Below are 288,358 nucleotides of genomic sequence, written 5' to 3'. Positions count from 1 at the left end.
TGTGATCCAGCTCCCTGCTCATGGCCTGGGAAAGCAGCAGAAAAGATGGCCCAAGTGCTTGGGCTCCTGCACCCACATGGGAGACCCGGAAGACGCTCCTGGCTCCTGGCTCCAGATCAGCCCAGCTCCGGCGGTTGTGGCCGTTTCAGGAGTGACCCAGCAGATGGAAGACCTCTCTCTGCGTCTCTCCCTTTCTCTCTCTGCAACTCTGCCTCTCAACGAAATGAATAAATCATTTTTTAACAAAATAAAGCTATTAATACCATCCTTTTGCTTTGCTCACCCCACACTCAGTCTTGATTCTTAACCTTTAGAACAAGGCAGCCGGGAACAGAATACTGATGGTGTGTCTAACAGCTTGATGAGTGGAGAAGGCATTTTCATGCTAGAGGCACGGTGAGGGCAGGAAAGAAAACAGATGGCGAAGGAGCCTTCCAGAACTGCTGGAGGAAAGAGTAAGAGGGCCGCTTCCGGGACCCATCCTGCAGCCTCCGTCCTCCCTCTGCACGAGGCCCTTCAGCTTCCGCCCCTCCCACTGTGGCTTAAGATTAGATTGTGCTGTAAGAGAAAGCTAAACTAGGGGTGGTTTAAAAACACAAACGGGAAGCTCTGAATTGTTTTTCTCTCGTACATACCAGCCGGAGCGAATGGTCCAGCAGCTCCATGAGGTCACAGACCCTGTGTCTGGAAGTCCACTTGCCGCCCTTTGGGCCGCGTGCCGAGGCAGCTCCGGCAGCTCCGGCAGCTCTAGGAGAGCCGGCCCTTCAGTATCATTCTTCCAGTCTTAGCCTCGTTGTGCAAGATGGCAGAGTTTTTCTGCCCAGCAGAAGGGAAGGAAGATGGATGGGATCAAGAAGGGGCTGACTATGGAAGAGTAAGCTAAGGCTGAATCTTAAGTGAGGGTCCTAGAGCTTCTCACAGGACATGGCCCTGACATTTCTTGGTCTGGATCACCTGTCTCAGTCATGCAGCATCGACTGGCTGAAGTTGATACTGGGAAATGTAGTTTTAATTCCAGGTGGCCATGTGCACCCTGCCTGCACCCCTCCTTCCTTCTCCCCTCCAAAGAAAGATGAAGGAAGAGAGAGGAATTCTAACACTGCAGAGTAAAAGCCAATAAATACCAGCAGTCTTAGTCCCCCTTTCCACTCCTTTCTTCCAGTCCAGTTCCTTGCATGTACTGGACCCGTCTCCTGGCCACTGCGACATGGGTGACCCACAGACAGGAACGCTGAGTCTGGGGAGCGTTGCGTTTATGTCCCCCTCGCCACATCCCACACCTGCTCCTTCTGGAATCCGGCCCTCCGTGACTGGCCCTGTCACCTGCTGGGGCAGGGTGGGAATTTTCTCAGGCTCTTTCATGTCCTTTACTGCCCGGCCTCTCCCACCGTCCTGCTAGTCCTACTGCCTATGGCTTGCAGACCCTTCTTCCTGCTTCCTGCCCATACTTTAGCTCTGGCTCTCATGGTTTTCATTTCTTTTTTTTTCTGGTCTGCACCTCCTGCCCCCAGGCTGCACCCCAGGCTGCTTTCCCACCTGGCACCCAGAGTGCTCTTAGTAAACAGAAGCCTAATCTTGGCCCATCCCCCTTTCAAGCGCTATTGGTTTTCTCTGTTCCTTTAGGGGTAAAGTTCACTTTCTCTAAGCCTAAACCCAAGGCTCTTGTGATCTAGCCTCCCCCTGCACCTGCTGCCCCCTCAGCTGTGCCTCCTGTAACCTTTGCTCCATTCCTACTGCACCATCTGGTTTTCCCTTAGGGAGGCCGCTGTGTTGTGCTGCTGTGCGCCACACATGCTGCCTATTTGGTCAGAAGTGACTCCCCTCCCCCTTTTTTAAATATTTATTTATTTTATTTGAAAGGCAGAGTCACAGAGAGGCAGAGGCAGAGAGACAGAGAGAGAGAGAGGTATTCCATCTGCTGGTTCACTCCCCAAATGGCTACAGTGGCCAGAGCTGAACCAATCCGAAGCCAGGAGCCAGGAGCCTCTTCCAGGTCTTCCACGTGGGCCCAGGGCCCAAGGACTCAGGCCATCTTCCACTGCTTTCCCGGGCCATAGCAGAGAGCTGGATCGGAAGTGGAGCAGGTGGGACTCAAACCGGTGCCTACATGGGTTGCCTGCACTGTAGGTGGTGGCCTCACCTGCTACACCACAGGGCTGGCCCTGACCTTTCCATTTTTGTCTAACTTCTACTTCTTCAAATAACACCTTGAAAATTTCATCCCCAAGGTAATTTTCCTGGTCTCCCCAATGTGATTTAGGTATTCTCCATCCTATTCCCCTATTCCATCTTCCAATATCATCTCAGTGTTGGGTATTTCCCTCACTCCACGACAAGTTCTTCAAGGATCCCTCGTGTGACCCCCCCCCCTTTTGTTTTGCATCCGTAGTGCCTGGCACATAAATATTAGTTGAGTGGATAAATATGCCAGGCTCAATCCTAAACATAGCCATGTATGGTATTTAATTCTTATAAAGCCCCTGTGAGATTCATTCATTCTGCAAATGAGGAAATAGACTTAGGAGAACTGCATGGCGTGCCGAAGACTACAGCTTCAATTAATAGTACAAATGGAAACGGAATCCAATGTTTATTTATTTACTTGAAAGTTAGAGTTACAGAGAGGCAGAGGCAAAGGCAGAGAGAGAGAGAGAGAGAGAGAGAGAGTCTTTAATCCACTGATTCACTCCCCCAAATGGCTGCAACAGCCAGAGCTGGGCTGATTTGAAGCCAGGAGCCAGGAGCTTCTTCCTGGTCTCCCATGCAGGTGCAGGAGCCCAAGAGCTTGGGTCATTTTCCACTGCTTTCCCAGGCCATCAGCTTGAAGCGGAACCAGAAGTGGAGCAGCTGGGACTCGAACCAGTGCGCATAAGGGATGCTGGCCCTGCAGGTGGCGGCTTTACCCTCTATGCCACAGCGCCAGCCCTGGAATCCAATGTTCTTGCTTCCTGTATGTTCCTAGTTAGACGAACAACATTTAAGACTGTTTTAAACTGAAGTGTGGATATGCCCACTTTTGGTTAACTTCCATCCCAAGGCGGGTGTACGTTTCTTTCTCCAAATCCCTGAGACTCCGAACACAGTTCTGGTATGCTTGAGAAACAGAGTCTATAGACATTGCTTCCTTGTCTCCTCCTGGGAAAACGTATTAATCCCTACCTGTGGAGTCTGTTTCTTTACTTATCACCGCTTCGGTGAACGTTTATAAACGCCCACGCTGGGTGAACCTCCGTCTAATCTACACATGAGCACAGAAACAAAGACCCTTCAGTCATTACCAGAATCTTTGTGGGAGAGAGTCAGCCTTGTGGACAGATAGTTACAAATGAAGGACAAGCGGCAGGGCTGTGTTACATTCAAGGTTAACTGTTGTTATTGTTCCTTAAAGCGAGGCGTGTATAATCCTTGTATTGGAACGAACGGGTTTCAGGTACAATAAACAATGCACTCCCTTATCTCAGATGCACTAAAGCGATTCAGGGAGTTGTTTACCTCCCAAGTAGTTCTTATTCAGCAGTTTTCGCACAATAATGATGGCTTGAAGGTGCCTGATGCTCTACCCTCCCAAAAGGTAATAAGAAATCAAAACTGTGTGCACTTGGAATTCATTCGTGCGGAGAATGAAGCCACTTTTATATACTCCTGCAATGTCCAGTCGACCAGAAGCCAGAACGTTACACACAAGCAGCAGAATCCATCTCCTGAAATTGACTCAGGTTTGCTCAGATTGGAGGGGCACAAAAAGACAAAGAAAGCGTGTGGTTATGTATGATTGCAGGGAGAAGCAGTCCCAGTGACAAGAGCGCTTCTCTAAATGTATGCTTTTGGTTTCACCTTAAATTATCTTTTTTTTTTTTTTTTAAGATTTATTTATTTACTTGAGAGGCAGAGTTACAGGCAGAGAGAGGGAGAGAGAAAGAGAGGGAGAGAGAGGTCTTCCATCTGCTGGTTCACTTACCAAATGGCTGCAACCGCCGGGGTTGAGCCAGGCCAAAGTCAGGAGCCAGGAGCTTCTTCCTGGTCTCCTATACAGGTGCTGGGGGCCCAAACACTTGGGCCACCTTTCACTGCTTTCCCAGGTGCATTACCAGGGAGCTAGATTAGAAGTGGAGTAGCTGGGACTTGAACCAGTGCCCATATGGGATGCCGGCACTGCAGGCGGCAGCTTTGCCAGCTATGCCACAGTGCTGGCCCGTTATGCTTTTAATTACTGACTTGTACTCTGTTGCAATGTGGTATCACATTTTGTTTGCCCATGCATCGATTGGACATTAATTTAGACTGTTTTCAGGGTTTGGCAATTCTGAATAAGCTGTTGTGAACATTTGCATAGGTCTCTGTGTGGATATGTGTTTTCATTTCTCTTGGGTAAACACTGAGGAGTAGGACTGCCGAATGGGATGGTAAATGTGTGATTAAATTTGTAAAAACATGTCTAACTGGGGCTGGCACTGAGACACAGTGCATTAAATTAGTGCTTGCAACACCAGCAATCTGTATCAGAGGCCTCCTGGAGTCCAGCTGCGCCACTTCTGATCCAGCTCCCTGCTGATGCTCCTGGGAAGGCAGCAGACAGTGGCCCAAGTAGTTGGGCTTCTGCCACTCGTGTGGGAGACCCAGAGAGAGTTCCAGGCTACTGCCTTCAGCCTGGGCCAGACCTGGATGTTGCAGCCATTTGGGGCGTGAACCAGAAGATGGAAGATGCCTCTGTCTCTCTCTGTTGCTCTGCCTTTCAAATAAATAAATAAACCTTTTTTAAAAACGCCTTTTCCAGTGGTATAGTACTATTTTGTATTCCTATCAGCGAAGTGCGAGAGTTCAAGTTACTTCACATCCTTGTCTGTACTCATTATCAGGTTTTGTTTGTTGTTTTTTCGCTCTGATGAATGTGCAATAATGTTTCATTGTGGTTTTAAGCCATATTTCCTTAACAACTAATGATGTTGAGCATCTTTTTATGAAATCTTTGATGAAGGAATATTTTGCCCTTTTTGAAGACTGGGTTGCTTGTATTATTACTTTATGAGAGGGCTTTATATATTCTGGATACAAGTCATTTATCAGCTATATTATTGCCAAGGAATTTTTCCTGATCTGTCGCTTGTCTTTTTGTATTTTTCAGAGTAGAATTTTAAATACGGATGAAATCCAATGTATCAAATGTTATTTTTTTAAGATTTGTTTGTTTATTTGAAAGAGTTACAGAGAAGCAGAGGCAAAGAGAGAGAGATCTTCTATCCACTGGTTCACTCCCTAGATGGCCACAAAGACTGGAGCTGGGCCAATCCGAAGCCAGGAGCCAGGAGCTTCCTCCAGATCTCCCACGCAGGTGCAGGGGCTGAAGGACTTGGGCCATCTTCTGCTGCTTTCCCAGGTCATAGCAGAGAGCTGGATTGGAAGTGGAGCAGCCAGAACTTGAACCAGCGCCCATAAGGGAAGTTGGCACCGCAGGCGGTGGCTTTACCCACTACGCCACAAACGCCGGCCCCTCAAAATTTTAGTTTATGGTTCATGCATTTTGTGCCCCTTCTAAAAGAACTTTAACCAATGATTTTGGGTTTTTATTAAACTAAACTTATTTAATTCAAAGCATTTTAACTTTATTCTAACATTGCAATTCCTTCATTGTTGGAATTAAAGTATATTTTTTAAAAGATTTATTTATTTTATTTGAAAGTCAGAGTTATGGAGAGGGAGTGGCAGAGACAGAGAGAGATCTTCCAACCGCTGGTTCGCTCCCCAGATGGAGGCAATGGCCAGAGCTGAGCTGATCTGAAGCCAGGAGCCAGGAACTTCTTCTCTCCTATGTGAGTGCAGGGGCCCACGGACTTGGGCCATCTTTCATCTTCTGCTGCTTTCCCAGGCACATTAGCAGGGAGCTGGATCAAAAGTGGAGCAGCCAGGACCCAAACCAGTGCTCAAATAGGACACGGACACTGCAGGCAGCAGCTTTACTTGCTGTGTATGCCACAGTGCTGGCCCTTAAAGCATCATTCTAAAATAATAAAATAGGAGCTGGCATTGTGGCACTGTGGGTTGGGCTGCTGCCTACAGTGCCAGCATCCCATATGGGTACTGGCTCAAGTCCCAGCTGTTCCACTTCCAGTCTGGCTTCCTGCTAATGCACCTAGGAAAGCATCAGAAGATGGCCCAAGTGCTTGGGGCCCTGCACCCACATGGGACACCCAGAACAAGCTCCTGGCTCCTGGCTTTGACCTGGCTCAGCCATGGCTGTTGTAGCCATTTGGGGAGTGAACCAGCAGATGGAAGACCTCTCTCTGTGTCTCTTTCTCTCTTTCTCTCTGTATCACTGCCTTTCAAATAAATAAATAAATCTTTAAAAAAATAAGATGTGATAATAACAATAGATAGAGGTGTGTGCGTGCATGTGTGTGCACCTAGCAAAATAAGAGCTGACTAATGAATCTATTTTGGTGTCATAGGTCAGGTCGCCAAGAAACTAACAGAAATTTGCATGTGACAAAAGCCTTTTTCTTGACCCAACTCTATTTTGGCTCCTCTAAGTTTCTTCTTGTCTGGGCTTTGACTCTGGGCTTCAGCATCCCAGCTTGTCACCTGGTCTTACTAAGAATCCTGCTAAGTCAGTTTCCAGAGAATGAACTGCTTTCCATCTCTGATCAAATTCCTCACGCCCCCCTCCCCCCAGGTGATATCTAATTACTTTTGTTATCTAGTGAAATTTCTCATCCCCCTATCTGATCAGCCTGGTCTGCCTGCAGCAGGAATCCTGGCTAGTTGGTTTAGCCAGAAACCCCCTGGCCCCTGATTTTTTAGCTTAGTTACTTTGGATTCACTCATCCTCCCCTGCCCCCGGACCCTCCTCCTTGGCTGTAAATCCCCACTGGTCCTTGTCCTCTTTGGAATTGAGCCCAGCTCTCTACAGAGCTCTCTTCCCCACTGTGACGATGGTTCCTGGATAAAACTTGTTTTCCCACTGCCACTGCTGCCCGGATCAGCTTTGCTTCCTCTCTGCAGGGGGGACTGATGGCAGAGCACTCCCAGAGACAGCAGCTGGCAGGGCAGGGGCGAACCGGAGGGCCTCGGTTGGTCCTGCCGGGGGTTCTGAGGCTGGGAAGGCCCTCGGAGTTGGGAGTTGCCTGGCCAGAAGGAAAGGGCCTGGACCTTTGCCTCCCTCAACGCATCCCTCCATCAAATGAGATCATGTGGGAAACTAACATAAAAAAGTGATAGGAATGGGAGAGATGAGGTCATTGAGCACAGTTCTTCTTGGTGAATCTGAGGCAACATTTCAATAAGGACGAATAAAACAAAACTAATTAATAAGGACAAATACAACAAAACTAATTACTCGTTTGTGAAACCCTCTCCGTGGTTTGTGACCTCTGCCACCCAGCAGCCTTGTATCCTGGCAACAGTCTCTGGGCTGGGAGCCTGGTTTGCATCATTCCCCCCAGGGTAAGAACATAATTTTTATTTCTTCTGTTGTTTCTTATCCTCAGGAATACAGGAGCACCTGCTGGGTAGCCCCAGGAATCTGGGTAATAAAGAAACTGCCGAGGGGCTGGACCCCCATGCCCAGTGGTGAATCCAAGGGATGTGGACAAGACTTTGTGTGAGAACCTTAACGTGGGAAGGAGGTTTTTCTCATTTTAATTCTCACACTTGGTCATCACCCATGCATTGCTGAGTCCTCCGCCCACTTCTAAAATTGTCGTTGGTCAAGGCTAAAAAGACAGACTACAGCTCAAGGTTGTCCACCTCCCAGTTCGGCACAGATACATGCCAGGTCTCCCGCAGAACAAGACGGGCGTTTTTTTCCCCCTAGAATGGTCCTCCTGGCTCCTTTTAGTCCCCAAGCAAAAAAAGTGATCTTGGAGCTGGGCCATTTGGCCTGCAAGCTAAGGCACCAGGTAGGCTGCCCAGGCACCATACAGGAGGGCCTGGGTTTGTTACCTGACTTCACTTTTGACTCCAGCTTCCCCTAATGCAGACTCTGGTAGGCAGCAGGTGATGGCTCAAGTGACTGAGTTCTCGCCACCCATTTGGGAGACCCGCATTGGGTTCCTAGCTCCAGCTTTGGCCCTACCTGGAGACTGTTGTGTGCATTTGAGGAGGGAACCAGTGGATGGGAGACCGCTCTCTCCTTCTCTTTCTCTCTCCCTTCCTTTCTCTCTCTGTCTCTCTGCCTGTCAATAAAACAGACAAAAATTTAATGAAAAGAAATAAACTTTTTTTTTTAAGAAAATGTACTTGTGAGAGCTGGAGCTGTGAGGCAGAACGAAGTCGATCCGCTCTCATGTTTTGAATTTGGCCTTTCTGAAACAAGGACACTAGTCTTGCCCCCCTTGACCAAGCAAGTTCAAGCAAGACAGAAACCTGAGCCATCCTCGATTCTCCTATCTTCCCCATCTCTTGCATCCACGTAGTCGCTGAGTTACGTCATTTTGACGTAGGCATAACCTTCCGCCGGTAGTACCCATCCCTCCCCAGTTATCATTGCTACAGCCTTTGCTTTGGTTCTGCCTAATCTCTTTGACAGTTGTGTTAGCTTCATAACTGATCTCTCTGCCTTGGCTTTCCCATGAACAGACATTCTGCACACAGCAGCCAGGCTGATGATTTTAATTTTTAATTTTTTATATGAAAAGGAGAGACACAGAGAGAGAGTGTGCTCCCGCCCATTGGTTCACTCTTCAAATGCCCACAGTAGCCAAGGCTGGGCTGAGCTGAAGACTGGGGCCAGGAACTCAAGCCAAGTCTCCTATGTGAGTGACAGGGACCCAGCTACTTGAGCCATCACTGCTGCCTCCCAGGGGATGCATTAGCAGGAAGCTGGAGTCAGGAGCAGAGCTGAGATGCAAACTCTGATATGGGGCATGGGTATCTTAATGGTGAGACCAGACACCATTTCCACCAGTGTAGTGATTTTTTTTTCCTAAGATTTATTTGTTTACTTATTTGAAAGGCAGAGCAATAGAAGCGGGGGTGGGGATGGGGAGGGGGTTTGATGTTCTATCCACTGGTTCATTCCCCAAGTGGCCACAACAGCTGGATCTGGGCCAGGCCGAAGCCAGGAGCCAGGAGCTTCCTCCAGGTTTCCCACACAGGTGGCAGGGGCCCAAGCACTTGAGCTATCTTCTGCTGTCTTCCTAGGCACATTAGCAGGAAGCTGGATTGGAAGTGGAGCAGCTGGGACTCGGACCGCCCCTCTGACACAGGATGCTTGCTAGTGTCACAAGCGGCTCCTTAATCTGATGTGTTACAGTGCCGGCACCAGTGCAATGATTTCTGAGCACGAATAAGAGAACTAACTCTCCTACCTAAACCTTCGCTTCCAGTCCTTTTCGCTCCTAAGCCATATGTGTGAACGCCAATGCCCAATTTGACTGCAGGCTCAACTTATAGTGGCTTTAGCCATAAGGACATTTATTGTTTTATTTTTTTTAATTAATTCACTTATTTGAAAGAATTACAGAGAGGCAGAGAGAGAGAGAACCATCTGCTGGTTCACTCTCCAATTGGCCTCAATACCTGGAGCTGTGCCGATCCGAAGCCAGGAGCCAGGAGCTTCTTCTGGGTCTCCTACATGGGTGCAGGGGCCCAAGGACTTGGGCCATCTTCTACTGCTTTCCCAGGCCACAGCAGAGAGCTGGTTCAGAAGTGGAGCAGCTGGGACTTGAACCAGCACCCACATGGGATGCTGGCACTGCAGGCGGCAGCTTTACCCGCTATGCCACAGCACTGGCCCCTATTGTTTTCTTTTTTTAAATAATTTTTAAAATATTTATTTATTTATTTGAAAGTCAGAATTACACACACACACAGAAAGAGAGAGAGAGAGACAGAGAGAGAGCTTCTATCTGTTGGCTCACTCCCCAATTGGCCGCAATGACCAGAGCCAGGCCAATCTGAAGCCAGGAGCCAGGAGCTTCTTCCTGGTCTCCCACGCAGGTGCAGAGGCCCAAGGCCTTGGGCCATCCTCCACTGCTTTCCCAGGCCACAGCAGAGAGCTGGATCAGAAGTGGAGCAGCCAGGACTCGAACTGGTGCCCATATGGGATGCTGGCACTGCGGGCGGCGGCTTTACCCGCTACACCACGGCGCCAGCCCCCCTCCCCATTGTTTTCTTACATAAAAGTCCCAAGACAGGCAGTTGCATAGCTGGTTTGATGATGCGATGTTGTTGAAGACCCTATCATCTTCTCCTTCATCCTCGGTGTGGGGCCTCCCTCCTCAGGCTCCTGACTGTGGTCACCAGGTGGCTGTTATAGCTCTGGACATCACATCCCCTGTGATAGCACCCAAGGCACAGAGGAAGGACAGGGAGCAAAGGAGATCTCCCGTCTCCACCACTGACTGCCACCACTGTCCCTAGACCAAGCCTGGTGTTCATAGGTGAAGGGGATTGCTGTGATGGGGGTTACGGTTTGAATGTGTTCCCCAAGTTCATGTGTTGGAGCCTTGATCTTTGCCTAACGTTGGGTGGCGGTGCCTGATAGGAGGCATTTGGATCGTGAGGCATTGCCCTCATGGGTGGATTAACGCCATTATCACAGGAATGGGTTACTTATACAATGAGGAGTTCCTGTGCTCACTTGGGCGCTCTCTCTCATCCTCTCAGGCCTTCTGCCGTGGGATGATGCTGCAAGAAGCTCCTAACAGATGCCAGCCCTTAAATGTTGGGCCTCCCACCCTCTAGAACTATTAGAAATAAAGTTCTTTTGTTTATGCATTACCAAGTTTCTGGTATTCTATTATAGTAGCATGAAACAGACAAGACATAGGCTAATTATGATTTGTACCCTGGCCCTAGGCCCTCTACCACCTGAGCAAAATCGAAGTTCAGTTAGTGAGAAGGAGAAGCAGCTGGCAATATAGCCGCCTACAGTGTGTGCCCCAAGCTGTAAGGCTCTTAGGAGCTGGCCCCCACCTACCCACTCCTTCCTTTTCTGTCCCTCTTCTCTGTAACAGCCTTTCACTCCAGCCATATGAAATCACTTGAGTTTCCCGGGACAATCCTCCGTAGCTTTGCTACTCCCCGTGCCTGGAGCATCCTCCCCTCCTTGATCGTATGAACTCCCATTCTTCTTGGTCCAAGTGTTACCAACTTTGTAGAACCTTTCCTGATCCTCCAAAGCAGAATTACTCACCTGAGCTTTCTAGTTGAGACAGTTCCAGTACCATGGCAGTTGCTCAATAAATATTTGTTGAATGAATCTCTCCATCACTCAGGCGTGCTGCTATTCTGAGCCCTCGGATAATTGCTACTGCTTACACTCAACCAAAATCATTACTTGCACCATACAGCTAGTAAACAGATTGCTTAGTATATAAAAATATTTCTTTATAGTAGCATTGGGTTGCTCATAAATTTAAGAAGCTATCTGATACAAAACATGATTTGGAACGTGAAATACCGTAATTGGATGTTTAATCTCATAGCATTCTGTCCTATAGTGTCTGATAAAAAATTCTTCTTCACTCCTGTGTACTTGCACGCATTTTCTTGCTGTCAAATTATCTTATGCATGCTATATAGAGATAAGAGCACTTGGAAATGCTAATTTGTAGTGGGATTAATACTATTTGGAGGATGTGTACAGAAAATTTATTCAAATACAAGCAGGGAAACAGATGAGAGAATGTGAGGATGCAATTTAGCCCACAGCATTGGGAAGCAAATTCAAAACAATTTTAGATTAGCCTCAAAGAACATTAATGTCGAAGGAGTTTATGCCCTCCTCACTTTTCCCTTAGTTCCTGCAAACAGTCCATCTCCACAAGTCCCAGGGCTCAGGAAGTGGTGTCCCGCCGTGTCTGAAGCTCTGTGCTCTGACCTGGCTGACCGTGGCTTAGAGCCATGGAAGCAAAGCGAGGGGTGCAAACCTTTGGCATTCTGCTGCCTCCCAGGTACTGACTGCAGGTGCCGGGCAGCAGGTAGCGTCTACGAGGCCCCACAGTGGGACCCACAGGTGGACACTGCCCGTACCAGCAGGAGCCTTGGGCACCAGCACTGGCAGTGGGGATGTGGGAGTTCTGCCTGGAGAGAGGAAAACCGGGGCTATAGGGGAAGCTGAAGAGGTGGAAGGAACAAAGAGACTGAGAGCTCTAGAGTTACCCGGGGCCTCTGCGGCTTCCAAGAAGCTCCGCCTAATTTCTTTGAAATATGACTCAGGTCCTTCCCCAGGGGCATGTGTGTCTTTGTTCTGCCAGTTTCCAAAGAGGCGGGCATCCTCCATCAGGGGCCAGGCTGCCTCCCCAGGCCTGTTCTCCAGTAAACTTTAAAGGCTCGGTGTTAGAGATGACCCAGGTGTACATGTACACCTTCCTGGAGGGAAGATTTGTTCTTTTTTTTTTTTTTTAAGATTCATTTTATTTATTTGAAAGGTAGAGTTACACACACACGCAGATGGACAGAGAGAGAAAAAAAATGATCTTCCATCTGCTGGTTCACTCCCCAGATGGCCGCAGTGGCCAGGGCTGGGCCAGGTTGAAGGCAGGAGCTAGGAGCTTCTTGCAGGTCTCCCACATGGCTGCAGGGGCCCAAGCACTTGGGCCATCTTCCACTGCTTTCCCAGGCACATTAGCGGGGAGCTGGATTGGAAGTAGAACAGCTGGGACTCAAACTGGCACCCATATGGGATGCTAGCACACTGCAGATGGTGGCTTTACCCGTTGCTCCACAATGCCGGCCTCAAAAGAAGAGTTTTGATATTCTTGTCCTTGTAGCTTTTCCTTGGCTAACCTTGGGCGGTTTCCCATTGTGTTTGGGCTGCTGCCGTCTTTGTGGCCCTTGGTTCCTTTGGCCCTGTGGCAGCTGAGAGCAGCTTCTGGGGGTGGCAGGAAAGGACTGGGGGACGTGCTGTGCTGGTCAACAGAGCTCGGCCAGGCCATTTTAACCTGTGACCGGAGAAGCGAGGGTTCTTGTCTTCGCTCAGGAAAGAATTCAAGTGTGAGACAGAGAGTAGTGGAAAGCCAAATAGCAAGGTTTACTAGGGAAGGGACATCGTAAGAACGGACGGGCACCTCTCCAGACAGGACCTGAGAAAGAGCACCCAGTCGCTCAGACTGGGAGAGAGCCAGGTTACAGGGTTGAGTGGAGAGAGTACATCTGGGCAGGCCAGGCGGGCAGCTCAGCAGACAGGCGAGCGCTGAGCACACAGTCCAGTTGAGGCTGGGGTTTTTAAGGGGATGGGTCTTGCCTTCCCGCCTCTTCTCCTCCTGGAACAAAGGACTTTTTGGATGTAAATATGAAAAGTTCCTTTCTGAGTTTCCCCCCTGAAGTTATCAGACAGGGGGAAGCCTGGCTGACTTCGCCCTGGTTAGAGGAAGGATGGTTATCGGGTAGAAGGGGCAGGGCGTTTGAAGTGCAGATGCTGGGCTGCACCTGGAAGGCTATCAGGATGACTTTGAGATGTGGATGCTGGACCTGGATGTCAGCTCCTTAGGCCTTTGTCACACACACATGAGCTCATTTCTGAGTTCCTACCTAACGAACCTTCCTCAAATTCAGCAAAATTGCACATGGGAACTTCCCGAGGGTGCCCAGCGAGGACTGGTAGAGCGGAACTGCACTGGGCTGGGAGCCGGTCAGCTTTGCAATCCTGCAGGGCATGGGCATGGCTGCATGGCTGTGCAGGCTCCAGGGCATGGCTGCGTCCCTCAGGATCCCTGGGGGCACCCTGTGGCCTGGTAGACTCTGCTGTCAGAATGTGCCCTCAGCAGTGGAAGGATGAACTCATTCACCCAGGTGCTTTGGGACCGGAGAAGTTTCTCTTTAAAGGACTGAAACTAAGAGGTAAGAACCTGACGCCTAGGGCTGAGAGCCAGAGTGAGCAAGCAAGATCGAGAACTGTTTTAGGGGCCAGTGCTGTGGCGTAGCAGGTAAAGCTGGCATATTCTTCAGTGCTGGCATCCTGTAAGGGTGCTGGTTCAAGTCCTGGCTGCTCTTCTTCTGATCCAGCTCTCTACTATGACCTGAGGGCAGTGGAGGATGGCCCAAGTGCTTGGGCCCCTGCACCCATGTGGGAGACCAGGAAGAAGCTCCTGGATTCTGGCTTCAGATGGTATGGCCATTTGGGGAGTGAACCAGTGGATGGAAGACTCTCTGCCTCTCTGGAACTCTGTCTTTCAAATAAATAAATAAATCTTGGGGAATAAAATGAAGTGCTTTGGAGGGCAGGAGAACCTTCTTGGAATCCCTGATAGTGTACCCCAGGAGGTTCAACTTACCAGTAAGTCTCGCTCTTTACCATGCCTGGAAAATTTTCTTGACATTCAAAATAAGCATGGAGTTTCTCTCTCTCTCTCTCTCCCTCTCTCAATCTCTCTCTTCCTCCCTCCCTCCCTCCCTCCCTCTCTCTTTAAATAAAATCTATAAGAACAGTCAAGCTAATCTTTCTTGAACATTTACTATATACATAGGGTTTTGCTATGCACTTTATGATATGTTATCTTCCCAACTTTAGGTAGACTATCCTTTAGGAACTTCCTGATAACAGGCGCAAATGTAGAAGGCATTTATTGAATCACAAAACTCGGAAGTCTAGGCATTGGGCTGCCTTCAGACAAGGTTGGAACACAAACAGTGTTATCAGGACCTGTGGCTCCCCATCTCCTGGCTCCGCTCCACCTTCCTTTGCGTGCTGGCTTTGTTCTCAGGTTCCCTGTGGGGAAGGTGGCTGGAGCTGCTCCAGGCAGACAGGCTTCCAGTGTCTCTGTTTGCAGCAGGAAGTCAAGAGCAGGGCTCTGCTTCCTCCCGAGTGCTCAGATGCTCACTAATTAGACGAGGTCTCGAGCTCATCCCTGAACTGGCCTCGTGGCCAGTGGCTTCGCAGGTCTGTCCTGGGCCACCTTGAGCATTGTTTACCAAAGCAATGCATAATGGTTTACAAAGGTTCACACCCATGCCAGAGAGATGGACAGTGGGGATGCAGGATCTCCAAACAGAAATTGAGGGAATAGATGCTAGGTGGGCACCAAGACGTTATCTTAGCCTGTGTGAGTGTTCATATTCTAGTTTGGTAGGGTGGAGACTGAAGCTTGGGGATTTAAGTAATTTGCCCAAGGTCATTGCTAGTAATTGGCAGAGCAGGGACTTGAATCCTGCCCACTCTATTTAGCATGCCACACTTGTTGCTGCCTTTATTCGGGGAAAATTGTTCGCTCTCTAAATAAATGAGAACATGAATGCATAGCTGGAGTAATTGAATTAATGTTAAATTTTCCATAATGAGAATTCTCCCTAACTTGTCCTACAAATTTACCCCGGGGGACAGATTCGAAGACGCCATCCAAGGAAGCAGAATTCTCTTTGCAACACACCATTGGCCAGATCCCTCTGCAAAGGATACAAGGGGAGTCTGGCTCCTTAGGAAAGATACAGGGCACGCTTCTCATGTCGTCGGCAGGACGGATTAAACCAGTAACTTAGCAGGCTTCTAGAAAAGCCACACGTTAAGTGAGTTGTTGATGTGGTTTTTACTTTCTCAAACACCTCACCTGGTCCTGGCTGCCTCCTGGAAGTTTTATAACAGTCATTCAGGAGATATGGCCACTGCTGATTTCATTCTGAACTCTCAACCGCAGCAGCTGTAACGTCTGTAATGAGCGAGCTTATCATGGACGCGTACTAACCCAGAGACAGAGGCTGCGGTGAGAGCCGCGTTAGCAGGGTTGGACCTTGCCCTGGCGAACTCTGTGACCCCAGACAGATCATCCAGCCTCTCTGTGTCTCATATTCTTCATCTATAAAATTTTCCAATAATGGGAACACTGAATTTGTAGGATCTTGTGAAACCGAGATGAAATAGTGTGTTTTACTATTTTGTTTGAAAGACACACTGAGAAAGAAATAGATGGAGACGGAAACAGAAAAACAGAGAGAGGAGACACAGAGCTCATCTGCTGCTCATTCTCCACATTTCTGGAACACCCAGGGTTGAGCCAGGATCCGGAAACTCAATCTGGGTCTCCCATCTGAGTGTCAGGAACCTGATTAACTGAGCCATAACCTGCTGGCTCCCAGGGTGTACAGTAGGAAGAAGCTAGAATCAAGAGTGGAACTGAGACTCTAACCCAGGCACTTGAATATGGGATGTGGGTGTTCAAAGCAGTGTCTTTTTTTTTTTTTTTTTTAAGATTTGTTTACTTGGGCCAGCGCCGTGGCTCACTTGGCTAATCCTCCGCCTGCGGCGCCGGCACCATGGGTTCTAATCCCGATTGTTCCTCTTCCAGTCCAGCTCTCTGCTGTGGCCCGGGAAGGCAATGGAGGATGGCCCAACTACTTGGACCCTGCACCCACATGGGAGACCTGGCTCCTGGCTTTGGATTGGTGCAGCGCACTAGCCATGGCGGCCATTTGGGGGGTGAACCAATGGAAGGAAGACCTTTCTCTCTGTCTCTCTCTCTCACTGTCTAACTCTGCCTGTCAAAAAAAAAAAATGATTTGTTTACTTGTTTGTTTTTGAAAGGCAGAGAGAGAGAGAGAGATATCTTCTATCTGCTGGTTCACTCCCCCAGTGGTCGCAACAGCCAGGGCTGGGTCAGGTCGGAGTCAGAGGCCTGGAACTTCAGCCAGTTCTCCCATGTGGGTGACCTAAGTACTTGGGCCATCTTCCACTGCTTTGCTAGAGGCATTAGCAGGGAGCTGCATTTGAAGTGGAGCAGCTGGGACTTGAACCAGCATTCATATGGGATGCTGGGATCACAGGTTGTAGCTTAACCCACTGCGCCACAATGCTGGCCTCCTCCAAGTGCTGTCTTAACTGCTGAACCAAAGCCTTGCCCCTAAGGTATTTTAAAACTCCAGCATACGTGTAAGTCTTTAAGCATTTCACAAATGTGAAGTATTGTAATCCTCCCAGTCTAAGTTCCTGAGAATTCCACGGCTGCCTGTTCCCACTCACAGGGGAGATTGGCTGCAGGTCTACATCAAGTGCCAACTGAAGTCTGCCCCTTTGGCAGCCGACTCTGGACCAGGGAATGCCCTCCCATTTAAGAAGGCTGCAAGACAAACCAAAGGATGTTTGATGTGTCTTATTAGATGGGAAGGAGGAAAAGAGTGTGGTACAAGTGGCATAAGTTTGTAAGCAAAATGATCAGTTACTGAAGCTCCGTATGCGCCAACTGTCTCAACACACACGACATCCGGAGCTTTTGCTCTCGTCCAAGGGCTTCCACGCAGGCCTAAACCCACCGCCGTGTCTGCCGTCTCAGATGTAATCAGATCCCCCAGGTGGGTGAAAGTCACAGGAATCCAACACCTCGAGGATTTCACCAAGATGAACTAAGAACAGAAATAGTCTACACCGGGGCCGGCGCTATGGTGTAGCGGGTAAAGCCGCCCCCTGACACGCCGGCATCCCATTTGGGCACCGGTTCTAGTCCAGCTGCTCCACTTCCGATCCAGCGCTCTTTGCATCAGAAGTGGAACAGCCAGGACTTGAACTAGCACCCATATTGGGATACCAGCATTACGGGTGGAGGCTTAACCGACTATGCCACAACAACGGCCCTCAAGGTCAAGTTTAAGCAAAAGCAGCCACTGTTTGGGCCAGTCAATAGCCAGGCCTGCAACCAGGCATAAGATGTGCCCCAGTAACATGTGGGGAGCCATCTTCCCTGCAAACCCTCCCCTGGCATTCTCTGCTTTGCTCCAATAAGGCACAAAGGTGGTGTCCTTGGCCAGATAACCAAGGACAATGCTTCTTGCCCTGGTCTGACTTTCTTGGCTTACAAACAGAAAGTAGCAGCCATCTTTTGTGTGTTGCTTTGTTTATAGGATTGGAGGCAGAGTGCTTACTGTGTTACCTACTTGTAGGAAATGGAGATATCAACTGGGAAGCAGTCTGTCACCCACAGGCAGCGCTCTTCCAAGGTGAGCCTGCCAAACAGCCTGAGTTGAAGGGTGGGTAGGAGTCAGTCCATCAGACGAGGAGGAAAAAGGGATAGTCCAGCCAAAAGAACAACCTGGCCTGAGGAGGGACCCAGGAGGCCACGATGCTCTGGAACCTTCTGACTGAGTACAGGACGAACCTGGTTCAGGGAAGGCTGGACAAGGGGGCTGTAGAGGTGGGTGAGGGCTGGATCATGCAGAATCTTGTAAACCATGTTTTAATGGGTCATGAGGGCAATGCCAGGGCATAGAAGGTGTGTGTTTGTTTTTTTAAGATTTATTTATTTGAAAGAGTTACAGAGAGAGAAAGAGAGAGAGAGAGAAAGAGAGAGAGAGGTCTTCCATCTGCTGGTTCACTCCCCAGATGGCCACAATGGACAGAGTTGCAAATCTGAAGCCAGGAGCCAGGAGCTTCTTCTGGGTCTCCCATGTGGGTGCAGGGGCCCAAGGACTTGGGCCATCTTCTTTTGCTTTCCCAGGCCACAGCAGAGAGCTGGATCGAAAGTGGAGCAGCTGGGACTTGAACCAACACCCATACGGGATGCCAGCACTGCAGGTGGCATGGCCTTACCTGCTACACCACAGCGTTGGCCCCTAGAAGGGCTTTAAGCACAGATGTGATGTGGTTAGACATGCATTTAATAATAACAAACATCATGTGTTCCAAATAAAATTTGGAAAATCAGAAAAGCCCAAAAAGCTCGAACAGGTTTGTTGAGTGCACCAGACACACTAGAGCCCTAGGAAGAAGTGGCTTTTTTATTCTTTCACCTGCTGTTCTAGAAAACCCATCCTGGGAGGAAATCTGCAGCCTCTCTGATCTCATTCAGTCGCCAGAAATCCTTTGAGTACTGTGAAGTTGTGTCAAGTCTGATAACGCGTCATCACTATTTTATTCATCTTAAAACTTCTCTCATCCCGTTGGGTAGGCTGGCTGCAGCCTTGGGAGCTTGAAATGAGGGAGGCGGGCACGGGCAGCCTGTCCTCCCGTTCTGTCCCGTCCTCGCCCAGACTCACGGGACTCTTACCATTGTCATCTGGTCGGACATTGAGGCCTTGGAGGTCCTTTCACTGCGGGCCCTGGCACCAGAGCCCTTCAGCCAGCCACCTCCATTGCGGATGCTTCTCATGGCGGGGGGAGTGTCCCTTAGGAGATGGTCTGGGAATGGGTCCCCAGCATCAGTGAAAGGGTAGCTCCCCCCCAGCGAGTCCTCTTCATTCTGTCAGGGAGGCCCCTCCCAACAGTCACCTTTTGGTTTCCTCTGGTGCAAATAAATCACCAGCCCCGCATTCCTCACACTCCGGAGACACAGCTCAGGATCTCCAAATGACTGTCGTCCAGCCTCCTCACTTGGTTAAGGTGAGGAGGTATCTCCCTGGCAGGGATGGGTGGGCAGGTTGGCAAACAGAGCACCAGGACCACTCTCTATTAAAAAGCCCTTGCTCTGGCCTCCTAAGCCTCCCAAAACCTCTTTCCTAACCTCTTGTCCAAAGGCTTGTACTGATGGAGTCCATTCCACAGTTTCTTTGCAGGCCCTACATACAGCGAGGTGGTCAAGCTCTTCTTTCTTAGAATGTGTCCACTTAGGAGCTGCCACAGTATTCTCAGTCTTTGAAGGCTGCAGAAGAGGGAGGAAGCAATTTCCTTTAAAAAGGAGAATCACTCTTCATGGCACTAGCGTTTTTCCCTTCCTCTTTTGGAAGTGTAGATTATATAGTCTCTCCCCTCTTCTCAGTTTGTCATGTAGCCTTCAGAATTGTCTTTCATGCTGATATAAATCTAGAAGATATAGATAGGCAGGTAGGTAGAGAGTAGGCAGATGGACAGATGATAGAGAGATAGATTATAGATCGGCAGATAAGAGAGAACCGATTCTAAAACAGAGCTACAATATTTTTGAGAGCTTTCCCACTGAGAGCAAGGTTTATGTTTCTTCCCTTGAATCAGGGCAAGTTCCTGGCTGCTTTGACCTTGGCAATGAACCCTGTAACCTCTGAGGCAGGACCATAAAAAGGCCATAAAGCTTGCTTCTTGTTCCTGGGGACATTGCATCCAAAGTACTGAGCCACCAGAGAGGATTCTGACTGCCCGAGACGGCTCTGGTGGAGAGGCCGCTCGGCGCTCAGTCCGGCGCTCGGTCCTTCCTCACTGCAGACCCGGGGACAGGACACGCAAGCCCAGAAGCACCTTCCAACTCCTGCCATTGCGGGGCCCGGCCACTCAAGTCACGGCAGCCGTAGAGATTCTGGGACAGAGAAAAATCAGTGCCACTGTGCCCCGTCTGAATTCCTCACTTACCTCCAGAACCAAATGGCGGTTGTATTATGCCAGAAAGTTTTGGGGGGCTTGTTACCCAGTGATATGCAACAGAAACCAACAGAGGAGATACTCATATTAGAAAGTTTGCTTAGCTGAGTGTGGTAAGGAGGGAGTAGATGTGAGCCAGGCTGGGGACAGGAAGATGACATTTTTGCATAATCCTCACCAGAGATGAGGGCTAAATTTAGGCAGTGGCGGAAGGGAAGAAGAGACAGGCTCAACTGAGAAACAGCTCAGTATTTCGAGCCCACTGGCCAGCTCTGGCCTAGCAGTTAAGACACCAGTGCCCCCTAGCCAAGTGCCCGGGTTTGGTATCTGGCTCCGCTCCCACCTGCAGCTTCCTGCTGCAAACCCTGGGAGGCAGCAGTGACGGCTCAAGTCACCGGGCCTCTGCCATCCACGCGGGAGACCTGGTTTGATTCTTGGTTTGGCCCCTAGCCTGAGGTTTTTGTAGGAATGGAGGGAGCACTCTCCCTCTTCCCGCCTCACTGTGTCTGTTTGTCTGTAAGCCTCTCAAATACATGAATGCATACTTTTTTTATTTAAAGATTTATTTATTTATTTGAAAGGCAGAGTTACAGAGAGGCAGAGAGAGAGAGAGAGAGAGAGAGACAGAGAGAGAGAGGTCTTCCATCTGCTGGTTCACTCCCTAGATGTCCACAATGGACAGAGCTATGCCCACCTGAAGCCAAGAGTCAGGAGCTTCTTCTGGGTCTCCCATGCAGGTGCAGAGGCCCAAGCACTTGGGCCATCTTCTACTGCTTTCCCAGACTATAGCAGAGACCTGGATTAGAAGTGGAGCAGCCGGGTCTCGAACTGGCACCCGTATGGGATGCTGGCACTGCAGGCAGTGGCTTTACCCACTACACCCCGGTGCTGGCCCCATGAATGTATACTTTTTTGAAAGTATGAAACAAGAAAGATGGGGGGGTGGGGGGAGGCAGGTTGCCCGGAAGCGCAGCGAGCCCCTTCTTCAGCGGTGCTCAGCTTCTGTGTGCGAGCTGGCGTTCCTCCCCCAGGCTGTGATTACAGGGTTTAGTCTCACAAGTGGGACCCCCGGACTGCCAGGCTGTAGATTACATTAATCAATCTATTTCGTTTTATCTTACTTGCTTGCTTAAAAGCCTCTTATACATAGGAAGGAAATATATGCAGAGTAACGGACAAAGCAGAGCCTCCTCACTGTTGTAAGCTGAGCCCTGGAGCCGGTCAGGGAACAAGAGACCCCACCCCCGACCCCCTACCCTGGATGTGAGCCCCCTTGCAGCCGGACAGTAAGGGCGAGGTTTAGAGAGCTCACAGCCGGCTCAGCAGCACGTCCGAGATACACCAGGCCAGGACTGAAGGGCGGAGTAAGACACAGTTTATGTTCCACAAAATGCATGCCCACGCACACAGCACAAGACCAGAAGCACACATGCCCCGGATGGCAAGGATCCTTCTCGCCGACGTGGTGGGGAATTACTTGTGTTTTTGCTGGTTTCTTGGGCTCTCTGTGCTTATTTTACAGCAGACCCATGGTTTGTTAGGACCCATTCACAATATCATCCATCTTGCCCATTCATAATAGCGCTGGTGTTGCCTGCAGCTTCCGTGTTAGCTCATCCTACTACTCACTTTACTAAACCAGAAGATCACAAAGGGGGTCATTTTATTCTTTAAAATTTGATTGATTGATTTGAGAGAGATCTCCCATCTGCTGCTTCACTCCCTAAATGCCCACAACAGCAGGGGCTGGACCAGGCTAAAGCCACCAGTCCAGAATTCAATCTGGGTCTCCCGTGTGGGTGGCGGGGACACAGGTACTTGAGCCATCACCCAGTGCCTCCTAAGGTGTGTTAACAGGAAGCTGGGAAGGCAATGGAGCTGAGATTGGAACCCAGGCACTCTGATGTGGGATGCAGGTGGCACCTTAACTGCTGAGCCAAATGCCTGCCCACCAGTAAGCGGTCACTGTACACATAGTTTATTGCCCTTCTAACTCTCCCTCTCCAAATTATTTTCTAAACACTGCTCTAACACTCAGCTCATTCTCCCGGTGCTCAGGACAGCTTGCCAGCACACCCCATCCTCTGTAGTGTCTGGTCTGTGCTCCTTAGTAACCAATGCCTTTCCTCCCTCCCACCTCTGTTTCCTCCTCTATTCTTCCATTTTTGCAAACTCCTTTCCAGTGCCAGGAGATCTCAGTTAGGTGTTAGAAAAGGAGCCAGCAAACATTAAACTCATTCACAATATTTGAATAGCTAGCAGCTGGGTTTTAAAAGCGTTAGCCTCACTCGCTGCTACTTCACACTGCCGGGTTTTAAAAGAGATTGCCCGTCGGTGTTGCCGTGTCTCTAGTTGTTGGTATTAAAGCCGTAGCCCGGTGCAGGTTTTTCACGCTTGCATTAAATCCACGTGCAAGGGGGTCGCAACCTCTTTTAACCAAGCAGGGAAGGTTTCCTGTAGCCGGGCGCCATCACTATTAATATCAGCTAGAGCAGCAACTAATTCGGTCAGGTTGATGGATGTGGAGACGGTTGCCAGACTCGCGTGTAGTTGGAGCTACAGAGCTGGAGTGCGAGAAACCAATTTCCTCCCGGCCTGAAGTGCTCCAGGTCACCCTGGTTACAAAGAAAATGACATGAGTCACTGCGTCTCCTAGGGCAGCTTATCCGGAATGTGGTGCACAGCGAAGCAAGCAGTGACAATAGGTATATGCAGAGGACAAGGTGTCGCACCCCAGAGGCTGCAACGTGCTCGTGCTGTAGGTACAGAAAGCCCTTCAGACCCGTGCTCAGCGGGAGAAGAAGCACACATAAGCCCGTGAGCTGACGCCAGGCAAGGCTGTACCTGCCCAAGGAATCCTTCCCCTGGGATCCTTAAAATGGCTCGGAGGGCTTTTTGTGGCTTCTTTCGGCGAGGGAGAGGTGGAGGCTGTATCTGCGGAGCATCTCTATCTATGTCTACATCTGGATCTCTAGCACCAGGTCCCACTCATTAAGCAAACACTGATAAGTCCCCACTGTGTGCAATGTATCTGCGGGCAGGGAGGCTTCCCAGCATGACGCCTCAGCCTCTGGCCTGAAGGAAGCTGTAATTTAGGTAGGGAGTGGCGATGGGGAATGGTGCAGGTGATGCAAAAGGAATTAAGTCAGGGAGCGTGTAGGACAGAAATGAGGAAGTGCCTAGGTTCTCATGCCAGTGCTGAGGCCGAGCTGGGAAGGGGGCGAGTGGGAAGGAGAGAAGCACTGAGCAGAGAGGAACAGGGGATCCTGGATTGAAGCTGTCGAGGATACTTAGCTGTGGATAAGTGAGGGGCAAGTGAGGATCGGGAGAGGAAAAGTCTAGAGTGTGTGTATCTGTTATGGAGAGGGAGAACCCTAGATACACACACACACACACAATTCATTTTCATTTTATGTAAAAGGAAGAGAAACAGAGACAGAGACACACAGAGATCTTCCATCCACTAGCTCACTCCCCAAATACCCACAGCAGCTGAGCCTAGGCCAAGTCAAAGCCAGGTGTCGGCCTGCACTGTGGCTCACTAAGCTAATCCTCCACCTGCAGCGCCGGCACACCGGGTTCTAGTCCCAGTCGGGGCACCAGATTCTGTCCCAGTTGCTCCTCTTTCAGCCCAGCTCTCTGCTGTGGCTCGGGAGGGCTGTGGAGGATGGCCCAAGTGCTTGGGTCCTGCACCCTCATGGGAGACCAGGAGAAGCTCCTGGCTCCGGATCAGTGCAGCGCGCTGGCCGTAGCAGCCATTTGGAGGGTGAACCAACAGAAGGAAGACCTTTCTTTCTCTCTCACTGTCTAACTCTGCCTAGCAAAAAAAAGAAAAAAAAAAAAAAAAAAAAGAAAAGCCAGATCTGGGACCTGACCCCAGATGCTTGCGGGCATCCCAAGCAGCGTCATAACAGATGTGCCAAGTTCCTGCCCTGGATACTTAGAGTGTACACCAGCTTACTTTTCTTCTGTTTCTTCTCTAATTCTAAAACGAAAACTATGTGGAAGCAATATTTTGTAACTCTTAAACCTGGAAATGGTAGAACCCGCCCTGTTAATTTCACAGTTAAGCTTCTTCCAATTTTCATTCCTCTGCTTTTAGCCTTTTGGGTTCATAGATCAGAGAAATCAAAGGGGGGAAAAGTGAAAGTCAATCCTTTTCAAGAAGTTTATTTGTGTTTTATAATCTGTGTCCAAAGAGATTCAGAGGAAACAATGAATGGATCCTGTTTAACTGATCCAGTTAAAATGATTCTGAAGAGGTTGGAGACGAAAAGCGGCATGTCAACTTTATTTCCTCAAGCCATCCCTTTCCTCAATTAGCCTGATAATTGAGAGATAACTGTAGAGCATGCCACAGCCACTCCAAGGCATATTTCCAGGAAGAATACCAGAGATCTGGCTCTCATGGAAGAGTTCCCAGATGCCCCCAGTGTACCTAAAATGCATATATGGCAAATTGACTATACTCGTGTTCCTTTTTTAAAAAACGTATTTGAAGGGCAGTGTGTGTGTGTGTGTAGGGGAAAGGGAGGGGACGGTGAGGGGAGAGGAAGAATCTTCTATCTACAACAGCCAAAGTTGGGCCAGGCTGAAGCCAGGAGCCTGGGGGCCAGAACATCATCCGGGTCTCTTCTGTGGATGGCAGGGACTCAGGCATTTGAGTGGTTACCTGCTGCCTCCCAGGATGTGCGTCAGCAGAAACTGGATTGGAAGTGAAAGAGCAGCAACTAAACCAGGCGCTCCAGATACGGGGTGCAAGCCTCCCAAGTGGTGACTTGAAGTGCTGTGCCAAACACATGCCCCCCCATTTAATTTTTTAAAATTATAAAACAAGGTATGTTTATGGAGTAAAATTAAAGTACAGGAAGAGTAACCTAACGCTCTCTCCCCAGAAGTAATCAGCCAACAGCTTTGTGACCTTCTTCCAGGTTGCTTGAGGGGTCAACCTGGCTAGACGTGATGACCAGGGGAGAAACGACCTTTTCAGAGTGTGCAGGCAGTGTTTAGGCTGCTGCTGATGTCCCATGATTCACAGGGGTGGGAGCTGAAGGCCATTCAGGGAGGAGCTGAAGTCTGTCTGGGACCAGCTATGACCAGCACAGCTACACACCCACACGTACACACAACACATAAATATTCCTGGGACTTACTTTTTATTTAAAAAAACTTGAATATTGCACCATATCATCCACACATGTAGACCTGCCACCTTCTTTTTTTTTTTTTTTTAATTTATTTATTTATTTATTTTTTTTTATTTTTGACAGGCAGAGTGGACAGTGAGAGAGAGAGACAGAGAGAAAGGTCTTCCTTTTGCCGTTGGTTCACCCTCCAATGGCCGCCGCGGTAGCGCGCTGCGGCCGGCGCACCACGCTGATCCGTTGGCAGGAGCCAGGTACTTCTCCTGGTCTCCCATGGGGTGCAGGACCCAAGTACTTGGGCCATCCTCCACTGCACTCCCGGGCCACAGCAGAGAGCTGGCCTGGAAGAGGGGCAACCGGGACAGGATCGGTGCCCCGACCGGGACTAGAACCCGGTGTGCCGGCGCCGCAAGGCGGAGGATTAGCCTAGTGAGCCGCGGCGCCGGCTGACCTGCCACCTTCTTTATAAGAGCTCCACTGTGTTTATTTAGTCTTTTATTGACAAGCATTTAGGTTTTTTCCAGTTTTCACTTGGCATTCTTGTTTGTGTGTGTATAATCTGCTTGAAACATGAGAATTTCTACAGAATATTTTTTCTTTTTTTTAAGGTTTTTAAAAAAGTTTTTTTATTTATTTGACAGAGTTAGAGAGTGAGAGACAGAAAGAAAGGTCTTCCTTCCGTTGGTTCACCCCCCCAAATGGCCGCTACGGCGGGAGCTATGCCAATCCGAAGCCAGGAGCCAGGTGCTTCCTCCTGGTCTCCCACGCAGGTGCAGGGCCCAAGCACTTGGGCCATCCTCCACTGCCCTCCCAGGCCGCAGCAGAGAGCTGGACTGGAAGAGGGGCAGCTGGGACTAGAACCGGCGCCCATATGGGATGCTGGTGCTGCAGGCGCAGGATTAACCAAGTGAGCCACGGCGCCGGCCCCCTTAAGGTTTTATTTATTTATTTGAGAGGTAGAGTTACATACAGAGAGACAGGGAGAGACAGAGAGAAAGTTCTCCCATTCGCTGGTTCACTCCCCAATGACTGCAATGGCAAGCGCTGAGCCAATCCGAAGCCAGGAACTGCTTCTGGGATCTCCCACGCAGATACAGGGACTCAAAGCACTTGGGCCATCTTCTACTGCTTTCCCAGGCCATTAGCAGGGAGCTGGATTGGAAGAGGAGCAGCTGGGACTTGAACTGGGGCCCATATGGGATGCTGGCGCCGCAGGCAGAGGCTTAGCCCACTACGCTACAGTGCCAGCCCCAGAATATATTCATAGAAGGGAACTTTCTAGGATGAATGATATGTACACTTAAAATTTTGACAGAAAACTCATTATTTAATATACAGTAAATACGGCCGGCGCCGTGGCTTAACAGGCTAATCCTCCGCCTTGCGGCGCCGGCACACCGGGTTCTAGTCCCGATTGAGGCGCCGGATTCTGTCCTGGTTGCCCCTCTTCCAGGCCAGCTCTCTGCTGTGGCCTGGGAAGGCAGTGGAGGATGGCCCAAGTGCTTGGGCCCTGCACCCGCATGGGAGACCAGGAGAAGCATCCTGGCTCCTGGCTTTGGATCAGCGAGATTCACCGGCCGCAGCGGCCATTGGAGGGTGAACCAACGGCAAAGGAAGACATTTCTCTCTCTCTCTCTCTCACTATTCACTCCGCCTATCCAAAAAAAAAATATATATATATATATATAGAGAGAGAGAGAGAGAGAGAGCGAGAGAGAGAGAGAGTTAATATGCAGTGGCTATATGACTCTTGCCATTGTGATGGCAGAGTACCATCTTACATGATCAATGGAGTGACCATATAATTCAGCGTCTGAAATCAGACCACTTTCAAGACAGAGAGAAGATGCTATAAATTATTCTGTGGGGACTGCAGCCATAAGACTGAGACTACCCTAAGCAAGCGGGGACCTTTGTCCTGCAAGTAATTATGAACATAAACATTTTTAATGAGGATAAGATAACTGACAATTTAACACAGCTCTGCAAATAGCTGAAGACATTTCAACTAGGGACAGCCAGGGTGGCGCTGCTAGTTGAGCTGCTACCTGGGACACCTGCTTTTCTTAGCAGAGTACTGGTGGAGTCCCGGCTGCTCCACTTCCAATCCAGCTCCTGCTGTTGTGCTTGGGAAGGCAGTGGATGATGGTCCAGGGACGTGGGTTCTTGTCACCAGGATGGAGTTCTTGGCCCCTGGCTTCAGTGTGGCCCAGCTGTTGCAGGCATGTAGGGGAATGAACCAGCAGATGGAAGATCTCTCTCTGCCTTTCAAATCAATCAATCAACTTTTTAAAGAAAGACATTTCAATTACCTTGCTTTTGTCCTTCCAATACCTGCTTTATCACTCCCATGGTGTTACAGTGAAAGAGTACATGAATCTTCCAGCAATCTGCTTGTTTTTTTTTTTTTTATATTTATTTTATTTATTTGAAAGGCAGAGTTTCAGAGAGAGGCAGACAGAGGCCTTCCATCCACTGGTTCACTCCCCAGATGGCTGCAACGGCCAGAGCTGTGCCGATCCAGAGCCAGGAGCCAGGAGCTTCTTCCGGGTCTCCCATATGGGTGCAGGGGCCCAAGCACTTGGGCCATCTTCTACTGCTTTCCCAGGCCATAGCAGAGAGCTGGATCAGAAGAGGAGCAGCCGGGACTCGAACTGGCGCCCATGTGGGATGCCGGTGCTTCAGGCCAGGGCGTTAACCCACTGAGCCACAGTGCCGGCCCCCAGCAATCTACTTGTTAAATCTTGTATTGACAGAAAAGAAAAAAAGAATTAGAGGAAAACACAGAGAATTTGCTTCTAAGTATTTTGCAATGTTAACCTTTTCAGTTGAAAAAGGGAGATTCTCAAGCTAGGAATCTTAGTTTGATATCAAAATATCTCATGGTACAAAGAAATAATATGGAGAGAGGAAAAAAATGTTTAAAAAAATAGTAGTAGACCATTCTCACAAAGGGTTTGTTTCCTGTAAGTCTTAGCATCCCTCCCTTGATAAACCCAGAGCTTCTGAACAAGAACGTAGCAGAATCCGTGGTCAGAGGCTCCTGAGCTGAGCTCCAGCCCGGCAAATGACAGGTCATCTCCTGACAGTGGATTCCGATGACTCAGTGGGGGACATATGTTCTCTCTGGTGTCATAAAGATATCCTCAGGGCGGGGCCTGCTTCTTTGATTCTTTATGGACAGTCCAAGTCCTGGCATACTGCCTCTTGTGGGTGTGGCCTTTAAATATGCCACTTCCCACTTCCCAGACGGCTGGGAGAAACCTTGTTGCACTGCCAGGCTGGGTGAATCCGCAATGAGAATCGGTTCAAGGGATGCTGGCCGCGGGGTGTAGCGGGTGGACCAGCCGTCTCCTGGCTGGTCCACCTGTGCTCCCGGTCTCCCTTTGTTGCTCGTTAAGGGTTAGGTCCCCTTTCCTGCTGGTTTCCCCAGGCGCAGGGAGGAAGCCCCTGGCGGGCTAATGAATTGCCCGGCGCACTGACTCATCCGTCTTGTGCTTCTCACTAGATGAGAGGCTCTAACAGGTCGGTGCTGAGGTGTCAGGCGCTGTGTGTCAGGCTGATGGCAAGCTGTTGTAAATGCCTCTCAGCCTACAATCCACCACCTGAAGGCAACTCCCAGGGGGGTGTTTTCCAAAACATTCCTCATGTCAGCTGGCAACCTTGGCTGCTAATTCAGAAAGTGAATGTCATTGCCTATTTTTTGTTCAAAGACTCAGTCCGTCCTTACAACGTACTGTTTCGTAGGAGCAGCCATTCACCTACTTGGTTTTTTTTTTCAGGAGTGGTTAGTGGGTTCAATATAGAAGGCTACCCCCACGTTCTCACCCAGACTTAGCTTTAATGAAGTCCTGTCTTGGCAAAACTTTCAACATGCCTTGTGTGTCTGGATGCTTTCCTTGGTCAAGAGCTTTCTGAACACTGAGTTCTACAGGTAGGACAAAGATAGCTAAGCCCAAGATGTTAAGCCAAAAACAAAACAAAATTGCCAAAGAGAGGGCAGGCGTTTGGCATAGCAGTTAAGGCACCAGTGAGGGCTCCCACATCCCAAGTCAGAATGCTCCACTCTCGACCCTGGGAAGCTGTGGTGATGGCTACTCAAGTAACTGGGTCCCTGTCACCATGTGGGAGACCTGGATGGAGTGCCTGGCTCCCTGCTTTGGTCTCTGGCCATTGTGGGCATTTGGAGAGTGAACCAGAGGATAGAAGGTCTCTCTGTCTTTCTGTCTCTCTGGTTAATTTAAAAAAGAATAACAAGTCATTAATCAAATTAGAAAACCCGCAAAATAGTATGTATGGCATATCTCATTTACGTAAAAATGTGTGTAAAAATAATATCTGTTACTATAATAATTAAAGAAATTTGAAAGACTCCATAGCATATTATTAATAGCTGTCAAGTCTGGGGTGGGATTGCCGGATTTTTATTTCCTAAGACCGGTATGGTTTGCCTTTTATACAATAGCATCTGTTACTTTCCAACTGAAGGGGAGAGGGATGGCAACATAAAATTACTCTGAAGCGTTGGATTGATTTCTTAGCTTGCAGTAAGACCCGCCGAGCTAACCTGATGCAAACGTAAGTGGTTTACCAGAGGGGGATGGATGATCGCTGATGTCGGAGGCAGCATTGCTACACATTAATATTACATAATAAATAGTACCTGCTTCTCATAGCAAAGGAGAGTGACAGATACCAGAGAGCAAGAATTTTCTGTTGCTAATTCTCACAAAAAATAAACTTGTCGTGGTGTAGTGGGTTTAAAAATAAATCAACTCGGATTTTAATCTGCTGAGATGACTTTTCCAAACTCACAGAATAATTTGGAAGGATGGTCTTTTTGATGACATCCTCTGGATCCCCAGTTCAGGAATATGTCAGATGTTGCTGGTAGTGTCTAGTGGCAAATCAGTGTGATGGAGTCCAATGAATTATTTCAGAAGTATTATTTTTTCTGGTGGCCATCCCAGCATTGGGATGTGGAAAGGACACAGGTCTCCCATGTGGGTGGCAGAAACCCAGCCACTCGAGGCGTCACCGCTGCCTCCCAAGGTGTGCATTAGCAGGAAGCTGGAGCGGGGACATGAGCCCAAGGCACTATGATTCGGGACGTGGGCATCCCAGGTAACATCTTAACCACTGTGCCAAATGCCCACTCCTAAAGTCCCTTAAGAATGAAAGTGACTCTTACGGTGAGAACAGAGAAAATACAAACAGTGGAGGAATGAAGGGTCTGGGTTTCAAATAATGCTGCACAGTTCTGGAATTGGCACACAAATCACACATAATTCTCACCACCTCTTAAGGCTCTGTGAGGCTCTTCCTGGTTTCCCAGGCAGGGTTAGGAACTCCTGCTATATGCTCCGAAGTTGAGCCCTGGAGCTGCTGGCAGTGACAGTGTCACCCTCTCTCATACGTCATACATTGCTCAGCTCATGGCCTCTTCCCAGGGGATTGAAGCTAGGATGTGCTTTGTCCAAGGGTAGCTTTTAACTGTTCCCATCTAATGAGGACCTGGGTGAAAAGCTTATCTTGAAGAGGAACTCAAGCTAGTAGAATTGAAAGAATTTGCCAGTTGAAGATAAGCACCCTCATGCAGAGTGAGTTCCCCTGATGTGGGTACCTGGAGGTAATAATTCTGTGGCTCAAGTCCACATTAGGTCCCAGGACAGGAAAGGGGTGAAGTCAGACGGTGTCCATTCCTGGATGGCTTAGGATCCAACACAGGTGGTTTTAGAATGTGCAACCACCTCAGATTTTTTTTAAAAAGACTTATTTATTTGTTTAGAAAGAGGGGGCAGGAGGAGAGAGATCTTTCATCCACTGGTGCTGGTTCACTCCCCAGATGGCCACAATGGCCAGGGCTAGGCCAGGCCAAAGCCAGGAGCTAGGAGCTTCATCAGGGTCTCCCATGTGAGTGGCAGGGGTCTACGCACTTGGACCATCATCTACTGCTTTCCCAGGTGTGTTAGCAGGGAGTTGGATCAGAAATTGAGCAGCAGGACATGAATTGGTGCCCTTATGGGATGCTGGCATACCAAGTGACAGCTAAACCCACTACACCACAACACTGGTGCCTAAAATATGATTTTTAAAAAAGATTCATTCATTTATTTGGAAGGGAGAGTGACATTACTTTTTCTTTCCTTACCCTAAAGCTCTCACCGTTCTCCTGTTTGCCACTTGACATGCCTGAACAGCAGTGTAGTTTGCAAGCAACATTTGAGGGAGCTCAGAGCCAGACGGTTCAGATGTAGGTCTCACGGCGAAGGGTGAGGTAGGGACACACCTCCAGATTTGAAAATTAACGACCAAACTGCTGATTTAGGTCCACAGACGGAGGGAAATGCCGATGTGTGGCTGGAAGAGCCTAGAACAGAGCTGGCAGATACAAAGCCTTAAACACGGGGCAGCCAGGAAGCAGGGGGAGCTCACAGAGAGGTACTCAGAGAAGAGACCTGGGACCATTGGCAGTGTCTCCTCAGGAAGTTTTAGTGGGAAGACAGAGAATTAAGATGGAAATGTGAGGTTTTTTATTTTTTTAAGATTTAATTTTGTTTGAAAATCTTCCATCCACTGGTTCACCCCCAAATGGTCACAACAGCCAGGGATGGGCCAGGCCACAACCAGTAGCCTATAGAACCTTTGTTGCCTTTCCAGGTGTACGAGTAGGAAGCTGGATTGAAAGTGGAACTGTTGGTTCTTTTATTTTTTATTTTTATTTTTTGACAGGCAGAGTGCACAGTGAGAGAGAGAGAGAGAGAGAGAGAGACAGAGAGAAAGGTCTTCCTTTGCCGTTGGTTCACCCTCCAATGGCCACCGCGGCCGGCGCACCGCACTGATCCGAAGGCAGGAGCCAGGTGCTTCTCCTGGTCTCCCATGGGTGCAGGGCCCAAGCACTTGGGCCATCCTCCACTGCCTTCCCAGGCCAGAGCAAAGAGCTGGCCTGGAAGAGGGGCAACCAGGACAGAATCTGGCGCCCCGACCAGGACTAGAACCCGGTGTGCCGGCACCGCTAGGCGGAGGATTAGCCTGTTGAGCCACAGCGCCGGCCTAAAGTGGAATAGTTGGTCTTAAGCAGGCACTCGGATTTGAGATGCTGGTATTGCAAACAGCAACTCAGCTGGGCGTGCCCCAACAGTCATCCCTGACATGTGTTTTAAAATGAAGTTGAACTAGAGCTGGAGCTGTGGACTAGCAGGTAAAGCCACCACCTGTGATGCTGACATCCCATATGGGCACTGGTTCGAGTCCTAGCTACTCCACTTCCACTCCAGCTCCCTGCAATGGAGGATGGTCCAAATGTTTGAGACCCTGTCACTCATGTGGGAGAACCAGATGAAGCTTCTGGCTCCTGTTCAGCCTCGCTCAGCATTGGCCGTTTCAGCCATCTGGGGAGTGAACCAGAGGATGGAGATCTCGCTGTGTCTGTCTCTCCCCCTTTCTGTAACTCTGACTTTCAAATAAATAGATAAATCTTTAAAAAACTAAAAAAAATATGAAGTTGAACTAAGGAAGTAGAGCAATGATCACTGATAACCCTTTTAAGGAGATTGGCGGAGGAGGGAATGTCCAGACAGGCTCGCCATCCTTAAATGCCCTCTCTCCACCCATGGGCACGGCTACAGGCAACCCATAAATGCAGGCTTGACTACAGGTGTCAACACCTTGAGAAACCTTTCTGCCCAGGCTCTCGTCCAGCTTCCTCAGCTGGTTGGCTCTATTTCCTTCTCCCCATTTGGAGATCCTTTAACAGCCATCATTTCCCCTCCTGCTTTATCCAGTCCATTTTGGATTGATACAACGTGTGGCTCTCTCTTTGGTTCTCCCCCCTTTAACCTGGGACACTGCTTTCCGTTCCCTTTTCATTCCACGTCTTGAGGTTCCACCCTACTCCCTCTCCGGCTGTGAAAACTCAGAAACTCAGACCCTAGACCCCCAGACTCCTTGAACCTCCCGCCTTGCCCAAGCTTGGAGCAAAACTGGTTCCTAAGAGCGGTGTAGGTCACATGACAAAGATAGACTCAAGGCAAGGCTTTCCCGGTGAGAGACTGGTTGGAGGGGAAGAGCCAGTAGACAATATTGCAGATAGGAGTGGGGAGGAAAGATCAATGAGATAAGTTTCCTGAGTGAGTGGAGGGAGGTGCAGGCTGTAGGTGGAGGCTTTGAGTGGGGAAGGGAAACCTCCCACTCAAAGGCAAGAGGGGAAGACAGGGGCCCATGCTGTGGTTTGGCAGGTAAAGCCACTGCCTGCAGTGCCGCCATCCCGTATGGGCAAGGGTTGGAGTCCTGGCTGCTCTTCTTCCAATCCAGCTCTCTGCTATGGCCTGGGAAAGCAGTGGAAGGTACTTGGGCCCCTGCACCCATGTGGGTGACCTGGAAGAAGCTCCTGGCTCCTGACTTTGGATCGATTCAGCTCTGGCCATTGCGGCCATTTGGGGAGTCCCAGTGGATGGAAGACCTCCCCCATCCCTGCCTTGCTGTAACTCTGACTTTCAAATAAAATAAATAAACCTTCAGGAATAAAAAAGAGGGGAGGAGCTGACAGTGAGGACAGGTGCAGTTAAACCCTAGGAGCTGAGGATGCCCCGAGAGTGGGGGCTGGGCAGGTTGGGCCTGTAGGAGGAGGGGCCTAGTGCGAGGCCCTGGGGTCCTTGGGGGTGTGCCCTCACGAGGTCGTTTTCCCAGGACCTCTTGAGTTCTCACTGGGAGGTTGTTATAAAGAACCGCTCTCTGCTCCCTGGTTCACTGTGTGCTCCTTCCTCTTCGTGCACCATCCACCATGAAGCCTTTGCCAAAACCTGTATCGGGTCATTCGGATTCTTTGTGAGCTAAATATACTTCTCTCCTACGCAAGTAGCTTGTGTCAGGGATTTTGTTGTAGCAGTGGAAAGCTGACTAACACAGACGGTCACTCAGGGGAAAGATAAAGTGAAGTAAGCCAGGAAGAAGACTTGAGCGATGCTGTGCAGTGGTCCCCCACAGGGCTTATTCCATGAGGACCATCTCTTAGGACCCAGGCTGACCATCAATCCTAGTGGCTAACCCAGGGTTCCCAGAACCTTCCTTGGTTCCAGCCCGAGAGTCTTAGCACACTGGAGGACTCAGAAGGGAAGATTCCGATGTCCCTGAAAGTTGGCTGTGTTCTGGGAAAGCAAGTGAGCGCCCTGCAGCCGCATGCGTGACTTTGCCAGGAGGGTAGACTGGATGGAGGAGCTAGGACTGCACAGGACTCAGGCCCAGGGCCCCACGTGCTGCACACCAGCTCTGTCCTAACTGAAACCTAATGGAAACCCGGCCTCCCTGCTGGGCTTCCTGCTACAACGGAAATTCTCTGCCCGTTTTCCCGTGACGACCGAGCAGGCGGCTTTCTCGGTCCTTCTGCCACATTCGTGGGCAGGCCTCGCTTCGTGTGCTCCAGCAGGGCTAAGGTTTTGTCAGCCACTTTGCAGCAGTGCCCTGGGTCCTGACCCGTGACCCTCCGGGAACAGCGCCACTCTGAGGGTCATTTCCCCTGTGATGAGCTGTCTGAGAAGGCTCAGTGGCTGAAGGCTGATGTCTTGAAGCTGCTGTTGTTCTCTGGACTGAGGTACTGCTCTAGACAGGGGTGCCTTGCCCAGGGCACCCCCCGCCACACACACACCACTTAGAAACCACCATGTTCCCTCAGCAAGGAAGGAAGACAGCCAGGACTGGGCAGATGCCATCTCCTCTCCTTGTCTGTCCACCTAGCTCCCTGGGAATGGCACCCCTGTGGCTGCATGGAGCCTGGGCCCCAAAGGTGCTGCAGCTTTCCTGCGCTGTTTATTGCAAGCTATCTGGATGCACAGTTATGCTTATCAGAGTCGATCATCTCCTTCTTGACATGATTAAATGCCTCAACTCGGTCACTGCTGGCCAGAGCATAGGATCACGAGGTAACACCCGTGGCTTGGATGATGTGCCCCTTCTGGTTCTTGCTGGTGCTGGGCCTGCAGGGTTGCCAGTGTATGACCTTGCCAGGCCCTGCGTCCCAGCTGGGCAGCAGCGCATCTCGTGAAGTTCTCTGAGCATGCAAGGCTTGTCCCACCCTCCCTGGCCAGGCTGCTGAATCAGCGGTCGACACAGCAAAAGGCCATGCGCGTAAAATGGGAAGGGCACCCTGAAACTCTGCCAGGGGCTACGCCAGGTTCACCTCACCTGCAGACACGGCTACCCTGTTTCATCGACTTAGCCCTTTCAGGTGAGAGTTAAGCCATCTAAGAATTAAGTAAAATCTAGAAAATGTCGTTAAGAGGGAGCGGGGACATGTGGAGGGAACAAATAATCATTCGTACCTCTGTCGTGCATTTAGGACATGTACATGCAAGACACTGTGGAACTTAGTTTTTCTTTCTTTCTTTTTAAATTTATTTATTTATTTATTTGAAAGTCAGAGTTACAGAGAGAGAGAGGAGAGGCCAAGAGAGAGAGACAGAGAGAGAGAGGTCTTCCATCTGATGGTTCACTCCCCAATTGGCCACAACAGTCAGAGCTACACCACTCTGAAGCCAGGAGCCAGGAGCTTCTTCTGGGTCTCCCACATGGATGCAGGGGCCCAAGCACTTGGACCATCTTCTACTGCTTTCCCAGGCCACAGCAGAGAGCCGGATCGGAAGTGGAGCAGCCGGGTCTCGACCTGGCGCCCATTTATGCCAGTGCTTAAGGCCAGGGCATTAACCCGCTGCGCCACAGTGCCGGCCCTGGAACTTAGTTTTTCATATGTGGAAAGAACTAGGTGGCATGGGAAGATACAGAGAGCATTGTCCAATTACTGACACACGTAGGCATGTAGAGCTCAAGACCTGCAGGGTCTTTCTTACGCAGCCAGGGGTCTTTGTAGTTGATGAGTGATGGGAATATTAAAGTGGGATTCTTCTAGTCGCAATCTCAAGGCTCCAAATGCAAAGGATACAAAAATAAGTGCCAAGCACCAATACTCTGCAAACAAAGTGTGAGATCACCTCTGTGGAACCTGCCAGCCTAGCCATCACCTATCTGTGCCCCAGAAGAGGGAAGGGGATCAACTGGGAGGAAGTGGGTGGTATGGTGAGCACTGGGCCTTGCCCACGAGGGAGGGGGCCGGGACCCCTGCTCAGGCCAGGGGAAGAGGCTACAAGGGAACACTCAGCTACTGTGCCACACCCTCATAGCTGACTAAGTTCTGGGGCCCAGCACAGATCGCAAATGAAGAGCTGCTTGTTCAAAAAGCAGGGGAAAATGGCCTTAAAAGCACCATTTTTTTTTAAGTGTGGGCTGTGCCATCGCTCCCGGAAACAACTTCTGGTGAAGCGGGCCTGTGTCCTTCAGGAACGTGGAAGTGAATTGATTGCCTAGTGTGTGCCAGGCACTGGCGGAGGCATTTTCCATTTGTCATCCTGTTTCACGTTCATGACACAGTGGTCGTTTGGGCGGTAGGTTTTTTTTTTTTTTTTTTTTTGGACAGGCAGAGTGGAAAGTGAGAGAGAGAGAGACAGAGAGAAAAGTCTTCCTTTTTGCCGTTGGTTCACCCTCCAATGGCCGCTGCGGCCGGCGCATCTAGCCAATCCGAAGGCAGGAGCCAGGTGCTTCTCCTGGTCTCCCATGCGGGTGCAGGGCCCAAGGTCTTGGGCCATCCTCCACTGCCTTCCTGGGCCATAGCAGAGAGCTGGCCTGGAAGAGGGGCAAACGGGATAGAATCCGGCGCCCCAACCGGGACTAGAACCCAGTGTGCCAGCGCCGCAAGGTGGAGGATTAGCCTGTGAGGCCACGGCGCTGGCCTTGGCGGTAGGTTTTATAGGGTCATGCAGTTAGTAAGTGACAAGGACAGGAACTGGGCGCCGATGGTACAGGCTCCATGGTCTGGGTTCTCTCTGCCGTAGTGCAGGGTCTCCCATGGAAGATGGGCGAGCGTGGAAGCGTGCGACTCTGAGTGTCTGGGGGCGCCGGCACTGTGCTCTTGTGGGTCCAGCAGTAGATGAGCTCTGCCTCTGGAGAAGCCTGCTCTGGGCCGCTCGTGTGTGTCCCTTGTCTCTCCTGGTCACCATGGTGGTCTGGCCAGCAGGCAGAGGAGCTGCGGTGCTGGTGGGGAAGGGAGGAGAAGCGTCTCTCCTGCCCTATACGGCCGACTTCTCTTTCGTATGTGCGGTATTTAATTGTGCCCTCCTCCTTCGTACCCTGAGGTCCCAGGGCAATTGTGCCACTTTCTCTCTTCCTCTTAATCTCCTCTGTGTCTGTCTAGGACGAGCAGAATCAAATGAAAAGACAACTAAGAGGTTATGTACATGAAGAAAGGAAAATAGATGGTTTCAGGAAAGCATGCTTTCTGAAATGAGATTTCAATGTATTAGACAAGCAAAAAAAATGACCTGTCTGGCCAATTAGCTTCTTTTTCCAAGAATTATTTTATTACTCCACTCAACCATAAGCCCCTTGTAGCTAATTGCTATCAGAAAAAACCAAAAGGGTCATAATTAAGTGGAAGATGGGCAACGAGGTTGACGATCCTTCCCTCCTAATGTTTGGTCTTGGCATGTGCGTACATTCATGACTGTATTTGACGCCTTGTCCAAAACACGGTCTGAAAAACTGCACGTAACCTTGGCAACGGAGCAAGTGAGGGGAAGGGCCCACTGTGGAGTCTAAAGTTTCTAAAGCTGAAAGGTTTGTGGTGGTCATTTAGCCCAGTCCCCTCATTTGACAGGCAAGCAAACTGAAGCCCAGAGAAGCTGGGTGAATTTTCTGAAAACACCCAGGTCATTTCAGAGCAGAGTTGGGCCAGGATCCCAAGTCAGGGACTTTTCCATCACATCTGTTACTTCACCTATGGTTTATTTTCAGAGGTTATTTTTGTTTGGTTGCTTATTTATATTTCAGTGATTTTGTTTTCATTTTTGTTGCTTTTAACTTATAAATGTAATATATCTCATTGTAAAAAATTCACATCGGAAGTATATAGAGTAAAAAGTGAATCTTGGGGCCGGTGCTGTGGACAGTGCATTAAACTGCTGTCTGCATCGCATATGGGCGCCGGTTTGAGTCCCAGCTGCTCCATTTCCTATTCAGCTCCCTGCTAATGCACCTGAGAAAACAGTGGAAGACGGCCCAAATGCTTGGGCCCCTGTACCCATATGGGAGACCTGGAAGACGCTCCTGGCTCCTGGCTTCAGACAGACCGAGCCTTGGCCATAGTGGCCATCTGGGGAGTGAACCAGGGGATGGAAGATCTCTCTCTCCTCTCTCTCTGCCTGTGCCTCTCTCTCTGTTACTCTGCCTTTCAAATAAGGAAATCAATCTCCCGGGGCCACTGCTGTGGTGTAGTGGGTAAAGCCACCCCCTGCAGTGCTGGTATCCCATATGGGCACCAGTTTGAGTCCCAGCTGCTCCACTTCCGATCCGGCTCTCTGCTATGACCTGGGAAGCAGTAGAAGATGGTTCAAGTCCTTGGGCCCCTGCACCCACGTGGGAGACCCGAAAGAAGCTCCTGGCTCCTGGTTTCAGATCTGCCCAGCTCCGGCTGTTATGGCCATTTGGGGAGCGAATCAGAGAATGGAATATCTCTCTTTCTCTTTCTCTGCCTCTGCCTCTCTGTAATTCTGCCTTCCAAATAAATAAATAAATATTTTTAAAAAATTAAAATAATACATCAATTTTTCAAAAAATTTAAAAAGTGAATCTCCTTCTCCCAAATACATTTTCTCTCTGGTAGCAACCTCTGTTAATGAACTAATATATGTTCTTCCTTTTTCCTATGCATTGATAAGCACATAAATTATTTCCTTTTTCATAAGTGGATATATATTATTCATAATGCTTTGAGGCTTTTTTCATTTCACATTTTTCTGTATCTGTATGAAGATACCTATCCTATCTTTAAAAATTGAGATGTAATTCACATAACATAAAATTCTTTATTTCAAGTGTGCAAGCCAATGGTTTTTAGTATACTCATTATGTTGTGCAGCTAGCACCACTACCTAATTTGAGAAAGTGCTCATCACCCAAAAATATGTGCTCAACAAATGTTGTTCATAGTATATATAAAAGTCTTTGTAGGTTAGAGTCCTAGAAATAGCATTTTGGGGCCAAAGTAGTCACATTGATCATGTTGAAAGATGCCGTTAATTGCCTCCAATAGGGTTATGCCAGCAGGAAGCAGAGTGCCTAAGTTTTTTTAAGTTTTTAATTTTGTCTCTCTCAGAGGCAAGGACTACATCTTGCTGTGCTTTGCATTTCTCTAATTACAACTGAGGTTAAGTACCTTTTAATACATGTACCGACTACTCATGCCTCCCCTGCTTATGAAATACCTACTTATAGTGGAGACACATTTTTCCATTGATTGGTAGCCTCTCTTCCTATATGGTTGCTGGTATTTTGTTATATATTTAGAAAGCATTTGCTCTCGGTTTGGGCTTTCCTTTGACTTTGTTAGTGGTGCTTTTGACATACTGCAGTTTCTAATTTTTATAGTCTAGCATGAGGGGTCTCCAGGAGGCTCACAGAGGGGCAGGTGTTGGGGTGCAATGGGTTAAGCTACCCCTTGGGATGCCTGCATCCCAAATCAAGTGCCTGGGTTCGAGTCCTGCCTCCACTTCTGACCCAGTTTCCTGCTGATGTGCACCCTGGAAGGCAGCAGGTGATGACTCAAGTAACTGGGTTATTTCCACCCATATGGGAGACCTGGATTGAATTCCAGGCTTCTAGCTTCAGGCCAGCCCAGCTCTGGCTGTTGCAAGCATTTTGGGAGTGAACCAACCGATGGAAGATCTCTCTCTGTCTCTGGCTTGCTTTTTCTGTCACTTTGCCTTTCATATAAAGAAAGATAAATAAACATGTTTTAAATTCACATAAAATGCATGTTCTAAAAAGCTATGCATCTAAATCTTATCTTTTAATTCCATTTTCCGTGAACTTTTTGAAGGACCCTTGTATATCGATGTGTTCCTTTACAGTGTTTAGGTTTATACCTTGCTGTGGAAGATCTTCCCAACCCCTAAAGGATAAAGGTATACCATTTTTTTTCCTGATACTTTTATAACTGCTTTTACATTTAGCCTTTTAATCCAATTGGGGGTTTTGTGTGCATGTGTGTGGTGTGAGGGACTTAAAGTCCATTTTCCCTCAATTATTTTCAACACTACCTTCACCTTTACCATGTATTAATTTTGCTCATTGAGATGGGCCTTTGGCATGGGGGTAAGCTGGCAGTTAGGATGCCCACATCCCATGTCAGCGTGCCTGGTGTGAGCTCCTGCTCCAGCTGCTGACTCAGCTGAGGAGATGTGGACAGTGCGAGGCAGCAGCGATGGCCCAAGTACTTGGGTTCCTGCCATCCACGTGGGAGACCCGGGCTGAGCTCCTGGCTCCCAACGTCGCTCACCCCCTTCTGCTGTTGCTGCATTTGGGGAGTGAGTCAGTGGGTAGGAGCTCTGTCTCTCTATTTCTCACTTTCTCTGTCTCTCAAATAAGTAATGAATAGATTTTTAAAATATTTTTACACATATATTTAATAACCTTTTAGCATCTATTATGCTCTAAGTGGTATGAAAATTTGTAAAATTGTCATATGGGTATAAATATTGGTGTATTATGGAGTTCTGTATTTTCCCATAACTCATATCTTAACTAAATCTATTCATTGAAATCAGTCTGGTACACACGCACACACACACACAGGATTACTAAATGTAATTTCTATATTTATATTGCATCCTACTCAACTCATTTCACTTTGATTATATCTTTTTTTTTTTTTTTTAGGAAAGAAAGAAAGAAAGAGGGGAGGGCTGGGGGACATTGGGGGACATGGTGATTTGGCCTTTGACCTGGAAGCTCTGGGGAATCAGTGGAAGTCTTTTTTTTTTTTTTTTTTTTGAAGATTTATTTACTTGTTAGAAAGGCAGAGTTAGATAGAAAGAGAGAGAAGCTCTTCATCCACTCTTACTTTCCAAATGGCTGCAATGACTGGAGCTAGGCCAGGCCACAGCCGGGAGCCAGGAGCCCCCTCAGGGTCTCCCACATGGGTGTAGGGCCCTAGGCACTTGGGCCATCCTCTGCTGCATTCCCAGGTGCATTAGCAGAGAGCTGGATCAGAAGTGGAGCAGCCAGGACCCGCAGCGGTGCCCATATGGGATGCCAGCACTGCAGGCTGCGGCTTTAACCTACTAAGCCCCAGCACTGGCCCCAGATTATACTGTCTTAATTATAAAATGATCAAAATTCGAATTCTTTCTGCAGACCCTTAGCTGTACCTATATCCGAATACGTGGGGCACATGGTAATTTTGATTGAAAGAAAAATCATAACTGAAAGTGTTTTTTCCCACTCGGATGCCCACATGCTGGCTGCTCTGCTTGCTCAGGTCCTCACGGGGGCCCAGCTGCTGGTGTTCTCCCTCAGAAGAGCCCATCACACGAGACATCAATCCTACCCTCATAGGCACTCCTTGTCTCAGGCTGACGGAACAGCCGCCACGTTGACAGTTGCTGGGTGCCTTGCTGTAGGGCCTCTCATTGACAACTGAAGTTCAATCCAGAAATCACACAGATAATTTCTGCTCACGGCTCATTGGTTAGAACTGTCACACAGCCCCAGCCAACCATAGGGGCATCAGGAAGTGTCCTCCTACCCTGACTCCGAAAGGGGGAGAGTTGGGAATATTCTGTGAGCAGCTGACCTAAGAAAGACAGATGGAAACAAGGGAACAGAGGAGTGAAAGGAATGGGAAGGCGCCTCCTCCAGGTGGGAGGCGAAGGCGTGATCACGTAACACAGGATGATTCCAGCTGTGTTAGCAAGTGCGGCTTCAGGAAGGCTGTCCGTGGAAGTAACTCTGGAACAGGACCCCACGGTTTCTGAATCCTGCGAGGGTTTGTCGCAAAGAGCGAGCCCAGGAAGACTGCTTGTGCTCGTGGGCCCGCGTTTTAATCCTGATGTGAGGAGATTCTATAGATCATCCAAAATTAAGTCGCCAAGCCAGAGGGGTTTCTGAATGCATTTGGAGAACTGCAAAGCTGTCTGTTCTTGAGTAAGGGCCCGCCCAACCCCCATCCTCTGTAAGCGCTCTTAGTATGTGTGTGTGCACTTCCGTGAGAGAAAAATCAATACCTGCTCGGGTAGATGGAAATTGAGCTATGTCAAGGCATACATGCATTGCCTGATAGCATCTTTCTGCCAGGAATCTAATATATTGATCAAATTTCCCTAACAGAATTTCCATGCCATATACAATAGGAAGACAGGCTAATGTCAGGAATGCCGGCTATGTGTGTTTTTTTTTTTTTTAAATGTCTCTTTTACCACCACCACCAACCCCCCCCATCCCCCACCCCGAGGTCTCCAAGATGTCTTGCAATTTCTGGCAGAGGTCACGAGCAACACGCTCTCCTGTTCCTGTGGTTCACCTGCTCTTTACCGAGGGTGAGAGATTTCTCAGTTGGAACGTTCCTGTCAAAGCACGGTTCCACCTCCTCCTCTTCTTTGCCTCCACCTCTTCCTCCCCTGTACTGAGAGCCAAAGCAACATTCCCTCCCCCCTCCCCGGCCCCTAGTAACAGCAGCAAATGCGTGGGTGGCTATTGGGCTGCAGCTCTAGAGAGCTATTCAAGTTGTACCCTTGCATCGTGCACACGCTGTTTGGGAGGGTGGTTAATAATTTCTGCCGATGTTGTTGTCGTAGGGTCAGGGTGTTGGTGGGCAGCAGGCGGGCTCTCCACACTGGCTCTCTCAGACGTGTTCCTTCCTCGCTCAGAGCGATGACACACAAGCACAAGGGGTGTTGGCGGACGCTCTGTTCGCTGTCGAGGAGCCTGCCTGGCACTGCTAAAGAGGAAGGGACATGGGGAAGCAGAAGGGAGGATGTGCCTGTATTTTTAAACCCACTGCCTTGTGATGCCGACGGCCTGTGAAGCATCGAAGATATTGAACGCTAGATACACGGAAAATCACTCACATGCTTTTGTGTTTTTTCCCCTAATGACTCCAGTGATAGAAGGGAACAGGATTCCGGTGAAAATGACTCATCTGAAACACGCTTTTCAACTGTATGTTGGGCAAGGAAGAATCTATTCGGAAGTAGCAATTTATTATTTAACACTTCCACAGACCCACAGAAGCACGAGTCAATTAACTGCACTATTTTAAACAATTTCTAGATGTTCCTGGCAGACCCAAGCCAGGCTTTGTTAGAAGAATGAACAGGTTGATGATATTTTTCCTTTAGGTTTTTAATTGAAATTTAATAATCAAAATGCAATTTTAAAGGAAAAGTCGAGAAATAGCCTTAGAAATGTTTATGAAAATATCATGAAAGAGTTACCAAGCAAAAGAGAAAAATAATGCAGAGACAAACTGTGCCCTGGGACTAAGAATAGATGCACCTGTTAAAAGAGAGAAATTGTCGTCTTTTTATTGCTGCATTTCTATTTTCACATAGATTGTTAGAGGAGATCGCATGCATTATAATGTAGGTAATCAAGGTATTCCTTTCTTTATAAATGAAAAATTCCATCTTATTGGAACTTGATTATTCACATGTGCAAAAAACAAATAGTTTTTGTTGTCAAAATGTATTCTAACCTCTCAGAAATGCCTTCATTTGATAAACACGCATCTGATAGGTAGGCATGCATGATAATCCCTGTTTTATTGATGAGGTAATGGAAACTAAAGTCATGTCACAAAATAAGAGTAAAACTGAAACGTATTTCTTCAACATCCAGCCTGTTACAACGTACAGTCTCCGTCAGCCAAAAGCTTAGCCATACTTATTTGTTCACACTCCCTTCGTTTTCTTTCTTTTCTCTGACTCCGAGTTTGAGCCTGTGGTAGTCCTTGGAAAGCTGTGTTGCACGTATAAAATTTCTTATCTTCATTATGAGGGAGTGACAAATCAGTGCTTTGTTCCTTCTGCAGGAAGATGGATATTATATTGCACTATGAAGGCCCAAAGAAGGCCAGTTGGCCTGATTTTGCCCTGCATAGCTTTCTAGAGTCTTTACCTAGAGTGACTTATCCTGTGGTGGAGCAGTAGCAATGGAGAGATTGATACAGGACTGTCATGGTGAGTGAATGTCGTCACACACAGATCCAAACTAAGAGCTGAGTATAACACCATCATGTAACGAGCTGATTCCCGTGCCTCTTGTTTTTTTTCCTACAGTGTACAGTTTAGCTGTTTACAGTCATACATTTTGTATTTGATTTTATTGCCACAGTGTACGTAAATTGAATGTAGGACTTCTCATTTCTTTTGTGAGTCTACATCTAAAATATTTGTATCCTTAGAATCCACTGGAAACTTTCTTCATTTTCAATGTTCCAGGCTGCAAAGTCGCTGAACATTACATGTTTCTTGCCTGCCTTCCATGCTGATTTTATTATGTGCTGTGAACATTCATGCTAATTCACGCATTCCTAACGCGGACCACATTCTAGCACTATTATCTGATTTTCCTCCTAGATCTGGATTGTCTGTGAGCAGAGCTGGTGTGTGGAATCTTTTCCTCTAGAAAGTACCTGAACAGCATAGGTGTACAATGAGTATATTTTGATGAATGATGTCTAGCAAAATTATCTTTTATAATTTTATGAATTTTTAATAATTATATGTATTTTAAATATTATTTATTTTATTTGAAAGGCAGAGTTACAGAGAGGCAGAGGCAGAGAGAGAGAGAGAGAGAGAAAGAAAGGTCTTCCATCCCGGTTCACTCCCCAGATGGCCTAATGGCTTGGGCTGATTAGAAGCCAGGAGCATCTTCTTTGTCTCCCATGCAGGTACAGGGGCCCAAAGAATTGAGCCATCTTCTGCTGCTTTCCCAGGCCATAGCAGAGAGCTGGATCAGAAGTGGAGCAGCCGGGACTTGAACCGGTGCCCATATGGGATGCAGGCACTGCAGGTGGTGGCTTAACCTGCTGCACCACAGCGCTGGCCCCAAATAATTTTATATATTTTTATAATTATAAACTGCCTTGTACCTAACAGGTAATGACTGAATGCTATGCCATGGTGAAGAAACACCAAATTCATTTACTCTCTGCTTTAATCACCTTTCTCATCCAGGTGAGATTTGAAGTATTTTAAAAGACAAGACTCTACTCCTTAAGCAGAGTTTAAAATTGTACTACAATCCAAGATCCTATGGAGATAAAGTAAACAGGCCGCTTTGGGGGTGACTGGATATTGAATGCCCCTGAAGCTATCCAATGTTTTTCCTCAGCGTGAATGATTTTCTCAATAGGTTGACACATGCGCGTCCTAATAGCAAGAAACCTCAGGTGAGGATCAATATATGCTATATTTTAAATCCTGGTTGAAAAAAAAAAAAAAAGAACAGAAAATGGTGAAAAAAGCAGTGGATTATTATTTTTATGTTGATTTGAAATCTTGCCTCTGGTTAAAGCAAACAAACAGCCTTTCGAAATCATTGCAACTGTAAAATCATGCCCCCGCTAAATGCTTTTGCTTGTTCAATTTTTCATTTACGAAGGTAACCCACGCTTTAAAACCTGGAAGCCTTTGAAATATGCATCAGGCAGGAGGCTGCGTGGAGACCGCCTGGAGGTCAGGGCTCTAGGTTCTTCGCTTGCTGAGTCGGAGCTTTGCGCCGAAGGCCACGAAATAGCCCCTCATTAAGAGGTTCTTGGCGGCAAATATAATTAAGAGCTAGCCATGGAGCAGAAGGTTGTGAAAGGCAAGATGTCTCCCGTGCTGCCAAAACAGGACCAAAGACACTGCTCCTGTGACAAGAGGCCTGCCCAGTCCCTGCGCTGTAGTGGGTGGGGATTTGATTGAACAAAATGGCTTGGGATACAGCAGTTTTGTAAGACCGGTGGTTTCTGCAGATACAGGCCAGTCTTCTGTGTGCTGGCACGCTCTGGCCACGGCGGCTTGGCTTGTGGGCAATCCCTCTGCCCTCCCGAAGCCCCCTCTGGAGGGTGGCGTGGCCGGCCAGTTAGGTGCGTGTTTGCACAGGTGGAGGACCAGCTGTTTTCCCCTGGAAGACAGCTCTTCTCTTCCCAGTTTCCTTGGGCAGGCGGAGAGGGTCACTGAGAGGTAACAAGGAGTTTGCAGCTCCTGGAAGGCTGTGGCTGCCAAAGCACAGCCCCAGAGAGCCGACGACTCCGACCTGACTTGCTGACCCTGCCTCCAGACTGCCTGGCACCACGCAGTTTGGGCAAGAAAAAAAAAAATACCTGGCAGCTTTCATTTCAGAATGGTGATGACGGGAGGGCCTCCAGATGTATCCTTTTAAACGGGATTAGCCCTGGGTTCCAGGAAGCCTTTTGAGGATAATAAATTATTTACTTTTTCAAAGGAGATGGGGCTAGGAAATCTTCAATTGTGCTCATGGAGATTGGGTTTTTAGATAACCAGGCTTGTTTTGAGGAGGGAGGCCGCGGCTGTTTGTGTTACAGAGTCCACCGGCTCATGTTTTCACCTGGGGTCATCAGTGCACGGTTCTGAGTATGCCAAGGTCCCCTGAGCATACCAATTACACTTTGCTGAGGTCTGCTGGAACACGGATGATGTGGTTAAAAAAAAAAAAAATTCAAAACCATCTTGGGTTGGGAAGGAGGGATTTTGAAATGCTAATATTTGCCTTTGCAAGATTACACACTGCTGATAACCCCTTCCATTACTCAACACTGTCCTTTTTTAGCTCGCTTTACAGACTGCAACCGGGTGCCAAAACCTCTCTTCAGACCCTGGCACTAGTCATACTGGACTGCTTGCCATTTCTGGGCACTGTATCGCATAAATATCGGTCAAGGCCTTGTGGCATGGCAGGTGTTGTGTTGTGAGTTCCATGTACAGAGAAATTCTTCAAGGGGGTTAGTAAGCCTCCCTCCTCTTATTCCATCAAGGAATGCTTAGTGAGCACCTGCTATATGTTAGCACATGTGAGACATGCTAAGTAGTGAGGTTGTGGCTGCGAAGGAAACCAGACACGCTCTCTGAACTCTTGGAACCTATAGCCAGGAAGTTAAACAACAATAAGGGGAAGATAGGAAATGTGAGACTTAGAGCCTGGGGATCCGACCCCGAGGAAGGGCTGTGTACCCTGAGATGGGAATGAGTTCTAGGAACCAGCCAGCTGCCAAGGGTGGAGAAGAGCGTTGGGGCTGAGAGAGAGTCTGGGGCAGGACCCGGTTTCGAGGATGGTCCAGTGGTGTGGACTGTACAGCCAGTGTTCCTGGCTCAAATCCTGGCTTGCCACTGCTTTGTGTTTTTCTTAACGTCTGTGTCTCCTGCATCAACATCCCCATGAATTAATTGCTTTGTGCGCAGTATGTAATATTGCATAAATTTAGTTGTTTTAATGAAGAACTGGGGATATGTTGAGTTATTCTCCAGCCTAGAATGAAGCATGTGTAAGAGGTAGGAGCAGAGAAAGAGCGAGTTGAGGCTGGAAAAGCTGGCAGAGCTTGGATGATGGGCGACCCAGGCCATAGGGAGACCTTGTAAGCATGTGGGAGTTTTCCTGACTATAGAGCAGTCGGAAGTCATCAAAAGGGTTCAAACAGGACAGTGACACAGTAAGTTTGTATGAGCCAAACCGGTGCACTTAGGGATAAACCAAAGTGTGCGTGTGTGTGTGTGTATGTGTGTGTTTGTGTGTGTTGGCAAGATGTCCAGGAGGCAGAATCAACATTTGATTCTGGACTGAAATGTGAATGAAGAAGAGGGAAGAATAAAGAATGACTCTCTGGCCTGGAAAGAAGCCAAACACGTCCCCTCGCCAGGCAGAATCCAGGGTACCTGTGGCCACACGTGGGTTGATAGGCTTGGTAGGTGAAAGCTAAGGGAATATTTGTTCAAAGAGCTTGTCTTTTCTCTGTGCTTGGAATGCTCCCGGTCACCTACTGAGGGTGACCTGGGAAATGGGTGTGGTGGAGGTTTGAGGGACATTGAAACACAGGGTGTCAGTGACGGAGGAAGAATAGACTAGGACTCCGGTGAGACTGGTCATGTTTCATTTTTAGGGGCACTCAGCTGCCCAGGTGTGAGGTTTTCCCAGCGTCTTGTGGCAGCTCTGGGATGCGGAGGGGACACAAGCCTCTGAGATCTGCAGTCAGTGAAAACACTGCTGTGCCCTTGTATCTACATTTACTGAAGGGACGGCCCCGGTGCCTGCTCCTGCGTGCTTTCTGTACAGTAGCTCATTGAATTTGGTGCAGCTAGATTTTTTTAAAAGATTTATTTATTTATTTGAAAGTCAGTTACACAGAGACAGAGGGAGAGGCGGGGGGGGGGGGGGGGGAGAGGTCTTTCATCCACTGGTTCACTCTCCAATTGGCCGAAATGGCTGGAGCTGCGCCCATCCGAAGCCAGGAGCCAGGAGCTTCTTCTGGGTCTCCCACGCGGGTGCAGGGTCCCAAGGACTTGGGCCATCTTCTGCTGCTTTCCCAGGCCATGGCAGAGAGCTGGACTGGAAGTGGAGCAGCCAGGACTTGAACTGGTGCTCATATGCCCACTGCAGGCGGTGGCTTTATCTGCTATGCCACAGTGCCAGCCCCAGGTGCAGGTAGATCTTAATGCTGCATGAAATGTACTACTTAACAGCACCTTGAGCAAGTTCAAGTCAGCAAACAGAAGATTAGCTATCTTTGTTTATATGATTTATTTGCTTTTTATATGTTTATGTAAAAATGTTTGTGGGATTTTATGTGTGAATTGTGTTCCTCTGGCCTCAGAAATCTGTGGGAAGAATTAAGGTCAAAATTGCAGCAAGAGGGGTGGGCATCTGGCAGAGCAGTTAAGATGCCATTTGGGCCAGCACTGCGGCTCACTAGGCTAATCCTCCGCCTGCGGTGCCAGCACCCCGGGTTCTAGTCCCGGGTGGGGCGCCCGATTCTGTCCCAGTTGCCCCTCTTCCAGTCCAGCTCTCTGCTGTGGCCCAGGAAGGCAGTGGAGGATGGCCCAAGTGCTTGGACCCTGCACCCGCATGGGAGACCAAGAAGAAGCACCTGGCTCCTGGCTTCAGATCAGTGCAGCGCGCCGGCCGTAGCAGCCACTTGGGGGTGAACCAATGGCAAAAGGAAGACCTTTCTCTCTGTCTCTCTCTCTCTCACTGTCTAACTCTGCCTGTCAAAAAAAAAAAAAAAAAAGATGCCATTTGGAGTGCTTGCATCCCATATTGTGGAGTGCCTGGGTTCAAGTCCTGGCTGCACTCCCAATCTCAGCTTTGTGCTAATGTGCGTCCTGGGAGGCAGTAGATGATGACTGAAGTGGCTGGGTCCTTTTCACCCACGTAGGAGACCTGAATTGAGTTCTGGGCTCCTGGCTTTGGCCTGGCACAACCCTGGCTGTTGCTGGTATTCGGGGAGCTGACTAGCAGGTGAGAGATCTCTCTTAGCCTTTCAAATAATAAATTAAAAAAAACTAGACACTCTCTCTCTAGCGCCATCCTTTTCGCTTTGTGAAACTCCCTCTCGCCCTGTATTGCCTTCCCGGGACTGTAGCAATAGGATATCGCTGACTGAGCTGCTTCCCAGCTGCCCCCGGCTCTGGAGGCTGAGCCGGAAGTGAAAACACCAGCAAGGCCGTGCTCCCTCGGAAACCTGCGCAAGTCTCCTCGCCTCTTCCTCGCTCCGGGCTGGGCTGACAGTCCTTCGCGTTCCTATCTCTCATTGCCGTCTCTGCCTCTACAGTCACATGGCCTTCCCCATGTGCGTCTCTCCACACACGTTTTCCTGTTCTTATAGAGACGCCCATAGTATTAGACAAGAGCATACCCTAACAGTCTCATTTTAACCTTGTTACATCCGCAATGACCGTTTTTCCAAAAAGTCTGAGATTTAGGACTTCAACACTTTTTTTTTCTTTTTTTAAAGATTGATTTATTTGAAAGGCAGAGTTGCAGAAAAGGATGGAGAGAGGGGGAGGGAGAGAGAAATCTTACTGTCTCTAGTTCACTTCCCAGATGGCTGCAATGGCTGGGGCTGGGCCAAGCCCAAGCCAGGAGCCAGGAACTTCTTCCAGGTATCCCACATGGACAGCAGGGGCCCAAGCACCGGGACCATCTTCCACTGCTTTTCCAGGCCATTAACAGAGAGCTGGATGGGAAGTAGAGCAGCCGGGACTGGAACCAGCACACACAGGAGATGCCCGTGTCACAGGCAGCAGCTTTACCTGCTCAGCCTTGCCAGCCCTAACATATAAGGCATGTAATTCAAGCCACAACAGATTCCTTCCAGCAACTGAAAGTACCCAGGAGTGGCCTGTGTGATCATGAACTAGTTTGTTTCCACATGCATTTCTCTGCTCTGCTTTGGTTTCTTACAATGAGGTGTTTTGTGCTGTTGCCAAGGTCAATATTGGCAAATGCTGCAAATGCCTCTACACCTGCAAAGACACCGCCTGGGGACATTGCTCACCCAAAGCGCCAGTGTCGGTTCGATGCCTCGGCAGCCTGCATCCCACCCTGGACCCTCGGTGAGGGTCTCTAGCTGTGTCCATTCTGAGCTCTCCCATGCTCCCGGCGTGACTGATCCCCTACCTGCACGCCCTGCCTCCCCCCTTGTGGTTTGTTGACTGCAACACAGTGCTTTACAATGTTTTGGTTTTTACTCCTTTGCAGGTCCTGCTCTTGAAGCTCAGCTGTGTCAGAGCACAGGCAGCATGACAGATGCCTTCTGGGGGGTTTGATCATTCCTCCTGCTGGTGCTGACCTTGAACCAGAGTCCCTGACCTTGGAAATCTCACCTCCCTTTCCCGGTCTCTGTTGGCTGGTATGCTGCCCTTGGTATACATAGAACTTCAGCTGTGCCCAGATGTGTCTGGGAGTCGCTAGGAACCCTAGGGTGAAAGCAGCTTAGCTTCTCAAGCTGTGACTGTGGCCTCCTAGGATATATGTTTAAATTAATGTTATACAAACATTTATAACTCAAGGCTTATCATCAATAACTTCTGAGCTGGGCGGTCTAATGGGTCTGCTGCCAAGGATGTGCAGTCCCCTTTCCTGCCCTATTAGAAAGGGCTTTCTCCCTGCCTCGCATGTATAATTTCTACTTTCCTCCCCTTTCTGAGCCTATGGAACCCACTGAGATGTTTCATTTTAGTCCGCAGCCCCTTCTTCTAGCCAATTATAGCCTCTCGTTGCGGATAAAGTAGCCGTGCCCAGTAATACTCAGCTACGGCACTTCTCCATTTCTTTTTCTGAGGAGTACCTCTATCATTAAAGTAATTATAAATGTTTGTACCTAATCCTCACTATGACAGTTTTCCATTAACCACAATAAGAAGAGGGTTGACTGTAATTATACCTGGCTGTCTTTGATCCCAGCCTGCCTCTGGGTGTTAGACCTTTATTTCTACTCAAAATATAAATTTAAAGTAAGTTCATCGCTCAACAACAAATACTAGTTGAGTGTTTCTTATGTGTCCTGTACTAACACAAAACAGATGCAAGAAGTTACTTTTTTGATTATTATTTTAAATCCTTCAAACATAGATTATTTAAGTTATGCGTTCAAGAACTACTGAGCATATTCTGTGTGTCAGATAGTGTACCAGGCTCCAGGGGATAGAGCAGAAGGACAATAAACCTTCACCCTCTTAGAATCCATTACCTGGTGGCCCACCTGGGTCTTAACAACCTTACAAATAAGGTTATGTTCACAAACTTTAATGGGAACTATAAAAGAAATGCATGAGTTGTTATGTATGGTAAGTAGAGCCTCAGGGCTGGCATTGTGGCGCAGCAGGTAAAGGCCACCACCTGCATTGCCAGCATCCCATATGGGCATGAGTTCTGGTCCTGGCTGCTCCACTTCCAATCTAGCTCCATGCTAATGGCCTGGGAAAAGCAGTGGAGGATGACCCAAGTACATGGCCCCTGCTACCCATACGAGAGACCTGGAAGAAGCTCCTGGCTCCTGATTTCAGTCTGGCCCATGGTGGCCATTGTGGCCATCTGGGGAGTGACCTAGCAGATAGAAGATTTCTCTCTCTCTCTCTCTCTCTCTCTCTCTGTGTGTGTGTGTGTGTAACTCTGCCTTTTAAATAAATAAATAAATCTTAAAAAAACCCAGAACCTCAGTTACACTGGGCCTGGTTCCTCAGTGATATTTAAGCTGAAGTGCAAAGAAAAGGAGAAGAACATCTAACGCACAAAGGCATGTGCAAAAGCCCTGAGGCAGAAAAGAGCTTGGTGCCGCAAAGAAGCCAAAAATACGGCCAAGTCTGCTCTTGACAGTTCTCCCAGGTTAGCTCTAAGGTGCCCAGGTGTGAGGTCGGAGCACAGGGAATAAAAAGGAAGGCAAAAAAAGATGAAGGGCAAGAACCAGGTCCTGGATTCTTCTTTCTTCCTTCCTTCCTTCCTTCCTTTCTTTCTTTCTTTCTTTCTTTCTTTCTTTCTTTCTTTCTTTCTTTCTTTCTTTCTTTCTTTCTTTCTTTCTTTTCTTTCTCTTCCCTCCCTCCCTCCCTCCCTCCCTCCCTCCCTTTTTTGAAAGATTTATTTATTTATTTGAAAGTCAGAGTTACACACACACACACACACAGAGAGAGAGAGAGAGAGAGAGAGAGAGAGAGAGAGAGAGAGAGGTCTTCCATCCACTGCTTCACTCCCCAAATGGCGGTAATGGCCAGAGCTGCACCAATCCAAAGCCAGGAGCTAGGAGCTTCTTCCAGGCTTGGGCCATCCTCCACTGCTTTCCCAGGCCATAGCAGAGAGCTGGATTGGAAGTGGAGCAGCCGGGACTCGAACCGGCACCCATATGGGATGCTGGCACAGCAGGCGGTGGCTTTACCCACTATGCCACAGCTTCTGTCCCTGGATTCTATTTCTTGTGCCATGGAAGCACTGAAGGATTTTAAGCAGGAGACAGGAGTGATCAGACTTAATGCTTTCAAAGATCATTCTGACTGCTGTGTGGACTGCAGAATAGGACTGGCAGGGGCAGTCCAGCCAGGAAGCTCGATGCCAGCCAAGGTGAGAGGTGAGAGGTGAAAGTGGCTGGTGGCATGCAGACAGGGAGAAGTAAAAAGACTAAAGAGATGCTTTGGAGGAACCATCAACAAGTTTCTTTCTTCTGAACACGAAAAGAAAACATTAATGAACATATATCACTGAATTATTTAGGTGCTGAGTCAGATAATCTAGAAAGTAATGACTTGTGCAGCCCTCCAGTCACGCCTGACGGTCGATTCCAGGCTTCTCAGGCGTCTACCATTGAGCAAGGCCCAAACCTCCAATTTACATGCAGATAGAAAAATTGACTTTCCTTCTAGTGCATGCACTGCCTGGGGCTGTGTGGTCCATCTCTGGATTTCAGGAAGTGAACAGAAGATAGTTAGCTTCGTTTTGTGGTTTTTAAGCTGTCATCAGAATCCGGCTTCTAGAGATATCCAGCCAGCAGGGCAGGAAACGATGAATATTTCTCTAAATTACGTAGGCAGTCTCCCGCTGGGCGTCTCTTCCTCCATTCTTCACTTCCTCCATTCGACATTCACTTGCAGTAGCCCGTAGGAGTTATCTTTAAAATACACCTGCCCAATATATCCCCAAATCTACGCTTGTTACATACGCCCAGTCCCGCTGACGGGCTCCCCTTCACAGGGCCACGCCCTTCTCTCCAACCCCCAGACCCAACTGATTCTTTTTGCTTCCTCTTCCCCACCTCCTTCTCAGATCTTGGTGCTCTGAACACAGCTCTAAAGATGGGAGATGGAATAGGCAAGCTAGTGGAGAGGCCGAGCTGTGCTTCCCTAGCTGGTGTTCCTAGTATGGATCTGTCATGCAAAGAAAGAGGAGTTCCTTTCCCCTTGCAGTCAGGACAAATGCGCTCTGTTTAATGTCCAGGTCAGAGGGTTTTGACCCCAGTCAGAGGGTTTATGGACCCAGTGCTTGGGCCCCTGCACCCGTGTGGGAGACCTGGAAGAAGCTCCTGGCTCCTGGCTTTGGATCAGCTCAGCTCTGGCTGTTGCGGCCATTTGGGGAGTGAACCATTGGATGGAAGACCTTTCTCTCTGTTTCTCCCTCTCTCTGTAACTGTGCTGCTCAAATAAATAAATCAAATCTTTAAAAAAAAATAAAGTAGTGTCTTACCTTAGAGACTCATATTCTGATGTCAGTAACACAAACGATTTATGAGAGGGGTTTAGTTCTGCTCTAGTCTCTCACACTAATTTCTCAATTGTATTAATTTAAAAGGACAAAAGAAATGTGCCCAAATGTTGATACTAGTTACCTCCAGTGGTTCAATCAGGGCCTGTGTATGTGTGTGTGTGGTGTATGTGGTGTGTGTATGGTGTGTGTGTGTATGGTGTGTGTGTGTATGGTCTTGTGTGTGTATGGTGTGTGTGTATGGTGTGTGTGTGTGTGGTGTGTGTGTGTGGTGTGTGTGTGTGGTGTATGTGCCCTCCCCAATTCGAGTCATTGTGATTCAGAGTCTCCCTTAACTTAATGAGTTCACCTTTCCAGAGAACCTGCAATCTAAGGAAGAGATGTGGGGAACCAATAAAATCTACCTCAAAGGCATTGGCAGTATGGGCTCAGCTTCGAATATACTGGCAACTGAACAGAACAGTAAAAGATTCTCATGTAACCCAGTAGGGGTTGGGGGTCCCATTGATGAACCTGCTCCCCTTGCGAGAGCCCCATTTCCTGAGCGTTCAGACTTCTTGCTTGCTAGGCAACCTCCCTCCCTTGTTCACACGCCTTCCCTCTAGCATAAGTCTCCAGCCCTCAGAAATGTGGCAGGGGAGTCCAGATAGCAAGAATGGATCTACGCGGACCAAGTGTTAAGCTCATCACTCTTGGAGGGGGGAACCTACTTACAGTGCTGTGTGAAGTGTACTCTGTTAAGTGCTATTATGAGTAGCTAGGCATGGTTTCTGTCCCTAAGGAGCTAACTGCAATTTGGAAAAGGTTATTTCTCTAACTTTAAAGATGTAAGCGTTGGCAGGAAATAGTGATTCTTTTTCTTTGATCCAGACATCTGGGAGGCTGATAAAAGACAAAGCCATGTCAAAGTGAGCTACATAATGGCCTGCAGCAATTTTTTTTTTTGCCTGAATAAAAAAGCAGAGTCTCTCTTAAGTAACCAAAACAAATAATCTAAGCAACCATTTTCTAATCATCTTGATTCAATAACAGAACAAGCCTATCTTATATCTTTTTCTTCTTTGCAGGGTTATTTTGTTTGTTTTGCTTTTAGGTCAGGGCTCAGGTGTGGATCACAGGGGTTCACAGTTTCAAGTGGGAAGACTACAGGGAACTAGGTGCTTGGAAATTCATTGACAAGGGCTGGCGAAGTGGGAGGCTCTGAGGGTGTGTTACTTTCTCTTCTAGTTTATTCATAATACCATGGTCTTGTTTCATTTCCTGATAACTCAAGCCATCACTCAATTTTAAAAGATTTATTTATTTATTTGAAAAGCAGAGCACGAGCGAGTGAGAGAGAGAGAGATCCATCTTCCATCTAGTGACTCACTCCCCAAATGGCCACAGTAGCCAGGACTGGGTCAGGCTGAAGCTGGGTGCCAGGAACCCCATCTGGGTTTCTCATGTAGTGACAGGAACTCAAGTACTTGAGCATCCTCTGCTGCTTCCCAGGCACATTAGCAGGGAGCTGGATTGGAGGTGGAGCAGCCGGGACTCGATCCGGCCCTCTAGTATGGAACGCTGGTGTCCCAAGTGGTGACTTAGCTGCGTCACAAGGCCCACCACTCGTTCAATCTTTCATTCTATTTTTAAAAAATATTTATTTATTTGAAATGCAGAGTTACAGAGAGGGAGAGACAGAGAGAGATCTTCCATCTGCTGGTTCACTGCCCAAATGGCTGCAATGGCCAGGAGCTTTTTCTGGGTCTCCCATGAAGGTGCAAGGGTCCAAAGACTTGGGCCATCTTCCACTGTTTTCCCAGGGCATCTGCAGGGAGCTGAATGGGACGTGGAGCAGCCAGGAACTGAACCAGCACTCATACAGGATGCCTGCGTTGCAGGTGGTAGCTTTACCTGCTCTGCCATAATGCCAGCTCCTACTCAACCCTTCATTGCATGGGATCTGAACCCGTGGTGATCCCCCCTGTATTGGATTGAGACATATTTGATGGACTTCTACCATGGCACAGAGAATAGCACCAGGGGTTCCCTGGAGGTTCCCCTTGGTTATGACTTACTCTAACCCATCCTGCATATCCTCTTGAAATTCAGTCTCTCCAATAACACAGGAACTTGTTGAAGCATCATGAAGAACCCATATTGGCCAAATGGCTGTCTCCACTTCAACTTTAATTGAGCCATTGTTGACTTCCCAATGTCAATACAGTCTTTCTCTCTAAACCATCAGAGAGCCATGAGAAACAGTTACAAAAAGAAAAAACAAAACACCGTGGTGACTGGGTCTTTATATGTAACAAAGGGAGTGATTCTTCCATTCCACTTCCTTCTAGACTCCTGCCATCTGGCTGGGCGAAGCTACACCATGTGTTGTCTACTGATTGGAGCATGACCTCATTCTGTAGGGTAGGACTCCAGCTGCTCAGGACGATGTGGCGGAGCTGGTATCACAACGAGTCTGTAACGTGGGTTAAAGATACACCATTCTGAGGACTAGAAGACCTGAGTGACCCAGAGCTGACCCAGAACCCCCTACTCACTCTTAGATTACTTTGTGTGCATTTCTTTGAAGCCTGAGTGTTAACGAAGAGGTCACATGATAAGGACCCAGTTAAGGATGGAACATCTGAGAGACCTTACTTACCCCCATCATATTGCTTGCATGAATGTAGTCTTGTAGATAAATTTGTGTTTCCCTGTATACAAACGCTGACCCACTTCCCTTTGGTGGAGAAGTGGGGTGAGGAGGTGCTTCCATGAGCATCGTCAATCAACTTTATCCCTTTCTCTTCCCAGATCTTCATCCTCTCAGTCATTGGCTTCCCTTACAACCAGTACCTGATTCCAGGTTTGGGAACAAGTGTTCCATAGCTTATCCTGCTATTCTGTATGTAAGAGCACGTGCTTGCAGGTGGCGGGATGTGTGGTGAGACCAGTGAAGTCCACGGCCATCTTCTCTCTCTTACTTGAATGCAAGCAATCCTGAATGGTGATTGAAGGCAGTCACAGTACTGCAGACAGAGCAGCTGGCAGAGGAAGCAAATCACATCTGGAACAAGTGAGGATAAGTTACTGCTTCTCTCTCCCACCTCCCTGATGGGAAGAGATCCATGCAACTAACCTGCCCCATATTTCATCGTGGTCTCCCCTGCAGCTGAACTATGGTAACATGTTAGGGACTCAGCGTCGGTCTCAGGCTGCAGGTCAGCCTCGGTGAGGGGAAAGGCAGTGTTTCTGAGCCCCTGCGTAGCCTCCATCCCTGCTACCATGGTGGCTTTGTTCATGAACCCATCAGCCAAGCCCCATGCTGGTTGGGGCAAGAGGCTGCCTGCCATCCACAGAACCCCATCCTGCATATGTGATTCTCGAGCACCCCCTTGGCATCGGGTATGGGAAAAGTTCTTAATTCCTGCGACCCATGCAGGGTTCTTGGCTACAGGCACGACAGCCTGACTCTGGTTAACTTAGACAGACATCGCTTCTGTTGGATAGCTCTGGGTAGCCCACATTGTCGATGTAAATTGAACCCAAGTAAAAGGCAGAAGCCAAGACAGGCTCATGGCTGAGCAAAGCAGCAGTGAGGTTAGGACCCCGCCTTTGGCAGTCCAACTTTAGACAGTGTTATTACCACTGCTGGCCTCTGAAGCCTGCTGCAGCCTTGGGGAGGACACTCTGCCAGCTGCTGAGTCCTTGCACACGAGGCAAAAGCCCTGGCAGGAGTCACTGCTCGGCCAACTACAGGCCACAGTTTCAGGCCTAGTTTGGGGTCCTGCCTTCCTGTGAAGACTTAAGATACAGGAGACCCTGCAGCTGACACTGCAGACGGCACACAGCTGACAGATGTGCACCATATCCCAGAGGCCTCCGCTTTCTCACCTCCACAATGGAGCGAATGATACCCTTTCATGATCCTTGGCTCCTGATGTCCTTTTTTATTCTTAGCCATTGCTGTGGGGATTAAATGATGCATATAAAATGCAATAAATCTTAGATGCTGCTAGTATATCTCTTGTTGCCTCAATGTCTGTTTCTCTTCGTCCTGAGGTAATTTCTGCAATTCTTAGGCAAGGATCAACCCAGTTACCTTTCTCCTTACCTCCTGGTCCGGACTGCTGGAATAACTGGTAAAACCATCCCAGTGGATTCTGCTGTAAATGAACAGTTTCTGCCTCAGGAGGCCCTGGGGGCTCCTCACACACCTAGCAACCTCTGCTCCTGTTTCCCTGAGCAAATGGAGTAGCTGGTCCCCTCCAGAGGGAGCGACTTCCCTCTTACCTGTTGACTAGCTCACACGTATTTTCCTCCGTTATTATCATCGCCTCCACTCCCCAGTCTCAGATGGTGGCCTGGCGCTCCTCTTTTTAAGGGCTAACCTCTCCCTTGGCCTGAACTGTTTTGCCTTGCCTGAGCCCTGCCTGGAGCCTCCATCCATGGGTTTTCTATGGCTCTCAGTCCACTGGCTTCTTCCCTGTGGCTTGCAGTATCAAATATGGCAGAGATGCCTTTCATATTCGTTGGACCTCACTACTTCTGGGATTGTTAAAACTGAACACACTGTTTTCATAGGTTTGATAAGGGCTCTTTGTGAAAATTCAAGACATCAGAGAAAGATAATCACTTGAAATTTCTAAACCAGAGGTAACCGTCCTGATCATCTGTCCTGGACCTGTCTCACTAGTCATATATATATATATATATATATATATATATATATATATATATATATATAATGCCTGCTTTTACAGAGAGAATATTTATGACTCCTTTCTTTCTTGTATAATCATTTTTTCCTACACTGAATCATTCCCATCCGAATATAAGCATTCTGTTATTTCTCCTTTCCTTTAAGAAAAAAAAAAAAAAAACCTCTTCTAGTATTATATTCTAGTCCAGCTCTTACAGTATTACCCTGCTCCCCTTTATGAAAACATTTTCTGAAAGAATGATCACATCTCACTCTATTGACTTTCTCTCATCTTGTCTCCTTCTTATCCTCTCAACATGCCTTCTTATCCTCCCAACCCTAGCCATCTGTCTTCAGAGTTCTCTCTTCTGTCCACTCTCACATGCCGGGTGAGCTCATGGAGCCTCATGGCTCTAAATACCATCTAAAGTTTATTTATTTGAGAGAGAGAGAGAGAGAGAGAACAAGAAAGCACTCCTATCCACTGATTGGCTCCCACAAATATCTGCAACAGCTGTTGCTGGGTGAGGACAAACCTGGGAACCAGGAAACCCAACCTAGGTTTCCTATGTGGGTGGCAGAGCCCAACCGCTTGAGCCGTCACCTGCTGTCTCCCCTGGGTGTGCAACAGCAGGAAGCTGGGATCAGGAGTGGAGTTGGGATTTGAACCCAACACGCGGATGTGGGGTGCAGGCATCTGAACTGCTAGGCCACGTGCCTGCACAAAATGCCATCTTTATCTTGTGGACTCATGAACTTACATCTTCATCCGAGCCTTCTCTGCTGGCCTCCAGACTCCAGACTGCCTGTTGGATATTTCCACCTGGGTTCTGACAGGCACTGTCAACATAACACAGTCAAGACTGAACGCCTAAGCTCTCCGAGTCTCCACCCTAAACCTGCTGCTTCTGCTGTAGTCCTTAGCCCCATTCTTCTAGTTACTCAAGTGAAAGATCCTGGGGTCATCCTCGCTTACTCCAACCCACATCAAATCCATCACTCTGTCTTCAGAATATGTTGTTTCCTACTGCTTTTCATCACCTCCACTTCAGACCATCATCATCTCTTCCTTGAGAAGGTTCCATAACATCTTTACTACCTCCTTGTGATGTGGGTTGACTTGTTCCCTCCCCCACCAAAAGATATTGAAATACTAATCCCCAGCACCTTTAAATGTGATCTTGATTGGAAATAGGGTCTTTGCTAACATAATCAAGTTAAGATGAATTCCTACTGGCAGAGAGTGGGCACTAGTACAATATTACCGTTGTCCTTACAGGAAGAGGAAATAAACACAAGGAGAGAGAACACCATATGAAGACGCAGACGCACACAGCGCCAGACGCGAGTTACGTAGTTGTAAGCCAGGAAACACTGAGGTGAGGGGCGTGTGCTGGTCAGGCAGGGGCTGTGGCTGATTCAAGTCCTGGCTGCTCCACTTCTGATCCAGGTTCCTGCAGACGCAGCTGGGAAGGCAGCAGAAGACAGCTGAAGTCCTTGGGCCCCTGCCACCCATGTGCGAGACCAGGATGGAGTTCCTGGCTCCTGGCTTCAGCCTAGCCCGGACCTGGCTGTGGTGGCCATTTGGGGCCTTGCTGTGCCTTCAAATGAACAAACAAGTCCTTATAAACCAGAGATATCAAGGACAAGTAACAAGAGAAGCTGAGAGAATGGCACACAGATGCCCTGCTAGAGCCGTTGGGAGAACACACGCCCGCTGAAACCTTGATTTTGGACTTCCTGCCTGCAGAGCTGAGAGAGAAGACATTTCCATTGTTTCAGGCACTCAGTTTGTGGTTCATTTGTTAAGGTAACTCAGGAAACTAAGACACCTTGCTTCTTCATAGTCCCTCCTGAAGACTGTTTTCCACGCAGTAGATTTATCTGATTGGTGATGTCACCCAAAAACCCCCATTTCCTCAGAAAGTTAAATATAGAATTATCATATGACCCAACAATTCCACTGCTAGCTATGTGCACAAAGGAACAGAAAGCAGGGACTTCCATGTTCACAGCAGCTTTAGTCACCATAGCCAAAAGGTAGGAACAACCCAAATATTCATCAACATTCGAATTGAAAATTAGAACTGTACATATATACAATGGAGTATTATTCATCTTTAAAAAGGAAATGAAATTCTGACACACGTTATAAAGATTTCCCTAAAGGAAATACACCAAACACAAAAGGGTACATATTGTTTGGTTTCACGTACGTGAAGGAACCGGGATAGGCAAATTCACTGAGACAGACAGTGGAATAGAGATTACCAGGGTGTGATTACTGGTAGAAGTTATTCGTTAAGGGGGCAGGGTTTCAGTGTGGGGTGATGAAAAGTTCTTGAAACAGATAGTGCCAATGTTGTACCACATTATGAATGTACCTAATGCCACTGAACTGAACACTTAACAATGGTTAAATGGCAAATTTTCTGTTACATATATTTACAATTTTAAAAAGGCATGGAAGAACAATTTCGGTTATTACAACACGCAAAGGCAAAGCCAAAGTCAGACACCAAAAAACCTCCCAAAGCCTCGTTTCACTCCGAGCCCAGGTCTTATCTTCAGGCACAAGACTCAGCAAGGCGAGGACGGCCCCCAGCTGCTGGGCTGACATTCTCCCTCTCCCTGGAACTCTCTAGTCACACTGGCATTCTTGCTGTTCCTCCAACACACTCAGCACGTTCTAGTCTCGGGGCCTTGGCATTTGCTGATTCCTCTGCTCTGAATCCTCCCCTCCCCTCCCACTCCCATGCCCCACTCATGTTTCCATAGCTCTCTCCTTCCCCGCCTGCTCGGCGAGCCCTTCCTTTCCTGACTGCTCTATGTGAAATCACACAGTTTCATTCTGTCCATCTCCCTGCTGACTTTTTCTCCATATGATTCTCATTTAGTCGATCGCCTACTGGCTTATTCATCTGCTGTCTGTATATTCCCATTTGGCAACCAGCCCCATGAAGTCAGGGACTTTGTTTAAGTCACTGCTGTATTCACAGTTCCCTGAATAGTGTCTGTGAAGCAGTAGCTGCTCAGTAAGTACTTACTGAGTGAATGAATGTTAGAAATGCTCTTTTGTAACTTGCAAATGCAAGGTGTACTTAATGGAGAGTGCATCAAAATACAAAGCATTCCTAGAAGAGATGAGGTGGAGAGGGGGTGGTGGTGGCAGCAGGAGGGTCACTGCCCTGGTGCTTAGTTCTGAATGTTTCTGGATTATGGACACTTTTGAGAAGTGATGTGGAGCCTTTCTTAGAAAAAATATTTGAACAGTGTTACATGTGATTTTAGGGAGCTCACAGGCATCTGGAGCCCATCCATGGACCTGCTATCGGGTCTAGAAGTCTACATTATTTTAAAGCTGGTCGGGGCCGGCGCTGTGGCATAGCGGGTAAACCTGCCACCTGCAGTGCCAGCATCCCATGTGGGCACCAATTCAAGTCCCAGCAGCTCCACTTCCGATCCAGCTCTCTGCTATGGCCTGGGAAAGCAGTAGAAGATGGCCCAAGTTCGTGGGCCCAGCACCCATGTGGGAGACCCGGAGGAAACTCCTGGCTCCTGGCTTTGGATCAGTGCAGCACCAGCTGTTGTGGCCATCTGGGGAGTGAAACAGTGGATGGAAGACCTCTTTCTCTCTTTGCCTCTTCTTCTCTCTCTGTGAAACTCTGACTTTCAAATAAATAAATAAACAAATAAATAAATCTTAAAAAAAAAAAGCTGGCGTGGGCCCCACAGTGAGTCTGGCCTATGCTGGGAATATGATCCTTAGTCCTGTGTCATCCTAGCTTGTTCTGCTTCAGTGAGAAGCGTAGCTGCAGATTTGACCTCTCTGTAGGCCGGTTCCTCATCTTTTAGCATGATCACCAGTCTAGTTTTCTCAAGAACAGTTTGACTTTATATTTATCACACGTAATTCTAAGTTTTAGAACAGTTACTTTGTGGTAAGTATAACTGTTGTAAAACTTAGAATTACGTGTGATAAATAAGAAAGCGTTCTAACTCAGCACTTGCAAATGCCCAGAGAAACTGCTGAGTGTAGTATTAGATGCTCACTCCTGGTCATCCTACAATGTGCGCACTAAATAACTGCTATCTAGGATGTGCAGAAGCAAAACGCTGTTCATTGCTCAGCCTTTTGCAGCCCTGCACATTACTGGAGCCCATGACTCTCTACATACTAGATCCACTAACTTGGAAGTCACCCTACTCAACTTCTCTGTGACATCTGCCTTTGTTGATGAATACCTCCTCCTTTAATTTAATTTTTGTTGACAGGCAGAGTTAGAGAGAGAGAGACAGAGAGAGAGAGAGACAGAGAGAAAGGTCTTCCTTCCGTTGGTTCATCCCCCAAATGGCTGCTACTCCGGCGTGCTGCGCTGATCCGAAGCCAGGAGCCAGGTGCTTCCTCCTGGTCTCCCATGCGGGTGCAGGGCCCAAGCACTTGTGCCATCCTCCACTGCCTTCCGGGGCCACAGCAGAGAGCTGGACTGGAAGAGGGGCAACCGGGACAGAATCCAGCGCCCCGACTGGGACTAGAACCCGGTGTGCCAGTGCTGCAGGTGGAGGATTAGCCTATTGAGCCGCGGCGCCGGCCCTTTTTGGCTTCCTTGACACTGCTGTCCCTAATCATCTTGCTGTCACTTGGCTACATCTCAGCGTCCTTCCTTCACTCGCCTTCATCAAGCTCACACCAAGATGCTCCTTCGGCTTCTCTTCCATTTCACTCTGCTCGCTCTCTCTGCCTGCGCAGGCTTATCAGACTTAACTATCTCTTAAATGGGAATGACTGCCCAGTCTTCAGTCTTCTGTCTCCAGAGCTCTAAATCTGTATATCCAACTGGAGTATTGCGCGTCCCACAGATTCCTACATACTTGACAAGTCCCATTGCACCCCAGACCTGCTTTCTACTTCCAGTCCTTGGCTCGTGACGGCTTCACCTCCCCTGGCACTAGAGTTACAGTCGGATGTCACACTCTCTGTGGCCCATTACCGTGACTGGTTGGAGTTGTTGTTTCAGCACTCAGCGTGTCCTACTGCCCAAGAGCAAGGGGTCTGGAGCTGGGTAGCCTGAGTCCAAACCCAGGTGTACCACCCACTAGGTGAGCAAGGTGATGCTGAGTCCCTCCGAGTGTATTCAGACCTACAACAAGGATAGTGACCTCCTAGGGTTCCTGTGAGCATTACTTCAATCTGCTGAAAGATGGCTGGCACATACTAAGTGCTTGTTAGTAAGTTGGTCCTGGGTTTGTCCCTGCTGGGCTCCCTCCTTTACATGGCTGGCGGAGGTTATCGAGTGTTTGGGGCAGGCACACTCTTTACATGCTTTACGTGCACAATCTCATTTGATTTTCAGTAACCTGTGAGGGAGGTATTCCAAACCCCATCTGAGAGAGGAGTTAAGAGCTAATGCATTTCGTCCAAGGTTGCACAGTTTGTAAATGCCAGAGTAGAGATTTTAACTCAGATCTGTCTAGTCTTGCAAGCCAGTGTTCAAAATTAGGAAGCTGGCTTTTTCCAACTGAGTCAGTCACTCGCAGCCTCGGCTTTCTCCAGGACCCCACACGCACTGCCCATGCTGTGTAACCCGTCCCTCACACTCTGTGCTTCCCGCCACCGCCCTCCAGGCGGCCTGCCCTCCCCTTCTCCTTTCATCTCTCCCTCCCTTCTTTTCCTTTCTTTTCCTTGGTTCCTTCAACATCTACCGAATGCCTGAGTGCTAGCACTGTGTGAAGCTGGAGAGGACCAGGGGGATGAGTGACTGGTGCTCCAGGAGCTCACGTTCAGTGCAGGAGGGTAACGTGGGAGCCGGGGTGGAGACAGCACGGGAGGGAGGAGAGAGAGAGGCTCTTCGAGAAGGGGACATTTAGCTGCCTGGAAGGAGATCGCAACTGAACAACTTCCTGCCTTTTTTTTTTTTTTTTTAACAATCTTGACTTCCTGCTTTTTGCTGTTGAGATCCTCGGGGTGTCGTTTCCCTTGCCACTTGGCTGTCTAAGGCTGGATTTCAGAATCAGCTTCTTTGTGACACCAACCTTCATGAATGTCCCCATCTGTTGGATGTTTCCTTGTACATACCGCAGTTACAACAGTGTCACACTGTAGCCCAGCTGAGGGTCTATCTCCCTTTTTTTTTTTTGAGATTTTATTTATTTGAAAGGCAGAAAGATTCAGTGGGGGACAGATACAGAGAGAAAGAGACCCTTCATCTGCTGCTTCACTCCCTAAATGACTGCAAAGGCCAGCGCTGGGCCAGGCTGGAGCCAGGATTCCATCCGGGTCTCCCATGTGGGTGGCAGGGCCCAAGCACTTGGGCCATCTGTTACTGCTTTCCAGGTGCACTAGCAGGGTGCTGGATTGGAAGTGGAGCAGCCAGGACTTGAACTGGGCACTTTGATACAGGATGCCAGCGTCACAGGCAGTAGCTTAACTTGCTGTGCCATGATTTATTTATTTATGTGAGAGTTTCAGAGAGAGAGGGAGAAATAGAGAGAGAGAGGTCTTCCATCCACTGCTTCACTCTCCAGATGGCTGCATGGCAGGGGCTGGGCGAGGCTGGAGCCAGAAGCCAGGAGCCAGGAGCTTCTTCTGGGTCTCCCACGTGGGTGCAGGAGCCCAAGGACTTGGGCCATCTTCTACTGCCTTCCCAGGTGCATTAGCAGGGAGCTGGATTTTCACGTCCATTTGGGTAGTAGGGCTCTGAATCAAGGATGAGAAAACTGAAGAATTACTGGTTTTAGAGCTCATATTGAAGATTTCCTTTCTTCTCTGGGTTGGACTGCGGCTTCAGACTCTTGTGCACAGTCAGGCATATCTGCTGGGAGCACCGTGCCCTGGTCTGCAGGGGTCACTGCCAGGAGTCTACCATTCTAGACCCTGTCTGGCGAGAGGCCCAGGAATCCCTCTCCCGGCTGCCTCTTGTTCCACCTCCTTAGGCACACCATGTAGCTGTTTCCACTCTGTGGTTGAGCCTCCTTCCTGGTGGCACAGCCCTTCTCTTCCGTCTGTGTCTTTCTCTCCACATTCTTCACTTCCGGTGGAGGGAATCTTTACGGGGGGCCAAGGGGTAGGGGGTGAGGTGAAGTATTCCTCATCGTTTTTTGTCCGAGGCCCTGAGTACTCTTGACCAGAGCTTGAGGCTTTTGTACAACAAAACCCAGGACTCATAGCCTCTGCCTGCTTTCTATCATGCCTCACCCCTCTTCTGATGGAAGCCTTGCAGAACCCCTGTTGGCATAAATTGAGAGAAAAGGGAAAAATACAAAGAGAGGAAAAAAAAAAATCCAAGAGCAGAGCTTGGTATCACAGAAATACTGTCCCAGGCACAGTAATTGCCTCGTTAGTCTTCAAGTCTCATCAACACCGTGGGAGTTAAAGAACAAAGTACACATAAAGACAGTGCTTGCTACAGGGACAGTGATCAAGAAATAGGAGTTATTGATTTTGTCCAGGGCTCCTCCCAACAGCACAGGGGCTAGGTTTCTGAATCAAATTGAGCCTTCCAGGACAAGCACTCCCACACTCAATGTAGTGCTGAGCTGTATCAGGGATCTTTTCCTCTGTTCCCCCCCGGGACAGCTCAGCCTATTTGTGGGCTCCCTGGGCTTGGTGCTGGACCGGCAGGAAAGCCTCCCTCCTCACACTGGTTTTCCTCCCAACCCTCACCTCTAACCCCCAAGAGGCTCAGTCACAAGTCCAGTTGGCACTCCCTCATCCTGACTTGGGTTCAAGTGTTGATAACGGCCTTTCTGGTAACTGTGGGACTAGAAAATTACACTGAAATTCAGAAGCGGCAGGATCTCTTCAGCACCGGCCTCTTTCATTAAATTAGGCAAGCATTTATTAAGCACCCAGACATACAGCCTGCACATGCTGTTCCTTTAAATACATTTGGCCCTATTGATCTGTTTCAGCTACTCAATTTGGATTAATGCTGATCCACCCTGAAGGGTCTTATGAAAAATAAATATTCAAATGGAATAATATTTGCACAGTTCTTTGCAAATATGAATGTCTTGCGTGGACTATCGTTGCTACAGTATTAATATTAATTGCACTAACAACAGCGCTGCTTCTCGGGCAGGCGGTAGGGAGCAGCTGCGGGCCACCCGGCGCAGACGGAAGAGGTCAGGGGCGGTGCCTCCAGCACGTCCCGCCCAAAGGGGCGGGGCCATAAGGGGGTGGCCCCAGATCCCAAGCCCCGCCCTCCACCCCCCTCCGGCGCTGCGGCGTAGGCGGTTACCATGGCGATGACGTATAGAGGGCGGGGCGGGGCGGAGCTATGGAGAGGAGGAGGAAGATGGCGGGAGGGCGGCTCTGAGGAGACCTCGGCGGCGGCGGAGGAGGAGAGCAGCGCCGCGCCGCGCCGCGCCGGGGCCCATGTGGGGAGGAGTCGGAGTCGCTGTTGCCGCCGCCGCCGCCTGGAGCTGCTGGACGCGCGTGGGAGCGCGGGGGAGCCGGCAGGATGAAGTTCGCCGAGCACCTCTCGGCGCACATCACTCCCGAGTGGAGGAAGCAGTACATCCAGTACGAGGTACCGGCGGCGGCCGGGGTGTGGGAGGGCCCGCGGGGCCGCCGTCGCGCCGTCCCAGCCGCCCCGGCCGCCCCGGCCGCCCTCGGCCCCGCGCCGCGGGGAGCCACTGCGGCCGCCCGGGGCCCTCCCCTCCCCCGCCGCCGGGTAACGGACAGCGGGCGGCCGGCCGGAGCCGCAGGTGGGCAGTGCGGCGGCCAGGGCGGCCCGGGGTCGCGGCGGCCGGGCGCTCACCGTCCCCGGCCCCGGGCGAGCGCCGCCGGCCAAGGTTAGGGCTCGTGGCGCTCTGGCACCGCTCGCCGGGGCGCCTCCTGCGGCGGGCGAAGCCCCCTCGGGGACCCCCCCGTGCCGCAGAGCCCCCCGGCTCTTCCCCACTTGCCCCGCGTTGACAAAGGCGTTGGAGCGGAGTTGCAACTTGATTTAAATGTCCGTCGTATTTGCAGCGGGCACAGTGTGTTGTCATCGGCTGTTGGGCTCTGATGACACGGTGACTCGTCTTTTTACCGATTGCACGAAGCGTTACTGAATAATCGCACCTTTGGTATCGGCTCTTCTAGTATTTTGGAACGGAGGGAAGAGAATGATTTGAATTTTCAGGTTTTCGGCTAAGTTTCTGTTGGCTGGGGTGAGAATGACCCTATTGTAAACACTGTACCTGACCCTCCCCCGATTTCTGTGACAGCTCCTGGAAGATAGTTAATAGACAGTGATAATATGGGGTTGGTAGAGGGGAAAGTAAAGGTAATGAACCCATTTAGGTGTTGAGCAGCCAGGCTACCCGGTGGCCTTTAGGCACTGCATAGGTTATTCTCAGTAACGGACAGCTCAGCCAAGAAAGGTTGTGTTCAGTCTCCAGGAACAAAGAGGAGAAACTCGGTGTGAACACACACATGACAGGCTTTCAGAAATTCATCTGCTTTAGCTCTCTGTTTCAATTTCATGCCAGTTTCGTGCAATTAGTTTGTGCATTGGTGCAGCCATTGTGGGAATTGAGGACGGGGGAAGGGGTGTAGGTAGGTACGATTACACAGAATCGTGAAGAATGCAAAGTTAAGTTCACTTGTAAGGCGCAATGTTTGCTTATTGCTGGAAACGAAAGGCCTAGAATGCCTAGTGCTTTCTTGTCACTTAATTTGCTGAAAGTGTTTTGCAGCCCCGTTTTGTAAGAATGAAATAAGGCACTAGCAGAACAGCCTGTGGAGTTGTTGATTTATGGTTTCTAATAACATTTGGTCAGGTTTAAACCCTGGCTGGAGTCCAGAGGATGGTTTTTGTTGAAAGAAGGCAATTGGTCTTTCATCTGCCTGGTAGTGATTTTCAGCACCACTGCCAGTTCTTCGGAGAGGCACAGGGCCGGAGCGTGCTGGAGCACATCTAACACTTGTTATGTAGTGTGCAGTGCGTGATCCGGGCAGCGCATCAGTGGCTCAGTGTGTGCTAGGATTCATTTTAAATGTTTCCACACTTAACTGCTCCAGAGCATTGTATTCGCTTACAATACCTGTGACTGGCAGGGAAAGCTAAAGATGTAGTTTGGAACGCAGTTCCCTCTTGGTTTGTAATGTCAGCTTTGTGACGGGAGGAACCCCAGTGATTCTGGGGACTCCGCTTTCCCATGGCCTATTGGGATGTCATTCCTAAATGGTGACACAGAGATAACATTCCTGAGTGTGTGTGTGACTGCATTGTCTTTCTTGGGCCAGTTATGCATTTTATTTTAGATAATGGAATTGATTCTGCGGAGTCCTACTATGTGACTCCTGTCCTGGGTAAATTCATTGATTGCAACACTTAATTAAACAAGGGACTCCTTTCTTTGTAAGTCAGAACCATTAAAGACATTTTTATAAGGTTGGAGCCTTTGCGTTATATGTATCATTGCCAAACAGTTGGTGCCGTTCCTTTAAAAATAATAAAGAGGTGTAAATAAGAGTTTTTTAGAGCCCAGGAATTTCAGCCGTTTGAATATTCTGGGGAAGAGGGACATACAATTCAGAGATCTGCTAGCCTTTGCTAGAGAAAAGGAACTTCTTATAATGCAATAAAATGTAATTTCTCATGTATGAAGATGATGCTCTGGAAAGCATTGTTGGTTTAACAGACAGTTGGATTGGTTTTTCAGGCATCGGTGGTGAAATTTTGGTGTCTTACCCTTCAGTGGTAGCCTAGGGTGCTCTCTGGTGCTGTGAAACAATACCAGCTGTTCTCCTAATTGGCTTTTATGTCATTTTGCTGTATCAAGTATTATTTGGGTTAAGCAGAGCATTAATTAGAAGCTGACAATTTTGATTTACATCTATAATTGTGCATGATATTTAATTATGTAATAATATGTGTACGTGGTAGCACAGTCAGTGGTAGGTTTTGTAAGTGTTGCCCGTGAGACCAGGGACAATGTTCTTACCTTTCCAAGGCTCTTTGCTCTTTTATAAAAAAAAGGATGCAGGACTAGAGCCTTCCAAGGTTTATTCTGATTTGTAAGCTTTTAACTTCTAGTGCTTTTATTTCTTGACTTGTTAAAATTATTAATGATAGTAGCCTATTGTATCCTGAAAACTGTTACAGTTTCTAATTTAAAAGTAATTTGTGGAGGTCATGGATTCACATAGGTGGTATAATAAAGAAAGCTTAGGAGCATAAAAGAACAACAGGGAGAAATCATATAAAGAAAATCTGTTCAATCCGTGTGTAAATAGCTGTGTGTGTGTGTGTTTTGACAAAGACCATAAACAGAAATGAACAGAGAATGTGTCTGTTTCCAGTGATCTATTTGATTGTAGATCTTGGCATGTGTAATATAAGGTCCTTTTCTCTAGCAAAGGCTAACAGATTTTTGATGGATGTCCTTTTCCCCCAGAGTTTTTAAACTGCTGAAATTCCTGGACTTTAAAGATTCAATAAATCTTTATAAGAATACTTTTTAAAATCAGTGACTGTATATTTTAGAGCTCTATAATTGATTAATCAAAACTAACTTAGAGCAGTTTCAACCAAATAGACTAGTGTGACCATGTTAATATTTTACAGCATTTTTAAAATTTTACAGAATATTAACAAAAAAAGCACCCTGTTATTTGGTGCCTTAGGCTGCTGACTTGTGTTTTCTTTCCCTAGGGTCCTGAGCTTGTTTGGTTTCTCATGAACTAAGAATGATTTTTTCAGTATGTGCTGTGGTTCTGTGAGATACTAAAATAATGAGGTCTGAAAAAATGACAGGATTTTAAAGCTGAGAGGAATTTAAATATTTTCTATCTCCTTGTTTTTCAAGTCAAGAAACTAAGGTCCAGAGTAGGTAAGCGCACTTGCTTAGGAATATATATGTATATTAGTCTAGCAATATGAGTAGATATTAATAATTAGAGAGCAGTTAGTCTAGTTATGGGTACACAGTAGTTAAGTCAATTTATACATATATATATGGCTAGTCTCTTGAGCACTGCATGTGTAAGCATTGGGAGTCAGGTCACACCAGCTGTGTGTGACTGATGAACTCACTTCCTCCTTCTAGCATTTGAACTTCTCCATCTGGATGTCAGAGAACATGAACTTGATGGTTTTTCTTTCTTTCTTTTTTTTTTTTTTAAGATTTATTTTATTTATTTGAAAGACAAAGTTAGAGAGAGAGAGGTAGAGACAGAGAGAGAGGTCTTCCATCTGCTGGTTCACTCCCCAGATGACCGCAATGGCCAGAGCTGGGCCACTCTGAAGCCAGGAGCCAGGAGCTTCTCCCGGGTCTCCCACGTGGGTGTAGGGAGCCAAGGACTTGGGCCATCTTCTGCTGGTTTCCCAGGCCATAGCAGAGAGCTGAACTGGAAGAGGAGCAGTGGGGACTTGAACCGGCGCCCATATGGGATGCAGGTGCTTCAGGCCAGGGCTTTAACCTGCTGCGCCATAGCGCCGGCCTGAACTTGATGGTTTGTACACTCACAGCCCTATATTTATTGAGGACTCAGCCAACTCTAAATTTCTGTGCTTTTAAGTGTTTTAATTTGATTTATGAGGAGGACAGAACTTAAAAGACTGTTATTATTTTTTAAAGATTTGTTTATTTGAGAGGTAGAGTTACAGGCAGAGGCAGAGAAAGAGAGAGAGGTCTTCCATCCCCTGGTTCACTCCCCAGATGGCTGCAATTGCTGGAGCTATGCCAATCCAAAGCCAGGAGCAAGAATCTTCCTCTGGGTCTCCCACGTGGCTGTAGGGGCCCAAGGACTTGGACCATCTTCTACTGCTTTCCCAGGCCATAGCAGAGAGCCGGATCGGAAGTGAGCTGCCGGCATGTGAAGTGGTATCTGGTGCCAGCGCTGCAGACTGGGGCTTTAACCCAGTGCGCCACAGTGCTGGCCCCCAAAGGCTGTTATAAACATTCTTTTACATTAGTAACATCCTTTCAAAAATTTTGATGAGGTTTTGACCTGTGAATAGAAAATTAACCCAATGAAACTCTTAATTTACTTAGATAAAAAGTGAGGTCATGTGTTAATTTTTTGTTGCAGGAGTTGGAAAGAAAGAGGTTCTTCTAAGTTGCGCTTCCCTTTTTTTTCCAAGTGTAAGGAAACATTGCTGCGACATTATTATGATTTTCATTTATAGAACTCTCCCATGAGAACACTGGTGCAGGCTCCAGTTTCCCAAAGGTATTATCTTGATTAGTTAGGGAACTTGCCTTGCTGGAACTTGTTTGAAATTTCCAGTTTGGCCACCCGATGGGGCACAAGCCATACTTTTTCTTTCAGTCACTTTTGCAAATGAAAGAACAGTACAATATATTTAAGATATCACTTGTAAATGATTGTGTCAGTGAGATGCTTGACATATGCAAATGTTTCTTATAAATGAGTGAATAAAAGTTGTAAATATAGAGAACTATAACTGTCCTTCATTATCTCTGTCAATGTGTTAGGGTGAGTATCCTGGTAAGATTATACTTGTCCATCTACCCCTGAAGGTTGATTTTGGATCAGCTTTTGGGTGCAGGCCCAGATCAGAAGAACCTAAGAATTTTATTTGACCTGGGTGACCATGGAAAATTAGTCTTGACTTCACATTTATTTCTGATCCAGGAAGCATTTGAGAGACTAAGTTGTTCTGGCTAGGAGTTTCATGTGTATTTGAGTATATCCCAAATTGCCATGGGACAGCAGAAGATAATATTAAAACTTAATTTATTTTATGCATAAGAAAGTGAAGTAATGAAGTTTCACTAATATTTAATTAATAGAAAGATGAAGTGCTGTTCCTGAGGAGGCCGTTTCCTTTCTGAGGGAAACCGGATTGCCGCTTTCTCACTTACTTGTTCACATTCAGCAGATAGCAGTTAGTGTAGTTATGGGTGCGTGGCAGTTAAGTGGATTTATAAATATGATCTGGCTCTAATTAAACCAGCCTTATCAAAATGGATGTAATCTAAAAGAATCTGTAACAGTTGTAACAATACCAGTAAGGCAAGCACCAGGAAGACAAGGGAATGGCCCAGCTGACAATTCTACTTCAAGTACTAGGTTTTTGTCAACTAAATTACAAATTAAAACCAATGACACTTTAATAGGCCTGGCAAGAAGGTCTGCCAAACAAATTCTAGGTTATTAAATAACTCTTTGAAATAAAGTTTCACAGCCACTGTCATCCACACTGAATTTCACCCTTAGTGTATGTTATATATTTATGAGTATACTGCCTTTGTAATAACTGTTTTTCAGATTATAGCCTCATGGTTAAGTTTCAGAAGCAACAAATTGAAATCTGAACAAAATCTTTGAAATACTGTGTCACAAATTGTTAAACAAAAATTTTTTAGAAACAGTGGAACTTCTTAATGTTTTTCTGTAAAAGCATTGATAATTTCTTAGATCAAACACAAAGTGAAAAGTAAAAATTATTCCACCCTTGTCTCATCTTTTTAAAGCTTTCACTTACAGAAATCTGGGGTGGGTGTTTCCAGTAGTTAAGGCCCTGGTGTCCATGTTGGAGTGCTTGGGCCTGATGCCTGGCGCTCGCCCCTCGCTCAGCTTTCTGCGGAGGCAGACCTTGGGAGGCAGCAGTCGTGGCTCACGTGGTGAGTTCTTGACTTCCAGCTTCAGCCTGGCCTCGCCTGGGACATTGTGGGCATTTGGGGCATGAGCCAGTGGCAGGGTGCTCTTTTTTTCTGTCTTTCTCACTTCTCTTCCTGTCACTGCCTTTCAAATTAATTAATTAAAAATATATCAAACTTCTCTGTTATAATGGACATGGGTATAATTCTTATATATATGAATATATATAGTAAACTTTTTTTTTTCCAGTAGGAATGTGTCATGAAAGAATTTGGAAGACTTTGCCCAAAGCTGATTTTGTGGGTTGCCTGGCATTAAACTAAATTTTGGAATTGAGAGTGTCAGAACTCACTAGATTTCTTGCCCAATGTGTTTGTCTTTCCAGGTTTTCCTTACCTAGTAAATGCTAAAAGAAGCCAAGTAGACAAAACAAGTTCTTAAAAATGTGTTCTTTCGGGGCCAGCTCTCTGGTGCGGTGGGTTAAGCCACGGCCTGCAGTGCAGGCATCCCATATGGGCGCCAGTTTGAGTCCCGGTTACTCTGCTTCCGATCCAGCTCCTGCTAAGTGCTTAGGAAGGCAGTGGAGCATGACCCAGGTCCTTGGGCCCCTGCACCCACGCAGAAGACCCGGATGAGGCTCCTGGCTTAGGCCTGGCCCAGCCCCGGTTGTTGTGGCCATTTGGGGAGTGAAACAATGGGTGGACGATTTCTGTCTCTCCTTTCTCTCTCTCTCTAACTGCCTTTCAAATTAATAAAGAAATCTTTAAAAAATTTATTCATTCAATGAATATTTATTGGGGCCCCACTATTTGCTGTAGACTTATAGGTTTGTCATTCAGTTCTCTTTCATTATCTTAAAAAAGGAAAAAAATGAAAAGCTCACAATCTTTGTGTTGTTTTTGGTTTTGTGTTTCAGTCAACATACTGCTCTTACAAGTAAAAGTGCTGTAGAAAGGGGAGATTGCAGATTGAGACCTTGGAACATAGTTACAGATTTAGGGGTTGAGGTTTGTCAGAGGATAAACATCACTTGGGACCCCCACATCCCATATCAGAGTGCCTGGCTTTGAATCCCAGCTGTGCTTCAGAGTCCAGCTTGCTGCTCATGTGCAGTGGGAAGCAGCAGGTGATGACTCAAGTACTTGGGTCTGTGTTCCCTGTGTGGGAGGGAGACCCCGATTGGATTCTGGGCCCCTGGTTTGGGCTTGGCCTACCCCTGGCTTTTGTGGGCATTTGGGCAGTGAACCAGTGGTTGCAAGGTCTCTCTCTGTCTTCCAAATAAAATGAAACGTAAGGAAATGAAATTTTTAAAAATCGGGTCACTAACGTCAGTGTTACCTATGTTATATACCTTTTCAGTCTGATTTGTTTGGTCAGACTGAAATTTAGTCACCTATTTCTTCCATCACCAAGCAAGTATGGTTTCTACAGGGATCAGAAAACCCTTAAAAATTATTTGCTAGAGATCAGAGGAAAGCATAATTAATTTGCTGTAAATATAAGTTATTTTCATATTTTCTGTAACAGAAGGATTAGTGTGTTGAAAAAACATAGTCATCTCGTATTTATTGAGGGTGACCTGCAGTATTAGAGAGATCATAAGCTGGAAATAATAAGCTTTTAAGTTTTAAGGTCCAGTTCTGCAACTGGCTATACATAAATCAGTGAACAAGTGATTTTTTTTTTGGAGATTGAAGGACTGAAATCTAATCATAGAGGAGAGTAGAGGTTTTTAGATTTTGTTAGTTAGGCTAAATTGGTAAAGTTGAAATTCACAGAGTAAGCCTTGTGTTTTGTGGGCTTTTTCTGTACAATAAAGTAGTGGCTTTTGAATTTTTGGTATCAGAAACACTTAAATTCTTAAAAATTATTGAGGGTTCCAATGTTTTCTGATATATCCTATAATAGAAATTAAAACTGAGAATGTGGCCGGCGCCGTGGCTTAACAGGCTAATCCTCCGCCTTGCGGCGCCGGCACACCAGGTTCTAGTCCCGGTTGGGGCACCGGATTCTGTCCCGGTTGCCCCTCTTCCAGTCCAGCTCTCTGCTGTGGCCCGGGAGGGCAGTGGAGGATGGCCCAAGTGCTTGGGCCCTGCACCCCATGGGAGACCAGGAGAAGCACCTGGCTCCTGGCTTCGGATCAGCGCGGTGCGCGGGCCGCAGCGGCCATTGGAGGGTGAACCAACGGCAAAGGAAGACCTTTCTGTCTCTCTCTCTCACTATCCACTCTGCCTGTCAACAACAACAACAACAACAACAAAAACTGAGAATGTTTAAAACATGAGTATATACAAGCACACCTGCTTGCCATCAGAGAGAGACTTGACATCATGTGTTGTGTGGCACCTAGAATACTCTTTTCTATACTCTTGAAAGAATACAAGTGGAAAAAGCATTTGAAGTCTGGTGTTATAAGAATGGCTTTGGCCGGCGCCGCGGCTCACTAGGCTAATCCTCCGCCTTGCGGCACCAGCACACCGGGTTCTAGTCCCGATCGGGGTGCCGGATTCTGTCCCAGTTGCCCCTCTTCCAGGCCAGCTCTCTGTTATGGCCAGGGAGTGCAGTGGAGGATGGCCCAAGTGCTTGGGCCCTGCACCCCATGGGAGACCAGGAGAAGCACCTGGCTCCTGCCATCGGATCAGCGCGGTACGCTGGCCACAGCGTGGTGGCCGTGGCGGCCATTGGAGGGTGAACCAACGGCAAAGGAAGACCTTTCTCTCTGTCTCTCTCTCACTGTCCACTCTGTCAAAAAAAAAAAAAAAAAAAGAATGGCTTTGGCCTCTCAGTTCCCTACAGGGTTTTTGGATGCCCCTAGCGGTCCTCTGTGCCTTCTGAGAGTTGCTTTCATGGAACACAGGACTTATTGCAGTGTAGTTGGAGATGGGATGCAAAAAGGCTCTCCGGTCTCAGGAAAGCACACAAGACAAAGCAGTCTCCTAGCTGAGGATTTTCTGTGCTGCTCCACACTGAAGGACAATGCAGAAAAGAAAGTTGACTTACTTGGAGGTCGTGGGAGTCTTAGTTCCACAGATGTTTATTTGAATTCAATTAGTAGAATTGTGGTCAGCTTGTTTTTAAGGAGAAAAGAATTAACATTCATTGAGCAGTTAGGAACTAGGTGTCAGTTGTTTTTCATGCATTACTTCATTTAATCTTTACAACAGTTTTTCAAGAAAAAAAGTTTGGAAAATACACAATTTTTTTTTTTTAGTTCCATTTTCTACAAGCTTTTAATTTTGTTAATTTATTTTCGTTTTATTTCAAAGAGAGAGAGAAAGACAGACAGATGTAGGGAGATCTTCCGTCTGCTGTTTACTCCCCAAATGCCCACAACATTGAGGGCTGGGCCAGACTGAAACCTGGAGCCTGGAACTCATTGTGGGTCTTCCATGTGAGTGGCAAGGATCTAAGTACCTGAGCTATCATTTGTTGCCTCCTGGGATGCATATCTGTGGGAGATAGGAGCGGAAGCATAGTAGGCAGGACTAGAACCAGGCACTGTGATACGGGATTCAGGAACTTAACTGATGAGCCACACACCAGCCCATCCATGAACTGTTTTTTAAAGATTTATTTATTTATTTTTAAGGCAGAGTTAGAGAGGCAGAGGTAGAGAAAGAGAGAGAGGTCTTCCATCTGCTGGTTCACTCTCTAGTAGGCTACAACAGCTGGAGCTGTGCTGATCACAAGCCAGGAGCCAGGAGCTTCTTCTGGGTCTTCCCACGCAGGTGGAGGGGCCCAAGGACTTGGGCCGTCTTACATTGCTTTCTCAGGCCATAGCGGAGAGCTGGATAGGAAGTGGAGCAGCCGGGATTTGAACCAGTGCCATATGGGATGCTGGCACTGTAGGCGTCGGCTTTCCTGCTATGCCACAGCATTGGCCCCCGTGAACTTTTTGAAGTGCTCACATCAGTGATTTATCATCGACATTTTACTAATGAAGACACCTGGACTTAGTTTGCTCAAGGCTGTACATCTAGGAAATAGAGCCAGAGTTTGAAACCAAATCTGTCAGCATGTGGAGCGCTTGCTTTGTGCAGGAATTGTAAATGACCACAGCTCGGCCCCAGTGGCAGTCTCAGCGCTCTCGTTTTGTAGCTGCTCCTGCGTCAGATACTGTCACACATATTTTGAAAACTTTTCTCTTTATTATAGCAGGCTGCTTAGGTAGGTTGTTAGCTCTGTTTATAGATGGGAGAGACCGAGTCTGAGAGCCAATAACTGATGAATTCCTACATAATACTGCTTTAAGAAAAATGAATAAGTCTGTCCATTTATACATACATGTATTAAGCTTGACCTGACCCGTCGTGAGCACCACTGCTCTGTTCTCTGGCATGGTGCAGTAATTGCTGATCTATTTTTAGTTTGAGGTTTCAGTCTGCATAGCTTGGTGGTAGAGGAGTGTGGGTTCTGATAATTTATTTTCCCTCAAGGTTATCAGTGTAACTATTACTGGACAAGCAGCTGGTAAGTAGAGAACCTTATGAAGATAAACCATGCAAAAAAGTAATGAGAAACAGTGTTGGAGTTAAAAGAGGAAGATAAGAGTGGATTCAGCTGATACTCTGCCACAGTTGTGGCATTTGTCTTCTTGATAATAGATCATGGAATGTTAAGCCTACAAGGAACTTGACAGATTATTTAGCCCAGTTTCTTTTTTGACTTAGTGGGAATGTAGTCAGAGAGGTTAAGTGATTGATGTCACATGGGTTGGATTGTGGCTGAGTTAACACAATCACTCTGATTGAGTTTATTGCTCGTTATTTTATATCATTGTGTTTTTTTTATTTTTTATTTTTTTAAACATTTGCTTTATTGTAACTTCAGATTGGGCTTTTTTTTTTTTTTTTTTGACAGGCAGAGTTAGACAGTGAGAGAGACAGAGAGAAAGGTCTTCCTTTTTGCCGTTGGTTCACCCTCCAATGGCCGCTGCGGCCGGCACACCGCGCTGATCCGAAGCCAGGAGCCAGGTGCTTCTCCTGGTCTCCCATGCGGGTGCAGGGCCCAAGGACTTGGGCCATCCTCCACTGCCTTCCCGGGCCACAGGAGAGAGCTGGCTTGGAAGAGGGGCAACCGGGATAGAATCCGGCGCCCCAACCGGGACTAGAACCCGGTGTGGCGGCGCCGCAAGGCGGAGGATTAGCCTGTTAAGCCATGGCGCCGGCATCATTATGTATTATGTTAATAATACATACACAGGATATACTCTGAAGCCAGACTGCTAGGATCATATTCTAGCACTACCAGCTGACTAGCTGAGTGACTTCAGGCAAATTACTTAACCTCTCCATGTTTCAGTGGAAATGATAATACTACAGTATTTATAGGGGGACTGTTAGGATTAAATGAGTTATGAAAAGTGCTTAGAACAGTGCCTGGCACACAGTAAGAACTATATGTTTGCTGTTAAAATTATTTTACCAGTAGAGCTCAATGTTACTAGGTAACAGTTGGTTAACAGTATCTTTGTGAGGGAAACAGCCTCAAAACTCATCCCTTGTGGTGTGTTCACTTTTGTTTTTCATCCTTGTTAATTGTATCTAATGTTTTTGTTATCTGTGGTATTTGTCTTAATAACTTCTTATCCTTTTTGTGTATAGAAGAAAACCAGATGAAAACAATTATTTTTCAGTTTTCTAGTGAAAATTTTTAATCCTAGAATTACTTTTATAGTTAAAAATACTTTTTTTTTTTTTGGACAGGCAGAGTTAGACAGTGAGAGAGAAAGGTCTTCCTTTTTCTGTTGGTTCACCCCTCAAGTGGCCGCTATGGCCAGCATGTTGCAGCTGTTGTGCTCGCCAATCCAAAGCCAGGAGCCAGGTGCTTCCTCCTGGTCTCCCATGCGGATGCAGGGCCCAGGCACTTGGGTCATCCTCCACTGCACTCCCGGGCCATAGCAGAGAGGTGGACTTGGAAGAGGAGCAATTGGGACAGAATCTGGCGCCCCGACTGGGACTGGAACCCAGGGTGCTGGCTCCGCAGGCGGAAGATTAGCCTAGTGAGCCGCAGCGCTGGCCAAAAATGCTTTCTTAACCCCTGTATTTTACCGATGAATAAATTGAGAGCAGAGACCACAATATGAATGTGGCCAGAGTTTCACAGCTGATAGAGCCCAGAACAAGAATATTGTCCTGGTCATTACTGTAACTTGCCGAGACTGATTATTGCTGTGTAAACATTTCTTTGCTTTTCTGGGGCTGATGTCGTGGCACAGCAGGTTAAGTTGCCACTCATGAGGCTGGCATCTGATATTGGAGGGCCAATTTGAGTCCTGGCCGCTCTGCTTCCTACCCAGCTCCCTGCTAATGCACCTGGGAAAGCAGCAGCAGATGGCCCAAGTACTTGGGCCCCTGCACCCATTTGGGAGACCTGGATGGAGTTCCTGGCTCTTGGCTTTGGCCTCTACCAGACCTGGCTATTGTGGCCTTTTGGGGAGTGAACCAGCTGATGGAAGATTCTCTTTCTCCTTTTCCCTCTCTCTCTGTTGCCCTGCCTTTTACATAAATAAATAAATACATCTTAGGAACAAAACATACATACCAAAAAGCATTGCTTTTAAACTTCAAGATTTTTTTTTACAAAGTATTTATTTAAAAGGCAGAATGACAGAATGACAGAGAGATCATCTATCAGTTGATTTATCCTCCAAATGGCCACAACAGCCAGGTCTGGCCAAGTCTGAAGCTAAGAGCCAGGAACTCCATCCTGGTCTCCCAAATGGGTGGTTGGGTTGGGGGCACAAATAGTTGGGCCATTTTCTTCTGCCTTTCCAGGCTCATTAGCAAAAAGCTGAATTGGATGCTGAGCAGCCAGGACTTGAACCAGCACTGATGATGTTGCTGGCATTGCACGAGGTGACTTAACCAGCTCTAAGAATTATTATTTTTTTGTAAGGGTTAATAGAGATGTAAATGTTATTAATAATTATTCAACACTCTGCGCTAATACATTTATTTGAATTCAGCCTGTTAAATTATATTAATAACTGTAAATAGTTCTTGTGAATGCCAGTTAAAAGACTGGCCCAATAGTTAAGATGCTTAGGTCTTATACTTGAGTATTTGGGTTCAATTCCTAGCCCTGGCTTCTAATTTTAACTTCCCACTGATGCATACCTTGGGAGGCAGTGGTGATGACCCAAGTAATTGGGTTACTGCCACCAATGTGGAAGACCTGGATTGAATTCCTGGCAGTGAGATTTATCTTTTTAAATATTTGTTATTCTCATTTATATATCCACATTTGCAGTTAGCATCTTATTTTGGGAACTTATTTAATTTCTATACTGTGATTCCGCTGAGGTAGGAAAAGGACTCAAGTGGAAGGATAGATTTGAGAGCATTTTGGTGGATAGAATTGTTAGGACTTTTGCTCCAAGGACTAATAAATGCTGGTGGAATTTGAATAGAAGGTGCATTCAAGGTCAGTGTGTTGCCTGGGAACACCATTGGCTGCCAAAAAGCCTCACAGAATGTCTTCACCTTGATGAATTCACTGTGGTCCAAGTTCTGGTGAGAATTTAGTCTTTTCATGTGACCTTGGGTTGATGGGGCTTGGTCGATAGTATATAATTGATTGATTGACATTAAGAAGTTCCATAAGGAGAGATACATGAACTCCTAGGTATCAAATTAGCAATTTACAATGGGAAATGTACCTAGCATCCACATTCTAAGCTAAAATTGGGTTTTCCCTGTAACCAAGCTATGAGAGAGGATAAAATACTACTAGGAGGTGGCTGATTAAACATCATCAGGAGGAGTCATCATGCCAGTGTCCTTTAGTGTTTGGATGGATCAAGTCCTTGGTTAGGGGTGTCTTCTTTCTTGGATGATACTTGTGTGTGCTGCCCTTGTTTTTATTTTGAGACTTTCCCTTTCCTGTATTTTTGCTGCTAACCTTCCCCCTCCTTTGATTTCCTTTTTTTTAAAAAAATAATTAAATAATACCTACACTGGTCTATGACTGCTTTTTAAAGATTTACTTTATTTATTTGAAAGGCAGGGTTATACACAGAGAGAAGTCTTCCATGCACTGATTCACTCTCCAGATGATCTCAGTGGCCGGGGCTGAGCCAGGCCGAAGCCAGGGGCCTGGAGCTTCCTCCTGGTCTCCCACATGGGTGCAGGGGCCCAAGCAGTTGGGCCATTCTCTATTGCTTTCTCAGGAGCATTAGCAGGGAGCTGGGTCAGAAGTGGAGCATTTGGGACTCGAACCAGTGCCCACATGGGATGCATTTACTGCAGACAGCAGCTTAACTTGCTACGCTACAATGCTGGCCCCAAATGACTGCTTTTTAACTTTCCATGTATCTTTGATCTACTGTATGTTAATTTTATTTTAGTTGGATTCCTACAGACTAATTTGAATTCTGCTTTATTACTTATAACATAAGGCCTCTCTGAGCTTCAGATTCTATCTGTAAAACAGTGGAAATGACTTTCTCAGTCATTGTGATGTTGAGATAATGTGGATACAAAACAACTGGCTTATATGTTGTAGGCAATGATAGTATATCATTATATTACATAATATTATAATTATTATATATTATTATATTATTAAATCAGGCCAGGCACTTGGCTGCTGTAGGTTTTGTCACTGTTAAGTCTTTTTTTTTTAAGATTTATTTTTATTTATTTGACAGGCACAGTTAGAGAAAGAAGGAGAGAGAGAGAGAGAGAGAAACAGAGAGAGAAAGTGAGATCTTCCATCCTCAGGTTCACTCCCCAAATGGTTGCAAAGGCTGGAGCTGGGCTGGTCCAAAGCCGGGAGCCAGCAGGTTCTTCTGGGTTCCCACATGGGCGCAGGGACCCAAAGACTTGGACCATCTTCTGCTGCTTTCCCAGGCACATTAGCAGAGCGCTGGATCTTGAGGTGATTCTGATTACTAGACTGATTATATCTGTTCTTTTTATCTGTGATAAGTATTACAGTGAGATTTATCTTTTAACTATTTGTTATTCTAGTTTGTATGTACTTTTGCAGTTAGCATCTTTTTTGAGGATTTAATTTTTGTTGCTCATGCTCTGGATTTCTGAAAATTACATTGTATTTCTCACAATTTCTTTGTTTATGAAAAGAGTGTAAATCTCTACTTGATTTGTGAAACTAACCCTGAGAACATTTTCCAGTACAAGGTCATGGCCATTTTCTACTTTGATTAAAGAGTAAAGTTATGTAACTGATCTAAAGTAAACTGGGGGGAATTCCCTGTAAACGGTGTTAAGTACTGAACTTGAGGAATCACTGGTAAATGATATATGCAAATACTCTGTTGAGGGCAGTCTTTATTGCCACCTTAACCATGTGTCATTTTTTAAATAATGGATATTAAACAGGCAGTATCCTGATTTTTCTGCAGTTATATTTAACAGGCATATGCCTAGATGTGGGTCATATAGAAGTTAGATGGAGGAAGAAAGGGAGCTGTGGGTCCTGTTTCATATGCAGACTGACTTGTTTTCAATCTGCTTCTCACCTCTGCTGCTTAGTGTAGAATTGCGTCCCCTCGTCCTTACCCAGAGACAAACTGGAGGTTCATGAGGGTGGGAGTGGCAGAGGGTAGGGTGTCATAGTGGAGGAAGGAGTGGTGGCCATTTTCAACCAATACTGTTTTTGTTTTTAAGATTTATTTATTTGAAAGACAGAGTGACACAGGGAGAAAGGGAGGAGTGGTGGAGGGAGGGAGAAGGAAGTCTTGAGGTCTTGAGGTCTTGATTCACTCCCTAAATGCCACAGGCAGGGCTGGCCAGATTGAAGCCAGGAGCCAGGGAAACTGTCTAGGTCTCCCACGTGGATGGCAGGAAGTCCAGTACTTGAGCCTTCAGCTGCTGCTTTCCCATGCATTAGCAGGGAGTGCTGGATTGGAAGGGAAGTGGCTAGACTCCTACATGGGAAGCTGGCCTCCCAAGTGGTGACTTAACCCACTGCTCTGAGATGCCCAGCCCTCAACCAGTCCTCTTATATTTAGCCCTACCTCTTGAATTTGCCTCCTCTAGTTTCTGGTATGTAAATTTCTTGAACTGTTTTGGAGTTCAAAGGCTAGAATTGGCTCGCTTCCTGTTGGCATCCTCCTCTGAAGGTATTTTCAGGTTTCTGTCTTGTCTAAGTCAGCGCGTGACTTTCTGTCTTCTAAAAATTTATTGAAATCATTTGTCTACTGCTGTTGTCATTGTCTTCTCTTTCTCCTCCTCCTTTTTAAAAAATTATTTATTTATTTATAGGAAAGGCAGAGTTGCAGAGAGAGAGCGGTCGTCCATCTGTTGGTTCACTCCTCAGATGACTGCAACTACAGGGCTGGGCCAGGCTGAAATCAGGAGCCCAGAACTCCAGCCAGGTCTCCGGTGTGGGTGCAGGGGCCCAAGGACTCGGGCCATTTTCTGTTACTTTCCCAGGCCCATTAGCAGAAAGCTGGATTGGAAGTGGAGCAGCTGGGTTTGGAACAGACACCCATATGGGGTCCGGGCATCGCAGGTGGGAGCACTATGCCATGCCGGCTCCATCAATAATTTTAAAAATAGCAGGTAACAAAAATGTTGTTAAGCAGGTGAGTCTCCACATCTAATTAAATAGTTCATACATTTTTCGATTAAACCTTTTCTTCATTAGTAGAATAAGCTTACAGCTTAAAATACAAGTATTTTGGTGCCCTCATTGTGGTGTAACGGGTTAAGTCACCACCTGCAGCACCAGCATCCCATATAGGCGCTGGTTTGAGTCCAGTCACTCCTCTTCGGAGCCAGCTCTCTGCTAATGTGCCTGGAAAAGCAGCAGAAATGGCCCAAGTCCTTGGGCTTGTGCACCCATGTGGGAGACCCAGAGGAAGCTCCTGGTGTTTGGCTTCAGCCTGACTCAGCCATGACCATTGTGGTCATTTGGAGAGTGAACCAGCAAATGGAAGATCTCTATCCCTCCCTCCCTCTCTTTCTGTAACTCTGCCTTTTAAATAAATAAAATAAATATTAAAAGAAGAAATATGAGTATTTTGAATTATGCTGTCATTAGGTATTTACTGCAAAGGACCACGTAATGTTTTTTTCTCTAGGGTTTGTTTGCATAGGACCATGAGGAAGCACCTGGCTCCTGGCTTCAGATTGGCACAGCGTGCCGGCTGCAACGTGCTGGCCGTAGCGGCCACTTGGGGGGTGAACCAACGGAAAAAGGAAGACCTTTCTCTCTGTCTCTCTCTCTCTCTCACTGTCTAACTCTGCCTGTCCAAAAAAAAAAAAAAAAAAAAAAAAATTCAGTTCTAGATAGAATAGTAAATTAGAAAACATTGTGATTTAGACTCCACTGAAATTGTAGTAACTCTGAGTTGGGGAAATCATTTTCCTTTATATATAAAAATATTTATTTATTTATTTGAAAGGCAAAATGACAAAGAGAAAGGGAGAGAGGAAAAAGTTCTTTTATCTGCTGGTTCATTCCCCAAATATCAAAAACCTGAAGCCAGGCTCCCAGAACTCCAGCTTGGTCTTCCATGTTGGGTGGCAGGGACCAAAGTAATTTGGGCCATCTTCGAGCGTCTTTCCCAGGCACATTAGCATGGGGTTGGATCTGAAGTGGAAACGCCGGAATTCAGACCAGCACTCTAATATGATATGCGGGTGACCCAAGCAGCTGCTTACCCTGCTGTGCTATAACACCTACCCCTCATTTTGCCTTTTTGTGTCACAATTTTCTCATCCTTAAGTTGAGGATAGTATTAATGTGTACTTTAAAGATTGTGTGAAATGAAATGAATAATTGGAAAGCACTTAGAACAGTGTCTCGCAATAATCAGTACTACCACACTGTTAGCCATTGTTTCAGTTGGCCCCTAATGGCTTGAACCCAGCATTTGAGCAGTTTCCTGGTAGGTTCGTTTACTCTTAGGACAGCTGAGGGAAGGAGTCACTGAGTTTTTAATTACTAAAACTCTAAAATGCGATTCTTTCAACTACTGAACAAAGGAAAAGATGAAAATTTATTTATTTAAAAAAGTCTGGTATTGTGTAGAATGAAAAATTTTTGTTGCTTGTTGATGGAAAAAGAAAGGATTAATTTATACAGTTTGAAGAAAAGTGCTTGTGCCCTTGTCTGATATGCCCAGGGTGTGCATTTAACAGGAAGCTGGACCAGAGTGGAGCTGGAACTGGAACCAGGTGCTCCCCTATGGAAGAAAGGTATCCCAGGCAGCATCCTTTTTTTTTTTTTTTTTTTCAGATAGAGTTAGACAGTGAGAGAGAGAGAGAGAAAGGTCTTCCTTCTGTTGGTTCACCCCCCAAATGGCCGCTATGGCCAGAACTACGCTGATCGGAAGCCAGGAGCCAGGTGCAGGGGCCCAAGTACCTGGGCCATCCTCTACTGCCCTCCCGGGCCACAGTAGAGAGCTGGACTGGAAGAGGAGCAACCGGGACTATAACCCGGTGTCCATATGGGATGCCGGTGCTGCAGGGGGAGGATTAACCAAGTGAGCCATGGCGCCGACCCCTGGGCAGCATCTTAACCACGGTGCCAAACACCTGACTCAACTCATGAGTGAATTCTGAACATAAATTGTTTCTTGGTAACTTCCAGGTTTTAAGATGTAAAGGGCATTGAAACAACATATGTGTTCTTTTCCTGTGAGAACTTTGGCTAGTAACAGAGTGAGGAGAGTAGGGTAGAACCTTGGTAACAAGTAGAATGGAACAAAACCTTCTTTCAAGATACAAGATCTATTTGTATTTGAAGATAGTAGAGAAAGTAGCTTTAATTTTAGTTAAATTTATTGCCTGGATTACATTTTCTTCCTTTATTGGTTATTTTTGTCACTCTGAATCTTAGTTTTCTTGGTTGTAAGATGGGAGTAATCCTTATCTTGCCAGGTTGTGAGTATAGATATAATAATACCTCTGAGTGCTGCAGGTGCTTGATCCATAGAGGATACTTTTTGATAAATTGTAGCTGTTAATTTCTACCATCCTTGGAAATAAGCCATAGAATAACTTCTGTTTATTCAGTAGACATTCATTTTAGGGTGTTGGCACTTAGTCTTTTTGTACAAAAGCCCCTTTTCAGTGTCATAAAGTTTGTTGGAAAGCAAATGATGGTAGCTGGACATTTAAAATCATTAAACATTCAAACATTAAAATCATTAAACATTAAAATGTTGCTTTTGATCTAATAACATGTAAATTCTGTGACATAAATGTTTTTTGTATCTAGTTTGATGTATTACCTATGGCTGTGTGGCAGATTATCTCCCAAATTGGTGGCTTAAACAAATAAACATTTATTATCTCACATCATATCTGTGTGGCAACAGTTGGGGAACAGCTTAGCTGGGTGGTTCTGGGTCAGGCTGTGACGCTGCAGTCAAGATGTTAGCATCTCAAGAGTCTGACTGGGACTCAAGGTTCCACTTCTAGAATGGTTCACAAATTTGTTTCAAGAGGCCATGTTTTCTTCACCACGTGGACCTCCTCATATAGCTGTTTGAGGTTTTTTTGTGGCTGGCTTCCCCCTCAGTGAGTGATCCAAGAGAGAATAGGATGAAAATCACAGTACCTTGAATGACCTAACCCCATCACTCTACTGAAACCACAAACCACTTTCTTGAAAGTCAGCAGAAAACAACAACCCTTAGATCTGATCACCTCTTCTCAGTCATCTTTGGTAGCTAAGCAGCTTTTGATCATTTTTAAATATCTCTTTTCTTTCTTGAAATGCCCCCCCCCCCTTAAGTTGTGGTTAAATGCATATAATGTAAAATTTACCAGTTTAACTGTTTATTTTCATTTTATTTGAAAGAGCGATTGATCTTCAATCTGCTGTTCACCCTGCAAATGCCCACAATAGCCAGGGCTAGACCTGACCAAAGCCAGGAGCCTGGAACTCAATTTAGTTTTCCGTGCAGGTGACAGGAACCCAAGTTCTTGAGTTCTTAACTGCCTCCCAAGGTGTGTGTTAGCAGGAAGCTGCATTGAAAGTGGAGTCAAGACTTGAACCCAGGTACTTTGTGATTCAGATGTGGATTTCCTAAGCAGTGTCTTCAACTGCTGCACCAAACACCCACTCCAGCTGAATTATTTTTAATTGTATACTTCAGTGACACTTAATTACATACATTTCATGTTATGTAACCATCTCCACAATCCATCTCTCTTTTTAATCTTGTAAACTTAAATTCTCTGTTAAACAACTCCCAATTTCTCCCTCTCTCTAGTTCCTAGAAAACATTATTTTGCTTTCTGTCTTTATTATTTTTTTAAAGATTTTTATTTATTTATTTGAAAGTCAGAGTTACACAGAGAGAGGAGGAGAGGCAGAGAGAGAGGTCTTCCATCGCTGGTTCATTCCCCACATGGCTGCAATGGCTGGAGCTGTGCTGATCTGAAGCCAGGAGTCAGGAGCTTCTTCTGGGTCTCCCACATGGGTGCAGGGGCCCATGGACTTGGGCCATCTTCTACTGCTTTCTCAGACCATAGCAGAGAACTGGATCAGAAGAGGAGCTGCAGGGACTAGAACTGATACCCATAAGGGATGCCGGTGCTTCAGGCCAGGGCGTTAACCTTCTGTGCCACAGTGCTGGCCCCAGTTTTTATGATTTTTAAAAAAGATTTATTTATGTATTTGAAAGGCAGAGTTACAGAGAAGCAGAGGCAGAGAAAGGGAAAGAGAGAGAGAGAGAGAGATCCTCCATCCATTGGTTCACTCCCCAGATGGCTGCAACGGCCAGAACTGTGCCGATCCAAAGCCAGGAGCTTCTTCGAGGTTTCCCATGCAGGTGCAAGGACTGGCCTCCACTACTCTCCTAGACCACAGTGGCCCCATCTGCCATGCCACAGCACTTATGATTTTGACTACAGTAAGTACTTCTGATAGTAGAATCATATAGTTTGTCTTTTTGTGGCAGCTTATTTCAGTTAGCATAATGTCCTTAAAGTTCACCCTGTTGTAGCATAATGCACAATTTCCTTCCTTTTTAGATTGAATGTTATTCTGTTATATGGATATACATTTTGCTGCCAGCTTTGGCCTGGTGTACACCCCTGAGATTGTAACATGAACCAATTGCTGTCAAGCTTAATGTCAGCCTGGGAGGCCAGGATTCTGCTTCTTTCCACTTCTCTTCCATCCTTGGGCAGACAGTGGGGAGTCAGATTGTGGCCATGGGAAACTAGGGCAGGAAAGCAGGCATTGGAACACAATGTTGGAGTGAGACTCAGTACCAAACAGAGACCAAAGGCCCTTATCTCCAGGCTAGGGCCTGCAGACAGAGCTTCTCGACCTGTCCTGGTATCAGGTAGAAACCTGTGCTCTGGTGAGATGGATTCATGTTTTGGATTGTACCACTCCTTGCTGGTGTTTACCTCTGAGACTGTGCAGGTCCTTGGGTCTGTGAAACTGAGATGTAACCCAGCTTAGTGTCAGTCTCGGCAGCCACCTGTTCACATCCTGGGGCAGTTAGTGAGTAGCAAGACACCAGCTACAGGTGGGAGTTTGGCCTAATGGTTAATATGTCTTGGGACATATTCATCCCACATTAGAGTATCTGGGTTTGAGTCCCAGCTCTGCTTCTGATTCCATTTTCTTGCTAGTATGTACTTTGGGAGGGAACAGCTGATGGGTAGCTCAAGTAATTGGATCCCTGCCACCTGTGTTAGAAACCTGAATTGAATTCTGGCTCTCTGGCCTGGGCCAGCCCTGGATGTCACAGGTATTTGGGGGAGTGATTGAGAATTCTGTGCCTTTTGTGCCTCTCAAATAAACAAAAGGTAAGAACAAACAAACAAACAAAAAACCCCAATCTATCATCTTTTGAGGAGTAAGGCAGAAAAGTGAATGTGTCTTGGAGCCTGGAACCTTGTAACACCTAACACTAGGTAGATCCTAACAGTTCTTGTCCCCAGGACAGTGTCTGCAAACAACATGTGGACCCATCTCAGTGCCTGGTGGAGGTCTGCAGCCCCGTGTGATGAGACTCACATGACTGGTTGCAGTGATCTCAGGATGCAGGTTCCTCTCAGCAGCAGGTAGCCCAGAGCAGTGTGGTCCTCGGTCCTACCCCTGTGACATGCTGGTCTCTCCGCTTGTAGGCTCCAGGTATGATCTAGCATTGTGGTGTTGGTGGCGTCAGGACTGCCCACACTGCCTCTCTGCCAAATGAAGGCAGGACAACATGGAAGGAGTATTTGTACACTTGGGGGAAGAAAAAAAGAGGTGGGCACAAGTTATCTTCTGTACTGACTCAGCACTGAGCAGACTCTCATGATGCCCGACCACAGGATGGTGAGTGTGAACATGGTGTTTGGACCTATCCAGGCCTCGGTAGGGGATGGCAGGGATGGATTACTCTTTAGACATTCCCCCAGTTAATTCAGAACAACTATGCACCACATTGGATCTGTAGACCGCTTTAGGTTGTATTAACTTTTTTTTTTTTTTTTTTTTTTTGACAGGCAGAGTGGACAGTGAGAGAGAGACAGAGAGAAAGGTCTTCCTTTTGCCGTTGGTTCACTCTCCAATGGCCGCCGCAGTAGGCGCTGCAGCCGGCGCACCGCGCTGATCCGATGGCAGGAGCCAGGTACTTATCCTGGTCTCCCATGGGGTGCAGGGCCCAAGGACTTTGGGCCATCCTCCACTGCCCTCCCTGGCCACAGCAGAGAGCTGGCCTGGAAGAGGGGCAACCGGGACAGGATCGGTGCCCCGACCGGGACTAGAACTCGGTGTGCCGGTGCCGCTAGGCGGAGGATTAGCCTAGTGAGCCACGGCGCCGGCTTTAACTTCTTTTTTTTAATGAGAGGGCAGGACACACAGTGTAACATTCTTTTTGTTATTATTGTAAGATTTATTTGTTTATTTGAAAGGCAGAGTTACTTAGGGAGGGAGGGAGGGAGAGAGAAAGAGAGAGAGAGATCTTCATCTGCTGGTCACTCCCCAAATGGCCACAACCGCTGAGGCTGGGCCAGATTGGAGTCAGGAGTCTAGACTTCTTTTAGGTGTCCCAGGGACCCAAGGACTTGGCCCATCTTCTACTGCTTTCCCAGGTGCGTTAACAGGGAGCTGGATTGGAAGTGGAGCAGCTGGGACCTGAACTGGTGCCCATATGGGATGCTGGTGTAGCAGGCTGGGGCTTAACCTGTGCCACAATGCTGGCTTCTTTATTGACATCAATATTAAGTCTTCTGGTCCAAATATATTCCCATTTATGTCTTCTTTAATTTCTTTCAGCATTGTTTTGTAGTTTTCATTGTATAGGTCTTTCATGTCTTTGGTCAATTCCTAATTATTTTATTCTTTTTGATGATATTGTTAAGTAGAATTTTATTTTTGTTTTCAGGCTGTTCTTTGAATTTGTAGTTTCTGTTTCAGATTGCTCATTGTTAGTGTATTAGAAATGCAATTGATTTTTGCATGTTGACTTTGTAGTCTGCTTCTTAGCTGAATTCACTTATTAGTTTCAACAATTTGTGTATGTGGTAGAGCCTTAGAGTTTTCTACATAGAAAATCATCTTTGAACAGAGGTCATTTTACTTCTTCCTTTCCAATTTAGTTGTCTTTCATTTCCTTTTCTTGCTTAAATGCTGTTAGAACTTACATATTTTGTTAAACAGAAGTGGTGATGGTAGGTGTCCTTACTTTGCTCCTGACCTTAGAGGGAAAACTTTGTCTTTCACTGTAGAGTACGATGTTTGTTGTGGGTTTTTCATAAGTGACATTTGTTTTGTTGAGGTAGATTATTTCTGTTCCTAGTTTTTTGAGGTTTTTTTTTTTTTTTATCATGAAAGAATGTTTAATTTTGTATGTGTTTTATCAGTGGGGTTGACTTGTGTGAATTTTTTTCCTCTTTATTGTGTTAATGCGATGTATTGCATTGATCAATTTTCCTATGTTGAATCATCTTTTCATTCTAGGAGAAAATCCTACTTGGTCATGGTATATAATTCTTGTAATATGCTGCTAAGTTTGGTGGCTAGTGTTTTGCTGAAGAGTTTTGCATCAGTGTTCATAAGACATACTAAGCTCCAGTTTCTTGTATGATGTCTGTCTTTGATGTATCACTACAATGCAGGCTTCAAAGAATGCCTGAGGGAGTGTTTCCTCCTCGTTAGTCTTGGAAAAATTGAGAGGAATTGGTGTTAATTCTTCTTTAAATGCTTGGTAGAATTTGCCAGATCGGATTTGGGTGACTAATTTTGTGTTTTTACTAGTGTTTATGTATCTAGTCAGATTTTCTGTTTCTTCATGATTTAATCTTGGTAGGTTTTATATTTCTAGGAATTTGTCTGTTTCATCTAGCTTACCCAGTTTGTTGGTATAATTCCTATAATACTTTCTATTTCTGTAGAATTCATTGTAGTATCCTTACTTTCATTTTTTACTTCAATGATTGAGTCTTTTCTGTGTTTTCCCTAAAGGTGTGTCGATTTTGTTTATTATTTGAAAAAACTCAATTTTGGTTTCAGTAGTTTTTTTCTTTTGTTTTCTTTGTTTCATTTCATTCTTTTTGTTTGATTTTTCAGCACAAATCCATTGTCTTTCTTCTGCTGGCATTGGCTTAGTTTTTCTTTTCCTAGTTCCTTAAATCGTAATGTTAGGGTGTTGATTTGAGATCGTTTTTAACTTTTGTAGCTATGAATTTCCTTTTTAGCTCTGCTTGTAGACTGTTTTTCTTTATATTGTATTTTGTTTTTATTCACCTGTAATTTTCTTGGGATTTTTTTCTTTGATCTTTAAGAGTGTTATTTCACTTCTGCAGTTTTGTAAGTTTCCCAGTTTCTGTTACTCAGTTCTAACTTTATTTTGGTGTAATCAGTGAAGATAATTTATTTGATATTTATCTTTTGATATCTTTGGAGATATAACTTGTAACCTAACTGATGATTTGTCCTGGCAATGTGTGCACTCAAAAAGAATGTATGTGCTGTTGTCAGTGGGTGGAGTGTTCTGCATATGTCTATTAAATCTATGTTTATTGTGTTTTCTTTTTTCATAATTGTTTTCTGTTTGGATATTATGTCTATTATGAGGAGGAGTGAATTGTCCACCTTTTATTGTATTATTTCTCCCTTTAATTTTGTTAGTTTTTGCTTCAGATATTTTGACATCTTGTTTTTGGTGTATAAATAATAGTTTTCATTTCTTCTTGTATTGAACCTTTAAAATATATTGATTGTTCTTTGTCTCTTGTAAGCCTTGTTGATTTAAAGTCTGTTTTGTTACAGTTTGCCTGTAGCATCTCTTTGGATCTGTTTGGATCTCATGAGAGTCTCTTGTAGCCAACAGGAGACTTTTTTTTGAAAAACAGATGCAGAGAAATACCCCACCTGCTGGTTCACTCTCCAGATGCCTGCTACAACCAGGCCAGCCTGAAGCTAGAAACCTGGAACTTTTTCTAGGTCTCCCAAGTGGCTAGCAAGGGGCCAACAACTTGAGCCATTAGTAGTACATTAGGAGGAAATTAGATTGGAAATGGAGAAGCTGGTATGGGATGTGGCATTCCAAGCAATATCTTAACCACTTTGCTGAATGCCCACCCTCAATTATGTGTTTTTATTAATTCTGCTGACTTGTGTCTTTTGATTGGAGAGTTTAATCCACTCACACTATATTAATTAATAGTAAGGAGAGATTTCTGTTATTTTACGGGTTGCTTTTTGTATACTTTATAATTTTGTCCCTGATTCCCTCTTTAGTGTTAATTGATTTTTGTTTCAGCAAAACAGTTAGATTTCTTGTTTACTTCTGTGTATAATTCTGTAGCTCTTTTCTTTGTGGTTACTGTGGGGGTTACATTTAATATCCTAATGTTTCAACATTCTAATTTGAATTTATACTAGTTTAATAACATATAAAAACTTTTTACAACTTTATCCTCAGCCCTTTCAGTTGTTGATGTCACAGAATTGTCTTTTACATGTGTGCCCAAAACTAAAAATAATTCTTTTAAGTGCATGATCACTTAGAAAACAAAAAGTGGGGTTAGAGTAATGCTAGCTTTTATAATTGCACATGTGTTTATCTTTGAGGTCTTTATTTTTTCACATAGTATTGAATTCTTGTCTCATGTTCCTTTATGTTATCTAGTAGGATTCCTTTAACAATTTCTTGCATGGCAGATCTAATGGTAACTTTCATAGCTGTTTAGCTGAGAATGTTTTAATTTCTCTCTCATTCAAAAACTATTTGAGGGCCGGCGCTGTGGCATAGTGGGTAAGGCTGCTGCCTGTGGTGCTGGCATCCCATGTGGGCACCGGTTCGAGTCCTGGCTGCTCTACTTCGAATTCAACTCTCTGCTATGGCCTAGGAAAGCAGTGGAATATGGCCCAAGGGGGCCCCTGCACCCGTGTGGGAGACCTGGAGGAAGCTCCTGGCTCCTGGCTTCGGATTGGTGCAGCTCCAGCCGTTGTGGCCAACTGGGGAGTGAACCAGTGGATGGAAGACCTCTCTCTCTCTCTGCCTCTCCTTCTCTCTGTGTAACTCTTACTTTCAAATAAATAAGTAAATCTTAAAAAATAAAAAAAACTATTTGAGAGAGAGACAGCAAGTTACAGGGAGAGAGAGAGAGCGTTAAGCATGAAAGCACTCCCAGTATCTTGATTTACTCCCGAAATGCCTGTAAGGACCCTGGCATGGGACATGGATGTCCTAAGTGGGGTCTTAACTGCTAGGCCAGTGTTCTAAATTTTCAAGGACCTTTTTGTTGGTTGTAGAATTCTAGGCTGGTAATTTTTTTTATTTCTGTTTAGCACTCTGAGTATATTGGCTCACTGACTTCTGGCTTCCAAAGTTTCTGATGGGATATCTGCCGATTATCTTGTTGAGGGTCCCTTGTGTATGATGAAGCAGTTCTCTCTTGCTGCTTTCAAAATTCTGTGCCTTGGCTTACAAATGTTTGATTATAATGTATCTTGATGTATATCCTTTTTTAAAAGATTTATTTATTTATTTGAAAGAGTTACACAGAGAGAGAGGAGGCAGAGAGAGAGAGAGAGAGAGGTCTTCCATCTGATGGTTCAATCCCAGTTGGCTGCAATGGCTGGAGCTGCGCCAGTCAGAGCCAGGAGCTTCTTTCAGGTCTCATACATGGGTACAGGGTCCAAGGACTTGGGCCATCTTCCACTGCTTTCCTAGGCCACAACAGAGAGCTGGATCGGAAGTGGAGCAGCCAGGTCTCGAACCGGCATCCATATGGGATGCTGGCGCTTCAGGCCAGGGCGTTAACCCACTGCGCTACATCACCGCCCCGGTGTATATTCTTTTGAGTTCATGTTTCAGGAGTTCTTTGAGCTTCTTGAATGTTTATATTTATCTCTAGCATCAAGTTTTCCACCATTAATTCTTTAAATATTCTCTTTATCCCTTTCTCTTTTCCCTTTCCTTCTGAAACTCACAAAGTATATGTTGATTTGCTTGAAAGTATTCCTAAGTTCCAGTGATCACTGTACAGCTCTCTGACGTTGGGACTGTGCAGACTACTCCAGGAAAACGTGCACAGTTCCCTGCTGGGTGTGAGAGATGCCTACCAGCTTCTGTGCTGGAAGCTGAAATAGACTAATTCCAGTTTACTCTTTGAGCATTCCCTGGAGATTCGACAGCCTTCTGCAGATAAGTGAAACCTTCAGATTTCCAAAATAGTTACATTGGATAGATTCCTGGTGCTTTCTGCTCTGCCATCTTTTCAGAGCAATCTTCTATGCTTTAATTTTTGTGACACTGGACATGCCTGATTTCTCCTTACTGTCTTCTCTGCGTCTTTGTCTTCCAAAGGATTCTCTCCTTGGCCCACTTCTTACTTTCTGAGACATTAATTCACCTCAAGCCTAGCAGTTTCAAATCACCTTTATACAGATGGTTTCTAACTCTTAACTGCTAGTTCTGACTTGCCTTCCAAATCGTAGTTCTCTATTTTTAATCCGTCTGCTGACCTTCTCTGTTGTCCTGTGGATATCTGAAGTGGTCTGTCAGTCTAGACTCCTTTGTTTTCTTTGGCCAAGTCTTTTCTTTGATGTTTTTCCTGATTAATCATTACTAGTATCACTAAGCAGCTTTCTTTTACCAGGTGTCTTGGTCTGTTTAGATTTGTATAACAAACATGTCATAGACTACGTGGCTTATAAACAACGAAAATATATTTCTTATTATCGAGAGTTTAGGAAAAGATCAAGGTGCCAGTTGAAATAGCCTATAAGGACCAAGACACCTGTGATGAAAACCTTGGAAATCCAGGGGCAGGTGTTGCATTGTAACAGGTTAAGCTGCCATATTGGAGTGCTGGTTCCAGGCCTGGGTATTCTGTTTCTGATCCAGCTTTCTGATAATGTGCCTAGGAAGGCAGAAGATGATGACCCAAGGACTTGGGTCCCTGCCGCCCATGTAGAGATCCAGATAAAATTCCTAGCTCCTGGCTTTGGCCTGTCCTGCTTCTGGATGTTGTGGGCATTTGGTGAGTGAACCAGTGGATAGAAGAGCTCCCTTTCAAATAAATAAATCTTGGAGATTGTTAATTTCCTTAGCTTATGGTTAGGTGTTTCTCTAATCTATTTTTCTTCTTGGTAATTCCCTTTCCCATATTTTCTGGTTTTTCTTAGTTTAGGCCTTTATTCTTTGATCATTAATTTTATTATTGAACATATTCTAATTTATTAGCTATTTTTAAAAAGATTTGTTTATGTATTTGAAAGAGTTACAGAGAGAGAGAGAGGGAGAGACAAAGAGATCTTCCATCTGCTGGTTCACTCCCCAACTGGCCACAGGGAGGGAAGGAGAGGGGAGAAGAGGGGAGGTCTTCCATCTGCTGGTTCACTCCCCAACTGGCTGTAACTGCCGGAGCTGTGCCCATCCAAAGCCAGGAGCCAGGAGCTTCCTCCGGGTCTCCCATGTGGGTGCAGTGACCCAAGGACCTGGGCCATCTTCTCCTGCTTTCCCAGGCCAGTGCAGAGAGCTGAATCGGAAGAGGAGTAGCTGGGACTAGAACGGGTGCCCATATGGGATGCCAGCACTTCAGGCCAGGGTGTTAACCCACTGCGCCACTGCCCTGGCCCCACTATTTTTAAAAATGATCTATTTATTTATTTGAAAGGCTGACTTATGGGCGGCAGGGTTGGGGAGGTAGAGGTGGGGAAGGGTGGAAAGGTGTAGAGAGAAAGAGTAATACCTTCCATCTGCTTGGTTCACTTCCCAAATGACTGCAATGGTCTGGGCTAGGCTAGGTCGAAGCCAAGAGCCTGGAACTCTATTCAGGTCTCCCATGTAAGTGGCAGAGGCCCAAGTACTTGGGCCACCTTCTGCTGTTTTCCCAGGCATGTTAGCAAGAAGCTGGATGGGAAGCAGAACAGCTGGGACTTGAACCAGCATTCATATGAGATACCGGCATCTCAGGTGGTGGTTTAACTCGTTTACTACAATGTTAGCCCCTGTTTATCTATTTTTCTCTTGTTTGAATTAGCTTTGTTTCTTTAAAGCCTAACATAATACACAGAGTAGGTGTCCAATGATGTCTGAGTGAATAAAGCTTAATAATCTTGTTGGTGATTATATTAAATCTGTAAATAATTATGGTGTGCCTCTTTTGTACAAGTATAAGCAAGGTGGGAAAAAACCTGCCCTTATAGTCAAATTGGGGAGGAAATAGTGGCAAGATAAATAATTAAAACATAGGGTAGAAATATTAAATGCTATCACTGGATTTCAAACCAGGGAGCAATTATTTCAAGATGAAAGAATCCCAAGAAAGCATAATCCTTTAAATTTAAGATTTGGAAGTTAGATTTAAAAGATAGCGTATGGGAGGGAATTCCAGTTTGAGACAGCCATTGTTAAAAGAGGCAGAGATGTAAAAGAAGTATTAAAGTTTTTAAAAATAAGAAGTAATTCATTTTGGCTTGAGAGGTTAGGTTGTACAGATGAAAGGGGTTTTCCCCAGTTTGGAAAATAAACCTAGAAAGGTAAATTGGATCATTTTTTGTCTTCGAAGCTAGCATACTTTATTTTGAGGCCATGGAGAAATCTTTGTAAGGTTTTGAGCAGGAGAATCAGACTTGCTTTGACAGTATTTATTTCACAGCTGTTTGGTAGGTAAACTAGTTGAGTTTGCTGAAAAAAAAAAAAAAAACAGAGGGAAAAGAATAGGAGAGAATGAGTGCAAAATAAGTTACAGTAGTGGACTTGGCTAAACTAGACCTTATATAAATGCATGGTACATAGAAGGAAAACATAAGAATGTTAACGCCGCTAGTATAGCGCTTTTAATTTTTCTAATAATGTAGCCCAGGAGTCCAGAACAGTGCTTACATGTAGTAGGTACCTAATTCATATTTGTTGAGTGAGTGAGGTGATGATTGAGATTGAGAATATTTCTGAAAAGCAGGCTTTTGGAAGAAAATGAAATGAATTTTTACATCTTGAGTTTGTGTTAACAGACATGTAGCCATGGATATACATCAGGATGTCCATATGGAAACAACAAAAGCCTTGTCAACAGATGTGAGAGTATGTTAGTGCATATTTATAAATATGATTATAGCCTGACATATTCCAAATTAGCTCCTCTTATTTTATAGATTATGTATATTTCATACATTAATATATATTTAAACTCAGTAAAAATTTAATGTAACATTATATTACATTAAAATTTAATGTAACAGATTCTGTATATTAAATTGCCTCTGCCTGAATACTTTGATTCCAAGAAAATTTTGAGTTATGTATAATGCTTCTAATGTAATATCGTCTTTGGATTACATATGTACAGAGTACAGTAATTTATTTTTCTAAAAGATTTATTTTATTTATTTGAAAGTCGGAGATGCAGAGAGAGAGAGAGGGAGAGAAACAGAGAGAGAGGTCTCCATCTGCTGGCTCATTCCCCAAATGGCCACAATAGCCAGTGCTGGGCCAAACTGAAGCCAGGAGCCAGGAGCTTTTTCCAGGTCTCCCACGTGGGTGCAAGGGCCCCAGCAGTTGGGCTGTCCTCCACTGCTTTCCCAGGCCATTAACAGACAGCTGAATCATAACTGGAGCAGAGGGGGCTTTAACCAGCACCAATATGGGAGGCCGGTGCTGCAGACAGAGGCTTAGCCCACATGCCACAATGCTGGCCTCCAAAGAGTACATGCATTTTAAATTGTACTAGAATATAAGAACTTGTATAAGAGTTTATATTGGTTTTACTGAAATTATTTTTGTCATGAAAAACAAAGGTAAATTAGTTTATTTCTATATAGGGATAGAAATGAAGATTATTTAGGATGTTGGTTATTTATTCAGTTACCTGAGAATGCTAGATGCTTTCTTTTGAGGTTTATTATTTGATTCATAGAAATGTTCCATGCATTTTAGTATCAGGAAATCATTACTGATTTCTTGATGATGAGACATAGAAACCTTGTCAGATGTAACTGACTTGCCCATTATTCAGACTTCCCATTGTTTCTGGTGAAATAAATAAAAAGATAATGTAGAAAAGAAGTGGAAATTGAAAAAGAGATGAGAGTGTTTCTCAGGCACATAAAGTTCATATTTTTAAGACTGTAAATTTTATTTAAGGATTCCATTTAGAAAAGTTGTTTAGGTTAAACTGGCTAATGTAAATTTTATCCAATTATGAACATTGTTAATAATGATTATAACTAAAGATTTATGAGAGCAAATATTCTTTGTTCTTTCTCTTTAAATGCCTGTGTTTATGTTTTTGTCTATTAATCGAATAGATTGCAATGTACTGACTTATTTTTTTGAAGATTGATTTATTTATTTGAAAGTCAGAGTTACACAGAGGAGAGAGAGAGAGAGAGAGAGAGAGAGATAATGTCTTCCATCTGTTGGTTCACTTCCCAATTGGCTGTGCTGATCCAAAGCCAGGAGCTAGGAGCTTCTTCTGGGTCTCCCACACCAATGCAGGGCCCCAAGGACTTGGGCCATCTTCTACTGCTTTCCCAGGCCATAGCAGAGAGCTGGATTGGAAGTGGAGCAGCCGGGACTCGAACCGGTGGCCATATAGGAAGCCGGCACTGAAGGTGGCGGCTTTACCTGCTATGCCACAGCGCCAGCCCTTGTACTGACTTTGAATGAATGTTGAATAAGAGTAACATAGGTTAGATATTGTATAGATGGTGGTGGAAATATTTATAGTATGGTCTTAGGTGAATGGTTAGCTGTTTGGAAGTATGAGTTTTTCTAGCTTCTGACATCTTTTAAATGGGTTGTAAAACCCATCTGTGTTTTGGAAATGACATTAGAGATGATCTACTGTGGCTACTAAAATTTAACAATGTAAGAGAGCACATCTTAATTGTGAATTGTAACTTGTTTGTATATTTTAAATTTTTTTTATTTTGAGAGGCAAAAAGAGATACTATCTCTTTCACACACACACACATACGCACACGCACATGCACACGCACACGCACACGCACACAGAGCTCCCATCTGCTGGCCCATTCCCCAAATGCCTGCAATAGCTGGGCTGGGCCAGGTCAAAGCTAGGAGGAAGGAACCCAATCCAGGTCTCCCATGTGAATGGCAGAGAGACAAGCACTTGGGCCATTGTCCGCTGCCTCTCAATGTGCGCGTTAGCAGACGGTTGGACTCTGGAGCAGAGCTAGGATTTGAAGCCAGGTGCTCTGACACAGGACACAGACATCCTGACTTCTTAATCTCTAGTCCAAATGTCTGCCCTGAAGTATTCTTTTCAGATTGGCTAATTTAGTATAATTAAGAGACCTTGTTATTTAAAGTATACTCAAACTGGGATCTGCTTATATTTGTACTTTCTTAGGAGCCTGTAGTTTTCCAGTGAGAATTAAAGATACTGTGTATTTTCATCATCAGTCAACTAGAAATAAAATAGGAGCATGTTGAAGATTATCAAGATGAACTTCTTATAAACTGGTAATGCCAGGAGATTGCAGTACTTTATTTGTGCTTATTTGGTCTCGTTGGCCCCAGATAGAACTACAATACTTTGTGTTGAGTTAAATATGTGATGCATACTTGATGTCGTCTGGTAGAGGGCCAAATGTGGCCATAGCCCAATTTTTGATGTAAGTTTTGTGGTAGTTCACATGCTATAAGCTAACATCTTTGGAGCATCTTCTTTGTTCTGTGTAGTGTTCTAAGTACTGTCATATATGATCATAATGAAAATTCATGTAAGAATTTATATTTTAAGGGTTTTTAACCTCACAGTAGACTTTTGAGATAAGTGTGACCACAGTGACCACAGTTCTAAAAATATTTTACAGAAGAGGGTCCTGAAGTACAGAGAAATTAATTTTCTCAAGATTACACAGCTAGTAAGTGTTGCAGTTGGTTTTCATGTACACTGTCCATGCCATAACTCCTACTTTGCTGTGCTGTGTTTGTGTAGAGACAAGTACTTGAAGAACTGCATCACATCATACTAGCACAAAGTGAGATAGGCGTTCCAAGCTCAAAAGAATACGTATATTATCAGTCAACTCCTATAAAATTTAAATTGAGCAATAAATGTCATTTATGGTAACTTTGAAATAAATATTATATTGTTGAAATATTCACAGAATTTAAAACTTGGGACTTAATGGGTTATTATGGTTGGTTGAATAATACTGGCTTTGTGGTTATGTTTGGATTTAATTTGTAAGATTTTACTGTTAATGAGTTGTTTGAAGTTCTAGTTTTGTTCTAGTTTATAAATATTTCCACAACATATCAAAAATAATTTGACATTCAGAAATTACAGTAAAGATGCCAGTATCGTGGATTGTTTTCAATTCTTTGGAAATGAAAGAAGTCTTCTGTGGTGTACATGAACATATTTTTATTTATTATAAAAATTTAGAATTTTCTATAAAGTATTGGATTTCTTTCTAGTAAAGTAGTGTGAATTGAAAAGACTTCCTGAGTTTATTGTTTTGTTATTTGGATGTACTGCTATGAAACCAAGAAAGTGTTCTTGGTAATGCACAAAGAATCCGTAGGTACTAATGTAGACTTTACTTATTAGGGTTTTCTTTTCTTTTTTTTTTTTCTTTTTAATTGTTCCTGGTTGGGGGCTATTCTCTAAACAGGCATAGAATGGGATCCTGTTTATGGAGTTCTCTAAAGACTATTAATACCAAAACCCTGGAGGGTCTTGGTCAGACGAAAACTAAGCAGTAAGAAGCTAAAGGAGTTGCCCATGATTTTGTTGAGATTTGTCTTGGTTTAAATGAAATCAGATTCAATTTTATAATCAGAATGAAGACTTATCATCACTTTTCTCTTTATATAATTTTAATTCATTTTTTAAAAACTTAATTTGCTAAGCTTTCTTTTTGCAAATTTATTTTCATTGCCTGTCAGTGATTCTCCTCAGTGTGCTTTGTTAATCATCTTTAAAGTAATTTTCTTTAGAGAAAAAACCCTTTTGAATTCAAGAATGATTTATTGAGCTTCTCTTATGTGCAGATCACTTTACTATCCATTGGGGTTTATTTGGTTCCTGATAATATTTAATTTTGATACACATTCTTATTATTACCCCAAAGTAGAAAACTTCATTCAATCATGTGTCTGATATTATTTACTCCCATCCCATAGTAGATTTATTTCTGTAACTCACAGGACTCAGGATAGCATTATACTTACTATTACAGATTTATTACAAAGGAGCCCTCTTAGAAACAGCTGAATGGAAGAGATACCTAGTGCAAAGCATAAGGATGGGGCTGGCACAGGGCTTCCACGACTGCTTCCAGCACTTTAGTGTGTTCAACCTGGAAACTCTCAGAACCTTGATGCTTGAGGGTTCCTGTGGAGGTTTCATTACCTAGCACAACTGAGCAAGTCATTTCCATTGAAGATTACCTCCAGCCTGTCCCCCACTCCCGGATGTCTGGAGGAGGACTTACAGGTCCAGCCCTTTAATCACCTGGCACTTGTTTTTTCTTATCCTGAAACTATGTAGACTCCTTCCCCTCACTTCCCCTACTTGAGCCATCTCATTAGCATAAAACAGATAGTAAATTCCAAAAGTTTTAGGAGTTCTGTTGCCAGGAACTGAACCCAAAAACCAAATGTTTATTTTTTATTATATCTCAAATCTATTACTGTATTGCCCCAGATTCTACATATATAAATGGTGAATGTTAGTGAATGTTTTTGAATTTAAGCATATGTGATATTAAAATTTTCTATATGTATTTAATTTTCCAACAAACATTTGTGTAAAACATAGGATAAAATGAACAAAAATGTATTAATTTAAAATTTTAATTTTTTCCTTTTTCTTGATGTTAGATTTGTTAGTCATGGGATTAGCTTGTTGGTCACTAAGCAAAGCAAGTAATAGTAAAAATATCATTTACTAAGACTTGAATACTCTTTTAAAAAAGTGTGGGTTACTCTGGCTTCTAGTTTTTCACTTTTGATATTTATATGTTGAATGGCTGTAAGCTCATGGTTCTGGGAGAGGAGTGTTTTTTTTTTTTTTTTTTTTTTTTTCTTTTTAAGATTTATTGAAGCCGGTGCTATGGTGTAGTGGGTAAAACCACCACCTGCATTGCCGACATCCCATATGGGCGCTGGTTTGAGTAGTGGCTGCTCCACTTATGATCCAGCTCTCTGCTATGGCCTGGGAAAGCAGTGGAAGATGACCCAACTCCCTGGGCCCCTGTTCCTGCATGGGAGACTGGAAGAAGCTCCTGGCTTTGGATTGGCACAGCTCCGGCTGTTGCGGCCTTCTGGGGAGTGAACCAGCAGATTGAAGGTCTATCTCTCTCTCTCCCTCTCTCTCTGTAACTCTGACTTTCAAATAAATAAATCCTTAAAAAAATATGTATTTATTTAAATTATTTTTAAGATTTATTTATTTATTTGAGTCAGAGTTACACAGAGAGAGAAGGAGAGGCAGAGAGACAGAGAGAGACAGAGAGAGAGAGAGAGGTCTTCCATCCGCTGGTTCACTCTCCAGTTGGCCACAATGGCCAGAGCTGTGCCAGTCTGAAGCCAGGAGCCAGGAACTTCCTCCAGGTCTCCCATGCGGATGCAGGGGCCCAAGGACTTCGCCATCCTCTGCTGCTTTCCCAGGCCATAGCAGAGAGCTGGATGGGAAGTGGAGCAGCTGGGACTCGAACCGGCGCCCATATGGGATGCCTGCACCTCAAGGGGGCAGCTTTACCCACTATGCCACAGTGCTAGCCCCAGATTTATTTATTTATTTGAAAGAGTTACAGAGAAAGAGAGATATCTTCCACCCGCTAGTTCACTCGCACTCCCCAAATGGCTGGTGGGCCAGGCCAAAGCCAGAAGCCTGGAAGCCCATTTGGGATTCCTGCATGAGTGCAGGGGTCCAAGCAATTGGGCCATCTTCCACTGCTCTTCCAAGTGCGTTAGCAGGCAGCTGTATTGGAAGTGGAGCAGCCAGGACACAAACCAGCAATGCTGGCATTGAAGGTGGTGGTTTAACCTGCTCCAACGCTTGCCCGTGATGGTTGCTTTGCCTCCCAGGGGATATTTATCTAATGGGTCTCTATAGGCCAGGAATCCTGCTAAAAATCCTGCATTGCAAATAACAGCACTCCCACCCTGTAACAAGGAATTATCTGGTTCCAAATGTCGGTTGTGCTAAGCTTGAGGAAACTTGTGAGTCAGCTTGGGAATCACCACTGTTTAGATGATAATTGAAGCTACCGGGCTGAATAAAGTCACCTCAGCATGTGACCTGCTCTTCTGCCCTGGAGCCTTAACTTAATTGACGCTAGTGGAATCAGGAAGGAAACCAGAGAGTTCTTATATAGCATGTGTGAGGGGAAGCACACAGATAGCAATTTGAGCTGTAAACAGAAGAAAAGATACTTGGTTTAGCAAGGTGATTTTGTGAACAAAATCAGGCTCCCTGAAGAGCTAGGAGTCATCAGTTTCATAGGATTCGCATCTAGGAAAGTTAATATTTATTAAGTTTTGAGGAAGTTCTGGGAAGGGCATGCTTATTTGAAAGAAGGTGGGCACACATACCCACTAAGTGTGTTACATGTGTTGCATACTCATTTGGGGGTGGAGATTTTACATATTATATACAGGGATTTTGCCTTTTTGTGTCAGAAAGGGGAAGTTGAGGATCCAATTTCTGTTCTTGTGCAGAAAAATAACCCAGCTTCAGTCAGGTTGGGGCCTAGGTTTCTTATCAAGGGGAGTTCACCACAGGAATATATCTTCAGCCAGTCGTCTGTGATTCACTACCTGGGAAGAAAAGTGGTTGATGTTAACTAGGATTTTTTTTTTTTTTAAGATTTATTTATTTACTTGAAAGTAAGAGTTCCACAGAGAGAGGAGAGGCAGAGAGAGAGAGAGAGAGAGAGAGAGAGAGGGATCTTCCATCCGCTGGTTCACTTCCTGATTGGCTGCAACGGCTAGAGTTGGACTGATCCAAAGCCAGGAGCTTCTTCCGGGTTTCCCACGTGGGTGCAGGGACCCAATAACTTGGGCGATCTTTTGCTGCTTTCCCAGGCCATAGCAGAGAGCTGGATCGGAATAAGAGCAGCCGGGACTCAAACTGGTACCCATATGGGATGCCGGCACTGCAGGCGGCAGCTTTACCTGCTACACCACAGCGCCAACCCTGTTAACTAGGGTTAAAATGGGTTGAGGAGGGGCCGGCTCTGTGGCGCAGTGGGTTAAAGCCCCAGCCTCTTCCCATCCAGCTCTCTGCTGTGGCCTGGGGTAGCAGTGGAAAATGGCCCAAGTCCTTGGGCCCCTGCACCCATGTGGGAGACCCAGAAGAAGCTCCTGGCTCCTGGCTTCGGATCGGCACAGCTCCGGCCATTGCGGCCATCTGGGGAGTGAACCAGCGGATGGAAGACCTCTCTCTCTCTGTCTCTACCTCTCTCTGTAACTCTTTCAAATAAATAAAATAAATCTTCAAAAAAAAAAAAAAAAGGGTTGAGGAGCAGTGAGTAGTTCAGACATCTGCATCCCACATCAGAGAGCCTGCATTCCATTCCCACCTCCACCTTCCTGCCAGTGCAGTGATGGCTCAGGTGGGTAGGTGCCTGCACCTATGTGATGAAGCTGGATTGTGTTTCTGGCTCCAGGCTTCTGACTTCTGTGCCCAGCCCACTCCTGGCTGTTGCTGTCATTTTGGGAGTGAGTGAGTGGAAGCCTCTTCTCTCTCTCTTTGCCTCTTAAATACATAGGTTGAATCCTTTTCTTTAGGAGGTAGAGGTGTTGTTTTTATTGATACTGAGAATTTTTCTCATCCGGTCTCCAACTGTTTACTGATAATCAGACTCCAACAGTCCAAATGACCTAAATATGTGTTGTTAGCGAATATACATGGGTTAGGTGAGGGAGAAATAAAAATTTGGATTCTTTTTCATCTTAAACTCTTACACCTTCCAGATGTTTGTTGAGAATTACAGATAGAGTATCCCTAATCTGAAAATCTAAAATCCACAGTACTTCTACATGACGATCATCATGATGTTTTAGATTTCGGGACATCTGGATTTTGGATTTTTACTTTAGGTTGCTTAGCCGTTGAAGTCTGAAAATATAATAAAAATCTGAAAAACTCAAATGTGAAACACTTTCTAAGCAAATTGAATGAGGTATAACTCAACCTGTGTTTGTATTCAAGATGAAAAAGAGTTTTGGAACTTGCTTGCACAGTGTGAAAGTACTTAACACTACAGAAACTATATACACCTACAAATAATAAAGATGGTGAATTGTATGTTATCTATATGTCGCTATAATGGTAAAACTATACTTAAATCATATATTCAGTTCTTCATTTTTTTAAATTCAGGATTCTGATATAGGATTTTACTTCCAAAAAGTTCATGGAAAATGAATATTATGATGAAACTATGCATGGTTCTCAATTTTTTTTTGCATTAAAATGAATTTATCTTCAATTTCATTTTCTGTGAACTTTTAAAAGTGCTGTTGAATTTCTCTAGAACTTTGTTCTCATTTTCTTGCACCATTTTTTTTCCTAGTCAAGAGTTTATGATATCTCATCCTTATCCAAGTGCCCTTTAATTTTTAAAGTATACAGATTATCCCCCCATTTAAAAAAATTTATAATTTATTTTTATTTATTTGAAAGAGAGTTATCCTCTCTTCTTGCTCAATCCGTAAAGGCCTGCAGGATCCTGGGCTGGGCCAGGTTGAAACTAGGAGCCCAGAACTCTATCTGGGTCTGTCATTTGGGTGGCAAGAACCCAACCACCAGAGCTGTCACCTTCTGCCTCCCAAAGGTGCATATTAGCAGGAGGCTGGATTGAAAGCAGAGTGGGTATTGAACCAGGCACTTGTATATGGGTTGTGTGTGTCCCCAACATCTGCTTAACCACTGTGCCAATTGACTGCCCTGTAGCTCCCATCTTAGATAGTGCTGGATTGATGTGAAAGTATATTTGGATTTTAGCTTCTTAAAGCTAAAGTATTTAATTAAATTTTCAATGTAGGATGCAATATGTAGTCATTGGATATTAAAATGGATTTTTTTTAGCTTCAAATACCATCAATATAAAGTTTACTTAGGATTATATGTATTGCTTTTCTTTCTTTTTAAATAGGCTTTCAAGGATATGCTGTATTCAGCTCAGGACCAGGCACCTTCTGTGGAAGGTAAGATGACGTAACTCCTAAGTTTAGTCACAGAAAACCACTTTTTCAGGAAAGATATTTTAAACTGCAAAGTATAAAGCTGTTATGAATACCTGCCATATTATATGGGTCTTGCTTGCTTTTGATAATATATGTTACATGAGGGCTAGCACTGTGCCATAGTGGATAATATGTATTACAATTTTATATATATATATATATATATATATATATGTGTGTGTGTGTGTGTGTGTGTGTGTGTGTGTGTTTTGACAGGCAGAGTTAGTGAGAGAGAGAGAGAGAGAGAAAGGTCTTCCTTCTGTTGGTTCACTCCCCCAGCGGCTGCTATGGCTGGGTGCTGCGCTGATCCAAAGCCAGGAGCCAGGTGCTTCCTCCTGGTCTCCCATGCGGGTGCAGGGCCCAAGGGCCTTCCTGGGCCACAACAGAGGGCTGGACTGGAAGAGGAGCAACCGGGACAGAATCCAGTGCCCCAACCGGGACTGGAACCTGGGGTGCCGGCGCCACAGGCAAAGGATTAGCCTAGTGAGCCGCAGCACCAGCCTATATATATATTTTAAGATTTTTTTTTCTTAAGATTTATTTATTTATTTGAAAGTCAGTTACACAGAGAGAGGAGGAAAGGCAGAGAGAGAGAAAGAGAGAGAGAGAGAGATCTTCCATCCGATGGTTCATCCCAATTGGCCACAACGGCTGGAGCTGTGCCAATCCGAAGCCAGGAGCCAGGAGCTTCTTCTGGGTCTCCCACATGGGTGCAGGAGCCCAAGGACTTGGGCCATTTTCCACTGCTACCCCAGGCCACAGCAGAGAGCTGGATCAGAAGAGGAGCAGCTGGGACTAGAACCGGTGTCCATATGGGATGCTTCAGGCCAGGGCATTAACCCACTGTGCCACAGTGCCGGCCCCAATTATTTTATATTTTAACTCATAGTTTTCTTTTGTCTAGCTTGCATTTACCCTATAATAAATCTTTTATTATGTGTTAATGCCACTTAAAGACTGTGAATCACACATTTTGATGTAGTCAGATTTCTTTCTGTGACTTGCTTTTCTCCCTCTGATGTATTTTTATTTTCTCCCTTCCTTCCTTTCTTAACATAGCTTTTCCTTTCTATTTATGTCATTTCTTTAGAATTCAGTGGAGCATGTTTGTGTGTGTGGGCATGTGTGTGCACCCATCTAAGAATGTTTATGTATGCATGCGCACAGTTTGACCATCTTAAAACAGTGACCTGGGGGCAGTTGTTATCTCTTCAATTATCTTTATTGATCTTAGCTTTTCTGTTATCTCAGCTTCTGCTCACAGCTCCTTCTTTATCAGTTATTCTTGAGGGAGTATTGCCTCTGAGGCTGGATGTTCTTTTAAAATTCTGCATCATATATTTTCAGGAGAGATGAATGTGAAAAAGTATACATCAAAACTATTTTAGATTTTTTTTTGAGTAATACCTTTATGCACTATCAAACTGGTAGTTTTTGAAATCATTGTAGTGACAAGCTATTAGAGGCTTATTTTTAAGACATACAAGATATGTCTAAGTTGTTTAATAAAACTACAGACCTATACTTAAAAATATTATGTCTTCAGTGACATAGAAATATACATCTTCCAGGGCCAGCATTGTAGTGCAGTGGGTTAAGCCGCTGCTTGCCACATTAGCATCCCATATCAGAGTTCTGGTTCAAGTACTGGCTACTCTGCTTCCCATCCAGCTTTCTGATAATGGCTCTAAGAAGGCAGTAGATGATGACCCAGGTACTTGAGCCCTGTCAACCAGATGGGAGACAGGATGGAGTTCCTGGCTCCTGGCTTCAGCATGACCTAGTCCTGGCTGTTGCGGCTGTTGGGAAGCAAATTGGTGCATGGAAGATCTTTCATGTTTTCTCTTCCTCTGTTGCTCTGCCTTTCAAGTAAATAAATCTTTAAAAAAACTAAAATATACAACTTTCATCAAACATTTTGAATTAAAAATGTGATTTTTACTAACAAAATCTTTCCCCTCACCACTTTAAACCAGGTTATTGGTATTTACATATTAACTTTATAATCTATTGCTGAATTTTGTACTATACTATATTTAATTCTCTGCTGTTCAGTATGAGACACATAAGATTTATCAAAATACTTCGTTCTTTATTGGGTTATCTCTTATTTTATGTGCCCTAAAGAATACTTCCTTTAAGAATATAAGAAAAATGAAATTATATGGTAGTTAAATTGATTCCTTGCCCTGCATAAGTTGCTTTAATATTGGTTCTTTTAATTTTATTCTCAAGGTAGGGCTACTTATCTCTGTTATTGTTATTTTTAAAGTTTTATCATCTGGTTTGTAAACAAAATGCCCTCTGTTGAAACTTAGGATGATATTTATTCATCCCCTCCATGCTGGAGCATGTTCCAAATAATTTTTTCATTTACTTTCTGTTCTTATTAGAGAAAAACTGAATTCTGGGATGTATCTTCAAAATGACAGCTATTTATAGTTAAGAATTGTCTTTATCTCATTGCCTAGAGGCATTAACTTCTTTGAACCCTGTTATAGATGAGTTTTATAGGTTGATTATGTAGGAGCTTCTGCTGCTTTTATAAGGGGTAATTCTGTACTTGTTTTTTCTTTTTACTTTCATGTAAAACATACCATAAAGCTGTGTGGCTTTTATTCTTTTTAACATGGGTTTTACCTTTTTGAAACAATAGACAATTGAAAGTATTGGAAAATGTTTAAGGGAATGTGCTGTATAATATTGGGGTTAGGAAAAGTTACTAAAAAACCTAATTGTTTTCTCATTTGTTTTGTGATTTTATATTAATAGCTTCTGAATGGTATTACATTAAAGTGATAATTTCTGTATTTTATCTTTGTTTACCAGTTTGAATTTCTAGACTTTTGTTTAGCATTTATTTTAAAATAATACAACACATGCAGATTTATCCAAATCTAAGATAGGATGATGTTAAACTTTTAACATTTAAAACCTTTCATGCTAGTTAAGTTTATTTTCATTTAAAAAATCAAGTATACCATAAATTAGTGGTTCTCGGATCTGCATCACATTTAGCTCAACAACTCAGCTCACCTGTAAGTCAGTAATCTTTAAGATGGTTTATATTTTAATATTAGTTTAATCTCTGGAATTCCGTTTTATCACATAGTGCATTGGTAATCCTGATTGTCACTGTTGAGGTTGAGTTATACTTTAAATTGGTCTTAGATCACACAAATCTGAAATGACATTTAGGCAAAATGATCTTTAAATGTCCCTTTGAAGTAGATGCCAGTGATTTTTTAATTCTGTGACCTAGGTTAACTGTCAAGGTTCTCATATTTTTCCATCAGAAAATAATGGTAAAGGAGGCCTTCACCATGGCATAGTAGGTTAAGCCTCTGCCTGCCATGCTGATTCGTGTTCTGGCTGCTACTCTTCTGATCCAGCTCTCTGCTAATGGCCTGGGGGAAGCAGCAGAGGATGGCCGAAGTCCTTGGGCCCCTGCACCCACATGGGAGACCCAGAAGAAGCTCCTGGCTCCTGGCTCCTGTATTTGAATTGGCCCAATTTGGCCTTTGTCGCTGTTTGGGGAGTAAACCCATGGATGGAAGACCTCTCTCTCTCTCTCTAACTCTGCCTCTCAAATAAATAAATAAATCTTTAAAAATAAATAAATAAATAAATAAATGATAGAAATGTTTCTAAATAAAAGGCACTATATAAAAAAATGGTAAAATGAAGTTTGACGCTTCCCTTGAAATTAATTCACAACTAACAAGTAAAATTGGCTAATTAATTATAGTGTATAAATACTATATATCTAATTTCAGAAGTATCCTGGGAAAAGAGGACAGGTAAGTTTCTCAAAAAACAAACAACACTAACAAAAAAACCCCACAGACCAATGAACTTTTACCTAGGTAGAATTATTCCGTTAAACATTCAGCTCCTGCATTATGGGGGAGTGGATTAAGACGGCAGAGTAAGGAGGGAGCTTGCTGCTGGAGTCCAGGAGGAGAAAGTTTAAAAAAAGAAGAAAGAATGCAGTCTCAGGGAAGAGTTAGGGAGAAAAGCGCATAGGAAGCTCTGAGGAGGACCATAATGGACCTACATGGAGGCAATCACATGTACAACTTTGGTACCCACCTGCCGAGAGCCTTGGCACCAGCGTTGGAGAGCAAGGTGAGATCAGACTGCAGCGGCCCAAGCCACTGGCGCAAAAGCTGCAGGGGGAGCCTAGAGGGAATCTGGCTTGGATCCCCATGGGGTATAGTGTACCCACCAAACTAGGGTTTTCACATTTTCTCTCTCTCCAATCATCCTGCAGAGGAGTCCTGTAACAAGCTGACAGAGAGCAGGTGCCATTTTGGACATATGTAACAGCTGTGCTAGCTTGTGTCTGCAACCAGCTAAGTGTAGACTCCTGAGTCTGGTGGTGAGAACAGACAAGGGGCTGGGTACTCGTGACTGTGGGAGGCTTGTGTGCCAGGACTGTGAAAACACACTGAGGCTGTGTGGGAGGACTCAGAGTGTGGCTGGGGCACTGGGAGGCTCCACACGATCAGGGCTCCTTGGTTACCCGGCAAGAAACATTGCTGGGGTTAATCAAAACAATTGAAAGAGAAGAAATCTTCCCAAATTCTTTCTATAAAGCCAGCATCACCTTAATTCCTAGACCTGAAAAATATACAACAGAGGAAGAGGACTACAGACCAATTTCCCTGGTGAACATAGATGTAAAAATCCTCAACAAAATTCTGGCCAATCAAATCTAACAACACATCAGAAAGATCATTCACCTGGACCAAGTGGGATTTATCCCTGGTATGTCAGGATGATTCCACAGTCACAAATCAATCAATGTGATACATCACATTAACAAACTGAAGAACAAAAACCATATGATTACATCAATAGATGCAGAGAAAGCATTTGACAAAATATAACACCCTTTCATGATGAAAACTCTTAAGCAGCTGGTTTTAGAAGGAATATTCCTCAACACAATCAAAGCAATTTATATGACAAACCCACGGTCAGCATCCTATTGAATGGGGAAAAGTTGGAAGCATTCCCATTAAGATCTGGAACCAGACAAGGATGCCCACTCTTGCCTTTGCTATTCAATATAGTCCTGGAAGTATTTGCTAGAACTGTTAGACAAGAAAAAGAAATAAAAGGGATTTGAATTGGGAATGAGGAAGTCAAAGTATCCCTAATTGCAGATGACATGATTCTGTATAAAGGAGATCTAAAAAACTCCATCAAGAGACCATTGGAACTCATATATGAGTTTGGTAAGGTAGCAGGATATAAAATCAATACACAAAATCAACAGCCTTTGTAAACATAGTCAATGTCGTGGCTGAAAAAGAACTTCTAAGATAAATCTCATTCACAATAGCTACAAAAAAAAAATCAGATAGCTTGGAAGAAACTTAACCAAGGATGTCAAAGATCTTTACAATGAGAATTAAAAACATTAAAGAAAGAAATAGAAGAAGATACAAAAAAATGGAAAATTTTTTCCATGTTCATGGATTGGAAGAATCAATATCATCAAAATGTCTGTTCTTCTGAGAGCAGTCTACTGATTCAGTGTGATACCAATCAAAATACCAAAGACATTCTTCTCAGATCTAGCAAAAATCATGCTGAAATTCATATGGAGGCACAGGAGACCTTGAATAGCTAAAGCAATCTTATACAACAAAAATGAAGCTGGAGGCATCACAATACCAAATTTCAAGCCATGGTACAAGGCAGTTATAATCAAAACATCCTTGTTCTGGTATAAAAACAGATGAACAGACCAATGGAACAGAATAGAAACAGCAGAAATCAGTCCACACATCTACAAGCAATTTATATTTGACCATGAAGTTAAAACCAATTCCTGGAGCAAGGACAGTCTCTTTGAAAACTAGTGGTGGGAAACTGGATTTCCACATGCAGGAGTATGAAGCAGGACCCCTACCTTACACCTTACAGAAAAATCCACTCAACATGGATTAAAGACCTAAGTCTACGATCTGAAACCTTCAAATTACTAGAGAACATTGGGGTAACCTTGCAAGACATTGGCACAGGCAGAGTGTTCTTGGAAAAGACCCCAGAGGCACAGGCAATCAAAGCCAAAATCAACAGATGGAATTACATCAAATTGAGAAGCTTCTGTACTGCAAAAGAAGCCCTCAGGAAAATGAAGAGGCAACCAACTAAATGAGAGAAATTATTTGCAAACAATGCAACTGATAAAGGATTAATAGCTAGAATATATAAAGAGATCAAGAACCTCAACAACAACAATACAAACAACCAGTTAAGAGATGGGCAAAGGACTTAAACAGACATTTTTCAAAAGAGGAAATACAAATGGCCAAGAGGCACATGAAAGAATGTTCACTGTTCACGATCACTAGCCATCAGGGAGTTACAAATCAAAAACACAGTGAGGTTTCACCTCACCGCAGTTAGAATGGCTTTCATACAGAAATCAATAAACAACAAATGCTGGCGAGGATGTGGGGAAAAAGATACTCTAATCCATTGTTGGTGCAAATGATAAACTGGTAAAATCACTATGGAAAAACACTTTGGAGATACCTCAGAAGTCTGAATATAGACCTACCACATGACCCAGCCATCCCATCTTAGGAATTTACCCAAGGGAAATGAAATCAGCAAATAAAACAGTTATCTGTACCCCCGTGTTTATGGCAGCTCAATTCACTATAGACACTATATAAGACATGGAATCAACCTAAATGCCTGTCAACAGAAGACTGGATAAAGAAATTATGGGATATGTATGCTATGGAATACTACACAACTCTAAAAAAAAAGGAAATCCAGTCATTTGCAAGAAAATGGATAAATCTGGAAAACATACTTAGTGAAATAAGCCAGTCCCAAAGGGACAAATACCATATGTTCTCCCTGATCTGTGATAACTATAGAGTGCCTAAAAGGAAATCTGTAGAAGTGAAATTGACACTTTGAGAAGCAATGACTTGAACAGCCCTTGTCTTGCCTGTTGAGGAACAGTTTGTTTTTTTTTTTTTTCCTTAACGGAGAATGAGATTGGGACTGGGAGAGAGGGGAAGAGGTGGTGTGGGAGTGGGGTTGGGACGAATCACTATATTCCTGAAGTTGTACCTACGAAATTTGTACTCATTAAATAAATGGTTTCTTTGGAGAAAAATAAATTAAAAAAAATAATAAAGCATGCAGCTCCCTGCGAATGCACACCTTTGGAGGCAGCAGATGATGGTTCAAGTGCTTGGGCCTCTTCCACCCATGTGGGTTACCCAGATGGAATTCCTGGTTCCTGACTTTGGCCTGGCCCTATCCCCTGACTTTTGCAGGCATTTGGGGACTGAACCAAATGCCACATACGTTGGTTTTAAATTTTAAGATTTTTTTTTTTAGTATTTATTTATTTATTTATGACAGGCAGAGTGGACAGTGAGAGAGAGAGAGACAGAGAGAAAGGTCTTCCTTTTGCCGTTGGTTCACCCTCCAATGGCTGCTGCGGCTGGCGTGCTGCAGCCGGCGCACTGCGCTGATCCGAAGGCAGGAGCCAGGTGCTTCTCCTGGTCTCCCATGGGGTGCAGGGCCCAAGCACTTGGGCCATCCTCCACTGCACTCCCTGGCCACAGCAGAGAGCTGGCCTGGAAGAGGGGCAACTGGGACAGAATCCGGTGCCCCGACCAGGACTAGAACCCGGTGTGCTGGTGCTGCTAGGCGGAGGATTAGCCTGTTGAGCCACAGCGCCGGCCAAGATTTTTTTTAAGAAGTATTTATTTGAAGGATGAGAGAGAGCAAGCGAGCGAGCGAGCAGCTTTCCTTCCACTGATACACTCTCCAAATGACTGTAAACAGTCAGGTCTGGGACACTCTGATACCAGAAGACTAGAACTCCAACTGGGTGTCCCATGTGGGTGGCAGAGGTCCAGAGAATCCATTTCAAGAGTGTGAAATATGAAGAAGACACTTATTTTAGCAGGGTGTATCAATAGTAGCAAATGAACAAAAATATTTTTAAAAATTCTAATAATGATGTTACATTATAACCACTTAATTAATTTAAGTTTTTATAGTTGTCACTTAGATTCAGTTCAGTACAATAAACAGTCAAAAAATAAATACCTTGGGGCTGGCGCTGTGGTATAGTACTTAAATAGTAGTGGTAGTCCCATGTGGGTGCTGGTTTGAGTCCTAGCTGTTTCACTTCTGATCCAACTCCCTGCTTATCTGCCTGTGAAAGCAGTGGAAGATGGTCCAAGTCCTTGGGCCCCTGCACCCAAGTGGGAGACCCAGAAGAAGCTCCTGGCTCCTAGCTTCCTATTGGCCCAACTCTGGCTGTTGCGGCCATTTGAGTAGTGAACCAGTGGCTGGAATACCGATCTCTGTCTTTCTCTGTGTGCTTTTGCCTCTCTGTAACATTGCCTTTCAAACAAATAAATAAATACCTCTAGATAATCTGAGTGTAAACAAGAAACTTCTCCTTTATAGTAATAAAATAATCAACTTATTAATGATCTTAAGAACTCTGTAAACTTACTGGCTATTCAATGATGAACAGAAAATTAAACATAAGTGTTTTGCTTCAGTGGGTTCAACCACCACTTGGTACATCGGCATCCCATGTCAGGAGTGCATGGTTTAAGTCCAGGTACCTCTGTTTCTGATCTAGCTTCCTGCTAATGTACACCCTGGGAGGCATTACATGGTGGCTCAAATAACCGGGTCCCTGCCACCCATGTGGGTAATCCAGATTGAATTTTGGACTCTTGGTGATGTGGGTAATGCATGTTAATTTCCAATCCAGGTTTTTGTTTCCCACAGAGATAAAAAATTGTAAGCAGAGACTTATATCCTGTGCAGGTAGAAACAGAATTATTTAACAATGAAGGAATTAACATATGGGCTACCCCACACAGAGAAATATCTGACATGAGTGGGCCAAATTGTTACTGATGAACAGGAGAGAAAGAGGGAGAGAGAGAGAGAGAGACAGAGAGAGAGAGAGAGAGAGGAAAGAACCCTGAGAATAGTACCTGTAAGTGAAAGTGGGAGTAGTCTGTCCAAGAGTGGCCATTGTGGAGAGAGAACTCTCCTGCCTTCTGCCTTTTTTTGTAAGGAAGGTGGTGGTACCCCAATCAGACGGACAACTGGGGTGGAATCTGAGCATGTGCCCTGTTCCTGGATGTCACAGGAGCATCCCCGGAGCATGGGTATATCCAACCGGTAGTTAAAGAGATAGGGTTACACTGAGGGGTACAAGAGCCCCAGAGTTCCAGCTTGCCTAAACTTAACTTCCTGGTTGTACCTTAGCATTGGCTTTTGGCTTGGCCGATCCTTGGAGCCCTGGATGTTGTAAAGTGAAGCAGCAGGTGGAAGATCTCCATTTCCGTCTGCCTTTCAAATGGAATGAAAAATAAAAATTAAAAAATTAGATAAAAAGTCACAGTATGTATAAGTTTTTTTATTGATAAGTTGAACATAGACAATTTAAAAATTTATTTTATTTATTTGAAGGGAAGAGTTATAGAGAAAGAGAGGGAGATGGGGAGAGAAAGATCTTCCTCTGCTGGTTTACTCCCCAGATGGCTGCAGCGGCCAGGGCTGGGTCAGGCTGAAACTAGGAGCCAGGAGCATCTTCCAGGTCTGCTTCTGCTACTTTCCCAGGCTCATTAGAAGGGAGCTGGATCAGAAGTGGAGCGGCTAGGACTTGAACTCTTGCCCATATATGGGATGCTAGCATTGCAGGTGGCGGCTTAACCTGTTACACTACAATGCTGGCCCCGACAATTTTTTTACACAAGTGAGTTTTTTTTTTTAACTTAGTAGGACATTTCAAGATGGTACCTTTTTGCTCATTGATAAAATGGACTTCTCAATTAGTTGTACATAAGTAAAACAAAATAATTTCAATTTATTGGAAAATTCGGAATGTTGATTTTTATTATCAGAACACATTCAGACTCATGATTATTTTATTTAATTCATCCCTCAAGAGTGAATTTCCTGAATCCGTTTTGCATTTATTAGTCAGCTTTTTGTTGTTGGAACAAATACTTGAGATAAACTTCTTAGGAAAAGGGTTTGTTTTGGCTTAAGATAGATCGGGGGAGGTTCACAGTACAACGTTAGGTGTACCAACAGGTACAAGCAAATGATGACGCTGCAGGACGGTGGAAGGATGATTCCATGGCAAGCCCTGGAAGCAGAGTCAGGAAACAACTCAGTTGATAGAATCAACCCTTCCAAGGCCTTCCAAAGGCAAGCCCGCAGTGCCTGAAGGGACTCCCACAAGGTCCACCTCCCAGACACTGTGGTTAGGAGAAGCCTCTGCTCTTCATCAGCCATGAAGATCAGTGCATTAACTGATTAACATAAAACTTGGGGTTTAAATGTCTGCATATGTTTGGGGAGCTAAATCCAACTCTGTCACCTTGTACAAAAGTCTTTATTTTTATTTAAAGTAAGTGTCCTCTTATAACTAGGGATTGCCTATATTCAGAAATAAGGTAGATAATACTCAAAGACTTATTGTTTGCCTTTTCTTACCAGTTTAATCTCCTTTGATATACGTGAATAGAAACTTTTTGATATAAACCATATTTTTGTGTTACTATTTATATTTGGAAAAATTTTCCCCCAAATATTTATTTTATAGAGCCACAGAGAAAGAGAGGGAAAGACAGAGAGATATATTTTCCATCTGCTGGTTCACTCTCCAAATGGCTGTAATGGCAAGTGCTGAGCTGGACCCAAGGCAGGAGCCAGGAGCCTCCTCTGGGTCTCTCACATGGGTACAGCACTTGGGCCATCCTCTGCTGCTTTCCCAGATGCATTAGCAGGGAGCTGGATTGGAAGGGGAGCAGCTGGGACTTGAACCGTGTACATATGGGATGCTGGTGTTGCAGGTGGCAGCCGGCCCCATGGCTGTGGACTTTTAAGTGGCCTACTGAATACTCAATCTAATGTAGCCACTCAGTTACTTTATGTTAGATCACCCTGTTTTATTTGTTTCTTTGCATAACATTGATTATTTTCTGGTATCTTGTGGTTTTAAAAAATTGATTTTTAAATTCTAAGTCTCTTGAGACCATGAATTTTGTCTTTCTTGTGCTGTTTTATCTCTAGTTCCTAAAACAGGCACATAGCTTATTTACTGAGCACAGCAATGAGTAGGAATAAAAGTGAATCTTTACCTCAAATCTCCCTTGAATCCAAAGTAATAAAAAGAAGGAATAAATTAACCCAGCATGCTTCGTGTGTGTGTGTGTGTGTGTGTTCCTACAAATGTAAATTTTTTAATTATCCTCATCTTTCATCTTTAGAGATAGAACTTTACCTGCTGGGTAAATGATTTTACATACTGTTTGTTGTTGTTTTTACATGGCTGATGTCATAGTTTTGTAGAGTCCATCTGAAGTGATACACGTAGCATTCTTTAAAACAAGCAGGGAGCAGACGATATGAGATCCTAGTTTTAGAGATTACGTATTTCTGTGGCAGTGTGTTGTCCTGCTGAGAAATCATATTTTATAAACTACTGAGCATACTGTATGTATTTTACAAGATACCAAACAACTTCTTTTTGTGGTTTACATGTTTGGTGTGCCTTTTTTCAAAGATAAATGAAATAGGCATAGATTTAGAAGGTACATGTGAACTGGTGAAGAATTTTTTTTTGCATTGTCTCCTCAGTGGAACATATTGTTTAAAATTATTTGAATTAAAATGCAAAGACCTAATGCTTGCTGGTTTCCTTGTTTTCTCTTACTATAATGCATTCTTCTTGATACATAGCTCATGTTAGCTCAGGATGACTGCGATTGAGCTAGCTTAATACAGCTGTCTGATTTTCTGAAACTGAGTGAATAGAGATAGTTAAGAACAATGACTGACTATTGCTTTTCTTTTTTGTCTCCTTGTAACCTCCCCAATCTTGTGAACAGGTTTTGTTGAAAGATTTTGGTTTAGGGTCTCTCTGCTTATTTTACTTGGTTAACAGCTGTGTCACAGTCTCCCTGAGCTCCTTAGAATTCAGTTCTTAGTGGCACTGAAGATGAAAGTGTGCTGGTAAATTATTCATTTTGATTATATGCTTGAATGGACAGGGCCCACTTCAGGCATCTTCTTCCATCGTACCTCTGTCCCCAGATCTTTGTTGTTTTAACAGATGTGAACTTGCTTTTCAGTTCTGCAGAATGGAATACTGAATTGTTATTTTTTAAAGTCATGAAACAGTTTTTAAATGTAAAGGATTACTGTCAGTTTGTGCGTTCATAACATGTTAATGTGATCTTGCCCCTCCCCCCAGTTCCTCACTTTGTTATCCTGCTTCATTGTAAACAATTTTAAAAAGAAAGGTTTATTTAACTCACAGTTTTGGAGGTTTAGGTCCAAAGCTGGTGTCCCCATTGGTTTGGCTTTTGTAAGGGTGGTGGATGGCAATGGTAGAGTGTATATGGAGGAAATAAAACATGGCCAGCCAAGAAGCAGAGCTGTAAAAAAAAAAAAAAAAAAAAAAAAAAACTCTTTACATGAGTTTATGACCTAGAAATAAATGTATTTTATATTTATTTAATTTGCTACACTTAAGGCTGGTCAATGACTGGAAAGTAGCTTTTCTGCTAGTTGTTTTGTCAGTATGGTGTCTTAACCAACTGTTTTTAAGCATCGTTTTTTAAAAAAAATTTATTTTATTTGAAATGCAGAGCAGCAGCAGAGAGAGAGAGAGAGAGAGAGAGAATGTGTGTGGGGGGGGAAGGTTGGGAAATGGGAGGGAGGGAGATAGAGAGATCTATCTTCTGTTTCACTCCACAGATGGCCACGGTAGCCTGGTAGGTCCATGCCAAAGCCAGGAGCCAGGACTCCATCCTGGTCTCCCCCATGGGCCCAAGCACTTGGGCCATTTTCTGCTGCCTTCCCAGGCACTTTAGCAAGAAGCTGATGTGGAACTGTAGTCAGAGCTTGAACCAGCACTCCCACATGGGATGCTGGCGTCACAAGCAGCGGCTTAACCTGCGGGGCTACGATGCCAGCCCCTCAAATATTGTTTCATGGAGGAGTTCCATGAGAGGACTATACCGGATACTAATGATGAATTTAACCTCAAAATGAAATACTAGACTCCTATTTAGCCACTGCAACCTTCTCTGTGATCCATTAAAGAAATATAAGGCTGGGCGTTTTGGCCCAGAAGGTTAGGCTGTTGCTTGTGATGCCTGTGTCCCATATCCTCATTCTTGATTTGAATCCTGACTGCTCTGCTTCTGGTCCAGCTTCCTGCTAATGCATCCTGGGAGGCAAAGGTGACGGCTGAAGTACTTGAACCCCTTCCTCCCAAATGGGACACCTGGATGGCATTTTAGGCTCCTGGTTTTGGCCTGGTCCGGCTTTGGTTGTCATGGGCATTTGGGGAGTGAACGAGCAGATAGAAGAATGATTGTTTCTCTGTCTTTCAGTAGAATAATATAAACATACATAGACAGACAGACAGACACACACACACACACACGACTAAGTGTGTGGAGGTTGAGACAAGAGCCTAGCCACCAAGATAATTATTATCTCTTTCTCTCTGTTTTTTTTTTTTTTTTTTTTTTTTGACAGGCAGAGTGGACAGTGAGAAAGAGAGACAGAGAGAAAGGTCTTCCTTTGCTGTTGGTTCACCCTCCAATGGCCGCCGCAGTAGGCGCGCTGCGGCCAGCACACCGCGCTGATCCGATGGCAGGAGCCAGGTACTTTTCCTGGTCTCCCATGGGGTGCAGGGCCCAAGCACTTGGGCCATCCTCCACTGCACTTCCTGGCCACAGCAGAGAGCTGGCCTGGAAGAGGGGCAACCGGGACAGGATCGGTGCCCCGACCGGGACTAGAACCCGGTGTGCCAGCGCCGCAAGGTGGAGGATTAGCCTAGTGAGCCGCGGCGCCGGCCTTTTTTTTTTTTTTTTTGACAGGCAGAGTAGAAAGAGAGAGAGAGAGAGAGAGAGAGAAAGGTCTTCCTTTGCCGTTGGTTCACCCTCCAATGGCCGCCGCGGCCGGTACACTGCGGCCAGCGCACCGCGCTGTTCCGAAGGCAGGAGCCAGTTGCTTATCCTGGTCTCCCATGGGGTACAGGACCCAGGCACTTGGGCCATCCTCCACTGCCTTCCTGGGACACAGCAGAGAGTTGGACTGGAAGAGGGGCAACCGGGACAGAATCCGGTGCCCCTACTGGGACTAGAACCTGGTATGCTGGCGCCGCAGGCAGAGGATTAGCTTAGTGAGCCGCAGCACTGGCCTAATTGTTATCTCTTTAAGAATGATATATTTGCTCTTCCTTAACATTCTTTATAGGGCCAGCATTGTGGCTTACTTAGTTAAGCTGCCTGTGATGTGGACATCCCATATGGCACCAGTTCAAATCCTGGCTGCTCCACTTCTTTTTTTAAAATTTTTTTAAGATTTTTTTTTTTTTTTTTTTTTTTTACTTGACAGATAGAGGAGAGACAGAGAGAAAGGTCTTCCTTCCGTTGGTTCACCCCCCAAATGGCTACCGCGGCCAGCGCTGCGCCGATCCGAAGCCAGGAGCCAGGTGCTTCCTTCTGGTCTCCCATGCGGGTGCAGGCGCCCAAGCACCTGGACCATCCTCCACTGCCTTCCCGGGCTACAGCAGAGAGCTGCACTGGAAGTGGAGCAACCGGGACTAGAATCCGGCGCCCATATGGGATGCTGGCGCCGCAGGCAGAGGATTAACCAAGTGAGCCACGGTGCCAGCCCCCTGGCTGCTCCACTTATGATGCAGCTCCCTACTAATGTGCCTGGAAAGCAGCAGAAGATGACCTGAGTACTTGGACCCCTGCACCCATGTGGGAGAGCCAGATGAAGCTTCGACCTGGCACAGCCCTGGCCATTGTGGCCATTTGGGGAGTGAACCAGGAAATGGAAGATTCTCTCCCTTCCTCCCTCCCTCCTTCCTCCTCCCCCCCCGCCCTTTGTAGTTTTTCACATAAATAAATAAATATTTTTAAAAATCCTTTAGGAACAATGAAAAGAGGAGTGGGATTTGGCACAGTGGTGAAGATACTGCTTGGGACACCCCTATCTCGCATGGGAGTGCCTGGGTTTGAGTCCTGGCCCCATTTCCAATTCCAGCTTCCTGTTGATTTCTGCCCTGGGAGGCAGCAGGTGATGGCCAAGAAGTTGAGTCCCTACCACTCAGTTACGAGAAATGGGTTGAATTCTCTCTGGGCTGGCCCAGCCCCTGTTGTGGGCATTTGGGGAATGAACCAGTGAATGAAAGATTTCTCCCTGTGTTTCTCTCTCTCTGTCTTAAAATTAAAAATAAAAAGAATGTAAGGAAGTGATTTGCCGTCAAAGTCAGGTAGGTTAATAGAGTTATTTCTGAAGGAAGTACCTTGTTGATCACTAGTTTCATGTTTATGCTGGAAAAGGACTGCATATTCATTTGTAGTGTGTGAACTGTAACTTGCAGATAACACATTACTACTTTCTTTTTTTTTTAGAACATTGAGATTTCACTTTTTTTTTTTTTTTTAAGATTTATTTTTGGTGCTGGCACTGCAGTGCAGTAGGTTAAGCCTCCAGCATCCCATATGGGTGCCGGTTTTAGTCCCAGCTGCTTTTCTTCCTATCCAGCTCTCTGCTATGGCCTGAGAATGCAGTAGATGCCCCACGTACTTGGGCCCCTGCACCCTCGTGGGAGACCTGGAGGAAGTTCCTGGCTCCTGGCATTCAACCTGGCCCAGGTCTGGCCATTGCAGCTATTTGGGGAGTGAACCAGCGCATAGAAGGTCTTTCTGTCTGTCTCTCCCTCTTTCTGTAACTCTGCCTCTCGAATAAATATATAAGGTCTTAAAAAAATTATTTGAAAGGCAGAGAGAGGAGAGATGCAGAAGGAGATCCTTCACCTGCTGGTTCACTCCCCAGATGGCTGCAATGGCCAGAGCTGGGCCAGGCTGAATGCTAGGAGCCAGGAACTAGGAGCTTCCTTTGGGTCTCCCTTGGGGGCGCAAGGGCTCAAGTACCTGGGCCATCCTCTGCTGCCTTCCCAGGTGAACCAGCAGAGAGCTGGGATGTGAACAGGTGTCCATATAAAATGCTGGCACCACAAGCATGTCCTTACTCACCACGCCAGAACACGGGCCCCGTATTGCTACTTCCAAAAGCAGACACATTCTTTGAAGATGCCACTGACTTCGGTCGTGCTCACTAGGACAGTTGTGCTTATGAAGAGCAAGAAGTCTTCCTGTTTGAGTTGAAGATAGCCCTACTGTTCCACTGAGAGAAAATTAGGTGTAATTTAGGGTTTATTCGCAGGCCATGAGGTAGTGGTGTAAACAGGTAGTAAAATTATGTTACAAAAATAAATATAACACAATGGCATGCAGGTAAGAAGCTGAAGAAATGAAAAAATGTTTTGAAGAAAAACTTAGAATCTTTGTGACACTGTAGAGTACTTAATTTATGTTCGGTGTTTAAAATTTTTTTTGCTTATAAAAAATAATGTAGTCACTGTGAATTATAAAGTGTGTTTTTTTTTTATGTTTGAGGGGAGATCATGAACTAGGGAAGGGGCAATTTCAAAACATTAGAGCATGAAACAAAATCTATGGGGCTGGTGCTGTGGCTCACTTGGTTAATCCTCCGCCTGCGGCGCCAGCATCCCATATGGGCGCCAGTTCTAATCTCGGCTGCTCCTCTTCCAGTCCAGCTCTCTGCTGTGTCCCAGGAAGGCAGTGGAGGATGGTCCAGGTGCTTGGGCGCCTGCACCCACATGGGAGACCAGGAGGAAGCACCTGGCTCCTGGCTTTGGATCGACGTGGCTCTGGCCGTAGCGGCCATTTGAGGGGTGAACCAACGGAAGGAAGACCTTTCTCTCTGTCTCTCTCTCTCACTGTCTATAACTCTATCTGTCAAATAAATAAAAAAATCTATGAGAATTACTGGTATAGACTTTACAATGTAGAGGAAAAAATAATACACTAGATGAGTGAATCATGATTTCAGATAGAATTTCTTAAACGAGCCATTTGGACTGCATGTAAAAGCTTGAAGTTGGCAGGATTTAGAGTAAGGGAAGTCTGTCTTTGTGCCCTTTGTCATTACACGAGGGTGCCTTTAACTGTTTACTGAAGAAAGTGGCCTGGAGACAGGCAGAAGGAGGCATAAGAAGTTATAATTGAGCATAGGAGTTTTCCAGGACTAGGTGTGCATCATTGTGTAAGATGGAAAATGGGCCCTAAAATCGTTTAAAGTAATAACAGCTTCTAATTATTTGAAGCATTTTGAGGAGAGAAGATGTAGTCAATAATTGGAAAAGTAGATGATCCCTCATGCTGTTGGGAATGTGTTTCCTGGCTATTTTATTCCAGTTTCTTGCTCGGCATGAGTTAAGAATTCAAAGCAGGGATATAAGTAAAGTGCAACAGTGAGAGCAGGATTTACTTAAAGAGGGAGAGTGAGTGTGGGAAAGCCCGTGAGGAGAGGATGCAAGGAGGAGACTGCCTGGAAGACAGAGCGAGAGAGAATGTCCTCCAGCTTTGTGGACGCCTTTATTGGGTAGGGGTGGTGCCCTAATTGAATATACAAACAGGTGTAGCTTGAGCAGGGTTTAGTGCCTGTGATGTCCTTTGGGAAAGTTTTCCTGGAGCCTCCCCTTGGACCTCGGGCTACATGTGCTTGTCATGTGGTCCTCTTGCTGCAGGAGACTTAGGTGTGCATCATGGAAAGACAGGTGTGTTGAATTGGCATGCAAGGGGGTGGAGTTAGGGTGCAGAGTGAGAGACAGAAACTGCAGGACATCTTCCAGCTCTCTGGTTCCCTACCTGACACCCCACCTGTCTACTAGTTTCCTGTGACTGCGGTAACAGTTTACCACAAACCTATGGTTTAAAACAGCAGAAAATATTCTCATAATTCTGGAACCTAGAAATCTGAAATTACCATCCTAGAATTTTGGGGAGAGAATCTTCTTTTTCTTTCTTTCTTTCTTCTTTCGGTTTCTGTTGATTGTTGGCAAGAAGCTTGTGACCACTGAACTGCAGTCTCTGCCTCTCCCTTTGCCTTGTTGTCTGTCCTCCTCTAAGGGCATTCATTCCTCGTTGGACTGAGGGTTTACCGGGATAGTCCAGGATGATCGCGAGATCCTTAATTACATTGCAAGACAGGGTTTCCTATCTAAGATAACACCACAAGTTTAAAGATGAAATACTTCATTCTTAAAAGCCTAGGTTTTTAGCAAGTACACTTTGCTCTATCTGAAAAGGTAAACTGTGATGATTCTTGGGACTGAATAATAATCTTCGTGGCAGCCACAAATAAACCTCTTTGGGATTAGAGTGCTGGGGGTAGGGAATCTACTTGTATTGATTAAAATTTCATTTTCTTAGCTGAAGGTTGAGAGGTGAAACATTGTTTATCACCTAGGAGACTGAGTGCCAATTTGTGGCTCCTGATGAGAAATTGACCAGCTATATGCTTGTTACAAGAGGTGCAATCATTGAGATTGGAAAAGGAAATTGAATTTATAGTGGTGGGTTGTCACATGCAATTACTTTTGCATATACACTTGAGGCCCATGAATCTTTGAGATTGGAATGTCTGTACTCTGAAACAAGGCATTGGAAATCTAATATGATTAAATATATTTAAGAGTTTCTATTTTTCCACAATTGCTTTAGAGTTCCAAAATATGTTCTTACTAGGCTTTTCACAGCAATCTTTTGGTGATTACAAGAAGAAAATGAAGAAACTGATTTTGTGAATGCTTTTCCAAAGATAGGTCACAGTAAGATAAATTATGTTTTATGGTTTATTATTTTTGTTTCTATTTTTTTCTTTAGGAGATTTCTAGCACGTTAGTAAAACAGTGTATCATCATCCCTCTAAAAGACTGTAGCTAATTTCCACTTGAAAAATAAAGTATGATTTACTCTTTTTTGTAAATCTAAGTTGTTTATTCTATTTTTAAAAGATTGTATTTATTTTTTTGAGAGACAGAGTTACAAAGAAAGGGAGAGACAGAGAGAAAGGTGTTCCATCCGATGGTTCACTCGCCAGATGGCTGCAATGGCCAGAGCTGAGCTGATCTAAATCCAGGAGCCAGGAGCTTCTGCCCAGTCTCCCACAAAGGTGCAGGGGCCCAAGCACTTGGGCCATTTGCTGTTGCTTTTCCAAGCCATAGCAGAGAGCTGTATCAGAAGAGGAGCAGCCGGGACTAGAACCAATGCCCATATGGGATGCTAGTGCTGCAGACAGAGGCTTAACCTGCTGTGCCACAGCGCTGGCCCTGATTTACTCTTGACATGGTAAATAAATTTACAGCAGAGAGGGGCTGACGCTGTGGCTCACTTGGTTAATCCTCTGCCTGCGGCGCCGGCATCCCATATGGGCCCCGGGTTCTAGTCCCGGCTGCTCCTCTTCCAGTCCAGCTCTCTGCTGTGGCCTGGGAGGGCAGTGGAGGATGGCCCAAGTGCTTGGGCTCCTGCACCCATGTGGGATACCAGGAGGAAGCACCTGGCTCCTAGCCTAGGGTGATTACTGACACCATAAACAAGAGTGTCAATTTGTTAAATCAACAACAAGAGCCACTGTGCACTTACTCCTCATGTAGGATCTCTGTCCTTAATGTGTTGTACATTGTGAATTAATGCTATAACTAGTACTCAAACAATGTTTTACACTTTGTGTTTCTGTGTGGGTGTAAACTGTTGAAATCTTTACTTAATATATGCTAAATTGATCTTCTGTATATAAAGATAATTGAAAATGAATCTCGATGTGAATGGAGTGGGAGAGGGAGCAGGAGAAGGAAGGGTTGCGAGTGGGAGGGAAGTTATGGGGGGGAAGCCATTGTAATCCATAAGCTGTACTTTGGAAATTTATATTTATTAAATAAAAGTTAATAAATAAATAATCTTTTAAAAAATTAAAAAATAAATTTACAGCAGAGAGAACATTTTAAGAATATAAAAATAACACAATGTACTTGTATTAAGTGGATACCTCAAGGACCAGTTAATTCACAGTAGCCAGAAAGAGTTTTCATGAATGAAAGTGTAAGAGAGTGATAAATGGAGGAGATGGAATTTGAATTAGGTCTTGCAGCACAGTTAATATTTAGATAGCTTTGTAGGCACAGAGAAGTAACAGGACAAAACCAAGACTGCAAGTAAATGAGACATTTGGGGAGACTCAGTAGAACACTTCAGAGTACTCAGACAGTAACTTCAGGAGAACAGTGAGCTGTAAGGATGAGACCAGATTTCCAAGGGGCTTAGATGAATTAAAAAGCTGCACTTTATTTAGTGTAACAGTCTATTCCAGCACTCAGTGTTACTAGCTTATAGCAGCTTGGATCTATACCTGTCTGAGTTCTTTGTTATACCTGGGCTTGATTCAGTCTTGGGGGTGATTTCGCAGCGGGAAGTCCAGGGGAGTGGGCTTGGGGGTGATTTCGCAGCGGGAAGTCCAGGGGCGTGCCTGCCACCTTCTGCCACTGTTGAGCCTCCACTGTGCCTTCTGTTGTGACGCGCAGAGCTGTGTCCTCTCCCATGTGGGGCCTGAGCTGTATGCCGGCAGCACTTAGGAACACATGTGCCCTTCAGGAATATTGGAAAAACTAGAGTCATAGTTTTTAATTAGCTACATGATCCTGAATATGCATAGGAGCATTTTTTATGCATGAAATTCGCGTTATATAAAATTTATCATTTAAAGTGCATTGAAATGCAGTGGTGTTTAGTATGTTCACAGTCTTGGGCAGTCATCTCAAGACACAGAAGCATTCTTCATTGGGAATTATAAGAGTTACAGAAAGAGGCAGGGACACAGAGAGAGATCTTCCATCTGCTGGTTCACTCCCAAATGGCTGCAACGGCTGGAGCTGAGCCTATCCAAAGTCAGGAACCAGGAGCTTCTTCCGTGGGTACAGGGGCCCAAAGACTTGGTCATCCTCCACTGCCTTCCCAGGCACAGTAGCAGGAAGCTGGATTGGAAACAGCACCCAGGACCTGAACTGACACTGCGATATGAGATGGCCGGGTCCCATAAGTGGTGTAACCTACTGTACAATAACACTGGCTTCCTTTTTTGTTTTAATGAAATTCCCCAGTAATCCTACACAATGTTTATTGGAAACGCCCTTATAGAAGGAAAGTATTGATTGTTGTAAACATAAATTCCAGGCATTTGTACAAACTGTTTTAGATTTTAGCTTCTATTTATTAGTAAGAAGAGATTTTTCACTGTTCTGAGAATTCTCATTGATGCGTTCAGTATCCATATATCATGGTTTCCTTTTCTATCCCTGGCAGTGGTGGTGGTGGTGTTGATGCTAAAGTAGTAACATGATAATGGTAGCAGAGGAATTTCTAATTAGCATTTCTTATTTAGATCTTTTACAACTTGTAATGAGAAGCTTAAATAAAACAATTAGGCCAAATTAATTTAGAAAAGTGAAGCAGACTGACATTATATTTGGTCATTATGACACTGTTTTTAGGTTAATAAATTTAATTTCATGTATATTACAAAATGAATTTTCAGAATGATCAGATGGGTAGAATGACTAGCCAGGAGTTTTCCCATACTGTTCTGGATAGTAGCATCTGACTTTCACATTTAGCTGTGATTTCTAAGACTGATTCTGAAGAAGTGTCTTTGATTTTCTGTTTTTGGTATATGTAATAAACAGTGATTACATACATTGCGTGTTTTGAAATATAGGGGTGTGCATTAGGCACAGCAGTTAAGATGCCACTTGGGACACTCCTGGTTCTTATGGAGGTGCCTGGGTTCCAACTTCTGCTCTGCTCCTGATTCCAAATTCTTGTAAATGCACACCCTGAGAGGCAGCAGGTGATGGGATGGCTCAAGTAGTTGGCTTCTTTCCACCCACGTGGAAGAACGGGATTAACCTTCCGGCTCCTAGCTCCCTGCTCCTGGCTTTGGCCTGGTCCAGCCCAGGCTATTACATACATTTGCAGAGTGAATCAGTATATAATGGTGTCTGTCTTCTGTTTGTCTCTTTGGCTTTCCAATAAATCGAACAGAGAAATCTTACCAGTAAATATAGAGTTTCAGAGAAGTTTCCTGTTAAGTTTTGGACTTTTTTTAGTGGAGAATCTATTGCAGGATGATTTTAACCCTGTATTTCTTGTGTAATGGGTGCCTATTTCCCCTACATGTTAAAAAAAAAAAAAAGAGGCAGGGGCCGCATTGTGGTGATGTTGTGTTAAACTGTCATGTGGAGTCTTGGCTACTCCATTTCTAGTCAAGCTTCCTGTTAATGCAGAAGAGAAGCAGAAGATGGCCCAAGTGTTTGGGCTCCTTGCCACATTTCGGGGAGACCCAGATGGGGTTCCTGGCTCCTGGTTCAGTCTGGCTCAGACCTGGCTGTTGTGGCAATTTGGTGAGTGGAATCATTAGATGGAGGATATCTCTGTCTCTTTTTCTCCCTCTCTCCCTCTTTTGCTCCGCCCTTCAAATAAAGAAATAAAATAAATTCTTTAAAAAAAAAACTATTTCAAAAAAACAGGAAAATAGAAAAATAGTGGTTGACTTTCCATAAATATGTGAAATCATGTATTCTTTGAAATATGCAATTAAAAATCAGAGTATTTCATAAAGGCAGTCTTTAATTTTGTATGTTGTAAAATGAAATCTTTTTTTTTTTTTTTTTTTGACAGGCAGAGTTAGAGAGAGAGAGAGAAAGGTCTTCCTTCCATTGGTTCACCCCCCAGCTGGCCGCTACGGCCGGCACTGCCCTGATCCGAAGGCAGGAGCCAGGTGCTTCTCCTGGTCTCCCATGCAGGTGCAGGGCCCAAGGGCTTGGGCCATGCTCCACTGCCTTCCTGGGCCACAGCAGAGAGCTGGACTGAAAGAGGGGCAACCAGGAATCCGGCGCCCTGACTGGGACTAGAACCCGGTGTGCCGGCGCCGCAGGCGGAGGATTAGCCTAGTAAGCCGCGGCGCTGGCCGAAATATTTGTTTTAAAACAAAAGTTTCCTCCCAAATGAAATGTCTACCTGGCAGTTGTCAAGGATAATGTTTACATCTTTATGAAGTGTTTTCAAATATTGTATTCTTCACAAGCATCTAAAATGTCAAGAAAAGCAATTTTTCTCTTTTTCCTGGATAACAGATTTTGTTTTACAGCTTTACTGAGGTAAATAAACTGCATGTTTTTACATTGAAATTGTTATGTATTTTCATTTTATTTGAGAGGCAGAGAGACAGAGACGGAGATGGGGATATCTTCTGTCTGCTGATTGACTTCCTAAGTGCCTCTAGAGCCCAGTCTGGAGGCTTAGAGGCATGGGCCTGAACCTCAGTCCAAGTCCCCCATGACAGGGACAGGACTTGAGCCATCTTCTGCTGTCACCAGGGTGCCCATTAGCAGGAAGCGGGCATCTAGAGTAGAGCCGGCACTCAAACCCAGGCACTGTGATATGGCACGTGGGCATCCCCAGTCGCATCTCCACTGCTGTGCCAATCACCTGTCCCTAAGCTGCATGTATTTGAAGTGTGCAGTTTGATAAGTTATGACATATGTAGTAATAACTCATTATGGCTTTATTTGCATTTTCAAAGTGACTAATGATACTGAGCATTTTCTTTTTATTTGCCATTTAAATCTCCTCTTCGGTGAAATGCCTGTGGAAATATTTTGCCTGTTTAAGAAGTTGCGTTGTTTTTCTTGAGTTTTAAGAGTTTTTTTGTTTTAAAATAGATTTATTTATTTTTTGAAAGGCAGGGTTATAGAGAGGAGGAGAGAGAGAGATCTTCTCTCTGCTGCAATGGCTGGAATGGGCCGACTGGAAGTCAGGAGCCATCCTCTTTTAGGACCATCCTCTCCTGGTTTCCCAGGTGCATTAGCAGGGAGCTAGATTGGAAGTGGAGTAGCTGGGACTCACTTGGAATGGCAGCACTGCAGATGGCATCTTAACCCACTATGCCACAGCACTGGCCCCTCAATAATGTTTTATAGTTTATGATATGTAGGTTTTCCACATCTGTAGTCAGATTTATCAGTACAAATTTAATACTTTTTGATGCTATTTTAAATGATGTTGACTTTCATTTCAGTTTCCAGTTCTTTATTGCTAATATATGGAAGTACAATTCAGTTTTATATATTAATTTAAAAAGCATTTATTTATTTATTTGAAAGGCAGAGTAAAAGAGAGAGATGGAGAGACAGAGGAAAACAGAGATCTTTATTTGCTAGTTCAGTCCCCAGATGGCTGCAGTAGCTGAGGCTGGGCCGGGCCGAAGTGAGGAATCAGGAACTCCACATAGATGGCGGGGGCCCAAGTATTTGGGCCGTCTTCTGCTGCTTTCCCAGGCACGTTAGCAGGGACTAGATCAGAGGTGGAACAGCCAGGACTTAAACCAGAGTTCGTTTGGAATGCTGGCATTGTGGGGGAAGCTTTACCCACTGTAACACAGTACTGCCCTCTATTTATTGATCTTATATCTTGAAACTTTGCTAAACTTGCTCATTCTAGTAGCTTTTTAGGTAGATTCTATCATATTTTTCAAGTTGACCATTGATTGTGTTACTTGCTTATCTGTTGAAAAGATGGTTTTATCTCTACTTTTCCAATTTGGATGCCTTTTATTTGTTTTTCTTGCCTAGTTATACTGGGCAGAATCTAATGCTGTCCTTGTGTCCTGAGCATTTTTATCAGGAGTAAGGAGATGTTGGGCTTTGTTCAGTCCACATGATCATAAAGCTTTTATTGTTCAGTTTGGAGGTAGGATGAATTATGATGATTGATTTTTAAGGGCTAAGCTCTGAGTTAACCCCAGTTGGTTATTACTTATCCTTTTTATATGTTCAGAATCAGATTTACTAAAAATTTACTAGGATTTTTACATCTATATTCTGATACATTCTTTGTCCGAGGAGTGTTTTCTTATGTTTGTCTTTGTTTTGCCATCCTGTAAATGTTGCCCTTCTTGAATAAGTTGGGGAAACTTTCCTCCTAAGTTTTACTGAAAAGTTTATATTAAGTCGATATTATTCTTCCTTAAATATTTCGTAGAATTCACTCCTAAGTCTTCTGGACATAAAGTTTTCTTTGTGGGAAGATTTTAATAGGAATATTTGGGTTATCCAATTTTTCTTGAATGAATTTTGATATTATCTTTAAAGGAATTTGTCCATTTCACTTAAATTGACACATTTATTGACATAAAGATGTTAATAATATACCCTTATTATCTTTTTTTATAAAAAGCTTTTATGTAAGAAGTATAAATTTGTAAATGCAACTTTTGCATTATAGCGGTTTTTCCCCTCATACCTGCCCTCCCATCCCCAAACCATCCCACCTCCTGCTCCATCTCCCATCCCATTCTTCATTAAGATTCATTTTTAATTATCTTTATATACAGAAGATCAACTCTATACTAAGTAAAGATTTTAACAGTTTGCACCCACACAGACATAAAAAGTATAAAGTACTGTTTTACCGTTAATTTTCATAGTACAATACATTAAGGACAGAGGTCCTACATGGGCAGCAAATGCACAGTGACTCCTGTTGTTGATTTAACAATTGACACTCTTTATTTTATTTTTTTAAAAAGATTTATTTATTTATTTATTTGAAGGGCAGGGTTACATAGAGAGAAGGAGAGGCACACACACACACACACGGGGTGGGGGGAGAGAATCTTCCATCTGCTGGTTCACTCCCCAGTTGGCTGCAATGGCCGGAGCTGCGCCGATCTGAAGCCAGGAGCCAGGAACTTCTGGGTCTCCCATATGGGTGCAGGGGCCCAAGGACTTGGGCCATCTTCTGCTGCTTTCCCAGGCCATAGCAGAGAGCTGGATTGGAAGTGGAACAGTTGGGACTCGAACCGATACCTGTATGAGATGCTGGCACTGCAGGCGGTGGCTTTACCACCCAGTTGACACTCTTATTTATGACGTCAGTGATCACCTGAGGTTCCTGTCATGAGCTGCCAAGGTTATGGAAGCCTCTTGAGTCCACAAACTTCAACATTATTTAGACAAGGTCATAAGCAAAGCCAAAGTTTTCTCCTCCCTTTAGAGAAAGGTACCTCCTTCTTTGATGGCTCCTTCTTTCCACGGGGATCTCACTCACAGAGATCTTTCCCTTATCATCTTTTTTTTTTTTTTCTTTTTGACAGGCAGAGTGGATAGTGAGAAAGAGAGACAGAGAGAAAGGTCTTCCTTTGCCGTTGGTTCACCCTCCAATGGCCACTGCGGCCACCGCATTGTGCTGATCCGAAGCCAGGAGCAAGGCACTTCTCCTGGTCTCCCATGCGGGTGCAGGGCCCAAGGACTTGGGCCATCCTCCACTGCCTTCCCGGACCATAGCAGAGAGCTGGCCTCGAAGAGGGGCAACCGGGACAGAATCCGGCGCCCCGACGGGACTAGAACCCAGTGTGCCGGTGCTTCAAGGCGGAGGATTAGCCTGTTAAGCCACGGCGCCGGCCCCCTTATCATCTCTTAATAGCAATAAAACATGTAGCTTTGTCACCTCTCCCATTCGTTATGTTGACAATTTATGTTGTCACTGCCCCACCCTTCTTTTCCCCCTTCTCTTCCCTCTCACTCCATTGTAATCATCACTCATTTGGTGAAGTTTTATGGATCTCACTGTTTTCATCAAAGATCCAGCCATTAGTTCCATTGATTTTTTTTTCTCCCCCCCCAACATTTCTATTTAATTGATGTCTGCTTTATTATTTCCTTTATTCTGCTTTGAGTTTAGTTTGCTCTTTCCTAGTTTTTTAAGGTAGAAGCTTTATTTCCATTGCTACCTTTTTCTCATCATTGGCCTTTCTAATCAAGATTTTATCAGCATTTTAAATGAGAATACCAATTGTAGTATACTATTTAGAAACTATTATTTCATGAGCTGGAAAGAATAGCTAATATTTTGGAGTGTTAATTAGCATTCAAGAGGGTAGGGTGGTGGCCTAAATACATAAAGATGGAAAATAATTAAGAAAAATCTCATATCCTATATTAAGTTCCAAAAATCAGTTTGGAGAAATATGTGATAAGAGAGAGCAACTTTTTTAGTCCATTGTTTGTTAAGTGTAGTTAGTGGCATCCACAGTGCCTCATTGCTAAATACGGTTACTTGAATGCAGTATTGCCTATGAAAATCTAATTTGATTATGTCCTTTACTAATATAAGAATAGTATTCAGAAAAAGGAATGTGATAATTTCATTTGTCTTTTCTGAATAGACCTTTTTTGGAATTCTGAATTTAATTCTGAGCACTCACTAAAGGATTAGACATACTAGAGTTCTTAGCCAGAGGAAGCAGATTTGCAAGTGGACAAACCCTGCCATGATGCACCTTGGAATTGTAGACTATCAGAGCAGTTATGGGTCTCAGAGCTTGCGTTATTTTTAGCTTAGGAAACCTGAGCCTGAGCGGTCTCTGTTTACCTAGTGTTAACACAGATTCTGGGAATCATTTCATCATTCTTTGCACTGAATTATCTTGTCATCAAAATATGGTTCAGAAAAGGTTTGTTGTGAGGTCTTCAAATCATGTTTGAGAAAATCTGTATAACCAGCTATCAAAAGTTACCAGTTGTTTTAATCTTAACAAATATTTAACTGTCCATGTAAAATGCTTGGAAGTGGTCTGTCAGCTGGACAGTCCCTGGGGTGTAATGTTGTATGCATAGATTATCATAGATTATCAAATAAACCTTGGGCTAAGTCAGCTGTAGATTTCTTTCTGTCTAAATCTGTGATTTTTGGTAGCTGTCAAAGTCACCAGTATGAGCATTTGTTCTGATGTCAGTTTCCCCAGTACTAAAGTCCTACTGCCATCAGTTTGGAATTAATTCGCAGGGGATAACTTGTGTGATCCAAGCACCATGCTTCAGTACTAAGGCAGGATTACTTCTGCCTTATTAAGGTAATTTTTTTCTCCCTCTCTCTTTTTTTCTCTGGATGGCACATAAGATCTTTAAGATGATTTATTATTTCTAGTTTATAGGAAGAAACAAGTTTTTCTCTTTGTTTAGAAGATGACGTTCTTTCGTCTAGAGCATTTGTGATCCTACAAACAAGATAGAGTTACAGACAGAGGGAGAGGGAGAGGGAGAGAGAGAGAGAGAGAGAGAGAGAGAAAATCGATCTTCCATCCATTGGTTCACTCTCCAAATAGCTACATCGGCCAGAGCTGAGTTGCTCTGAAGCTAGGAGCCAGGAGCTTCAGGAGCCTCTTCCAGGTCTCCCACGTGGGCTCCGGGACCCAAGGACTTGGGCCATCTTCCACTGCTTTCTGAGGCCACAGCAGAGAGCTGGATTGGAAGAGGAGCAGCCAGGACTTGAACCAGCATCCATACGGGATGCCGATGCCTCAGGTGGAGGCTTAGCCTGCTATGCCATAGTGCTGGCCCCAGTTTCATTGTTTTTAATGTGTCTTTACCATTCACTTACATGTCTAGACGTGTATGATAAATATAAACTTAAACTCATAGAACTAAGTAATGAAATTTTAGAAATTATTTGGTCTGTTTCATAAAAAGTAGTCTCTACATCAAATGGTTTATTATTTTTGAGCAAAGAAGTGTTTATTAACCAAATGAGTTTGGGAAGCATTCAGCAAAACATATATAGGACATTTCTCCTTTTTTATTAATGTTACTGTCATTTAATAAATTATAGGACATTTCGGGCTTCTCTTACTGTGTTGATGTACACTGTGGTTCTCCATGAGAGGGAAATGTTATATTCAGCAATTTCCAGACTTACTTGAATATGGAACCCTTTTTTTCTTTTCAACGGACTAATTTTCTGTGAAATAATTTGAGAAAGGCTGACTGTTAAGTAACCAATGTTCTATGAAGCACTTCGGGAAAAACTAACCTTGTCTGTTCCCCTTCATTTATAACATGAAGTAACTGAGACCCAGAGAGCTGAATCAGATCGATCAAGGTCACTAGGTGGTGGGTAAGAGAAATCGCAGTACTGATCAATTACAGGGCTCTTCTATTGGAGAGAATTTTTGACATGTTTCTTCTTCAGTTATTCTTTCTCCTTACCTCTCACCTGTTACTCTCTCTTCACTTTTGCCATCTTGTCAGACCTTTGTCCTTCCTTTACATGGTTAAGGGTCATTTAAAAAATTTTTTTTTTTTTTTGACAGGCAGAGTGGACAGTGAGAGAGAGACAGAGAGAAAGGTCTTCCTTTTGCCGTTGGTTCACCCTCCAATGGCCGCTGCGGCCGGCGCACCGCGCTGATCCGATGGCAGGAGCCAGGTGCTTCTCCTGGTCTCCCATGGGGTGCAGGGCCCAAGGACTTGGGCCATCCTCCACTGCACTCCCGGCCACAGCAGAGAGCTGGCCTGGAAGAGGGGCAACCGGGACAGGATCGGTGCCCCGACCGGGACTAGAACCCGGTGTGCCGGCGCCGCAAGGCGGAGGATTAGCCTAGTGAGCCACGGCGCCGGCTAAATTTTTGGTTTTATCTGACTTGTCAAATAATTTTTTCTGTTACAATTAAGCTTTGCTTTTTTTTTTTTTTTTTTTTTTTTTGACAGGCAGCTTTAGACACAGAGAGAGAGACAGAGAGAAAGGTATTCTTTCTGCTGGTTCACCCCCCAAATGGCCGCTGTGGCCAGTGCGTTGTGCCAATCCGAAGCCAGGAGCCAGGTGCCTCCTCCTAGTCTCCCATGCAGGTGCAGGGCCCAAGCACTTGGGCCATCTTCCACTGCACTCCTGGGCCACAGCAGAGAGCTGGATTGGAAGAGGAGCAACCAGGACAGAACCGGCACCCCGACCGGGACTAGAACTCTGGGTGCCGGTGCCGCAGGCAGAGGATTAGCCTAGTGAGCCGTGGCGCCGGCCAAGCTTTACTTTTTATCAGCTGAAAAGTAAATAAATATATGAAATGTTTCAGAAATTCATGGAAAATGCATATTATGAAATATCTCTGCGTGGATTTCAGACTTTTTTGGTATGAAAGCAAACTGACCTGTAAAAAAAAATTGTTGAAGAGAGAGACATAGTGTGAGCTCCTGTATGCTGGCTTGCTCCCCCAGGAATCCAGGTCTCCACAGATTTTCCTCATATGTCATTTGGGGAACGTGACAACTTAAAACTTTTCTTCCAGTGTAAGGACATGGTATTCATTTATTTATTTATTTATATATTTCATTTATTTATATATTTAACCTTTGTAAGCGATGTCTTGTTGTTTTCAGTGTAAATGCATTACAAGTATTTGTGACTTTTGTCTTTAAGTATTTCAAAACACTTTTAAAGTTTTTTTCAATTTTGTTGATTATTGAATTATTTATTTATTTGAGAGAGAGAAAAAAGAGAAATACAGTGAGAAATAGAGAAAGCAAGCTCCCGTTGCTGGTTCACTCCCTAAATTCCCATAATGCCTGAAGCTGGAGTGGGGCCCAAATCTGGGAGCTAGTAAAATAATCCAGGTCTCCCACATGAGTGGCAGAGACCCAGTTCTTTGAGCCATTGCCACAGCCTCCCACGGTCTGCATTAGCAGGGAGCTGGCGTCAGGAGCTGCAGCCAGATATCCAACGCAGGTGCTCTGATGTGGGCATAGCCATCTTAACTGCTAGGCCAGATACCTGCCCTAAACTCAGCTTGTCATTTTTTATTTTTCTGCAAACTTTTTGAAATACCCTGGTATGGTGCTTCCAACCAGCAGTCTCTTGCAGTTAAAAACATTGCCTCAGAGTAGTGGAAGCCTTGAGATGTGTGTGAATGCTTTTTATTTTCTTTAACTTTTCACGACGTGAAGTATGACTCTCAGGTTACTTTCTTTCCAACATCTACCATTTTCTTTCCAACATCTAACATAAGGGCCCTGTGAGAGTTTTGGTTAGGAGCTTGGAGAGGTAGAAATGTGGTAGGAGGGCATGGTTGATTTAAGGACATGAAGGTGGAGTGGATAGCAGATCTCAGTGACATGACTGTAGTCGTTTTTCAAAGTTAGTTGTCTTTGGAGGCTGTATTTTCTGCTTCTCTTTACAATGAAGAAGAAGAAATAAAATGCATGTTGCTTTACTAAATGGACATTCTAGATGTCACTTAACTTATTTTTAGTTTCATGGGGAAATATATCTTCAGTATCTGCACCTCCTTGAGAGACAACTTCATAACTCTGGAGCACTGAGGAGGCTCCAATGCCCATTTGATTAGATTACTTTAAATTCAGGCAAGTCTTTCTTTGATGTAGTCAGCATCTCACTTGTGCTCACTGGAGAAACCACTTAGTTTTACTTTTTTATTTTGTCCATGCTAGTTCTGTGTTTTTAGGATGCCTTTTCTCTTAAAATGCAACTGGCAAACTTGTTTAAGAAACAGTTAAATGTCATCCCCTTCCTGATCATTCTTCGTTTGTCTTCTCCTGAAACCTTTTTATCTCTTACACTTCTGATTGTATCATATGTTTTTTTATTTGTTATCTTGTCCTGATAAACCAAGAATACTTTAAAGGTAGAGCTCAATTTGTTCAACCTTGTATTGGTGCTTTTTTTTTTAAAATTTTTAAGATTTATTTTATTTGCTTGAAAGGAAGAGTAACAGAGTGAGAGAAAGAGACAGAGTGAGAAGAAGATGGCTGATGCCAGGAGCCCAGAACTCCACCTGGGCTTTAAACATGGGAGGCAGGGACCCAGGGGCTGCAACCAAATTTTGCTGCTTTTCCAGGCACTTTAGGAAGGACCTGGATTGGAAGCAGAGCAGCTGGGACTCTAGCCAGCACTCTGATATGGAATGCTGGTATAGGAAGTGGTGGCTTACCCTGGTGCACCACAACACTTCTTAATACAATGTTGGATACGTAGTAGATGGAACATTAAAAGACAATGTTTGAGGGGCTGGCGCTGTGGCGTGGTGGGTAAAGCCTCATCCACCTGCATTCCATGTGGGCGCCACTTTGAGACCTGGCTGCTCCACTTCCCATCCATCTCTCTGCTGTGGCCTGGGATAGCAGTACAAGATGGCCCAAGTCCTTGGGCCCCTGCACCCATGTGGGAGACTCGGAGGAAGCTTCTGGCTCCTGGCTTTGGATCGACGCAGCTCCAGCCATTGCAGCCAATTGGGGAGTGAACCGTCGGATGGAGGACATCTCTCTCTCTCTCTCTTTCTCTCTCTCTCTCTTCCTCTCTCTGCCTGTCTGTCTGTCTGCCTCTCCTCCTCTCTGTGTAACTCTTTCAAATAAATAAATCTTAAAAAAAAAAAAAGAAAATGTTTGAATAAAATTGCTGGGTAGCATTATGTAGCTGGTTTGGTCACATATTACTCAGCCACTCACGTTGATCCTTAAATAAAGTGACAGGCAAAGCATACAGGATTGTAAATTGTTACTTGAACTTTTAGATAAGGTCAACCTATAGAAAAGTCCTGAGAATGATACTAATATGCATGCACTTCACACATGTTAGAGGGGGGTCGGTGCTGTGGTGTAGTGGGTAAAGCTGCCGTCTGGTTGCTGTCTGCAATGCTGGCATGCCATATAGGCACCAGTTTGAGTCCTGGCTGCTCCACTTTTGATCTAGCTCTCTGCTATAGCCTGGGAAAGCAGTGGAAGATGGCCCAAGTCCTTGGGCCCTTGTACCTACCTGCATGGGAGACCTGGAAGAAGCTCCTGGTTCCTGGTTTTGGATTGGCTCAGCTCCAGCTGTTGTGGCCATTTGTGGAGTGAACTAGGAGATGGAATCCCTGCATCTCTCTCTCCCTCTCTCTCTCTGCCTCTGCCTCTGCCTCTCCGTAGCTCTGCCTTTCAAATGAATCTTTAAAATTTTTTTTTTATTATTTTGACAGGTAGAGTTATAGACAGTGAGAGAGAGAGACAAAGAGAAAGGTCCTCCCTCTGTTGGTTCACTCTCCAAATGGCCGCTACAGCCAGTTCTGCGCCGATCTGAAGCCAGCCAGGAGCCAGGCACCCCCCCCCCCCCCAGTCTCCCACACAGGTGCAGGACCCAAGCACCTGGGCCATCTTCCACTGTTCTCCCGGGCCACAGCAGAGAGCTGGACTGGAAGAGGAGCAACTGGGACTAGAACCCGACGCCCATATGGAATGCTGGCGCCACAGGTGGAGGATTAGCCAAGTGAGCCACGGCGCTGGCCTCCAAATAAATAAATCTTAAAATAAGTTAGAGGGAAAGTGTGATGGCTAGGCATGAGTAGATAAACATAAATGAAAGTATAGGGAGATTTGAGTAGATCTAAGTGTACATGGTTTATAAACACAATGAAAAATTATGAAAAAGGGTAATCATTTTCTATGCCATTGTATGGAGAAAATTATATACTGAAGATGAGAGAGTAAATAGGAAGCATCTAGTGATATAAATGGTGTAAACAATATTGTCTAAAAAATGCAGGATGAACCAGTTTTGAGAAATATCAATAAATTGGGCCTTTTGTAACATACATACATATATATGTGTGTGTGTGTATATATATATATATATATATATATATATATATATATATATATATAATGGATTGGGTTGAATTTTTGGCAGTTCTTTATTTGTTTTTTTGAAAGTTTAGATTAATTATATTTCCTTTTGTATTTAAAGATATATTTGACTGTTTTTCCAAGTGATTGTAGGCTTAGAAAGTGGTTGCAGTACAAGTTAATTCATTATATCTCTTTTGATTTGCTTTGAGGACTTAGTAAATGTGAACTGACTTACTTTTGTACTGATTTAATTGTGTTGATCAATAGGGCACCTGATGGATTTAAAAGACCTTGCACTCAAGGCCAGTAATTACTTTTAGCCTTCTAAACTTTCTGGTTTAGGAGTTAAGAGTGGGATCAGTCTTAGCTTTAGTCCCAGGAGATCAGAATGTTTTAAAAAAAGAGGTGTTAAAGAATAAAGAACAATCTAAAAAATTTATAAGGGGACTTACTGTCATTAAACCCTTAATAATGAGTTTTTTTGCTCCATAAATGAGATAATGATGCAATTTGCAGAGTAACACAGTGCAGTTCTAATTTAGTGTTGTTATTATTGCTGTTACTGTGACTTTCACATGTTGTGTACGTTCTGAGTAGTACTGTGCAGAAGTAACACTTATGTAATATAAAGTCTTAGAGGTGAATGTGGGGACACTGTGAATGGGTACTTGTTTGTTTATATTCTTTATCACATTGAGAATTTGCTTCCTATTCTTATTTTACTTAGACATTTTATCAGCAGTGAATGTTGGACTTTGTCAAATCCTTTTCCCATATTTATTGAGATGATGGTATAGTTTTTTTCTTCTTTAATTGGCTGTTAGGGTAAATTACATTGATTTATTTTTCATTGTTAAACCCAAACTTGTATTAGGATAAATCCCATTTGGTTATGACATAATTTTTTATGTATTGCTAAATTAGATTTGTTAAAATTGATCAGAGGCTTTTTTGTGTCCATATTCATGGGACACACTGGTCTTTAGTTTGCTTTTTTTGATACTGTCTTTCTGTTTTAGAATCAAGGTTATATTTTCCTTATAAAATGGCTTTGGACTTGTTTCTCCCTCTTGTATGTTTTGTAGAAGAGTATTTATAGAAATTATTTATTTATTTTCTTTTAGATTTAGCTATTTATTTGAGAGTTACAGAGAGAAAGAGAGAGAGAGATCTTTCATCTGCTGGTTCACTCCCCAAATGACCAGAATGACCAGGTTGGGCCAGGCTGAAGCCAGGAGCCAGGAGCTTCTTTGGGTCTCCCACATGGGTGCAGGGACCCAAGGACTTGGGCCATCCTCCGCTGCTTTCTCACGTGCATTAGCAGGGAGCTGGATCAGAAGTGGAGCAGCCAGTATTTGAACCGGAGCCCATATGGAGTGCTGGTGCTGCAGGCCATGGCTTTAACCTGCTGTGCCGCAGCGCCAGCCATAGACATGGTATTTTTATTCTTTAATGTTAGATAAAATTCACCAGTGAAACCATCTGGACATGTAGTTTATTTATGAGAGGTTTTTATTTTTCTTTCATTTCTTTCAAACTGTAAGTTCAATTTTTTGAATAGATATAACAGTTACAGCCTTCTTCATGTACAGAGTACAAGTTGTAGACTTCATGCTTGACTACCAAACTGGGACATGTGCAAAGCTAAGTAGCTATAGTCAGCTCATCTTTGTAAGATTTTTTTTCCTCTCTGGAACTCAGTCCTTGGCCTCCAGGTCTTCAGGTGCCACTTGCTCTCCTCAGGGCGCTGGATTCGGTGTATTACTGTTTCCCAGTTTTCCACTACGTGGGTGGTCCTTGTCCTCCAGCCATCCCTTCCTCCCGACAAGTGGACCCTCCTTACATGGGGTATTTTTGAGTATTCAGTGGTTTGCTCATTGTCATGGAGCTCATTCCTTTTGAAGTTAGCCCTCCTAATTGACTAGGAACATGCCGTAGGCTTAAATTTCAAAAAGACAGTTTTTTTAAACTTGCCATTCTATGCTTGTGGAGGATGAAAATATGTGAGGTGAATATTGTAATTAGGGGGGATTTGTAGCTCATTGAGTAGCTTGAAACCAAAAAGTCTTCCTAGATTTATTGTAGCCAGATGTGTTTTTATCTGAATTTGTACCTCAGAACCTCCTAGAGATTATTGAACATGTACTTGAATTCAAGTCTGTATACCTAGTGCATCAGAATTTTAGGGATGGATGAGTTGGGAAATGTTTTCTTTTCTCTCTTCCCTCCCCTCCCCTCCCCTCCCCTCCACTTCCCCTCCCCTCCCCTCTCCTCTTTTTTTATTTTTTAAAGATTTATTGGCTTATTTGAAAGAGTTACACAGAGAGACAGGAGAGGTAGCGAGAGAGAGGTCTTCCATCCGCTGGTTCACTCCCCAGTATGCTGTAACAACTGGAGCTGTGCTGATCCGTAGCCAGGAGTTTCTTCCGGGTCTCCCACGTGGGTGCAGGGGCCCAAGGACTTGGGCCATCTTCTGCTTTCCCAGGCCATAGCAAAGGGGTGGATCGGAAGTGGAGCAACTGGGTCTCGAACTGGCGCCCATATGGGATGCCAGCACTACAGGTGGTGGCTTTACCCGCTATGCCACAGTGCTGGCCCCTGGAAATGTTACTTTTCAAATGTGTTTTTAGAGACTGTGATTCAAAACTTATAGCTAAGAATGATAAATTTAGTGGTCTGGAGTTGACTCAAGCAAACTTACAATGATTATCTGCATCTAAGTATTGATAGCTTGAAATTGGTCATACTGTGAGATTTTACACTATAGAAATTGGTAAATATGACAGATCAGCTCATCACCCTGGAGAACACTGGCTGTTACAGTAGTTAAGTTTAATAGAGTTGAGTGGGTGTGAAGTTTAAAACAAACAAGCAAACTAAAAAAAAAACCCAAAAAACCATGTAGGGTAGAATACTGGTATAGGGTGATTATAGATAATAAGAAAAATATTTGGGGATTTATCTATTTGTTTGGAATGAGCCAATGGTAAGGTAAAACTTTTAAAAGTAGTTAATGTTATGTATTAAGTTTTGTAGAACAAAAATTTGTTGATATTACTGTGTAGGTAATTGATCAGAGTATCCTTTTCTGGAATATTGGGTAAGGTTATAGTTACCATATTTAAAAAAAAATGAGCAGGGGCCAGCATTGTGAGTAGTGGGTTGAGCTGCTACCTGCAACGCCAGCCACCCATAAGGGCACCTGTTCAGTTGCTGGCTACTCCACTTTTGATCTAACTGCCTGTTAATGCATCTGGGAAAGCTGCAAGGGATGGCCCATGTGCGTGAGCCCCTGCTACTCCTGTGGGAGGCCTGGATTGAGTTCCTGGCTTCTGGCTTCTGCCCGGTCCAGCCAGGCCATTGTGGCCAATTGGGGAGTGAAGCAGCAGATGGGAGATCTCTCTCTCTGTTTCTCTCTCTCTCTAACTTTGCCTTTCAAAGAAATATATAAATAAATCTGTTTTAAAAAAATGAGTCATCAGTATATGTGAATGGGTTTGAAAATTGTTGTAAAGGTTATGGTTGAAGAAAAGTTTAATGTGGAGTATTTACAGGATAGTTCATAATTGTAATAACAAGAAGTATAATTGTTTTATAGGATCATATAAGATAGGATTTGTATCAGTGGCTATGAAGTGGCAAATTTTATTAAAACTTTCAAGTATTTAAAATTGCCCACAAATGATTAGACTGATGGCGATGTAATGATTTTTGGTATTGGATATCTTCTTCATAAGGGATGTTTGAAAGGATTTCCGCATTTGGAAAGTAGATAGATTAGATCAGTGATTCTTAACTGTGGTTGTACATAGAATTACCCAAGTAGCATTAAAAAAAAAAAAAAAAAACAACAAACCCTTGATATCTAGATTGTATACACTACAAACTGTCTGAATTAGAATCTTAGATATCAGCACATTTTAAACCTCTTTAGGTCATTATGATATACAGCAATGTTTGAGAATAAATGGATTAGATAAACTATGATCTATTTTCCAACTTGGGGTTGTTACATAATTCTAATATTTTGAGTAGCACTTTATTTTCCTGGAACAGATTTTGAATAGTCTGTATTTGTAAAGTATATATAAATCCTGGGATATATAGATCGCCAGGAAATACATAGAAATAGATTTAATGAATCTGAGAACAGATGTTTGTGTGATAATTTCATAATGATTAACAGTCAAATAATTGAAAGTTCAATGTGTCTAAATATAAACTGCATTTTTAAAATTTATGAGACAGAGTAATTGAATATATTTCTAGTTTTATTTCTGACGATTAATATGTGATAATTTGGGTAAAATGTTAACTGCTACAGCTGGGCATTGGGCATTTTGGGACTTACATTTTTTGCTTTAAAATTTTAATGAAAGCTAAAAAAATGCTAGTCTTATAACGTATTGAAAGAAAATGTGTAGCTGGTATGTCTTGAAGTATAACATGTTAAGATTGTTATTTTCCTCTTTTAAATTGATTCGTATGTAATTTTTTTGCTGCCATAAAATTTCCAGGAAAAGCAAATTATTAGGGCATTATATTGGATGCTTGGAGCAGAGACCCTTCGCAAAGCCTATGAAATTTTCTCTATGAGAATATTAATAGCTAAAGTAAGAGAGAGAATGTGGCTTGTATTTGCTAATAATATGCAGAGTCTTCCCTGTGGCCAGAAAATCCCCCTATACACAGAGTTCAGTGACATTAATAATGGTTGTGATAATTCATAGTTGTTTTTTATGTGTGAGTAGACTGTAGGGAACATGCCTTCAGGTGCTGCATTGATGAGTGCAGTCCCTGTCCCCAGGGTTAGAGCAATGTGGGGGGAGCTTCTTTCCCATTCCCCTTCTCTCAAGTCCTCTGCTGCTTCTCTGTGTCTGTCTTACTCTTTCTCTTGCCTCTTTGTCCCAATGCCTGTGTCTGTCCTTGTCCTTGCCTTTCTTTCTCTCCCTGACAGTTTCTCCTTTCCCTCTTTCCTAATTGTGTCTCCCCTTTGTCTGATGCTGTCCTGTATCGCCCCTGTTTATGTTTCAGCCCTTCCCCCCTGCTCCACCTCCCCATCCTCAAGTATTTCCTGTTCTTTGACACTTGGTCCTTCTTTGTTTCACTTTTCCTTTGTCTCTGTGGTTCTCCTGTCTGCCCTTTTATCTCCCTGTTATTCTCTTCCTAGTTATCTCTCTGTCTTTCCCTGTGTGTGTGTGTGTGTCTCTCTCTTTTTTTGACAGGCAGAGTGGACAGTGAGAGAGAGAGACAGAGACAGAGAGAAAGGTCTTCCTTTACCATTGGTTCACCCTCCAATGGCCGCCGTGGCCAACGCGCTGTGGCCGGTGCACTGCGCTGATCCGAAGCCAGGAGCCAGGTGCTTCTCCTGGTCTCCTATGTGGATGCAGGGCCCAAGGGCCTGGGCCATCCTCCACTGCACTCCCGGGCCACAGCAGAGAGCTGGACTGGAAGAGGAGCAACCGGGACAGAATCCGGCGCCCCGACCGGGACTAGAACCCAGTGTACCGGCGCCGCAAGGCGGAGGATTAGCCTAGTGAGCTGCCGTGTCGGCCCCTGTGTGTCTCTTGCTCCTTGACCATCCTTGTTTCTTTGGCCTTTGTCTTTTTGATTTACTGTCTTCTGTTAGAAGCTCTTTTTGTTGCTCACTGATGTTCCCCCACTCTTACCTGTCCGCTGTTACTCTCCCTGTATGCCCCTCGCTTCCTCTCTTTGCTTTGCTTGCTTTCTGTTACTTGTTCAGTTTCTGTCATTTGCCTTAAATAGAATAGTCAGTGCTGATGTAGCCACTATACCTAAGGTAGCCAGACTATGCAGACACACCCTGGTGTGCCACAGGAGAAGCAGCAGGATGTTTTACGTTTATGAGGAAAATACAACCTTACCTGAAATCTGTTGGAAATTGCTCAAACTACTGGTGCAAGGTAGTGTACGATTTCTTTTGTTTTATTTATATTCTTAAAATATTTTTCAAATTAAGTTTAAAAACTTGTATTTGAAAGGCAGAAAGACCACACAGAGAAGGATGAAGTAGAGTAGATAGACAGAGATCCTCTGTTGGTTTACTTCCCAAATGCTTCTAACAGCTGGGGCTGGGCCAGGCTGAAGCTGGGAACTTGGAGCCCAGTCTGGGTCTCAGTAACAGGTGGCAAGGACCCAGGTTCTTGAGCCATCTTCCGTTGCCTCTCAGGGTGTGCACTAACAGGAAGCTGGAATCAGAGGCAGAGCTGGTACTTGAACCCAGGCACTCTGGTACGGCATTCCAAGTGGTGTCTAAACCACTTAGTCAAATGCTCGTGTCTGAGTTAAAGCATTTTTTTTATTAACATGTAATACTTTACACTTATGGGGTATAGTGCAGTATTTCAATACATATATGCAGCATAAGCTTATCAAATTAGGCACATAGTATTTTCATTTCCTTATATTTTCTTTATCTTTGGAGCCTGTCAACGCCTATCTTCCAGTTTTTTAATAGTGAACTATAGCCTGTGCAACACTAGGACTTATTTCTTCTGTGGAACTGTGTTTTAGTAGCATTATACAACCTCCCCTTATCCATCCAGCTCCCCTTTCAGCTTCTAGTAATGACTATTCTAAATTCCAACAAACTTTTTAAAACTTCCACATATGAGAGAAAATGTAAGGTACTCTTATCTCTCTGTGTCTGGCTTATTTCACTTAACACAGTGGCTTACAGTTCCTTTTTCTGCAAATGTTCTTTTTAATGGTTGAGTAATATTCCATTGTGTATATATGCTAGATTTTCTCTATCCATTCATCCATTGAATATCAGAATACCATCCATATTAGAAATTTGAAAGATATGTGGCCAGTGTTGTGGCGCAGTTGGTTTAGATCCTGCTTGGGAAGCCAGCATCCCATATTAAAGTGCTGGTTCAAGTCCCCTGTGTTCTTCTTTCCATCCAGCTCCTTGCTAATGTGCCTAAGAAGGCAGTGGAAGCTGGCCCAAGTACTTGATTGATCTCCCTCTCTTCATGGTCTCTGTTTCTCTCTCTCTCTCTTTCTCTCTTTCTCTCTCTCTGCCTATCACATAAATAGATAAATAAATCTTAAAAAATTAAATTTAAAAGAATTGATCAGAGGGTAAAATCAGCATGAAGTGGTTAGATGTCATTTAAATTTGAAAGAAAATTTTTCTGTTCTGCTCTGGCTCTGGAGAAATACAGTTTGTAAAATTTCAGGGTCTTAGATAATTTTATCAACCCATTTTTCCTTTTTTGGTATCTTTGACATAGAGCCAGTAAGTCTAAGAGTGTTGAGTTTGACAGACTAAGTGTAGACTCTGGTAGTTCTTAAATTAGTCTGGAATATAACTTTGGATAGTGGAAGTGAGGAAAGAAATTTTGCCTGCCTTGAATTTTAGCTGTCATTTTGCCCCCGTTTATGTGCATCGTAGGTTTAAAGTCATTGTTCTAATATATGTAAGGTGTGCCTTTCTAAGACACATTGTTAATAGGACTTATGTTTCATCTTATACAATAAACATTGAAACAGTAAAATTTAAGGAAGAGAGTTTAGCTAGAAGCAGTTGAAATGTTACTTTAATTTATACATCTAGTTATATTTTATTTAGAGTTTTCATTAGGTAAGAACTAGTTAAGAAATGAGGCTATGCATTTCATATTTGCCTGTTGTGGTAAATGATCTGATACATAGAGTAACTAAGTTGCACACAAGTGTAATTTTACCTCATTTGTTTTTAACTGATAATTTATAGTTATTAACCTGGAAGTTGACTGTTCTTTTGAAAAATCTTGCCTAAGAAAGGTAAGTGCTTGACCCTCAGAACACTGGTCCTAAGACAGAGTTCAGAGTGTGTTTCAAGTTGACACAGTTGCAGGTCTTGCTTTGCTTTCCTCCTGAAATGATGTTTCCATTTCGGGGATGGGAAGAGCTATGCTTATTTATAGAGTAGTGTGTTTTAGACAGGTGGTGTGTCTACACAGATCAGGGGAATTACCAAGTGTCCCCCAAGACCTTTAATGTAAATGCATTTTTACTTTATCATCACTTTTTATGATTAAAAGGATAAAATAACTGGGTAGGGGAATGGAGAGCATTTTCTTTACTTTTATATTTTATCATAGCAGGTGTCCTGTACATTAGAAATTTTTCAGAGTTTTAGGGTTACTTATAACCCACATGGCTTTGTCATTGGAAAATTTAAAAAAATTTTTTGTATCTTATTGAAGAGCATATAAATCATAAACATCTTCCCTATCCTTTGCTCTCCTAGTTTTGGCTATTTGATAGTCTTTAAGGAGTCTAAACCTGTAGAAACTTAGAGCATTCATACATTATTGAAACTTTCCATATTATACTCTATAATTCCAGAATTATAATAAAGTAAAAAATAAATATTTTTAAAATTTACATTCATATCTGTTCTTGAGATTTAATACCATTCTTTACTTTTAATACATTTATACCTTTCTATACATTTGATACTCCAGTTATTATATTAGGACCATTTTGCTGCAAAAGGCACCAAATCAAATAGCAATAAATGCAATTCTTTTTTTTTTCTGGTTTTCATATTTCTTTTTTTTAACTTTTATTTAATGAATATAAATTTCCAAAGTACAGCTTATGGATTACAATGGCTCCCCCCCCCCCATAACTTCCCTCCCACATGCAACCCTCCCCTTTCCTGCACACTCTCCCCTTCCATTCACATCGAGATTCATTTTCAGTTCTATTTATATACAGAAGATCAGTTTAGTATATATTAAGTAAAGATTTCAACAGTTTGCACCCACATAGAAACACAAAGTGAAAAATACTGTTTGAGTACTAGTTATAGCATTAAATCACAATGTACAGCACATTAAGGACAGAGATCCTACTTGAGGAGTAAGTGCACAGTGACTCCTGTTGTTGACTTAACAAATTGACACTCTTGTTTATGGCATCAGTAATCACCCTAGGCTCTTGTCATGAATTGCCAAAGCTATGGAAGCCTTTTGAGTTCACCGACTTCGATCTTATTTAGACAAGGTCATAGTTAAAGTGGAAGTTCTCTCCTCCCTTCAGAGAAAGATACCTCCTTCTTTGATGACTTGTTCTTTCCAGTGGGATCTCACTCACGGAGATCTTTCATTTAGGTCATTTTTTTTTTTTTTTTGTTTTGCTAGAGTGTCTTGGCTTTCCATGCCTGAAATACTCTCATGGGCTTTTCAGCCGGATCCGAATGCCTTAAGGGCTGATTCTGAGGCCAGAGTGCTGTTTAGGACATCTGCCATTCTATGAGTCTGCTGTGTATCCCACTTCCCTTTTTTGTTCTATCAGTTAGTATTTACAGACACTAGTCTTGTTTATGTGATCCCTTTGATTCTTAGTCCTATCATTATGATCAATTATGAACAGAAATTGATCAAATGGACTAGTGAGATGGCATTGGTACATGCAACCTTGATGGGATTGAATTGGAATTCCCTGGTATGTTTCTAACTCTACCGTTTGGGGCAAGTCAGCTTGAGCATGTCCCAAATTGTACATCTCTTCCCTCTCTTATTCCTACTCTTATATTTAACAGGGATCTCTTTTCAGTTAAGTTTCAACGCTTAAGAATAACTGTTATTAATTACAGAATTAAACCAACAGTATTAACTAGAACAGAAAAAAAAATACTAAGAGGGATAACGTATTAAGTTGTTCATCAACAGTCAGGGCAAGGGCTGATCAAGTCACCGTTTCTCATAGTGTCCATTTTACTTCAACAGGTTTCCTTTTTGGTGCTCAGTTAGTTGTCACCGATCAGGGAGAACATATGATATTTGTCCCTTTGAGACTGGCTTATTTCACTCAGCATAATGTTTTCCAGATTCCTCCATTTTGTTGCAAATGACCGGATTTCATTTTTTTTTTTTACTGCTGTATAGTATTCTGTAGAGTACATATCCCATAATTTCCTTATCCAGTCTATTGTTGATGGGCATTTAGGTTGATTCCATGTGTTAGCTATTGTGAATTGAGCAGCAATTAACATTAAGGTGCAGACCGCTTTTTTGTTTGCCAATTTAATTTCCTTTGGGTAAATTCCAGGGAGTGGTATGGCTGGGTTGTATGGTAGGGTTATATTCAGGTTTCTGAGGAATCTCCAGACTGAGTTCCATAGTGGCTTAACCAGTTTGCATTCCCACCAACAGTGGGTTAGTGTCCCTTTTCCCCCACATCCTTGCCAGCATCTGTTGTTGGTGGATTTTTGAACGTGAGCCATTCTCACCGGGGTGAGGTGAAACCTCATTGTGGTTTTGATTTGCATTTTTTTCAGTCAGCCTAAATATGCTGACTTCCTTTAGTAAAACCTTACATAAGCAGCCACTTTCACTTTCGTCCTTGTAGTGGGAACTACTTTCATTCCTTTTTGGAACCGCTGCCTCTTGAGAACTTGTTCTGATTTATGGAAGACTATATGATCTAATATAGTCCCATTCATAAAGAGACTGATAGTAGTCTCCTCCTTTTTTCTTCCCCTTACAATTTTTTTTTTTTGACAGGCAGATGGACAGAGAGAGAGACAGAGTGAAAGGTCTTACTTTTTCCGTTGATTCACCCCCCAATGGCCGCTGCGGCCGGGGCGCTGCTGCCAGCACACCGTGCTGATCTGAAGCCAGGAGCCAGGTGCTTCTCCTGGTCTCCCATGCGGGTGCAGGGCCCAAGCACTTGGGCCATCCTCCACTGCACTCCCGGGCCACAGCAGAGAGCTGGCCTGGAAGAGGGGCAACCGGGACAGAATCCGGCGCCCCGACCGGGACTAGAACCTGGTGTGCCTGCGCCGCAGGCGGAGGATTAGTCTGTTGAGCCACAGCGCTGGTCCCCCTTACAAATCTTTAATTCCCTTTGGAACCTCTACTCTCCTGTGTTCATTAAGGACTGGTCATCCAAAGTCATCTTTTTTTTTTTTTTTTTTTAAAGATTTGTTTATTTTGAAAGGCAGAGCTACAGAGAGGCAGAGGCAGAGGCAGAGAGAGAGAGAGAGAGAGAGAATGAATCTTCATCCACTGGTTCACTCCCCAGATGGCCACAATGGCCGGAGCTGGGCCAGTCCAAAGCCAGGAGCCAGGAGCTTCCTCCGGGCGTCTCACGTGAGTGCAAGGACCTATGTACTTGGGCCATCTTTCACTGCTCTTCCTGGCCATAGCAGAGAGCTGGATTGGAAGTGGAGCAGCTGGGTCTCGAACCCGCACCCACATGGGATGCTGGCACAGGAGGTGGCAGCTTAACCCGTTATGCCATGGTTCTGGCCCTTCAAAGTCGTGTTAACTTTTATTCTTCATTATGTTATTTATTAGACTGAATTAACAACTCATTGTTGGATCTCTCAGATGCTTCATTTATCAGGAGAAGCAGTTAGCTTGTCTCTTGAGACATCTGGCTTTTTCATGATCTTGTGTGACACGGCTGACATCTTTTGTATCTGAATGCTGTGTATGAGTGCTAGTACTCATCAGTGTTTCCAGTTTTGTAAATCCTATTGTACCCTTCTTTCTAAAATCAAAGTGGAAGGGAAGGGGTTCTTTCCTGAGTGTTAATACTTGGTTACAAGAATCATATGCCAAATTATGTAGATGGGGTTGTCAAAAAAAGTGAAGAACCCGTGCTCCTCCTAAGGGGAGAAGTTTCTTGTGTGTAATTCAATGAGGTAATGTTATAAGAGAAAAGTGAACCAAGTGCTGTGAGGTAAGAAGATGACATTCTGCTTTTAGGTAACTTTGAGAGGAGATCAAAGACTATCTAGAGTTGCTGACATTTGAGCAGGGCTTGGAAGCACAGGCATCCATTAGTCACAGTAAGCACAGAACCTTGGGCCCATGACACGTCAAGGCACCTACAAAATGTTTCTATTTTAATCTGCTTTAAAACCAGAAAAAATACGCATGTATAGTGTTGAATATGTGGTAATGAATCCAGCCAGAATTCATCTTTCTACTAACACAGTTGTAAAATGAAAATTTTAGTCTTTTTAAGTGAAGGGTGTGGCCTTAGCGGAAGTACCTGGGACTTGGTAAAGTCATGGTGCAGCTTGGCTAGAAGAGGAAGGGAGAGAGAGGTGGCTGTGAGGGGCTAAGATGGGCAAAATCTTGAGCAAGAAATTTATAATAAAATCAGCAACCCACCTTCGGGAACTTAACTGTGTGCGATTTCATTCCTACCTTCTGTGACTAGGGGAAGCGCAGCAGCAGCTGGAGAAATTCCTTAGCCAGGGCTCAGAAGCAGCCTGGTGTGCTGCACCTCTAAGAGACGCCGTTAGGCCAGTCAACGAAGTAGTCCTTGTGTTGAGAGGCAGAACCTGTGTTACTCTTTCCTCAGTTATCACGTTCTGTTAACTTTTCCGGAAACAAATGATAAGTTGTACCCATCTTTGGTGACAGAAACGTGTGCAATGTGGTGTGGAGAATACATCCTAGTTCCTAAGAAGCACTGCAGGTGTTTGGTTCCACAGGCTTGTTGCCGTAAAGCCCACGTCTTAACAGACATGGAATGTACCTCCTTGGTGAACCAAGGAATGAACATTCCAGATCCTGACTTTATTCACCGATACTAACTTGCAGAGTCTGCAAGTGGTGCTCGGTGAAGATCCCGGAGAGGTGGCTTATCCACGGAGGCGTAAACTAGACACGCGGGACGGGGCGCCACTCGAGTGCTTTATTTCTCACAGGACATTGTGTGAGGCATCTGGGCGTTTCTTGTTACATATCTTACACACTAACTACTAAGCCATACTCAGGACTTACTGAATAAGAATTTTAGTTGGTGTAGTCTGGAACATCCATTTTAAACATTATTTTTGAAGGTGCATAAGTTTGGAAACAAGTAAGTCAGTGTGATTTTTTAAAAATTTTTTTGTGAATCTGACTAGGCTTCCTGATGAAAGGCGTTGAGAGAGTACAGGGATAGCAAATGAGTGATAATTTTTTTGGAAGGCGAGGAATGTGGAATGATTGGGTACTAACACCCTGTCCCCCCCCCCCCCCCCGACCTGACTAGAAACGCCCCACTTCTGTCTGTTAACCCTGTACTACTCTGAAGCCTTTCCTGTGCAGTACTGAATTGTTAGTTACCCCTGGCTGTGTGCTCTTGGTCGCTCCGCTAACTGATGGGCTTCCAGGAGAAACATGTCTGCGGTCTCTTGCAAAAGACTACACATGGTAACTGCTTAATTGTTTTTATCAAATAAGCTCATTGGGCTTCATTGGATATTGTATCTTTCATTGAGCACTTTTGTTATAAATTAATCTGCATTTCCCTGGCATCTCTTAATTGGAGAGGGGCTATTGCAAAGTAGCTACCAATGTGGGCTTCCATGTCAGAAACACAGAATTGAAATCCTGGTTCTGCCACTTCATTGCTATATGGTTGTGGCCAAGTTTTGTATTCCCTGAGCCTTAATACTCTCACTATGAAATGGTCCTGGTACTGTAGAACCTACTTTAGAATATTATAGTACAAATTAAATGAGGTATGTTTGAAATATTTAACATAATGCTTAGAATATTCAGCAAACCAGTACTTCCTGAAATGTTGGCCAGTGACTCCCTACTCCCTTGGGGTTCCTGAGACCCTTTTAGGGGACACAGGAACTCAATACTGTTTTATGTAAACACTAAGAATTTATTTGCCTTGTTTCACTCTCATTTTTTAAAACAAAATTATTTTTTTCCCCAAAGAAACTTTTTATTTAGGGAATACATACTTCATGCGTTTCATAAGTACAACTTTAGGAATATAGTGATTTTTTCCACCATACCCGCATTCCCACCCTCACCTCCTCCCTCTCCCGTTCTCCACGAAGATCCATTTTCAATTAACTTTATACATAGAAGATTAACTCTATACTAAAGAGTTCAACAATTTGCATAAAAAAAAAAAAACCTGTTCCTCAACAGTCAAGACAAGGGCTGTTCAAAGTTATTGCATATTGAAGTTAATTTCACTTGTTTTTGAGAACTTAATTAACTTTAAAGGAGCTCCCAAGAATAATATATCTTTTGCAAGCACTTAGACATAACTATAACTTATGAAACATAAGAATATCTTCCATTTAATACATTAAAAGAATTAGAAGTTACAGTTGTAAAAAATAATAATTTTCAGTTTCTTGACTTCTCATTTTCCCAAAAGATTTATGGAGAGATTTTTTTTTTGATCTATGAGAATGTTAGCAAATATGTATTTATTAAACTTGTGTATTCTACAGCAGACTGTAAAAATGACTGTGACAGATTCTGCTTCCAAGAAGCCGTTTAGAAGAGGTGTCAAAATTTATGTGAAAAATTCTGTTTTCTGTTCTCCACACTTTAGCCAAATGAAATTTCCACCTTCCTCTTACATGTGCCATGCCCTATCCTTCTTTGGCAAAAATGTTCTTGTTAAAAATCCAATGCACAGGCCAGTGCCGCGGCTCAATAGGCTAATCCTCCGCCTGCGGCACCGGCACCCCAGGTTCTAGTCCCGGTCGGGGCACCAGATTCTATCCCAGTTGCCCCTCTTCCAGGCCAGCTCTCTGCTGTGGCCTGGGAATGCAGTGGAGGATGGCCCAAGTGCTTGGGCCCTGAGACAGAGAAGCACCTGGCTCCTGGCTTTGGATCAGCATGGTGCGCCGGCCGCAGCTGATCCAATGGAAAAAGAAGACCTTTCTCTCTGTCTCTCTCTCACTGTCCACTCTGCCTGTCAAAAAAAAAAAAAAAAAAAATCTAATGCACATATCCTTGCCTTGGTGAATTGTTTTACACACTCAAAAGGTTCTTTGTTCTCTGCTCCTATAACATCTTATATATTGCTTTGGAATTAATTACTTTGCATGAATACATTGGGCTATTCAGATAATTAAAGTGGTTATGATATAGTTTCTCACCCTTCTACCTATGCCCAGTTTAGAATTATGGAGGATTATTAGTATTGATCTGATAGAAATAGATATAAAACTTCCAATAGAAATATAAAGTGAACTACATAATGCAGTTTTAAATTTTTTATGGATGGATATTTTAAGAAATGAAAATAGGTGAAATTAATTTAGCAATATGTTTTGTTTAACTTATGTCCAAGCTATAATCATTTTATTATGTAATTAGCATAAAGATTATTAATCCAGTAGTTTACATGTTTTATATTGTCTCAAAATCTGATGTGCTTTTTATACTTACAGCACATCTCCATTTGAATTAGCTGCCACATTTCAAGTATTTGGTAGTTTTTTTAAAACACAAATTCTGTTCACTCAGTGACAGCACAGATCTACGGCTTTTAAAGAATTTTTAAAAAAATATTTTATTTATTTATTTGAGAGGTAGAGTTACAGACAATGAGAGGGAGAGACAGAGAGAAAGGTCCTCCTTCCATTGGTTCACTCCCCAGATGGCCGCAACGGCCAGAGCTGTGCTGATCCAAAGCCAGGAGTCAGGTGCTTCCTCCGGGTCTCCCATGTGGGTGTAGGGACCCAAGGGCTTGGGCATCCTCTACTGCTTCCCCAGGCCATTAGCAGAGAGCTGGACTGGAAGAGGAGCAGCCGAGACTAGAACCGGCACCCACATGGGATGCCGGCGCTTCAGCCAGAGGATTAACCCACTGCGCCACGGCGCCGGTCCCCTAAAGATTTTAAAATCATAATTTTTAGATTTCTTAAGTTTTTTTTTCAGTATGTCATGTAAAATCTGAGTTGCAACAAAAACATTTTTCCTTTTTACTCTGTGATATTGTTTTTTATGATTATTTTTATCTTACGTAGTAAGTCTAAGTAAGATTTCTAAAAGTTTGCATGTTTTCTCTTACTTTCCTGCTAGGTAGATAATGTTCTCAGTAGGTGACTTTTTTAAAAAAAGAAAAAAGGATTTTTTATTTATTTGAAAGGCAGAGTTATCATGAATAAGCAAGAAAGAGAGAGAGGAAGAGACAGAGAGAGAGAGAGAGAGAGAGAGAGATCTTCCATCCGCTGGTTTGCTCCCCAAGTGGCCACAATGGCCAGAGCTGAGCTGACCTAAAACTAGGAGCCAGAACTGCTTCCAGGTCTCCCATGTGGGTTCAGGGGCCCAAGTACTTAGCCCATCTGCTGTGGAGTAGCCAGGACTCAAACTGGTGCTCATGTGGGATGCTGGTGCCAAGGCAGAGGCTTTACCTGTTATACCACAGTGCTGGCTCCAGTAGGTAATTTTTTAAAAAAAATATTTATTTGAGAGGCAGAATTAGAGAGAGAAAGAGAGAGAGAGAGAGAGAGAGAGGTCTTCCATCCACTGGTTCATTCCCCAGATGGCTGCAATGGCCGGAGCTGCACTGATCCAAAGTCAGGAGCTGGGAGCTTTTTCCGGGTCTCCCACATGGGTTCAGGGGCCCAAGCACTTGGTCCATCCTCTGCTGTCTTCCCAGGCCATTAGCAGGGAGCTAGATTGGAAGTGGAGCAGCAGGTACTCTAACGCCCGTATGGGATGCGAGTGCCACAGGTGGAAACCTACCCTACTACATCATAGCACCAGCCCCATAGGTGACTTTTTTTTTTTTTTTTTAATTATTTTTCAGAGACACATAGAGAGAGAGATTCAGAGAGAGTGCTCCCAACCCATTATTTGTTCTCCAAATGACAATGGCTGGGAGAGTCAGTTTTTAATATGCTTTTATTGTGTCTCCATTGAATAATGCCTTTTGAAGTGGAGAAATACACTTGATTCAGCAATGCATATTGTCAGACAGAATGGTGTCTGTTCTGTTTAATAGGCCAAGTCCATTTGAAAACTGTCTCATCAAAGAGTCTTTGTAAATGGTTTTCAACAGATCTGGGTGTTACACTGTGGCTCTCTCCAGACATTTAACTTGTTTAGACATAAGAAAAACTAATTAACACCAGATTGTATAAAAAAGAAAAATATTAGCTAAATAATTAATTCCATGAAATGACATGTATTCCAAACAAAACAGGCAACATCTGTTAATTCAGTTGGGAAGACAAGATTCAGCTTGATCCTTCAAATTTTTAAGTATTGTTCAGAATTTTTACTTCAAGCATGTTTCAAGTACATTTAGTAAGTAATAGTGCCTTGTGCCAGAACCGGAAGTGCAGTCATGCACCTTTCAACAAAGCGGTGTATTCTGAGACACGTGTGGTTCTGTGAGCAGCACAGAGGGTGTTCACACAGACCTGGAGGGCATCAATTGATGTGGCCAAGGGATGAGATGAATGCCAGACAGGAGAGGCTGCTGCTGGTGTTCACATGCCATTCTGCTTTACAGTGAAGTTTTTTTTAAAACAGTACGAGTACACATCAGAATAATGATTAAATGGTTAGTATGGTGAATATATCAACTATCAACGTAGTTGATTATTATGCACTATACATATTTTGTAATTATATGTGCTGTACTTTCATACAACTAGCAGTGGAGTGGTTTTATTTACTCCAGTATCGCCACACAAACACATGGCTATATTGTCACTAGATTTATAGGTGTTGTGTAACTGCATTACAGTTTTATGGGACTATATTATATTTGTGGTCCGTTGATGACCAAGACATCATTATATAGTACATGATTGCATTTTATACATTGATTTGATGGAGAAAGTTGAAATGTGTCATTGTCTTAACTTGAACTGTACGATATAATAATAATTAATGTTCTTAATAACTCTGAGGTATTGCACTTTTAAAAATAGACTTGTAACTAAGATAGTAAGGAATAGATTATGTTTAAAATAGTGTCATTATTTCTGCTACTATATTCTAATGATTTGAAAATTTGTAATCCATGTATATGTATGTGCTGATGTTTAATTCCCAAGTGCTTAGAGAATTTGCTATTTGTTTTTTAAAATTGATTTCTAATTCTTTTTTGGTCTAGGGAAATAAGCCTTGTGTAATTTAATTCTTTTCCGTTCTGTGAGGCTTCAGTGTCTCAAGTTGTGGTTTATCGTGGTAAATATTCCCTGTGCATAGAAGTATATTTCACTGTTGTTTAAAGGTTAATGAAGTTTACTTGGTTGATGTTGGCATTGAGTTTGTCTGTATTCCTTCTTTTTTTTTAAAGACTCATTTATTTATTTGAAAAGCAGACTTAGAGAGAGATGGAGAGGCAGAGAGAGAGAGAGAGAGAGAGAGAGAGAGAGGGAGGTCTTCCTTCCATTGGTTCACTCTCCAATTGGCCGCAGTGGCCGGAGCTGTGCCGATCCAAAGCCAGGAGCCAGGAGCTTCTCCCCAGGTCTCCCATGCAAGTGCAGGAACCCAAGGAGTTGGGCCATCTTCTGCTTTCCCAGGGTACAGCAGAAAGCTGGATTGGAAGTAGAGCAGCCGAGTCTTGAACCGGCGCCCATACGAGATGCCAGCACTGCAGGCGGTGGCTTTACCTGCTACGCTACAGCGCCGGCCCCCTGTATTCCTTCTTATTTTCTGATTGTTTTGTCAGTGACTGGAAGAGAATTGTTGAAGTCTCTGGGTATAATTGTCGATTTGACTATTTCTTCTTTTAGTTCTGTCTGTTTTTGATTCATGTATTTTGAACCTCAGTTATTAGGTGCATCCACATTTAGGAGTACAAGAGTACTTCGGTAAGCTCATGGAAAAGTGAAATTACAGATACTTATTTTAGTGCAAAATGTTTTGATTTCCATGCATAATTTTTTCATAATATGAATTTTTTTAGAGATGCTTGGATGCATGGATTTCAAAATTTTATGTACCAAAATAAACTTATCTTTTATGTGATTTCTTGATGAATTGACTTTTTTATTATGTGATGCCTGCTTTTATTCCAGGTAATTTTGCTTGCCTCAAAGACTACTTTTATGTTAATATAACAACATCATCTCCCCTGCCCTCCCACTTTTTTAAAAAAATTATTTGAAAAGCAGAGTTACAGAGGAAGAGACAGAGCATGAGCTTCCATTGCTGGCTCACTCCCAAAAGGCCGCGATGGCTGGGGCTGGGTCCATCTGAAGCCAGGAGCCAGGAGCTTGTTCCAGGTCTCCCATGAGGGTGCAGAGGCCCAAGGAGTTGGGCCATCTTCTGCTGCTTTCCTAGGGACATTAACAGGTAGCTGGATTGGAAGTGGAGCAGCTGGGACTAGAATCGGTGCCCATATGGGATGCTGGTGCTGTAGACTGTGGCTTAATCTGCTGTGCCACAGTGCTGGCCCCTCATCTCCCTTTTTATAAGTGTTTGCATGGTATATCTTTTTCCATGCTTTTGTTGTTTTAAATATTTATTTATCTTCACTGCACTTGAAAGATAGAGACAGAGATTTTCCATCTGCTGTTTAACTCTGCAGATGGTTGTAATAGCCAGACCTGGGCCAAATCTAAGCCAGGAGTCCAGAATTCTGTGCTGGTTGGCCAAATCGGTGGCAGAGACTCAAGTACTTGAGCATCATCTGCTCCCAGGATACACCTTGGCAGGAAATTGTGTAAGAAGTGGAGGAGCTGGCAACTGAATCAGATGCTCTGATATGGGATGCAGGTGTCCCAAGTGGTATCCTACCTCCTGTGCCAAATGCCTGCCCCCATCCTTTTACTTTTAAACTATTTATATTGTTATAATAGAGGTAAGTTTTTTTATAGACAGTGTATATAGTTGGATCTTTTTTAATTTTTAAAATTTTTAATAAAGATTTATTTATTTGAAAGAGTTACACAGAGAGAGGAGAGGCAGAGAGAGAGAGAGAGAGTTCTTCCACCCACTGGTTCACTCCTCAATTGGCCACAATGGCCGGAGCTGTGCCAATCCGAAGTCAGGAGCCAGGAGCTTCTTCCGGGTCTCCTTGGTGGGTGTAGGAGTCCAAGGACTTGGGCCATCTTCTACTGCTTTCCCAGGCCATAGCAGAGAGCTGGCTAGGAATTGGAGCAGCGGGACTTCAACTGGCTCCCATATGGGCTGCTGGCACTACAGGCAGCGGCTTTACCACAGCACTGGCCCCAGTTGTAGTTTTATAGTAGTTCCTGAAATCAGCATAAATCTTTCAGCTTTTTTATTTCCAGATTGTGTGACTGTTCAGTGTTTTGGATTTTCATTTAAAAATTTCATTTTACTTGTCAATATTTGTTGAAAGTACCTGCTGGGATTTTGATGAGAGAGCTGCATTGAGCTTATAGATTATTTTAGCGAGAATGGACATATTAACAATGTTAAGTATTCCAATTGAGGAACGTGACCTATATTTCTTTATTTAGATCTCTCTGGTTTGTCTTAGGAATGTTTGTACTTTTCTGTGTAGTTTTAGTTTTCCACATTAACATGAGCTTTTTTGGCACATATTTTGCTAAATTTATCATTAAATATTTTTTTAAAAAAATATTTATTTATTTGAAAGGCAGAGTCATATATAGAGAGAGAGGCAGAGAGAGAGATATTTTCCATCTGGTAGTTCACTCCCTGAATGACTCCATCATCCAGGGCTCGACAGGCCAAAGCGAGGAGCTGGGAGTTTCATCTGGGCCTCCCACCTTCGTGGCAGTGGTGCGAACACTTGGACCATCTTCTGCTGCTTTTCTAGACACATGAGCAGGGAGCTGGATCAGAGGTGAATTTGGGAGAACTGGTGCCCATATGGGATGTCAGCATTGCTGGCAGCTACTTAACCTGTTATGCCACTGTACCGGTGTGAACCAGTATATGGAAGACCTCCCCCTCCCCCTACTCGCCCTGTAACTTTGCCTTTCAAGTAAATAAAATAAAAACTTTTTTAAAGCTTATTTTAAATGAATTATTTGAAGATCTTCTTCCTTACATATGAACTCATGGAAAAGATATATTATGAAAAACTACATGGACTTCAGAAATTTTTTGTACAAAACTTACCTTTTAATTATATTTTCCAAGAACTTTCTTGAAGAACACTTATATAATTCTTATATGTTTGAAGTTACATGAAACTTGCGTGATTTTCATCTGCTTATATGTGACTACCATGTGTCTGGAGATCTTCAGAGGTTTTTACTTTTGTTCTTCTGATGACTATACATGTTGGTTAAACAACTTGGTTGGGGGCTTAATTTACTGTAACTTTAAAAAATCTTTTAAAAAATGTTTTGTTTATTTTCATCCACTTCAAAGAACAACAGAGTCAGATGGAGACAGATAGGAAGAGATCTTCCATCTGCTGGTTCACTCCCCAAATGGCTGCAACAGTCAGGTCAGGCCCAGGCCAAAGCCAGGAACCAAGAAATCTGTTCTAGTCTCCTGTGGCAGGGACCCAAGCACTTGCTCCCTCCCAGGATTCATCAGCAAGAAGCTGATCTGGAAGCAGAACAGCCTGGACTTGAACCAGAACTCAGATGTGGCATGTGGGCATCTCAAGAAGTAGCTCATGGAGCCTCGCCACTTGCAGTATACAGTAATTTTAACTGAGCTTTATTTTGTTTTGGCTTAATAAGGCCCAGAAGAAGAATACTCAACTGCCGGCTGTGCTTTTGAAATGTTTAGAATGTATAACAGAATTGAACGTTCAGTTTTCTTTTTAGAAATACTCACATAGCAATTTCCAAATCACAGACTTCCTGGCTTTCACTAGATCATCATAAACAGCACAAATGCACTTTGCAGGAGTAGATTAGTCCCTCTTATCTGTGGTTTTACATTGCATGGTTTCAGTTACCTGTCGCCAGCTACAGTCTAGTGATATTAAATGGAAAATCCCAGATGAACAATTCATAAGTTTTAAGTTGTGTGCCATTCCAAGTATCTAGATGAAATCACCCACTATCCTGCTGCGTCCTGCTTTGGATGTGAATCATTCCTTTGTCCAGAGTATATGCTTACCTGCTCCTTGGTTACTTAATACCCTTCTTGCTTATCAGATCTGCTGTTTCGGTATCACAGTGCTTGTGTTCAAGTAACCCTTATTTTGCTTAGTACTGGCCCTAAAGCATAGGAGTAGTGATGCTGGCAGTTGTATATACCAAAGAGAAGCCAGGAAGAGCTTTGTTTAAAAGAAGAAGTGAGAGTGGGGGGTGGCATTGTGGTGTAGCGGAAAGGCTGCTGCCTGCAGTGCCAGCATCCCATATGGGTACCAGTTTGAGTCCCAGCTGCTCCACTTCCCATCCAGCTCCCTGCTAATGGCCTGGGAAAAGCAGCAGACGATGGCCCAAGTGCATGGGCCCCTGCTGCCCATGTGGGAGACCAACATGAAGCTCTTGGCTCCTGGTTTGGGCCTGGCTCTGCCGTGGCTCTTGCGGCTAGATGGGAAATGAATCAGCGGATGGAAGATCTCTCTGTCTGTCTGTCTCTCCCTCTCTCTCTGTAACTGTGCCTTTCAAATAAAAAATACATCTTAGAAAAAATAAAATTAAATAAATAAGATATTTTGAGAGAATGTATGTTCACATAACTTTTGTTACAATATATTTTTGTAATTGTTCTATTTCATTATTAGATAGTTAATCTCTTGATTACCTGATTTATAAATTAAACTATCATAGGTATATATGTATATATAAGAAAAAACACAGTATATGTAGGGCATGGGTACTATCTTTAGTTTCAGGCATCCTCTGAGGAGGAGTGTTTTGTAATAAATGCTCCATGGATTAGGAAGTACTTTTGTACTCTAAATTATAAAGGTCAGATTATTGATAATGTTTAGATAAGCACTATGAATCTAGAGTTAAAAATTTTTATAATTTAAAAAATATTTATTTATTTGAAAAGCAAAACAGAAGGGAGAAAGGAAGTGAGAGGGCGAGAGGGAGAGAGAGAGAAAGAGAGATAGAGAGAGATGTTCTATTTGCTGGTCCACTCTCCAAATGACTTCAATAGCTAGAGCTGGGCCAGACTGAAACCAGGATCCGGGAACTCCATCCCAGTCTCCCACGTGAGTGGGAGGCTGGTTCCATACTGATAGATATTTAAAAATGGGTATATATAAGATTTTTTCAATGGAATAACACATTTTGCTTATTTATTATTTTTTAATTTTCTTTGAGGCAGAGAGAGACACACACACACACATATACAGCACCCAACTGCTGGCACACTCCCCAAATGCCTGAAACAGCCAGGAGTAGGCCATACTGAAGCCTTGAGCCAGGAACTTAAACCAGGTCCCTCATGTGGATGGCAGGGACCTACAATTGAAGCCATTGTGTTCTGCCTTTCAGGTTCTGCATAAGCAGGAAGATGGAATTGGGATCAGAGGTGGGACTGGAACTCTGGCACTCTGATAATAAGATGCAGGCATCCCAAGTGGTGTTTTTTTAAAATTTTTTAAGAAATTTATTTATTTGACAGAGTTAGACAGTGAGGGAGACAGAGAGAAAGGTCTTCCTTCCGTTGGTTCACCCCCCAGATGGCCGCCACGGCCGGCGCTGCGCCGATCTGAAGCCAGGAGCCAGGTGCTTCTTCCTGGTCTCCCATGTAGGTGCAGGTGCCCAAGCACTTGGGCCATCCTCCACTGCCCTCCCGGGCCACAGCAGAGAGCTGGACTGGAAGAGGAGCAACCGGGACTAGAACCTGGCACCCATATGGGATGCTGGTGCACGTGAGCCACAGCGCCGGCCCCCAAGTGGTGTTTTAACCACTAGAGCAAACATCTTTGCCTCCCTGAATTTTGGAAAGCCCTCTCATATGTCTGTCATAACTGTATTGTTTTCCCTTTCTTTCCAAAAGATTTGGTCATTTGGTTGATGATAATATTTGATTCAGATTAATTCTATAATTTTTAAAGAATGTTTTTACATTCATCAGTTCATTGAGAATACTGAGAAATAGTTATTGTAAATAACTAAAAGTTTCAGTTCAAGACCTGGGCTCTGGTCCAATTCTGCCTCTTATTAACCGTGTGTCCTAGGAGAAATTTCCTAACTTTTTTCAGGCTTCATTCTCCATCTTTAAACTGTGGATGAAAATATTACCTGCCCTATGGTTATTGGTGTTAAGCGAAATAATTCACACATTTTGCCTTTGAACATGGTAAACATTCTTTAATATTACTAGCTATATAATTTGATTCTTCCAAGGCACATACTATTACTTTCCTTTTTTTTTAGTTTGCCTTTTTTTTTTTTTTAAATTTATTTGACAGAATTATAGACGGTGAGAGAGAGAGAGACAGAGAGAAAGGTCTTCCTTCCATTGGTTCACTCCCCAAATGGCTGCTACGGCTCGTGCTGCGCCGTTCTGAAGCCAGGAGCCAGGTGCTTCTCCTGGTCTCCCATGGGGTGCAGGGCCCAAGCACTTGGGCCATCCTCCACTGCACTCCCTGGCCACAGCAGAGAGCTGGACTGGAAGAGGAGCAACCGGGACTAGAACCTGGTGCCCATATGGGATGCCAGCACCACAGGCGGAGGACTAACCAAGTGAGCCACGGTGCTGTCCTCCTTTATTTCAGTTTGAAACTGAAACTCAGAGAAATTCAGCTCATATAACTATTAAGTGTTAGAGTTGTGGCTCAGTCACCATCGTGATTGTATTGTTTGATTATTCTAGGTCTAGGTGCAGTGTGCAGTTTTCATCTAAGAATATTTTAAATCAGTAAGAGGAAAGAATAGGAAATTAAATTCTTCAGAAACTATGGATAAATTATCACTTTGGGCAATATGTTACGCATCGTAGAATTAATTATATGGCTTCTTAAGTGGTAGCAGTTTCTGAAGAGTTCCTTCTAAAATGGCAGGTATGCTCGTGCCCTTTGACTGTAAATATTCCAACAGTCAGGTGTGAGCAAAACACGCTTGGTACAGTGTTTAACATCGTCTAAAGTAGCTCCCAGAAATGTAAGTTCTAGATAATATGACATAAATTCTAGAACATTCAGAAGAAAGGATATTATGAAGCCATTAAAATTATGGTTATAAAGGACATAATAACAGGAGAAAGTACTCATAATATTATGTAAAGGGATATAAACCACATACAGAAAGTATTATCCTAACTTTATATAGCATGAACACATACAAGTATATTAATAGAAAAGACTATGCCAGAGTAGTGGCTGAGGGCTTTGTGTTAGGAGTACTGATAGTTTTTTCACCCTGAGGGTAGCAGGTGCAGGTGGTGGCCAGTGAGTGCCAGTTTGGGACGCCACATTCCGTATCAGATGCTGCTCTAGGTCCTGGCTGCTCTGCTTCCCGTCCGCTTCCTGCTCATGCATGCTGGAGGCAGTGGATGATGGCCCAGCTGCTTGGGCTCCTGCCACCCAGCTAGCAGACCTGATGGAGTTCTAGCTTTGGCCTTGTGCAGTGCTTGGGTGATTCTGGCATTTGGGGAGTGAACCAGTGCATGGGAGCTTGCTTCCACCAACCCTCTTTCAAGTACATGAAAAAAAAATTTTTTTCTAAAAATAATGAAAATATATTACTTCACAAGAAACTTGAAAGTTTAAAAGTTTTTGTTTAAATTTAGTGAGTAGAGAAGATTGACTCAAAACTAAGATTTGCTATGGAATTTTGTTTAGGTTGAGGGCTGTGTAAACACTAGAGAGTTTATATTATGACCTGTTTGTCGCCTTCTAGAAGGATCTGCTTCATTCATGGAAGAGTCTTAGGTTTCTGGACTTTATGTGCCCAAAATAAGCCATCAGAGTCAATGCTTCTGTGTTAGACCCCCAAGCTCCATAGTGGCATCTAATTCTGTTACTGATTTTTGGGGAATGCCTCCTGAATTTCTGTAGAAAAGATGACAGTGAGAAGGACTTTTGTAATTATTAGCCGTTTTACTATGCAGGATGTAGAAACACTAAATTCACATAGTTGATTAAAAATTTTTTAATGTAGGGCTATTGAGTATGAGGATCATATTAACTTTGCTGTTACAACTAGAGGCTTTAGGTTTCATTGAATCTGTTCCAACCTCTTAGATGTGTTAGGTTCCTTCCTTTTAGTAATAGAACCATTTCTCAGTGTCCTTAAGCCTCTAGGCTGTTATTCATAGTGATTCTGTGAATCTTACCCAAATTAAAGAACTTTACTTCCCTTATGTGAATAAAAAGTCTATGAGCAAAGCTTTCAATAAACTCAGAAAAACAGGACTTTTTCACTGGCTGACGCTCAATAAGTTTAATCAACTGCAGTCTGCTTGGACTAATTTGTTCCAGGCATTCTGGAACAAGGAAGAAGTATTGTGTATGCCCTTCTCTCTACTTAGAGATGTTAGCATTCTGAAACAGTGGTTCTTAACTTACTAAACAAACCATTTTTAAGAATAATGTGGACTGTCTCCAGGGTCTGTAACATTTTACAGATAGTTTAATTTCTTCATTAATGTGGACACCTATGGTCAAGAATGCTAGTTTTAGGGGTTCTAATTTTGTTTGTGTCTTGGGAACTCTTTTTTTAATTTTAAATAGTTTTTAATTTTAAATAGTTTTTTTTTTTAAATTTTAAATAGTTTTTATCCTTTTGTAAAGAATTCCCATTCTGTGTCTTTCTAGAAATTGTATTAATGGCTTATATTACAGTATCCATTTTTCTTAATTTGGAGCTTTTTAAACATTGAACAAAAATTCCAGTTTTCTTTTGAAAGAGTCAGTGAGGTATTAAAATGCGTTCAGGGTTAAATGTGAGGATTATGGAGTTGAAGTTCTGCATACATAGATAAAAGGATGCCCTTCTGTTTGCAACAGAGACAAGTCAGTCTAAAAGGTTGACAAAGCAAAAGCAGGATTAACTAACTACCTTCCAGTCTTGATTGGAACTTGGAATTCTTAAGGGTAATTTTATTTAAGATTAAGGAACGATTAGGATCTCTGATTTACTGACACTGACATCAGGACTCTGAAAGGAATCTGAGGTTGAGGGGTGTATAAAGAATCTTGTGATCTTGGTATAAGAGAGCTAAAAGATGTTTAGATGAATTGAATAGTATTATAATAACTAAGTCACTCGAAGAGAATTTCATTTATACTAACGAGTTTACTCCTTTGCTCTAAATTTTATGCTAAAGTTGCCTAAATGTAGAAGTTAAGCTTTTACTGTCTTGACGCCCCTAAACTGACTTTGTTTCACCTGAATGTAGGTGAAAATTAATTCGCTTCCATGCATGGATGATAGATTCTGTTTTAGATGTAGAAATATTTAGTAGTTGGATTCTTTCATTGCAAACAGTTGAAGCTGAATGACTTAAGTAAAAGTGGAATTTATTGAAGGGCATTGTGGCAACACAGAGAATCCAGGGAGTGCAGTAGCTGCATCAACCAGGAGGGAAAAATTAGGTCGACTTTGGTGCTCCCAGTAGTGTGGCCAATGGCAATTCTTTTAAGAAAATGTCTCAGATTGACTAGGGCAAAGGATATTTATGTTACTTTTTAAGCTAGATAGTTTTTCTTTTACATATTTATTTTGGTTTTGAGATTATTATGTTTATATGTAAATACTGCTTAAATTTGATATTTTTTTATTTTTATTTTTATATTATTTTATTCATGTACATATTTCTGCTATCATCCTTGGCATAGACTTTTTCTTTGGTGCTCAATAGCATGGAATTAATGGTTTTAGTTCAAGTTTTTATTTATTTTTTATTTTTGACAGGCAGAGTGGACAGTGAGAGAGAGAGAGAGAGACAGAGAGAAAGGTCTTCCTTTGCCGTTGGTTCACCCTCCAATGGCTGCTGCGGCCGGCGCATCGCGCTGATCCGAAGCCAGGAGCCAGGTGCTTCTCCTGGTCTCCCATGGGGTGCAGGGCCCAAGGACTTGGGCCATCCTCCACTGCACTCCCGGGCCACAGCAGAGAGCTGGCCTGGAAGAGGGGCAACCGGGACAGAATCCGGAGTCCCGACCGGGACTAGAACCTGGTGTGCTGGTGCTGGTAGGCGGAGGATTAGCCTGTTGAGCCACAGTGCCAGCCAGGATTAATGGTTTTAAAGAATTAGTTTTTGAAAGGCTGAGTTTTTATCTGTCTAACTCAGTGATTGCATGAGAAGGTTAGAAGACATTTATGGTGCAGATAGAAAAATATTCTGGAAGTTGCTGGGAAAAAGCACTTGGTGTTGATTGCTATGCCGTAGACATCTTTTACCTTGATTGATAATCTTAAATGAAGAGTCATTTTCTATTAACTTAGTATTTGGTGGTGGTGGTGGGGATTGAGAACAAAAGGTCTGTCTTCCACAAACATGAGGGAAGGCAAATGTGACACATCTGCTTTGTCTCTGTATTTTGGTTTGACTGACTGACTTAATATTTGCTTAAGTCAGAGCCAGGAGATCTCTGTGGCAGTGCTCTCTGAGTCATTCTTCACCAATTCGGGGTCTTTTTTATCTCACCCCCTTTGTTTTTCTTTTAATACTAATCTTGTAATTGTTGGTATTTCTGAGATTTGTACTTACTTAGACTAGCTCTCTTTGAACTTGGCCTACTAATTATTGGATTCAGGACGTGTTAAACCCATTGTCTTAAGAATAAGGCTACTGAAACAAAATACCACAGACTAGGGGGCTTAAACAACAGAAACTTATTTTCTCACAGTTCTGGAAGCTCAGAGTCCCTGATCAAGGTTGTAGCAGACTTCAAGGCATGTGTCCTTATGTGGCCTTCGCTTCGTGTGTGATGGAAGAAGGGGAAAGAAAGATGTCTTTGGTGCGTCTTCCTCTATAAATTGTAGACTCTAATCCTGTTGGATTAAGGCTCCAATAACCTTAAGGCCTCACTTAACCTTTATTGCCTTTTTTTTTTTTTAAGATTTATTTTTTGTTTATTTGAAAGGTAGTTATATAAAGAGAGGTAGAGACAGTAAGAGAGAGGTCTTCATATGCTGGTTTACTTGCCAAATGGCTGCAGAAACTGGGGTTGGGCCAGGGCAAAGCCAGGAGCCAGGAGCTTCTTCTGGTTCTTCCACGTGAGTACAGGGACCCAAGGACTTGGGTCATCCTCCGCTGCTTTCCCAGGCACATTAGCAGGGAGATGGATCGGAAGTGCAGCAGGTAGGACTCAAACCAGCTCCTATATAGGATGCCGGCACTCCAGACCAGAGCTTTAACCCGCTGCACCACAGCTCCAGCCCCTTATTACTTTTTTAAAGGCCTCTCCTTTAAATACAGTCATTTTGGGGATTAGAGATTCAGCATATGAATTTGGGAGAGACACATGCAGTTCTTTGAGGGGTGGGGATGTGTGGCCCATGAGTTGCGTAAGGCCCACAGAATCATTTGGTCTGGCCCTATCAAGGCAACCACAGGGAGGACTCAAAATTCCGTAAATCTGTTGCACACAAATTTTAAGTTGATAATTTTGTATGGCCCGTGAATGATGTTATAAATATTCAAATGGGCCTTGGCAGAAAGAAGGTTCCCCTCTCCTTAGTCGTCACTTTCATATAGTTAATAGGTAGATTCTCTTTATTTTGTAGTAATAAATAAAGTGATTTTTCTATGAAACTTATTTGCTATTGAAGAGGGGAGAAGTCATGTCATTTGGCCCTCTGTACCTGTTTCCTCATCTGTACAACATGGAGTTTGAGCCACTTGGCTTTTGAACACTGAAATTCTGTGGCTCTGCCATTCACAGTTACGGATTTCTGATATTATTCAGCAGGTAGATTATAGGAAGCATCTTATGATGGAAGTTGAATTCTATAAATCAACATTCTACTAACTTTCATCATCGAAATGATGTCATTCTAAATACCTAAAGATTCTTTTATCGAAACTTTCCAACTAGCTATGTTGGACAGTGTTTTCCATGTACAGTGTAAAGGTTTGGAAGTAACTTGTTTTTTTTTTTTTTCCCAGTTAATACCTTTCATTTATTCAATATAATTTATTTATCCTTTATTAATTATTATTTGACCGTTTCACTATAATGGAGTCAAACAGTGCAGTGTTTTAGATAGGAGTATGTGAGAATCCCTCTCATGCCTACATCTCTTTCAAAGGAGACATCACAAGTAGCAGTTTGGTTTATGTATCCTTCCAGTCTTTCTGTGAACGCACATATGTGTATTAATCTGTGCATATAATTTTTCATAAACAGGATCATGTAATATATAGTAACTTAATTTTTTTCCTCAGTAGTATGTCTTCGAAGCTTTTAATACATACCAAGATTTATGTCTGTGATTTAAATTGACTATATAGTATTAAATAATATTATCATAATTTACTTAACCATTTCCTTCTGCTGGACATCAGTTTGTTTTCTTTGTCACTGTTAACAACATCACTGCAAATCCATGCATTTATGCAGAGATTCCTTTATATTTCCTACATTTAGGATTGAAATGACTGAAAATTTTGAAAGCTTCTGCCAAATTTGTCTTCCTAAAAAGCTTTACAGACTTGCATGTCATTCAACTGGGAATGAAAATGTTCACTTACTCTGACCATTGCCAAATGATGTTGTGATTTTAAAATCGCTCCCAGGCTAATGGTTAAAATTTTTTTTGAGTTTTAAAAGTTGTATTTAAATGTCATCTGGGATATTAAGCATCTTTTTGTTTGCTATCTATTTTGTATTTCTCCATGAATTTCTCTAATTTGCCCATTTTTCTTGTGGAATTAAATATCTTTGTATTGTTGATTTTCTTGAGCTCTTTATAGATTCTAGATATTAATCCTTTATCAATTGCATGATTTGGAACTATTTTCTAAAGAGCTCAAGAAACTCAATAACAATAACAAAACAAATAGTCCAGTTAAGAAATGGCCAAAGGACTGGAACAGGCATTTTTCAAAAGATGAAATTCAGATGGCCAACAGACACATGAAAAGATGTTCAGGATCACTAGACTTCAGGGAAATTCAAATAAAGACCACAGTGGGGATTTACCTTACCCCAGTTAGAATGGCTATCATACAGAAATCAAAAACCAGTAAAAGCTGGTGAGGATGTGAGGAAAAAGGTACCCTAATCACTTGTTGGTAGGAATGTAAACTGGTGCAGCCTTTGTGGAAGACAGTATGGGGATTCCTCAGAAAGCTGAAAATAGATCTATCATAAGAGATCCCGCCATCCTGAAATCAGCCCAGGGTTGAGTTATCTGTATACAGAGTTATCTGTACCCCATGTTTACTGCAGCTCAATTCACAATAGCTAAGACATGGAATCAACCCAGGGGCTCATCAACCAATGACTGGACAAAGAACAAATGCTGTGGTACACTATGGAATATTGTATTGTATTGAGCTATAAAAAAGAATGAAATCCTGTCTTTTGCAACACAATGAATGTAACTGGAAACCATTATACTTTGTAAAATAAACCAGTCCCAAAAAGACAAAATATAATGTTGCCCCTGGTCTGTGGTAGCTAATGGAATATAAAAAAATGTATATGAGTAAAATTGCCATTTTGAGAATTGATTGTTGTTTACAGTCCATGTCTCTACTGTTGAGGAACAGTGTTTTTATTCTTACTATTTGTTGAATTCTTTACTTAGTAGAGGATTAAGTTTAGGATTATAAAATAAACTGAAATTATGTGATTGTAAAAATTAAAAGAAAGGGTAAGAAAGGAAGGAGGAGGAAGGGTAGGAATGTGGGCTGCAGGGAGGCTAGGGTGGGAAATATCCCTGTGCTCCTAAATCTGTATATATGAAATACATGAAATGTGTTCACCTTATGTAAATTAAAAGAATCTTTTAGTATTGATTTGTAAGATTTTTCAAAAATGTACTTCGCATGTAAATCTCTCTTTTTTTTTTGTTAAAGATTTATTTATTTGTTTGAAAGAGTTCCAGTGTTGAGGAAGATAGAGTGAACGAGTGAGCATTTGGACCATCTTCACTTTTCATTTAAATGTTACATATATGTTGGCTGGCACCGCGGCTCACTAGGCTAATCCTCCTGCTGTGGCGCTGGCACACCGGGTTCTAGTCCTGGTCGGGGTGCCGGATTCTGTCCTGGTTGCTCCTCTTCCAGGCCAGCTCTCTGCTGTGGCCCGGGAAGGCAGTGGAGGATGGCCCAAGTGCTTAGGCCCTGCACCCACATGGGAGACCAGGAGAAGCACCTGGCTCCTGGCTTTGGATCAGCGCTGTGCGCTGGCCGCAGCGGCCATTGGGAGTTGAACCAACGGTAAAGGAAGACCTTTCTCCTTGTCTTTCTCTCTGTCCACTCTGCCTGTCCAAAAAAAAAAAAAAAGTTACATATATGTATTTTCCCTATCTTCTGCTTCTCTTTTTGACTTTGCTTATTGTATCTTATGGAATGGAGATTTTTCATTTTGTGAAAATGTAAATCATTATCTTAATGGGACGAGTGTTCTCTATAGCATTTAAGAATGGGTTCCCCGTGTAGAGTTATTTATATTTTTGGTACTTTATAATATTTCTTTAACTCCATTTTAGAATAAATGATGATCAGTTGACCCCTCCCTTTGTGTTGTGCAGTCCATTCCTTTCTTCACTGGTTGAAAGCCTCTTTGTTCTAGTCTGAACTTCCATAAATAATATGAGCAAATCTATGAGTATCTCTGGACTGTATTCTGTTCATTTTATTGTGGTTTTCTAATTCTACCAGTTGTGAGTTTCTGCTTGTAGCAATTTTTCATGTCTTGAAATCTGAGAGGACAAGAACGTTGTCCTTCAGCTAGTTTCTTTTGCACAGCTATTTGCTGTTTTTATTTATGGCTTTTCCCCTCTTTCTCTGTGTGAGCTATTATTTCTTAGTATTGCTCTAACCTTACTCTGTCCTCTTCGGATTGTTGCTGTTAAGTTACATGTGAACTAGGAAGCTAGCGAATAGGCTGCTGGTATTCTAGATAAGCCAGTCCCTAAACCGAGCAAATGATGAATTCACAAGAGAGTGTTCATGGCGGAATGTTCATGCCTTGATACCTAAGATTTATTACGTGTTTCAGTATCTCAGAGGCCTGAAGTTTTTATCTTTCTAAGTTTTTGGCAATATTTTATATAGTCAGTGTTGCTGAATGTGTAGTGTCTATATAGACATTCATGTATACTAAAAATTATTTTAAGGGCAGAAACTATATTTAAATCACTTTATGGAACAACTTCATTTCTATCACTTTATCTTAATGAAAGTTGTCTGTAATAGGAAAGCAAAGAAAATATGACCAAGTCCGCGCATTGCTTTGGAATTTTCTTTATTAAGAATATAGAATAAAATAAAAATATAAAAAGTAGATAGTTAAGGAGAATAAGCTTATTTTAAATCGGCTGTAGGTAGATTTTGTTATGAGAGCAACATCTGTTACCATAGAGTTTGCTTTAGTGCATGATCAGCTGTTAAAAAAAAAGGCTGGGACCTATTTTGTGCTTTTTAAAAGTAATTATTAGTAGCTTTGAGCAGCTACAGCCTTTATTGTAACCTTACATGAGGAACTTAAAGTGGCCTTCTCTATTTTACTGTAAAATTAATAGAATATCCTGCATCTTGTGCTCAGGTAGAAAGCATGTAAGATAGAGAAGTAGGTATTTATAAAAATAAATTTTGTACAGTTTTTTGTTACATTTGTGTTAATTAAGTAAAATGAAGATGTGACATGCATGCTTTTTAGAACTTTAAGATTTTGTCTTTCTTTAAAATATCGCTGGTACTATGAATATGTAAATGTTGATTGCATATTATTTAGGGAAATACTATTTTCCTTTTCCTAAGGTGGATTATATAAGGGCTTCATGGATTGCACTAAGATTTGGCATATCTGGGGACAGAAAGGAACCTATACATTTCTATACATTTCAAGCTTAGAGTGACACAGAGAACGAGAAGTGGAATAGTTGTCTATTATCGTTAGCATCTAGAGAGTTTATCCAAATCTCACTTGAGCAAGAAACATACCACTTTGGTCTGGAATTTCTGTCTAGACTGGGATTTCTGTCTGGACTGAGATTCAGTAAAGTGGTATATTATATGTCAGCACCCACAAATAGATCCAGCCTACAGAACTATATATTGATTGGCTCATATCATGTTTTTAAAATACCCAGATTTAAGGCTTCTTCTAAAAAACTGGATGATTTGACAGGTGTAGCCCCATATCACTCCATTGGTAGTAACTAGACAAATAATGCTTCTGATTTGCCAGCATCCATACCACTCTCTACCCTGATGTTTTATCAGTTGCCATTTATCACTACACATATGTAGTTATCAACTTGAAAAACTCATTTATGTTACCTTCCCAGTTTCTGAAAGTTTGGAACGTTTAATTTACAGTCATCAGTAGACACTGCTTTCTTTGTGTCTGCTGTAGCTAAAGTACAAATAAGTAGGTAACAGTCTAACATAGGACAAAATAAATTCTTTTTTTTCTGTAAACACACTGTATATTCATGTCTTTATAGTTTGCTCTTGCAGACTCCTTCCTGGTTACCACATGGCTAGAAGGGCCCCAAATACTGCATCCTCCATAGGCTCCCAGGTGTGTTAGCAGGAAGCTGCATCAGAAGTGGAGCAGCCAGAGTTTGAACTTGCACTCCAACTGCTGCACAACACTGACCCCATATTTTTTTTTCTTGCTTTTAACAGTTAGTCTACTCCCTTGCTGAGTGATTCGTGCTCAGCTCCGCCCCCAGCACCTGGGCTTTTCCTTGATTACCACTGTCTGTAGTGTTTTTATTCTTTCCACGTTTTAGAAAAATTTCTTTGACATTTAGATCTGTTATAGTAAGAGATTTAGGGTCAAATTCAATTAAAGAAAGGTTGTGTTCTGTGAAGTGGCATTTGATTAACCGTTTCTTAATGGGTCACAGTTTGTTTTTTTAGAAAAAAAATATATATAGTTGTCATCTTGAAGACTAAGAACTGAGTAACTTTAATACTTATTTATTTAATTTATTTGAAACACACAAAGAGGGAGAATAGCGATCTTCCCTCATTGGTCATTGGTTCACTCCCCAAATGCCTGCAACAGCTGAGGCTGGGCCAGCCAAAGCCTAGAACCCAGAATTCAGTCTGAATCTCTACGTTGGTGGCAGGGGCCCAAGTCCTTGGGCTATCCCCTGCTTCCTCCTAGGGTGCACATTAATTTTTTTTTTTTTTTTTTGGCAGGCAGAGTGGACAATGAGAGAGAGAGAGAGACAGAGAGAAAGGTCTTCCTTTGCCGTTGGTTCACCCTCCAATGGCTGCCGCGGCCGGTGCACCGCGCTGATCTGAAGCCAGGAGCCAGGTGCTTCCTCCTGGTCTCCCATGTGGGTGCAGGGCCGAAGCACTTGGGCCATCCTCCACGGCACTCCCGGGCCATAGCAGAGAGCTGGCCTGGAAGAGGAGCAACCGGGACAGAATCCGGTGCCCCGACCAGGGCTAGAACCCGGTGTGCCGGCACCGCCTAGGTGGAGGATTAGCCTATTGAGCCACGGTGCCGGCTGAGGGTACACATTATTAAAAGAAAACTCAAATCGGAAGCAGAGCCAGGACTCAAATCCAAGCACTCTGATGGTTGTGGGCATCCAAGGGCATTTTAATGCACTGTGCCGCAATGTCCACTTCAGTAACTAATTTTTATTCCCTTAATTTTTTCAATCTGCCTTTGGACATTAAATTTAAATATTGTTTTCCTTGCTTTTTAGTTACAGATGAGGACACGGTAAAGAGGTATTTTGCCAAGTTTGAAGAAAAGTTTTTCCAAACCTGTGAAAAGGAACTTGCCAAAATCAACACATTTTATTCAGGTAAGTGGTCATAAGAAGTGATTCCTACTGCTAGGGAAGGAGAAGTTATTCCGTGTGACTGTTTAAACTTCTGCTCAGCATTTTCAGGTTGAAGCTTCCTTTCCTAGCCCTGCTGCTCTTAAGGGCTGTTTTGTCAGGGGAGCACATACGGCACCTAAAGGGCCAGATACCTGATTTTGTCACTGCTCTAGTGCTGAGTTACTGAGGTTCAGGGTGTCGATGACATGATCCTGATACCTTTCAGTTGCCAGGAATGCTCGTTTCTGTCTCTAGAGCACTGTTCTGTAGAGAGAACTACAGGAGGCCACTGGAGTCTGCGAAGAAAATATCAGAACTTCTGCTGTTTTGTCTAGCTTTTTTAAAAAAAAATTTTTTTTTAAGATTTATTTATTTATTTGAAAGTCAGTTACAGAGAGAGAGAGAGAGAGAGAGAGAGAAAGAGGTCTTAGATCCGGTGGTTCACTCCTCAGTTGGTCGCAACAGCCAGAGCTGCACCAATCCAAAGCTAGGAGCCAGGAACTTATTTCAGGTCTCACACAGGTGCAGGGGCCCAAGGACTTGGACCATCTTCTACTGCTTTCCCAGGCCATAGCAGAGAGCTGGATTGGAAGTGGAGCAGCCGGGACTAGAACCAGTGCCCATATGGGATGCTGGCATTGTAGGTGGTGGCTTTTTACCTGCTATGCCACAGCACCAGCCCCAAGATTTACTTATTTATTTGAAGGCAGAGTTACAGAGAAGCAGAAGTAGAGAAAGAGAGAGAGGTCTTCCATCTGCTGGTAAACTCCCCAAATGGCCGCAATGGCCGGAGCTGCGCCGATCCAAAGCCAGGAGTCAGGAGCTTCTTCTGGGTCTCCCACGAGGGTGCAGGGGCCCAAGGACTTGGGCCATCCTTTACTGCTTTCCCAGGCCATAGCAGAGAGCTGGATTGGACGTCGAGTGAACTGGTGCCCATGTGGGATGCTGGCACTACAGGTGGCAGCTTTACCTGCTGTGCCACAGCGCCGGCCCCATGTCTAGCTCTTTTAAAATGTTTCTTTTTCTTTCTTTTTTTTTAAAGTCATACATAATATAATAAATTACTAAAACAGTGCCCTCTTATGGAAAATGTTGTGAACTGTGATCTAGAGTACTGCATTTGGCCTCCTGTATTCAATGACACCTAGCTGATGATCAGAGTTTCATGACTATAGAATCAGAACAAAGTGAGTTAGATTCAGGGAAACATTTCATCTGACTCTGGAAACCCCTTCCACTATCCTTATTATGCTGTTGAATTTACAACCTAGTACCTAGAGTACTTATTGGATGTAATATATCTATTTTGTAGTGTAATGGGTACAAAAAATTCATAATTTTATTTAATAGCAAAAATGAAATATTATTTTTCTTGTATTTAATATGCATATATTCCACTTACTAACATGCTAGTAAGTCAGCAGAGAATTTAATTTTCTTTTGTATCAACCATGATTGTAAAGAATATACCCTCATCTCTTGACAAGGACTTGGAAATGGCATACTCTTAGTAATGTAGTCATAACCAAATACTAGAATGAGTTAGTCTAAGGATGAAAATTGTATTACTTTGCTAGTTTTTTTTCCAAAGGATGATTGTTTTCCCTAGCTTTCTACAACTTCTGGAAGCTGCTCATTAAGGTGTTCTTTCTTTGGGGTGTGGTGGAAGATGGGAGGTGGGAGATGCAGAGTGGTAAAAGAGTAAAAAGAAACTGCCAGGAAACTAACAGATGCTGAATCCAGCATTTTCTTAGCAACTATGAATCTTCCCAATCAGTATTTCAGCATATTTCTACAAATGTGGGTCATCTTCTAAGCCTCCAGTAGTCTACAGAGCGTCTGTCCTCTGCCACTTGTGCTGGTGCTTCTCCTAACCTGGCTGCTCACTGAGAACTCACACTCTGGCTCCAGTCTAAATCTCTGTCTTCGTTTTTATATAACCCTTGACTTCATTGTCTGTGTGGACAGTCTGTTTCAGTTTCATTTCCTCTCTACTTTTGCCACGTACTTGCTCCCCTCTAAAATAATAGACCCTGGTGTTGACGTTAAGCTTTTTACTGTCCTCCATGTTCATGTCTGTTTTCCCGTCTCACAGAGCTCAGTTTCCTTAACTCTTTCCTTTGATTCCGGTGGATGGTGTCCCTCCAGAGTTAATTTCTTCTCATCAGTCATTTTAACCATTCTATCTCCTGTGCTTTTAATCCCTTTTCCTTCATTGCCTTATCTAGAAATTGCCAAGCAAACTCCCACCATTCTAGACTTTACCTTTTTTATGCCTACCCCCAGGACTCCTTAGGACAATAGCAGAACAGATTGAACCATGATAAGTTTCATTAGTGTACTCTTCTTTTTTTTAAGTTTTATTTATTTATTTAAAAGTCAGAGTTACACAGAGAGAGGAGAGGCAGAGAGAGAGCGAGCGGGAGAGAGAGATCTTCCATCGATGGTTCACTCTCTAGTTGGCCACAACGGCCAGAGCTGTGCTGATCACAAGCCAGGAGCCTCCTCTGGGTCTCCCACGTGGGTGCAGGGGACCAAAGACTTGGGCCATTGTCACTGCTTTCCCAGGCCACAGCAGAGAGCTGGATCAGAAGAGGAGCAGCCCGGTCTCGAACCCGTGCCCATATGGATGCTGGTGCTTCAGGCCAGAGCGTTAACCCGCCACAGCACCAGCCCTTCATTGGTGTATTCTTAACTGTGTCCTCAGAGCTATCTGTTCATCCTAATGAGTGTCCTTTTCTATGCTCCAAAGTGCTTCCTCTACATATTGTGTACCATCCTGAATTCTCCGGCCTGCTGTCTTCAGCATGGTCATTATATCTACTACTTTACAAATAAAAGCCATCAACTCCTGTTTTTTGTTGTTGTTGTTGTTGTTTTTGTTTTTTGTTTTTTGGACAAGCAGAGTTAGAGAGACAGAGAGAAAGGTCTTCTTTCCGTTGGTTCACCCCCCAATGGCCGCTACGGCCGGCGCACAGTGCTGATCTGAAGCCAGGAGCCAGGTGCTTCCTCCTGGTCTCCCATGTGGGTGCAGGGCCCAAGCACTTGGGCCATCTTCTACTGCTTTCCCAGGCCATAGCAGAGAGCTGGCCTGGAAGAGAAGCAACCGGGACAGAACTGTTGCCCCAACTGGGACTAGAACCCGGGCTGCCGGCGCCGCAGGCAGAGGATTAGCCTAGGTAGCCACGGTGCTGGCAACTCCTGTTTTTTTTTTTTTTTTTTTTTTTTAAGATTTATTGATTTGAAAGTAAGAGTTACACAGAGACAGAGGAGAGGAAGAGGTCTTCCATCCACAGGTTCACTCTACAATTGGCTGCAACGGGTGGACCTGTGCCGATCGGAAGCCAGGAACCAGGAGCTTCTTCCCAGTCTCCCACATGGGTGCCGGGAATGAAAGACTTGGGTCATCTTCCACTGCTTTCCCAGGCCATAGCAGAGAGCTGGATTGGAAGTGGAGTAGCCGGGTTTCGAACCGGCGCCCATGTGGTATGCCCACACTGCAGGCGGCGGCTTTACCCGCTGTGCCTCAGCATGGGCCCCCATCAACTCCTGTTGATGAGCATACAATGCCTTGCAGATCTCTGCTGCCCCTTTCCTGCCTACCTATAGACATTCTCAAACTTATTTCCATGCAGTCTTTGTACAAAAGAAATCCTACTTCATTCCCTGACAGATCTTTACATTACTCACTGAGTCTACAAGACCTGGCTCAAGTAATAGTTTTCACTAAGAATTACTGAATGAGTGTATTTAACTTCCCTTTTCACTTGTTCAGTTTCCTTAGCAAATTATTCCCTTCAAGCAAGGGAGAACATAATATATTTGTCTTTCTGTGAATGGCTTATTTCACACAACATGATGTCCTCTCGATCTATCCATTTTGCTACAGATGACAGGATTTCTTTTTTTTTTTATGGCTGAATAACATTCCATTGTGTGTATATATATACCATATTTTCTTTTTGTTTATCCAATGATGGACACCTTGGTTGATTTCCGTATTTTGGCTATTTTGAAAAGTGCTATTAAATTTTGGCTAATTTGGCTATTTGGAATAAACTTGGTGGAATGGATATGTCTTCGATTCCATGTCTTTTGGATATATACCTAGTAGTGGGATTGCTGGATCATATGGTAGCTTTACTTCTAGTTTTTAAAGAAATTTTCATACTATTTTCCATCATAGCCTGTACTAATTTACATTGCCACCAACAGTGTATGTGAGTTCCCATTTCTCCACATCCTCTCCAGCATTTGTCACTCTGTGTCTGCTTTCTAGTAACCATTTTAACGGGCTCTAGTAGTATCTCATTGTGGTTTTGATTTGCAGTTACCTGATAGCTGGTGATAGTGAGCAATTTAAATATATTTGTTGTCTGTTTATATTTCTTTTTTTGAGAACTGTCTATTCAGGTCCTTTTCCCATTTATTAACTGGAATTTTAAATGATTATTCTGGATATTAATACTTCGTCAGACAAGGGACTTGCACCTGTTTTCTCTGTTGTACAGGAACTGCTGAGTTTGACACAATCCCTTTTGTATAATTGTGCTGTGGTTTTCTGTGCTTTTTGGGTCTTATCCAAAAAATTATTGTCTGCACCAGTGTCTTGAAGTGTTTTTCCCATGTTTTCGTGTAGCAGTTTCACAGTTTTAGGTCTTAATGTAGGTTCTTGATTCATCTTGAGTTGATTCTTGTATATGATGAGGTAGGGGTCTAATTTTATTCTTCTACAGATGTATACCCAGTTTTGCTATTTCTTAAAAAGACTTTCTTTTCTTCAACCTATGTTCTTGGCACCTTTGTCAAAACTCAGTTGGTTGTATCTACATGGATGAATTTCTGAGTTCCCTAATGGCTTCCATTGATTATGTGTTGGTCTTTATGCCAGTACCATACTGTTTTAATTACTGTACCTTTGTTGTATGTTTTGAAATCAGGTATTCTGATGCATCTTCCCCACCTTCAGGATTACTTGGTCAATTCTTGAGCATTTTGTGGTTATGAGTATTTTTCTTTTTGCTGTGATGTTTTTTGGAAGGATCTTTAAGCCCAACTCTAAATGGATGATTTACATCATGAAGAATGGATAGGATGGATAGTATCTCCTTGGTTTCAAAGAAAAATAAATACTAGTCAGCAGTAGATACTTATATATACTGTTAATATTTTTGAGGTACACTAAAATCTATACTATGAATTAGTACATGTATATGAGGGTACTTCAAAAAATTCATGGAAAATGGAATAAAAATGCAAGTTTATTTTGTTGCAAAAATTTTGAAATCCATTTCTGTAAGGCTATAAAGGAAATGTATAGAAAATACATATTTTTAAAAACTGCATGCATTTCAATTTCTGAGTATGTTTGAGTATGTATGTGTGAATATACAAATATATTTAAATAATATAACTTTTTTCACAAGACAGCATTTATTCTTACACTACTTGTAGTATATTCCTGTTTTCTATTTATTTTATTTTATTTTATTTTATTTTTATTTGACAGGTAGATTTCTAGACAGTGAGAGAGAGAGAGACAGAGAGGAAGGTCTTCCTTCTGTTGGTTCACTCCCCAAATAGCCGCTATGGCCAGTGCTGCGCCAATCTGAAGCCAGGAGCCAGGTGCTTCCTCCTGGTCTCCCATGCGGGTGCAGGGCCCAAGCACTTGGGCCATCCTCCACTGCCTTCCCGGGCCACAGCAGAGAGCTGGACTGGAAGAGGGGCAACCAGGACAGAATCTGGTGCCCATATGGGATGCCGGTGCTGCAGGCGGAGGATAAACCAAGTGAGCCACGGCGCTGGCCCTCTATTTCTTTCTGATTTTTAAAAAATACTGATTATGGTTCACTAATTGGTTTTAAAGTCCTGTATTTGGTTCTAACCCTCAGAATAAAAAAAAAAAAAGTTTTATTAGACTAGCTCACCTCTCAAAAATAATTTCAGCCTGGCATTTGTTACAAATGTGGGTGCTCTGTCTTAAAGACTGCTCTGTGTGTTGGCAGGACTGTTAGGACGTGTCTCTTGATGTCGTCATAGAGTAGGTACAGATTGAGAGTCTTCAGACTGCTTTTTGCGAGGTCAGGAAGTGATGAGTAAACATGAAGACATGATTGACAAAAATAGAATCTGGCGCTTGTCTTAGACAGGATCGTTTTTCTCCTTATTTAGCTGCAGATTGTCTTGTAGACTGCGATCCTCAGATACTAGGTCACATGGAAAACTATAAATAATACAGAGGTGAGTTCAGCTTATCAACTCACCTCACCTCTACCTACTTACATCTCACAAATTATTGAGTAGTTAAACATGGTCAACTTGTAAGATAAACTACTGACTAGAACCTGTAAATACTTGAAATAAATTGCTGTAGTATTTTGTGTCTATTTCTAATCACACCAAAAACTCTGCAATGAAAATACTATTATCTACAATTTACATTTGAATTTTTGAGCATTTTTTCTTAGAAGTGTACCTTTTAACATTCCCCATCCTCCATGCTTTCTTTTTACCATCCTTTTTTTTTTTTGGACAGGCAGAGTGGATAGTGAGAGAGAGAGACAGAGAGAAAGGTCTTCCTTTGCCGTTGGTTCACCCTCCAATGGCCGCTGTGGCCAGCTCATCGCGCTGATCTGAAGCCAGGAGCCAGGTGCTTCTCCTGGTCTCCCATGCAGGTGCAGGGCCCAAGGACTTGGGCCATCCTCTACTGCCTTCCCGGGCCATAGCAGAGAGCTGGCCTGGAAGAGGGGCAACCAGGATAGAATCTGGCGCCCCAACCGGGACTAGAACCCGGTGTGCCGGCACCGCAAGGCGGAGAATTAGCCTGTTAAGCCACGGCGCCGGCCTACCATCCTTTTAACTTTATTTTATTTTTTGACTTTAATTTTAATTTCTAATTCATTTTAACAGATTCAATGTGATTTGTAGATACAGTTCTAAGAACATAATGATATTCCCTTCCTCTTTTCTGCTCTCTCCCTCCCACCCTCCTTCCTTCTTCCTTTCTCTCTTTTTTTAAGTCTTTGAGATAACATATTTTAAATTGGTATTACAGTAAAAAGGCTTGATACTTCACTGAATAATGGATTTAGCAAGTAAAAAGCAAAAAGACCCTAGTTTAGTGAGAATACAGACAACAGGTATGAACAATAATTGCATGGGAAAATGACCATTTCACCAGTATATAGTAAATTTCAAAGTAATCCCAGATCACTAAAACTGTAGTAGTGTAACATTCTTAACCATTGGTTTGACAAAGATAAAAAACAAAGTTTTACAAAACTATGTTTGCTGCAGTACTGGTACACATAAGCATTTCTTCCTTTCTTTCTTTTTTTTTTTTCATTTCAGCTCCCACATATGAGGGAGAACATGTGATATTTGTCTTTCTGGGTCTGACTTATTTCATTCAACATGATGTCCTCTAGTTGCATGCATTTTGCTGCACATGATAGAATTTCCTTGTTTCTTATAGCTGAATAACATTCCCTTGTGTATATATGCCACATTTTCTTTATCCATTCATCTGATGATGAACATCTTCCGAGTTGTGGCTGTTGTGGACAGTGCTGCTGTAAACGTGGTGGTGCAGGTATCTCTTTGATTCATTGTGTTCAAGTCTTTGGGTATATACTCAGTAGTAGGATTGCTGGATCATATGACGAGTCTGTTTCTAGTTTTTAAAGAAATCTCCACACTGTTTTCCACTTCGCATTTCCACCAACAGTGTAAAGTGTTCCCCTTTTCCACATCCTCATCAGCATTTGTTACTCTCCGCGGTTTGGATTTTAGCTGTTCTGACAGGCTAGATGATACTGATGAGCAGATTGATTTTGAGCCCTCTAGGATTCTACATGTTAGCAGGCAGAAGCTGTTTTAGTATTCAGAAAAGTTGAATCCAGCTATTTTATTGCTTTCTTTTTTATTATATATTTTTGTATAGCAAGAAATTGACAATTATTTAGATTTATGGATAAAAATCTTTGAGTATCTGAAGACCATGGAGAGAGGAAGTTTGAAAACGGGAGACCCTTTGTGGTAGAAACATTGCTAATACCTGTTATAGAGCCGGCGCCGCAGCTCACTAGGCTAATCCTCCACCTGCGGCGCCGGCACCCCGGGTTCTAGTCCCGGTCGGGGTGCTGGATTCTGTCCTGGTTGCCCCTCTTCCAGTCCAGCTCTCTGCTGTGGCCTGGGAAGGCAGTGGAAGATGGTCCAAGTGCTTGGGCCCTGCATCCGCATGGGAGACCAGGAGAAGCACCTGACTCCTGCCTTCAGATCAGCGTGGTGTGCTGGCCGCAGCACGCCGGCCGCAGCAGCCATTGGAGGGTGAACCAACAGAAAAGGAAGACCTTTCTCTCTGTCTCCCTCTCCCTCACTGCCCACTCTGCCTATGGGGAAAATTTTTTTTTTTTTTTTGTTGTAGAAGAGTACTAGGTCTCTAGTATTTGGGACTTAAAATTTCAAGTGGTAAGAATTCCAAATAAAAACAGTATAACAAATGGATGTAAACTAACAAAATTACCTTGAGTCATCTATGATGGGTTGATGTTCTTTTTCATGTTTTTTTGATTGTTTTATTTATTTTCACTACTTGGAAGGCAGAGTTACAGAGATAAGAAAGAGAAAGAGAAAAGAGAGAGTGAGCAAGCAAGCGAATGAGCTTCCATCTGCTGGTTCATTCCTCAAATGCCTACAATAGCCAGGATGGGGTCAGGCCAAAACCAGGAGTCAGGAACTCCATATGGGTCTTCCATTTAGGTGATGGGGCCCAAGCACCTGAGCTCTTATCTGCTGCCTCCCAGGATGCATTAGCAGGCAAGATCAGAAGTGGAAGAGCCAGGACTCAAATCATACTCTGATGTGGAATGTGGGCATTGCAAGCTGAAGCTTAAACCATTGTGCACCGAAACACCCAACTCTGGGTCAACGTTCTTATAAACTTACTTTGTATTCCAAATAACACTGAAACATGAATGACCAGAAAGATCTTTTACCTGTTTGTTTGTTTAACAAACATGTTTTGAGCATGCTGCAAATTCTGTTCAATTTATGATGGGTGTTATTTCCCCATAAACCCATCATAAGTTGAAAATATAATTAAGTCATAGCCTGGTCTTACCCACCTTGAATGTGCACAGAGCACTTACTTTATCCTACAGTTGGGCAAAATCATTTGTTACGAAGTTTATTTAATAATCAAGTGTTGAATGTCTGATAGCATTTTGGGATAGAAATGTTCAGTAAATTATGACAACACTAGGCATTGTTTAACTTTGTGTTGGTGTGCCAAACTGGGAGCTGTTGTTCCCTGCCAACATCAAGTATTACAAGAGAGAGTATTGTACTATATTTCACTAGCCCAGGAAAACATCAAAATTGAAAAAAGATGGGGCTGGCATTGTGGCATAGTAGGTTAACCCTCTGCCTGTGGCACCAGCATCCCATATGGGTGCCAGTTTGAGTCCTGGTTGTCCACTTCTGGTACAGCTTCCTGCTAACCAGCCTGGGAAAGCAGTAGAAGATGGCCCAAGTACTTGGAAGAAGCTTTGGGCTCCTGGCTTTGGTCTGGCCCAGCCTCGGCCATTGGGGGAGTGGTATTGGAGGAGTGAATCAGTGGATGGAAGATCTCTCTCTTCTTCTGTCTCTCCACCTCTCAATGTAACTCTGCCTCTCAATTAAATAAACAGTTATTCTACTGTATGCATATCACTTTAGCACATTGTAAAATTAAAAAATCATAAGTCAAACCATCATAAGTTGGGGAGTGCTTTACATGCAAGCTCTTTGTGAGACAAAGATGAAGGTGATACTCTATACAAAAATTTGTAAGAAGATGTTAATAACAGCATTATTTATATACTTAATAATTGGAAGCAAAATATCAGATATCCACCAGCTGATGAATATTTAAACAAAATATGTATATCTATATGATGAAATATTATTTAGCAAATAAGAACAAATAGCATACTTATGTTATGCTATAAGTTGGATAAACCTCAAAATCATTTTGCTAAGTTAAAGCAGCCAGACACAAAAGACTACATAGTGTATGTTTCCTATATATGAAATGTTCAAAAAAGGCCAAATCTATAGAGATAAGAAAATTATCAGTGTTTGCCTTGGGTAGGGAGGTGGAAGGAAGTGGCACAATGGAAGTATTTGGGGTGATGGAAATGTTTTAAAATTGAATTTTGGTGATGATCGCACAACTCAATAAATTTATCAAAAATCAGTGAGTTGTATATTTACAGTCAACAAATTCTGTTTTATAAATTATAATTCAAAGAGTATGTTAATATAATTTTTTATAAAAAACACAAAATTTACAAAACCATTGCATTCAGAGGTCAAAGTTTAAGCAAACATATAAACAAAAAGTTCAAGTCTAAGTTGTGCTCCTGATTCCAGCTTCCTGCTGATGTTCTTGGGAGGCAGCAGTTATGGCTCAAGCCATGGATCCCTGCCACCCATGTGGAGACCTGGATTGAATTCCTAGCTCCTGGCTTCATCCTGCCTCTACTCCAGCCATTGAGGGTATTTAGAGAGTGAACCATCATGGGAAGTAGGCTCTCTGTCTCTGGCTCTGTCTCTTTCTCCCTCTTAAATAAATAAACAAATAAATAAAATTCTGGCAGACAAGAGTTGTTAGGAAAGAAGGACTTCATATAGATAGCATTGATTGAGATTAACCTTGCATAATGAATAAGGAGTTTGCCAGATGAAAAGTAATTTATATTTTGATTCATTGCTGGCACATAGCAAGTAACAAATCCTTCTTTCTTTTCACATCTTGGACTTCTTTTTTTTTTAAATTTATTTTATTATATTTGAAAGGAAGAGTTACTGGAAGGGAGGATGAGAGAGAAAGGGAGAGTGGGAGAGAATTAATGAATTTTCATCTGCTGGTTCATTCTCCAAATAGCCGGAACAGCTAGGGCTAGGCCATGCACACTAGGAGCCTGGAACTCCATCAGGGTCACCTACTTTGGTCGCAAGGGCCCAAACACTTGGCCATCTTCTGCTGCCCTCCCAGGCTTAATAGCAGGGAGCTGTATCAGAGGTGGAGTAACCAGTACTTGAATCAGCGCTCACATGGGATGCCAGATCCCAGGCAGCAGCTTTACTCACTGTGCAACAATGCCAGCCATTTGTTTCTTGGACTTATTCCTTTTCTTTTTCTCAAAGGTTTATTTTTATTTATTTGAAAGGCACAGTTAGAGAGAGCTTTCATCTTTTGGTTTACTCCCTAAATGGCCACAATGGCTGGGGCTGAGATAGACTGAAGCCAGGAGCCAGGAGCTTCTTCCAGGCCTCCCTTGTGGGTAGAGTGGCCCTCTGCTGTTTTCCTAGACACATTAGCAAGGAGCTGGATCGCAAGAGGAGCAGATGGAACTCCAGCCAGCACCCATGTGGGATGCGGTGTCCCGGACGATGCTTTACCCACTGTGCCACAATGCTAGCCCCTCTTGGACTTCTTTTCCTTTAAATATATGTCATGAGAAATACAAATGTATTGACAATTCTAACTGAGGAAAATAAATAATTAGCAATTCATGTATTAATCCTTCAAGAAGTTTGTCATTCACATACATTAGTATGATATTCTGGCTCTGTTAATTAATTAGAGTAATTTATGGTTGACTTTGGATAAGTTCTTGTAGTCTTTCATTATATATATTTGTGCATACTGTATATGCATTTTTTCAAATGGCTGCTAAATGGTTAGGACATAAATACTTTAGTTATTTGTATCTAACTACATAAAAAACAGAAGGATTAAGAGAATCTTTTGGCCTGAGAGCTTCATGAAAAAAATTACCAAGACACTAAGTGTACCATGAACCCAGAAAAAAGCTAGAAGTTTTATACTGTTTTTTTTTTTTTTTTTTTTAATTTTTGACAGGCAGATGGACAGTGAGAGAGCGAGACAGAGAGAAAGGTCTTCCTTTTGCCATTGGTTCACCCTCCAATGCCCGCCACGGCCAGTGTACTGTGGCCGGCGCACCGCGCTGATCCGAAGGCAGGAGCCAGGTGCTTCTCCTGGTCTCCCATGGGGTGCAGGGCCCAAGCACTTGGGCCATCCTCCACTGCCTTCCCGGGCCACAGCAGAGAGCTGGCCTGGAAGAGGGGCAACCGGGACAGAATCCGGCATCCCGACTGGGATTAGAACCCAGTGTGCCGGTGCCGCTAGGCGGAGGATTAGCCTGTTGAGCCACAGTGCTGGCATAGAAGTTTTATACTCTTTTTCATCATGAGGATGAGATGGACACATTTGCAATGGAAATGCTTAATTGTATGAAAAGAAATGAGATTTAAAAACATCTTAATTGCTGTTTCTTACAATATGAAAGACTATAAAGAAATTCCAACAGACTCTCACTTCAGTACACTGAAGTGCTGTATAAGACACGCAGAATAAACAGGCAAATTGTAAAAAGTATTTTTATGAATACTAAAGGCATAAAAGAAGGTACCAGAACCGTAAGCCACTCTGTTCAGAGTAGACAGATGAGTTAAATGGGTGAGCAGTCAGCATCGCTTTGTGTTTCATGTCTATAGGAGTAGCACTAACCCTTGAAGTTTTATCTCTTTTTTCAGCTTAACGTTTTACTTATTTTTAGATAACATTTTACATTTATGTTATAGTCAAACACTTAATGCTCCACTACATATTTTTAATGTACATTATAGTCTAAGGCTTAACGCTGCACTAGATAGTTCAGCAAACAAAAAGTAAAAAGGGCGTGGTGCGGCAGGAAAATAGACAAGGGCTGTAACGATGATCAGATGAAAAGACGTTCAACCTAACTCCCAGGAAGTAAGCGTTCAGATAGTCACAGCGTCATCCAAACTAGTGGTAACAGTACCTAACAGTTTGACAAATATTTAAAGCAAAGTTTGATGAAATACTGTATTTACTGCAAAACTGATACACAACAGCATTTCTTTTTTTGTTTCGCTTTCTTTTTAAAATTTTAGTTCCCAAATATAAAGTAGAATGTGGTATTTGTCTTTCTGTGTCTGACTTACTTCATTCAACATGATGTCCTCTATTTCCAGCCATTTTGTTGCAAATGATAGAATTTCATTCTTTTTTAATAGCTGAATAATATTCTATTGTACTTTTTCCTCTCCATTCATCTGATAATGGAAACCTTGATGGCTTTTATACTTTGTCTATTGTCAGTGATGCTATAATAAACATGGTGAAGCAGGTAATTTTGATACAATGAGTTCGTGTCTTTTGGGTGTTTGGCCAGTAGTGAGTTTGCTGAATCATGTGGAAGATCTATATCTAAGGGTTTTTTTTTTTTTTTTTTTTTTTTTTGGCCAGGCAGAGTTAGACAGTGAGAGAGAGAGAGACAGAGAGAAAGGTCTTCCTTCTGTTGGTTCACCCCCGAAATGGCCACTATGGCCGGCCCATCACGCTGATCCAAAGCCAGGAGCCAGGTGCTTCCTCCTGGTCTCCCATGCGGGTGCAGGGCCCAAGCATTTGGGCCATCCTCCACTGCCTTCCTGGGCCACAGCAGAGAGCAGGACTGGAAGAGGAACAACCAGGACAGAATCCGGCGCCCCAACCAGGACTAGAACCCAGGGTTTCAGCACCGCAGGCGGAAGATTAGCCTAGTGAGCTGCAGTGCGCCCCCCCCCTTTTTTTTAAGATTTATTTATTTGAAAGTCTGAGTTAGAGAAAGATAGAGAGAGAGAGAGAGTCTTCCATCCACTGGTTCATTCCCCAAATGGCCATAACAGAGCAGGGCCAGGCTGAAGCCAGAGCTGGGCTTTCTGCTGGTTTCCCACATGGGTGACAGGTGCCTAAATACCAGGGCCATCTTCTACTGCTTTTCCCAGGCCATTAGCAGGGAGCTGGAGTGGAAGTGGATCAGCCAGGAATCAAATTGGTACCCCATCTGGGATGCTGGCATTAGGTGGCAGCTTAACCCACTATGCCACAGCGCTCACCCTATCTAGTTTTTAAAGAAATCTCCATGCTGTTTTCCACAGTGGCTTCACTAAGTTGCCTTCCCACCAGCAGTGTATTAGAGTTCCCCTTTCTTAACATTTTGTTCTCTGTCTCCTGGATAGCAGCCATTCTGATGGGGATAAAGTAATATGTCATTGTGATTTTGATGTGCTGCAGTTTTATCTTGGTAGATGTCTGGGAACTTCCACTTAGCCTTCTGTATTGTAGTGTTCCTCACCTCTGGGTTAGGGTCGTTGTAGATTCTGCCAGTGGTCCCGTATGTCTAACCCAGTTATTTGTTCTGGACTTGAGAAAGTAATTGTAGAGTAGGCCTGTGAATCCATTACATCAGGCCTGAGCTGATACTGCACCTGGCACCTGAGCACTGTAAATAGCAAGTTTGACTTGACCACAGTGGTATTTGTAGACCCCAGAAGTTTGTGTCGCTTCAGAGCTGCAGTAGGCATGATTCTAAGACCACCTCTAAAGTCCTTTCCTCATGCTATTATACACGGATTTTTCTCCCGGTTATTCAGTGAAACACTAACCTAGATTCTCACATATGTAATTAAGGTCTCAGATCAGTTGACTTTAAGAAACAGAGATTAACTCATGAAGATTCTTGATAAGGAACTGAGCTAATCCTGGGAGAAAGAGATCAAAGAAGGAGAAGGACTTAACACGAGGAGGTTTCTCCACTGCTCTCTAAGATGGAGAAGGCCACGAGTGGTCTCTAGGAGCTAAAAGCAGACCCTAGATGACATCTGGTAAGGAAGTGGGGACCTCAAGCTTATAGCTACAAAGAGCTGAGTTCTGATATACCCACATGACCTTGCAAGAGAAACCCAAGCTCCAGATTAGAAGGCATCCCAGGTAACACCTTGACTTTAGCCATTTGAGAGCCCAACAGAGCCTAGCCGCGCCATCCTTAGGTCTCTAATGTCACAGCTGTGGCTAATAAGCGGGGTTGAAGCCACTAAGTTTGTATTTTGAATGCAGCAGTGTACAAAAGCCAGTGTCTAATAATGTTTGAAAAGTCTGGATAGTTCCTGTACCCCAGTGCTCAGCCATTCTGCTAAATGGCCACCAGGCTCTTGAGGAAGCATTGGAAAAAGATCTACAGGCTATACTTGGGGCAGGGCTGCAGAAACCAGCCACAAGGAGCTTGGTATGGGCTTCATGTGATTTCCTAGGAATGTGAACTTGTAGATCTGGAAATTAGATGACAGGTTGTCACTCTTTCATTGTGGTGACTAAAATCAAGTGTTTGGTCACTGTCATTTACACCAGTCACGCAGTGTTCTGATAGGTTGCCCATTTATTTCATAGCCTGGTCAGTGAGCCACAGTTGAAGTCTCTGTGGGTTAAAACATGTGATGCTAGACTGAGACCTGTGCCCTCTGTAGTAAGTGCACCCACCTTGTTTTGATGGTTAAGTGCTGCGATCTGACCCTTTTGTTCCAGGGTCTTTTCATCTCCACTGAAATCACAGAATCCATCTTAGTGAACACCATCACGTGGTCACGTGGCCAGTTCAGCTCTGCAGTGGAGAGCGCACAGCTTTTCCAGACGCAGGTGTTTTCTTCACTAATGTTCGTTTTTGTATGAATTAATGAAGGGAGTGTTTTCTGGGCCTCAGGAATGTTGTTGGTTTTGGAGGTGGGGAAGGAAAAGGGTGAGAGTGGTGTCCGGGAGCTGAAAGCCGACCCCAGATATCCGGACCTACAACAGTTCATGACGGTCATTTGGAAAGAAGATCGGAAACATGATTTTGGTTTTGATTAAAATTTCAAATCATATGAGTTTACAATAAAGAAATAAAGAGATTATGAAAGGTAAGAAAATGACAGTCATGTAATGATGGATAGAGATGAATCTTGATTGGGAGCATCCTGTAGAAATAATTTCTCTAGGGGCTGGAGCTGTAGTGTAGTGAGTTAAGCTGCCCCTTGTGACACTGGCATCCCATAATGGAGTGTTGGTTCAAATCTGATAGGAGATGATGGTGAGGGAGACTGGACTAGAGTTCCTGACTCCTAGTTTTCTCCTGGCCCAGACGTGGCTGTTCCAGCCATTTGGAGAGTGAACCAGTAGAGGGAAGATTGGTATCTCCCTCTCTTTCTGTGTCTGCTTCTTGCCTTTTAGCTAGAGTTCTGCCTTTCAAATAAATAAATTTTTAAAAATAATTTCTCTAAGAAAAAGCAAGCAGTGAATCATGAAGAAGTAATGCCAGACAGGACAAAAATACTAAAGATAAAATAGTATAATATAACCACATACAAAACAAGGAATGGGAGAACATCAAGAAAGAATGAGCTGTTAATGTTTTGTCATTGTATCAGTTTTTTGGGTGCTGTATTTTTTTTTTTTTATTTTACATTTCTTTTCTTTTTTTTTTTTTTTTTACATTTTCTTTTCTTTTTTATTTTTTGCCAAGCAGAGTTAGACAGTGAGAGAGAGAGGCAGAGACAGAGAGTTATAGACAGTGAGAGGGAGACAGAGAGAAAGGTCTTCCTTCCGTTGGTTCACTCCCCTAACTGCTGCTACGGCCGATGCTGTGCTGATCCGAAGCCAGAAGCTGGGTACTTCCTCCCAGTCTCCCATGCAAGCGCAGGGACCCAAGCAATTCGGCCATCCTCCTCTGCCCTCCTGGGCCACAGCAGAGAGCTGGACTGGAAGAGGAGCAACCAGGACAGAACCAGCGCCCCAACCGGGACTAGAACCCGGTGTGCCGGCACCACAGGTGAAGGATTAGCCAAGTGAGCCACAGCACTGGCCTCTCTTGACATTTTCTATGCTTCATTTTTATTTTTTCTTTACTACACTTTAGGAGAGAGTTGATATTATCTTCATTTCATCAACGAAAGACTCCAAATGGTTTACAGAAAAACGAAGTTAAAATCATTCAGTGAACTAATGAGGCAAAAAAGGAGCCCAGATTTGCCTGGTTCCAGTGTACCAAATTGTGACCATGGAAGAGAAGTTTTTTTTTTTTTTTTTTTTAATTTTTGACAGGCAGAGTGGACAGTGAGAGAGAGAGACAGAGAGAAAGGTCTTCCTTTTGCCGTTGGTTCACCCTCCAATGGCCGCCACGGTAGCGCACTGCGGCCGGCGCACCGCGCTGATCCGATGGCAGGAGCCAGGTGCTTCTCCTGGTCTCCCATGGGGTGCAGGGCCCAAGGACTTGGGCCATCCTCCACTGCACTCCCAGGCCACAACAGAGAGCTGGCCTGGAAGAGGGGCAACCGGGACAGGATCGGTGCCCCGACCGGGACTAGAACCTGGTGTGCCGGCGCTGCAAGGCGGAGGATTAGCCTAGTGAGCCACGGTGCCGGCCGAAAGAGAAGGTTTTTAAAGCACAGTCATCCCTCTGTATCCCTGAGTTCCACATCTCTGGATTCAACCAACTATAGATTGTGAACATTTGGGATAAAAATGGTGTTGGTATTGAATGTGCATAGATAGTTTTTTCATTGTCATTATTCCCTAGATAACACAGTATAACAAATATTTACATAGCATTTATATTTTGGTAGGTACTGTAAGTAATCTGGAGTATACAGGAGGATGTGCTTAGATTGCATGCAGATACTATGCCATTTTATGTAAGGGATTTTAGCATCTATAGGTTTTGCATCCTGGAGCCAATCCCCCATGGATTCAAAGGAACCACTATTGAAAGTCCTGCAAAAGTTCACAGAAAAATTGAATTTAGATAAATTTATTTTGATTCAAAAATTTTTGAAAGACTTGCATGGCGTTTTAATAGTATATATTCATTTCCCATGATCTTTTTGCAGACCTCTTGTGTAAGTACAATAGAAATACATAAGTATTCAGCTATACTTAGTATTTGTAGATAAAAATATTTGCTAATCTTTTTTTCTTGTAACATATGTATTGGAGAAATAATAAAATGGAGTGAGAGATACAGCCAACTAAAAATTTAAACCCCAATTCTAATCTTGTTTCTGTACTAAGGTGTATAATTTTTTTTTTTTATTTGACATGTAGAGTTATAGACAGTGAGAGAGAGAGAGACAGAAAGAAAGGTCTTCCTTCTGTTGGTTCACTCCCCAAATGGCCGTCACGGCCGGCGCTGCACCGATCCGAAGCCAGGAGCCAGGAGCCAGGTGCTTCCTCCTGGTCTCCCATGCCGGTGCAGGGCCCAAGCACCCAGGCCATCCTCCACTGCCCTCCCGGGCCACAGCAGAGAGCTGGACTGGAAGAGGAGCAACCAGGATTAGAACCCAGTGCCCATATGGGATGCTGGCACCTCAGGCGGAGGATTAACCAAGTGAGCCACGGTGCCGGCCCCTCGTTGAAAACTTTGATCACCTTTTTGTCTTACTGATTGGACAATCTTGTTTTCTTACAGAGAAGCTCGCAGAGGCTCAGCGCAGGTTTGCCACACTTCAGAATGAGCTGCAGTCATCACTGGATGCGCAGAAAGAAACTGCTGGTGTTACTACGCTGCGACAACGTAGAAAACCAGTCTTCCACCTGTCCCATGAGGAACGTGTCCAACATAGGAATATTAAAGACCTTAAACTGGCCTTCAGCGAGTTCTACCTCAGTCTTATCCTGCTGCAGAACTATCAGGTATTGAGGTTTTTGCCCAGGTGAATGGCTCCTGTAGGTAACTGAGCAGTCCCTGGAGATGGGATTACCTGGAACTCTACAAATGGGTCCATTGAAAAAGGGTGATCCGGACATGTCGTCGTTGGGATTTCAGATGCCCTTACTGGCTAACAAACAAGTATCAGAGGCGGTAAAACAGTGCTCACAGGACTTCTGTTTTTGAAGAATAATTTTCTAAAAATTTGTGAATTGGGGTAGCTTTATAGAGCAGCCATTTTTGTTCTATTTTTAGCAGCAACTCTGATAATGCTGAAGAGAAATAAGAAATAATACATATCCACCAAGTCATTGCGGCATTGTAAGAACTTTTATATTCCTTCTAGGCAATAGCAAAATTTTTCCAAAAGCAGTCGGATTGTTACAATTCCTTCAATGAACATTAATAAAAGATCTGGACTTTTTAATGTGCCACTAAAAGAACCTTTCCAACTTTATTCTTGGCAGGCTGCAATATGGCTGTTTTGTTGTTGTTGTTTTTTAAAGATCTTGAGAAAGAACAGAAATCAGGATATGGCAATTGTATGTAAGGACTTAAATCTAGGCCATTATATCTGTCACTCAGTGTTTCTAAAACTTCAGTTTTTCTAAATTACAGAGATATAGGACATATATTCATTTTGTGTTCCTTGCATGTTTCTTGACATAGTTAAATTTATCAGGAATTTAATTGAAAGCTATTTAAATAGGTAAATACAACTTCCTTATATTTATGAGTTGATATACTGTTTTTTTTTTCATTTTATTCTTTTGATTATTACTTAGATGAGTGATTAGGATCATCATAGGATGATATATCATATAAAAAGCTAAATTATGCTATAAAAGCAATACCTGGGACATAAGAATTTCAAAATTAAGAGTAACTAAAGTTTTATATCTGCAATAACTATATAAATTGTTAATGTGTGTATTTCTATCTTCCTCTTTGAATAATTCAGTTTTTTCCTTTGGTAACTTAAGAGTTATTCAGATACAAACTCAGGGGGAGATAAATTTAATAGAAAACTAACATTATAAAATATATATAATGATAGATTCCTTTTCTTTGAACTTCATCTATGGTTTTATAGTTTAAAATGTATTTCTATAAAGAGACCAGATTTCATTATTTCATATATACAGTTTTAAGAACATGATGCCTCCCATCCTCTACAATTTTGAATTTAAGTTTTATAATTTAATTTTTAAGGGAAACAATATATTCCACTTTGCTCTAATGCTTTAAAAACATTAACATTTCTTAGTTCATTAGCTCTGTGCTTGTGTGTTACAGAGAAATTCCCTGTGAAATTCACTTTCATTTTGTTTTGTATCATTATAAAATACTCCTTGGGAAAGCAATAATAGTTTTTAACTATAAAAATCGTGTTCTATTCCATGTTTTTTGGGTTTATTCTGTAAGAATGTATTATTCTGTAAGAATGTGTTTCTTTGGAGAATGAGAGAAGATTGTTTAAAAACTGCCTCTACGTATGACACATGCACTCCAAGTTCAGTGAAGTATGAGGGAAGATTAGAAAGAAGCAAGCAAGGCCTATTTGCAGTGAGTGCTACATTTTTTGCTGATAGGGATATTTGATCAGTCATCGTGGGAGACCTCTGGTTTGTAATTTAACTTTGCAAGTTCATGGCTTCCTACTTTTTTGTAAAGCCTGATAGAATTTGATACTGTAAAGAAGTATGGTATAATTTTTAAAGGATTTATTTATTTATTTGAAAGGCAGAGTAGCAGAGAGAGTGAGGGGGAGAGAGATCTTCCATTTGCTGGTTCACTCCCCAGATGTCCACAACAGCAAGATCTGGGTTGATCCAAAACCAAGAGCTAGGAGCTTCTTCCGGGTCTCTCAGGTGCAGGGGTCCAAACACTTGGGCTATCTTCCACTGCTTTCCCAGGTGCATTAGCAGGGAGCTGGATCGGAGGAGTAGCCAGAACTCGAACCAGTGCCCCAGAAGTATGGTATTTTGTTGTAGAAACTGAGGGAAAATGGGAGTTCCTGGGCATCATCAGCTGAACCAGAATGTAGTCACTTACTCCTTTCTACTGATTGACCACACACCACTATCCACAAAGTGAGAAGCAATGGAAGGAGAATGTCACTTAAGAGAAACAGGTGATCTTCCGTTTTCCTTGCTGATACATACATGCTTGCGTGGTAGGGGAGAAATTGCACATCTATACTAGTCCCTCCAAAAGCAGAGGAATAAATAAATGTATTCAGTGTGTGATACATGCAAGACCTTTTCTGGAAGTGTTCTCCACGCAGAGCATTGCATCTCCCAGTGTACTCAGTTTTTGTCTAGTCAGTCAGTGCTTATTGGTTTTCATCTTTGGTGGTGGAGATTTTATGGTTGTGTTTTTCATTTCTTCCTGTAGAATCTGAATTTTACAGGATTTCGAAAAATCCTTAAAAAGCATGACAAGATCCTGGAAACATCTCGTGGAGCAGACTGGCGAGTGGCTCATGTAGAAGTAGCCCCATTTTATACATGCAAGAAAATTAACCAGCTCATCTCTGAAACTGAGGTATAATAATCCCAGTTATCAACCATGTATCTGCAATCACATTCATGTCTTATTTTTAAAGAAATACTTCCTCATTCCTATTGTCCAAATAGTTGGTAGCTTTCAATACATAAAGTCTTTTTTTTTTTTTTAATTTAAATTTTATTTATTTGAAAGGCAGAGTTACAGAGGGAAAGATCTTCCATCTACTGTTTCACACTCCAAATGGCCACCACAGCTGGGATTGGGCCAGGAGTTTCCTCTGGGTCTCCCATGTGGGTGCAGAAGTGGAGCAGTAAGGACTCGAACCGGTGCCCCTGTGGGATGCTAGCACTGCAGATGGCAGCTTAACCTGCTACGCCACCACGCTGGCCCCTCAATACAATAGTCATATGATATTTTTTCTTTTGCTTTGTCAGTGTAAACTCATCAAGAGATTATCACAAAACAATGTATACAAATGTTACATAATTATTAATGCAAGATTCAAATTTAGTATAACTCATTTCATAATTTAATAACTTATCTTTCTAGGCTGTAGTGACCAATGAACTTGAAGATGGTGACAGACAAAAAGCTATGAAGCGTTTACGTGTTCCCCCTTTGGGAGCTGCTCAGGTTAGTATTATGTCCAGTGGTTTGTTTGCTTTTCCTATGTAGTAATCAGCACAATCTGTTTAGCTGGTTTCATAACCTTAAAGCAAGGATTTCAGACACATTTTATAAGTAGTTGTTACTGTTATTTTAGTTTTAAAAAATCAGATGCCAGATTTCTGTTCATAATGAATTATAATGTCACCCCAACTTTCTCTTTTTAACCTGTCTGTATTTCCTCTCTTGTTTATTTTTAATGATGTACTAGTTTTGGTTTCTTGAAATGATTACTTTTTAAGTGATACAGTGTGTTCATATGTGTTGGACTGCTATATAACATTGTCTAAAATCTATCAGTTATACCAAAAAAAAAAAAAGACTCTATTAGATGATATCTTCTGTATCATAAATAAATTTCAATAATTTACAAGGACTTAAATTGTACAGGATTTATTCTTTGACTACAGTGGAACTGAAATCAGTAACAGAAAGAGCTTCCATAACCTAATAAGAGGCATCTATGAAAAATCTATAATTAATAGCATAATTAATGGTAAAACACTGAATACTTTCTTCCTAAGGCTATGAACCAAAAAGGATATTTTCTCTTACCACTTCTGTTCAACATTGTGCTGCTGAGTGTAGCCATCATTGTAAAATAAGAAAAAGAAATAAATGGCATTTAGATTAGAAATGATGAAGTAAAACTTTTGAGATTTTTCTGTCATTGACAGTGATGATCTTTGTAGAAAATCCAGTGAGTCTATGGGTTTATAATAACTAATAAGAACTAATAAAAGAGCTCTTTGTAGAATACAAGATAAATATTCTAAAATCAATTGTGTGTTTTTATAATAGCAAGAACAGTTGGAAATAGAAACAGTGCTATTTATAATACCATCAAAACATGAAATATGTAGGGATAATTCTGACAAAAGATGTCCAAGACATTTATAGTAAAAACTATGAAATATTATTGAATTGAATACAACTTGAAGCTTAAGTATTACATGATTCTGTATTTAGAATCCAAAAGACTAAGAGACTATTGGAACTCTATAGAGTTTGGTAAAATGGCCGGATATAAAATTAACACACAAAAATCAATAGCCTTTGTATATACAGACAATGCCATGGCTGAGAAAGAACTTCTAAGATCAATCCCATTCACAATAGCTGTAAAACAAATACCTTGGAAAAAACTTATCCAACAATGTTAAAGATCTCTACAGTGAAAATTACAAAACATTAAAGAAAGAAATAGAAGAAGACACAAAAAAATGGAAAAATTTTTCATTTTTATGGATTATAAGAAGCAATATCATCAAAATTTCCATATTAACAAAAGCAGTTTACAGATTCAGTGTGATCCCAATCAGAATACCAAGGACATTCTTCTCAGACCTAGAAAAAATGATGCTAAACTTGATATGGAAACACAAGAGGCTCCAAATAGCTAAAGCAATCTTATACAATGAAAACAACGCTGGAGGCACCACAATACCAGATTTTAAGACATACTACAGGGCACTTATAATCAAAACAGCCTGGTACTGGTACAAAAACAGATGGATAGACCAATGGAACACAATAGAAACGCCAGAAATCAGTCCAAGCATTTACATCCAACTTATATATATATTTTAAGGAGGCAGAGGAGAGGCAGAGAGAGAGAGAGAGAGAGAGAGAGAGAGGTCCTCCATCCGATGGTTCACTCCCCAGTTGACCCCAACGGCCAGAGCTGTGCCAATCCAGAGCCAGGAGCCAGGAGCTTCTTCTGGGTCTCCATGTGGGTGCAGAGGCCCAAGAATTTGGGCCATCCTCCACTGGTTTCCCAGGCCATAGCAGAGAGCTGGATCAGAAGTGGAGCATCCAGGACTCGAACCAGCGCCCATATGAATGCCAGGGCTCCAGGCCAGGGTGTTAACCTGCTGCGCCATAGCACTGGCCCAACATATATTTGACCACGGAGTCAAAACCAATCCCTGGAGCACGGACAGTCTGTTCAACAAATGGTGCTAGGAAAACTGGATTTCCACATGCAGAAGTATGAAGCAGGACCCCTACCTTACATCTTACACGAAAATCCATTCAAAATGGATTTAAGACCTAGTACCTGATACTATCAAATTACTAGAGAATATTGGAGAACCCCTGCAAGACATTGGCATAGGCAAAGACTAGTTGGAAAAGACTCCAGAAGCATAGATAATCAAAGCCAAGATTAACAAATGGGATTGCATCAATCTGAGAAGCTTCTGTACCACAAAGCAAACACTCAGCAAGATGAAGAGGCAACCTACAGAATGCGAGAAAATATCTGTAAACTGGGAAGCTGATAAAGGATTAATTTCCGAAATCTATAAAGAGCTCAAGAAACTCAACAACAGTAACACAGAATCCAGTTAAGAAATTGGCAAAGGACTTGAACAGGCGTTTTTCAAAGGATGAAATTCAGATGACCAACAGACACATGAAAAAATGCTCAGGATCACGAACTATCATAATCATAATCACAGTGAGGTTTCACCTCACCCCAGTTAGAATGTTCTCATACAGAAATCAAAAAACAGTAAATGCTGGCAGTGATATGGGGGGAAAGGTACCGTAATCCACCGTTGGTGAGAATGTAAACTGGTACAAACACTGTGGAAGACAGTATGGAGTTACCTCAGAAAGCTGAAAATAGATATACTGTATGACCCAGCAATCACACTTCAAGGAATTTACCCAAACAAAATGAAATCAGTATATGAGAGAATTATCTGTTCCGCCTTGTTTATTGCAGCTCAGTTCACAATAGCTAAGGTATGGAGTCAACCCAGATGTCCATCAACTGATGACTGGATAAAGAAATTATGGGATACATACACTCTGGAATACTACGCAGCTGTAAAAAAAAATGAAAAACTATCTTTTGTAACAAAATGGATGCAACTGGAAACCATTATAGTTAGTGAAATAAGCCAGTCCCAAAAAGACAAACACCATAAGTTTCCCTGGTCTGTGGTAACTAACAGAGTGCCTGAAATGTCATGTGTAGGAGTGAACTGGACATTCTGAGATTCAATGATTGTTTGCAGACCTTGAATCTACTGTTGAGGAACAATCTTTTTTTTCTTCATACTGTTTGTTGAACTCTTTACTTGGTGTAGGGCTAACCTTATGCGTATAAAGTTAACTGAAAATAGATCTTTGTTACCTTTTTTTTTTTTTTTTTTTTGGACAGGCAGAGTGGATAGTGAGAGAGACAGACAGAGAGAAAGGTCTTCCTTTTTGCCGTTGGTTCACCCTCCAATGGCCACTGTGGCCGGCACATCTCGCTGATCCAAAGCCAGGAGCCAGGTGCTTCTCCTGGTCTCCCATGCTGGTGCAGGGCCCAAGCACTTGGGCCATCCTCCACTGCCTTCCCAGGCCACAGCAGAGAGCTAGCCTGGAAAAGGGGCAACTGGGATAGAATCCGGCGCCCTGACCGGGACTAGAACCCGGTGTGCCGGCGTCGCAAGGCGGAGGATTAGCCTGTTAAGCCACGGCGCCGGCCATAGATCTTTGTAAAGATTAAGAGTGGGAATAGGAGAGGAAGGAGGAAGAAGGGTGGGACCATGGGTGTGAGGGAAGGCAGGGTGGGATGTTACTAAGTTACTATGTTACTAGGTCTGTATATATGAAGTACATAAAATTTGTATGCCTTGAATAAAATTAATAAAAACATGTAGATGAGTGTACTGAATAAAACCAATTTTATTTTTTAAAATAAGGTTTATCTATTTATTTGAAATACAGAGTTACAGAGAGAGAGAGAGAGAGAGGGGTCTCCCCAAATGGCTGTAGCAGACAAGGCTGGGTCAGGCTGAAGCCTGGAGTCCAGAGCTTCTTCCCTGCCCCCACCTGGGTGCAGGGGCCCACGCACTTGTGGCCATCTTCTGCTTTCCCAGGTGCATTAGCAGGGAGCTGGATTGGAATTGGAATTGGGTCTGGAACTGGTGTTTATCTGCTATGCCTCAATGCTGAACCCAACCCGATATTTAAATACTGCTTCCTAAATTGATCTTTATATAAAATACAATCCAACTCAGAAATCTCAAAAAAAAATTTTATTGCTGAACTGATTTTAAACTGTATGTGAAAATGCAAAGGACCTGGAATGGAATGGAATAGGTCCTGAGCAACTTTGGAACAACTAATTGAAAGATCAGAAGGAACTGATAGCGGGGCTGGCACTGTGGCTTAGCAGGTAAAGCCAGTGGTATCCTGTAAGGGTGCTGGTTCAAGTCCCGGCTGCTTTCCGCTGATGAGACAGGGAAAGCAGAGGAAGATGGCCCAAGTACCTGGGCCTCTGCACCCATGTGAGACCTGGAAGAATCTCTTGGCTTGTGGCTTCAAATTGGTCTGGTTCCAGCCCTTCACTCTGCCATTTGCAGAGGGAATCAGCAGATGGAAGATTCCCTTCCCCTACCCCAACTCTGCCTTTCAAATAAACCAATCTTAAAAAGAAAAGAAATACCTAATATCTAAATTTATTAATAGGGGCCGTAGCGCAGTAGGTTAATCCTCTGCCTGCAGCGCCGGCATCCCATACGGGCGCTGGTTCTTACCTGGCTGTTCTTCCGATCTGGGTCTTTGCTGTGGCCTGAGAAAGCAGTAGAACATGGCTCAAATCCTTGCGCCCCTGCACTAGCGTTGGAGGCTGGAAGAAGCTCCTGGCTCCTGGCTTCATATTGGCGAAGCTCCGGCCATTGCGGCCATTTTGGGAGTGAACCAGCGGAAGGAAGAGCTTTCTCTCTGTCTCTCCCTATCACTGAGTGTAACTCTACCTCTCAGATAAATAAATAAAAAAAATATAAAAAATCTTATTATTAGAGCTGTAGTACTCTTGACAGTGTGGTACTAATGCCAAGATAAGCATATAATCAATGGAACAGAATAGAGTTCAAAAGTAGACTAACATATATGGGCAAGTAATTTTCAGTACATATATAAGACAAATCAGTGGAGAAAAAGTATTTTCAACAAATGATGCTATAGTAGTTGGATTCAGTATGCCCTAGCACCATAATTTTTATTCATACTTCACCCCATATACTCTCCTGTCTCTCTGCCTTTCAAATAAAAAAAATTATTTGAAATGATGCTAATAACACCTATGAAAGTAAAAAACTTTCTATCCTTTCTTTTCTTCTTCTTCTTCTTTTTTTTTTTTTAAAGATTATTTGTTTGAAAGAGAGAGAGAATCTTTCATCCACCTGTTCACTCCTCAGATGGCTGTAATGGCTGGGCCAGGCCAGAACCAGGAGCTGCTTCCAGGTCTCCACTTGGGTATTGGAGCCTAAGCACTTGGGCCATCTTCTGCTGTTTTCCCAGGCCATTAGCAGAGTGCAATATTGGAAATGGAGCAACCGGCACTTGTTTGAGATGCTGGTATTGCAAGTGGCAGTTTTACCCACTACACCACAACACTGGCCCCAAAAGCTTCCTGTTCTTAAAAAGATGCTAAGAGAATTAATGAAAAGCATTAGGAGAAGATATTTATAAAACATATCTGATAAAGAACTTGTATCAAGAATGTATAAAGAGGGGCCAGCGCTGTGGCGCAGTGGGTTAAAGTCCTGGCCTACTGTGCTGGCATCCTTTTGGGTGCTGGTTTGAGTCCTGGCTGCTCCACTTCTGATCCAGCTCTCTGCTATGGGCTGGGAAAGCAGTAGAAGATGGCCCAAGTGCTTGGGTCCCTGCACCAACATGGGAGACAGGGAAGACGCTCCTGGCCTCAGATCACCTCAACTCTGGCTAATGTGGCCATTTGGGGTGTGAATCAGTGGATGGAAGACCTCTCTCTCTCTCTCTCTCTCTCTCACTGACTCTACCTCTCTCTGTAACTCTGTCTTTCAAATAAATAAAATAATCTTTAAAAAAAAAAATTCATCTGCAGTCCAAACTAGTTTACTGTGTGGATGCTATTTAAAAAAAAAAAAAAGAATTTATAAAGAATTTCATTACTCAATAATAAGCAAACAACCCAAATTAAAAATAAGCTGGGCGGGGGGGACAAAAGGTAAATAGGAACTTTATCAAGTATGTATATGTAAAAATATTAGCATGTGACAAGATGCTCAGTATCATTATGTAGTAGGGAAATGCAAATTAAACCAGTAATGCTATAATACCTATTAGAACAGCTAAAATTTAAAAAGTAATCATAATAAATATTGGAGGAACAAGAGTTCTCATATTTCATATGCTGTGATGCAATGTAAAATGGTATAACCACTACATTTTTTACTTTTTAAAATTTTATTTTTTTTTTATTTGAGAGGCAGAGTTACAGACAGAGAGAGGGGGAAACAGAGAAAAAGTTCTTCCATCTACTGGTTCACTCCCCAAATGGCCTCAACTGCTGGAGCTGGGCTGATTCGAAGCCAGGTGCTTCCTCTGGGTCTCCCACACGGATGCAGGGGCCCAAGCATTTGGGCCATCCTTCACTGCTTTCCCAGGCCATAGCAGAGAGCTGGATCTCAAGAGGAATAGCCGAGACATGAACCAGCATTCGTATGGGATGATGACTCCACGGGTGGAGGCTTAGCCTACTACGCCACAGCGTTGGTCCCCCACCACTACACTTTTATTTATTTTTTATTTCTTTATTTTTATTTTTTGACAGGCAGAGTTAGACAGTGAGAGATAGACAGAGAGAAAGGTCTTCCTTCCGTTGGTTCACCCCCCAAATGGCTGCCATGGCCGGCGCGCTGCACTGATCCAAAGCCAGGAGCCAGGTGCTTCTCCTGGTCTCCCATGCGGGTGCAGGGCCCAAGCACTTGGGCCATCCACCACTGCCTTCCCGGGCCACAGCAGAGAGCTGGCCTGGAAGAGGGGCAACCGGGACAGAATCTGGCGCCCCAACAGGGACTAGAACCCCGGGGTGCCGGCGCTGGCAGCCACTACGCTTTTAACATATGATCTGTTATACTCCTAAATATTTACCTAAGTGTAAGCATATGTCCATATAAATGCTGATACATAAACATTCATAGCAGCTTTATTTATAAGAAGCTAAAACTGGTTAAAAATCCAAGTGTCCATTAATACGTGAATGATAAACAATCTGTGATATATCCATACAATGATTTAATACTCAGCAATAAAAGGAGTAACTTATGGATAATGCAGCACCATGGATGACTCTCGAATGCCTTGTGTGGACAGAAGGAATGCAGACCCAAAAAACAACAGTATAATTCTTGTGACTCCACCTATCCAAGGGTCTGGAAAATGCAAACTAATATATTGTGACAAAACGTACATCAGAGCTAGAGTAGTATGGTTTGAAGGGCAAGGCAAAGAAGAGGCATGAGGAGATTCTTGGACGTCATGGGTATGTTCATCATCTTGATGATGGTGGTGGTTTCATAGATAAATTGTACCTAGTATGTGTTGTTTATGTCAATTTAATCAATAAGTTTTTAAAATAGGCATATCATAGTCAAACTTCGTAAATTAAAGAAAAATTCTAAAACAAAAGAAAAAAATTATAAAGTATGTATTTATTGTAATTAGTTATCTGAATAAAACTGCTAGTAACTGATTTTAAAAGATGTAGGTATTTAGGAATGTATGTAGGGGTATTAAGGTAAAGAAAGCATGGACATGGTTATGTGGTAAGGCGGGCAGGTTTTCGGATCAGGGAGCTGTAGAGACTTCAAAGCTAACGGCATATTCTGCTTCTGAAGAAGAGTACTAGGGACTGTGTAGTGCTCTGTTACTACTCATTTCTACAAGTCTGAATTCACTGGTATACATTTTTTTAGTGTATGTGATAAATTATGCAATTTTTGCAACTAAAGATAATTTGTTTAAAATAACATGACCATCTTCCTCTGGATGTTTTCAATCTGATACCTTTTATTAATAATAAGTAAGAAAGATTGAGTCTCAATATTTTTCAAGATTTTTATAAAACATTTAAAATACCTGAAATGGAGTACCACTTCTAATAGCAATAAAAATTTTTATAATATTCATTACAAATATTTAGTCCAGAAGATTATCTTTCTTTATGTTTGTCATCCCTTTTAATTTTTTAAAGTTTATTTATTTGAAAGGCAAAGTGAGAGAGAGAGAGAGAGAGAGTTTCTGCCTGTTGGTGTTGGTTCACTTTCCATATGGAAAAAATAGCAGGGATTTGGCCATGCAGAAATCAGGGTCTGGAACCGCACCTGCATCTCCCAATGAATGGCAGAGACCCAGCGACCTGAGCCGTGATCTGCTGCCTCCTCAGTTGCAGGTTAGGAAACTGCCTAAGTGGAGGTGGGGCTTTATCCTAACGCTTCCCCACACAATGGCTTTAACCTGCTGCACCACAACACCCCAGCCCCCTTTATGGTTAAAATCTAAGACACTTCGTTTTATTTATTTTAGAAAACAGTAGTTTTTAAAATCACTTTCTATGTAAAACGTTAAATCATAACAGAAATATATTTTTTAAACTTAACAAAGTCTGGAAATTCTTATTTTGTCACTGATTTTCCAGTCTCTTGAGAATATGTGCTTTATCTTGAAAGGTTCATTTAAATTGCATCAGGAGGCAGGCAGTGGTTATGCTACTGCTTGAGATGCCCACGTCCCATACCAGAGTGCCTTGGGTCAGGTCCTGCTGTGCTGGGAATTCCAGTATCTTGTGGATGCACATGCTGGGAGGCAGCAGGACATGGCTCATAGTCCAGTCCCTGCCACCCATGTGAGAGATCCGGCTTTCCATTCTGGGTTGATGCATTTGACTTGGCCCACCCTTGGCTGTCACAAGCATTTAAAGAATGAACCAGTAGATGACAGAAATCTTTGTCTGTCTTAGTCTGTCTTTTTCTCTTTGCCTTTCAAATATATAAAAATAATAAATTAATTTAAAAATTACTACAAAATAAATCCTGACAGAAAATAAGTGTTCTTATTTTTACTATTAACTCTAGTATTCATAGTACAAATATGCAAACTTTGAGTAACAGCAACTCACAAAACTTAGAGATGTATACATTGTAAAAATTAAATTGTCTCTTAAATTTCTCCTCTACAAAAAAATTAGTGTGCATATAATTTTGTGCCTAAGATTTTAATCTTATTTTGAGACTCAGGTTTCTCTATAGAGTCCAATTAACTGGCAACTCTATTACAGTTATTATAGGATGATGAAAGATAGATGGTTCTGTGGTTCAGATTTATAGAAATTCCGACCATAAAAATAAAATTTTCATGATAGAACTTTGAGGCTCTATACTACTATTATAACATGTTGACCTATACCCAAAGTGCTGTTTTTCTGTTCACAGCCTGCACCAGCATGGACTACTTTTAGAGTTGGTCTGTTTTGTGGAATATTCATTGTACTGAATATTACTCTTGTGCTTGCCGGTAAGTAGTTTAAATTTTGGATTATTTTTATATATTAATGTGACTTTGTTATCTTCTGTCCATCTGTAATGAATCAAACATGCATCTGAAAGCTGTCAAAAGGAGTTAGTTTTTGGTTTTTATGAATGATGTGGGGCTTTTTGATTATTCTTTTTCCTCCTTTGGATATGGTCATACTTTAAAGCATTGCCAGTGTGTGATGTATTCATCATTTTCCAGCTTGTATGTGCTGTTTCAGACTTTTTAGAATTCAGTTATCGAGAACTTCAGCTTCCTTGATCATAGTTGAGGATAAATAATTTGTTACGAAATTCATTCACTAAAAATCATTTACTTTGCTTATTGGAGACCCTAACATTCTTTTCAGAATATATTGACAGTTTCTTTTCTTATAGTTTTAAGAAGGCTTAGTTATATAATTTGTAGTCTGTGGAAGTTAGAAATCAGAAAGAAAGAAGGAGGAAGGATTGCTAGGAGCATTAGTGTTTCCCCATTGAGAAATAATGTAACAGCAAAAGGTAGGCATGATCTTACTTAACTCTGCAAAATTGGACATACTTCTTGGCAGCATTTCACATTGTTGATCACTACGTCTTGAAACACTTTTATCCATGGCTTTTTTTTTTCCTGGGAAATCCATGCTCTGCTGGTTTTCCCCTTAAATTTCGCCAGCAGTTCTTTCCCAGGATCCTTTGCTAGCCATACCTTTGATTGTGACATTGAGATGTTGAGGAGTACTAGCAGACTCAGTCCTTGAGTTTTCTGTCTGCATTCCTTTCTCCCTAGGCAATCTTATTCAAGCCTGTTACTATAAATACCATCTGTATGCTAATGGCTCCCAAGTACTACCCTCTCTCCTCTGAATGACATTTGATTGTCTACTTGGATGGAAGTCTGATAGACATCTCAGACTTGGGTATACAAAAGAAACCTTGATTTTTACCCCTAAATATGCTTTCTCCTCTGAGGACACCATCTTCCATCCCATTTCTGTCTGAAAACTTGCAGCCTCTCTTTTCCGCGTACTCCATATCCAGTCCTTCAGCAAATCCTGTCGCTCTGTCTTCAGAATGTGCTCCAAATCTGATCACTTCCCAACCCCTCTACCAATGCCGTCTTTGTCCATGCAGCCATTCCTTGTTCAGCATGCCACAGTGGCCTTTGAACCTCTCTCCCTGCATTCACTCTTGGCTCCTTACGTTGTGGGTTAAGGGGCCTCCCAGTGGGGCTTGTTCCAGGCTCTTCCCTCCACGTGTGAAAGAGTTCAAGGAAGAAGCTTAACGGTGTACAGGAAAGCAAGACTTATTTAAAGGGCCAGTACACGCTCAGACCTGAGTGTGGTGAACTTTTCATGAGAAAGGAAGAACTGCTGCCTTCACCAAAAATGGACTTGCCCTTTTATAGAGAAGGGGTACAGCCCTAATTCAGTGTTCACATGGGGTGGAGGTGGAGGCAGAGCTTGAGTAACACTTGCTTCCCTGTTCTCAGATGTGTTACGGTGTCTCCATGTGGGCTTGAGCACGCACATGGTCATCTCTAGGGAACATGTCTCAGTATGTGATGGAAAGGAAGGCTCAGGTGCATAATGGAGAATGGGTGTTGAGGGCCTGAAGTCCCATTGCATAGGCATGGAAGGAGATGGGGTTTAGAGCAGTCAGGCTGTGGCCCAGATGCTGCTGGCAATCTCTCAGCTCCTCTTTGCTTCCCAGCTACCTCCTTGCCCACATCACTGACAGCCACTAGTGAACTCCTTACCATGGCTTACAAGACCCCTCAGGTTCTCACCTTTCATCTCTGAGAGAATTCTTACTTCATAGCCTGTCATCCTCCTCCACACTCTCCAACCACACTTGTGTGATTGCTATTCCTTGAATCCATTCTCGTGGAAGACATTGCCTTCCCTAAGATGTGTGCAGGGCTTACTCTCTTACTTTATTCATAAAGGCTGTTATCCAAATGCTACCCCTTCAGAAAGGCCTTTCCTGATCACCTTGCCCTAAAATAGTCTGTTCTACTCCTTTTTGTCTTTTTAGCCTGCATTAGTTTTCCTCAGAGTGCTTATAATCCCATAACATTATATTGTGTACTTACGTTTCTTGTTATCTATTTTCCCACTGGAATGCAAACTTTTTGATTCCTAGGCTCTTGTCTCTCCTGTCCACCATTATACCTCCAGCACCTAGAATACCTCCTAGACTATAGTAGGGACTCACAAAATACTCGAGAAGTTTGTATGGTTGGAAGAGAAGGAAAAAGATGAAAATAAGTGATAGACAGGAAATGCACAAATGACAAAAGACAGAACAGAGTCTCAAATCTTCTTGCAGATAAGAACTTTTAAGCACAGATAATCTTTATTTACCTCAAGAGTTTATATAATTATGCTCATAATTATCACTATGAATCATTAAGAAAAAATTAATTTCTGCATGGTGAGATGTGAAAAGAAATACGATTTAGAAACAGATGTTACTTGTTTATTTAGATATTTTACTTGAAAGGCAACGTGGGAAAGGAAGAGAAATATGCCAACTGCTGGGTCAGTCCCCAAATGGCTTCAAAGGTATCCCTGGCTGAACCCGGGAACCCAGAATTCCATATGGGTCTCCCACATGCGTGGCAGAGGCCCAGGCACTTGGGTCACCATCCCTGCTGTCATAGGTGCATTATCAGGAGCTGAATCAGAAGCTCGGTGGCTTGGGGTCAAACCTGCGCTCTGGTGGAGGATGCTGGGATCCCAGGCAGTGGCTTCACTGTGCCACAGTGCTAGCCCCAGACTGCAGAGAAAAGTGGTTCATAAATAGAAGCTACCATATAATACCCACCATATTTTGTTTTGACTTGCAGTGATCATAATAATGCTCAAACAGAGGTGGCTTTTATCATTGACATGCTTATCTCTATTGCAGGGATGATGAGTTTTTCATTTTTTATTTCAGTTCTCTAAGATAGTGCAAAGCATATAGCAGATGTCTGAGAAATAAGTTACTGAACTCATTATTCCTCATAAATATTTTTCTTAAGGCTGTAACTTGTGCATTATGAAATTATAACTCAAGTCGTAATGGTTTTTAGAGAGCATATGAATTTTACATAGTTAACTATGTTTTTGTATTTTCCTTCCCACCAGTTACTAAAAACCAACTTTATTGTTGTCCACCCTAACTTCATGGTTCCTACTGATAGGATTCATGATCATATTTTAAATATACTCCTATTTATTTAGGGTGAATACATTTTACTTATGTATCATATATGGAGATTCTCCAATGAGAAATCTTTGACCTAGATTATCTAGCCAGTTGTTGTGGAAGAAAACAGGTCTTCCTTGGTTTTAGTCCGGCTCTAGCAGTCTCAGCTTTAAGGACAAAACTTAACTTCTCTGAAACAGTTTCCTCATCTGCTAAATGAGCTTAAATATCCTTTTTTTTTTTTTTTAAAGATTTATTTATTTGAAAGTCAGAGTTACACAGAGAGAAAAGGAGAGGCAGAGGGAGACAGAGAGAAAGAGAGTTCTTCCATCCGCTGGTTCACTCATTTGGCTGCAGTGGCCGAAGCTGTGCCAATCCAGAGCCAGGAGCCAGGAGCTTCTTCCGGGTCTCCCACGTGGGTGCAGGGGCCCAAGCACGTGGGCCATCTTCTGCTTTCCCAGGCCATAGCAGAGAGCTGGATCGGAAGTGGAGCAGCCGGGACTTGAACTGGTGCCCATATGGGATGCCGGCACTGCAGGCAAGGGCTTTACCCACTATGCCACAGCAGCGACCCCTAAATATCTTAAATTTTCAGAGTTGCTTTAGAAATCATTGATTGATTCAATAAGTAAGTTTTATGGATCTCATGATTATTCTTGATACTCTGGAGTCTTAAGGTAGAAAAGAATCCCTTTCCTTATGAAATTTATTAGCCCATAAAAATCAAGGCACATATTAAAATAATAATGATATTGGTAGCTTTGGGATCTGCAAGGAGAGAAGGCCCACACTTCTGGGAATGGAGAGTCCCCACCCGCACTTCTGGGGACGAAAAGTCCTTGTCAGGGTCCCTGCAGGTGCCTAAAGGTCAACCAGTGGGGATCAGCCCTGCCTCAACCTTTAACCCCCACGCCCTGTATCTACAAAAAGAGTCCTCCCAACCTCTGTTGGGACCGGTGAACCTCGCCCAGAGCGGAATTCCAATGAAAGCTTGTAAATTAATTGATGCATCTGGCCGGGAAGTTTTGTTATGTGCCGGTCACCTTGCAGATATACTGTAAGAAGGTGTTAAATGTTCTAAGCAGTTCAAAGGAATAAGTGGTTACTTAGAATCGACAGCACCAGAGAAGGGTTTGCGGAAGAAATGGCACTTATGTAAGATGTTGATGGAACGAAAGGCATTCTAAGGGAGGGGACGGAAGAGCAAAGAGATTTAGTTGGTCTGGGGTGAGAAGGATGAAAGAGGAGGGAGGAGGTTAATTTATATCTTTTATTTCCAAGATACGAGTGTGGTGTTAGCATCATCATCATTAAATAAGACTTAAGAAAAAAAATAAACATTTTTATGTGAATTAATTTAAGAAAACTTGCATACTAGTATTAGGAGTATACATTGTTACAATTTGTGGAAAATAATTTGGTAGTGTATGTAAAAGATGTAAATTGAGGCGTACTTTCCTTAGTAAATATAGACTGCTTTCGTGAAAAGACTGATCTACTTTTTAACATGTGTGGTTTATGCATTTGGTATTATGCATTATGTTCTCTCACCTCAGAACCCTCTACTTGCTCTTTGTGTGTACTGGGGTGGGAGTGGGTAAATATTGTTAAATCCAGCTATCTGTCCTTATTTATCTCCCAGTGGGTGCTCAAAAGATAAATGTTGAGAGTCAGAGAAAACACAGCAGTAGTAATGCATGTACAAGCATGATTTTTTCCCCCCGAACGTTCACATAAAAATGTGCATAATTGCTGTGGTTCTCAAGGGGACATGGCCTGATGTTTAGTAATTTGCCTGAAAATCACATATTCTTGATACTCAGTTTCATGACAATGTACAGTTGCCTGCTTTGACTTTTTTTTTTGGACTTGATTCCTTGACAGATTACTAGCAAAATTTAATTTAATAGAATTAAAATATATCAAGTTCATTTATTGGTTTGATTATTTAGAGTGAATTTAAGGGTGTGAAAATAGGTACTTTCCTATTTAGTATTTAGTAGGAAGAGAATTAATTGTTAGAATCTCTTTTGAGAATAATGTGTTTATATTTACAATCACTTTGATTAGGCAATTTTCTTTTTCTTCTTCTTTTAAGATTTATTTATTTTTTTGAAAGGTAGAGTTACAGAAAGGAGAGATAGAGAGAGAGAGAGGCCTTCCATCTGCTGGTTCACTCCCCAAATGGCTGCAATGGCCAGAGCTGGGCCCATCTGAAGCCAGGAGCCAGGAGCTTCTTCTGGGTCTCCCGTGCAGGTGCAGGGACCCAACCATCTGGGCCATGTTCTGTAGATTTCCTAGGCACATTATAATGCAGGGAGCTGCACTGAAAATGGAGCAACCTGGACAGAAACCAGCACCCATATGAGATGCCAACACAGCAGGCAGTGACTTTACCCACTGTGCCACAGCACAGGCCCCAGGCAATTTTATTTCTTACAGTAACTACAATACTTGTACATTGGTGTAAAGATATGTATGCAAGGAGAGTACTCACTGGCATTTTATTTATAATAGCAAAACTTAAAAAAACCACTCAAATACCCACCAGCTGTGAATGTTTAGGTAAATTATATTATCCCTATACAATGGAATATTACAATGAGTGGTGTAGTAGTGTGAATAAAGTGGGCACAGTGCTTTGGAGAACTATTTAGCATATTTACCAAAACTGAACGTATACTAACCTATGACCCAGCTCTTATAGAATGCCTATATACAGTTTCCACCAAAAGACATGTGTGAGAATGTTGAAATTACAGTTCTGTTTGTAACTGCTCCCTATCTGGAAACAACCCAGATGTTCATCAGTATTAGAGCTAATCAGTACTAATAAATCTTAATGTGCTTGTACCTAGTGAAAGCAGTATATAGTTATGGGAATGAAAACCACACACAAGAACATGAGTGGATCTCACAAATATGTAACAGAAGGCTGCAGACGCAGTCTTTATTACATGATTCTATTTATGTAGAGTTCAAACCACAGTTAAAAATTTATGTTAGAGATTAGGATATGCATGCCCTGGGAATGGGGAACAACTGGAAGGGGGTACGTGGGGGAGTTTTTTGGATGCCGCTACTATTTTTTGTTCTGTGTACTAATTTACTTTATCATTTTCATCATATTATATATTTATGATTTATCCACTTTTCTATATGTGTATAACACCTGAAAGTTTACATTAGAGGTGTGTGTTGTGCCACAGTGGATTAAGCTGCTGCTTGGGATGCTTGCAACCCATAAAAGTGCCTGGTTCAAGTACTACCTACTCTGCTTCTCTAGTTTCTGGCTAATACACGTGGGAAACATCAGATGATGGCCTAAGTACTTGATTCCCTGCTACACACATAGGTGGAGTTTCTTGGCTCCTATCGTCAGCCTAGCCCAGCCCTGGCTGTAGTGGGTTAAAAAGAAAAAGGCTACATTTGAAAATGTTGGAACCTTCTCTGCTTTTTAATTCTATCTATTATTATTACCAGACATTTGATCTTATTTATATGATCCCTTTAACACTTAATCCTATCTATTTGATCACTTTAACACTTAAGATGGCATTTTTACCATCCAGCTTAATGAGATTTGGGGTCCCATGGTAATTTTTAAACTGTGCCCTTAGAACTAAGTCAGTAGGAATGTATACAAAACTATACAGCTTTACAGTTAAAAACTTTCTCCTCCCTCTCTTATTCCACTCTTATTTTTTACTGAGATCTGTTTTCAGTTGTCTTTATACACAAATGATTAGCTCTATGTTAAGTAAAGAGTTCAACAAATAGTATGAAAAAGAGGAAAAAAAAACTATTCCTCAACAGTCAAGACAAGGGCTGTTCATCATTGCTTCTCAAAGTGTCAATTTCACTTTTACAGATTACGTTTTAGGTGCTCTGTTAGTTATCACAGTTCAAGGAGAACATATGGTATTTGTCCCTTTGAGACTGGCTTATTTCACTAAGTATGATTTTTCCAGACTTATCCATTTTATTGCAAATGACCAGATTATATTTGTTTTAACCGCTGTGTAATATTCCATAGAGTACATAACTCATAATTTCTTTATCCAGCCTTCAGTTGATGGGCATTTTGGTTGATTCCATGTCTTAGCTATTGTGAATTGAGCTGCAGTAAATATGGGGGTACAGATGACTCTTTCGTATGCTGATTACATTTCCCTTGGGTAAATTCCCAGGAATGGAATGGCTGGGTCATCGGGTAGGTCTGTATTCAGACTTCTGAGGTATCTCCAAACTGATTTCCATAGTGGTTTTATCAGTTAACATTCCCACCAACAGTGGGTTAGGGTACCTTTTTCCCACATTCTCACCATCATTTGTTGTTTGTTGATTTCTGTATGAAAGCCATTCTAACTGGGGTGAGGTGAAACCTCACTGTGGTTTTGATTTGCATCTCCCTGATGGCTAGTGATCCTAAACATGTTTTCATGTGTTTTTTTGCCATTTGGATTTCCTCTTTTGAAGAATATCTGTTTGAAAAATATGTGCCCATTTCTTAACTGGGTTTCTTGTTTTGTTGTGGAGTTTCGTGATCTCTTTGTATATTCTGGAAAGTAGGGGAAGATGGCCCAAGTTCCTAGGTCCCTGCTAACCATGTGGGAGACCTGGAAGAAACTCCTGGTGTCAGCCTGGCCCACCCCAGTTGCTGCCATCTGGGGAGTGCACCAGTGAACGGATGATCTCTCCTACCTCTCTCTCCCCTCTCTTTCTCTCTATCTCCTCTCTCCTCTCTCTCCTCTCAATGTAACTCTGACTGCCATCGGATCAGCGCGGTGCGCTGGCCGCAGCGCGCCAGCCGTGGCGGCCATTAGAGGGTGAACCAACGGCAAAGGAAGACCTTTCTCTCTGTCTCTCTCTCTCACTGTCCACTTTGCCTGTCAAAAAAAAAAGAGTCGATTCATATTATAGCATGTGACAGTGCTCCTTTCTTTTATGGCTAATATTCCATTTTAGGTGCATACCACGATTTTTGTATTTGTCAATTCATTGATGGAGATGGACATTTGGATTGTCTTTTCTTTTTGACTTTCACGAATGGTGCTGCTGACATGGATTTGAGTACCTCTTTAACTTCTTGGGAAACTACCAAGCTAGAGGCTGCAGTATTTTCCATTTCTACCAGAAATCTGTGAGGGTTCTATTTTCTGCATATTCTCTTCAAGGCTTGTTAGTTTTCGAGTTTTTTTTTTTTTTTAATCCATCCAAGTGAGTATGAGGTGACATCTTGTTTGAATTAGCATTTCTTATTGACTTATCATATTAATCATTTTTTTTGGGGGGGGGCAGGCAGAGTTAGACAGTGAGAGAGAGACAAAGAGAGAGAGTTATAGACAGTGAGAGAGAGACAGAGAGAAAGGTCTTCCATCCGTTGGTTCACTCCCCTAATGGCTGATAGGGCCAGCGCTACGCCGATCCGAAGCCAGGAGCTGGGTACTTCCTCCCGGTCTCCATGCGGCTGCAGGGCCCAAATACTTGGGCCGTCCTCCACTGCACTCCCGGGCCACAGCAGAGAGCTGGACTGGAAGAGAAGCAACCAGAACTAGTACCCGGCACCTCAACTGGGACTAGAACCTGGGGTGCCGGCGCTGCAGGTGGAGGATTAGCCAAGTGAGCTACAGTGCCGGCCATATTAATCATCTTTGTACTTACTTGTTGGTCATTTGAATGTTTTTTGTGGGCAAATATCTATCCAAGTCCTTTGCTCATTTATAATTGGATTGCTTGCCTTTTTTTTTTTTAATATTTATTTCATTTATTGAAAGAGTTAGAGAGGTAAAGTCAGAGAGAAGTCGTCCATCCGCTGGTTCACTCCCCAGATGACTGCAATGGCTGAGCTGCACTGATCTGAAGCCAGGAGCTTCCTCTGGGTCTCCCACGTGGGTGCAGAGGCCCAAGGACTTGGGCCATCTTCTACTGCTTTCCCAGGCCTTAGCAGAGAGCTGGATCAGAAGAGGGGCAGCCAGGACTAGAACCAGCACCCATATGGGATGCCGGCACTTCAGGCCAGGGCTTTAACCCACTGTTCCACAGCACTGGCTCCTGTCTTTTTTATTTAAATTTATTTTATTTATTTGAAAGGAAGAGTGATAAGAGAGAGAGGGAGAGAAAGAAGTCTTTCATCTTTGGTTCACTCCTCAAATGGTTGCAGTGGCCAAGCGTGAGACTGTTGGACCTCTCAGTTGTAGAGATGCCCACTTGCTCGGGAGGACGCCCAAAAATCCAGACTCCAGACCAGTTGATGCAAAAAGCACGAGGTATTTATTGAACGTTTGCGCAAACGGGCCCCCACCTAAGGCGGTGAGGAGCCCTGAGCGGCAGTTTCACACAGGTTATATAGTCAACAAATTAGCATATGGGATTGGCCGGTTCGGAGGGACAATTAGCATACCGGAGAATGCTGAGGAGAGTGCTGAGGGAACCAGCTGAGGAGAATGCTAAGGAGAGTGCTGAGGGAACCAGCTGAGGAGAATGCTGAGGAGAGTGCTGAGACTCTCCGAAGGGGAGTGGCAGCTCTGCTCTGGGCATGCCTAGAGGTTCTCTAAAGGGGATAGACTTTTCCTTCCCAGAGAACGTGCCTGCTGCACTCTGGGGAACATCTAACCTCTTAAGAAGCCCCTGATATCTGCCCAGGCCTAGTTTCTTGTCCCTCTCCCCCATAAGGGTCCTTCAAGACAGGTGAAACCAGGAGCCAGAAATTCCATCCTGGTCTCCCAAGAGGGTGACAGGGACTCATGTATTTGGGCCATCTTCCACTGCTTTCCCTGGAGCATTAGTAGGGAGCTGGATTGGAAGTGGAGCAGCCGGGACTTGAATGGGCGGTTGCCTGAGATGCCAGCATGGCAGCTTAAGCTACTGTGCCCAAACTCCAGACACCTGGTTGTCAGTTTATTGTTAAGTTATATGAATTCTTTACCTATTCTGAATGCTAGGCCCTTATCAGGTGTATTCGGGTGCTTCAGAAGGATCATGGAAAAGGGGCTGGCACTGTGGCGTGGTGGGCTGAGCCTTCACCTGTGGCACCCACATCCCATATTGGCACTGGTTCATATCTCGGCTGCTCCTCTAACGATTCAGCCCTCTGCTGTGGCCTGGGAAAGCAGTGGAGGACAGCCCAAGTCCTTGGGCCCCTGCACCTGCATGAGAGACCTAGAAGAAGCTCCTGGCTCCTTTCTTAGGATCAGCCCAGCTCCAGCTGTTGCGGCCATTTGAAGAGTGAACCAGTGGATGGAAGACCTTTCCACTTGTCTCTCCCTCTCTCTCTGTAACTCTCTCATAAATAAATTTAAAAATCTTTAAAAAAATTTTCATGGAAAAAATAAATTGTGAGTAAATTATGCATGGATTTCAAACTTTTTTGACACCACAATAAGCGTTTCTTTTAATTCCATTTTTCTGTGAACCTTTTGGTGTACTGCCATATGATTTGCAATTATTTTTTTCCGTCATATAGACTATCTTTTCACTTTCTTGATATAGTTCATTGATATACAAAATTTTTTAATGTTGATGAAGTGCAATTTAGCTATTTTTCTTTTTTTGTATATATTTTTGTTGTCATATCTTAAGGACCCATTGCTAAATCCAAGGTCTTGAATATTTACTCCTTGTTTTTCTAAGAGTTTTGTCATTTTAATTCATGTATTGAGGTTTTCAACCAGTTGTGAACTAATTTTTGTATATGATGTGAGATAGAGAATCCAGCTTCGCCTTTTGCATATGGTTATCCAGTTGCCTCAGCTCTAGTTACTGAAGACAGTGTTTTTTTTTTTTTTCACTGAATTTTCTCAGCACTTTTTAAAACTAATTGACTGTAGATATGTGAGTTTATTTCTGAATTCTCAGTCACATTCCATTCATCTGTATGACTGTTTATATTCCTGTGCCACACTACTTAGATTGATATAGCTTTGTAGTAAGTTTTAAAACTGCAAAGTATGAATTCTCCAACTTTGTTGCTTTTCATCATTGTTTTGGCTGTTTGAGACTTTTTATAATTTCCTAAATTCCCTGTAATTTTAGAATTTATTTTCAATTTCTGTTAAAAAAAAAAGAAAGGCATTGATTGGAATACATTAAATTTGTGGTTTGCTTTTTATGTTATTGCCATCTTAACAGTAGCAAGTCTTCCAACCTCTGATATGAGATTTCCTTGCATATATTTAAGTCAATGTTAATTGCTTTCTGTAATATGTTTTAGTTTTCAATATACAGGTCTTTCACTTCCTTGATTAAAGTTATTCCAGGATGTTTTATTCTTTTGGATGCTGGTATACACAAATACAACTGAATTTTGAGGGTTGACCTTGTATTCTGCCTGTACTGAATTTACAAACTCTTACAGTTTTCTTGTGGATTGTTTGGGATTTATATTTATCTGAATGTTGTAATGTATCTGTGACTTTTGCTTTGGAATCAAGGTACAGAACTTTAATTTTCCATTGATAACATCCCAGCTAGTCTTACTTCCAGATTTGCTACCTTGTAGTCTATTCTCCACATAATAGCTAGAGTGACCCTTTAAAATGAGTAATCCAATCATGTCACTTAAGTGCAAAACCTTATGCCAGATTGGACATCAAAATAAAAGCTTAACTTAACAAAGTACTGTAAACCCCGGTTTGATCTGCCAGTGCTGATTCAACACTTTACCTCCTGCTCATTCCAGTCATAGTGTCCTTGGCCTTCATCCTGTTCCTGTTCCTGGAGCAACCTATCTTAGGGCCCTTTGTGCTTTCCCTGTACCTAGAATCCTTTTCTTCCAGTTTTTCTGATGATTTATTCTCTACTTAAGATGTCTACAGATGTCATCTCCTTAGAGTCTTCATGGGCCATCATACATAAAATAGCTTCTAATACAACATTTTGTCTCCTACCTTATTTTTTCTTCAAATCTCTTAATACTGTTTGACATTATAAAGCATAGAAGTTTTCTTTTAAAGATTTTACTTTGTTTATTTGAAAGACAGTGTTAAAGAGAGAGGTAGAGAGAAAAATGACTTGGATACTAAACTGTAAACTTGATATTCAAGGCTGAGATGATTGAACATTTTATTGGAGAGCTATTGAATCATAATGATTCCGAACATTTGTGTGGGCAGTGGAATTAGTGTGCTTAGCGGTGTGAATTTTGGAGCAAAACTGTCTGGGTTCAAATCCTGGCTCTGCCTTAGACTAACGTAATAACCCTGAGCAAATTACTTAACCTCTGTGCTCTGGTTTCCTTGTGAATCAAGTGGGGATAGTTTTTAACTCATTGAGTCATTTGTTTTGATTAAATGAATTATTATTATATGTAAAAATACAGAGAATGATACTTAGGGATAGTAAGTAGTTTATAAATGTTAACAATTATTATTTATGAAACATTTAACTTTTCACAGGCTTTCATGTGTACTGTTTCTTTTCATTTTCACAGCAACTCTGTGAGGTAGGTATTACTTTGTGTAGTCTCCTGGTCAAGAAAACAAAGCCTAAAAGGTTGTGACATGATGGGATTCCCCAGCTGACTGTTGGTGTTGTGTTTCTAAGTCATTTCCCCATAACACTCTCTGTCACCTCAGGAATGAAGGCATGAGTGGAATAGCATGCTACAAGTCTCCTCTTAAGAAACGTGTTCCAGTGGTTGAAGAAAGCAAAGAACCTGGAGCCAGGGTTATCAGGCTTTGAAATGATATGTGTGTAGGTTTTATTTTGAAAAAAACTTCTTGTGCCAGGACTACGTCATTGAGAATGGAAAGATAACTAAAGGAGACATTCTGGATTTTATAACTAACCATTGAATTACTATTCTTTCAGCTGTATTTAAACTTGAAACAGATAGAAGTATATGGCCCTTGATAAGAATATATCGGGGTGGCTTTCTTCTGATCGAATTCCTTTTTCTACTGGGCATCAACACATATGGTTGGAGACAGGCTGGCGTAAACCACGTGCTCATCTTTGAACTCAATCCAAGAAGCAATCTGTCTCATCAGCATCTCTTTGAGGTAATCAAGGCAAAACAGACTCTGATGGGTGTGGTTTGCATTAGCTGTATGGTTGGCTTAGTGGGCACCAGCATCCGTCTTCTACTTGAGGATTATTGGCTTAATGATGAATAACTTTTATGTTTGTTTCATTAAATATATTTCTGACTAATGGCAAAAAATTAAAGTTAACAGCCTTTTCTCTTTTTGTCTCTCCACCCTTTACCAGATTGCCGGATTCTTGGGGATATTGTGGTGCCTGAGCCTGCTGGCATGCTTCTTCGCTCCAATTAGTGTCATCCCCACTTACGTGTATCCACTTGCTCTTTACGGATTTATGTTTTTCTTCCTTATCAACCCCACCAAAACTTTTTACTATAAATCCAGATTTTGGCTGCTCAAATTGCTGGTAAGTTGAGGCACTTGTATAGCATTTTTAGATGGTTGGTCATCTGGCTTCTTCTGAGATGCAATGGAGGTTGCTGGCTCATACAGCTTCTGAGGGCCCTGTCTCAATTGTGGCTCCAGGGACAGAGAATACACTGCGAAGAATACACCTGAAGTTGTGTGGGGGCAGCTGCCCTGGGAAAAGTGTCCAGGCTTTCTTTCCCTCCTAAAATGGAGTATGAAATGGCCAAATATTGGAAGGATCTTATAAATTGTAGTCATGTATTACTTCATTATGCCGTTATTTAACTGGCTATGATAAACAAAAATTTGTAGATTTAAAAAAAAAGTGGTGACACTATTTTTATTTCCTGTTAAATTAATGTTAGGATCGTCAACTAAGCATTTTAAGAAAGATTGGTTATTTCAAAGGGGTAGGAATACCTTGTCAGATAACCAAATTTGAGAAACTGACTTTGATTTTTGCTTATTATAATTTCCTATTTTTCTTCTATTTTAAGTTGTTTTTTAATGACCTCAGAATTATTCAGAATCAGCAGTAAGATACAGCTGTGAAAATGGTAGCCATATCTTTTGTGATTTTTTTTTTTAAAGATTTTTTGTTTGAAAGGCAGAGTGACAGGGAGAAAGAGAGAAGGAGAGGGAGAAGAAGAGGAGAGAGGGAAGCAGAGAGAGACAGAGAGAGAAAGAAATCTTTTCCATTTGCTGGTTCCCTCCCCAAATGGCCGGGGCAGTTGGGGGCAGGCCAGTTGGAAGCCAGGAGCTTCCATGGGTCTCCATGGGTCTCCCATGTGAGTGGCAGGGCCCAGCTATCTTCCGATATTTCCCAGCTGTGTTATCACAGAGTGAGTCAGGAGTGGAGCAACCAGGATGCTAACTGGCTCAGAAGGGATTCCAGTGTTGAAGGTGGCAGCTTAACCTGCTGTGCCACAATGCCCGTCTCTTGTTACTGTTTTAAGATTTTTCTGGGAGGGCTTTTCTGTCTACTCCTAAGTTAAGCCAGCCCCATGTTGGAAATCAACTGAGAATGCACTCATGAATTTTTTTTTTTTTTTTAAGATTTATTTATTTACTTGAGAGGCAGAGTTACAGAGAGAGGGAAAGACAGAGAAAGAGTTTTTCCATTTGTTGGTTCACTCCCCAGATGGCTGCGCTGGCTGGAGCTGGGCCGATCTGAAACCTTCAGGATTCAGAAGCTTCTTCTGGGTACCCTACAAGGGTACAGGGGCCCAAGGATTTGAGCCATCTTCCCCTGCTTTCCCAGGCCATCAGTGGGGAGCTAGATTGGAAGTGGAGCAGCCAGGACTCGAACCAGTGCCCATATGGGTTGCCGGTGCTGCAGGCGGATGCTGAACCTACTACACAACAGCACTGGCCCTGTATTCATGAAATTTTAAGATTATGAATTACAGCTAACAATAAAGATCAGTAATTTAATTGCTCAATCTCTATATAAACTTTTCAGAATTGCCACAATTTTCTCTTTTTTTCTCCACCATGTAAGTACACCTCCTTGAAACTATAGTTTTATTTTGTTGTCCTTTTAAATTTTTTTAAAGATTTATTTTAATTAATTTAAAAGTCAGAGTTACAGAGAGAAAGGGAGAAACAGAGAGAGAGAAGTCTTCCATCTGCTGGTTCATTTTACAAATGGGCTGAACTGCCAGGACTGGGCCAGACTGAAGCCAGGAGCCAGGAGCTTCCTTGGGGTCTCCCACAAGGGTGCAGGAGGCCAAGGACTTGAGCTGTCTTCTGCTGCTTTTCCAGATGAAATAGCAGGGAGCTGGATTCTAAGTGGAGCAGCCAGGGGGCGGCGCTGTGGAATAACGGGTTAAAGCCCCAGCCTACAGTACTGGCATCCCATATGGGCACTGGTTTGAGTCCTAGCTGCTCTCTTCCTATCGAGCTCTCTGCTATGTCCTGGGAAAGCAGTAGAAGATGGCCCAAGGCCTTGGGCCCCTGCACCCATGTGCAGGAGACCTGGAAGAAGCTCCTGGCTCCTGGCTTCGACTTAGCCTCAGCTTGGCCATTGAGGTCATCTGGGGAGTGAACCAGTGTAATGGAAGACTCTCTCTCTGGCTCTACCTCTCTCTGTAACTCTTTCAAGTAAATAAAATAAATATTAAAAAAAAAAAAAAAAGTGGAGCAGCCAGGACTCGAACCAGCTCCTATATGCAATGCATGCTGGGTTTGCAGGCGGCAGCTTTACCTGCTAGCACAACACCAGCCCATTTCTTTTCTTTTCTTTTTTTTGACAGGCAGAGTAGATAGTGAGAGAGAAACAGAGAGAAAGGTCTTCCTTTTGCCGTTGGTTCACCCTCCAATGGCCGCTGCGGCCAACGCATCGTGCTGATCCGAAGCCAGGAGCCAGGCGCTTCTCCTGGTCTCCCATGCGGGTGCAGGGCCCAAGGACTGCCTTCCCGGGCCATAGCAGAGAGCTGGCCTGGAAGAGGGGCAACCGGGATAGAATCTGGCTCCCCAACCGGGACTAGAACCCGGTGTGCTGGCGCCGCAAGGCGGAGGATTAGCCTGTTAAGCCACGGCGCCGGCCTAACACCAGCCCATTTCTTTGTCCTTTTGTATATTCTTTAAGATTAGTTGGGGCCTGGCACTGTGGTGTCATGGGTAAAGCTGCCACCTGCAGTGCCGGCATCCTATATGCTAGTCCCAGCTGCTTTATTCCCAACCTAGCTCTCTGCTATGGCCTGGGAAAGCAGTAGAAGGTGGCTCAAGTCCTTGGGCCCCTGAACTCATGTGGGAGACCCAGAAGAAGCTCCTGGCTCCTGGCTTCAGATGGGCACAGCTCTAGCTGTTGTGACCATCTAGGGAGTGAACCAGTGGATGCAAGACCTCTTTCTTTCTCCCTCTCTCTCTACCTCTACCTCTACCTCTACCCCTACCCCTACCCCTACCACTACCCCACTGTGGCGTAGTGGGTAAAGCCGCCACCTGCAGTGCTGGCATCCCATATAGGTGCCGGTTTGAGTCCCAGCTGCTCCACTTCCGATTTAGCTCCCTGCTATCGCCTGAGAAAGCATTAGAAGATGGCCCAAGTCCTTGGGCCCCTGCACCTGCATGGGAGACCAGGAAGAAACTCCTGGCCCCTGGCTCCGGATCGGCGCAGCTCCAGCCATTGTGGCCAGCTGGGGAGTGAACCAGCAGGTGGAAGACCTCTTTCTCTCTTTCTTCCTTACCTTCTCTCTGTGTAACACTGAATTTCAAATAAATAGATAAATAAATAAATAAATCTTCAAAAAAAAGGATTAGTAGTTTTTTTTTTTTCAGTAATACATGACAATTCTTTTTAAACTAAAGATTTAAAATACGGCTTTTCTATTTAAAAAAAAAAAAAAAACAGTATAGTAAGAACTCAACAAATGAAGGGTATTTTACGTTCCAGCACAGGTTAGTATTTATAACAATCAAGAAAAGAAAATAAGGGTAGCCACCGCTTGCCACCACTGCCTTGTGGTGGGCGGGTCCTGCCTCTGCTGTCCTTCTGGCTTCCTGCTAATGTACACCCTGAAAGGCAGCAGGTGATGGGGTCCAGTGCTTTTGTTCCTGAAACTGTCATGGGAGACCCAGGTGGAATTCCAGACTCCTGACTTTGACCTGGCCTACCTCTGGCTCTTGGGAACACATGGGAAGTGAACTAGAACATGGGAGATTGATTGCTTTCTATCACTCTTCCTTTCCAAGAAATGAAAAATAAATGAAATAAATAATTTTTAACAAAGAAAATAAAATGATCCAAATCTCTATGACTTTTCTTTTCTGAAGCTGATTGAATTTTGTTTGTATTTCTTTCTTTTTTCCAAGTCAGAGTTACAGAGAGAATGGAAGAAACAGAGAGAGATCTTCTATCTGCTGGTTCACTCAGCAGATGGCCGTAATAGCCAGCTGCAGGGCCAGGCCAAAGTCAGGAGCCAGGAGCTTCATCTGAGTCTCTTATGTGGTGGCAGGGGTCCAGGTATTTAGGCCATCTTCCACTGCTTTACCAGGCACATTAGCAGGAAGCTGGATTGGAAGTGGAGCAGCGAGGGCTTGAATCAGCGCCCATATGGGATTCTGGCATTGCAGGCAGTGGCTTTGCCTGCTGTGCCACAAAGCTGGGCCCTGGTTTCTATTTTTTGTAGAATCTCTCCTGACACCAAGATTTTTATTACAAAATTAAGACTTTACCTTTTTTCCTCCAATTTCATTTGGGAAAGAGAAAAAACAAAACAAACGAATGAGCAAACACATATGTTCCCTTTAAGTGCAGCACCACTAGACCTAACTTTGAGTTTGACTTCTGAACTTAAATGAGCAAGAGTGTTTTCATCAGTCATAAGGAAACCATCCCCTTTAATACATTTTGTCATCACCTAGCAAGCTTGCCTTTTAGACGGAAGTTGTTTTTGAAGACAGAAGGAATATTTGAGCCATTGTTTCTCTCTTGAGGTTTATACTAAAAAAAAAAGCATTGCCAGTTACAGTATTAAATTACTTTTCTTATTTGAGATTATAGGTCATTTTATTACTGGATTTGTTTTATGACCATGTTATTTGCATGAAAATAGAGTATTCTTCAGACCCTAAGGAAATATCTTTAAGATTATAAATAGCTATTGTTTTCTGCCACAATTAATGTGAAACATTTAGAAAAGTTATTTTTAAAGCAGATTTTAGAAGACTGAGAAGAAAGTTCAGATATTAGCATGATTATTAGATCATTACAGGATAATGTAGTTGTGTATGTGTGTGCTAAATGAACATTTCCCCAGTGCATCCTTCTTTGTTTAAATAGCAAGCTGTGATTCATGCATGATCAGTTACTCGTTAGCACAATGATTTCCCAGTGAGTAGAAATATATCTGTGCATCTGCTGTGTATTGTTAATAGATAAAGACTTGTTGGGGCCGGCACTGTGGCTCAGTGGCGCAGTGGGTTAATGCCCTGGCCTGAAGCGCTGGCATCCCATATGTGTGCCGGTTTGAGTCCTGGCTGCTCCACTTCTGATCCAGCTCTCTGCTATGACCTGGGAAAGCAGGAGAAGATGGCCCACATCTTGGGTCCCTGCACCCACGTGGGAGACCCGGAGGAAGCTTCTGGCTCCTGGCTTTGGATCGGCACAGCTCCTACGCATTGCTGCCATCGGGGTTGGGGGGGTGGTGAACCATCGGATGGAAGACCTCTCTCTCTCTCTGCCCTCTCCTCTCTGTGTAACTCTGACTTTCAAATAAATAAATAAATCTTAAAAAAAAATAAAGACTTGTTGATGAGCTAGGCTGGCAAAGATGATACAGGCAAGAATAATAGAATAGTGCACTATCAGAAGCAGTGACGTAAGAAGCATTCTGTTTTGTAATAACAGTCATAAACAAGAAAATGTTATCAGAGACCATTTCATATTAGTTGACCTGTTATAGGCTTATTTTAATTAAAATCTCACTGCAAAAACTTGCCCTTAGATTTATTTCTAGTGAATTAAGAGTGTTTCCGCTCTAGTTAAGTTTGTCTGATAGCATTTATATATATATATATATTTGTTTCAAGAGACAGAGAGATGAGGAAGAGTGAGAGAACTCCCATCTGCCGGTTTCACAACTGGGCTGGGTGGAATCTAGGAGCCAGAAACACAGTCCTCCCCCCATGTGCCCCACATGGTGGCAGGAACTCAATTACCTGAGCCGTCACCACGGCCTCCCAGATTCTGTGCAGGAAACTAGAGCCAGGACTTGAGCCTGAGCGTTCTAGTTTAGAACACAAGCATCCTAACTGCTCAGCTAAATGCCTGCACCTCTGACACAGTTTTTTAAAGCCTCCTCCTTACATAAAACTACATTTCCTCCTACCTCAAATTTCAGTGGGAAAAGCACATACATCCTTGGCTGTAGTGGTAGGCATTAAGTACTGTCTATATCCTTATTTATATTGGAATCTATTGAATTGATACATGCTATCCTTCTTCCCCCAAACAAAAGCGTAATATTTTTTATAAAAACTGATTTATTTGATATCAATATTCTGTGTCAGGGTTCATTAGGTCGGTTGGCCTCTTACCAGTCTGTGTCAGGGTTCATTAGGTTGGTTGGCCTCTTACCAATCTGTGTCAGGGTTCATTAGGTCGGTTGGCCTCTTACCAGTCTGTGTCAGGGTTCATTAGGTCGGTTGGCCTCTTACCAATCTGTGTTGCCTCAGTTGAAAATCCAGATGGGAAGTATCCGGAGTACCTTAAATTCTCTAATCAAAATGTCTAGATTATTCTTAAAAATGGGCTAATTAAGCTTTTAAAATTAGAATCTTTTACTTAGTAATTTAGAAACCAGTTTTTAACCAGTATTTGCCTTAGTTTTATAGTAAAAGTTTGACACCTTTCTGTTCTAAGAATACAGGAGAAGTGGGGCCAGCATTTCAGTTCATGGTTTAAACCCCTGCTTGCCTCTGTGGCATGCCACATTGAAGGACAGGTTTGAGTCCAGGCTACTCCACTTTCAATCCATCTTCCCAATAATGTGCCTGGAAATGCAACGAAAGATGGCCCAAGTACTTGGGCCTCTGCCATCCATATGGGAGAACAGGATGAAGTTCTTGGCTCCTGGCTTTGGCGTGGCCCAGACCTGGCTGTTGTAGTCATTTGGGGAGTAAACCAGCAGATAAAAGATCTCTGTATCTGCCCCTCTCTCTCCATCTGTCTTTCAAATAAATAAGTTAATCTTATTTATAAAAAAGAGACGTGTTCTCATTTAACAATGTACTTTATAATTTATTTAATTTTTTTTAATAACCCATAATATTGGCACTTCTTTCAGCCCTTGTTTTATGAATGAGATACCTATCTTCAGATAGGCATAAATAATTTGCTTAAGGTCATACAGCCAGTAAGTTACAGAGGTGGGATATGAAGACACGCAGCCTGGCTCCATAATCTGTACTTTAAATATTTCTGTGGAACAGTTAGACCTGCTAGTCACTCTTTTAAAATCTCTAACTTTGATGTTGTAGATCAACATAGTGTGATATACAAATCAAATTTGGAAAGAATATGTTTATTCATAGGCTTCTAAACAGTAGAATTTAAAACTTCATCTTCTTAGCTATTTATCTGTATTCTTTGTACAGATCTGGCATCTCTAATCCCAAATCTGAAATGTTCAAAATCCCCAAATTTTTGAGTGCTGACTTGACACCAGAGTTGGAAATTCCACACCATACCTAATATGATGGGTCACAGTCAAAACACAGGTGCATTAAAACTATTGTGTAAAATTACTTTCAGGCTGTGTATATAAATGCATAAATGAATTTTGTGTTTAATTTTCATTCCTAACCCCAAGATATCTCATTACATATATGTACATATTACAAAATCTGAAATTTGGAACACTTCTGATCCCAACATTTTGGATTTAGGGACACTGGACCTGTATGACTACAGGGGCAGGTGTTTAGCACAGTAGTTAAGACATCAGTTGGGGTGCTCACATCCCCTATCAGAGTGCCTGGATTTGAGTCCCAGCTCTACTTCTGAGTCCAGCTTCCTACTAATGTGCACCATGGGAGGCAGCATATGATGGCTCAAGTAACCTGGGTCCCAGCCACTCACATAGGAGACCTGGATTGAGTTCCAGGCTCCTGACTTCAGTTTGACACAGTTCCAGGCATTGTGGTCATTTGGGGAGTGAACCAGTGGATGGAAGATGTTTGTTTCTCTGCCTTTCAAATAAAATGAAAAATTAAGGGGGAAAAATAACCTGTAATAATGTAATAGTGGCTTGTTTTGTGTATGTGATAAAACATCAGATATCCAGAAATTGTTTCTAGCTATTATAATGCTATTACTTCAAGAGTTATTACCATTTTAATTAAAATCACAAGATAGAAATGTAGAACTGGAAATGTATTAGCCAGAATAAAACAAGGAGGAGCAGAAGAGTGATTTAGAGGATTTTCACGCAGCAGGGGGATTCAGATAAATCTAAAGTAAATTTGACTACATGTAAATATCAGGAAATTAAGTATAATATGTTTGTTTTCTGCCTCTTACTCTACCTCTGATAAAGCTACTTTGTTCCCTTTTCTGTATTTCCAAGGTATTTTATATGTATCACTATAATAGCACTTACCGTATGTGATCAGAATTATGTCTTTAGGTATTTATTTGGCCAACTAGATATAGGTTTTTAAGAGTATTGACATTTTATTTCTTTACCTCCAAAGATATATAGTGAATAATAAATCTTTGTTAAATGCATGAGTGATTATAATTATATTTGTTCCTTCATTAGCCTTCAAAAAGTTTATGGAAAATGGGAATTAGGAAAAAACTGCTTAGATTTTAATGTTTCTTGCACCAAACAAAAAAACCCTTATCTTTTAATTCCATTTTCCAGGAACTTCTGTGTTACACATAACAAGATTTACTTCTCTGTTTTCATCTTCTCCTTTCTGTAAACTTTCTTTTCCTTTTTATTTTCATTCTGTTCCCTTTCCCAGTCACATCCTTTCTTCCTATTTAATGCATTATCTTCCTCTTCAGCTCTTACAGAGATTTTCAGTATCTGAGGATGGAGTTGGCAGAGTGAAGAAATAGGAGTAGTTCGATGCCAATTGAAAATTAGAAGAAATTTGCCCTAGGCTACCAACTTTACAAAAGTCTGTGACTGGAGATTGAGTTAGTTCTTGGTCCTTTGGTATTATATTCTAAGTTGTCCTCTTGTCTCTGTCTCTATGAATGCTCTAAGTTCATTCTGCACCCTAGAGTTTCTTAAAATACGAGATTTGCCAGAACCTTCGCATGCATGAGTAACTAGGATCAGCCTGGCCCAAGCAGTTTGCTGTATCTGTAGCTTGTGGTTGCAAAAGATACAGCTTGTCTGTCTGGTCTGATGGGCTTCCTCAGAGTGTGGGACTGACCAGGAGACTGAGCCATGCAACCAAAATACATCAGGTCCAGAAAATAACTTCTCAACACTTGGATTATATCCTGTGGACACTAGTATACCTTTCAGTGTTCCATAGTAGCATCTGTCATTGATAGTTGGCACTGAGAATTGATTTGTAATATAGCCATTTATCTTCCTGAAATATTGGAAATATCTAGAGAAAGAATAGAAAGAACTAGCCATGTCTAAGAGAGAGAGCCATAGACTCCCAAGTTGAAGATGTCTACTTATTTAGCTAGATGGCCATGAACCTAGATATTTCGACTTAATTTCTCAAACCTGCTGGTTAGTCAGAATTTCTTGTTTCTAAAGTCTGTTTTCTTTTGTATAAGATAGAAGGAGCCTGAGAGAATGAGGATTAAAGCTACCTTCATCCATCTTTACTTGATACAAAGCCTTGTCAAGGTAGTTTGCCCATTTGAGCCTATTTCTGATGATTACATTAGTATCCAGGATTGTTCACTGCAGTGGTAAACAGGGTTCCACAAATTCTCTTGGGCTGAGTTTGTCGGTGTTCTATAAAATAGACACACACACACACACAGTATCTAGCTCATAGAATTGTGAGGAGGATTGAGTTAATACATGCATAAGCACTGAGGCAAGTGGACTCTGGGTAAATGCTCAGTACATTCAGCCTTAAAACATTTAGCATTGTTCTCAGAACAATGAGAAAGAGGGCCGATTTTTGTGGTACAGTTTCAAGATGAACATAGTCATCACCATGTCATTAGTGAAATGCAAGTGACTTGGTTAGACAATCAAATATGCCTTAGAGAGTATGCCATCTTTCCCTTCTTTGTAGGCAAAGATGAGTTTTGTATCCAGTTAGCCAAGATGGAAGAACATTCTAGAAATCATTATGGCATTTGCCTGTTCAGCAAAATTTATTTAAGAGCTTAAATGTTAGACTTGCTCTCAGTACTTAGCCTTCTACACAGTCTCCCTGCTTTTCACTTAAATTCTCCCCACCTCTTTGCTTTCTGTTTTTTAATTATGGCTGTTTCTGCCTTCCCCTCCCTTTTCCATGGTTGACCTTTCGTAGACATTATTACTTTTCTTGTTCTCCCTTCCATACATAACTGCTAGCGCTCAGGCAAGACACTGTCGCCAGGTCGCTGTGTTGGTCTGTGGTTGGTTCAATGGTTTCTATTTTATCAACTAGAGCAGTCATGTTGAATTCTGAGACACACGTTAGCAAAATTTAATTTGACTTTCCTTGTTTCTAACTTCCTGATTTCTTTTTCCCTCTCAGTTTCGAGTATTCACAGCCCCGTTCCATAAAGTAGGCTTTGCTGATTTCTGGCTGGCTGATCAGCTGAATAGCCTGTCGGTGATCCTGATGGACCTGGAATATATGATCTGCTTCTACAGTTTCGAGCTCAAGTGGGATAGAAGTATGGGCCTGTTGCCAAATGATACAGAAGGTAGGATACAAATTTGCCACCATAAACTAAGAAATACTGGAAATGGTAACTGAGAAAGTTAATAAGGTCATGGTGAAAGCTCTTCCTATGATACTATAAACTTAATTAAATGTACTCGGCTTTGTGTTAGAATTCTTTTTATCTGAAATAATTTGGGTTTTAAATTATGTTATGATTTTAGCCGTCCATTTGCCAAAAGATTTATAACTTAGGCTTAAAGAATTCTGAAACTATTTTTCAGGTGGCAGTTATATCACAAATGCTTTTCATTCCAGTGTTTTGTCATCACAGTTTTGCTCTATAACGTTATGAAGTTATTATAACATTATCAAAATACTAACTATTTAGAATTAGATGAAGTGCTTTGAGAAAGTCAGTATAGATTACTTTTTTTAAAAAAAGATTTATTTATTTATTTGAACGTCAGAGTTATAGAGAGAGGGAGGGAGAGACAGAGAGATCTTCCATTTTCTGGTTCACTCCCCAAATGAAGGCTGCAATGGCTGGGGTTGGGCCAGGCCATACGGAGCCAGGAGCCAGGCGCCTCCTCCAGGTCTCCCACGTGGGTATCAGGGGTCCAAGCATATGGGCTATTGTTTGCTGCTTTTCCCAGGCCATTGGCAGGCAGCTGGATCTCAAGTGGAGCAGCTGGGACACGAACTTGTACCCCTATGGGATGCTGGCATCATAAGCAGTGGCTTTCCTCACTGTGCTATAATGCTGGCCCCTAGATTACTTTTTAATTCTTATTTGAGATTCTGTTTTTCTCTGATTCTGTTTTACCATCATCACAAAGACCTAATTTAGGTGAATCACGTAAAATTTGACTTACCAAAGTCAACGATGAAGCCAAGGCTGACACATTTTCATTTTCATTGGTTGACAGTGGTTCACACTCTGTTGTAGGTTAATTGCATTGTAGTATCTAAAGAGAATTAAAAGAAAAACTCATTTACCAGCTCCATTCTTATTATTATGAAACACAAAGTCCATTCTTAGTTTAAAGTAAAGTAGGAGCAGAGGGATAGTGTGTTTTAGTGTCTTGGAATTCCTGAAATTGTCTGGAGTCTCGGTGGTAAGTATAGGTTTTTCCAGATTGCGGAGCAAACTTGTTGCCCTCTTTGATTTATACAAGCATTTTCTGTTTTCCTTGTAGTTTTTGCACTCTCCAAAGAAGGGGGTCCTGGACAGACACCCAGAAGTCTGAGGGGGCCTCCCTCCCTGACCTAGCAGCCACCAGAAGCTTGGAAATGTAGCAATCGCAAAGGGGCCTTTACCTTTTCTGGACCTGCTGCTGGTTATTCTATGTGGCTAAATTATATGAACAAGTTTGTTTTTTTTTTAAACTGTAATTTTTTTCTTTGAAATCTTCACAGAACCAGAAGTTTGCAACAAATACACATACGGGGTGCGAGCCATTGTTCAGTGCATTCCTGCTTGGCTTCGCTTCATCCAGTGCCTGCGCCGATACCGAGACACAAAGAGGGCCTTTCCTCATTTAGTGAATGCTGGCAAGTACTCCACAACTTTCTTCACGGTGACCTTCGCAGCCCTGTACAGCACCCACAAAGGTACTCCCGACTGCCGGGGAAGGTTTCTCAAAACCTGCTTTCACTATTCGAATCTGTTTCTTAGCTGTGGTTACTTTTCTATGTGTTGTGCTTTTTTTGTCCCTGAAGTTCAACTTCTCTCAGTTATACCAGTTTGTTCTTGAACATGATTTTAGTCTAATTCTGATATTTACTGACAAGTGCTATTGAAAAGAAGCATAGTCACCCAGAATAGGAAGGATGTATGATAATGTTTAAAATTTTGAATTACGTTTAATGGGTTCAATCTATGGATACCTTGGGTTTTCATTTTTTTTTTTTAATACTTCTTTGTTCATTAATGAGGTTGAGAAATAGCTAGGTGAAAAAGATTCCCTCTGGCAATCAAGTATATTTTTAATCTCTTTCCTTACCAAGTAGTAAGGATTGTTTCCAGCCCATTTAACTGCAAATTGAGTTCTCTGGTCTCTCTAGCTTCTCATCTCCATGGCAACCTGTTATTACTTGAAACTGCTTTTCTGTTGAGAAGAGAAAAAAGCTTTTAAGTTCTGAGCCACATGAAGTCACTCCTTTTGAATTTTTAACCTTTCCCCAAGAACTGTCAATCATCCATCTTCTTTCCTTTTACTAAAATGCATTCCTTCTTTGTCTATTTAAATCAATACAAGCTCACCTCTTGGGTGCTGTACTTTCTTATCTGTAGGTAATAGAGAAATGTTTCTAATTGAGATTATTTCAATAGTATTTAATACTTTAGTAAGAATTTTTCAGTGATTTTACTTTTTTAATTGAGAGGCTATATTTTAGTAGCCTTACTAACTAGCCAGTGCTACAGATTGCTGAAGTAAGCCTGATGGCCGTGAAAGATTCAGGCCTTGTTTTAGTAAACCTTGAGATTTAGTTCACAGGAACACTGTTTACAGCAGATTCTGCTGTTAGAACTGTATCGATGGCCGGCGCCGTAGCTTAACAAGCTAATCCTCCGCCTTGCGGCGCCGGCACACCGGGTTCTAGTCCCGGTTGGGGCGCCAGATTCTATCCCAGTTGCCCCTCTTCCAGGCCAGCTCTCTGCTGTGGCCCGGGAGTGCAGTGGAGGATGGCCCAAGTGCTTGGGCCCTGCACCCGCATGGGAGACCAGGAGAAGCACCTGGCTCCTGGCTTTGGATCAGCACGATGTGCTGGCCGCAGCGGCCATTGGAGGGTGAACCAACGGCAAAAAGGAAGACCCTTCTCTCCTTCTCTCTGTCTCTCTCTCACTGTCCACTCTGCCTGTCAAAAAAAAAAAAAAAGTAATGAAAAAATAAAAATCCTGAAATCCACACATGGTTTTTTTAAAAAAAAAAAAAAAAGAACTGTATCGATGGATGTAGCCAATAATTTTACTACCAGCTATGCATTCTCAGGTAATTCAATTAAGTCCCTCAGAGCAGGAAGCAAATCCCCAGTTTCTGTACTATTAGCTCTTGTTACTGGTTAAAATTAGGCCTGGGCTACATGACACTGGACAGCCAGTGCACCAAGAGATGATGTTACTGAAAGCTTGGTCCCTGTCCCCAGTGCCGAATCAAAATAAGGAGGACAGTGTGGAGGGTAAAGGAAAGAAGGTGTAATCTCCCAGTAGGCGAGGAGGTAGCAGACTTCCGTGTCTGCAGAGCTGCTGTCCTGCTGGATGAGGGTGCTTTGGGGCTTCTGCGAAGGCACCAGGGAAAGGAGAGTCAGGAATGAGGGGCACTGCACAGTAGGGGCCTGGTTGGCGTCACAGCGGTTATTTGGTCTGGTTGTGTGTTCAGCTGGTGTCCACGTTCCCGCTTGGTCAGCTGTACATTTCAGGGAATTTTTATGAAGCCCAGTACTTTGTGTCCTGGGCTTAGAATTCCCCTGCCCAGGCCTGGAAGTCCCCTAACAAAACCCCTCAAGATATTACCAGTCATCAGGGTGTGACCTCGTGCATTTGGTGATGAGAACCTCCTAGGGCTGGATTCATTGAGTGAATTTTAGTGTGGGCAGAAGGTGGGGCTAGGACACTTCAAAGGAAGGAGAGTGTCTGGGGTCTGAATTTAAGGCACTGTTTGAGGGCTCAGTTTCAAAGGGGTTGATTCAGGGAACAGGTTGATTCAAGAGGCCATTTGAGGGAAGAGTGGGCTTCTTTAGTCCCAGGTATGCTGTTTCCAATTTGCAGGTTAACAGGAGGACTATGAACCGAAAAAAGGGAGTTGGAGGAAACTGTCCAACAGGTTTCTAGGGTCTGTGCTGACACCACTTAAGTTTGGCTGCTTTTTGCTGGTTGTAAATTCTTCGCTAATCTAGAATCTACTGTTTTAGCCATCTCCCTGCAGTCAGCTCCTGTAGTTATTAGGTCTGCATCTGCTTGAGCAAACGTTTTGATCAGCCACAAGATTAGCAGCTAGCTTTTGTTGATCCGTGTGTGAAAGGGAATGGAAAATGTACTTTTTTTCCTTTTTCTTTTTCTCTCTCTTTTTTTTTTTACAATTGCAGTTGTAATTGTTGGCTTGTCACAAGGTTAGAATGTGAAAAGGAAGATGTATTCATTATGGTTACACTTTGATTCAGTCATGTATCGTAATTACGATTGTTACTAGATAATTGTGATTTGATTTGATAGTTTGTATTTTATGACATCTTTTACGAAATTTTGAAAAACCCTTCACTTTTCTCCTGTTTGTAAAAATGAGTACTGTATTTTTGATTGAGTATTTTAGAACAAAATCTACGTTTAGTACTGATACCCTTCTGTGAAAGGCTGACGGTCTGAATTCTTCAAATCTATGAACAGTCCAAATCTAACAAGCGAAATCTGGAGAAGTGGAGATTTGAATGTTACTGTGGTCTTAGAATATTCTGTGCTAGTGTCCCCCTTAAAAGAGTTTTATAAACTGTATTTCCTCGAGATATTTTTATGTTTGTAGCTGAAATGTTTCATCTTACATTTGAATAATTATCAACAATATTCTTTCCAGAAGTATATTTTAAATACTTGTATTTTAAAGCAAATGGCTAAATGTTTCTACTAAATATATCCAGATAGTCTGAGTGAGAAGCAGTTTTGCAATCAGGAGCATATCTGAGAGCTCTTGTCCCGCTTGTATGCCAGTGGAAACAAGAATGATTTAAGCTGTCAATAGGAAGGAATTTTAATGGGTTGTACGAGTCAGGAGCAAGGGATCGTGTGATGAGATACCTAGCTCCCTGTGTAAAGAAGTGTTACCAGTTTTAACAGTTTGTTTTCAGGGAAACCATACAGATTCGTTAAGTTTTGTTGATGTTCTGAGAAGAATTGTCCCTAATTAAAAGAGGGCAGGCACATATGCTCACTGCGTTATCATGCACGTTACATGCATCCCTTGTTCAGTTGGGGATGGATATTTGTGTTAGAGTTAGGGGGTTTGGGGCTTCCTACATCAGAAAGACGAATCTTTAAATAACCTATTGTGGGGATTGGGATCCCCAGCCCTACTGACTCCAAGCTACTTGTCTCCCCGTAAGAGGAGAAGTCAGAGCAGAGACACAGAGTGCAAGAATACGAGCAAGGTTTCTTGAAAGAGGTTAAAGAGATGGTGCACACTCAGACATGCTCGCCAGCAGCCCCCTGAGGAGAATCACGGCACATGAGTGACACATGTGTGCCTTCAGTGAGTGGGCACACGGCTGGAGCTTGCACGATCTCTAGGATTCCATGCGGCTTCATGCTGTGTCAGTATACAGTGTGCATTGCAGTGTCTTCTTGCATGATGGAGGAGGCTCAGGTACAAAATGGGAAAGTGAATGTGCTGAATTGCATGGAAGAGGGTGGAGTTTTTATTTATTTGAAAGAATTATAGAGAAAGGTGGAGACACACAGAGAGAGGTCATCCCTGTGCTGGTTTACTCCCCAAATGGCCTCAATGGCTGGAGCTGAGCCGATCAGAAGCCAGGAGCCAGAAGCTCTTCCAGATCTCCCATGGTGGATGCTCGGGTCCAAGCAGTTGGGCCAGTCTCTGCTGTTTTGCGGGCCCAAAGCATAAAGACTAGTGGAAACCTCTCACCTCCTTTGTTCCTCTCTAACTCCCTGCTTAGCCCACATCAAACCAACTTCAGCAGTGTAGGGGCGCCAGGTTTGTTCTCGGGGGAGTTCACCCCTGGAACATGACCTTATCCAATCAGTTGTGATTCTTGGCCGCTTGTGAGAATGCCTGGTTATTTTCAGCTCTAGCTTAGTCAAGGTTAGCTTATCTTTAGGATAGGGATTTTAGTTTGATACTTAATTGTGATTTATTTTTAAAAATAACAGTTAGGGGCCGGTGCCGTGGCTCACTTGGTTAATCCTCCGCCTGCAGCACCAGCATCCCATGTGGGTGCCGGGTTCTAGTCCCAGTTGCTCCTCTTCCAATCCAGCTCTTTACTGTGGCCCGGGAGGATGGCCCAGGTCCTTGGGCCCTGCACCCACATGGGAGACCAGGAGGAAGCACCTGGCTCCTGGCTTCGGATTGGCGCAGCACTGGCGATAGTGGCCATTTGGGATGAACCAGCGGAAGGAGGACCTTTCTGTCTGTCTATCTCTCTCACTATCTATAACTCTACATGTCAAAAGAAAAAAAAAAACACAGTTATACAATAGAATATTTACATTTGTTTCACATACTAGTATTTTACTAATATTTTTACTTTATGTTTTAGTCAGTTTCTTCTGCAAATTCCATATATAAATTGAAATTAAAGTATTATTTGTTTCCTGTCATGTGAGGTACTGAGATTTTGATTTTTTTTTGTCTTTACTGGGTTGTAATTATCATTACCTTATTTATTTTCTACAGTTGATCAAATGTATTACAAATTTTATTACACATAAACATTTTTTACTGAAATAAATTGATATTATTATTGTCCCTTATTTTCTGTTTTATATGAGTACACTGAGAGCATCTGTTAATACAGCTCATCTCATGGATGAAAATGGATGGAAATTTGTTATCATGTCAACTTGATTTCTTAGAGGAATTATGAATTATATAGCAAAAATTGCATAATGGTTTATTGTCAGTAATTATTTTTAGTGATCACGTTTCCTTTGTTGAAAACAGTTAAAAATAAACTGAATGAAGCAGAGAGTTGAATATAAACTGAAATAAAAAGGATTTGTTGCCCAGTCATTACAGTAATTAACTCTCAGTTTCTGGAAAACAGACCATCATATAATTATTAATTTGTTGTTTACCATAAAATATGCAAATTACAGGTGGAAATTAAAAACAAATTTAGCATTGCAGTTTTTTAATGAAATACTTCTAATCACATTCTGTAAATATACTTGTTGAAGAAAGTCTTGGAGTGCAAATTACACTCATCTAGTAAATGGAGAATATTTGTAGTATATCAGCTGAAGAGGAAAAACTTTCCTTTACCCTCTTAAGGTAAAGAAGAGAGAGAGAGACCTTGCAAATTAAATTGACAAAAGGTAGATTAATAGGAGAGAGAATTTATTATGTATTAAGAGGTCTTCATGGAAAATAAGTGAATCCCCAAAGAAGTGGTTAGGCCAGGGACTTAAATGCCATTTTTGCAAAGAGGGGATAAATTGTGGAAAATAAATAAACAGAATTGGGGGCTTTGGGCCTGTAGGGTCAGTAAATATATGGGGGAAATAAAGAAAGAAAGTTACAATGCACACTCAACTGGGGACCTTCTACACTGATAAGAGTCATCTCTAGTAATTAAGAAATCTACTCCTCTTCCTGGCATGGAAGAGAGATACACCTTTACAAATGGAAATTTGTGTTATTTTTATAAAGGGAATTTATGCTCTATTTTTAGACAGAAATGGGTAGAGATCTTCTTGCTTTTATTGTTTCTCAGTTGCCTTCAACTCAAAATAATCCTCATGCCAGTGTAGCATAATTTGGAGTGACACTCTGATCTTTGGTCCCTAATTAGGAAACCAGTGACATTTGTACATACTTCCCTGTGTTACACCTCACTGCTTGGTTCTCATTCTGAATTAGGTGACTGAGTAGCTGTGTAGATAGACAAGCAGAGCTCATGCATTTAGAAAGCATTTTTTTTTATTTATTTATTTATGTGAGAGGCGGAGTTAGAGACAGAGAGAGGTCTTCCATCTGCTGGTTCATTCCCCAGATGGCTGCAACAGTCAGAGATGAGCTGATCTAAAGCCAGGAGCCAGCAGTTTCTTCCTAGTCTCCCTTGGGTGCAGGGGCCCAAGCATTTAGGCCATCTTCTGTTGCTTTCCTAGGCCATCTGCAGGAACCTGGATTGGAAGTGGAGCAGCTGGGATTTGAACTGGCACCCATATGGGATGTTGGCACAACAGACAGAGGCTTAACCTTCTGTGCCACAGCACCAGCCCCTAGAAAGCGTTTGTTAAGAATATTCTAGGGGCCGGTGCTTTGGTGCAGTGGGTTAAGGTCCTGGTCTGAGGCGCCTGCATTCCGTCTGGGCACCTGTTCTAGTCCCGGCTGCTCCTCTTCCAATCCAGCTCTCTGCTATGGCCTGGGATAGCAGTGGAGGATGGCCCAAGTCCTTGGGCCCCTGCACCCACGTGGGAGACCCCGAGGAGGTTCCTGGCTCCTGGCTTTGGATCCGCGCAGCTCCAGCCATTGTGACCATCTGGGGAGTGAACCAGCGGATGGGAGATCTCTCTCTCTGTCTCTATCTCTCTGTGAACTCTGTCTTTCAAATAAATAAAATTTAAAAAAAAAAGAATATTCTATATAATAGGCCTGCTAGGCACTAAAAATATAGTAACAAACAAAACAGTTCTTGGTGTCAATGGTTTTTTTAATCTAGTAGGGAATGTACAGACAAGTAAAAGGGTACTAAGTTATTAATTGGTTGACAACAAGGCAAAACAATGCCACGAAACTGTACATTTAGATGTAATTTTATTTCTACTACTTTTTTTTTTTTTAAAGGCGGCATTAAAATCTAGTATAAAGAAGATAGGCAGGGTACAGAAAGAACACAAGTCTCTAACTCAGCCTCTTAGGCTTTCTACTCGGCTGGGAGAAGACATCTCTGAGGTTAAATCTAGACTGTACCTTCTTATTTAAGTTTAGGATTCTGTTTATCCCTTTGTATGCCTTGCTCACTGTCATGTAATATGTGAGTGGTGGTAGTGATACTGTATACCAGTTTTCTTCTTCAGCCTGGTGCCCCCAAATGATACATCTTTGAAGTGGAAGTTATCCTATCTATTCTGTTCACTTCACAGGTGTATTGCCAGGATTAAGTATGAGAGTGTATATGAAATCGAATTTATGATGAAATGAAATATAGTTCCCATTGTAGCTCTAGCTGTATGTACGCCTTCTACTAGAGAGAGTCTTTTTAAGGGCAACCCTTATGATTACCTTGGGTAGAGATTTTCTCAAGGCAACTATCAGAAAGAAGTGTGGTTGTTGTTTTTAAAAAAATACTTTTTATATTTGCTACATATTAAGTATTTATGTCACTAAATATTTTTGCCAAAATGCCTAAAACAGGGAAAATCAGAAAGACAATTCAGAAAGGCCATTGACAGAAAATTTGACATTGAATGATGATCATGATTTCTGTTGTATTCTTGGACAATATTCCAAGAGAAGAGGCATCAGGAAACAAACTATAGAAATAATCATTGAGTTAAAAGAATACATTCAGTGTGGTTAATTGGGTAGACACTGTTCTGTTAAATGTGTGTGTGCTACTGCAAAGGTTTTATAAGGAAGAAAGAGTAAAATGTAACAAGGTAGCATGATATTATTCAGACTCAGAGATCTGAGTCTTTTCAAAACCAACGTGCAAAGGTTACCATAGTAACAGCATTATATTAGGGAAAATTTCAAGTTTATTTCATAGGTTATGTCTTATAGTTTTTCCGCATGCTTTGTAAAAATGGGAAATAAGAGTTAATTATGCACTTAGAATCGTTATTTAGAAGGTGAGGGAGGAGGTTTAGGCAGACCATTTTGGGGAGTGTGATAATATTTAGGGAATATGGTAATATTCCAGTCAGCACTCACTTGTTGATCTAAAGATGGAAACTCAATTTGAAATATCTCATTGTATTTTATTTCCGTAATTCCTTTTAGAAACAAAAGAATTTAGCTAGTGTCCAACCTCTGTATTTTAAAAATTCATGTTTTATTATATAACTGAATTTGAAGCTGATTCCTTGCAAATGTCTTGTAGGAACTGGGATTGGAGGAGGCAGCAAAGTGTTCTAAATGGTTTCTATGTGTCCTTGAGGTTTCTTGGCTTTGGTGAGGAAAAATGGGTCATTGAGGGAAAGCACGTCATTACACTTTCTGTTTTAAAGTGCTCATAAATTCTTAGTGAATTTAGCTCTTTGCAATTTTCTGAAGGGAGGGAAAAAAACTTTAAAATACTTTACCCCAGACTTCTTTTTATTATTATCATTATTATTACCATTTGTTATTAAACTTTTAGAAAAAAGAGACTTTCTCTGCACACTTAAAGTTGAGATTATTTAATCTGTGTGGCGATGGCTTTCCAGCATCCAGGTCCCTTCTTGATCTTCTCCTGTTTTCACCTTCTCCCAGGGGTGCTGTGCCTCTGACGGGGCATCCTCGGCGGTGGTTCAGTGCCTGTGTCGGCGGTGGTTCGGTGCCTGTGTCGGCGGTGGTTCAGTGCCTCCTCGGCGGTGGTTCGGTGCCTCCTCGGCGGTGGTTCAGTGCCTGTGTCGGCGGTGGTTCGGTGCCCGTGTCGGCGGTGGTTCGGTGCCCGTGTCGGCGGTGGTTCGGTGCCTCCTTGGCGGTGGTTCGGTGCCCGTGTCGGCGGTGGTTCGGTGCCCGCGTCGGCGGTGGTTCGGTGCCTCCTTGGTGGTGGTTCAGTGCCTGTGTCGGCGATAGTTCAGTGCCTGGTCAGCAGTGGTTCAGTGCCTCTGTCGGCGGTGGTTCAGGGCCTGTGTCGGCGGTGGTTCGGTGCCTGTGTCCGCAGTGGTTCAGTGCCTCGTTGGCAGTAGTCATTTCATTGTTTCCATTGAGCAAACTTAGCTCTGGAGCACTTCCTCTCCAGGTTGGGGCTGGTTTGCTGCCTTTTTTCTACTCTGAATAATAGCCTGTTTTGCCAGAATTAACAAATATTAGTCTCATTATGTTAAAGTAGAAATAGTAAGCATTTGGAAAATTCTCTAGGGAAGTTTTCATTTTAAAAAAATATATATACAGAATTTAAAAACACTCATTTGGATAAATGTTCTCGTTCTTGGCTTACTGAACGTAGCTTGAATCTCTGACCCTGTTGAACTTGATACAATCTGCTGTGATTTCCCTAGCCTAATAATGCAGAACAGAAATTCCCTTATGATTCATCCTGATGTATTGGCTCACCACTTGCTAATGCCATAAGGCTACATAACGCACATAGGATAGTTTTTTTTATTATTTGATTATTAATTTTACTTTAATTTAACAAATATTTAATGATTGATTTTTATCTACTTCACATCGTACTAAGTGCTTTTATAATTTTATCTTAAATTGCTTTAAAAATATTAATTATAACTTATAAATTAAGCTTCCTTTTATCTTCTTTGTTACTTAAAGAAATAGCTAAGAAAAAGGACACATATGCTCACACCCTAAGCTATTTTGATTATCTTTCTTTAGTCATCTGTATTTTTTTTTTTAAGATTTATTTAAAAGGTAGAATTAGAGAGAGAGAGAGAGAGAGAGAGAGAGAGAGAAATTACCAGACTTCCATTCCCTGGTTCATTCCTCAAATGGCTGCAATGTCCAAGACTAGGCCAGGCCAAAGCCAGGAGACTGGAACTCCTCCAAGTGGGTGGTTGGGGCCCACGTACTTGGGCCATCTTCCACTGCCTTCCCAGGTGCATTAGCAGAGAGCTGGATGGGAACTGGGACGGGATGCTGGTGTTACAGGTGGTGGCTTCTGTATTTTCTTAATTACTCTTATAACAGATAGATGTCATTAACACTACTATACAAATTATTTTTCTTTGGAAACATTCATGCACAAAAGTTTATAATTAGTCTATACCATTTTATTTCTTATAAGTTGGGAGAGGATCTATGATGTTTAAAATGAGCAAAGTTGATGATAGAATTAAAAAGGAGTGAACGATCCAACATGGGAAACGGGATACACAGCAGACTCGTAGAATGGCAGATGTGCTAAACAGCACTCTGGCCTCAGAGTCAGCCCTTAAGGCATTCGGATGTGGCTAAAAAGCCCATGAGAGTTTCTCAGGCATGGAAAGCCAAGACACTGTGGGGGAAAAAAAATGACCTAAATGAAAGGGAAATGTGAGGGAGATCCCAGTGGAAAGAATGGGCCATCAAAGAAGGAGGTACCTTTCTCTGAAGGGAGGAGAGAACTTCCACTTTGATTATGGCCTTGTCTAAATAAAGTCAGAGTTTGTGAACTCAAGAGGCTTCTATATCCTAGGCAGCTCATGACAAGAGCCTCGGGTGATCACTGACATCATAAATAAGAGTATCAGTTGTTAAATCAACAATAGGAGTCACTGTGCACTTGTAAAATTAGTATTCAAACAGTACTTTATACCTTGTGTGTCTGTGTGGGTACAAACTGTTGAAATCTTTACTTAGTATATACTAAGTTGATCTTCTGTATATAAAGATAATTACAAATGAATCTTAATGAAGAATGGGATGGGATAGGGAGTAGGAGATGGGATGGTTTGCAAGTGGGAGGGTCGTTATGGGGGAAAAACCGCTATAATCCAAAAGTTGTACTTTCGAAATTTATGTTTATTAAATAAAAGTTTAAAACAAAATAAAAAGGTAAAAAACAAAAAAATGAGCAAAGTTGAGAATTATCTATGGATTCAGTTTTTAGAACAATTTCTCTAATTAAAAAGAAATTTAAAAACCATTGCTAAAAATAGTTTTTAATTTTCATTTTTATTTGTATACTTATGTTGCATATAATTTTTCATGAAAATGTTATTGGTAAAAAGTATAGACATCCAGGAACATTGCTGAGTCTATAAGTATTTCCAGCAAAAAAAAAAAAAAAAAAAGAAAGAAAATGAAGACATTTACTATAAGGCTTTGAATTCCTGCTAAATGCTGTATTTGGTACTCTAGGGAATAATAATAGATTATTATATGTAATAGAAATATAAGGTTATTATGTGAATCTCTTTCCTTCAGGGTTTTATAATGTAATACAATTAAGTGGACTCATCAGCTATCGGTACATAAGAAACCAACTCAGAATTAGCTTAAAACCACTCTGATTTATTCTCTTATGCATCTGCAGGCCGGGGGGATTGACAGAACTAGCCAGGGCTCACTGGAATAGAACTGCTGCAGCCTGATGTTTCGGCTGGGCTTGGCTCTCACTCTGGGTTGGTTTGGGGCCTGGTCTCTGTGTGTTTGTCTTGAGGCCTCTTCTGAAGGGATAGCATTTACCCAGGGGAAGCTCTTCACATGGCACTGACAAAACCAAATGCTGTTGCATAAATACATTTGAAGCCTCTACTTGCTTCATATCTTCTGCCCTCTTGTTGGCCCAAAGCAAGTCACATGTATAGACCTAAAGAGAGTCTTTCCATCCTGAAGCCATACAATATACTAAACCCAACATCATTGGGGCATAAAAGGGTAAAAAGGTACTTCAAAAAAATTCATGAAAAATAGAATTAAAAGATAAGTTTATTGCAAAAAATATTTTAAATTCATGCACAGATTTTTCATAAAATATATATGCATGGATTTTTCATAATATATATGCATGGATTTCAAAAATATTTGCCCAAAATATGCTTACTTTTAATTTCATTTCCACAAACTTTTTAAAAAGCATTTGTATATTCATATCATGGAAGCAAAGATAGGCAGAAAGGAAGCGATTTTTTATTTTTTGCTTTATAATCAGGAAACAATTTAAACTGATTTTTAAAAAGATTTATTTACTTATTTGAAAGTCAGAGTTACACACAGAGAGAAGGAGAGGCACAGAGAGAGAGAGAGAGAGAGAGAGAGAGGTCTTCCATCCGCTGGTTCACTCCCCAGTTGGCTGCAACAGCCAGAGCTGTGCCAATCCAAAGCCAGGAGCCAGGAGCTTCTTCCAGGTCTTCCACACAGGTGCAGGGGCCCAAGCACTTGGACCATTGTCCACTGCTTTCCCAGGCCATAGCAGAGAGCTGGATATGAAGTGGAGCAGCTGGGACTCGAACCGGCACCCATATGAGATGCCAACACTGCAGGTGACGGCTTTACCCACTACGCCAAAGCACTGGCCCCAAAAACTGATTTTTTTTAATAAGCAAAGGACGTAAACAGATAACTTTGCATAAAACATGACTAATAAACATGAAAAATGTTAAGTCAGGGGTTGGCATCGTAGCGCAGCAGCCTACTTGGGACATTTATATCCCAAAGCAGAGTGCACACTTCGAGCCCTGGCACTTCTGCCTCCCACCTGACTTTCTGTTGATGCATCCTGGGAGTCAGCAGATGATCACTCAGGTGCCTGGGCCCCCGCCATCCACGTGGGAGAGGATGAAGTTCCGGGCTCCTGGCGATTGTGGGCATTTGGAGAGTGAACACTGATGGGAGACTCTTCGACAACCCAGCTCCCCTACCCCTGTCACTCTGCCATTCAAGTAGAGGAAAATAAACATTAAAAAAATTAGTCAACTAAATGATGATGCTTGTTGCTGGCGTAGATATGGAGAGATGAACTCTCATTCTGCTGATAGAGCATAAATTGGTAAGCAATTTGATATTTCTGTTAAGAGTTCTAAAACCATTTGTACCTTCCGACCTAGTATCCCTCTTTCCATAGCTTTTTCTTAAGTAGAGTAGTGGGCAGGAATGAGTGTATCTCCGTGTAATATACTAAAAATCAGAAATCTATAAATGTCCAACTAATAGGAACTATCTTACTTAAAATAACTATGTGGCAAGTGAAATATTATACAGTTGTTTCTCAAAAGTAACACAAAGCCTACAAATAATAAAGATTAATAGTTAATAATATTATTGAAATCTAATATTTACTGAATACTTCTGTGGATCAGACACTTTTAAACTTTTAACATGTGTTAATTCATTTAATGCTCGCAACAACCCTAAAAAGCATTAAAGCCAAAGATGGACAGAAGTTAAAATGGCATTTTATTAAAGAAGTATTGAAGTTGGGAAAAAGTGATCTCCATATTAGAACTGAGCTCAGTTCTTAGTACAGCCTGAACAAGAGGTAACATACAGCCAGAGAACACAGTGACAGTCAGTGGATGGAAAATGACGACAAGGAAACATGAGGGGTAAGGAGGGATTCTTGTTGAAGGCAGACTAACGTCATCAGATACCAAAGGTGACTGATTCTCTGTAAGCTGGGTAGCAAGATTCTTGCTGCAACTGGGTGAGTCCAGAGTTGGGGTCCAGAGGTCTTGCAGGAGTATAACTGGAGTTAAGTCAAACATTGAGTCTTTGTTGTGGCTAACCAATGGATCTTCATTTTTCAGGTGAAGAAGTTGAAAAAAGTGGTTGAGTTACCTGCTAAAGTCATACAGCTAGGAAGATGAAAAACCTAGGATATGAATCAGAACACAGACTGTATAGTTCCGAAATCAAGTAACTAGTGGGGGACAAAGCTAGAATTCATGCCTTCTAAGTTTATTGAAAGCTCTTAGCTGTTCCCAGTAATGCACTGTTAAGCTGGTAGTAAACAAAACCACAGCGATCAGACAGGTCAGTAAAAATCATTACAGGTGCCAAAAAATTTGTTTTGGGGAAAGCACAAAGGTACATGAAATTTTTACAACAAAAATTTTTTATACTACAACTAGTATTCTTTTATTTATTGCAAAAGTAGTGCTGCTAATAGATAGAAAGGAAAATTAAAACATCTACCTCTGATTTAAATATCTTATTGATATGTAGCATGTACAGGGCTCTCTCTAAATAAATATACTTTTTAGTTGCCTCTGAATAATACTCAAGAGCATATTTCTTTTAAAGGCATAATTGGACTTTTTGCAACTCACCAGGAAGTCTTCTCACAGGAAATGAGTATCTGCCAACAGAGTGGAACAGTGAGTGCTCACATCACATTTCATAGCTCATATAAAAAGATGAATCACTGCGTCACCAAAGAGTGGTTGGTCAGAGTCAAGGACCTTTACGTAGTCGTCTTCCTTCTCCCTTACGGATGGACTGATTCTGAATCCTTCTTCCACTGAAGAAACGTTTGATATCTGAAATCCGTTTTGAAGGCCTCCCATTCAACTTATTTTGCAGAAAGTGGAATTTCGTCACCCAGAGGGCCAGCTGTCTCCCTCAGCTCAGTGTAACCAAGTTCTCTGCCGGGAGACCTGAGGACACAGTCTTAGCGAAAGGGACTTCTTGTGTTGGCAGCAAGAACACGGACTTTGGAATCAGGCAGATTAACACCAGTGAACGTGGCCACTTACTAACTGTGTAACCCTGAGAAAGTGACTAGACTGCTTTGAGTTAAACGTTAGTAAAACTGAGGTAATACTTCCTAGCTCGTAAGCGTACTGTGAGTATTCAGTTATGGAAGCGTGTGAAAACTGGTGGTAATTTGTTGACATGCTCTCCATGTTCTCTGATGAACACGCACAGAGTGAAAGCTCATATGTGTAACCACAGAGGGGGAGTGATGCAAAATAATTCTGAGTAAACATCTGGATTTTATTTTCAGGAAGCTATAAATTAACAAAATAATGCGAGGAGACACAGAAAATCTAAATTATAGACTAACAGCTGTTGAGGGAATAAGGAAAGTTGTCTTCATTGTGTACGATGGCCAAAAAGAGTTCTCAAGTTAAGCTTTGTGATACCTTCCAAAATGGCAAAGAATAGTTTCTGCCATTTAAGCTGTTCAAAAACTTAATAAGGAAAACATCTTACCTCTTCTTACAAAACCACACACTCACACTCACACACACACAAAGTATTTCTTAAGAAAATCATACTCAATAAAACCACAATCTAGTATTACTTACAAATATGAGGATACTTTAAAAAAATGGAAAATGGAATTAGCATAGTCATTAAATTATCCACATTTGCTGTGAATTCTCTGTAAACTTTTTGAAGATTCCTTGTATTCATAGAAAAATTTTTAGTTAAGCAGAACCATGTAGTGTAGTAAAAAAGTAACATGACATGTCTGAGGTATGTTAGGAATATAAAAATGGTTAAATATTAGGAAAGCCTTAAAAATTGGATTTCGGGGCCACCATTGTGGTGTAGCCAGTTAAACACTGCTGATGATGCTGGCATCCCACATGGGTACCAGTTTGAATCCCGGCTACTCCACTTCCAACTCAGCTCCCTGCTAATGTGACTGGGAAAGCAGCATAAGATGTCCGAAGTGGTTGGGCCCCTGCACCCATGTGGGAGACCTGATGAAGCTCCTTATTTTGGCCTGGCCCAGTGCTAGCCATTGTGGCCATCTGGGGAGTGAACCAGTTGATAGAAGATCTATATCTCTGTCTCTCCTTCTCTCTCTGTATTTCTGACTTTCAAATAGATATTTTTTTAATGGATTTTACCATATAAGTATACTTCTGAAAGAAAAAAAAATGACATCTCATTAGATGCCAAGAAAATGTTTGTTAATTGTTTAGAAGAATGTAAGAATACTCCTTAAATATAGCAAATACTGGGGCCAGCTTTGTGGCGTAGCAGGTTAAGCTGCCCCTTAGAATGCTGGCATTCCTTAGTGGAGTGCCAGTTCAAGTCTCAGGTGCTCTGCGTACAATCTAACTCCCTGCTAATGTACGTGGGAAAGCAGTGTATAATGACCTATGTACTTGGGCCCCTGCCACTCACATGCGAGATCCAAATGGAGTTTCTGGCTCCTAGCTTCAGGCTGACCCAACCCTAGATGGTACGAGCATTTAGGGATTGAACCAAATGGATGGAAGATTCTCTCTCTTTCTCTTTCTCTCTCCCACTCCCTCCCTCCCTCACTCTTTCTGTCTCCCTCACCCCCCATCTCTGTCACTCTGCTTTTCAAATAAGTAACTTTCCATATACACACGCACACACACACACACCCCAGATACCACACACAAGTACATATTTATCAGTTTATATCTCAGACCAACAGCTAGAATCATGATTAAGGGCAAACTCAGATATTCTGTTAAAATCTAGACTAACTTAAGGATGTCTGCAACCATCGCTGTTTGTCATTTTTCTTTTATTTTTCAAAGATTTATTTATTTATTTGAAAGAGAGTTACAGAGAGGCAGAGGCAGAGAGAGAGGAGGTCTTCTATCCGTTGGTTCACTCCCCAAATGGCTGCATCAGCCAGAGCTGGGCTGATCTGAAGCCAGGAGCCAGGAGCTTCCTCCAGGTCTCCCACGTGGGTGCAGGGGCCCAAGGACTTGGGCCATCTTCTACTGCTTTCCCAGGCCACAGCAGAGAGCTGGATGGGAAGTGGACGTGGGACCGGCACCCATATGGGATGCCGGCACTGCAGGCAGTGGCTTTACCCACTACACCACAGCGCTGGCCCCTGTCATTTTTCTTACCATTACTATTATATTAGAAAATGAAAAGAAAATAAGAATATTAAAATTTTTCAGGTGATAAGCAGTTTAGATGCACAGCAGTTTAGATGCCACTTGGGACATCTACATCCCATATCAAATACGTGAGTTTACATCATAGTACTACTCCCAATTCTAGCTTCCTGCTAGTGTGCACCCTGGGAGGCAGCAGTTGCAGACTGGATCCCTGCCACTCATGTTGGATATCCAGATTGAGTTCCCAGCTCCTGGCTGTGGCCTGACCCAGCTGTGGTTGTTACAAACACTTGGGAAGTGAAGTGGCAGATAGGAGACATTCTGTCTTCCTCCATTCTCTCTCCCTCTCCCCTCCCTCCCCCTGTGTGCTACTACTTGTCAAATAAATAAAATGAATAAAGTGTTTTTAAAGAAAGAAATAAAAAATCAATAAAATATTTCAGCTTTTATAATTTGATGTTCTCACTTTACCTATTTATCAGTTTTTTATGCAAAGCATGCAAATTTACTCTCCTTTATATTAGGGAAAAAGTCTTTTTTTTTTTTGACAGGCAGAGTGGACAGTGAGAGAGAGACAGAGAGAAAGGTCTTCCTTTTGCCGTTGGTTCACCCTCCAATGGCCGCCGCGGTAGGCGCGCTGCGGCCGGCGCACCGCGCTGATCCGATGGCAGGAGCCAGGTGCTTCTCCTGGTCTCCCATGGGGTGCAGGGCCCAAGCACTTGGGCCATCCTCCACTGCACTCCCTGGCCACAGCAGAAAGCTGGACTGGAAGAGGGGCAACCGGGACAGGATCGGTGCCCCGACCGGGACTAGAACCCGGTGTGCCGGCGCTGCAAGGCGGAGGATTAGCCTAGTGAGCTGCAGCGCCGGCCGTCATTTTCATTTTTAACAAAACAAAAATAGGTTGGACTAGACTTTCTGAAGCCCTTTCAGCTTTTTTTTTTTTTTAAGGAGTTATTTATTTATTTATTTTGAAAGTCAAGAATTAGAGAGATCTTCCATTCACTGGATGACTCCCCACAAGGCCACAGTGGCCAGCGCTGGGCCAGGCCAAAACCAGAAGCCAGGAGCCAGGAGCTTTATCTGGGTCTCTCGTGTGGGTGGTAGGGCCTCAAACAGTTGGGCTGTGTGTGCTTTTTCAGCCACATTAGCAAGGAGCTAGATGAGAAGTGGAGCACCCGAGACAGGAACTGGAGCCCATATGGGATGCTGGCATCACAGGCCGTGACTTTACCTGCTATGCCACCACACTGGCCCTGCCCCCTTCAGATCTGTACATTCTATTGTTCTAATAGAATTATTTGCAAATATATCACATGTTGACAGATAGATTTTCATTTAGAAACTGGTTTGAATGCTGAAAGTAGAAGAGATATTCTCACTTTGCTTGCCAGTCACATGACAGTAAGTAGCAAAACTAGTATTCTTAGTTTCTGAATTCATTCCTTTTTTTTCCACTCTGAAGTAGACAGCATGCTGTCACGCTCCTCACAGTTTGGCACCTGCCCGATGCTTGCTGTTGGGAAGACCTTAGCCAGTCGAGTTGTGAGTGGCAGAGAGCCAGTCCAGTAAGCCTGCAGGTGAGCATGGGCTTGGATCAGTGACCCTCGAGCATGTTCCCTGGCAATAGTGATACAAGGAGGTTTCCAGTAAATAAGGGCAGAATTCCTTAGGGAGGCCTGAGGAAGCAGGGCACGGACAGACGAGAAGTCGTTGCTCTAATGGAGGTCTGCCCACACCATGTCAAGAAAGGGGACCCAAAAATTCCCTCCCAGCAAAGATTTTGTATTTCTCCCCATCAGCTTTTATTCTGCTTGAAGCCATTAAAGACTATTTAAATTTTTTATGTTTCATTAAATTTCAAAGTAGGTTGTTATTGCAATTCATGAGGTGGTTCCTAGAGCATTTGACTTTGATCCTTTTGGCAAAGTTTGGGATAATACAGAATTTATTTCTTCAAATACCAACTTTGAAAGAAAAAGTGTCATGTAAAGGTTTGTATAGAAAGTCTTCACAGCCTGGGGCTGTTCCACTCTGAGGTTAAGAATGGTTCCAGGGCTGGGTGTTGTGGTGCAGTTGACTTAAACTGCGGCTTGGGACACCCACATCACATATTAACCTGGCTGAAGTCCCAGCTACACCACCTCCAACCCAGCTTCTGCCAGTGCCCTGGAAGGCAGCAGATGACAGCCTAAGTACTTAGGTTCCTGCCACCCATGTGGGAGACCAAGATGGAGTTTCAGATTCCTGGCTTTAGCCTGGCCCATCCCTGACTGTTGTGGCCATTTGGAGACTGAACCAACAGATGGAATGTCTCCTCTGATCCCTTTCCTTCTCCAATAAAATGAGAAAATAACAAAATAATTTCTTAAAAACCACGAAGACCTAAGGAAAACTGTATGTTAAATGCCACCTGCTGTGCCAGCATCCCATATAGGTGCCAGTTGGAGTTCCAGCTGCTCCTCTTCAGATCCAGCTCTCTGCTGTGGCCTGGGAAAGCAGTGGAAGATGGCCCAAGTCCTTGGGCCCCTGCACCCGTGTGGGAGACCCGGAAGAAGCTTCGGGCCTGGCTTCAGATCAGTGCAGCTCCAGCCATTGTGGCCATCTGGGCAGTGAACCAGTGAATGGGATGGAAAACTTTTCTCTCTGTACCTCTGCCTCTCTGTCATAACTATGCCTTTCAAATAAATAAATGCATAGGAGGCAGAGGTGATGGCTCAGGTTAGTCTCCTGCCACCTATTTAGGTTACCTGGATTGATTTTCCAGCTCCTGGCTTTAGCCCCAGTGCAACCCCAGCCAACGCAAGCATTTGGGAAGTGAACTAGTAAGTGAGAGCTCCTCTCTTTCTCTGCCTCTCTAACAAATAAACAGAAATGTGAAAGAATTGTTTCAGATGGCTTTTTCAGGTTGGATGTATTATACATGGGTTGCAAGAACCAAGGTACTTGGGCCATCAAGCACTACCAGGAGCTTCTTCTAGGTCTCCCACGTGGGTGACAATGGCCTATGCACTTGAACCATTTTTTCTGCTTTCCCAGGCCATTAGCAGGGAACCAGATCAGAAGTGGAGCAGCTGGAACACAAACCAGTGCCCATATGGGATATCTGCGTCCCAGGCAGTTACTTAACCCGCCACATCACAATGCCAGCCCCCAAAGGATTCCTGATGTGAAATCCACTCCTAGTCAAGTTGCTTCCCCTTGACAGGGAAGCGGTAATTTTATTCCCAGCTGCTTTTAAGGTTTTTTTGTTTTTTCTTTTTAAAAATACTTTTATTTACTTATTCGAAAGGCAGACCAACAGCAGAGAAAGAAGGAGAGACAGACAGATCTAAGATTTTTTTCTTAGTCTTTTTCAGAAGTTTAGCACAGTGTGTTTCGCCGTGGGTTTCTTGGAGATGGTTCGCTGGAAGCTTACTCAGCTTCTGGAATCTGTAGATTTATGTCTTTTGCCAGTTTGGGGGGGTTTTCAGTCATTACGCTTCTGGTACTCTCTCAGATCCTTCCCTTTTTTATGGTCTCACAGATCCTTGAGTTTCAGTCCATTTTCTTGTTCAGTCTGTTTTCTCTCTTGTTCAAATTGCATAATTTTTGTTGTTCTGTCTTCCAGTTTGTTGTTTCATTCCCTGTCGTCTCTATTCCACTGTTAAGCACTATCTGCTGAACTTGTATTTCAGTTATTGTATTTTCAGTCCTGACATTCCCATTTGGTTATTTGGTTCTTCTTAACGTCTCCTGCTTCTTTGCTGAGACTGTTTGCAGAGGCATTTCTGTCTTGGCTGCCTTAAAATCTTTGCCCAATAATTCAAACATCTCTGTCATCTCAGTTTTGATACCTATTGATTATCTCTTTCTATTCAGCATGAAATTGTCCTGGTTATTTGTGTGACTGATTTTCTATTGAAACCTGAACAGCTTGGGTATTATGTTATGAGACTGTAGACATATAAACACACACGTCTTAATCATCTTTTGGATTCAGAACATTTCCTGCTTTTGCATGGTTGCGCCAGCTGCTAACAGTGAGCTTTGGCAGCATTTCCTCCTTTGTCACAAATACTAGTGTGTTTGTTTGATTATTTGAGTATTTTATTGTATTTTGTCTGTGTTTCTTGAAATGAGTGAGAAGAATAAATGATGCTACACAAAATTTTTTAAATGCCTCATAAATCTTACATAGTTAAGGATGGAAATCATTAATTACACAGAAAGCAGCAGCTTGTTAAGTATCAATATGGCACTCATTGGATTTAAAGAGTTCAGCTGTGTTTTGTTCGAAAGGGAAAAAACAAAGAATGCCAGAAATATGTCATCAAAAACTGTGCCTGAACCACAAAGGAAGGTATAATAAAGGGTTTCCTTTTATTTATTTTTAGCTTTCAGGAAACAATATATTATAAATCTGTTAATTGACTTTTTCATGTTCAACTTTATATATGTTTTCAGGGACACATATGTGTAGGTGGTCCAAAAATTATGTTGCATTCCCCAAATGTTTGTTAGGTGATAGGTGTGCAGAAAATGCAAGAATGAGGAAGACACAGCTTTTTCCCTCAATTCACTTTTTCAAATATTAAGCCTCTACTGTGTGTGTCATAGTGCGCATGCGCTGGAAAAATGCTGCTATGAGAACTTTCCCTGAAAGACAGTACAGTTTTGTGGAAAAGATAAATACACACACACACGCACACACGCACAGTTTGCTCTACTGTAAAGTTCATTTTAAAAGTCTTAAAGGAAAAAGGAAAATATGTACACATAAAAAAACAATGTAAGCACAAGCAAAATGAAAATAATTCCATAGGAGGGAGAGCTGCTTAACTTCTTTCTAAACATACATATGTGATTTTGTCCTTTGTCAACTTATTTTATCAGCCTCAGAAATGTTAACTTGAAAGGGCCTTTTATGATAACTCTTATTGCTTTCTTCAAGCCCAACTCTGCCTTTTCCTTTTTTTTTTTTTTTTTTGACAGGCAGAGTGAACAGTGAGAGAGAGAGAGAGAAAGGTCCTTTTTTTAAAAAAAAAAAAAAAGATTTATTTATTTGAGAGGCAGAGACACAGAGAGAGAGAGAGAGATCTTCTATCTGCTGGTTCACTCCCCAAATGGTGGCGACGGCTAGAGCTGGGCCCATCTGAAGCCAGGAGCCAGGAGCTTCTTCTGGGTCTCCCACAGGGGTGCAGGGGCTCAAGGACTTGGATCGTCTTCTACTGCTTTCCCAGCCATAGCAGAGAGCTGGATCGGAAGTGGAGTAGCCGAGACTGCAACCAGCACCCACATGGGATGCTGGCACTGCAGGTGGCAGCTTTACCCACTATGCTATAGTGCTGGCCCCTCTCTTTTCCTTTTTATTCTTATAGACCATCTCGTGTCTTACTTTCTTGAGAAAGTTGAGCCCATTTTCCTTGAGCTACCTTCTACCTGCACAGTTATTTAATCAAAACCCCTTCTCATTCCATTCTCCCCAGCTTTGAGTAACAAAGTGCCCTTCCTTCTAAGTTCCAGCCTCATTTCCTCCCATCTCAGAATCTTGCTCTGGCATTCATCTCTTCTCTTCCTTTGTCATTTCTGGCTCCTTCTAGCCTGTATAATTGTTCATTGGTCTCCTACCTTAGAATGGGATTTGGCCTAGCAGTTAGGACTCTGATTAAGATGCCTGGCTTCAATATCCAACTCCAGCTCCTGCCACTCACATGAAATACCTGGACTGAGTTCTGGGCTGCTGGCTTCAACCTGGGACAGTTCCAGCTATTGTGGGCATTTGGGGGAGCAAACCAGTGATGGGAGCTGCATGTGTGTGTGTTTTTGTATGAGTGCCTCCTTCCAATAATAATGTGTCCTTGGGAGGGATATACATTAAAAACAAAATCTCATACCCTAAAAAGACTTTGTTATCCTCAGTTAGCCATCTGGTTTAGTCTGCTTTCCTTTTCTCATTTCTGCATCTCAAACAGCAGTTTGTCCTGTCTCTATTCCTGTGGTCACAATGATTTTATAAGATAATTAAAGCATATTTACAGAGGCAGACGTTCGGTGCAGTGATTGGCTTGCTGCTGGGGTGCCCACATGCCACCTCAGTGCCTGATTCAAGTCCTGGCTCTCCTGCTTCTGATTAGGCTTCCTGATACTGTGCGTGCACACTGGACGGCTGCAGGTGAAGGCTTTGGCTCGGTTCAGCTCTGGGTCTTGAGGACACTGTGTGAACCAGTACGTGCAAGATCTTTGTCTTTCTGCCTTCCAGAGAAAATGAAAATAAATGAATAAAAATTTTAAGCAACATAGTCACAAATCTTGAAATCATATACAAATATAGGATTAGAATTTATACTTTTATTTTTTTTGAAAGGCAGAGTGAAAGATCTTCCATCTGTCTACTGGTTCACTCCCCAGATGTCTGCAACAGCCAGGGCTGGGCCGGGCTGAAGCCAGGAGCCAGGGATTTCATCTGGGTTTCCCATGTGGGTGGCAGCAGCCCAAATAATTACATGTTATGTGCTGCTTCCCAGGTACATTAGGAGGAACTTGGATCTGAAGCAGAGGCAGACTCAATCCCGGTTTTCCCTGGGATGCAGACATCCCACGTGGTGGTGGTTTAACAAGTATGCCACAACGCCTGCCCCAGAATCTACATTTAAAGGAATAAGAAGATCTGTAACATGAGAGAGAGCTTCAGCTCTTTGGATCTTGGTCTGGGAAAGATAAATACAGCTATGTTTAGTCAAATGTGGTGATTCCTTTCATAGATAGAAGACTTCCTATTTCTCATTGTATCCTTGTCCTTTTCATAGAAGCAGTTTTTCTTACTTTTGGTGGTTCCAGAGATATGGGGAGGGAGGAAGGGAGGGAGGGAGGGAGGGAGAGAGAGAGAGAGAGAGAAAGAAAGAGATATCAGTCATCAGTCTTCCATCTGCTGGTTCACTTCCCAAATGGATGCAACAGCTAGGACTGAGCCAGGCCAAAGCCGGGAGCCAGGAACTCCACCTGGATCTCTTGCATGGATGTCAGAGACCCAAGCATTTGGACCATCATCCACTGCCTTTCCATGCACATTGGCTGGAAGCTGGATTGAAAGCTGGGGAGCCAGGACTCAGATAGGCTCACTGATATGGGATGTGAGTGCCCCGAGGGATGGCTTAACTCACAGCACGTGAACACCCACCCTGGAAATGTTCAGATATTACCAGTGTAACTCAGCTTTGCATGTGACTGCCTCTTTAGCATTACCCAGTCACCAATTTTGAGACCTTCTTTCCCTGAGTACTATCTAAAGGAATTCTGTAAGTCTGTCCTATCACCCCATCCCATTTTCTTCATGGTACTTTTCACTGTCTGAAACCCTCTTGTTTATTTGTAGATCTGCTAAGTGTCTGCCCCCACTAAATAGTAAGCTGAGGCAGGAAATCTGTGTCTGTTAGTAAGATTCACTGCTATGTACCTGGTACCTAGAATAATACCTGCTAAGTAGCAAGTACTCATTTGTTGGATGAATTTATGGTTTATACTGTGGTCAGAATGTTTCTCTTTTCCCCTTAAGCCTGTTTAACTGTAGCCCTTTCAAGATTCAGCCCAACCAGTACCCCCAGGAGACTTTTCCTGGGCACTTCTCCCAAAAGCCCAACTTCTGATTGTTTCTCACCATATGATTTTACAGTTGTACATTTCTGGTCTACTTTCTCTCTCCTTTATAGCCTTAGCACTTGATGAAGCTTCAGCCAATCCCTGGAATATACCTAGTTATCCAGTAGACAGTTGGTGTGTGTTTGAACATATGGACAAGCAAATTCTTCTGGGGAGCTAATCTAAAGTACTATATCTGTATAACAAATAGTGCAGCTCATAGTATGCATTCAGTAAACGTTTGTTGAATGAATAACAGAATTTTAGTATAGTATTTTTTATTGTAAAAACAACATTTAAGATGTAACCACTCTAACAATAACTGTTTTCTTTAGCCTATTCTTTTTGTCTTTTTTAAAATTATATAAGCAAAATATCAGTAGGTATATATCACTACAAAGGTGAACTTCAGATAATACAGAAATACCTGAAGTTTAAAGTGAATTCCTTTAATATTAACTTCCCTCATGTGAGATAATCTCTTCTTTGTTTTTCTTTTAAACATTTATTTATTTGAAAATCAGAGTTACACAGAGAGAGAGAGAAAGAGACAGAGAGAGAGAGGCCTTCCATCTGCTGGTTCACTCCCCAAATGGAGCTTCTTCTGGGTCTCGACCACGTGGGTGCAGGGGCCCAAGGACTTGGGCCATCTTCTACTGCTTTCTCAGGCCATAGCAGAGAGCTGGATTGGAAGAGGAGCAGCTGGGACTAGAACCGGCGCCCCTATGGGATGCTGGCACTGCAGGCAGTGGCTTTACCCGCTACGCCACAGCGCCGGCCCCAATAACCTCTTCTTGTCTGTTTCTATAAGTGTAATTTTATATACAGTATGAATAGTAATATATGTATAGTTTTTACATTTCACTTTTCCACACTGTCTTAGAAATACTTTTACTGGTACTTAATGGTTTTATGGAACTGTTTTTGATTTTCCAGTTGAAATAGAGAAACGGTTGTGTCTAGTATGAGAAGTTCTTGGATGAGGATTCCTGTTTCTGGTTTCCCTGTCGATCCTTAGGTCTAGTGAGATCTATTTTTGTCTCAGTCATTTTAAGAGTATGACATCTTCAATAGTCACAAAATTGAAAAGAGGCAGAATTTGGATTCAAACCCAAGTCTCCGAACTTCAGACCCAGTTATCTTTCTACTTATTAACTGGCTCTCTGAATTTCAGTTTCTTTAACTGTAAAATGGGAATAATAATATCTATCCTGTCATCCTGAAATAGTCTAAAAATCAGGGGAATATTCATAGATATTAAACTTATGTAAGGTAAACCCTTCAGATATTAAAAATATGCTGAATCGGAAGTGCATTCCGGGGGCCAGTGCTGTGGCACAGGGAATTAAGCCACTGTATGCAGCACAGGCATCCCATATGGGCACTGGTTCAATTCCCGACTGCTCCACTTCTGATCCAGCTCTGCCAATGCGCCAGGAAAGCAGCAGCAGATGGCCCAAGTGCTTGGGCCCCTGCACCCACGTGGGAGACCTGGAGGAAGCTCCTGGCTCCTGGCTTCGGATTGGCCCAGCTCCAGCTGTTAGGGCCATTTGGGGAGTGAACCAATGGCTGGAAGATCCCTACCCACTGACACCTCCCCTCCCTGTAACTCTGCCTTTCAAATAAGTAAATTTTTTAAAACGTGCGTCCCATACATCTAATTTACCACACGTCATGGCTTAGCAACACAGCACACTGAAGAGTATGGATTGTCCCCTTGTGATTGTGTGGCTAGGAGCTGCCGCGCCCTGCCTCTGCCCAGCAATAACTAATGTGCTGACACGTATTCACAGTATTGCACTGCTGTCGCTGACCCAGGGGACACTCAAGATTTAGCATTTGAAGTACGATTCCCTACTGGATGTGGGTGGCTTTTTCACCTTGGAGTCAGAAAATCATTTAATCGAACCAGCAAAAGTCGGATACTGTCTGTATATCCATTCATTGCTCAGAGAACAGTATTAATCTCATAATTCAGTGGTTTAATTTTTTTTTTTTTTTAGGTTTTAGGAATAGAGTTAGAATTTGCTAGATATTAAACTTGGTTATAGTTAAGCTTACCTCTAGAGGTTTGGGCTTTGTTCAGTCTATTTTGTTTGTTTTCTTACTGAATTTCAGATTAAGAACTAGTAAAATATTATTAGGCTGAAAGACTTTAGATGAAAAGAAAACTTCATCTTCTCTCTTTACGTGGTGTCACTTCTTTTCTTATAAAAAATATCCTTCCTAAAACATAATTCACAATAATTTCAACATGTAATTTTTTCTGGTTTCTCACATAGAAGTTTTCCTGACATATTATTTTGCTTTATTATTGCTGCAGTGGCTGTGGATATAAAGCTGTATGAGAAATTTATTTTTACTTTTTTAGGTTTTTTTGTTTAATGGTAAATACCATAAATATTTCTATTATGTGTTATGCGTCTAGTGTGGCAGGTATGTAAAAGAAAAGCTTAGCATAGAATAGCAATAACTTCATTTTCTGTGATTCTGAACATCACGGAAGTGGGCTACCAGGACTAACCAAGAGAGAATAAGATATAATTGCTTGCCTAAAGTGATAAAAATCTTTCCAGTGCATCTCCTGAATACCAATGAAGGCAGTGGCTTCCAGGAGAGACATTCTTCATTTGGGAAATAAGAAAGGTCAGATAAGGGTGGTAATTAACTAAGACCAAAATGCAGCACTCATAGAGCAGATATATAGTACGAATTGTTTCAGAAGGTCCATACGGTAAAAGATCACTCTTCTCTGAAAGAATATTTGTGTTTTAAATATGCTAAATCCTCATGTGTGTCTCACAGACATTCCATAGAAACAGCACAGACTTAGAAGAGAGGCCGATGCTTCAGCCACTGCACCGTTTTACCAGTTACACTCTAAGGACAGGGATTGCATTTGTATCTCAGAAGAGAGACCTGACAATGAGCACATTGCTTTTAGTTCAATTATTAATTCCCTTTTTATTTAACTTTTTGTGCTTTTTATAAAATAATTTATACTTGATCATTTCTTTAGTAATTAGTAAAGGAAAGAAAATTAGCTTTCAGTAATAAAACCTGATTACTGTAGTCACTTGAGATATACTTATTTTGCTACTCCTACTAAATGTATCTATTACTCTTCTCATAGTCTCACTTTTACTAGCATACAAAATAAAATCTTACTGTTGGAAATTAAATTAAATAATATGTGTAAAGCACTTACCACATACTAAGCTTCCAGTTTTAAAAAAGCTACTAGGATAATTCACAGTTACATTGCTTGTCTTCATCTCTGAGTGGTCTTGTGTTGGGAATATGAGAGAAGTGAGTTTTACTAAGTTGCTGAATTTGCTTTATTCAACCTTAGTAGGTGAATGTATAGCAACTTTTTAAATGAGGCCATCATGCTAGGGACTTTTGAGCGGTACTATTTAGGTACACTCTGAATCTGAGTACAAAATGAAATAAAAATATGTCAGAACACACCCGACTGTACTGAGATAGAGACCTTTTAAACTGATAATTCATATGACACAGTATTTCATTATAATGTTCAACCCAATTTGCTTTTTTTTTTTTTTTTTTAGCAAAAAAGATTTATTTATTTATTTGAGAGGTAGAGTTACAGGTAGGGAGAGAGAGAGATGTTCAAGCCAATGGCTCACTCCCCACATGGCCGTAATGGCTGCAGCTTCTTCCTGGTCTCCCACATGGGTGCAGGGTCCCAAGCACTTGGACCATCATCTGCTGTTTTCCTAGGCCATTAGCAGGGAACTGGATTGGAAGTGGAGCAGCGGGGTCTGGAAGCAGTGCCCATATGGGATGCCAGCACTGTAGGCAGTGGCTTTACCCTCTACACCACAGCACTAGCCCTCAATTTGTTTTTAATGAAGAAAGTGTTCGTGGAAATAGTTTAAACCTGAAAATATGTTTATATACAAGCTGGGGTGTCAGTTAGAGTCACTTGTGCACCATTTTAAAAATACCAGTTGCTTTTTTCTACTACTAACCTTCCAAGAAAAGAAGCTGAACAGTCATGCACTGATATGTTTAACAAACCAGGTCTTAAGTGGAGTGTGGGGATGGACGGCCTTGACCTGTAGTGTTTGCAGATTCCAGCAGTGTAAATAATTTCCATCATAGCCTATGTTAAGCTATAAAGACAGTAACATTGAATATGGAGTTGGGAAAAGATATATACCAAAAATAATTAGGAAGTGATGAGTTTTAATACTTTGTTTTTAATATAGTTAAGTGTAAATTTATGTAATTTAATTTTATTAATGACTGTAACAAGTTTCCAGAATTTCTGAAAATTTGACAAATCAGCCAATACCTAGTTTCTAAATACAGTTCTGATCCTAAGGTACAAGCAGGCACTGTACAGTCAAGACTTTACAACGTCTTTTCTAGCCTCATTTCAAATCATACTGATTTCCTTACATTCTCTGTATGTCACCTATTTTAACTGTAGATTACTTGTAGCTTCTCAAAACACCTTGTGCTTTCCTGTCCCCCATGCCTCCTCCTTACCTTCCTTCAGCCTTAGAGACGTCGCTCATCTGCCTGATTTTGCAGTACTACTTATTTATTCTTCTAGAAATAACTAAGATGCTGTTTCCTCTTAGTAACCACTGTGGGGAACATTCCCATTTCTTGTTATTCTCATAGCACTTCGTTTTACTTCATTGTGACCTCAAACTTATTGTCAATAACTAAATTTTGTTTCATTCACTAGGTTATAAATTTCTGATGGGGCCTTGGAATCATACTGTACTTAGCATATTAATAACCTGAAGGTGATTGTCAGCATTTGCTTATTTTAATAGGAAGGACTATGGATAATACCTTCTGTTGCTGTCTATACCTTTGGGAAGCAGACCAAAATTTAAACTTTTTTTTAATTAGATACTTTGTGCCTTTTTCTCCTGGTGACTCAGAACCATATTAGCACTTATATACCAGTATCCTGCACCTGTAGCACACATACATCATTGTTCATGACTCTGGAACTTACCAAAGAATAATTTTATTAGAGAATATTTTTCATAAGAGTGAAAAACATTAAATTGTACAGTTATATTTGCAAATTGTTTTATTTTGATTTCAGTGTACTTTATGATATTCTCAACATAAAGACGAGCTGATTATATTGCCACTACTAAGTCAAATTAGGCTTTTATATCAACAGATACTCTCTCAAAGAAGCAAAAATAATCATGATTTGCTTTGTGAATTGAGAGACATTTGCTTTCATATACTCTTCAAGGGTAAGTTCTTCACCAGTCTGTTACTTGCCGTCATTTTATCTACACTGCCTTCACAATGAGTATTAACAAGACCCGAATGTATGAAGGAAATGTTTTAAATTAAAAGCAATCCAAGATTTTTTAAACAAATACAGCACATTCCTTGTTAGTGGTTTTTCAGGGATTTTTCTTTTTTTCATCTTTTACCCTAAGCTGCCACCTGATGGCCAAAAATTAAAATGACATGTTTTTATATAATATTCAAACCTCCAGGGGCCAGTGTTGGGTAGTGGGTAAAGCCACTGGCTGTGACACTAGTGTCCCATATGGGCGCTGATTTGTTCCCAGCTGCTCCACTTCTCATCCAGCTCCCTGCTAATGGCCTGGGGAAAGCAATGGAAGATGGCCCAAGTCCTTGGGACCTGCCACGTGGGGGACCCAGAAGAAGCTCCTGGCTCCTGACCTTAGTCTGGCTAAGCACTGGCCAGTGTGATCATCTGGGGAGTGAACCAGCAGATGGAAGCTCGCTCTCTCCCTCCCTGTCTCTCTTCTTTCAAAATAAATAAATAAATCTTTTTTAAAAAAAAGAGAAAAAAAAAAAGGACATACATTGTGGCATAGCAGGTAAAGCTGTTGCCTGTGACACAAGCATTCCCATATAGGCACTGGTTCAAGTCCCAGCCTCTCCACTTCCAATCCAGCTCCCTGCTAATGGCCTGGGAAAAGCAGTGGAAGATGACTCGTGTTTGGACCCCTGCCACCCTTGTGGAATACCCAGATGAAGTGCCTGACTCAGTCCTGGTCATTGGGACCTTCTGGGGAATGAACCAGCATGTCAAAGATCTCTCTCTCTCTCTCTCTCTCTCTCTCTCTCTCTCTCTCTGTAACTCTGACTTTCAAATAAATAAATCAATCTTAAAAAAAAAAAAAAAACCTGGGACCTGTGCTTTTGCATAGTGGGTAAAGCTGCTGCCTACAGTACTGGAGTACTGGCATCCCATATGAGCACTAGTTTGAGTCCCGGTTGCTCCACTACCAATCCAGCTCTCTGCTATGGCCTAGGAAAGCAGTAGATGATGGCCCAAGTTCTTGGGCCCCTGCACCTGTGTGGCAGATCTAGAAGAAGCACCTGGCTCCTGGCTTTGGGTCGGCCCACATCTGTCCACTGCAGCCATTTGAGGAGTGAACCGGTGGATGGAAGACTTTCTCTCTCTCTCTCTCTCTCTCTCTGCCTCTGCCTCTTTATAACTCTGTTTTTCAAATAAATAAATACATCTTAAAAAAAAAGTAAAACTATCACAATTATTTGAACTTTTATGTATTTAGAGTGAAGACTCCAAAACTCCAAATGTGCATTTGTACAAATATTTTGTACTCAATAAATATTTGAGGATCACTTTGGACTTTGGGGAAATCATCTTTATTATTTAACCTTTTCAGACAGTGATCCTTTAAAAATGTCTTTAAAGATCCTCTTTCTTTATGGAGCTCTGCGAAGAGTCTGTTTTTCAATTATTTTTATTTGATGAAGAATTTTACTTAAGTCTAATAATTGCCTCTTTTCCTCTTTTCCCTTTTCTTTCTTCAGAACGAGGTCACTCAGACACCATGGTGTTCTTCTACCTGTGGATTGTCTTTTGTATCATCAGTTCCTGCTATACCCTCATCTGGGATCTGAAGATGGATTGGGGTCTCTTTGATAAGAATGCTGGAGAAAACACTTTTCTCCGGGAGGAGATTGTGTACCCCCAAAAAGTATGTGCAAGGAATGTTTGTGTTTGATAAAAGTTACTTGTATCACTGACTAAATCTTACTGCAATACAGATTCAACCTCTAATTACATTAACCCAATATAAATAGAACACTAATTACCCAAAGTACTAATTTGTTCAGTCAGCAAAAATGTATTAGGTATTTACTATATGTTAGGCTTTACAGGAGATAAAAACAAAAACCTCAAGGAGACCTTAAACTATAATCTAAATAGATAATTTAAATAAATTGCTACACAGTGTTATAAACAACTCAACAGAAAAATAACAGTATGATTTGCGATTTATTTTTGAGCATGGCATTCCCTCCTTTGTGTAAACTCCTGCTCCTCCAGTTTGTGTTACTCGCCCTAAGAAGCCTTGATTTTTTCCTGTCCTGCTTGGCCATTAGTCCCTATGCTTTTTTACCCTACCTGAACTCTGCAGTCATTACGTTATCTTCCAGTCACCTGTTCAGATGTCCATATCCGTCACTGTCCATCCTAGTTCCTGATATTAGTACACTTAATGAAATGAATGACTAGATATTTTGGCTGAATGAGCAGTAATGAGGAACTCACAAAAGTAAGGAAGTGCCTGACTCCAGTTGGGTGCATCAGAAAGCCTTCCACTTTGATTTATTTCAACCAGTGTTTGTTATAAGCAAATGCCAATTCAATGAGAAAATATAGATACTTCTTCAGAAATTATTTTAAGGATTTTGTATATATGAGTAAAAAAACGAGAGGCCAAGTTAAAAAGTCAAAAGACTGAAAGTATCTTTACACAAATGTTTTAGTTAAGGATGAACACCCTGATCAGACCTTAAAGAAAATTGAACAACAAACTGAGAATCCTGATATGTGAATTCTGATTCTAGCTCTCCCTCTAACTAGCCATTTAGCTTTAGGCACTCATACTACAATGAATTCTCTTTTATAAGATAAGGGTGTTAGACTAGATTATCTTCTAATTTTTTCCAAGTTCTAAAATTCTGTGATAAAGAAGGAAGATATAGATTGGATAAATCATATCTTACAGTTTCTCAAAATATTGCAAATACTTAAAAAATATATTTTGTAAAATGTGGGCATGTGTCCTGTTCAGTTGCTGAGCAGGAGAGGCTGTTGGCAGGTGTGAGGATTGAAGACAGGAGAGTGCTGAATGATATGTGGAGTAACTTCAGATAAGCAATTGAAGAGGGAGCTGGGGGCGCTCATTGCTAATGATCTTTTACTTACATTATGTAATAATCGTGGTGTGAAAATTTAGAATATATGACCAAGACAGTACCCATTTTTATGAATCTCATTTGAGAAGAAAATCAGTCACTGGAGATAGTGGTCACAAGGTGAGGTAAAGCAGGCCCCTCTGTGCTTACCAGATGGTGTGCCGCACAGCTGCTTAGGTGCTCTTGTCTCCGTGAGAGCTGTCACACGTTTCTTGCTGTGAGGACTGCACAGAGGAACCGTGTGTAGCTTTTCAGAAATGCTAACCCATTCCCCCTTTTAAACAGTTCTAACTTACTGGTTTCTATGTAATCAAATTAGTGAATAGAAGCTTTAACTAGTCTCTTTGTTATTACATACTTTTATGACCCTACAATATAAAGCATACGTTTTCCCACATTATAATTTGCAAATTTATAAGAAGAATTTTCTGGATCACCACACCTCTTTTCATTGTTTTATTTTTTGAAAGGAAGAGTGACAGAGAAGAGAGCGAGAGATGGTTGTAATAGCCAGAACTGGGCCAGGCTGAAGCTAGGAGCCAGTAACCCCATCTGTTTCTCCCATGTGGGTGTCAGGAACCCAAGTACTTGGGCCATCTTCAGCTGTCTTCCCAGGGGCATTAGCAGGGAGCTGGATCTGAAGTAGAGCAGCCAGGACTCAGACTGGTACGCTGATACAGGATGCTGACATCATAAGCAGTGCCTTAACACCTGTTGCACCACAACCTTGGCCCTCTTTTTACTTTATTGTATTATTTTTTAAAGATTTATTTATTTATTTGAAAGGCAGAGTTACAGAGAGAAAGAGAAATCTTCCATCTACTGGTTTGCTCCCCAAATGGCTATAGAGGTGGGGCTGGGCCAGGCAAGCCATGAGCCTGGAACTCCATCCAGGTATCTGGTGTGAGTGACAAGGGCCCAGGTGCTTGGGCCGTCTTCCACTGCTTTGCTCAGGTACATTAGCAGGGAGCTGGGTCTGAAGTGGAGCAGCCAGGGCTAGAACTGGCACCCATAGGGGATCCTGGCATCACAGAGAGGCTTTACCCACTGTGCCACAGTGCCGGCTCCTTTTTTATTTTTAAAAGGCAAATATTGGAATAAGATTCATTTAAGCTTGAAAAGTAAAGAGGCCATTCCTGAAATCCAGTGGACCTCCATTAAAAATTAAGAACACATTAGGTCGGCGCCACGGCTCAATAGGCTAATCCTTTGCCTGCGGCACCGGAACACCGGGTTCTAGTCCTGGTCAGGGTGCCGGATTCTGTCCCAGTTTGCCCCTCTTCCAGTCCAGCTCTCTGCTGTGGCCTGGGAGTGCAGTGGAGGATGGCCCAAGTGCTTGGGCCCTGCACCTGCATGGGAGACCAGGAGAAGCACCTGGCTCCTGGCTTCGGATCAGCGCAGTGCGCCGGCTGCAGCGCGCCGGCCACAGCGGCCATTGGAGGGTGAACCAACGGTAAAGGAAGACCTTTCTCTCTGTTTCTCTCTCTCTCACTGTCCACTCTGCCTGTCCAAAAAAAAAAAAAAAAACACACACACACACACACATTGGGTGGGCATTTGGTGCAGTGGCACACATTGGGTGGGCATTTGGTGCAGTGGTAGGATACTTAACATCCTCCATTGGAGTTCCCAGGCTCAAGTCCTAGCTGTGCTCTCGTTTCCAACTTCCTGCTAATGTGCACCCAAGGAGGCAGCAGGTGATAGCCCAAGTAGTCTGGTCTCTGCCACTCAGGGGGGAAACTGAGATGGAGTTCCAGACTCCTGGCTTCAGCCTGGCCCAGCCTCAGTTGGTGCTGGTATTTGAGGACTGAACCAGCAGGAGCTATCTCTTCTCTTTTCTCAACACCTTTTGAATAAATAAAAATTAAGAGCACAGCCATATAAACCTTCAAATCAGTTGCTGGGGGCTGATGTTGTGGCACAGCGAGTTAAGCCACTGCCTACAACACTGGAATTCTCTATGTGAATCACAGCTGCTCCATTTGTGATCCAGCTTCCCGCTATTGTGCCTAGGAAAGCAGTGAAAGATGGCCCAAGTGGTTGGACCCCTGTCACTCATGTGAGAGACCCAGATGTAATTCCAGGCTCCTGGCTTTAGCCTGGCCCAGTCCCACTTGTGTTGTAGCCATTAATAAAATCTTCTTTTTTAAAAAGAAAAAACAACAACAACAGTTCTTAGTGACTAAATATGCATAATTTTGAGCAGGGCATTCCAGGTGCAGGAACCATTTTTATTATCTCCATATTCAAACTTCACTTTTCTGTATCAATTCCCACATCCGTCAACCACAGACTACTTTTTTTATGATTTATTTATTTATGTATTTGAAAGAGTTAGAGATCTGCTGTTTCACTCCCCAAATATTTGGCCACAGTGTTCCAGGCTGGGCCAGGCCAAAGCCAGGAGCCAGGAACTTCATCCAGATCTCTCCCGTCAGTAAAGGGGTCCAAGCACCTGGGCTGTCCTCCACTGCCGTCCCAGCCATTAGTAGAGAGTTGGACCGGAAGCGGAGCATCCGGAACTCAAAGGAGCACCCATCTAGGATGCCGACATCAGAGGCAGAGGCTTTACTCACTGTTCCACAGCACCAGCCCCTAGACTGACTGGTAAAAGCATGTTTAGGCCTAATAATAAGTACATTGAATGTGGATTTATCAAAAAATTGCATTACCACCATATTAGGAGGATGCAGACCGGAACAGGAAGATTTATCGATGTCTTAAAACCCTCTTAGTAACCCTAATAAAATATATTATAATCAGAAGTCAATAGATAATGTTTAAAATTGACTACAAGATAGAGTAGCATGCATATCTTATTTAAAAATAAAGAGGATAAAAAGTAGAAGAAATAAAGTGACAATTTTTATCTCTTAGGAATAAAAGAGAAAGTAGTAAAGGGGCTATTTTTTAAAAAATAGCCCTCTAACAGTGACTAGTACTGCTTTGTTAAATTAGTTTAAATAAAATCAGTGTTATGGCTTAATACACAAATATTCTGGTTCCAAAAAGATATCACAAACTTTAAATACATATATTTAAAAAGCTAATTCCCTAGAGGTTAGACAAACAAAACCATGCACTGCAGTTCTGGCCTGCTGGCAGTTTATGTACTTCAAACTTGTAATAGCTAAAACTCGACTCCTAAATTGTCTGTACTCTTACCTGGAGGTATGAGTTGAGCACTGTCTTCTGCTAGCGAAAATAGAACATTCCTAAGTTCCACCGTGTGCGATAGCCACACTTTATTTCATTCACTGATGTCAGGAAGCAAGGCAAGAAGCAGGTGTTCTGGCACAGCAGGTTAAGGCCCTTCCTGGGACACGGCATCCTGTATCAGAGTGCCTGGGATTGAGTCCTGCCTCTGCTTCCAGTCCAGCTCTGTGCGAATGCTCTTGGGAGGCAGCCGCTGATGACCCAAGGTTTTGAGTTCTTGTCCCGCACTTCGAAGACTTGGATAGACTTCCAGACTCCTAGCTTAGCCTGGTCCAGCCCTGGTTGTTGTGGGCATTCCAGGAATGAACCAGCAGATGGAAGACCCCTCTTTCTGTCTTTCTACCTTTCAGATGAAATAAATAAATAAATGCAAATAGCACAGTTAATAAATCTGCTTTTCTTTTCTGTTTTTTAAGATTTATTTATTTTTTACTTGAGAGTCAGAGTTACACAAAGAGAGAAGAGGCAGAGAGAGAGAGAGAGGTCTTCTATCCAATGGTTCACTCCCCAATTGGTCTGCTTATCTTTTCTAACGTTAGCTCTTTAGTCATTAGCTATCATATACCTGTTAGAATATGTTTCAGTCCATGATCCCATCTGGCTCATAATTTCTGGGGCCTACAGGAGAGCCTCATATTAAAATAAGGGAATGAAGTGTATTTGTTAAATGATCACTCAAATCCAGTAATACTTCATTTTGAATATTGTACCATTTCAAGAAAAAATGAAACTGGTGCAAAATTAAAAAAAAAAAGATTTATTTATTTATTTGAAAGAGTTACACAGAAAGAGAAAGAGAGGCAGAGAGAGAGAGAGAGAGAGAGAGAGAGGTCTTCCATCTGCTGGTTCATTCCCCAGTTGGCCGCAAGGCCAGAGCTGCACCAATCTGAAGCCAGGAGCCAGGAGCTTCTGCTGGGTCACCCACGTGGGTGCAGGGGCCCAAGGATTTGAGCCATCTTCTATGCTTTCCCAGGCCATAACAGAGAGCTGGAATGGAAGTGGATGTGGGACCGGCGCCCTTATGGGATGCTGGCACTGTAGGTGGCAGCTTTACCTGCTAAGCCACAGTACCAGCCCTGGAAATATTCTTAAAATATAGTATGTACTTCTCCCCCAAATGAAATATATATCTTTTTCCTCTTGAACCTGTGCTTATTGGTAAGAAATTTGTGAATCTTGGTGATAGAAGCACTTATTTTTGAGATGTGTGGTCGGGAGCCTACTCAATTTGTTTGTTATTCCTCAGGCCTATTACTACTGTGCCATCATAGAGGATGTGATACTGCGCTTTGCCTGGACCATCCAAATCTCCATCACCTCCACGACTGTGTTGCCTCATTCTGGAGACATCATCGCCACTGTCTTTGCACCCCTTGAGGTTTTCCGGTGAGCAGATTGCTGATAGTTTATCAAAGATTCTTCTTACCTGAATGATGCCATAGTACTTACAGATTGGTTTATTATTACATACAAGGGTAATTACAAATGTGGAAAAGTGGAATTAAAAAATAAGTGTATATTGTTATACAAAATTTTTGGAATCTACATATAGTTTTTTCATAATACATGTTGAACATTTTGAAGACCCTCCATATGCATAGATTTCTTTTTCTTTTTTTTTTTAAGAAAAGATATATTTTTTATTAATTTGAAAAAGAGAGAGGCAGAGACACAGAGAGAGATTGATCTTCCATATGCTGGTTCACTCCCCAAATGGCTCAAAGGCAAGGGCTGGGCCAGACTGAAGCCAGGAGCAAGGAGCTTCTTCCAAGTCTCTCACATGGAGCAGGGGCCCAAGCACTTGAGCCATCTTCTACTGCTTTCCCAGGAGCATGAGTATGGAGCTGGATTGGAAGTGAAGCAGCAGGGACTTGAATTGGTGTCCATACGGGATACTGGCATGGTAGGCATTGGCTTTACAAGCTACACCACAATGCCGGTCCCAGAACTCTTAACCAGAATTCTTGGAAGGTTAAAAAGGAATATTCTGCTCAATTGCTTCGCGTGTTGGATTGGGCTGCAGCAAGAACCATGGTGGGGGGGGGGGTGGGGAATGGAGATACAAGGAGGCATCTGTAGAGCATATACGCATAGATTTCAAGATTATTTTGCACCAAAGTGCCCTGATCTTTAATGCCATTTTCCACAAACCTTTTAAAATACCTTCATATTTGCAATGCTTAGAATTTCCAGCTTTTTCTGTCAGTCCCAGAGATAGAACATCCTACTTGAGGGACTAAGAGCTTATTTCTTACAAAGTACAATAGGGTCTGGCATTGTGGTACAGTGGAAGCCTGGGCTGAGTCCTGGCTGCTCTGCTTCTGAAACCTATCCCTGCTGATGCACCAGGGCAGACAGTGGGAGATAAGCTAAGCACTTGGGTCCCTGTCACCCAAATGGGAGACCCAGATGGAGTTCCTGGCTCCTGGTTTCAGTCTGCGCCATCTCCAGCCATTGTGGCCTTTTGAGGAATAAACCAGCAGAGGGTAGAGTTCTCGCCTTCTTTTCTCCCTCCCTCTCTCCCTCCCTCTTTCTCTATAATTCTGCCTTTCAGATAAATAAATCTTTTTTAAAAACCAACAAAGTTAAAATAGCTATTGATGGAGATTTATGTGCTTTTTTAGAATTGGGCTCTGTTGGAAAGGTGGTAAGTAAACACTGGGAGGTAAAAAAGCTTAATTTAGAACAGAAATTAAAATCTCTTGAAAATCAGTTTTTACAGTTTGGTAGTCCGAATTATTCAGCCCAAGGATGCCAACAAAAATGCTGATAAAGTGGTTTCAGAATTCTCAGAGCATCAACCATCTGACAAGGTAGCCGGTAACCTAAATGAAAGCAGGAACCTCTTTGCCCTCATGACTTGAAAACAGTCAAGATCGGTCATCATGGCTCTCCTTTCTCTGGCTTCAGTCTCCTTGGCCCATCTTGGGGCTGCCCATTTTGTATCGATGCCTGCCTTCTCTCGGGCTCTCTGGATGTATTTCTGGGCGGGCACTGTGTGGAAACTTGAGAATAAAGTCAGTCAGCGGCATGCATTTGAAAGGCGTCACTATCTTCTCCGGGTGCAGGGACCATCAATCAAAACCCTGTTCTGATCAGTGACGTCTACAATCGTGCCAGCCTGCCGGCATGAGGCCCACTTGGCCAAGCTGCTCAAAGCTCCTGAACACTCTGCCTCTGAGTTGGGCCAGAAGCTGAATTTGCAATTGTAATGGAAGATTTTGCTAGTGTTGTCGAACAGCAGGTTAAGCCACCACTTGACACCAGCATCCCATGTTGGAGTGCTGGTTCAAGACCTGGCTGCTATTTCCTATCCAGGTCCCTGCTAATCTCCCTGGGAAAGCAGTGGAAGATTACCCAAGTGCTTGGGTCCCTGCCACCATGTGGGAGACCCTGATGGAGTTCCTGGCTTCTGCCTGGTCCAGCCCTGGCTGTTGTGGCCATTTGGGGATTGAAGCAGCAGTTGGAAGATCTTTCTGTTTGTGTGTCACTCTGTCTTTCAAATAACAAATATATTTTTTTAAGTGTATAACTCAGTAAGTTAGAAAAAAATCTAAAAACTGTAAATCAAACCCAAAGCAAAGTGCAAGGAAGGAAATACAAAAACAGAAAATAAAGATAGAAAACAAAGTTAGAAAATATTAGCAAAGTCAAAGTTAGTTTTTTAAAAAGACTAATATTACTGATTAAATGCTTGGTTGTGGGGGGTGGCGCTGTGGTACAGTAGGTTAAATGTCCACCTGCAGTGCCAGCATCCCGTCTGGGTACTAGTTCATGTCCTGGCTGCTCCTCTTCCAATCTAGCTGTCTGTTTATGGCCTGTGAAAGCAGTGGAACATGGCCCAAGTGCTTGAGCCCCTGCACCCGCATGGGAGACTCGGATGAAGCTCTTGGCTCCTGGCTTCAGATTGGCCCAGCTCCTGCCTTTGGGCCATTTAAGGAATGGACCAGCGGATGGAAGACCTCACTCTCCTGTCTCTCCTTCTCTCTGTCTGTAACTCTGCCTGTCAAATAAATAAATAAATCTTAAAAATATAAATAAAAATTTTAAAGTGCTTGGTTAGACTGATCAAACTAAAAAGGAAAGAAGGCACAAATTACAAATATCAGAAATCCTAGAGATTTTTTAAGAAATAAGACAAAATGAGTATTATGTTCAACATTATGCCAGTAAATTTAAAAATCTCAATAAAATGAAAAAACTATAAAAAGCACAGCTTACCAAAACCTGTAATGAATAAATAGAAAATCTGATAAACTTCTGTTAAAACAATTAAATCCATATTAAAATACTTCCCACAAAGAACATTCTAGGTCCAGGGAATTCTTACAAATTTTCAAGGAAAGAATATTATCAATTTTACATAAAATTTCTAAAGAGAAAGGACAATAAAGAGAGTGCTTCCTAGTTTGTTTTATGCAACCAGCATGACTGTGATTTCTGAATCTACAAAGATGCCAGAAATCATCAATCTGTTTCATGTATAGAGTTGCAAAAATCCTGAGCAAAATATTAGCTGATTAGTCCAACAGTAAATAAAAAGGGTAATATATCACAAATCAGGTTCATTTTAGAAACGATAAGATTTAACATCCAAAAATCAGTATGTATAACTTAACCACATTAATTGAATAAAAGGGAAACAGAGAAGTATAATATATGTAGAAAAGATAATTACTAACAGTATCTGCTCCTGAGAAAAATAGGTATTTTCTATTAAAAGAAACATAATCTTGATCGTATTTAGCAGTTAAATACTGAGTTTTCCCTCAAGGTCATCCATGAGACAAGTATGAGTTCTGTTACCACGGTTGTTTTACATCTTACTGCAAGTGTAGTTCGTGAAATAAGGAAAATTCATAGAAGAATTCATAGAAGATGCATTTTGTGTAAAAACTTTTCGTGGATTTCCAAAAATTTTTGCAACACAATAAATATCTTTAATTCCATTTTCTACGAACTTGAACTTTTTGAAGTAAGACGTTATGGAAGTAGGCGTTGTGGTCCAGGGGTAAGCTGCTGCTGTGACAGTGGCATCCCTGTCGTGGTGCTGTTTCCGGCTTTGTCCTGGCTGCTCCACTTCCAGTCCAGCTCCCTGCTAATGCACCTGGAAAGGCAGTGGAAGACGGCCAAGTCCCTGAGCCCTTGGCACCCTTGTAGGTAGCCAGGATGGAGTTCCTGGCTCCTGGCTTCAGCCTATGCCAGACCTGGCCACTGCAACCATTTGGGGAATGAACCAGCAGATTGAAAATGTCTCTCCTCTCATTTTAAAAAATGATAATATAAGGCTACACAAATAGTCCACTGGAACAGATGAAGAAGTCTAGAAACAGATCCAGATATATATTTGATTTATGACAAAGATAATTACGTAACAATGGAGAAAGAGAGATGTTTTATTTGTTTATTTTAAAGATTTTATTTATTTATTTGAGAAGTAGAGTTACAGACAGAGGGAGGGACAGAAAGGTCTTCCATCCACAATGGCTGGAGCTGAGCCAATCTGAAGCCAGGAGCCAGGAGCTTCCTCCAGATGCAGGGGCCCAAACACTTGGGCCATCTTCCACTGCTTTCCCAGGCCACAGCAAAGAGCTGGATTGGAAGAGAAGCAGCCGGGACTTGAACTGGTGCCCATATGGAATGCCAATGCCACAGGCAGTGTCCTAGGCCACCATGCCACGGTGCCAGCCCTAGAGACATTTTAATAGATGAGTCAACTGTGTATTCATATAGAGAGAAAAATGAATCCTACCTTTAATGTATATGAAACTGTTTCTAGATGGATGGCAGAGCTAAATATGAAAGGCCAGTTAATACACTCTCCAGAAGTGAACATTGGAGTCGGTCCCAAAGGTGACTGCAGGACGTGATGATGTGCTGTGTATCTCTGGATGATAATTCAGTGTGATCAGTTTCTGACAACTAAACTGTACACTTAGGATTCGCATGTTTTTCTATATTTAATGCCATCCTTCAATTAAAATGTTTATTTAAAATACAAAGGATTGCCTTCGGAAAAGTGGCAGACTGACAGCTGACTTCTCAGCGCCAACAATTAAAGTGAGAATTCATTCAAATGAAGTCTTCAGTGACGCTAGCTGCCTACCTGGAAGTCTACCCAGTAAAAATCTCCCTCACAGATGAGACGCTACAAGGATATTTTCAGATAGGTACACCGCATTCCTCTGAGTGAGGATGAACAAACACTTCCCAGTCCAGTATCATAGCCGCTGGAAACAGCAAGACAGACCTGAGAGATAAAGAGTGATCAGAATGTCTCCAGGCCATCTGGTCAGCTCACTCACCCTTCCTGACTCTGGCACCATCCCTGCCACACCTCCCCCAGCCAGTTCTCTCTCTTTCCTATGTGCTGCTTCTTAAACTTAGAAAAGAAAAAAATTCTAGTTAAAAATTCCATTCTTTTTTACTCATACTGTTTCTTAAAAAAATTCATTTGCTTAATAATAGAATCCAAGTTCTCTCACCCGTCTTTTACAGTCTCCTTGACTCTACTGTCCCCTCGCAATGCTTGCGCATCTTTCTGCTGTCCCTTACAGCAAACTTAAGTGTCTGCACTTGCTATCTCCATGCTTACTTCTCTCCCATTCTCTCTTTTTCTTTCTAAAGATCTATTATTTATTTGAAAGGCAGAGAGGCAGAGAGAGATCTTCTATCCACTGGTTTGCTCCCCAAATGGTGTAACAGCTAGAGCTGGGCCGATTCAAAGCCAGGAGCTTCTTCCATGTCTCCCTCATGGGTACAGGGACCCAAGTACTAGGGGCCATCTTCTACTGCTTTCCCAGGCCGTAGCAGGGAGCTGGATCGGAAGTGTAGCAGCTGGGTCTCAAATTGGAACCCATATGGGATGTGAGCATTGCAGGTGGCGGCTTAACCCGCAATGCCACGGCACTGCCCCACCCCCCATTCTCTCTAATGCAACTGAAAGTTTTGCTAATTATCTGTACTAATAATAGCAGTAGCAGAGAACACGGTGGCATGCCTGCTCTGTATCTAGGACTGTCCTAAGCTCCTCACACTTATTTATGAATCCTCACAGTAATCTTGAGACAGGTACTGTTGTTATGCCTGTGACTGATGACTCTGAAGCACAGGCTGAGTAACTCATCCAAGGCCATTGCGGCTAGTAAGAGGTGGGGCCGTGACCTTAGATTATATTGCCTCAGATTATGTGCTCGTAGATCCTATTGCCTCTGTGCTATGCTAAATCTCACAGTCAGTTCTCTGAACTTCTTCCCAGGCGTTTGCTTTACATTGTTTATCTCACGTGCTGTTCTTTCTTAACCCCTTTACTGGTCCTTCTTTTCTTATCGGGTTTTTGGGGTTTTCCAGGGTTTACTCCTTAGTCTCTGATCCCTCCTCCAGTTACAGTGATCCTAAATGGTGATTTGAAATACTGTCTTTAGCCATTTCCAACCCTGCACCCTTGAACTGCAGACTCATGTCCTCCTGTTTACTGAATTCTCCACGGAACGTCTGACAAGTAGCTCTATCCACAGAAACCACGCTGTCCTCTGATCTTGGGTCATAGCATCATCGTTCCCCACGACCAACCACTCTGGAGACTGCTCGGTCCCCTCGTCCTGCTTGATGTGCCTCATAGTGTCTGTCATTGCCCCCTGCATTGCTGTCTCTGCCACTAGAACGTGGGCTTTATCTGCTTTCTCCATTGTGTTTCCTCCTTACAGTAGACATTCAGTAAATACGTGTTGGACAGAGTGGAAGAATGAGCATTCAAACACTGCATTCAGGAGTCCTTTTATGTAGTCCACTCTCATTTGCTTCCCCGCCAACCCCCACACCGGTTTCCCTGATTTCTTTTAATAACCTAGCCTTTAACTCCTCATTTTTGTTTCCATGAGTGGACACTTGGTATTTGGGTAGGTTGCAGGTAGTGATATTCTGTCCATGAGTGGACACTTGGTGTTTGGGTAGGTTGCAGGTAGTGATATTCTGTCCATGAGTGGACACTTGGTGTTTGGGTAGGTTGCAGGTAGTGATATTCTGTCCATGAGTGGACACTTGGTGTTTGGGTAGGTTGCAGGTAGTGATATTCTGTCCATGAGTGGACACTTGGTGTTTGGGTAGGTTGCAGGTAGTGATATTCTGTCCATGAGTGGACACTTGGTGTTTGGGTAGGTTGCAGGTAGTGATATTCTGTCCATGAGTGGACACTTGGTGTTTGGGTAGGTTGCAGGTAGTGATATTCTGTCCATGAGTGGACACTTGGTGTTTGGGTAGGTTTCAGGTAGTGATATTCTGTCCATGAGTGGACACTTGGTGTTTGGGTAGGTTGCAGGTAGTGATATTCTGTCCATGAGTGGACACTTGGTGTTTGGGTAGGTTGCAGGTAGTGATATTCTGTCCATGAGTAGACACTTGGTATTTAGGTAGGTTGTAGGTAGTAATATTCTGTCCATGAGTGGACACTTGGTATTTGGGTAGATTGTAGGTAGTAATTACTATGTCCAGATTTTACAGGTAATCTGTTTTCTGTGCCCCATCCTGCTCAGGCGTTTTGTGTGGAATTTCTTTCGCCTGGAGAATGAACACCTGAACAACTGTGGTGAGTTCCGTGCTGTGCGGGACATCTCTGTGGCCCCTCTGAATGCAGACGACCAGACACTCCTGGAGCAGATGATGGACCAGGAAGATGGGGTACGAAACCGCCAGAAGAATCGGTCATGGAAGTACAACCAGAGCATATCCCTGCGCCGGCCTCGCCTCGCTTCTCAGTATGTACGGCTTCCACTTCATTAGGGCTTTAGCATCGTATAACATTTATCCTAGGAAGCTTATCAAGTTAGACCAAATAAATTGCTGATATTCAACTATTTTCCAGCTATAGAAAGTAATAATAAACTGTAATTTCATATGGATCCAACCTAGAGAATATCTTTTTTAAAAAATCTGAACATTTAGTGAGTATGGATAACGGAAGGGGCAAATAATGACTCCAGTTACATGAGGAATTTTAGAAGAAGAAACTCCTAGAATCAGGGAGCAGATTGGTGGTTATTACACACTGAAGGGAGGGGAAGTGAGGATGAGGTGACAGGCAAGCATTAAGTTCCATCTCGGAGTGACAGGGTGTGGAGATGTGCTTCCTCATTGTGCCTACACTGGACAGTATCATACAGTTCACTTAAAATTTTGTTCTGAGAGTAGACAGCATTTTAAATGTTCCTGCTTGGGGCCAGCACGTGGCACAGCAGGTCAAGCTGCCGTCTGCAGTACTGGCATCCCACATGCGCCCCGGCTCGATTCCTGGCCACTCCACTTCTGCTCCAGCTTCTCACTAATGCACCTGGGAAAGCAGTCAAAAAATGGCCCAATTTCTTGGGACCCTGCACCCATGGGAGGGACCCAGACAAAATTCCTGGCTCCCGGCTTCAGCCTGGCCCAGTCCCGGACATTGCAGAATTTGGAACCAGTGGATGGTTCAGAAAACAAATAAAAATAAATGTTTTTGCCTCAATAAAATTTTTAAATGGGTATATTTCTGATCTTGGTACTGGTCTTGCGAGAATGTCTTAATGAGCACATAAAATAAATGTCATTAATACATACTTACTAATTTGGCATTGTAGGTACAATGGGAAAAAGTCTTGTTGGAGAATTGTTTCCTTGAGTCTTCATATTTTATATGCAGATAATTCTAAATTTATAAGCTTTAGAAATCTGTATAACCATCTATATAACCTTGTAACCTTATAGCCTTATATAACCTTATAACTTGTATATGACTTTATATAACCATCCATATAACCTTTACCAGATTACTTAATTTCTATATTTTATCCCTTATCTGTAAATTGGAATTAATACATATATTTTTTTTTGCCAGGCAGAGTTAGACAGTGAGAGAGAGACAGAGAGAAAGGTCTTCCTTCTGTTGGTTCACTCCCCTAATGGCCGCTATGACCGGCACTGCACCAGTCCAAAGCCAGGAGCCGGGTACTTCCTCCTGGTCTCCCATGCGGGTGCAGGGCCCAAGGACCTGGGCCAACCTCCACTGCCCTCCCAGGCCACAGCAGAGAGCTAGACTGTAAGAGGAGCAACCGGGACTAGAACCCAGGGTGCCAGCACCACAGGCGGAGGATTAGCCAAATGAGCCGCAGTGCTGGCTCGGAATTAATATGGTTCTTACTCATAGGATGGTTAAGTAAATTAAATACTTATTACATGAGATTTACACTAGTTCCTTCACAGAAAGGCTTAATAAATATGTTATTATTTTAATCTTTTTACTAAATACCTACAGTGATATTTTAACAGTATTTTTATGTTCCTATTTTGTATGTTTCTAAAAGTATTCATACATGTAGAATATTTCATGGCTGCATTTGAAATTTGAGAACAGCACATTGGAATGAAGGAGACTTAATTCAAACAAGTTCTCTTAATGATAAGGGAATGTTTGAATAGACTAGAGACACAGTAAAGACATAAAAGTGGAAATGAGGGGCATAAAGAAAAAGAGTTTAGAAATGTAATGACCAAAATTTAGCTGAATAGAGTCCAGTTATAAAAAGCTGAGACATGCAAGCTTGATCTTACAGGCAGGAAGGAGTCACAGGATATTTTTGTTCATCAAAGAATGACATTATCAAAGCAGTATATTAGGAACAGTTAATGGAACTGTGCAGGATATATTAGGAAAGGGGAAACCAAAGGCCAGAAACGCAAGTGGAAGGTTGTGCAGTATTTGTCAGTATGTGACAGTGAAGATTTGGATTAAATGCTTAAAAAAAAAAAAAAACTAAGCACAATGTAAGGAGACATTTTAGAGGAAATAAAAATCAGGAGAAGGTGATGTAATTCACAGAATATAGGGAAATAGGAATAGTATTTGCTAAAGCCTGTCTCCTTCCAAAGAGAAGGTAGTGAAGAGAAAAACAGAGCAAGGAGCTGAGTCCTAGGGAAGAGGAAAAGTAAGAAAAGGAGCAAAGGTGGCCAGAAGGCAGTGGGAAGAGCATCAGAGCCAAGCATCGCTCTGCTGTGTTGAAGAAACGGAGCTTGAGGCTGGGGCAGTGAGCGACAAGTGCCACGAGCGGCTGGAGGAGAAAGCTGTGTGTGGGCCCTTGTCTGCCTGTCTAGTCCCCCTCAGTTACCAGCAGAGGGCAATCTACACATAGACTGTTTCAGCTTAGAAACAAGGAGGCTTGGGGCAGTCGGGTTTTGTTCAATTTCAGGTGTTTAGTGGAAAAACACTGAGAGACTAGATTTCCAGCCAGAAGAAGATCTTTGTAATGGAGCGTGTCACATACAACAGAGTGAGAAGGTATCTAAAGCAAAATCTGACTTTGAGTGCCAGCTGTGTGACTCATGCAACCTTTAGTACATCATTAGCCTTTCCAAAAGTCAGGTCAAGTAGCAGTAGCAATTCCTGCCTCACCAGATATTACTTCCACTTCATAGCGGACATGAGTAGCAGAATATTTCATATTGTTGTTGATTTTTATTTGTTTTCATCCACCTGAAAGGCAAAGGCAGAGAAAGAGAGATCTTACATCCTCTAGGTCCTTCCCCAAATGCCTGCAGGAGCCAGGGCTGGGCCAGGCCGAAGCCACGAGTCCAGAACTGCATCTGGGTCTCACACGTGTGTGGCTGAGGCGTCTTCTGCCGCCTCCCAGGTTGTGTTAGCAGGAAACTGGTTTGGAAGCAGAGTAACTGGGACTGGAACCAGCTCTCTGATAGGGGATATGGATGTCTTAAGTGCCCACCCTGCAAAATATTTAATGTTACCCAATCCCATTTTTTTGTCCAGTGCAGCATCCTGAACAGATGTGATATTCTGTGGGACCCCGGTTTTATCTTTGCAGAGTTGTGGTGGTAGATAGCTGACATGAGCTGAAGCCTCCCTCCCTGCCATGTCAGCCATGGTTGGTAGCTGGCTTCTCTCGTGGAACCTCCCTGTTGCGTGTGATCCTGTGTCAGTGACTGGAAGACAAACAGTCATGCCTCTCCCCAGGTCATCCTTTCTGCTGGCCAGTTCTCCTAGTTTTAGTAGGAGAAACCGTATTTCTTCCCTCTCCATTACAATTTCTTTTATTTCTTTGGTATGTTGTTGTTGCTGCTTTTTATATCCGTTTTCTCACTTGTTATGCAGACCATCTCCATGAGGTGCAAGTGGCACTGAGTGAAATAGAGCGCTCACTTGGGTAGCGCATCTGCTAGATTCAGTTACATGGTGGCACTGCTTTGCAGAGGTGGAAATGGGTGTTTGCAGGGAAAAGAGGTGCCTCATAAAGTCAGTCAGTGCTCAGGCTCAGCCTTGTCACAGGCTCCTCTCTCCTTTCTGCAGGACCTGGCTCGTGTTCTGTGTGTTTCCTTTCCTCTGGTTGCAGGCTGGTTTCCTAGATTTTTCCAGTGTCACCTGGAATCGAGTGTACAGCTGCAGCAGTAGTCCGGTTCAGGACATATGCCTGGTAGTGGTAAGATTAGAAATGCACCTAGTGCTGTGAGTGTGCTTGTAGTTTAGTAATGTCCTTTCTCCCCTGTCATCACCAGATCCAAGGCTCGCGACACTAAGGTATTGATAGAAGACACAGACGATGAAGCGAACACTTGACTTCTCCGACGTCTACATTAACATTCTGGGTTTTCCTACTCTACAATTCTTTCCTCGACCAACGCAACCTCTCGTACCTTTCCAGCTGAAAACAGGAGAAAACGCCTAACACATTTCCCGAGCTCTTCCAGATCGGATCCTATGGACTCCAAACAAGCTCACTGTGTTTCTTTTTTTTTCTTCTGGTTTAATTTTAATTTTCTATTTTTAAAACAAATACTTCATTTTGCCAATCAGAGGACATTTTAAGGAACAAAAACATAGTCTCTCATGGATTGTTTACAATCACAAGGACACAGATACCGACCACGGTGAAGATCAGGCACTGCAAGGACCCTCTGATGGGATGGTACCGAGATGTCTTGGCTTCCGCTTGGTCCGGTTTTGACTGGTTGAAACCGGACACTGGTTTTTTAAATTTTTGTCAGTTTCTGTGGAGAATTATTTCCTTTCCTTCATACCCAGCGCAAAGGCACTGGCTGCACTTGCAGGAAAAGAGCAGCTTAGAGCAGTGCCTTCATTCATGAAGCTACTTTTTAATTTGATGTAACTTTTCTTACTGTGGGGAGGGGTGCTGGGTGGGTGGGTAATACGATGTATTTGTTACGTACAGTTTTCTCATTATTTATAAACTTGACCTAAGAGAATGCTGTCACGCAGTGAAGACGATGGCAGTCAGGGGAGACGGGGACTGATGCTGGATGACACTGCTGGGGTCAGCCGCGCACCGCTCTCAGGAGACAGTCTGCACCGGTTTCACGTGTTCCACGCTTTTATTTTAAGCCAAAGTTTCATTATTCACTTCTTAGTTGTTGCTGCTTTAGAGTCCTGAGCATCTTTCATAACTGAGCATCCCACACATACCCACAGCACCAACTGAAGTTTATGAGAGGGTCTGATACTTTAAGGGACAGATGTGGAATACATTGCCGTGTTTCAGCTGTAACAACAGAAGTTGTAAATTCACTGTTTGGGGAACTAGAGTGTAATCTTTATTAACTCCAAATTAAGCAACTAGCTACTTCAGAGCCTCTCCACGCCCTCAGTTGGTCAGTCTTCTGTGTTCAACCACTTAAAACCAGAATTTGATCAAATTAAGTCTGTTGTGTTTTTAGCACATAGAACAAATTATCGTTACTCCTTCATTACCCTGGTATAAAAGATTTTGACAGCCATTTCCCTCAGCATTTTAAAGGGTGAACATTACATTTCCTGCCTTCCGTGCTTAAAAAAAAAATCTACTTTTAAAAAATATTGGGTGTCTAAACTTGGTCATACATAGAAGGTATATTGCCTAGAAATTTCAGACTATACAATCCCCATTTTTTTGTTTCATTTATTTCCTTAGTTTCTAAGTCATCCAAATGAGCCCCAAAGCCATAAAGGGTTTTACTTTCCTGACCCAGATGAATATTCCAGAATTAAATCAGCAGATGCATGAAAGTAAATTTACCTTTGTCATTGTCAGCTTGGTTTTAAAGGGAGGAATGAAGCAGTGAAGGGACAGCTGTTATCACTTGTGTAATCGTAAACCTTGTGGTCACTGCCCTTTAACACACCCTTCTTCTCATGAGCGCTTCCCCCTTGGATCTAAGTCTTACTCCGTCCCTTTCGTAATTCCAGATTAAAGTTACTGTTACTACCAAAACTCTTATCAATTAACTGACAGGTAGTTTCTTTTTAAAGGGGTTTCTTATTTCTTTATTCTGACAAACTTCCAAAATTTGTTCCCTTTCTGAATCGAGGGTGGTTTTTGGTTTTTGAAGAAATCATAACACTTTGGTAACTTCTGTTACTTTTTTTGTATTTTGCCAAGCATATATTCCTTGGCCCAAAACTGAAGGGGAAACGTTTACTCTTTTTTTTGTTTGTTTAAATAAATTGAGTCATTTATAATAATCAGTGGTAACAATTTAGTGACCCATGGCAGATTAAAGGTTGCATTATTCCTTCTTAGGTTCTTTTTTCTTTTTTCCTTAACTATTCTAGTTTTTGTACTTTAGAACTATGAGGGAAATTTCACTGGTCTGTCACGAAATAGCAGTGACCTTTTATTCCTGAGTTATATAGAGAAGTCCAGTGGGTCAGTCATTTCTTATGCAAATAAAATTGGTGACACTGATATGTATCCAGAGCCATTTGAATTGCCAACCTCATTCTCTGTTGGTGGCTCTGTGTGGTGAAACATCCAGAATCCTACAGTTGGCATCTGATGTTTGAACTCCCCAGTGCTTTTACATCCTTGTGTCCTGTGACACTTTGATCTTTTTCACCTGTTACAGTTCTAGGTCCTTATCAGTATTAACTTTCCATAGAGAGTACAATGGAATGTATTCCTTTTCTGATGTCTTCCTGCTGGCATACGCTATTAAAAAATGAGACTTCCATAACTTTTAGTTGACCATGAAAGATACTCAAACACATATTTAAACACACAGCTCTATGTTCTTCAAGTTACAAAGAGAAAAGAGGGCTTTTTCTTATCGAAAACATTCAGGAAACAAAGTATACATTTAAACTTTCTCCATGGAACAAAGCAATGTACGTATTTATCTCCTCAGTTTTATAACACCTAGCAGTTGTGAATGCTGGGTCCTACCTGAGGTTTTATTGGAGTCTCCCATACACTGAAAGTCTCAGTAGAACCCTCAGAAATGAGTGTCACAGAGGCACTTTAAGGAACATCAGTCACACTGAGGTAAAACTTCATCTGATTCTGGATTTAGAAACTCTAGTTTTATGTGTATTCAAGAATCACTCAACTTTAACTTCTTAGTAGAAGTTGAAATACTCCCAAGAAGATAAAATTTATTTTTCATTTTATAGCAATGTGGAAAACATTGATACGTGTAGAGAAACTGGAAGACAAACGTGAGTCTGCTCTTCATGTACAAATGAGCTCCTGTATTTAAGACTGCCTATATCATTATAATGAATTAGCGACCTCATACAGAAAGATAATGAAATAATCAAGATGAAGGCATCATGAATTGGGTTATAATGCAGGAAGGTCATTTGTAAGATTGGAAAAACATTGAAAATCTATGTGCAACTTGGTTTTCCTGCGTTCTATCATTAGGCTCCTTAAGCAACTTGCCTACCTTCCAGTTGAGGAGTCATGCTGTGATAAGAGAATGCCGTTCACTTCAGCAGCAACCTGTTCAGATCCTTCGAGAAAGAGGAAGGGGTCTGGCTCCCAGGACCCCTGATTCCCCAGTATTGTAAACGTGAGCGTACTGCAATTTGAGCTGAGTTTTACTGGAAGTAACTTACTGAGTCAGGTGTCTTTCCACACTCCAAGTAACTAGAGAAGGCAGTGCATCCAATTCTGCACAGGTGAACTAAGCAAGGTAAGAATAGAAAAAAGTAACCTAGTCCAGGGTCATACAGGCAGGAGATGAACAGACATTGAGTGAAAGAAAAGTGATTTGGGGGTTACTAGAGAAGAGCAAGAAGATTAGAGCTGAGGGCCCAGCAGAGCCGTTAGGAAAGCATGTGAACTTCTGGCTAGAAGGGGGATCCCCAGGCAGGAGAGACCTGCCTTTTGTTCTTATTTCCCCCCGTCAACGTGGCATTATTCAGAAAACAGTTCCCAAATGCAATTTTCTAAGCCATGACCAGAAGACTTTATTTCTAAGGTAAAGAATTTAGAAAAAATCCTTTTTATTATTGGAAAATCATACCCATAGTATTCCTTCAGTCGAAGAATTGGGGTTCTTGGAAATGATTTCATTTTACTTACTAAACATTTCAGATTGCTGGTACTGTTTTCTCTTAGTGGATTTTAATAGTTTCCATGAAATTTGCCTATCCCTCTCAAAAAACAAGTATTTTCTTCCTATCTAACAGAATCAAATCTTGAAAATTAAGATAATTTCTCAGATTAAAAATATCATTTTGATTATATGGCTCTCTCAACGACAGAAATCACCATACTTCTGTCAAGTTGATTGAGAAATCAGTGTCATAGATAAGGGCTGTAGTGACCAGGTGAAGACAGCAGTCCTCATAGAACCTTTGGAAAAGCTAGGTAAAGAAGAACAAATCCAATTTATCAGCTTGGTTCATTTTTTTTTCTGGCTGGTCTAAATTTTTCTTGCATTTGATCATTAACTAAAGCAAGAAGAGTTGAAAATTTTAATTATCTGCATTTCAGACATTAGTCTTGATAGAGAGTCTTAAAATGTCTCAGAATTTTACATTGTATTATAAGTCTAGACAACGCTAGAGCCTATGGTAATGTGGGGTAGAGCTGGGTAGAGCTAAAGGAATTTGTGCTTTTCAGTGTTCCAGACCAACCATTTAACCAGCCTTAACCACGCTCCACTTACAAATGTGAAGAAGATTTTGAGCAGTTTAAGTGATACGAGAAGCTGGGGAGCAGAGGGTGCCTGTTGATTGGTGTGGCTCGTGATAATTCTGTGTGAACTGTCCAGACTCTGATACTGAGTCGCCCTCAGAAGCAACCTTCCAGAATATATCTGCTTAATTACGGAGGGAGAAGTAGTTAAGAGAGACAGAATCAGAGTTTCCCCTGAAGTGAGAATCATCATACTCGTTCTCCACTGAAGTGGGTTTCCCTGCCATACACCTTTGGTTTATTTTATTATTGAATCAGAGCCACCTTCAGTTTCTGGTGCCATCAACCTAAGAGGACAATCAAAAATCATCTGTCGTTCGCCTTGGATTCCGTGTGTCTGCAATGACACGGTCCACCTGATGCACCTTCAAACCCGACACTTGATGAAACGTCCACTCTGCTACTGTGCTTCTTCCTCTGTCCTTTGCTGTGTCCCGCCACGAGTCTGTGGCAGGATGGGGACTTCAGGGAGGAGTGGGGCTTCCTAATCATTGTCTGAGGGCCCTGCCTTCCGTCCTGGAGCCACGCCAGCGTGGTGGGAATAGGGAGAACGATCGTGACAAATCCCAAAGTCACTGTTTATGATGATTGTTACTCTTTTGAACTGTGAAGTAAACTGTGAGAAACTCACGTTTCGGTTGAAAAAGAACAGAACTCTTAAACTTTATCACATTGTGAAGATTAATTTTTTGCCGTTTTCAGGATTAGCACAGACCCTTGTATCAGTGAAGAATACTGAGGAGGGGAATGGGGTGAGACATGTTTTCTTCTCAGACTCCCTCCCTACACGTCTGTTCCCCTCACCCTGCTCCCCGACACCATGTTGATCAAACGATGCTGTGTATGAGCCCCTGAGCTGTGGCTCCCAGGAGTAACTGGATTGTGGTTAGTCCTCTGGATGCTTCTTTCTTTCCCATTCTCCTTCCTTGCTTTCTTACTCTCCACTCTAAATGGAAAAGGTGACGTCAGAGAATTGATACTTGCTTGGATTCCTGTTGTATCTGTGACTATGCTATTAGCTGTCTCCTTTTTCCTTCTTATATGGGTAGAATTCTTGACATGTGGACTTCCCTTCTTGATAAGTAGTTAAATGCACAATGTGGTACTGTTTTATAGTTTCTAGATGGTTGTACAAAGCAAAAAGTTAATGTGGTTATGTGTTTTTAAAAGCAAATAAGTGATTGGTTACAAAACTGTCCTTTTTTCATTATTACAAGCTCTCTGTTTTCCAACAGTCTTCTGGCTCCTTTGTCACTGGTGAATGGTCTGTGTGACTGTGCTTCCCTTCTGGGTTTCTTGGCTCTCTGAACATGGCTCCCCATGGTACTAACTTGTATGTGGGTTTAGAACAACAGACTACAATGGTGAATTTTTTAAAAAAACTTTTACTAAGTTAAAAATAACTGTAAATGACCTTGTTCTTTAGGTAATATATGGGGTGTGACATGAAGGCAATGGGACAGATGCAATAAGCCTTTTTTTTTTTTTTTTTTTTTTTAATCCACACAGAGAATCTCAAATAGAGGAAACAGTAGTTCCAATTCCATGAAGGAGGGCTGGGCACTTGTTATCACTGTGGAACTCCGTGGTACTTTCTGCAGAATTCATGGATTAATGATTAAGTTTTATGTATATTGAGGAAAAATATGAGGGTAATGGTAAGATTGAATATACAAAGGAAAAAAATCATTTGTTGTCTAAAGCATTAGGGCCCTTTCATCTTCAGTACCACAAGCTCTGGTCTTCACTCTCTGTCTTTGTAGCCTAAGTCTGAACATGCTAATTAAGGCGTTCCCAAGCAAACGTCAAGTTGGGCTGTGAATACATGTATGAGTCACCAGATAACTCAACACCCCTGTCTACAGTTTGACAAGTTAATGTGCATGCCTACAGTACTCGTGTTTTATATTTTCCAGATAGATAGCATCTCGGTTACACAGGGATTCATGAATCAGTTCAGTTTGTTTATCAAGAGACAAGGACCCTGAGCAGTTGGATTCTAGGAGGCCATTCTCCTATTTTTCCCATCTTAGGCATATCCAGCATCTTAGGGCTTTTAGTGTCCTGTATCTTTATATGAGTAATTTCTATTATATCTTTTTTAAGCTTATGACCAATTTTATACTTCCCAATTCACTTCTTTTTCTAATTTTCCACATTTCCCTTTAGGGAGATTGTGGAATTGTTACATTTTTCCCCCCTTTGGTAAAAATTCTTTTAAATCTTTAAAAAAAACTCATCATAATTATACTACATAATCTGTTCCCAAGCAGAACAGCAACAACAAAAACTGGTATTCACTTCATTTCATAAAACCGGCATAAGCCTAGTGCCAAACCGGACAAAGCTAACACACAGAAAAGGAAACTCCGACCCTGTCTCATGTATGAACGTAGACACACATCCGAAAGAAACGCCAGCGCAACAGTCTTAGTGCCGCTGACGGCTGTGTGAGATGCAGGGCTAACGTCTGCCTTTCTGAGGCCACACCGCCCCGAATGTGCCCCAGCTCACCTGATCTCCAAAGCTAAGTGGGTCGGGCCCAGGGGTTCTGCTGTGTGTAAAAGGTTCATTTAGTGTGTGTTTACTGAGCTCCTGTCAGGCTTGGCATTACCTTAATAGTTTTAATTTCAGTGTCACTTTTACAAGGACAAGAAAGGAAATGTGACAATTTTTTTCTCATCCACCTATCAGAAGCCACTGCCCTGTTGTCAGATTTTTCTGCTACTGGGAGCAGCGTTGTGGCATAGCAGGTAAAGCCACCAGCTGCAACACTAGCATCCCATATGGTTCCCAGTTCAAGTCCCGGCTGGTCTAGCTCCCGGCTAATGCACCTGGGAAAGCAGAGAAGACGGCCCAAGTTCTTGGGCCCCTACACCCATGTGGGAGAACTGGAAGAAGCTCTTGGCTTTGGCCTGGCGCAGTCATGGCTGTTTCCATTATTGGAGAGTAAACCAGTGAATGGAATATCCATTCATTCATTCATTCTCTCTGTCTCCCTGTCCTTCTCCCTCTATGTAATTCTAATTCTGACTTTAAAATAAGTCTTCCTTTAAAAGACTCATGAATACATTACT

At 42.8% G+C, this 288,358-nt stretch overlaps 1 protein-coding gene across 1 annotated transcript; it reads left to right on the top strand.

The window, feature by feature from the left end:
- Window positions 1-67,366: 67,366 nt before the first annotated feature.
- XPR1 (xenotropic and polytropic retrovirus receptor 1) lies at window positions 67,367-281,493 on the top strand. Its single transcript, XM_062192940.1, has 15 exons — window positions 67,367-67,608; window positions 107,154-107,205; window positions 176,067-176,168; window positions 194,534-194,757; window positions 197,171-197,320; window positions 197,834-197,917; window positions 207,208-207,289; window positions 220,291-220,481; window positions 220,690-220,869; window positions 231,051-231,222; window positions 232,599-232,793; window positions 263,719-263,885; window positions 269,576-269,715; window positions 276,861-277,082; window positions 280,861-281,493. Exons 1-15 carry the CDS (start codon window positions 67,540-67,542, stop codon window positions 280,919-280,921), a joined length of 2,091 nt encoding a protein of 696 aa, XP_062048924.1. The 5' UTR covers window positions 67,367-67,539; the 3' UTR covers window positions 280,922-281,493.
- Window positions 281,494-288,358: the final 6,865 nt, after the last annotated feature.

Source organism: Lepus europaeus, chromosome 5 (assembly GCF_033115175.1).
Source record: "Lepus europaeus isolate LE1 chromosome 5, mLepTim1.pri, whole genome shotgun sequence".
NCBI classification, from domain to species: domain Eukaryota; kingdom Metazoa; phylum Chordata; class Mammalia; order Lagomorpha; family Leporidae; genus Lepus; species Lepus europaeus.
This window is presented reverse-complemented; position numbering and strand designations above follow the sequence as displayed.

Bases quoted from the DNA above. Each gene is read 5' to 3' on its own strand.
- XPR1 (XM_062192940.1), top strand. From the start codon at position 67,540: ATGAAGTTCGCCGAGCACCTCTCGGCGCACATCACTCCCGAGTGGAGG. The intron at 67,609-107,153 runs GTACCGGCGGCG...CTTTTTAAATAG, and splicing joins AGCAGTACATCCAGTACGAG to GCTTTCAAGGATATGCTGTA. The intron at 197,321-197,833 runs GTATAATAATCC...TTATCTTTCTAG, and splicing joins AGCTCATCTCTGAAACTGAG to GCTGTAGTGACCAATGAACT.